General features: G+C 37.8%; 1 protein-coding gene and 1 pseudogene across 15 annotated transcripts; both read right to left on the bottom strand.

Annotated features, from left to right (window-relative positions):
• Positions 1 to 23,794: 23,794 nt before the first annotated feature.
• LOC113270989 (uncharacterized protein C4orf19-like) lies at positions 23,795 to 24,755 on the bottom strand (annotated as a pseudogene).
• Positions 24,756 to 56,054: 31,299 nt separating this feature from the next.
• STAG2 (STAG2 cohesin complex component) lies at positions 56,055 to 186,082 on the bottom strand. 15 transcript variants are annotated; one of them, XM_057314205.1, is made up of 34 exons: positions 185,900 to 186,043; positions 133,490 to 133,633; positions 130,262 to 130,340; positions 125,278 to 125,442; positions 116,610 to 116,706; positions 112,893 to 112,969; positions 109,291 to 109,495; positions 107,157 to 107,308; positions 104,828 to 104,901; positions 103,616 to 103,739; positions 102,692 to 102,790; positions 102,513 to 102,592; positions 98,118 to 98,225; positions 96,710 to 96,821; positions 94,663 to 94,780; positions 93,925 to 94,028; positions 92,578 to 92,670; positions 92,356 to 92,445; positions 91,553 to 91,756; positions 90,007 to 90,077; positions 89,369 to 89,456; positions 89,195 to 89,275; positions 87,435 to 87,527; positions 84,627 to 84,801; positions 79,501 to 79,640; positions 77,906 to 78,007; positions 75,808 to 75,956; positions 74,192 to 74,320; positions 70,218 to 70,441; positions 67,392 to 67,581; positions 67,191 to 67,301; positions 64,069 to 64,195; positions 63,070 to 63,147; positions 56,055 to 57,983 (listed from the first exon to the last, which is right to left on the bottom strand). In XM_057314205.1, the coding sequence occupies exons 2-34, from the start codon at positions 133,531 to 133,533 to the stop codon at positions 57,960 to 57,962; spliced, it is 3,807 nt and encodes a 1,268-aa protein (XP_057170188.1). In that variant the 5' UTR covers positions 133,534 to 133,633; positions 185,900 to 186,043; the 3' UTR covers positions 56,055 to 57,959. The 15 variants fall into 15 exon arrangements, with proteins under 15 accessions (XP_057170188.1, XP_026376324.1, XP_048069308.1 ...); XM_026520539.4 differs by lacking the exon at positions 185,900 to 186,043 and adding an exon at positions 184,654 to 185,528; XM_048213351.2 differs by lacking the exon at positions 185,900 to 186,043 and adding an exon at positions 185,214 to 185,431.
• Positions 186,083 to 217,392: the final 31,310 nt, after the last annotated feature.

Genomic DNA, 217,392 nt, shown 5'->3' with positions numbered 1-217,392 from the left:
ACCTGCTTTTCAGATGAGGACATTGAGGCCAGAAAAAGTTGAAAACTTGGCCAAAGTCTAAAACTCGGCCGCAGTCCAAAAGTTGAAAACTTGGCCAAAGTTGAAAACTCAGCAGAGTCATAACATAAACTTGGAAGGATATAAACTGTTTTGTACCCCAAGTGTTAAGTACCAAAGTGGTTGCCTCTGGATAGTGGAATCATGGGTCATTATTTTCTTTTTTGCTCAGTTTCCCTTATTTCTCTATAATTAACATTCCTGGGTAGCATATCAATGCAGATATTCCAATGGGAGCTTGGAATTTTATCTCCACAGGCTCAACTGGTTTGCTGCCAATGCATCCCCCTGAAGCAGCTTCAAAAGACCCAGTTAAGTAAGCTTCTAGACTTTGTGATGTCCGTGAGGCTTGGGGTAGAAGCGAGCCCAACAGTCATTATGGAGTGATTGTTATCATATTACCAAATGTGGTCTGAGCTCACTAGACTGTATTCAGATAAAGAGCACATCTCAGCCAAAGAAGTAATCACCAGTCTGTATGTACAATTGAACCCAATTTGACTGTATCCAGAAGACTGACCAGGAGAATCATTAGTATAAACCCACGTGAATGAGTCAATTACTATATACCTACTTTGTGCCAGACCTGAAGATACAGTTCCTGTCCTCAAAAAGATGACTCCAATGAACCATGGAACAGCTGAAGAAACTGGGAAGTATGTTTAGCCTGAAAAAGAGATAGCTCCGAGGTAGAGGGGATGGAGAGGTCAAGTAGAGTATAAGGCTTGTTTTATTTATTTTTTTTAATTAAAAAAATTTTTATTTATTTATTTGACAGAGAGAGAGACAGCCAGCAAGAGAGGGAACACAAGCAGGGGAAGTGGGAGAGGAAGAAGCAGGCTCCTAGTGGAGGAGCCTGATGTGGGGCTCGATCCCAGAACGCCGGGATCATGCCCTGAGCCGAAGGCAGACACTTAACGACTGTGCCACCCAGGCGCCCCTTGTTTTAAACTCTTGAAAGGAATGTTGTATAGAAGAGAAAATCACTTGTTCTACCCGATTCTAAAAGGAAGAATAATTCAAACCTTGAGAATGTGGCAAACACTGTCCACAAAACAGCACTGTGAAGGGCTATAATAGGGAATTTGCTAGGCTTCCTATGATGGGCTAGAAATAATTGAGGAAAAGTGAACTTCTGGATTGAGCTGAAGATACCAGGGACCAGCTAGGTTGGCAGGCATGTGGTGAACATCTCTCCTTTGTCCACCCAGCATCTGTTTCCTCTGCACTTCTTATGATCCCCTTGTACTGCCAATCACTAGCTCCCACCTCCATAAAAACAAGGGTGGGTGGGTGACCCAAGAACCTGAGCTCAGGGCTGGCCCAGCAGCAAGAGTGACCAGAGGAAGAGTCTCGGAGTACTGGCTACAAGCACTGACTTCCCTCTGGCCTGTGGTCAGGATAGATCCTTAGAACCAGGGACAGAGCTGAGGTTGTAGCTAAGGGATTGGATGATCCCCTAGTAAATGGTCCCAACTGGGGGAGTGTGTGAGTCAGGGTTTAATTCAAGAAGCAAAGCCACTAAGAGCGGCATTAGCTTCTAGGAACTTCTATACATATGTTATATGGATTTGTTTGGCATTACAGGCACACCTCGGTTTATTGTGCTTCACTTTATTGTGCTTTGCAGCTATTGCTTTTCTTTTACAAATTAAAAGTTTGTGGTAACCCTGCATAGAGCAATCTATTGATGTGATTTTTCCAATAGCATTTGCTCACTTCGTGTCTCTGTGTCACATTTTAGTAATTCTTGCAATATTTCAAAGTTTTTCATTATTATTTTATTTATTGTGGTGACTTACAAAAAGCTCAGATGTTGGTTAGCATTTTTAGCAATCAAGTATTTTTAAATTAAGGTATGTACATTGTTTTCTTAGACATAATGCTATTGTGCACTTAACAGGTTACGATATAGTATAAACATAACTTTTATATACACAGGGAAATCAAAAAATTTATTTGACTCTCTTTACTGCGATAATTCATTTTTTGCAGTGGTCTGGAACTGAACCTGTAATATCTCCGAGTTGTGCTTGTGTAGAATTGTGGGAGCTGGTGGGGGTGGTGCCTGGGTGGCTCAGTCGGTTAGGAGTCTAACTCTTGGTCTTGGCTCAAGTCTTGATCTCAGGGTCATGAGTTCAGGCCCTGTGTTGGGCTCCATACTGGCCGTGGACCCTAGTTTAAAAAAAAATAAGACTTGTGGGAGCTGATAAAGTAGTCTTGGGGTCTCCAGAAGGCTGTTATCTTTGTGTCTGATATTACAGCTTAAAGTCCACAGGACGAGCTGTTTGCAAGAGAAGATGAGCATATGGTGCAGAAGAACAAAGGTATGCTGAAACCCACAAACACAAGCTGGAGCCCACAAGGATAAGACCAAAACTCATGTCAGTCTTGTTGCCTCTGACTCTGGTAATACAGGTGTCCTGCTAACCATACACACTTGTCCTAGGACTTGGTGAAGCTGAAGAGAGATCCAGGAGCAGGTGGAGTCATTGCAGGCCCAACCATTGCCTCATTGGAATGAGGCAAGTCAACAGATCAGCCACATGTATGAACTACAAAATGGCTGTTGCTTCATTTCTGCCTTTCAAATCTCACACAAGAATCTCTCCTGTGGCTCACCCAAATGAGAAAGAGACAGGAAAGGAAATTCTGGGGAATGGAGTTCAGCCTAGCCAAGTCAACTGCTCAGAGGTAGAGGCTAAGAACCAGGAACAGCATGATGGGTAGACAAAAGCCCAATAGAAGTTATAGGAGTAATTCTCAAACAACCCGAGTTATCTAATAATTGTAATCCTAAGTCATATATCATAAACCAGGAAGCTCCTCAGCTCTAGATGTGTTCAGGCAGAGGCTTAGGGCCAGACTGTGTAAGGTCTTAAATACCAGTGAGGATCCACACAGTGTTTTTAGAACAGTCACTCTGGTAGATGAATGGGAAGAGGCAAGACTGAAGAAATGGAGACTCACTAGAAAGCTTTTTCAGGAACATGGGGTAAAGGTAATGGGAATGGGACCAAAGGCAATGTGGTAGAGGTGGCATGAGAAGAATGAATTTGAGAGACAGGTGGAGGGAAACTGGAGAGAACTTAGCAGCTGCTTTGAGCTGGGACGGTGTATTCATTTCCCATGGTGGCTGTAACAAACTGCTTAGTCTCTTACGGTTCTGGAGGCCAGAAGTCCAAAATGAATCTTATGGGACAAAAATCAAGGTATTGGCAGGGTGGTTCTTTCTTTTTTTTTTGTCTTTTTTTTCTAATCAAGAAATAAAGTTTAGAAACATTTGATTATTAATTCTCTCAACTGTCTTGTGAGGACAGCTAACAACTTTCGTGTTACAGACACAGTCATCCAAGGGCTCCATACCTTCACTGAATAGAAAAGAACATCAACACCTTTTTTTTTCAATATCAGGCTTGATTAATATTTTTAAAGAATAAGATTCTTTTGGGGCACCTGGCTGGCTCAGTGGGAGGAGCATGTGACTCTTGATCTTGGGGTCATGATTTGAGCCCCACTTTGAATGTAGAGATTACTTAAATAAATAAACTTTTAAAAAAATTCTAAAAATAAGGTTCTTTCAAAAATCACTTATAAAACACATGCACTACCCATACATGAATATATTCAAATATATATACTCAGGGCTCAGTAGGTTAAGTGTCTGCCTTCGGCTCAGCTCATGATCCCAGGGTCCTGGGATGGAGCCCCACATGGAGCTCCCTGCTCAGCAGGGAGCCTGCTTCTCCCTCTCACTCTGCCTGCCACTCCCCCTGCTTGTGCTCTCTCTCTCTGTCAAATAAATGAATAAAATCTTTTTTTATTCTTTCAAAACTTGGTCAAAGTTTAAAAAAATAGGCTGCTCATTGGGGAAGGAAATCTTTTTTCTTTTTTAAATTATTTTTCATCCAACTAAAATGAACATACAGTGTTATATTAGTTTCAGATGTACAACATAATGATTCAATAATTCTATACATTACTCAGTGCTCATCACAATAAACGTACTTAATCCCCTTTACCTGTTTCACCCATTCCACCACCCTCCTCCCCTCTGGCAACCACCAGTTTGTTCTCTATATTGAAGAGTCTTTTTTGTTTCCTTTTTCTTTGTTCATTTGTTTCGTTTCTTAAATTCCACATTTGAGCAAAATCATACAGTATTTATCTTTCCCTGACTGACTTACTTCACTTGGCATTATACCCTCTAGATTCATCCATGTTGTTGCAAATAGATTTCATTCTTTTTTTTTTTTTTTTGGCTAATATTCCATTTTATATCTATACCACATCTTCTTTTTTTTTTTTTACATCTTCTTTATCCATTCATCTATGGATGAACATTTGGACTGCTTCCATATCTTGGCTTATTGTACATAATGCTGCAATAACATAGGGGTGTGTATGTCTTTTCAAATTAGTGTTTTCATATTCTTTGGGTAAATACACAGTAGTGGAATTACTGGATCATATGGTAATTCTATTTTTAATTTTTTGAGGAACCTCCATATTGTTTTCCACAGTGGCTGGATCAGTTTGCATTCCCACCAACAGTGCACAAGTGTTCCCTTTTCTCTACATCCTCGCCAATACTTATTAATTCTTGTGTTTTTTATTTTAGTCATTCTGACAGGTACGAGGTGATATCTCGTGGTTTTGATTTGCATTTATTTCCTTGATGATTAGTGATGTTGAGTGTCTTTTCATGTGTCTGTTGGCTATCTGTATATCTTCTTTGGAAAAATGTCTGTGTCTTCTGCCCATTTTTTTTCCTTCTGCCCATTTTTATTTGGATTTTTTTGGTGTTGAGTTATCCTATTTCAATATTTTTAATCACATCTGCAAGTCCCTTTGTCATACAAGGTAACACCCACAGGTTGCAGGGATTTGGATGTGGATATCTTGTGGGGAGCCATTATTTGCCTATCGCAGATAGCAGAAAGATAGAAGGCAACTATAATTCAGGCTTCACATATGCTGGTTCAGACCATGATAGAAAAACTAACCAAAGTAAGAATATCAACAAAAAGAGAAAACAGTTTGGGGGAGAAGAATATACTTTGGGATATGTTACCTATGATACAAGGGGTTGGTGGGACGTCCATATGGAGAGGCCCACAAGAAACAGAATATCAGAGTTTGAAGCTTTGGAAAAGTATTCAGGCTGAAGATAAAGATTTGAGAGCATCTACTGAAATATGATAGAGGAAGAGTTAAAGCTCTTTGAAAGTAGAGATTAGATGTTTGCAGTTTTATCCTCAGTGACTACCATGGTGTCTGGTTCATAGTAGATGCTCTCAACAAGTGTTTGTTGAATGAACAGATGAAAGTAAGATCCCAGAGGAGAACAGCAGGGTGGGGTAGAGAGTATGGAGGAGTGAAGTTTGGATGTGAGAAGAAAGTTTCCTTCTTTGAAACAAGAGGTAATAAAAGGGAGAAAAGGCGTTTACATAAAATAATTTTGAAATGAACAGGATATGTTGCATGATCTCACTTTGGACAATTCTGGTACCAACATGGAAGGTGAAGTCATCAGTGAGGAATGTTACTGAGAGTGAGATTGAGATTTGAGGAAAATAAACCATAAAATGTCAGAACTGAAAGGGACCTTGTAGAGTAGCTCATAGCCCTCATTTTACAGATAGGAAGACTGAGGATTCAAGAAAGGAATACATTTGCTCAGATTACCAAAGCAATCAGTTTGGTTCAATTCATGCAACATATATTTATTGAATGTTGACTCTATACCAGGCAGAGCCTAAGCTAGGTGATGGAAGCATAGTGAAAAACAAGGCAGACATAGGACCCAACCTCACGGAGTTTTTAGTATAGTGGCAAAGACACAGAAGTAAGCAGGGTGGTAAGTACTATGGTGGGAAGAGCTTAAATTGCTTAAGGAGAGCATAGAGGAGGAAGCATGTGAGGTAACAAGAAATGAATAGCAAGATTGGTGAGCTGATATTCCAGCCCAGCTGAGGGCAGACAGTGATTTGGCTGTTCACCCTGGTACCAGTTTCATGACCTAAGTGGTATTTATAATTCCAGGGAAAAGAAAAGAAGGCAACTCCCAGGGCTTTGACTTTGGTTCCAACATTCTTTTGTACTTGGCTCTTTTCCTCATGTTCCCCAGACAGGCCAGACCATGGGAGGAGCACTTCAATAAGATGAGTGATCGACTGGTGGATTAAGTCCTATAAATCGGAACATATTAACAAATAGGAGAAAAGCTCAGAAGTTTAGCTCTACTTTTCCAAGGGTGCCCAGAATTGATGAAGCTGACAGAATAGGGATTAGTTGCCTGAAGAAAGTGAGGTTTGCAGTGAGATTTCAAGTCCACAAGTGGGGAGATTAACAGAGAGGGCAGACCGCTTTGTTTCACTACTTTAATGTGCCATCACATCTCTCTTAAGACCAGTTGTGCAGGAGCCAATAATAGCTTAAGGCAATTATGTTTTGGCAAAGAACACATTTAAAGTGTACAAAAATATATATACCACTTCTCTAGCTTGAAGTAAAACAATTCCATTTCTATTACTTTTCTGATTAAATGATCCCTAGCCCCTCAGCTTACCCATCATTAGAATATGCTTCTTCACTTTCTAGGGTGCCTCCTCTTGCAAGGGTCCTATGAATCTCGGGGGTCCATACTCATTTCAAAGGGTCAGTACTGGCTTCTGTTGCCTTGAGGAAAGAAAGCTGGAAGGCAGCTCAGTCTACCTAGGAAATGTTTTCTTCAGCTGTTGTCCCTGTTGCTAAAACACAGCATTGCTAGGAGTCTAGCAGTCCAGCCCCATCCTGGGTGCCATGGTGGTTGAGGCATGCGCTGGCATAGAAACTTCTCTAGGTATTGGGGGTAGTAACAGAAAGACTGCTGTACTCAGCTGTGGGGAGGTCACGCCACCCGTAGGCCTCAGCCTCAAAGCCTGGCCGACCTGGGTAAGGGCAAGCTTCCATCTGCACTCAGATGAAGAAACCAAAACACTCTGGAGTACATGAGGACATGAGTGTAGTTTCCCAAAGAAAAGGGTGTGAGTGCTAGAGGGGCTGCAGATCAAATACTGGGGGGATGTTAGAGAGAGAGGTTGAGAGACAGCAAGCAAGAGTGCCAGTGAGACATCCCTCTCCTGAAGGCCTAAAAAGGTGAGATTTCCTGCCATCTCCTTGTGGAATTCTAGTGAAAGATTTCATAGATAAAGCAGAGCTTTCCAACCCATGGCCCTGACACACCAGGGTGCTGTGGGCACCCTAGAAGTGGGCACAGATTATTGATCTTTTAAGTGTTTGGGGCAATCAGAAAGGACTTAGGGAAGCCAGAGCCCCCAGGTCAGTGGTCACCAGCTGCTGGCAGCTGAGGTGGGTTTTTTTCAAAAGACAGACCCTGTAGATCAGAGTCTGTAATCTGCCCTACAGTCTTCACAGCCAGCCAGCACAAAGGGCACTTCCCGTGCTCCCTGCTCTGTTACTTCATGCTGAGCAGACCAAGGAGGCACTCCACCACCAGGACATCGATCCGGGGAAGACAAGGGGAGAGAGTGAGGACGGGAACTGCTGGGGTGGGGGCTGCAGCTCCAAGTAACAGACTCAAATTCACGTCTTCACACGTCACACACTTAGTGTCTATTTGCTGTGCCCTCTCAGTTGCCCCCAACTTAGCCATGTGCAGACTACACGTGTGTTCTGCAAATTGTAGTGTCATCATGATTTCAAAATACTGTGCTTGACATTAAAAAGTTCAACAGGATATGAAATCCATTTGTGTCATCAAAAGATACTTCATCATAATATTTATCAATAAGGGAAAAGGACTCTTTAAATATACTTCAACTCTTGCAAATTTTGGAATGATTGTAAAACAAGGTTTAAATGGTCTTTTTTAAAACAATTTTTTAAAGTAAACTCTACACCCAACGTGGAGCTCAACCTGGAGATTTAGAATCATGTGCCCTACCCACTGAGCCACCCAGGTGCCCCACATTTAATATCTTCTTTAACATTTTGTATTAATTTTTTCTTACAATTATATGACATGAAAAAGTAATGGATATCGTCAGTGGGTCTCCTATACATACCCTCTATTTTCTCCCAGGTGTTATACAGATGTTATCACTTTCCATTTGTGTCCTGATATAAAAGGGTTGGGAAACCACATTAAGATAAGAAGAAAGAGAGTTGCTTAAACCATTTTACTATCAAGACTTATTTAGTTCTAAGTGGCTCAACTACAACTAGTTTAAGCTGAGTAAGCAGTGGGGATGGAAGAGTACATTTACTGACCCGAGAACAAAAAGGTATCAATGGCAGAGAAAGAGCTGGCCGCAGTGATGACTGGATGAAGGAACGCAAATACCATTAGCTTGCTCTCACTATCTGTAGATCTCCATTTCTCTATTTCTCATTGCTGCTTCTCTTGCAATGTTTCCTTTTCTACCTCCTCCTGTCAGATTTTCTTCATGAGGCAGGGAAGAAGGCCCTAAACAGATCTGGGCTTATATCTTTATAGCTATGTCCTTTATTGGTATAAAAATTCTTGGGAACAATTCTGATTAGTCCACTTTGGGTCAGGTGGCCACCCCTCGACCAAGGGTACAGGGTCTGTTAGCAGAATAGTCACTGAGGAATTCATGACTCTTGATAGCCTCAAATTTTTGTTTCCCTAAAATCTACATCGTAGTTCTGTGTACTCCAGTCTGGAAGAGACAAGATTAGAGGGTTTGTGGAAAGGAATGGTATCAGCTTCCAGATTACCTTCTAGGATTCCAGTTGTTACAGAGCTGAGGGGGCACAAGTCCTTCCCCGGTTGATTATTAGGTAAAGCCACCAAATAGTCTTAGAGGGATACTACCGATGGTCAGATGGCTCCTCTAGCATGACAGACTCTAAGATTAACATCCCTGACTTCTCCTCTGTATGGAAGCAAGCCCCATGCTGCACCAGGGTATATCAATCAGGATGAGCTAGGATCTGTTGGAGTAAGAATCCTCAAATCTCAGTGGCTTAAAATAACAAATATTTATATCTCATTCATGCTTCATGTCCGTCATGAGTTGGCAGGAGTCCCTGCTCATTATGATCACTCATGGACCCAGCCTGAAGGAAAGAGAATGCCCCAGCGAGTCTACCATTGGTAACTAAATTCTTTGGTTTAAAAGCAACATATCACTACTACTGTCTTATCAGCTTGGGCTGCTATAATAAAATACCATAGACTGTGTGTCTTAACAGAAATTTATTTCTCACTGGGAAGTCCAAGATCAAGGTGCTAGTCAAATTAGTTCCTGGTGAGAGTTCTCTTCCTGGTTTACAGGTGGGTATCTTCTTGTATCCTTACATGGCAGAGAGAGCATCTCTCTTGTGTCTCTTATTTTCTTACTCCTCTTTCCCCAACCTTCCCCCTCCCCTCCCTTCTTCTTCTTTGGTTATTCTTTACTTTACTCTCTATTATTTTTTGTGTCTCTTCCTGTAAGGGCACTCCCATTTCTGAGCCCTCTACCTTCATGACCTAATTACCTCCCAAAGACCCCACCTCCAAATACTATCACATGGGCTTCAGAATATGAATTTTGAGGGCACACATTCAGTCTGTAGCAACTACTCACACATCACAGGCCCCACCCAACCTCAAAGAGGCCAGGAAGTGAAATATTACCATGTACCTAAGGAGAACCAGACAAACATGGTTAATAGCACCAACGTTTACAACATTGGTTTACAACTGTACGGATTGGAGAATGGGTGGTTGAGGCCTACAAAAAATGACATAGATAGGTGATCTCTCAGTATTATTGTACCTGATCTCAGAAGAATACAATATGAAAAATGCAAATTATCAAACCAGATCAAATGTGGGTTATGTATTCATGGTGCATAAAGGACACAAAAGGATTCAGCTTAGAATCTCTCTAACACATCTAAATGTTTATTTACAGATCATTTACTAAAGAATTCTGTAACTCTTGAGTTGAACCTTTCAATCAGGATAACTCTTCACACACGTTTGAATCTTTACTGTATGTTGTGTTGCCTATCCCAGTGTTTCTGACACAGCATATAAATTGATCCACAGGTTCTCCAGGGTGAGTTGTAAAGAGTCTCTTGTTAGTCAAACCCAAGGAGAAGACTAAAAGGCACAGTGAAATAAAAATTGTGACATCAATTATGCAGAATAAGAAATTCACAGGGGTCGGACGAGAGTAATCTCTTCCCCCACATGAACAGCTCCCCTTTTTCTTTTCAGAAGTGGCTGGTGGGATTTTCCAAGGAGACTCAGTAGTTGACATGTTTACACATTAAAATGAATAACAAAGGCCAGAGAAGACACTTTATTCCCACAGCAAAGTTGTTATAACAATAACCCAATATTAACATATGGCAATGCCTTCACTCAAGAGGACACCCCACGCCTCTGTAAAACAAGGACAAAAGCACACTTCTGGTCTGGTTATCTTCATCAATGAGACGCAAAATCATCAGCAACCAACGCACAGCCAAACTTTGCCGCCTCTGGCAAGACGAACCAAACAAAACACTCAACCTCCCTGAACACAAACTTTCAGTCAGCCCTTGGGGATGCCGCTTATCAAGTGTTAAGCACTGAGCCAGCAAAGTTGGAGGCCTTCAAAAGTGGTAGAAAACTTGGCATCAGTCCTCATGGACTTGACATTCCACTTGAAAGAGACCTGATATTAAGAAAATTTGGGAAAAAAAGAGGAAGAAAGAAAAGTTGTTATTGCAGGCATGTAGCCTTCGGCTACACAAGCAATACCACTAACTCACCAGGAACATGAGCACCACCATTACCCTGTTGCCCCACCCTCCAACCCCTTGAACTTGGCTGCTTTGCCCTGAATGTATCTGGAAGATTACATCGCATTCTTGGAGAAAATCAAATAAGAAAATTGGTGGGAGCTCCTTCCCAAGAAAACCCATCAAATTTATTGAAGGCTGAGGCACCAGTAGAATCCTGACACCAGGAGATACAGAATGTCTGACATTCATTCATTCCTTTACTTATTCATTTGCAAATGTTTATGAACATGCATTAATTGCTAAGCTGCGGGCTAGGCGTTGGACAAGATGGACATGGTCCCTGCCCTTATAGAGCTCACATCCTGGTGAGGGAGACTAGTACAGTTGACCTTGAACAACCTGGGGCTGTTCCAGGGGAACCAACGTCCCGTGTAGTCAAAACTCTACAAATAAATTTTCACTCCCAAGAAGCGTAGCTACTAATAGCCTACTGTTGACCAAAAGCCTTATTGATAACATAAACAGTTGATTAATACATATTTTGTATGTGGTATGTATGATATACTGTATTCTTACAATAAAGTAAGCTAGAGAAGAGAAAATGTTACCAAGAAAATCCTAAGAGAAAATACATTTACAGTACTCTACTGTAGTTATAAAAAAAAAATCCACACGTAAGATCCACACAGTTCAAACCTATGTCGTTCAAAGGTCAACTGCAAACTGTTAATTATGCTGCTATGACGGGAATACAGAGACCCATGGGGGCACCGAGGAGGGGTCCTCAGCACAACTTGGGTGACTCAAGGAGAGGTTCCGGTGACATCTAAGCTAAAGACTGATGAAGATGTGGAGAAAGAGCTCCAGGCAGAGTGAAAGTTATGTGCAGAAGCACCAAGCTAAAAGACTCAAGTGGAGATCTAGAAAAAGACCGCAGAGCAGCTCTTAGAGCGCAGGAAAGGAATGCGAGACTGACGGGAAGTGAAGCTGGAGAAATACTCAAGGCACAGGTATCGCAGAGCCTTGCAAATTGTGGGATCAGAATTTGGACTTTATCCTAATGGCAGCAGGAGTTTTAAGCAACAGAGTGGCCTGAACAGGTTTGCATTAGAGAGATGGGTCTGGTTGCAAAGAGGAGAAGGGACGGTAGGAAGGAAGGCAAGAGTAAAAGAAGGGAGCCCGGGTAGCAGCGTTTGGTGCCCTAAGCAAGAAATGATGGTGGGCTGGGAGAGGATAATAGATGTTAGAGTGGAGAATAAGAGAAATTGAATTTGAGAGGTGTTTTGAAAGTCAACTTGACAGGATTTGGTCATTGATTAGATAAGGAGAGCCGAAGAAAGGTTACAGAGGATTTTCGGATCTCTGACTCGAGCTATGAGTGAGGCCATTTACTGAGCTCGGGGAGGCAGGGTGTTAAAAATGAGAGGCACCTCCATGGAAGATCGGGGCTTATCAGCATGACGTGGTGATGGGAACCCTAGTCATAGATGAAGCCACCTCGCCTCACTACTCAGAGTGTGGTCGTGACCAGCAGCAAAGGCATCACTTGGGAACTTTTTAAAAATGCAGAATCTCCAGCCCCACCCCAGGCCTACTGAAGGCAAACCTCACTTCAGCAACCTCCCCAGCGTTCTGTATGCACATTAAATTCTGAGAAGCCCTGCTCTGGGAGGCATATACATTTCTCAACCTGGGCTCTATATAAACACTGCCTGTGAGGCACTTTGTCCCCCTCTCTCAAATGAAGTTGTTTATTTGCAATAAACAAAAATTTGTAAGGCAAAATCACTTTCACATATGAACATATTATAGATACTACAGAAAAGAGACTCAGGCTGTGGAATCACACAAAATTTGTGTGCCTTGCTCAGAAGAAGACAGAGATGCATTTTTTTAAGTTTTAGTTATTTAAGTCATTTCTACACCCAACATGGGGCTCAAACTCACAACCCGGAGATCAAGAATTGCATGCCCTTCCGACTGAGCCAGTCAAGCGCCCTCAGAGATGCATTTTGATGAAGAAATCAGCCCCTATGATAGACAGAGCTACATGTCACATGATCTGTTCGAGAAAGAAAGTTACAGTCTCAGCAAAGTGGCAGACCCTTAATCTTCCACTAGACACATTTTGTGACTCCACTTAAATTCATGTGATCAACACCCCTTACAGACATCCTTTTGAAGTGTCTTAATTATAATATTTCATACACCTCATCTCCCTACCAAGGAATCTCTACTAAAATTTTAAGAGTTTCTTCCCATCACTGCTGGAGCTATTCCAGAGAACCTTGAGAGGATGTTCGGCTAAGAATGAATTTTACCGATTTGTTTAAATCCATCAAAGTGTGGTTATAAAACTTAATAGATACTGTTTGTATTAGGATCATCCCAAGAGATAGTATGTGTGTGTGTGTTGGGAGGTATATGTGTGTGTATACAGGGAGAGAGAGAGAAAGATTTCTTTTAAGGAATTGGCTTACATGATCGTGGGGACTGACAGATTTGAAACCTGTAGGTCTGGCTGACAGTTTGGAAATTGGGGTAAGAGTTGTTGCAGTCTTGAGTCTGAACTCTATAGGGCAGCCCAGCAGGCTGGAAACCCGGGCAGAATTTCTATGTTATAGTCTTGAGACAGAATTCACTTCTTCAGGAAACTTCAGTCTTTGCTCTTAAGGCCTTCAACTGATTGAATGAGGCCCACCCACATTATAGAGAGTAATCTGTTTTACTTAAAGTCAACTGGTTGTCAATGTTGTGATCAACATCTAAAAAATATCTTCATAGCAACATCTAAACTTGTGTTTGACCAAACAGCCAGGTGTCACAGTCTAGCCTAGTTAACACATAAAACGAACCGTCAAACTGTTTTTCATTTCACTACTTTGTTATGGTGATCTCTGAGAATCCAAAAGAATGGAGCATTATTCTACATGTGCTTCTCTTAGGCATAGGAGTGACTTTTTCTAAGGACAAATGGCTCCTTTCTCTCCACAGTATGCCACAGCCATACATTTGGGGCTTGTACACTGTGGCTAAGGACCATACATTTTTCACTTATTTTTTATGACACATAATTTGCAAGATGGAAAAAAGCTCAGGCATGCACCTCTGTGGTAGCAACTTCTAACGTTCATTAATGTCTGGTTCTCCTCTCTTTCCTTTTTTTTTTTTTTTACTTATTTATTTTTTAGTGATCTCTGCACCCAACATGGGGCTTGAACTCATGACCCCAAGGTCAAGTGTCTCACACTTGAGAGGCCAGCCAGGCACCCCAGTTCTCCTCTCCTTCCAAGCACACAGGGAATTACACTTCTCCATCCATCATGAAGTTGGTGAGGGCCATGTGGCAAGTTTGGCCAGTGGGTTGCCGGCCGAAGTGGCATGTATCATTTCTGGAATGGAGTATTTAATTGCTTGTGCAAGATCCTCAGACTGTCTTTCTTCCCATGCTACATCAATCAAGTTTAAAACAATCATATGTTTAAGACGGTGCAGTTATCAGATGGTGAAGCCCCCATCAGCTTGGATGGTATAATTGCCATATAGAGGTGCAGTTGTGCTAGAAAGTCCCTCAGACTCACAGTGGATATGAGGGACAAATAAATCTTTGCTGCCATAAGGCACTACTTTGTTACTATATCATACTGGTATATCCTCAACTAATTGTCCCTACAAACTTGGAAGGACAGGAGGAGGCAGGCAGCTAGTTTTAACCAAATCATCCATTCTTCTCCTCTGCCTAAGATCTCCCTCCCTTCATCCTTTTTTCTTATTCTTTTTTTTCCAAGATTTTTATTCATTTATTTGAGAGAAAGAGAGAGAAAGAGAAAGAGAGAGAGAGAGAGGTGGGGGGGGCAGAGGGAGAAGGAGAGAATCTCAAGCAGACTCTCCGCTGAGAATCCCACCACCCTGAGACCATGACCTGAGCCAAAACCAATAGTCAGAGGCTCAACCCACTGAGCCACCCAGGTGCCCCCATTCTTTTCTCTGATGCACTCTCCATTATACACAGTCTCAGTCCATTTCCCATCTACTCCCAATATGCAAACTTCCCTGTGTTAAAACAAATGGTTTTAAAATGCAGTATTTTAAGATGCCTCTTTGAAACAGCCTGTACTTCTATCAAATAACAAATGAAAACTTGCAGAGTAATAAGCACTAATTTTCAAATTTAAAAACCAATAGGGTCCCTTCGGGTACCACCCTCTTCCTTATTCATAAAATTCAGTGTCTCTTTGATGTGTTCAAACACCTCTGCTTGAGGTTCTTAGCCAGTCAAAACAGACCAAAAACTGTAAAGCAGCACAGTTGACTCCATTGTATTAAGGGTCATCAACCAAAATGATTGCGTTTCTGGCATGTACTGGTAGAATGGAAAAAGCATCATCGGAATAAAATATGGCCACAGAGGTGCCTGTTTTTATAAGTAAATATGTTGGCAAGACCGATTTAGCAGCAGGCAGCTTTTATGAAAGGCCGCATTGTAGGTCATCAACCTTGTTCCATTTAAACTATCCAAGGTTGAGAAGGGGAAAGATGGAGGAAGGGATCAGTTGGAATCTGCCTGTTATAATGGAAAGTTAACAAGGCGCCTAGGATGAATTGTGAGGCCTAGGAATTTTTAAAAAATATTAGTGGATAAAAGTTGAGATAGCTGTTATTTAAAGAATATGAGCACAGAACTTGAGAAGTGGAAATACAAACTTGTCTTTAGTTGAAGCTGCTTCTTTGAGGGGAGAGGGGCTGGGGACAACGCTTGAATGGGCCCTTCAGTTCCAAACATGCAAAGTAAGTAATGACACTTTGTTCTTGAAGGAAACAATGAAGCAACCCGAATGAAGATATTTTGAGGCTGATAACCTGAGTTCCGTTTGATGATATAAATGGTCGTGAAAATTGTTGGGCGCTGTTGAACTAGCGTCACCTTATGTCTCTGTATATTTTTTTTTCTTTTTGCCCTGGGGACCTATCCCTGGCCTTATGGTTACCCTTTATTCTTATGGAAATACGTCTTCTCCTGTTCGAGTGATCACACACAAATAAGGCATTAAGCCTGAAAGGACAGACGGGAAGGGCCTTCACCTTAAGCAGAAGAGAAAGAAAATAAACTGGTTCTGAATTAAATGCTGGCTTCCTAATTCTGGTAATTGAGGGCTAGATTATTTGGACAAGCTTCCTACCGAAAACAAGTGAAAGAGCCGGAGAAAATATAAAAATCACCATCTTAAAAGCATAAAAGACCCAACATATGACAGTACGGAATTACAAGGCCAAAATGAAAGAGGAAATATTCACCGAGGAGCTGAATAAGAACGAAAGTAACTTTTCTCTAAGGGTTTTTGACAAAGCACTGGTGATTTCTACCAAACATTTAAAAAATAATTAACACAGGGGCGTGTGGGTGGCTCAGTCGGTTAATCATTGGACTCTTGGCTTCAGTTTAGAGCATGGTCTCAGGGTCATGAGATCGAGCCCCGCATTGGTCTCCCCGCTCAGTGTGGACTCTCCCTCTCCCTCCCCCTGTTTGTGCACACTCTCTCAAATAAATAAATAAATAAAACATTTAAAAAATAATACTAATTAACACTAGGGGCACCTGACTGGTTGAGTTGGTAGACCGTGCAACTCTTGATCTGGGGGTTGTGGGTTCGAGCCCCACCTTGGCAGAGATTACTTGAAAATAAAATCTTTTTTAAAAAATAATAATCAACACTAACCCTTCTCAAACTCTTCCAAAAAGCAGAAGTGGAGAAAATACTTCCTAACTCATTCTTGAGGCTAGCATTACCCTGACACCAAAGCCGGGCAAAGATATAACAAGAAAGAAAAACTACAGACCAATATTCTTTATGAATATAGATGCAAAAATCCTCCAGAAAATACCAGCAAACCAGATTCTGCAGCATATTAAGAGGATTATAGACCATGATCAAGTGGGATTTATCCCACAAGTGCAAGGGTAGTTCAACATGAGAAAATCAGTCAGTGTAGTAATTCTTCACACTAAGAGAACAATGGGAAAATCCACGTGATCATCTCAACTGATGCAGAAAAAACCTTAGACAAAATCTAATACCCTTTCAGGATAAAACATTCAAAAATTAAGAATAGAAGAGAATTTTCTCAACCTGATACAAGGCGTTTATGAAAATTCTATAGCTAACATCATATTCAATGGTGAAAGACTGTAAGCTTTCCTCCCAAGTTTCTAAGTTCAAGGATGTCTTTTTCTTCACTGTCATTCAACATCGTACTGGATGTTCTAGCCAGGTCAATTAGGCAAGAAAAAGAAATAAAAGACATCCAAATTGGAAAGGAAGAACTGAAATTTATTCACAGATGACATGATCCTATAAACAGAAAATTATAAAGACTCCAGAAGAATCTGCTGAAGCTAATAAATGAATGCAGCAAATTTGCTGAATTCAAGATCAACGTACAAAAGTCAGCTGTATTTCTGTACACTAGCAAGGTCCAAAAAGGAAATTGAGAAAATATTTGCATTTACCATAACATCCAGAAGAATAAAATACCCAAGAATAAATTAAACCAAGGAGGTCAAAGAGTAGTGTACTGAAAACTACAAAACATCAGAATGCAGGAAGAAATGAGAGGGTCTGAGTCCCAGCTGGAATCCAGAAACTATTACACCCTCAGATCTTAGCACACCAGTTTTACATTTCTTTTTCAATGGCTACAAAGATCTATCCCCATACCTTTTCAGGTATTGTTTTAGGATTCACCAGAAAGGGACGCTCACAAATCAACATATTTCAAAAGGTTAATATACATTCGAAAAGCAGTTTCAAGTCTACATTTTGAAAACAGGGGCAGTCAAAATAAAGAAGGTAAAATATTCATCAGATACACATGTTTGAGAAGAAAGAGAGTCAATCTTTGTCCAGAGAAACAAAGATGAAAGAAATAAGACATTAAAGAATTTTTAGTTGAATTTTTTTAACATTTATAATACATAATTTAGTTATTTGATTATGGAGAGACTGATTAGGTTAACAACATCCATTGGCCATTTTCCTAATTCTGATGCTGAGCTTTTTTTTTTTTTACTGATTTAAAAGAGCTCTTTATATATTAAGTAAATTTGCCATTTATCATAAATCTAAGTATTTTTTCCACAGCTCATTGTTTTTATTTTCAGTTTTCACGTGCTACTAGGAAACTATACATTTTTATGTAGTCAGATTTCTCAGTCTTTCTGTGATTTCTGAGTTTAGGATCAAACTTTAAAATATCTTCCCCAGGGTGCCTGGGTGGCTCAGTGGGTTAAATGTCTGCCTTTGGCTCAGGCCATGATTTCAAGGTCCTGCCCCTCCCCCAACTCATTCTCTCAATCTCTCTCTCTCTCTTGCTCTCTCTCTCAAATAAATAGATAAAATCTTTAAAAGTCAAACAAAATATCTTCCCTACCTTAGGATTATTGAAATGTTTATGGGGAGCAGGGTGGGGGGGCTTGGTGCGGGTCGGCACCTGGATGGCTTAGTTGGCAGAGCAGAGCATACGACTCTTGATCCCAGGGTTGTGAGTTCGAGCCACATGTTTCGTGTAGAAGTTACTTTAAGAAAAATAATTTCCAAAAAATAGAAAGACACAATTCTATTTAAAAAGAGAAATAAATGCTTACCGATATTTTCTCCTAATATTTTTGCTTTAATATTTAAATCTTTGCTCCATTTGGAATTTATCTGGTTTAAGGAATGAGGTAGGGATCAAGTTGTTTTGGGGGGGAGGGGAAGGGAGAGAATCAAGCTTTATTTTTTTTTCCCAAAAGGCTACCAATTGTTCCAACATCATTTCCTGAAAATTCCATCCTTTCTGTATCAGTCTGAAATGCTACTTTTATCATACAATTAATGTCCAAAGAGATTTGGGTCTCTTTCTGAACTTTCTGTCTACTCATCTGAAATGGAGTTCTATTTTTCCACTGAAAATTTTATTTCTGCTTACTGTTCTGAGTGTCCCTTTCCTGATACCAAGGTGTCTCTATGATCAAGCCAGAAAACAAATTAGTAAGCATGAATTGAGAATCAAAAGAAGTACACTGTTTGGGGACAATTTCATCGAGGCCATGTGTACTACCTCTATCCAGTGAGAGAGAATGCCTCTCTAATAATCAATGGTATACAAAGCCCTCTGTGATCTAGCTCTTGTCCCTTTCCAACATCATCTCTGGCCACTTTCCATCCTCTCCTCCCCTCGCCATTTGCTTAGGTGTTTCCAAAACACCTTGTCATTTCATATCTTCTTGCCTTGCACTTACTATTCCTTTTGCCCAGATGCCCTTCTCTTCCTTGCTTACCCGGTGAATTCCTACTCAATCCTTTAAAACCCAGCCACACTGTAAATTGTCTGTCACTCCTCCCACCCCACAATGCTTTTCACTGAAGAGTCAGAAACTATCTTATTCATATTTGTATTTCCAACGCCTAAAACAACAAGTATGCAGATATTCTGCTATGTTTGTTGAATGAAAAGCTTAATTCAAATCGTGCTAATGTTTCAACTGTGGAAAGTGTTCTTATACTATATTGGGGTGGTTGACATTCAGTAGTTCTTCAGAAAAAAAGTTTACTCTAACCAATATATCATCCCTTCCCTCCCTATCCCACTGGCCTAGTGCACTTTACTGAACTGGGCAGGGGTGAGGATGGGGACAAAAGAGGGGAAAGTAGGGAGAGGAAAATGAGTAGTATCCTTAAAACAGCAGTCAGGGGCACCTGGGTGGCTCACTCCGTTAATCGTCCGACTCTTGATCTCGGCTCGGGTCATGATCTCAGGGTTGTGAAATCCAGCACCACATCCAGCCCACATCGAGCCCTGCATTGAGCTCTGCCCACGTCAGGCTTCTTGGTCATCAGGGAGTCGGCTTGACATTCTTTCCCTCTGCCCCTCCTCAGCTCACGCGTGTGCTCTCTCTAAAATAAATAAATAAATCTTTAAAAAAAAAAACCAGCAGAACCATATTAAACACAGCGGAGGGTAATAGGATTCTATTTCCATATGCATTTGCCTGAATTCATTGCTTGCGTAAAACAAGGCATACCGTAAAAGCAGCAGGATATCGATACCATAATAGAATATTCAAATTATAATAATGGAATTAGTCAGATATGGTGCTGCTTTGATTGGACAAATATTAAAAAGTAATTGAACTGTTTTCTTACACTGATAGGCACTCTATGGTGTAGTTTTTAAACCGGAGTTTCTCTTATAAAATAATTCTCATTTGGGTCCAAAGAAACCTTTATTTGCATGAACTACATTTCTAAAAACTAAAAATTTTAGAACCAAATGTGAACTTTAAAGTGTCCTCAAAATTTTACTAAAAACATGGCTGACATAGAAAAGTACTTACGCATTCAGATCCCTTTTCTCCAGGGACTAGTCATTTTAATCTGTTTTATACACACAGTCCTTAGAGTCAATTGTATTATAAATGACACAGGTTGGCTTGAATTCTGTCAAATTGTTCTCCAAGTTCTTGGCGCAATTTCTTAATCTCAGTTTTTCACTTAAAAATTTTTCCTCTTGATTTACCAGCATGCTTTCCACCATTTCCAACCACTATCTAATTTTATGGAAACAAAAAGGGTGAGGTGGTTACCAGATGATGAGGACGCAGTTGATTCGTGTTAAAACCAGCAACAAAAACTCCATAATTCCTTTTGTTCCCCTTATACATATTTCTTAGAAGTAGAATATATAGATTTTCCTTAAAACCTAGTATATTTACTTTGCATGATCTTTTCTGATGGCATTTTCCCGGAATAATGGAGAAAAAAGGAAGGCTTATCTGGATAAATTGCTTTGAACAAAGTCAACTCGGGAAATCCAGCCACTGAGTTATTTTCACCCTCTGACGATTTGTTTGGAGCAGCTCAGGAGGGATGAGCCGTAGCTTTGTGTATTTCACCTTGGCAGAGCAGTTCGGCCCACACCACTGGTCTTAGCAGCAGGCATCATTCGGCAGATGGCTAGGATGTCATGGAAGAGAGGGAGGCAATGTGATGTGACAGAGGTAAACCTATGACAGGGTGCTCATCGTCTGTTTTTATTTTCTATCTCGGTCTTTTAAAATGTGCTATGTTTATACTGTCACAGAATAAATAGAACCATGATTTCTATTTTACCAGCCTTCCTCCACCCAACAGCTTTTCTATGGGTAATCTGATTTCATTAAACTGAAAGACATTCATGCTAATCCCTGATGTCATCACCATATCTTACAACAAATACTACCGAACGCCATCAACCCATCAACGTGTCAGGCTTGATTAATAATATTCAAAGGACCTATAAGCAAGAACTCTAATAGGAGATTTCCCGGCATCAGGTCAGGCAGAGAGCTATTTTGGGTGGAACGAAGAGGCTACACAGATGACTGCTCTTCTGGTGGAGATAGTCTTGAGGCTCCTGTTTTCTTCAGTCTATTCCCTAATCCTGATCCTCAGTCAACTAAAAGATTTATTTACAGGATTCTACAAGAATAAGGAAATAAACCTTCATAGGAGCTTAAAGCGAAAACAGAACATCTAATCTTTGCCATTAAGATTTTTATGATAGCTTTACAGGAACTGAAGTTTCTTTTTTCTTTTTTTTTCTAAAGATTTTATTTATTTGTCAGAGCGAGAGAGAGAGAGAGAGAGAGAGCGCACAAGCAGGGGGAGGCTCCAGCAGGCAGAGGGAGAAGCAGGCTCCCCGCTGAGCAAGGAGCCTGATGTGGGACTCGATCGCAGGACCCTGGGATCATCACCTGAGCTGAAGGCAGAAGCTTCACCGACTGAGCCACCCAGGTGCCCCAGTAACTGAAGTTTCTACGGCCACCTTCAGGACTCTTGGCAGCAACCTGGCCTAAATGAGGGAATTTCCAGTGGCCTCTCACCATCTCATTCTACAGCCCATCCTTCACTTGCGCAGTCCCCACAGGAGCAATCACCCATACTCTGTACTCAAGAGCTTTTCTTATTCCTCGTCTAAGTTTACTGCTCTGGAAACCTGCCCTGCTAAGTGACTAATGCTCGCTCCCACAGTGCTCTGAAGCGCAGCTGCACTCACACAGTGTGCAGTAGAAGACACCTGCTTTTACAAAGGAACCTGTGGGGCGGTGTCCACAGAATGACCAGCAGAGAGGACATCGTGCATTTTGGCCCACCGATGGGCGGGGCAGGCTCTGGAGGCTTCAGTAGATCGCTGGTGCCCAAATTTCTTTGAGCACTTTCTTTGTTGAGACACAGTCATTGGACTTTTAACCATAGGCCCTTCCTTAGTCCCTCCGGTCTTCATACTATAGAACGTAAAATGAACAGCAGTATGCATTTGCACCATGAGTAAACTGGGCCTTAAAAAGAAAGATAAACAGTAAATTTTCATTACAGACATAAACTCAGGTAGAACTCAACATCCATACTACTTGATATTTAATACTATACTTTCTTGTACTGTGGCCTTATTTTCCCATAGACACCTCTCCCTAACTCAAATGAGGACACGAGGCCCTGTCTGGTAATTTGTGCCCATTGTACTTAGCCAAACCCATGCCCACAGTAAATTTTCAATATTCTTTGAGGAATTGAAGCAACACCTGATGCTTGACCCCAAGAGAATGTTCAGTGTCACATGGTTTGTGTATTTGTGTGTGTTTCATACAACGGTCAGAGGTCCTTTTTCTTCTCTCTCTTACGGTTACCACCATTTCTTATAGTAACTAACCTTTGAGGTGTCTGTCTACACAGCTCACAGTACTTCTTGCTTCTCTCAGCACCACTTTTCTACCAATGTGGATAGGAAGTCATGTCTACACTGTGTGACGCTGCCCCCATGATGGCAGTTGATTAGATGAGGGGTAGTGCCTGCCAAAAAGTTAACCAATCAGATTCTTTCTCCTGGGAATTTTCATGGCGCCTAAGTCAGCCAGTCAGTCTCTGTGTCGGCAGAGAAGCCAAGAATGTCCTTCTGCAAAGAGAGAAAAGCAAAGACGAGACACCCAAAGAGAGTATGCGTTCTGGGCTCCTGTGCTGACTTTCTGGTCCCTGGTTCTGATTTCTTCTTGAGGTCCAGCTACATCCTCGCCTGCAGATACCATGAGACCTCCACCATTTCCTTTTCGTAAGTGATCATTTGTGTATTTTTGCTGAAGCTGGCTTGAGATACAGTTTACTACTTTATTTTTTTATGTTGTCATGTTTTAAGCAGAATCGGATATTAAGTGGCATAAAACACTCCATCTATCACTTTGCTGTTCCCAATATCATGAATTCAAAGCTCAAATATGACACAAACAGCTTTAAGAATTATTTTGACTGGTCTCCCCAGTCCCAAGGGAGATTAAAAAGTAATCATGTAAGAAAGCTAAGGTCGAGGTGTCTTAATATCACAGCTAACAACTAACCATTTGTTTACTGGTGGCTTCTGTTCCATCCTACAAGCTGCTGAGCTTAACTCAATGTCAAGTAAGTGGTTAGTTATTAGTTCCCCGGGTGACTGTCCCTCAAAGTAAACCGTGCTCTGGGGACACACTAGGCACTTTCAGTGGAGGCGGTTACCTTTTCCAGTTTGGGCACACGTTTGGCTCTCAAAAGCAAGACAAAGAATTTACAAACAGAATGTACTGTGATTCTGCGCCCTTGGGATTAAGCCCTGAGATTTCAGAGCCTTCTCAAGAACATCTGTCCCAGATGTTCTGGAGGGAGATTTGTGGGTTGACGAGCAGGCCGTTTAATTTCTGCATGCGCTGCATGGGCACCGGCACGCTGCCCACTCTGATTTGTATGCTGGCGTCCTGAGTGCGAGCCCGTCTGTCCAGTGGTGCTTTCAATACTTAGCGACAAGCGGCCTGGCGCAGGCACCCGCGATCATCAGAACGATGCTGATGCAAATACCCTGTAAGCCTGCCGGGGGTACACGCTGCGGGGCATCAGCTCTGTGCAAGGAGCATGCGCAGCCCGCACGCGCGCCGCGACGCCTGCTCAGGGCCCTACTCTGCCTCGTCCACGTCTTCTGCAGGAGCTGCTTCTAAAGCTGCAAGGGCTTCGGCCGCGGCCGCAGCCGCAGCCTCGTCCTCCGCCTCCCCACCCGGCTCTCCCGCGGGGCCAGGTGCTTCCTCCCAGCCGGTTCTCGAATCGACCATGGACACGGCCTGGGCAGCATCCTCTTCTTTAAAGTAGGCATTTAGGACTTCTGTTGCCGCGGCCTCGTTGAACAAACCCCAGCTTCTCTTCAAGGGGAAGGACATAGTCGAACCATGCTTCCTCACCCTAGGGTGAATTCCCACCGGGGGCTCCTCCTCAGTCTGGCTCTTGGAAAGACCAGCCTTTTCTTCCTGATCAACTTTGTCTACAGCTGAGCCCCGAAGGGGAGGGTAATCGGGAGCTGGTATTGGAGATCATGGTCTTGTACTTGTAAGGCAGGACCTTCTGGCCTGGAAGCAGCTGAGGAATCCCCATTTCGGATGATCTGGGTCTCTTGTGAGGCCGGCAGCACACTGTCCTGTTTTCTGGGGTCCCCTCCTTCCTGGAAGAGTTGAGTGGATGGGGGCTGCTGTTTGCGGTACTGACGCAGGAGCCCCTGTCACCCCGGTGGGGCCCATGATCCCCAGAGGGCTCAGGGGCAGCCGCGGGGCCAATGCCACTGATGGCACTGCCGGCCCTGTCTGCACAGTGTCCCCCCACTGTGTCCCCCTGAGGGGGCGGTCCTGGAGGAGGCCAGTGGGGCTCCTGCCCCCCGCAGGCTCTGCCTCTGCTGGTCGTCCTCTCCAGGCCCTCGCTCTGCAGCTCGTTTTTATGCACCAGGACTTGGCCACTCTCTTTGCCTTTCAGTCTACCTGCGTCACCTGCATCCACCTTGCAGCTGTTCACGTGCTTGACCTAGCGGGGGGAGGGCACCTGAACTGGACCAAAGAGATACCTTTGTATCCTTTTACAGCACCTGCACCCCATCCGGATTATTTTTTGTTACCATCTGTCGTGGAGATTGTCCATTTGGTTTCTCTCGAAGTTTAACTTCTCTTCCCGGGGCCGGGCAGGGGCGGCGGCAGTGGGACAGTGGCGCCCTTGGCTTCGCCGGCCTCCGGCAGCTGTGCCAAGAAACACCAGTGGCTCCTACGGTTGACTACTTTAAACCAGAATCTTACCTAATCCACTTTCCATTATCCAAAGTCTACCAGAGAGGAGTGACGCTACCAGACTGGTTGGCTGACGCAACTTCAGTACTGGGCATTGTGGAGCAAGCTAGGTCATGGGATGGCCTGGGACTCCTCATACATGTATCACCACTCAGAAATCCCAAAAGTTGTGATCTAAGGCACAGCCATCATGGACAGACTCAGGGAACATGAAGAATTCCTAGTATCATTACCAAGGTATGCCTCTTGTATTATGTGGCTAAGAAAAGAGAGGAAAGGAAGGAAGGAAGGAAGGAAGGAAGGAAGGAAGGAAGGAAGGGAAAGAATGAGAGAGAGAGGGAGGGAGGGAGGGAGAAAGGAAGGAGAAGGAAAGAAAAAAGTGGATGTGATGTATAATAATTTTTGAAGCTGTTTAATTTTTTAAATGCAGATTTTGGGGGCGCCTGGGTGGCTCGGTTGGTTGTGCATCTGCCTTTGGCTCAGGTCATGATCCCAGTCCTGGGATCGAGACCCACGTTGGGCTCCCTGCTCAGCAGGGGAGTCTGCTTCTCCCTCTTCCTCGCCCTCTGCCCCTGCTCATGTAGTCTCTCTCACTCACTCTCTCAAATAAATAAATAAAATCTTTTAAAAAAAATAAATAAATGCAGAATCTGACACAATGTGACAACATGCTAAGAAGAAAAACAAATGGAGTCATCTCATTCAAAAACTAGGGTTTAACTGCAGCTCATGTCTATAGGGAAGAAGAGAAGAAATACTTCTGGTTTCCCATAACTCTAACCAAAGGTGGCAACTATTAATTCCATGTGAACCGAACATTGGCTAATGCCTAAAGGATAACCTATGTTAGAGAATGAGCTTGTATTAAACCAACCATTACTATTTCATTATAATACATATATTCCCATTGAGATATTTTCCTCAAAATGTACACTAAGTACTCTGATGCAAGTCTATCCGCCTACTTCTTTTCCTTGGTTGTGTTCCCTTATCTCATTTTCCACTCCATGTCTGGGCCAGTCTTTATGTCCTTCTAATCTGACATTCTCTATTGGGTCTGCCTTGCCCTGATGGCAACATCTCTCTACCAAACCCAATATTCTACTTTCAAATTAAAGCTCTTGGGATGCCTGGGTGGCTCAGTCAGTTAAGTGTCTGCCTTCGGCTCAGGTCATGATCCCAGAGTCTTGGAATCGAGTCCCACATCTGGCTCTCTGCTCAGTGGGGAGCCTGCTTCTCCCTCTCCTCCCTGATCGTGCTCTCTCTCACTATCTCTGTCTCTCTTTCTCTCAAATAAATAAAATCTTTAAAAAAAATTAAAGCTTTCTCTTTTTTTTTTTTTACCCCAAGCTTTAGTTATTTTAAAATATTTTTGGAGTAATTTTACATTTATATAAAACTTACAAAGATAGTGCAGAAAGTTCCCATATATTTCCTCCTCATGCCCCAATGCCAACACCTTATCTAATCATGGTATATTTGTCAAAAGCAAGACGGACACCTGGGTGGCTCAGTCGGCTAAGTGTGGAACTCTTGATTTCAGCTGGGATTATGATCTCAGGGTCTTGAAATCAAACCCCGCATTAGGCCTCACGCTGGGTGTGGAGGCTGCTTGGGAGTCTCTCTCCCTCTCCCTCTGCCCCTCACCACCACTTGCTTGCTCTTTCTCTCTAAATAAATAAATAAATAAAAATAAATAAATAAAAAACCAAGAAACCAGCACTGATACATTACTATTGACTAAACTCCAGGGTAAGATTTCACCGATTTTTCCACTAGTTTCTTTTTTGTTTTTTTGGGGGGGTGTGTGTGTGTGTGTTCACCGTTCCAGGATCCAATCCAGGATACTGCATTGCAATTAGCAGGCCTTCCTTTTAATCTTTAATGGACAACCAGGAGCTTAAGCGAAACCTATCTCCTGGTCAGAACACCCTTTGAATCTCACTTTTTACAAAACCATAAAGACATCAACCTGGAAAGTCCGCCTAGTAAGTATGTTTGCTGGTTTCAGAGAATATCATCATTCCACTGAGATCCCACCTCAGCAACTTTCTCCATTTAACGGGCTCCTTCCATCGAAGAGTGTTTTTCTTAAAACTTAACAATTTTCACACCCATACCTAGGAGACATTAGAAACGAGTAGCTTCCGACAGCATTCAAATGACGCTCTCCCGCTGTAGCCTTCTCTAAAGAAAACCACAGTCCTCTTTAGTTCTTCTCGTAACTCATGTCCTGGTCACGTTCTCCTGTCTTTTCCCTTGGTATCTCTTCCCAACAGGTGCACTCCACTCACTTATCCACCCCATTCATCTTAAAAGGACAAATAGAAGAGATTTATGTCTCTTGGGGCAGGTGTGTGGTGTCGGTGAAGACACATGACATGATGTGGAAATAAAGCAGAATGAAGCAGGAGTTTATGACATTCCTCTGTGCGCTGCTGCAGATTATAATCATCCCAGCGCTTTGCCAAGTCACATTATCCAGGCAAGTTCTGGGGCAGGGAAATAAGTAAGCATCAGCTGTAGGAAGGCACTGGAGTACTTGGCCAAAATCTCTCAGATATGGCCTCAGCCTTTTAAAGGCCAAATTCCGCCTCTCCGTCATTTCTGCCATCACAGAACACGTGCAGGATGTAATGATGTATGTTACCGTCATATATAATCAGTATGAAAGTGTCAGTGACGTGAGCAAAGAATATCACTTAGATTTATTTTTAATATCTGAACATTTCTAATATAGTAAGCATTGGAGATGTCAGTTGGACTGAAAAGTCTCACTGTGTTCTTTATATGTTGAAATCTTCTGGTCATTTGACATATAAACACATATTTATTATGGCAGGAGTAAAATGAAAGGACTCTTAATGGTGACTATGAAAGCTTTTAATTTTATGTACAAATGTAATTATTAGGAAGTTACAGTTAAATTGGGAAATAGATAAAATCAATACAAATATTAAGAAAACATGCAGTAGGGTGCCTGGCTGTAGACTCCTTTTTTAAAAGATTTGTTTATTTTAGAGAGAGAGTGAGCAGGGCAAAGGGCAGAGCTCTGTCCCAGGACCCTGAGATCAGTCAGCCGCTGAACTGACTGAGCCACCCAGAAGCCCCGAGCATGCGACTCTTGATCTCAGCATTGTTAGTTTTGGGCCCACATTGGGTATGGAGTCTACTTTAAAAAAAAAAATGCAATGACCAAATACACTTAAGAGCAATATTTTTTTATTCAAATGTAAGATAAAAATAAAAATTACATAGAATTCTAAACTTTGTAGAATTTTTTGTATTGGTATCCAAAACAATAAACAAAATAGCCTTTAAGAACTGTATTTAATTATTAATTACAATAAGGCTATGCTTGTTTTAAGAAAAAGTCTTATTTGAAAATCTTTACAGGGCACCTGGGTAGCTCAGTCGGTTAAGCATCTGACTCTATTTCTGCTCAGGTCATGATCTCGGGGTCCTGAGATAGAGCCCTGCATGGGGCTCAGTGCTGCGGGTGGAGCCTGCTTTGGATTCTCTCTCTTCCTCTCCCTCTCCCTCTCCCCACCCTCACTCCTGCTCTCTAAATAAATACATCATAAATAAAAATGAAAATCTTTCCATAGCTTATGAGGATGAAATAAAACCTAAATGTCAACTTTTCCACCTTAAAATTTCATAAGAAAGAAGAACTCCAAAATCAGGTACATCTGAGATAAATCATTCTCCATCTAAATATAGTAATAAAGATTGTAATGAGTATAAGGGGAAGAAAGTCTTAGAGACAAGTGAGATAGCCAAAGCTCGTTTGAGTCTTACTAAACAAACTTTAAAACAGACTTTACAGAAGTGTTTGAAGGAACTGCCTTATCGTTTTAGGTCTATGAGGTAAAAAACCTAAACAAAATTTGTTGAAGTGAAGCTTATAGACTGCCAACTACTCTCAGTAGTTGAAACTGAAGGTTTTGAGATTTGCTCAAGTTATGACTCCCAACTACAAAGTTCTTTCTAGAAATTAATGGGAAATGTTTATGGGAATTATATTCTACTGTGCACAAAATGATTAGTGTTACTAGGAGATGTGCTACTTTTTTTATTTTGTGCATTGTACATGTGGACATGCAGAAACACCCAGAAATCTTTTTTTAAATTAGATATCACAATGGATTAATGCTTTTGTTTTCCTTGTTTACAGTATCAGTTAGCTATTGCTATGTAAAAACGGCTCTCCAGGGACACCTGGGTGGCTCAGGCGGTTAAGTATCTGCCTTCAGCTCAAGTCATGGTCCCAGAGTCCTGGGATGGAGCCCTCCATCGGGCTCCTTGCTCTGCAGGGGAGCCTTCCTCTCCCTGTGCCTCTGCCCCTCCCCCTGCTTGTGTTCTCTCTCTCTCTCTGACAAATAAATAAAATCTTATTAAATAAATAAATAATAAAAAATGGCTATCCAAAAACTTAATGGTTTAATATAACAACCATTTATTTGGCTCACAATTCTTCAGGTTGGCAATTTAGTCTGGGCTCAGCTGGGCAGTGCTGGTTTCAGCTGGGCTTCTTAATGTGTCTATGGGCAGCTGTGTATCAGCTGGGTAAATTTGCTTCTGGGGGTTAACTGGAGGTATACATGCAATAAATACTAAGATATAGGTGAAAATTCATAGATAATTTTAAAATTTTGAGTCAATTACATTGCTCCATTGTCACATTTCTAGATCCATAGTTAAGAGGCAAATTTTTCACAAATTATCTTCTAAAACAGCAAGGGCTCATTTCTGTTCCTGCTAAGATGTAGAAACACATTCCATTCTGTCTTCCTCACTGAATGCTGCTGTAAAACCTGGATAGAATACGTGGTGCAGCTATTTGAGGATTCTCTAAACTAAGTGGTAGCAGACATCTTGGAAAAGAAGACAAGAATTCAAAGTAGCAACAAATTGGCATCCCTAAGCCACCCATGGTGTCAGGGGCAGCAGCACCAACAGCATCAGCAGCAGGGACCCACAGGGCCTAAAACTCTGAGGGAGGGGAACCTTCCTTTTCAGGAAAATGTAGGACCAAGAAGGTAGAGCACACCACCATTGTTTTTTTTTCTCTTGCCTTCCAGACATGAGCACAGTCACAAGAAGTACATGGCAGAACAGGGTACTAAAGTCCCAGCTTTCTGGCCAAAGAACTGAATAGGCAAGCCCCAGGAATCTGAAAGTACCAGAGAGATGGCTGAGAGAGAAGACCTCAGGAAAATGGCTCTGTAAAGTGGTTCATGAACTCCTTATAAACTGTACACCAGAAAAAAAAGTCAATTTACTGTATGTTAGATTGAGAAATAGAATAAAAATAAGATACATACAATGTAACATAAAAATTAACCAAAATAAAAAATCCCACCAAGAGCATACAAGGTATCAGAAATAAAAACATAAATGAGGGCAATAATCTTAAAACCACATCTGAAAATATTCAGAAAGCAAGATTTCCAGTTCCCATTCCAGCATGAAAGAAGCTTGTAAGTCACCACGAGGAGAGAAAATAGTTATTTCCCCATATCTGATACTATGCACTTGGGGAAAGAACCTAGGGCATTCAGGAGAAGGCTCTAAAGCTGTTGAAGGTCTTGCTGAAAACATCCGTAAATTGTGGGGCACCTGGGTGGCTCAGTCAGTTAAGTATCTGCCTTCGGCTTAGGTCATGATCTCATGGTCCTGGGATCGAGCCCTGTATCAGGCTCCCTGCTCAGGGAGGAGTCTGTTTCTCTGTCTCCCTTTGCCCCTCCCCCTGCTCATGCTTGTGCGCTCTCTCTCTCTCTCTCAAATAAATAAAGCCTTAAAAAAAAAATATCTGTAGGGGCGGCTGGGTGGCTCAGTTGGTTAAGTGTTTGCCTTCAGCTCAGGTCATGATCCCAGGGTCCTGGGATGGAGCCCTGCATCAGGCTCCCTGCTCAGCGGGGAGCCTGCTTCCCCCTCTGCCTGCTCTGCCTGCCACTGTCCCTGCTTGTGCTCTCTCTCTCTCTGACAAATAAATCAAAAAAATTTAAAAATCTGTAAATTGTTTTGCCAACACTCATTCTTTCACTCACTTATTCTCTCACTTACCAAATGTTAGCTGAGTACCTATTATGTGCCAGGCATTATGTAAGTTGCTAAGTTTATGACAAAGTTCAAGACACAGTTTCTGACTTCAAGGATTTCAAAGATTACTCAACAATGCAGGTCTGGTTTCCAGTCTAGCATGTAAAGAGCTTGGAAGTTGCTTCTCCAGGCTAACAACAAGTAAAAGGCTGAACAAAGTGAAAAATTGGCAACTCTCCTTAGATCTGTAAAAGACGTGGAGTTTAAAAAAAAAAAGTGAGGTCAAAGAGCAAACCAGTGCTCACAAAATAGAAGAGACTGACAGGTGAATACAGAGAATCACAACTTAGCCAAGCAGAAGCCTCCAGGGAAACCAGTGCTAGGGTAGGGAAACCAGAACTGTAATTGATGAATTGCTGAAGGCTCAGTGTGGACAATTCTGAGAGTCCCCAGGGGGACTCAGGTATCAGGGGTTCCCCACACTTTGGTGAGTTTTATCTCCTGGATTTCTACCAGATTCCCACAATGAGTATCAGAGAACAATCCCATCCTGCCTCTGGCAAGGGGAGGGGAAAAAGAACTATTTTGAAATATGCCAGAGCATTCTGTTCTCCTTAACAAGGTCTGCCCTATTTAACCAGTTAAATAGTTTCTCACCTGCTGGAGTTTTATCAGAGCCTAACTGACCTGAGGAAAAGAAATACTCAAATCCAACCAGTTGTAGCCTTCCACCTGGGAGAAGGAAAATACCCAACACAAGCTTACTCCAGCCTTCCTATCCCACCTAAGGAGGGAGAAAAAAACCTAAGAAGCACATGTGAGGTTCACAGTCCAAAGGAACAGGTTGACAAATATCTAAGACCTACTTTAAGACTATTGAATGCTCCTCCTTCCCCCACACCTTATTACCACATCACGAAAAGCCTATTTACAGCAGTTCCTTTTACCCAGTACATCATGCCTGCCTATAAAGAAAAAATTACAAGACATACTAAAGGCAAAAAACACAGTTTGAAGAGATAGAGCAAGAATCTGAATCAAACTTTAATATTTCACAGATATAGGAATTATCAGACCAGAAATCTAAAACAACTATGATTAATATGCTAAGGGAAGTAGACAGCATGCAAGAAAGGATAGGCAATGTAAAAAATAAGATAGAAATTCTAAGAAAGAATCAAAAAGAAATGCTACAAATCAAAAACACTGTAACAAGAATGAAGAATGCCTTTGATGTGCTTATTAGTAGACTGGATATGGCTGAGAAAAGAACCTCTGAGCTTGAGGATATCTCAATAGGAACCTCCAAAACTGAGTAATTAACAGAAAAAAAGACTGGGGATAAAACCCCACAATATCCAAGAGCTGTGGGACAACTACAAAAGGTGTAACATGCACAATGGGAATACCAGAAAGAGAAGAAAGTAACAGAAGAAATATTCAACACAATAATTACTGAAAATTTCCACACATTAATCTCAGACACCAAACCAGACTCAAGAAACTTAGAAGATATCAAACAAAATAAATGCCCAAAGAGGCTACACCTAAGCATATACTTTTCAAATTTCAGAAAATTGAAGAAAACTTCCTGAAAGAAATCAAAGGAAAAAGCAACCTTACCTATAGAGGAGCAAAGATAAGATTTACATCCAACTTTTCATAAAACATGCAAGCAAAAAAAGAGTGGAGTGAAATATTTAATGTTGAGAAAAAAAAAACCTACCAACCTAAAATTCTGTACTCCGCAAAGTAGAAATAGAGAATTTCCCAGACAAACAAAAACTGAAGGAATTTGTTGCCAATACACCTGCCTTGCAAGAGGTGTTTTAAAAAATTATTTAAACAGGCACCTGGGTGGCTCAGTCATTAAGTGTCTGCCTTCGGCTCAGGTCATGATCCCAGGGTCCTGGGATCGAGCCCCACATTGGGCTCCCTGCTCAGTGAGGAGGCTGCTTCTCCCTCTCCCGCTCCCCCTGCTTGTGTTCCCTCTCTCACTGTCAAATAAATAAAATCTTTTAAAAAATTATTTAAAGAGAAGAACAATTATACAGGTCAGAAATTCAGTCTACATAAAGAAAGAATGAGCACTGGAAAAGGAATAATTGATTAAAGATAAAATTAAAACTTTAATTTTTCTTATTCTTTTTTAAAAAAGATTCTATTTACTTGAGAGAGAGCACATGAGCAGAGGGAGAGGGAGAAGCATACTCCCTGCTGAGCAGGGACCCTCCCCCCAACACGGGACTCAATCCCAGGACCCCAGGGACCATGACCTGAGCCAAAGGCAGACACTTAACTGACTGAGCCACCCAGGCGTCCTAATTTTTCTTATTCTTAATTGATCTAACAGATAATAGTTTGTTCAAAATAATAAGAGCAACACTGTTTCCAGTTATGTATGCCTCTGTGCGTCATGTACATTTGTTATATAAGTGAAATAAATGACAGCAAAGATACAAAGGACAGGAGGGATATATTATAATTATTCTGTTATTATAAGATACTTACACTGTCTATGAAGCTGTATAGTCTTATTTTAAACTGGACTTGGATTAGTTGTAAATGTATATTACAAACTCTAGGACAACCACTAAAAAAAGTATAACTGATATGCTAAAAAAAAAAAGGAGAAAAAATGGAATTATAAAATGCTCATTTAAAATGACAAAATGCAGAAAAAAGAGTGGAAGACAAAAATAGGAACAAAGAACAAGGACAAAGAATAAAAAAACAGTAACAAACATGGTAGTCCAACTATATCAATCTCACTTTGAACACCAAGGGTCTAAATACACCCATTAAAAGAGAGAGAGAGAGGGGATCATAAAACAGGATCCCATTATATGTTATCTACAAGAACCCACTTTAAATATAAAGATACATATTAAAAGTAAATGCATAGAGGGGCATCAGCGTGGCTCAGTCAGTTGAGCATCCAACTCTTGATTTTTATCTCAGGTCACGATCTCAAGGTCATAAAATTGAACCCTGTGTGGGGCTCTGCACTCAGTGAGAAGTCTGCTTAGGACTCTCTCCCTCTCCCTCTGCCCCTCCCTACCCTGTTCTCTCTAAATATAAATAAATAAATCTTTAAAAAATATTTTGAACTAAATTAAAATGAAGACACAATTTATCAAACCTTGTGGGATGCAGTGAGAGCAGTGGTTAGAGGGAAAGTTATAGCACTGAATGCAGATATTAGAAAAGAAAAAAGATTTAAAGTGAATAATCTAAACTTCCACTTTAGGAAACTAGAAAAAGAAAAGCAAATTAGGTCCAAAGTAAGCAGAAGACAAGAAATAAAAAGAATTAGAGCAGATATGTGGAATTTAAGAAACAAAACAAATGAGCAAAGGAAAAAAGGGAGAGAGAGGGAGACAAAGCAAAAAACAGACTTTTAATTGTGCATAGAGAACAAACTGATGGTTACAAGAGGGGAAGTGGTTTGGGGGATGGGTGAAATAGGTGATGGGGATTAATGAGTGCACTTGTGATGAGTACAGGGTGATATATGGAAGTGTTGAATCACTCTATTGTACACCTGAAACTAATATAACACTGTATGTTAACTGGAATTAAAATAAAAACTTAAAGAAAGAATTAGAGCAGAAATCAATGAAATTGAAAAAAGGAAATCAATAGAGAAAATCTCTGAAACCAAAAGCTGGTTCTCTGAAAAGATCAATGAAAGTGATAGCCTCTAGGCAGGCTAACTAAGGAAAAAATGAGAAAACAGAAATTACTAATACAGGCATACCTTGTTTGATTACTCTTTGTTTTATTGTACTTCACAGATACTATGTTTTTTTACATATTGAAGGTTTGTGGCAACTCTGTTGAGCAAGTCTATTGATGCCATTTTTGTAACAGTGTTTGCTCACTTTGTGTCTCTGTGTCACATTTTGGAAATTCTCACAATATTTCAAACTTTTTCATTATTATTATATTTGTTATGATGATCTGTGATCAGTGATTTATTACTTACTAAAAGCTCAGATGATGGCTAGTATTTTTTTAGCAATCAAGTATTTTTAAATTAAGGTATGGATATTGTTTTTTCAGACATAATGTTACTGCATACTTAATAGACTACAGTATAGTGTAAATGTAACTTTTTTTAAAAGACTTTATTCATTCAACAGAGAGAGAGAGACAGCCAGCGAGAGAGGGAACATAAGCAGGGGGAGTGGGAGAGGAAGAAGCAGGCTCCCAGCGGAGGAGCCTGATGTGGGACTCGATCCCAGGACTCCGGGATCACGCCCTGAGCAGACACTTAACGACTGAGCCACCCATGTGCCCCTAAATGTAACTTTTATATGCACTGGGAAACCAAAAAATTCATTTGACTCACTTTATTGAAATAATTGCTTTATTGTGGTGGTCTGGAACTGAACCCTCAATATCTCCAAGGTATGCTTGTATCTGGAATAAATGAAGAGACATCACTACAGATCCCACAGACATTAAAAGGATAATAAAGGCATACTATCAATAACTCTATGCCCACAAATTTGATAACCTAGATGAAATGGACCAATTCCTTGAAAGATAGAATCTGCCAGAGCTCACACAAGAAGAACTAGACAATCTGAATAGGCTTGTATCTATCAATGAAATTGAACCAATAATGAATAATCTTTCAAAAAAAGCAACAGGCCCAGATGAATTTTACCAAACATTTAAGGAAGAACTTATACTAATTCTCCACAATCTCTCTTGGAAGATATAAGCAGAGGTAACACTTCCTAACTCATTCTATAAAGCCAGCATACCCTAATACCAAAACCAGACAAAAGACATTACAAGAAAACTAAAGATAGTATCTTTCATGAGCACAGATGGAAAAATCCTCAACAAAATATTAGCAAATTTAATCTAATAATGCATAAAAAGAATTATACACCACAACCAGCTGGGATTTATCCCAGGTATGTAAAGCTAGTTCAACATTTGAAATTGATTATTTAATTAATCACATCAATATGCTAAAGAAGAAAAATGACATGATCCTATCAACAGTTGCAGAAAAAGCATTTGACAAAATCCAACAACCATTTATGATTAAAAAAAAAAACTCTCAGTAAGAATAGAGAGGAACTTTCTCACCTTAAGAAATAATATCTACTGGGGCGCCTGGGTGGCGCAGTCGTTAAGCGTCTGCCTTCGGCTCAGGGCGTGATCCTGGCGTTCCGGGATCGAGCCCCACATCAGGCTCCTCTGCTGGGAGCCTGCTTCTTCCTCTCCCACTCCCCCTGCTTGTGTTCCCTCTCTCGCTCACTCTCTGTCAAATAAATAAAATCTTTAAAAAAAAAAAAAGAAATAATATCTACAAATAACCAATAGCTAATATCATACTTAATGGTGAGAAGCTCAAAGATTTTCCACTAAGAACATCAACAAGACACAATGTCCCTTCTCACCCCTACTTTTTAACATCATCCTGGAAGTTCTAGAAAATGCAATAAGACAAGAAAAGGAAAGAATAGGTAGACAGATTGTGAAGGAAGAAATAAAATTGTCTTTGGTTGCAGATGATAAGCTTGTCTATGTAGAAAATCCAAATGAATAGACAAAAAACATTAGAACTAATAAGCAATGATACAAGTCAGTTGTTTTCCTATATACCAGCAATGAATAAATGGAATTTGACATCAAAAATGCAATATCATTTACATTAGCTCAACAAAAAATGAAAAACGAAGGTATAAATCTAACAGTATGTGTATGTAGGAGTGCTGACAACACTGACTCCATCTTTGGGCCTTCAATCTTGTTTATGCCCGAGCAATTACCTCCCTGGAGGCACCGTGTTCCAGGACCCTTCGAGGTTAATGTATTTTCTGACTGGAATGCGAGAAGGCTTGTTCTGATCTCCCCTAAAGTGTGGCATGGATGACACAACTTTAGATAATTACCCTTTGACCTCACCACAATACGCTTTCCTCTATAAAACCTATGGATTAAGGTTTGGACTGTGTGTACAATAGCTGTGTAGTACCTGGACTGTCGATCTGCGCAATCCCCCCTGCTTGTAAGTTACCCTGAATAGAACTCTGTATAAATCATATGGAGTGGCTTGCATCATTTTTTAGTCTCAAAGTGCCTTCTCAGTCTGGAGAATACTTTACTGTCCCTCTTCCACCTTCTAGCATATGTACAAGATATATACGAGCAAAACTGCAAAAATCTGATTAAAACTACAAAAGAACTAAATGAATGGAAAGATATGCCATGTTCACAGATAGGAAGACTCAATATTACCAAGACGTCAGTTCTTCCCAATTTGATCTATAGATTCAATGTAATCCAAATTAAAATCCTAGCAAGCTATTTTGTGGATATCACCAAAATTGATTCTAAAGTTTGCATGGAGAAGTGAAAGACCCAGAATTGCCAACACAGTATTGAAGGAGAAGAACAAAGTCGGAAGACTGACCTTACCTGACTTCCAGACTTATTATAAAGTTATGGCAATCAAGACAGGGTGGTATTGGTGAAAGAATAGACAAATAGATCAATGGGAATAGAATAGAGAGCCCAAAAATAGATCCACATAAATATAGTCAGCTGGTCTTTGACAAGGGAGCAAAAGCAATACAATGGAGCAAAAATAGTCTTTTCAACAAATGGTGCTGAGACAAATGGACATCCATGTGCAAAAAAAAATAAATCTAGATATAGACCTTACACTCCTCAGAAAATTAGCTCAAAATGGATCACAGATTTAAATGTAGAATGTAAAACTCTAAAACTCCTATAATGTAACATAGGAGAAAATCTAGATGACCTTGGATTTGAAGATGACTTTTCAGATACAACACCAAAGGTACAATCCATGAAAGGAAGGATTAATAGGCTGGACTTCATTAAAATTAAATTTTTCTTCTCTGCAAAAGACATCTCAAGGGAATGAAAAGACATGCCACAGACTGGGAAAAATATTTACAAAAGACATATCTGATAAAGGACTATTATCCAAAATATACAAAGACCTCTTAAAACTCAACAATAAGAAAACAAACAACCAGAATAAAAAAAAATGGGCCAAAGAGGGGCAGCTGGGTGGCTCAAGTTGGTTAAGTGTCTGACTTCAGCTCAGGTCATGATCTCAGGGTCCTGGGATCAAGCCCCACGAGCCCCAGGAGCCCCATGTTGAGCCCTGTGTTAAGCCCCACATCGGGTTCTGCACTCAGCAGAGAGTCTGCTTGTCCCTCTCCCTCTGCTCACCCCTGCTCGTGTTAATGCTCGCGCTCTTTCTTGCTCTCATAAATAAATAAAACCTTTTAAGAAAATGAGCCAAAGACCTTAACAGACATCTCACCAAAGAAGATATACAGATGGCAAATAAACATATGAAAAAATGCTCCACATCACATGTCATCAGGGTAACAGAAGTTAAAATAACAGTGAGATACCACTACACATCTATTATAGGCCAAAATCCAGAGCGCCAACAACACCAAATGCTGGTGAACATGTGGAGCAACAGGAAATTTTATTCATTGCTGGATGGCAATGCAATGAAGCCACTTTGGAACACAGTTTGGTGGTTTCTTACAAAATTAAATAAACGCTCACCATACAATTCAGCTATCATGCTCCTTGTTACTCACCCAAAGGAGACAAACACTTTTGCCCACACAAAAACCTCCACATACATATTTATAGCAGCTTTATTCATAATTGCTAAAACTTGGAAGCAACCAAAATAACTTTAAGTAGATGAATGAATAAATAAACTGGTACATCTAGATAATGGAATATTATTTAGTACTTAAAAAAATGAGCTATCAAAATTAACAAGTCAGGAAACAACAAATGTTGGCAAGGATGCAGAGAAAGGGGAACCCCTTACACTATTGGTAGGAATGCAAGCTGGTACAGCCACTCTGGAAAACAGTATGGAGGTTCCTCAGAAAGTTAAAAATAGAGCTAGCGTACTATCCAGCAATTGTATTACTAGGTATATACCCTAAAGATACAAATGTAGTGATCCAAAGGGGCACTTGTACCCCAATGTTTATAGCAGCAATGTCCACAATAGACAAAACATGGAAAGAGCCCAGATGTCCATTGACAGATGAATGCATAGAGAAGAGGTAGTATATATAAACAATGGAATATTATTCAGCTGTTAAAAATGAAATCTTGCCATTTGCAATGACGTGGATAGAACTAGAGGGTATTATGCTAAGTAAAATAAGTCAATCAGAGAAAGACAATTATCATGATTTCACTCATTTGTGGAATTTAAGAAACAAAACAGAGGAAGGGAGGGAAAAATAAAACAAGATGTAATCAGAGAGGGAAGCAAACCCTAAGAGATGCTAAACTCTAGGAAACAAACTGAGGGTTGCTGGAGGGAATGGGGTGGGGGTGGGGTAACAGGGTGATGGGCATTAAGGGGGGCATGTGATGTAATGAGTACTGGGTGTTATATACAACTGATGAATCACTGAACTCTACCTCTGAAACTAATAATGCACTGTATGTTAATTGAATTTAAATTTAGGGGCGCCTGGGTGGCTCAGTCATTAAGTATCTGCCTTTGGCTCAGGGCATGATCCTGGAGTCCTGGGATCGAGCCCCACTTCGGGCCCCCTGCTCAGCGGGAAGCCTGCTTCTCCCTCTCCCACTCCCCCTGCTTGTGTTCCCTCTCTCGCTGTGTCTCTCTCTGTCAAATAGATAAAATCTTTTAAAAATAAATAAATAGATTTTAAAATGAGCTACCATGCCATGAAAAGACATGGAGGAATCTTAAAGGCATATTACTAAGTGAAAGCAGTCAATCTGAAAAGGCTACACAGTGTATGTTTCCAACTACATGACATTCTGGGAAAAACAAAACTATGGAGACAGTAAAAATTTCAGTGATTGTGGGGCTCCTGGGTGGCTCAGTTGGTTGGGCGTCTGACTCTTGATTTGGGTTCAGGTCATGATCTTGGGGTCCTGGGATCAAGCCCCATGTCGGGCTCCATGCTTGGTGAGGAGTCTGCTTGGGGATTCTCTCTCTCTCTCCATTTATCCCTCCCCCGGCTCACACTCTCTCTTTCTCTTTCTCAAATAAATAAATCTTTTAAAAAAATGTTCAGTGATTGCCATGGGTTGGGGGTAAGGGAGAGGGATGACTAGGAAAAGCACAGAGGATTTTTAGGGCAATGATGCTACTCTTTACGATAGTATATTGATGAATATATGTCATTATAACTTTGTCCAAACCCACAGAATGTACAACACCAAGAGTGAACTCTAATGGAAACTACAGACTTCGGATGATAATGATATACTGACATAGGTTCTTTGACTGTAATAAATGTATCACTGTAGTGCAGGGTGTGGATAATGGGGGACACTATGCATATGAGGGGCAGGAGGTACATGGGAAATCTCTGTACCTTCCACTCCATTTTGTTATGAACCTAAAGCTGCTCTAAAGACAATAGTCTAGGGGCGCCTGGGTGGCACAGGCATTAAGCGTCTGCCTTCGGCTCAGGGCGTGATCCCGGTGTTCCGGGATCGAGCCCCACATCAGGCTCCTCTGCTGGGAGCCTGCTTCTTCCTCTCCCACTCCCCCTGCTTGTGTTCCCTCTCTTGCTGGCTGTCTCTGTCAAATAAATAAATAAAATCTTAAAAAAAAATAAAAAAATAAAAACCATAGTCTACTTCAAAATGTTCATAAAGCATTTTCTTCAAGCAGCACACAAAACCGACAGTGCTGAGAAATGTGTGTTTCTACGATGTAATGTCAAAATTTTAAATGTGAAAAAAAAATTTTTGATGTGAAAACCACATTTCTTAACAGAAATCTTAATACTTTCTCAATAGGATTTTGGATTTATTTTTATATTGCAGAACTTTTGTCTATGACAATGTTATTTAGTTTGGGCCTTGGCTTCAGGTAAATATTGATTTTAACACTTGGTCATTTAGCATTTTGCTTAAATGTATATCCAGTGCACCTCTAGTTACCAATTAAACAAGAACATCAGAATCGCTAGGAGCATTTCACTTAACCTTCTGCAAATTTTCTGATTCATCCAACAGGCATGTGTTCTTGCTCTTCCTCAATTTTAGGTGTATCTTCATAACTTAATATCAGTTTGAAATAAGAAGATAGATGCTTTATCCACTCCCACATGCAGGTTATATTATCACAGACCAGGAGTGACAATAATAAGAAAGGTTTCAGACCAACCCCTCGAAAATCAAAGTCACCATTTTTGGTAGACATTCTCAACATTTATCAAGGTCAGCACTAATAATCCTATTTAGCAAGGCACTTCATTTGGTTACCTCGGCATACATTTCACAACTAGTTTCTCTTTGGTGGCTGGTTCATTGGGAATTATCGTTCAAAGCGGAATCTTTCCTGACATTCATTTCATGACTGAGATTTGGTTACTGCTTTAATAAGTGGTGTTCAACCTCAAATTACTACAGGGACGCTGTCTAGTTTAGAATTTGGGGGTCTGGTTCACCCATGTGCTAAAGCAGATCACAACTTCCTTCTCAAGAGGTTTACTGGCCCTGACAGTGAGTATTCCCTTGGCCTGTCTCCACACAAAAGGGCAGTGGCTTCTATCCCAGGATGGGTTCTTCTTTGGCTCATCTTTCACTTGGGTTGACTTTTGAAACACAGAATAGTTGTGCCCTAAGGACTTGTCAGACAGCGTAACCTCAAACCCACGGCTGGTCAGCTTCATCAAAAGCTCGGCTGAGAGAAATCAAATTTATGGGGGATTGCCTGAAGACTATGAAGTCTATCCAGTTCTCTAGTCTAAAATTTATCCCTGGGGGCACTTGGCTGGCTCAGTCAGTACAGCACGGGACTCTTGATTTCAGGGGCATGAGTTCAAGCCCCCCATTGGGCAAGGATCCTACTTTCAAAAAATTTTAAAAAGAAATAAAAAAGAAATAACATTTATTCTCGGATAAAACTGTATCCCTGAATACAAAAAAACCTGTATCCTTGGACGGAATTTATTAGGCCCTACATAACTGCTTTTTAAAAATTGAGATATAATTTGCATACCATAAAATTCACCTATTTAAAATGTATATAGTTCAATGTTTTTCAGTATATTCAGAGTTGTGCAAGAGTCACCAAAATTATTCTTTGAAACATTTTCATCAACTCCCCGCCTGCCGAAAATCCCATGCCCATTAGCTATCACACCCTTTCCCCTTTCCACCACCCTCATCCACCGGAAACTGTTAATCTCTTGTCTGTCTCTTATAGATTTGCCTTTTGTGAACAGTTCATAAACGGAATTGTCCCAGATCTATACATAATATTTTCCAGGCTCATCCATGTTGTAGCATGTATCGGTACTTCATTCCTTTTTCATGGATGAATAGTATTCCATCCATGGATATACATCTTATTCATTCATCTGATTCATTTGTTCAACTGATGGGCATTTGGGTTACTTCCACATTTTGGCTATTGTGAATAATGCTGCTGTGGAATTGGTTTTAATGAGTCGCATTTTGGCATTACGCTAATAGCCTGCACTAAGGGATAGCCTAAGAAATATAATAGAAATGGGAAGTTTTCCTTGCTGTTCTTCCTTCCATTGCTCAGGATCCTATGTACGAGATTCATAAGAGCTGGGCTTAATCTGAAAAACTGGTTTTTTTTTTAATGTGCTTGGGGATACTGTGAATCCTATAATCATTTTTTTTACTTTTGTTGTTTACCTTTAGAAAGCTCAGAAACAAATTTATTGCCCACTCCTGGCAGGTGTACAGGTCCTCACAACCAACTGAGTTTTTACTTTTAGTTATCTTTTGTCCTGATTACTTGCTTAGTTTTATATTGTTGTATTGTCTTATTTTGAACAAAATGGGGTATAAATATTAGTGGCCATTTAGCCCACTCAAAAGTCATGGCTGAACAGCAACAAGGTCTTGAATATTGAGAGAAAGCAAACCAGAAGTCAGTTGGGCAAAAAGGGAACCATACATGATCTCTCTTAAATTTCAATAACTGCCTTCAAGGCCAAGGTATAAAATTATGTTACCAAGACACACAAAAATCCTTTTACCTTTATCTACATTTTCCAAAATGAGCTCCTAGAAACATTAAAGGTCTTCAGTTAAATATTTTTTTTAGCAAACAATGGAGATTATACTACCTATGGGAACTCATTTGTTATTTTTATTTTTGCCTATAAGAAGGAGTTCTGTGTACTGTTTCATTTCATGAAATACTTCTGCTAAGATGTTGGAAAAGCCCTGGGAGTGAGGAAAATTAGAGACAGGTAGTCCAAACACTTAGGTCTGCCTTTAACCTCCTTTGTTAGTCCTTGGGTGTGCTTCCATCTGTGTAGAGTGAAGTGAGATGGATTGGAAATGTCTGAGGTTCCTTCCAATTCTGCCATTCTATGCTAAGTCACAAAAATTAAATAGCTTTCTGAATGCAGCCACACTACCAATTACTCAACAAGGCAAAAATCTTATTTAAACAGATTGTGCTCATTTAAGTGAGGAGTTCTGCCATAGGGGAAGTGAATAAGCCAGCAGTGTTGTTCTTCTTGCTGTTGTTGGCTAAGCTCTTGAATTACAACTGTACACACTTTTACTTATTTATTTCAGAAAGAGAGAGAGCACGCACAAGTGGGGCGGGGGGCAGAGGGAGAGAATCTCAAGCAGACTCCATGCTGAGCTTGGAGCCTGACATGGAGCTTGATCCCATGACCCTGAGGTTATGATCTGAGCCGAAACCAAGAGTCGGCCACTTAACCAGCCGAGCCACCCAGGTGCCCCACACCTGTACATACTTTTTAAACAAGGGGAAATTGTTTTCCAAAAGCATATACTGTCTGTGAACGATCAGTCAGCTACCTCAGTCTGTTTATTTGATACTAGAAACAGGTTGTTAGCATTCCCTGTTTCCACAGAACACATCCTTTTTTCTTAGAAGCTAGGGATAAAGTGATCTTTCTTTTCTTTCTCTTCCTCTCTCCTCTCATTCCTTCCTTTTCAGCATTTTTCTCTGAAGGTTTTCAAACACACAGTTTTCCAGAGTGAACACTCATATACCCACCACCTGGAGTCTACAACTAACATTTTAACTGCGCATATCCATTCATCTATCCATCTCATTCATGAATTGATCCTATTTTTTTAGGATTTTATTTATTTATTTGTCAGAGAGAGAGAGGACAAGCAGGGGAGCAGCAGGCAAAGGGAGAAGCAGGCTCCCCTCCGAGCGAGGAGCTCGATCTCAGAGATTGTGACCTGAGTTGAAGGCAGACCCATAACTGACTGAACCACCCAGGCATCCCGAATTTATCCTATTTTTGACGCATTTTGAAATTAGTTAAAGATAGCAATACATTTCACAATTAAACACTTCAGTATAAATATTAACTAGAATTAAATATTTGTTTATGGTTTTTGTCATTAGGTAAAATATAAATAATATGAAATGCACATATCTTAAGTCTAAGGGTTTGAGTTACACAGGACAAAGCTTGTGTCACTTTCCAGTCAATTTTGGCTTCTACACACCAGAGGCAAATAACTGTTAGGATTTTTTCCACTATTCCTTTTTTTTTTTTTTAAGATTTTATTTATTTATTTGACACAGAGAGAGAGACAGCCAGCGAGAGAGGGAACACAAGCAGGGGGAGTGGGAGAGGAAGAAGCAGGCTCCCAGCAGAGGAGCCTGATGTGGGGCTCGATCCCAGAACGCCAGGATCATGCCCTGAACCGAAGGCAGATGCTTAACAACTGAGCCACCCAGGCGCCCCTCCACTATTCCTTTTTATTGCTGAGTAATATTCCATTGTATAACTATACCTTGGTTTATTATCCACTCTCCTGTTGCTGGAACTTGGGCTATTTCCAGTTTGGGGCTATTATCAATAAAGCTGCTGTGAACGTGATTGTACAGGTCTTCTGATGAGCATATGCTTTTACTTCTTTTCGGTGAGTAGCTATGAGTGGAATTGCTAGATCACAGGGCATGTATATGTTTAGTGTCCTAAGAAACTGCCAGACCTTTACCCAAAACAAAATATTAGAGTTTCACTTGTTCCACATCCTTGCCAATCTTTTGTGTCATCAGCCTTTTTGATTTTAGCCATTCTGGTAGGTGTGTAATGGTATCTCATTGTTGTTTTAATTTGCATTTCCCTCACGATGAATAGTACAGAACATGTTTTTCATGGGTCTATTTTCTGCCTATCTTCCACTGCAAAGCATGTGTTCAAATCTCTTTCCCATTTTTATAGGTATTTATTTATTTCATTGAGTTGTCAGGTTTTTTTTTTTTTTTTAAGTATCTCTATGCCCAACATGGGGCTCGAACTCACAACCCCGAGATTAAGAGTTGTGTATGTTCTACCGACTGAGCCAGCCAGACACCCCTGGAGTTTTTTATTCATTCTGGGTACCAGTCTTTTCTCAGATATATGTTTTGTGAATACTTTCCCCCAGTCTATGGCTTACCTATATATTTTCTTAATGGTGTCATTTCATTAGCAGAAATTTTTAATTTTGAGAGCCTATTTTATCAATTTTTTCTTCGATAGATATTGTTATCTATGCCTTAAGAAACCTTTGCCTACTTTCAAATCATGAAGATATTCCTCCTATGTTTTCTTATAGAAGCTTTAGATCTATAATCCATCACAGATTGATTTTGTGCAGGGGTTGAGGTTCATTTTTTTTCATATGGTCATCCAGTTGTTCCAACACCATCTTATCCAGGTTGGAATCAGAATATAAAATTAAGATACAGAAGTCAATATCCTTCATATATGGAAGAAACAATTAGAGAAGATAATGGTAGAGAAAAATTCCATTCAAATTGCAATAATGAAGGTAAAGTACTTAGAAACAGACCTAATAAGAAATGTGCCAATCCTCTGTGAGGGAAATTTTAAACCCTCCTGAAAGACACAAAATAGAGTTGAACAAATGTAAAGATAGTCCCTGTTCTTGAATAGAACAACTTAGCATCATAAAAATATCAATTATCCTCAAGTTAGTTTTTAAATTTAACACAAGCCCAATAAAAAACTAAAAAAAAATTTATATGGAGCTAGACAAATTGATACTATCTATAGAGAAAAATAAACACGCAACAATAGCTGGGAAAACACTGAAAAGGAAACCACATATGGGATGTTAAAGCATACTATAAAGCCTTTATAAATAAAACAATGTGGTACTGCTCACATAAATAGACAAACAGGCTGGTGAAACAGAATAGGAAGTCCAGAAATATAAACCAAGTACACAGAGAAACTTAGTGTATGATAAATAGTGGCATCTAAAATCACTAGGGAAAAAAATAAAATAAAATCATTAGGGCAAAGATGAACTTTTAATAGTGCAGGATAGCCATTTGGGGAAAGATAAAATTAGAGTCATACCTCATACCACACACAAGAATAAATTTCAAATGGATCAGAGAGCTGAATAAATACATTGAACCACATAAGTCCTAGAAGAAAGTTTTGCTGAATTCCTATATAGGCTGGGTATAGGGAAAGGTTTTTTTTTAACTATGACTCAAAATCCAGATGCAATAAAAGACTGATATAGTTGACCACATATAAATTGTAAAAACTTTTGCATGGCAAAAAAATCAATCATTAGCAAAGTCAAAGGCAAATGACAAGAGCGCCTGGCTGGCTCAAACAGCAGAGCATGACTCTCTTGATCTCAGGGTCATGTGTTCAAGCCCCACATTGGACATAGAGCTTACTTTAAAAAAAAAAAAAAGAAATTACAAACTGGAAGAAAATATTTGCAACATGTATCCTACATAAGGGGCAAATAACTCTAAAATCTAAAGAACTCTTTAAAGTTAAGTGGAAAACACAAACAAACCTGATAAAACATAAGCAAAACACATAAACAAACAATTCACAAAAAAGATGTAAAAATGGCCCTTTTAAACAATAAAAATGTTCAACTTCACTTAAATAATAAAAATGCAAATTGATGGGGTATCTGGGTAGCTCAGTTGGTTAGGCTTCTGACACTTGATTTCGGCTGGGGTCATAATCTTGGGTCATGTGATCCAGCCCCGAGTGGGGCTCTGCGCTCAGCAGGGAGTCTGCTTGGGATTGTTCCCTCTCCCTTTGCCCCTCTCACTTGGGTGCACATTTTTTTTTAAAGAAATGCAGATTGAAACTACACTGAGATACCATTTCTCAGCTATCAGATTGTAAAAATTTAAAAAGTAAGACAAGACGGTTGGTGAGGCTGTGGTGAAATAGGCTCTCGGACATTCAGTATCATATGCTGGTGGGAATGCAAATTGATACAAACCTTACAGAGAGGGAATTTGGCAATATTTAACCTAAATACACAGGCATTTACCATTTTATTTTTTTAAAGCTTTTTTTAAAAAAGATTTTATTTATTTATTTGACAGAGAGAGCACAAGCAGGGGGAGCAGCAGGCAGAGGGAGAAGCAGACTCCCCATGAAGCAAGGAGCCCGATGCAGGACTCGATCCCAGGACCCTGGGATCATGACCTGAGCTGAAGGCAGACGCTTAACCAACTGAGTCACCCAGGTACCCCAGCATTTACCATTTTAACCAGTATTTCCACTGCTAGGAATTTACTCTGAAGATATACCCTCAACAATACAAAAATACATATACACATGGTTATTCATTGCACCATCTTTTTGTGAGTGCAAAACAATGGAAACAACCTCAATGCCCATACATAGGAAGGTGGTTAAACTATAGTATGCCCACACAATGAAGTATTATGTAACCACAAGAAAGAATGTGCATCTAAATGATTTGGAGTGATTTCTAGGAAATATTGTGGGGTTTTGTCTATTTTTTAAAATTCCCGTAGAGTTCACATACAGTGGAAATATTGTTAATTAAAAAAAAGAAGGAAAAATAAGAAAATACCCATGTATCTGCTTAGTTTGTAAAAGGAAACACAAGAACTATAAGCCAGAAACTAAAAAGACTATTTATCTACAGGGAATGAGTGGGAACAAGATGGAAAGAATGGTGGATGAGAATGGATAGAAAAAATCAGGGGTGGGAGTGAGACTTTTCTAAATATATATTTTTGTATAGCTTTGGCTTTTGGAATCATGTTAATAATGTTTCACATATTCAAAAATGAATAAAATCAATAAGGATTGAGGAGGACCCCAAAATTCGATATAAACAGATGCAAATGAAACTAACTATATGTCAAATGAATCACATAACCCCATTGTGGTGGCAGTAGCGAGGGAGGAGGGTGACACAGAACATACAGATAGATATGGAAGTGTGCATATGTATATGTATACGGACAGGTATTTCCTCACTCTGTCATTTAAGATGGCCTCTAGAAGCAATCACAACCCAGTACCAATGAACGTATGTAGATCCCATATCCTGGTTTTTAAATACCATTCTCCAATGAAAGGAATTGGGGCTTATTGGAGAAAGGGCTGATTCCAAGGCTGAGCAGGGAAAATACAAAAGGAGCCTGGAATATCTTGTGGTATCAAAAAGTAATGAAACAAAGAATTATGAGAACATATCAAAAGATAAATAAAAACTTGAAGAAAAAAAAAAGAACAGGGGCGCCTTGAGTGGTGCAGTGAGTTGGGCGTCTGACTCTTGATTTCAGCTTGGGTCATGATCTCAGGTCCTGGCATTGAGCCCTGCAACAGGCTCCATGCTCAGTGCAAAGTCTGCTTGAGATTCTCTCTTCCTCTCCCTCTGCCCCTCCTGCTTGTGTGCTTTCTCTCTAAAATAAATGAATAAATCTTGAAAGAAAGAAAGAAAGAAAGAAAGAAAGAAAGAAAGAAAGAAGAAAGAAAGAAAGAAAGAGAACATACCAAAAAACACAGGAGCTAGCTTTTTGTTTGTTTGTTTGTTTATTCATTTGACAGAGAGAGACAGCCAGCGAGAGAGGGAACACAAGCAGGGGGAGTGGGAGAGGAAGAAGCAGGCTCCCAGCGGAGGAGCCTGATGTGGGGCTCGATCCCAGGACTCTGGGATCACGCCCTGAGCCGAAGGCAGACGCTTAACGACTGAGCCACCCAGGCGCCCCAGGAGCCAGCTTTAAACGATTCCCATTGACCAAATCTGGGACAAATTGATCAATGAAATAAATAATGCTATTAATGAATTATAACCATAGATTTAAACAAATATTGCTGAATCCATACTGATATAAATAAATAGTAAAAATTAAGGCAAGAAAGTTGATGAGTTACAGAATATTTACATAGACTCCAAGTATCTCCCCACAAAGTACTTATTAAATACAAGGCAAAAAAATAGTAACTTCATAGTGGAGAAACCCAGAATCATCTCAACCAAGTAATTAAAGTTAAAATCACCAGTACAGGGACAAATCAACATCATGTGCCTCCTGATATGATGCATTGAGAACACAACATTATTTCTGTAGTATTCTTGCTAAAACTGGGTAAGCCTGAATCTATCTAAACATGAATAAATATTAGACAAGCCCAAACTGAGGGACATTCCATAAAATGGCTGGCCTGTACTCTTCAAAAATGTCCATGTTATAAAAGACAAAGATTAGCGATATCTCTGGATTAACAGAGAATGAAGAGACATGACAATTAAATACAATATGTCATCATGAATTAGTTCCTGGACCAGATATTTTTCTTTTCTTGATATAAAGAACATTAGTTGGATAGTAGGAAAAATTTAAATAAAGTCTGCAGATTAAATAATAGTGTGTCAATGTTAGTTTCTTGATTTCATTAATTGTACTGTGGGTATATGTAAGTGAATATCCTTGTACTTAAGGAAATACGTATTACTTAGAGCTAACAGGGCATTGTGTCTGCAACCTTATTAAACTTTTCAGAAAAAAATCTGTGTACATTGAAAGAGAATGATAAAATATGGTAAAACGTTAATGTTTAAAAAATATGGATACAGGGTATACAAGACTTCTTTGTACTAATTCTTGCAACATTTCTGTAAATCTGACATTATTTCAAAATAAAATATTTAATATATAAAACTTACACCAAAAACCCTGTAAATATTGGACTCTAGTAAGTGATATACCTCCTGAACAAAATAGTTTTGAAAAATGATAGAACTTTGGTGCTTGGGTGGCTCAGTCGGTGACGTGTCTGTCTTCAGTTCAGGTCATGATCCCAGGGTCCTGGGATGGAGTCCCACATCGGGCTTCCTGCTCAGCGGGGAGCCTGCTTCTCCCTCCCCTGCTCCCCCTGCTTGTGCTGTCAAATAAATAAATAAAATCTTTTTAAAAAACGACAGAACTTCCCACTGTCAGCCCAGATAACCACAAAGAGGAGCGACACCCTAACCTAGATCAGCTAACTTGAGCTGCAGAAAGGCAGAGAAAAGCCTCTCCTACATAAGCCACTGTATATCAGCCATGGTGAGGTCTTGTAACCGCAGTGTATTCTACACCAACTAATACAGATCAAGTATCTGAAAGAGGGATGCTTTCAAACAAAATAAACTATTTATCGTTGTCCAATTCAGAGGAGGCCACGTTGATAATGGACAAGAAAAAGCTGCCAGAGGGAGGATAAGGAAGACAAAAGATAAGGAAATCCCATCCAGAGAGCAGAACCAGAACCTGACCAAAGGACTTTCACTGCCAGGGTAGGAAGTCTTCACAATTTCCGTGTAGCTGGTTTCCTATGGACCAAGTGACTGCTACATTTCCCATCCTTCTCTTTTCTGAATGTGACAATGACTCACCTGTCCATGCTTCACATTTCTATACAGGTGTCAGAGGATATTTGTATTTGGACCTGATGGAGAAGACTGAACATAACCCAGAGAAATTAGACTTGGAGCTACATGTAGTAACTGGGATAGGACTTCAGGTTGTTTCCCTTGAGGGAGGAGGCAAGTATGTCCTAAGAACTGCAAGATGGATATACATGGATGGCAAAAGGGGAAGACCGAGGCAGAGACTGCCAATGGTCTACCAGTGCTCTCCATTCTTCCCTTCGCCCTGGGCATATGACTAAGCTGCGTTTCCCCGACCCCCAAGCAAGTTAGGTGTGGCCATATAACAAAATTCACTTCAAAGGAATGTGAACAAAAGTGATAGATACCACTTTCAGGCCTGGCCCATGAAAACCTCCCACATGCACTCCTCCATGATGTTTCCCCACATCCTGTGGGCTAGAATGGTGATGACGAAACAACCTTGGAAGATAACGTGTTAAAGATGGCAGAGTTGCTTTCCATTAGCCAGTGTCTCTCAACAACTATATAGAGAAAAGGCACCTGCCAATTTGGAAGAGTTGTCCTGAATTGCTACCAGAGGGAGAAATAAATAAATGTATTAAGTCACTGAACTGCTATTAAGTCTCCTCTTACAACAGCTGAGCCTTCTGCATACAGAGGCCCTGAGACTGTCAAAGCAGACAATTCTTAATAAAAGGACTTTGAAGGTGCTAAACTCCTAAGAACATGTTGGATAAACCTTTAAATGCTATGGAAGGGCTGGTTAAAATGTGTCTACACTTACACTGAGACTTGATACAAAGGACACTGGTCCCAAGAGATTTAAGAGTTGGAAAATGTGAATCTGACCCAAACAGGTTTTGGCAGGCATGAAATTGAGTGCCACCCTTTTGCTCCAAGCTTAATTTTAACACCCCATCCAATCTTTTCTCAACTCACTACCAAAACCACTTGCAAAGGAGGGGAAGATGATGAAATTGGTTGTTCCACTAACACAGAAAGCCAGGATATCACAGGGAAATTTCCATGTGGCATAAGCCAAACTCTGACAGCTATGGAGGTTAGGGACTAAATACAGCAGTTACAAGTTCATTTACTCTTGTGCAGGCTTTGGGAAAGCCCCATGGAAATACCCCTCTGTCAGTTCCCTGTGATGGCAGCCAAAAAAAGGGCATCCCCAGAACTCCACCAAAAGGGCACAACATTCAACCTGCCATCGGTGGGTCAGCCTGAGGCAGAGGGAAGGCTGTGATTTGGAGGAAAACTAGTTCTATAGACAGGTTAGAGAGAATAATACTGCTAAGAAAATTTGGCAAAATGCAGGTCATTGGGACACTGAAGAGTTTCAGTGGCGTGCTAGGAACGAAGGCTGGATTGGAGTGTATACAAGAGAGAATGGAAGAAGGAGGAATCCAGGCAGCGAAGAAAGAGAAATGGAACAGTGACTAGAAGGAGAGGTTTAGTCAAGGAGTGTTTTTCCCCCTAGTTTTGAAGATGAAAGATGTTTTTATGTTGCAAGGAATGACCCAGTTGAGGGGAAAATAAATAATGCAGGGGAGGTTAGAGGGGAACCCGATGTCTCATATACAGGGACAGCTTATCCACCTACCAAAAGGAAATGTTGTATGTCACACTTCCAAGGCGAGTAGGTGGGTACATTTACTAGCACAAAGATGAAGTGGGGTGGTTAAAATCATGGACTGGGAAGTCAGATGACCTGGGTTCAAATCTAGGCTCCGTCACTTATGAGTTATGCACCCTTAGGCAAGTTGACTTAACACGTGCATCAGTGTCTTCACCTGTGAAATGTGTACACTATCAACTATAAATTCAGAGTAAGAATTAACTATCAGTGAAGCACCTTGAAGTGTTCAGCACACAGTAAACACCCAAAAAATACTATTTCTTCAACATTTCTTATAATTTTGCCATAAGTACTATAAAATTATTTAAAAGCTAGCTTGCCAAAGATTCACTAAACTTCTCACGCCTAAGATGGCAGAGGGTAAATAAGGTAAATTCAAAAACAAGTAAACTTACTGTAGCTGACCTTTTTTTTTTTTTAAGAGTGAGCCAACACACAGGGAGGGGAGGGAGGGGCAGAGGGAGAGGGAGAGAGAGAGAGAGAGAGAGAGAATCTTAAGCAGGCTCCACAGCCAGCACTGAGCCCAAAGCAGGGCTTGACCTCACCACCCTGAGATCATGACTGGAGCTGAAATGAAGTCAGATGCTTAACCAACTGAGCCACCCAGGTGCCCTGTAGCTGACCTTTCCCTTTAAGTTTGCACTATCAGCCCCTCAAAACTGATTTCAATTGATCAACCTACTTTTCAAGAATTTACAACTCATTTTTAATACAACCACATAACTGATGAACTGTATGAACTATATTTCTCAATGGTAGAATAAGGCCAGTGTGACTCAAACATCCATTTTAGTAAACAAATCGATTTATCCTAACTCATAAAGGCACCCTACTGACTACTTTGGGTATCTACCAATTCTGAGAACATTGCATGTAACACCGGTTACAAAAGGTAAGGGTTGTGAACACACTTTTTCATTTTCTAAAGCTGATACGAGGTAGTGGATGGCCAACTATCTTCCAGTCTTGCCCCGCCCACCCTTAACAGTTACTGAATAGTTCTTACATCCATGACATTTATGCTGTGGCCTTGGCCTGGAATTCTCAGCCTTGTTCATGCCATCCCATTTCACGTAGCCCACCTCTCAGCTTTTAAAATTCAACTCAAGTAGTAGCTTTATTCCTAAAAGCCAAAAGGTGGAAACAATCCCAGTGTTCACCAACTACTGAACAAACTGGACACATACAACATGGATAAATCCCAAAAACATACTAAGACTTTGCACAAAAATACGTACTGTGTAATTCCATTCATATCAAGTTCTAGCATGACCAAATTTGATCTATGGTGGAAAGAAAACAGTTGTTGCCTCTAGAAGGGATGGAAACAGGGATTGGTTGATAAGGAGCATAGAGGAACTTTTTGGATTGATGGTAATGTTCATTACCATTACTATCATTTTTGATAGGGATTTGGGTTAAACAGCTGTTAAGCATTTGTTAAAACTCGGCAAATATATACTCACAGTATTTCATACATATTTTACAGCAAAAGAAAAAATGGTAAACAAATATTAAACTCCTATGATAGGCATGCTAAATATTTAAATGGTGGATCCATGTTTGCAATTTACTTTGAAATAAATTTTATTTTTTTTAAGTAGGCTTCACACCCGGTGTGAAACCCAGCACAGGGCTTGAACTCACAACCCTGAGAACAAGACCTAAGCTGAAATCAAGAGTTGGGACACTTAACTGACTGAGCCACCTAGGCGCCCCTACTTCGAAGTAAATTTTTAAAATGAGACATATTGATAGATGGATATGTGGTAAAGCAAGTACAGTAAAATACGTTCACTGTAAAATTCTGTCTTGCTGTGTGAAAACTTTAATAATAAAATGTTGGGGAAAAGAAACCTCAAGTGACAGCCTTATAGGAACACTCCTCCCAGAGCACACCCAGTTAGTGCCCCTCCTCTGGGGTCCCAGAACACCCAATAAAAACATTGAATGTACTTCATTTTATTAGTTTCACATCTGCAGCGCAAGCCCCCAGAACTGTAAACAACTTGACAACAAAGTCTGTCTTATTGGGCTTTGCTTAGCAACACAAGGCCAGATCCACAGTAGACAGAAAGATTTGCTGAAGCGGTATTTAGTGACGGTCATCACCTAGTTTCCTCATAACCAAAAGCCTTGTTCTTCACTGGCTCGTTTTCTTTGGCTGAGTCATTACAGCTACCAGAATAATCTCTGACCTGGAACTCACTCATGTAAATCCTTACAAGTTCCCTTTGAGGCAGGATATTGAAGACCTCTCTTCTGGGTTATCCTCTTCTTTCCCAGTCTCTCAACTTTTAAAAACTATCAACTGGTAACTATTCATAGGCTCAGGGCTCAGATTTAATTTATACTCTCTACAGAAGCCAGCTGGGTAGCGATATTGAGGACAATGTTGCTTCACACCACTCAGTTACATAGCCAGCTGGACTCCTTAAAGATGCCCCATTTCCTCACCATGGCACGATAAATAATTTGCTATTCTATGTTAAGCAATTATCTATGTTATCCTTATGTATGAAATAGTTTCAAAAGCTCTTGGGACTTACTGTAGCCAGAATGCCTAGACTTCAGTGCCAACTCCCATCACTTACTAGCCATATATTCCTTGCCCAATGGACTTTAATTTATCTGTGTTTCATTTTCCTCACTGCCTCCTGATTTGGAAAAAGGTGGCAGGATGGGGGGGGATGACAATAACAACTGTATCACCTACTGTCATGATGTTTAATAAATTACTGCATGTAAGCCACTTAAAACAGTGTCCCAGGCTAATAGCTATCATTTAATATGCTTACTTCTGAATCACCAATGACAGAAGACTGGTCTTATAATATGATCTACAAACTAACCAATGTGCTAGTGTTAAAAGGATATGAAGCCTTTTCTAAGAGTACAATGCAAATCTTGACACGTTGAAGACAAAAGTTTTGTTTTTAAGTCAATTAGGAAGTTCTTTTTCAAAAGTTGGCTTTCACTCACCTCCAAGCATGAGCCCCTTGTCTAAGGGAGTTTTCACACACACACACACACACACATACACACACACACATGCGCACACACGCTCATTCTCTAGCTCAGCACACACTGCTAATTTCCTTAACATTCCTTACAAGTTTAAGTATTTTGTTTGTTTACTCCACTAGATCTATGAGGGAGGAACCTTATCTATCTTCTTCACTGTTAGATCTTCAACACATGCCTAGCACATAGTAGGCACTCAAATGTATCCTGGATGAACAATGTAGACGTTTTAAAGAGTGCTTAACCCATACCAGATACAAATTGAAGTAATAATGGTTGCAGGTTTCTCTTTTAAAGTAATAACCCAGGGCGCCTGGGTGGCTCCGTCGCTAAGCTTCTGCCTTTGGCCCAGGGCGTGATCCCGGGGTCCTGGGATCGAGCCCCACATCGGGCTCCTGGCTCCACTGGGAGCCTGCTTCTTCCTCTCCCACTCCCCCTGTTTATGTTTCTTCTCTCGCTGGCTATCTCTCTGTCAAATAAAAAAAAAATCTTAAAAAAAATAAAGTAATAACCCAATTAGGGATTTAGTCTCATTTAAAAATACATATGATTTATTAAAAATATAAAATGGCAATGTTTTCTATAAATTATCCCCACCCAAACCTGTTAAAAGCTGTGATAAGAGGCATGTTTTCTAAACCATTCATAGCCACCCTCCTCCTTTAATTATAAAAGATAAAACATACAACATACTGTAGGTTTATTTTTATTCAAAAAGTTACTGTCTCAAGACATAAATACAAATCAGAAAACAGTACAATTAGGACAATAGAATGTGGAGGACAACAGGTTAGAGTAATATATAAAACATTTTTAGCTGGTTGAAAACAAAGCTGTAAGAACTGCTTTCACAAAGAAATACTCCTTTCAAGAGTGAGAAAAAAAAATCAACTTAGGTTTAAAATCATATATACAGTCCTCTCAGCAGTTCTAGTAAATGCAGTGGTTTGAAAAACAACATAGGCAGTACTTTTTGCACATAACAATATTTGTAGATGGAAAATCTGTTAGACAAGTCTCGTTTCATTTGTTATTAACCATGATTTAACAAAACAATTGTACTGTATCATGATCTTTTAGCTAACCTATGGTTTTTGGCTACCACAGCCCAATGCTTGTTGATTTCTGACTCTAAGAACTGAAAGCCTTTTGGTATTCACCCATTTGAAGATATTCTTGTATTGCAAGCATATTAAGGCATGGAATGATTAAAATAATATACCTCAAGAACTGAGAGACGACTGACAAAAGATAGATATACATGTAATATAAGTTAATATTTTGTTTTAAACGATGTCTAGCTGCCTAAGCCTCGCAAAATGAGTTGATGTCAAAATGGCAAGTAGCCACTTTCTGTTTTAAACTAATTTATTTGTGAAAGGACATAAAATGAAGTTTAAAGCTTAGCTTTCAAAGAATATTATGGGTTATGAATTCTATTATCCCATCTAATTTACATACAGAGGAAATGTACTGTAACCTGTTAGAAGTATCTTTAACCTGAAGACTGCTTGCAAAGACAGATAGATAAAACAATATAAAATACAAATTTAAAAATCATTTTAAAGCATGAACACTCATGCTTTTCTATTTTTAAACATTGTTAAACTTTCAATATATTTCTGAAACCTCATAATTTTAAGTTGGAATTTAAAAGTAAGAAAAAACTAAACAAACTGCGCAATTATAAAATCAGCACCAATTTATATATATATATAATTTTATTTAAAATTTAGATCCCTATTCCCACACTCTAATAAGCTGTATAATTTTTGTTTAGAATTTTTCTGCAAACATACTACAATAAGCTTCTTTTATTTGGAGACAAAATACAGTGGCACTACTGGAAGGAATATCACAACATTACATTTTTATCTTAAAGGACAAGCAAACTTTCAGGGTTGATAATGGGATAAGCATGTTTGAGACTGGTTACCTTCTGGCAGTTCACTGCATCTGGATTATTTCTGAAAAGTATAGAGAAGCTCTTGGATTTTAAAAATATCTTAAAATACATTTTAGATGAAAAAATTGTAAAAGTTCTGCTTATAAGTTTACTTTTCTCCACAATTACAATATTTAAAAGAAAGCTTTGTTGATTGATGTTTTAAGCATTTAAATTTAGAATGCTAAAAACAATTCTATCCTATAATTTCAGGGCAGGGGAATAAATTCATCCTTAACTTTGTTTCTTGGATGTAAACAGAAATCCAGCAGAGGTCATCATTACTTAGTACACCCAGTAAATAAATGTGAGAGGATTCATGTCTGTACCAAATGCCTCTTTAGATTGTTATATTTTCTTTAAAAAAAGCATGAAATAATTGATTCAAAAGCCAACTAACAGCGCATAAATAAAATATTTACTTTCTAAGAAAAACTGTAGCTTATCATCAAATTGTTTACTTGTCCTTTACTTTTTTCAGGCAAACAAAACTGCCCCTCAATGCACTTGATCTTGGTAAGCGTAAGCATGTCATATTCTCCTTAGAGAAAAATCTGTACAGAATTTCACTGTATCTACCACACTTTATTTTAAAACTTCCTCTTCCACTTAGAAAATGACTTCACCACAGATTTAACTGAGTACTGGTATTAAAACATTGACACCCCAAGAACCTAATGAGAGAGAAGAAAAAAAATCTTGTTAAAATTGTCATTCATTTCTTTGTAAAATGTATCTGCAAATGTTATATTAATATTTGTTAACATGAAGTTTAATAATATGCTAATAAAACCACTGAAAAATCCCCCTCCCTTCAGATATATAATTCTAAAATTAAAATTACCATGAATATGTAATGAAGTAACAACATCAGGCCTAATCAAGATGCTACTTACCCCACAAATGTAACTAAGAGCAGGGACCATGTCTCATTTACATGTTTATTCACACCCCTGATGCCTAGATAATGCCCTCAACACAGCTACTTGACATTTGTTGAATGAACAAATGTATGTACTTCTTAACATATACTTCTGGCACAGGCTCAATGGAAAGAGATTAAGAATGCCTTGCAAACTTGGTCATTTCCCTGTGGAGTGGGTATAGCTTAAACAAACTGAGGGCCTCAGAGGGGAGGTGGGTGGGGGAATGGGATAGACTGGTGATGGGTAGTAAGGAGGGCACGTATTGCATGGTGTACTGGGTGTTATACGCAACTAATGAATCATCGAACTTTACATCAGAAACCAGGGATGTACTGTATGGTGACTAACATAATATAATAAAAAAACATTTAAAAAAATAAATAAAAGGGCATTTAAACATGTAGACCAAAAATATCTAAGAACAATACAAGCATGTAGAAAATTCAGAAAATCTAGCCTTAGTGAATAAAGAGAACTATAAATTTTAAGAAATTCATTACGTAAGGTGAAATCTGGGCAAAGTAACTTACATTGATAATTTTTTTATACCATTCCAGTTGGTAAAAGAAGGGTAAAATCTAATAATTACCTGTCGCTGACTTAAAAAAGTAAAAGCAGATGATGAATGGATCAACTCCCCTTTGTTCATCAGACAAAAACAAGACATAACTTTTAGCTGTATATACTAAAAGTTAGGCTATTCAATTAAAATTCCAGCACTTACTATGATAATTAAGTAATATTTTAAAATACTATGATGAGCTAGTAAGAACTGATTTTAAAGCCAGAAGTAATGAGCTAAGATTGGGATTGTGAAGGGCTCTTATTTGTAAATGAGGTCTCATTTTAACAAGTCACAAAACTCAGGAATTGTTCTGATCCGAAGGAAGTGAGTATATTCAGACCAGGAAACCGCTACTGACGCCTTGTTCTCCCCCACCCTCTAATAAAGTTCAGGGTTCTCCCTTAATGGTTAGAGTCAGAGACTGGATGCTTAGGAAATATTTCCCCCAAACAAGCCAGATCATGTTTAAAGGTCCCTTCTAGCCATAATATGCTGTGACTCTGAGTAAGGAAAGGTCTGATGATGAATAAAAGGATAAACTCTTAGCTGGTAACTCTTAGTGTAGAGTGTGGCATGAAGATAAACTTTTCAGAGTGCCTAACTAGAAATCACGTGAACAGTTTTTTTTCTGTTTTTGTACAGACTAGGTTGTAAGTAGATTCTTCTACTAGAACATAAAATTAGTTCCATTAGACTAAACCCTTCTTTTACCAAGTTTATACTACAGATAATTCTAATATGAGAATCAACATAGAAGAATGGCATCAATGACACTTTTTGTGCTAATAAACTACACACCTGTTTCTGGTGTTAACATTAATAAATGCTTAAGCATATATTTAAAGTATAAATAGCAAGCTTTAGTGTGTTGTGGCAATACTGGCCCACTAGAAGCAGAAAGTGATGATTGGCACGGTTAAATAAACCAATATTGTTTCCAGATATAAAACTCACTAAGGGGCGCCTGGGTGGCACAGTCCTTAAGCGTCTGCCTTTGGCTCAGGGCGTGATCCCGGCGTTATGGGATCGAGCCCCATGTCAGGCTCCTCTGCTGGGAGCCTGCTTCTTCCTCTCTCACTCCCCCTCTGCCTGTGTTCCCCCCTCTCTGTCAAATAAATAAATAAAATATTTTTAAAAAATAAATAAAAAAAATAAAACTCACTACAATCATGTGTGTATGTAACCCAGAACTGAGCTTCTCAGAGTTTTTATACTACCACTTCTGAATCATGTGGATATCGTGCTACAAAAGATATATTTAGATTTAGTAATGACTTAAAGCATCTATACTGGGATGTTTTGCGTTATTTCACTTAGAACTAGACCTAGAACTGGGTATAAAAGAATTTAAGTCCCAATTTTGCTATTGTCTTGATGACTCACTTATCACAGGCTTGAGTAAAAACAGATGTAGGCTATTGTATAAAAGCAAACACAGATTTTTACATTTAAAAACTTCCGTTACTCTATTTCTTAAGTTATTGTTGAGACAACAGGAGGTAAAGTTTGATGTATATTTTAAAATAAACTAGTACTAACTTAAATATATGTTAACCTAAACACAGATATAAATAAATGTAAATAAACACACATATATATGGTCAAAGAGTTCTCAAGATACTGGAACCTTTAAAGATTATTGGGCACTCAGTTATGTGACTGCTGCCATCATGTGGTAATACTATAAAACTACAGGAATAGATGCATGTGTTCATTTTCCTAATTTTAGTAGAAGCAGCTAAACTACTATCATCTTAGTTATAACATTTTCAATACACAGGAGAATGCCCAAAAAACTCTATAAATAACAAGTAATTATTAGGTCCCTATCTTTGGCCTCACTTAGATTGTCGTTTTCTCTAAATGCTGTCAAAAATATACACGCAATTTACATTGCTGTTTCATTATTTTAGTAATCTGAAGAACACCTTTTTGCAAATCTACTAAGTGACTAAGGAAACAAATGCCTAAAGTTTTCCTGACTTTAGGTGAACCCATAAAAAAATAGAGATCTCTAACTGCCCTTATCAATTCTGACTACAGTTAATCATTTCAACTTCTAAATTACTTTTCTTGGTGTTTCGTGTAAATGAGGTCTGATTTTAGCTCTGGAAGTACAACAGCAGGGACAGCATGAGATTTTTAAATAAAAAGGAATTCAGATCAAATTACTACTCTGACACTAGAGTTGTAAAACTGAACAACTCAATCAACCACTTTTTCAGCCCCAAGTGTGCTTAAGTGTAAAAGTGAGATCCTACCATCTTTCTCACAAGGTTGCTAAGAGAGAGGATCCTACTAAATCATGCCCCGCACAGCATCAGGTACATTAATCTCTCAAATACTAGCTTCCACTCCTTTCATTTCAAAGAGATAGTCAAGGTGAACTAGAATACAAACTCCTAGAGGGCAGGGAGAGCATCAAACTCATTTTCGCACCAAATTCCAGCTCAATACGTTGTTGAATTAATGCATTTCATTATACCTGCTTAAAGAGATTCTTTTATTCCCCATCACAGTCATGACCTTCACAGTTTTCTTTAACTGGAAGATACATACTCCCAGATTATCAGGGAGCCATATACTTCAATATGCATGTAAACTATAGACTTATGAGTAGGCCTAGCTCACTTATGCTACTGAGCAGATCTGAAGCGTCCACGGCACTTGCTAGATGCAGAATCTCAGACCACACTCCAGCCCTACTGACACAGAATCTACATTTTAATAAGATCTCCAGATGATTCATGGGCACATCAGAGACTGAGAAACACTGATTTAAAGGATCTCAGGGTAGCTTATCCAAAGATTCCTACACCTGCTATTCTACGAAATGGTGTCTTCTGACTCAAATAACTGGCCTTATTAATAGAATATGTTGGTGTGAGTTAGTCTGTCAAAATTTTTCCAAGAACTATCTGAAAGCAGATTATGAGGTGAGGAAGGGCAAGGAGAGAATAGTAGAAATTGGGGCACGGGAGGCAGGCCTCAGCTGATGGTCAGTCGAGGTAGCAGGTGTTAGGGAGGAAGGAGCACAAACGGGTAGACACTAAAAGGTGAGACGGAAGGGAACTTAACTGGTTTATTTATTTGACAAATAAAACTAAGCACCTATTATGCTAGGCAGATCTCAAAATGAATAAAATCATCACTGCCTGGCATTCAGCCTATTGAGGGAAATGTAATATCCTATTTCACTACACAGATCTGATAATTATCAAAATAAAAATGTACATAACGTATTATGAGAGCCAAGACTAAAGCATCTATCTGGAGGGTCAGCAAAAACTTCACAGGGAGTGTCAGAACTATCAAAGGATGAATTCACTAGGAGGAAAAGGAAAGAGACAATTCTGGCAGAGAGAAAAGCTTATACAAAGTGATAGTGTCATGAAAGAGTTTAGTGTGTCTGAGAAGAACTATAAGACTCGGTATGGCTGGAGAGCAGGATACATGGAAGGAAAAAGCCAAGGTTAAGTCACAAAAGAGCAAGAACACAAAAGTCTTTGTTCACCACACTGAGAATCCAAAGTTTTTTTCTTAATGGTAATGAGGGAGAGAACCAGATTTGCATTTTAGAAAGATGACTCCAAAAGAGCTTTAAAGGAGTGCTGCGGCAGCGAAATCAGTCTAATAAATAAAACTAAACGCCTATTATGCTAGGCAGAACTCAAAATGAATAAAATCATCACTGCCTGGCTACTGCAATGGGCCAAGTAAAAACTGAAGACTATCTGTACCAAGCTATTGTCAGGGACAGTATGGTAGTGGGGACAAACAGGAGATGTACTTAAGAAACAGAACTGACAATACCTAATAATAACCAGTAATCTCAACTACCTTCTCTTTATTATCAAACCTTCATTCAAGTTCTATTTTTTACCATGTCTTCATATTATGATTATGATTTCTCATTCATCCTATCCATCCATAAATGCCAAGGAAATCTTTCTGAAACACAATTCTGATCATGCCACTCCCTCATTCAAAATCTTTCAATGGGTAACTCAAGCCTACAAGAAAAGTCCAAATTCCTTAACATTAACACTCAAGTCCCAGTTGGCCAGGGATTCAAAGGCACTTTTAATCTGTCACCACCACTGAATCACCCCTCCCCTCCTCCTGAACTCCTCCCTGCCTGCCTCTTTTTCTCCTGCCCAATTGTTTTTATCCATTCTCAAAGTGCTGTCCCAGCTCTTCAATCTCAAATTTAGGGATTGCCTGTACTTTTGATTTTGCAATCATGGGGTACATTTAAATTGAACGTACTGATTCATCCATAATTGAAGCTGGATCAAAGAAATCAGGTTTCAGTTCTGTTCTTTCTCGTCTGTTCTTTGATGGTGGCTAAGGGGGGAAAAAAAGGAAGGGAGTTGACAATCGCTTTATCTATAAACCAGACAGCAGCTGAAAATATTAAAATTACTGTTAAGTGTTCACATGGCATATGTAATTGCAAGTGTACCTTACAAATACTGTATATTCAAACTACAGAAAGCATAAAAATACAAAAGCAAATCATTCACAGAACATTATTCTGAAAGATGAAAACTAGAAAACTCATTTTTGTTTTACTTTAAAAATGCCATTCTCAAATCATTTTTCCTTTAAAGGTGCCAAATTACACTATTCTGAAGAGAAGCCATATTTAATTATTTCTTCCTTTTAAGGAGAATACAGCACGGTACACTAAGAAGTAGAATCAGAAGACCTAGCTTATAGTAAGTCTCAGCTTTTCCTCAGTTTTGTCTCCTTGGACGGGCTAATTGTCTTAAGTTTCAATATCCTCAATTCTCCCAACCTACCTCACAAAGTTGAATGATATATGTGGCAAGATGAAATATGTAGCAGCATTTTATGTATGATAAAGCCCTATTCGAATGTGATATTTAATATGCAAATCTGTCTCAATAATAGGGTAGTATCAAGTTACTAATGCATTGTTTAGATAATGGCAAATAAATGGAAAATAAATGGAAAATAAGGTGCATATGATAGCTGGTATAATAGAAAGCAAAATGTATTCTTTAAATTGATATGTTCCTAAATTAATCTGAAAATTTACCATCTTAAACTAAGCTAACATCCTCTTCAACCTCACCCTTTTCATATACCCTTTCAATCCCTTTTCATATACCAAAATACCTGGCGACTATTTTATTTAATCTTTTTACAAAACTTACTTTTCATGCCAGGTATTTCCTCGAATTCTAACTTAATTTCCAAAGGATTTTAAATGAAAATCTGACAAATCATTAAGTTTCTTACCAAGTCTATATCCATGGTGTCGAAATCCATTCCTTCGTTAAGATCTTCAATCCTCCCTTCTGAGGACATCATAACATCTTCAACAATCGGCTCTTCATCATCTTCCATTAGGCTTGTACCACGCCGACTAGAGAAATATAAAATAAAGTCAAGATCTGAACCAATGCTGTGACTATTAATATATTGGCAGCAACTATGTAGCTCTCTATATTGAAGTGTAATGGAAAATGATGAAATTAAAGGTCAGGGAAAATGATTAGGCATTGATCATGTCATCAATGATGTCAAAACCCCAATGTTCACTTGTCTAAAAATGCTAAGGAGTTGTTTATTCTACATTACTTCAATACATTTAGCTTGATAGTTCTGATATCCCATATAAAAGTTCAATGAGAATTTCCCACATGGGAACAGACAAGATACCTCAAATCCTTTTTGAAAGTAGGCAGGGTACAAATTAATAAACAAATATAAAACAGAGACCAAAGAAATGACATTTTCAGAATACATATATTTTCACTAATATATATTCGTTTTACCCATCATTCACTCAGTACCTAATTTGTACCAGGCACTCACTCACTCATTCATTTACACAGTGCCTACTATGTGCCAAGCTTCTTTTATGTCCTATGGATGCAAGCAAAAAAAAAAAAAAAAAAGATAAATAAGACATGGTTCCTGCCCTCAAGGAGCTCACAGTCTACTATGGAAAAACAGAGATAATTAATTGTAATAAAATGTGAAAAATATCACAAGAAATATATATCAAGTTCTATAAAAATTACTGAAAGAAGAGATTAATTATGCTTCAGAAAGAAATGAGCAACATTTATGCTAAAACTTGGATTCTGTGTCCTATGAAACTCAAAACTAAGACATACGTAGAAAAGTAAAATAAAAACTTAAAACCGAAAATTCTATTTGTTATCACATAATTATAAGCCATAAACTCAAATTTCAAATTCACAAATTAGCCCAGATCAGCATGAAGGAATCAACATAATAGTGAAATCAAAGGTAACTAGTTGCCCAGTTTGGCCAATATTGCCTTCTTTTCTCACTCATTTAACGATTCCCACCACTACCAAAATAAATTATTTTACTTACAATTTACACATCACTATGTTGAGTTTTAAAAAAATAATATAAAGACAGCAAAACATGATGTTTAATCCAGGCTACCTGGACAAATATGTTGACATTTTCTAAGAGTTCTGGACAGTATATTTGGTAGAGGCAACTATGAAGGAAGTGTATGTGCTTTGTGGACCATGTTACAGAAAACCTGAAATCCATCCTGCATCTCATTCGGAGTAGAAGATATGTGTAATATAAACTATAAAAATACAAAGAGATAACTTGGAAATATTTTCAGTTATACAGCAGATACCATTACAGAAAAATCATTATAAAACAAAAATATTTTAAAGTGTCAGGCAACAGACCACTTAGGGCACAAACAACCAAACGAATCTTATGGTAATGATCATTTAAATGGGATAATCTTTTATAGTCACCTGGGGAAGTTTATCTCTAATGGGAATTAAAAAATCTACAAACAAAAGAATAATGATAAATGGTACTGAGTAGTGAGATGTTATGGAAGATCTTAGGGACTCGCGGAAAATTTTCAGGGGTGAGGTAAGGACCAAATGACTGTATGGTAGAATTGTTGAACTGGTGACTGGTTGGTTGGATGCTAAGAAATTAGCTTGTTGAATTCAGCATGAAATAAGGATATATCACAGGGAATGTAGTCACAGAAACAGAGAACAAGAGGCAGAATCAAGTCATAGTATAGATGATGACCATATCAGACAAGTTAGGATCAGAATCTATACATGTAATAGAGTATACTTTATCTGTAGAGATTCATAAGACCAGTATAGAAATAACTAGAGCAAATTTTAATAGGTTACCACGCATGTGGTAAATGATCATTTCTTAAGAAAAACAGGTGAAATTCTCATCATTTAAAAACCAACAAAATGAAACATAAATTTTAAAAAGGTAACAATTACTATCTCCCAACATTAAAACATATGCCACATTATGTTACAAATACAAAGCTTTCAAACCCAAAACTTAAATAATCAGAATCATATGTTCCCTTTTTTATACCAATCATCTAAAGACTGCTTTTCTGCCATCTCTTCTACAGCCAAAGCTAATAAAGATTCATAAAAGTCTCATACAGATTCCAGTAAAAAACAAAGTATTTAAAACTTAAACTACAATTTTTTGCATTGGACATTTATTCATTCAATGAACATTTAACTTAGCACTTTTTATGTGCCAAGCACCAACAGGCAATGAAAGTGGTCCCTGCCCTTGAGGAGCTCACAGTCTAGAGAAAGGGACAAATTCATAAACAAATAATTACAATACAATGTGGTAAGTGCTGTAAGAAATACAAATATACATAGTGTTAACGGGAGCATACATCACCACAGCTTCACTTAAGATGACACCTGAGCTTATTCTTTTACAATGATTTCACCAGCTGCCAAGGAATGGGGGATAGGATACTAAAATATAGGCAGGGGCCATATTTTGAAAGATCTTGCATGCCATGAACTAAGGAGTTTGGACTTTATCCTATAGGCAATGGGGAGCCATGGGAAGGTTTAAGTCAAAGAGTTACATGACCAGATTTTTATTCTACAATAGTCATTTTTGATGGCAGTGTGAATGATGGAGTGGTGGTGGGGAGTGAGGGGAGGAGTTTGGTGAGAGGATAAATGGGAGATTTGAGGGAAGAAAACAAGTTAGAAAGCTAATACAATGGTTCAGATGAGGGATGAGGGCCTGAACTAAGCTGGGGAATCAATTAAGATGTAACAAAACTGGACTTTTAGCTGTAATTCTGTGTACCAAAATAAAGAAGGATTCAAATTTAAACTTTTCCAACAGATCAACCTAAGATTGGTCCTTTAGCTAACTAGTGAATATTTGACTTTGAAAGTTTTCTTCTGTTGGAAAGACCAAATTTTAGTTCCTTGGTTATTTCAGCTTACTCTAGAGAGTCTGCTGAAATTTTTAGGCAAGGCACACATTAAAATATGTTAAAATGAATTAGTGAACTTCCTAGACTCAGACAATAAGGCACTCTCACTTACATGGCATGCTGAAGATTAGTTCGCAGTTTAACATAGCTCATTGCTGCTCTCTCCTGCTGTTGCCTTGCTTCCTCGTGTTGTCTTTGAGCTAACATCCATGTTACCTGCGTGCTTCAAGGAGAATTTTATTCTTCTTTTAACTTAACTTTTTTCTATGTAATTAATAAAGTTATAGTACAGAAAATTATCAAATGTACTTACTTATAATCAAGAGGAGTTTGATGATGTTCAGTCTGCATTGGATAGACATTCATGAAGCTATCCTCAGGTCGTAATCTTTTGGGCTCTCTCATAATCGTTGAGGTGAGTTGTGGTGTCTGCATCATAACTGGGGTGTGCAGTGTTTGCTCTCTGCTTAACCACATACTGTCGCTACTACTGCTTTCTTCAGCTAAAAGAGAAAATTAGTAGCAATAAAGTTCAGTCACTAATTTTGACTAACCAAATGTCTACTAAAACCTGTTCAGGTCAACAAACATCTGGTTGCTTTTCACATGCTAGTGCTTGAAACGAGGATACCAAGGTATGTAAGGTGCAATCCCTGACCTTGGGACAAAGAAAACACAGGCAATGACAACACAGTGTGCTAGTGCTACAAGAGAGGGCTGCACAGGTGGAATGGGAGCAATGAAAAGGATCAGAGCCAATTACCCAAAAGTGACTTCTAATTAGAGTAGATACTGTGTAAACCGTGACATTTTCCAGGCAGGGGGAAGAACATAAGCAAAAACACTGAGGCACGAAACCAAAATGACTGAACCATATTAATCTGCTGATATTCAGCAAGTTTTTGACCTGCAAAAATGGCAATTTCATATGGTTCAAACTAAGAGTTTGATACTCCTAGGGTAAGTGGCACAAGGTAAGGCTGAATAAAGAGGCAGGAATCAATTTACGGAAAGTCTTATAAGCTGTGCTAAGGTGGCAGGAACTACTGCCGAAGGTTTTATGGAAGGGAAGCAATGTGGAAGTTACATGTTTTAGTCAAAATATGTGGTGGCAGTGTGGAAGGTGGATTTAAGAACATGAAGACTAGTGAGCAAACAGGCCAGTTAGGAGGCTAACTGTAAAGCCCAGGTGAGTTAGAGGTGGGAAAAGGAATGGATACAATGGAAGAATGATTCCTAGTTTATAGGATGCTCACCAACTCCAAGGGGAGCACAAATCCATATAAGCACTGGACCAAAAACACCAGATTCACACCTGCAAAAGCTATTTATTTTCAAATCTGTAGATGCCGCCATGATTAATAAAAGACAAATTCACATGCAAGTGTTACTGAATTCACAGTAATTTTTTTAAAACCACTGATTTGGGAGGTGAAATTGATAGCACTTGATGACTGATGGAATACGAGTTTGCAGGAGAACTATTTTATTAGAAGATTACACATGTGCATACAGATGTGTTTTTAAGAAAAGAGTGGAAAGGAAAATGTACTAGCAGCTAATGCCCTAGTAACAGATAGATTAGACATAAATTTCACAATCTGCAATATAATTACATCAGCCCTTAAGTTCTACTATGTTTAGGCTCCAATTCAGCCTTCAAAATTGCTGTGATCTGGCCAATCTATCAGCAGTCATTCTTCTTCTAACTTACTAACACCCCAATTTCTATGGCTTTTTCCAAAAACCTAAACAGAGCATGGACTCTTTCTGTAAAAGTTGAACTATCTGGTTTGATAATCTATCTTCAAGATGTTATATAAATAACAATTCATTTGTTCTCCATCTAGTCTAAGGAAAAGGAGAAATTTGATGGCCCAGCATAAATCTGTAACAATTAACTATTTGTTCAGATGAGAAAAACCTACAGTGATGTGCAGGACATCATTTTTAATCAGATAACTTTTCGACATAAATCTAAGGTTGTACCAGTTCTAAGTTTATGTGTTTATATTACTGGACAAAAGATACAACCATTAATCCGTGGGACAATCAAGTACTGAACACTAGATACCTGATGATGGCTGAAGAATTATTTGACAATTAGAAAATATGGCTCCCAAATCTCTGACACTCCTCACATTAAGAGGTGGAGGATTATGTCCCATCCCCTTGAAGCTGGGCCCTGATTGCTTGGTCAAGAGAATATGGTAGAAATTATGCTATGCCAGTTTCTGGCCTTAAAAACCTGGCAGCTTCTACTTCCTGTCTCTTCAGACACTTGCTCTTGGAGCCCAGTCACATTCTGTAAGAAAGCCAAAAGCCAGATGGAAAGGTCAAATGTAGGTGTTCTGGCAGACAATCCACCTAAAGCCCAAGGTGATAGCTAGCACCAGATAAGTAAAGGTGCCTCCAAAGGATTCGTCACCAGCCTTTGAGTCTTCCTAGCTGAGGTATAAGACATCATGTCCCTGGTATGTCCTAAGTTTTGGGGTAGTCTGTTATTCAGCAATAACTGGAACAAATTTTGGCAACTATGCTAATTTGTTTAAAGGTTCCAAAGGAGAGTGAAAAAATCCTCAGGCCCATTATGAACCAACCCTACAGTGCTAGGAGTTCAAGAGATTCAAACGTCATAATGCATTCCTACTTCTAGGATTACAGACAGAAATCTTTATCAAGTTCTTCATGATAAATCACCTCTTCACAGAAATTCAAAAGTCAGAATCTCCCTGAATCTGTTGCTCCACACTTAAACTAGATAATCTGATCTCTTAAGTAACAATTAGCTCTATAACGCTAAGTCCATATCCAAGCATGTACCGTATACCATAGTGATTAAAAAAAGCAGAGGTTCCAGAGTGAGACTGCCTGGCCACTGAATAGCTATGTGACCTTATATAAATTACTTAACCTCTCTGTGTTGGTTTTCTCATTTGAAAAATGAGGATGTTCCTGAAGTTATGAGAACTGAGTTTATGTATATAAAATGCTGAAAACACTAAACTTACACATAACTGGACACACTTCGCAAGATATTAACAACACATATCTCAAATTTAAAACTAAGGTGAACCTAATGACAATTCAGTTGGTAAACATAAGGGGTAAGTATAAAGAGAATGAACTATGTTCTTACTGAGTGCAAGTTGCATGCCTTCAACTACTTTCCGTTTTCCTGTAGATGGTTTTGATTTTTTACTCCGCACAGTTGACCCCCGACTGCTGATTCCACTAATGACTGACATGGTATCATCGTCACCACCAGCTAGCAAAGAATTTCGGTAAGACATCAGAGGAAGCCACACATCTTCTCTTCGGAGTGACATCTGAAAGGTCATGAACTTTTCCAAGTAAACATACCTTAAAAAGAAGCAGAAACCATTAGCTTTGATACATAAAACTGCCATAGCTTTTATTCCCTTTTTATTTATTCCTAATAATCTTAATGCTCACATACCATAAGGAACACTCAATTTTATTAGAATTAAACAAAAAATAAATTAGAATAAAATAAAACAAACATTTCCTCAAAGCATATAGTAACAACTGAAGGATGTTAGTGTTTTCTTTCCTAGTATGTCTCTGTTCTATCCGAACTTTACAGGTCTTCTGCTAGAAGAACAAACCCAAGTCATATTTCTGGAAAGAGGACTGGATTTAAAATCATGCAGTTGGGGTTCTGGTACCAGTTCCATCAACCCCTAGCTGTATAAGCATGGGCCCATTACTTCACAATTCAATCTTAGCTTCATCAGTACACGGACAAGCAATTTTGTTTCTGTCAAGACTCTTCATTAAATGAAATAATCCAGAGCATTTCAGCTTAGCATTTGTAGAGCATCCACTATGTCACTATGTCCCCAGCACTGGGGATTGGTACAAAAATGAATAAGATATGGCTCCTATCTGCAAAAAAGTTTCAGCCTGATGGAAGTCATACATTTACCCTTGGATGCAAGCATCACAAGGATTCTATGGCTTAAATGTAATACAGCAATCAAAGTTCAACTAACATTTGTGTGACTACTTATGTGTTAGGCGTTTTTCTCTTGGGATCTTTAACTTTATTCTTACAATCCTGTGAGGGAGATACTCTCCTCGTTTGACAGATGAGGAAGCAAAAGGTAAGAAAGAGAAAGCAATATAACCATGATTCAAATCCCAGGCTTTTGACACTAAGAGTTTAGTGTTTTACTGTCTAAATTATCCTTCAAATACATGAACACAATTTTTGTCAACTAACCATAAAAAGTGCAACCCAAATCATCTGCTGTCATAATAATGACTAAGTCTAATCGATTTAAAATCACCAGTTTTGAACACCATTAAAGAGAAAGGATGAGAGGAATCAGTTACAAAGATACTGCTTGGTGTTAGCATTTCTTAATTATATTTCAGCTATACAGGATCAAGTCCCACATAAGGCTTCCCCACTCAGCGGGGAGCCTGCTTCTTCCTCTGACCCTCCCCCCTCTCATGCTCTCTCTCTCTCGCTCTGGCTCACTCTCTCTCTCTCAGATAAATAAAATCTTTAAAAAAAACCAAATATGTATCTACCACATACCTTAACTGAACATTCCAGATAGGGAGCCCTCCCTGACGTTATTTCCCTTTGCCTTCTTCCCTGCCACAAAGGCTACCACTAACCTGAACTTGTATCCCCACACATACTTTTATATTTTTAATATATATGTTTTTTCTCAAGTTTTGATTTAAATTCCAGTTAGTTAACATACAGTATAACAATGGTTTCAGGTTTAGAATTTAGGGATTCAACGATTCCATACAACACCCAGGGCTCATCACAAGTGCCCTTCTTAGGACCCATCACCTATTTAACCCATCCCCTCACCCACCTCCCCTCAAGTAACAATTAGTTTGTTCTCCACAGTTAAGAGTCTGTTTCTTGGTTTGCCTCTCTTTTTTCCCCATGTTTGTTTGTTTTGTTTCTTAAATTCCATGAGTGAAATCATAATATACTTTTAATATATATTTGTCTGTAAACATTATAGAACAGTTTTATACTTTGCTTTTTGTACTCAACATTATGTTTTAAAAATCTAACCATTTTTGGAGGAGAGTCATCAGCTAATGTTATGGTGTTAATCATTTTCCAATATATATGTACATCAAATCAACATGCTGTACACCTTAAAATAAAGTTAGGAAAAAATTTTAAAGATGAATGAGATCTGAGGATATAACATGATTATAATTGATGATGCTGTATTATTGTAACACTGTATAACTGAAATTTGCTAAAAGAGAACTTAAGTGTTCTCAAAAAAACACAGTAAATATGTGAGGTTTTGGATGTGTTAATTAACTTGATCAGGGGGATCCTCTCACAATATATACATATATGAAATCATCATGTGTACACTTCAAATATGTTACAATTTTATTTGTCAATTATACCACAATAAAGCTGGACAAAGTTTTGAAAGATTTTAAAACCAGAATAATCAATTTGGATGTGTGAATCTTATTTCAATCTCAATTCAATCAAACAAACTATAGAAATAAAAGAGATTTATTACATGAGACTACCAATAATTTGAAGAATGACTGGGTGTTTAATAAAATTAAAGAATTATATTAATTTGAAAAAATCTAACCATTTTGACTGCTTATGATATTCCATCGCATAAAAATCTATTGTTCCCATGTTCTAATTGATAGATGTTGTTTTGAGCTTTCCTCTATCCAAACAATGCAATGGTCAAATTCTTTTATGGTTCTCCATGCACACACATGTAAGAGTTTCTCTAGGGTATCTACCTATGAATAGAATTACTGGATCATGAGATAGGGAGAATCTTAAACTTTAGCAGACATTGCCAAATAGTTCCACAAAGTGGTCTTGTAACAATTTACAGTCACCAACAATGTATAAAAGTTTCTTGCTCCACACCTTTGGCAATACTTCAGACTATCAAAACTTCTTAATTTTGGCTAATTTGGTAGGCGAGAAATGGTTTTTCATTGTTTTAATTTGTATTTCTCTGATTAATAGTGTTAATGTAATTCTTAATTGGAATAAATTTATATATAATAAAATGCATAAAATGCACAGAACGTAAGAGAACGGTTGGATCATTTTGCAAATAAATGGAGTCATGTCACCCACACATCTATCAAGATAAAGAACATTCCTACAAAGCACCTTATGTTCCTGTTCCCATTCGATATCCCCAACCCTAGAAGTATCCAGTATTGTGATTTCTAACACCAGGGATTAGTTTTGTCTGCTTTAGAATTTCATGTAAAATGTATAGTCTTTAAATGCAAAATACTGGTAGATTTTCAGAAGAGGTACATATACTATAAGTTATTCATATTCTTCTGCCCTTTTATACCTCAAAGAGGGGAGTGAATTTTGAGAATTTAATTCCACTAGCTGGGCTCTCTTAGAACATAAGTCACCATTTTAGGAGACTGCACTAGAAAAGTATTTTAACTGGTCTACTGAGGTTAGGACTAGTAGTTAAAGCAAAAAAGATAAAAAGGAAACCTACTTTCAAGTGTAGTCACAGCTCAGCACATAGACTAAGATGCTCCTGGATGAATTACCAATATTATTATCTGTTAAATGTTCCCTTCTTTGTTAGACTAAGTGAAGAATGCAGATGAGGATACATAAAGCATTCAAGTTACACCTCTAAAGCCACAACTACACTGTGAGGGGAACATACAGAATTAAAATGGAGTATTACGCATAAGATATAGTTATAATCCTTAACTTATAAATTTTCTGAAGTATAAATTTTTTGTGCATTAGTGTAATCCTAAATTCTAATCTGTGTATGTGCATAAAGGAGAAAAATCAAGTGTAGCAATTCATCTTTAAGAATTTCAAAATAGGGGCGCCTGGGTGGCACAGCGGTTAAGCGTCTGCCTTCGGCTCAGGGCGTGATCCCGGCGTTCTGGGATCGAGCCCCACATCAGGCTCCTCCGCTATGAGCCTGCTTCTTCCTCTCCCACTCCCCCTGCTTGTGTTCCCTCTCTCACTGGCTGTCTCTATCTTTGTCAAATAAATAAATAAAATCTTTAAAAAAAAAAAAGAATTTCAAAATAAAATTAAATAGAATATTTTTGGCAAATACATACACCGTTCTTTTGTCTTGTCGGAGTAATTTAGAAGAAAATTCACTCAGAATATCAAGAAATGCCAAATTTAAAGGTGGATGGCTCTCTCCTTGTGGGTTAGGCTCTTTAAAAGCAAATTCTATGCCATCTCTGCAACAACAAAGAGACAAACATTTAAGAGACTACAATACAAATTTGATAACTTAGAAAGGAAATTTCTCTCTATAGTTTTGTTCCACTACTAAGATGTTTCCTCTGCCATGCATTTAATCTGAGGAATAAAGAGAATACGGCTATAGTGTGAGAATGAGCAAATATATATACATTTTATGTCGCTCTTACTTTAAAACAAACAAAAACACACTCAGGTACACACATACACACAGCTAGCCTTTACTTTCAATGTGGTTTGTTTTATCTACATTCCTTCCTCGGTTTTCTTCTCAATAGAAAATAGCCCAAATTCTCTCATGTAATGATCAATACATTTTCTATATTTTTCAAGACATAAAGGAGATCCATTATAACATATAGAACTTAAAAATAATCATTAAAAACTATTCATAGTGACCCATTTAAGAGTGAATTTAAAAATTAAACTTCACTCAGGGCCTATTTTAACTATACTTACTTAATAATAAATACCTCTAATCAAGACAACAACCCAACATTATATTCTTATACTATATAAAAAATGTACCTGTGTAAAAAACAATCAGATGAAATTGGGGCGGGAAGAAGAAGGCTACTACATGAAGAAAATAATATATTACCTTCTCAAAATAATCACTAATCACTACATGTGTGGTCCCTAAATATGACCTACTATTATCATCCGATGTATTATTAAGAGGCATAAAAAGGAATTTGAGACTTACAGAGCAAAATGAAAGGAGACAGTGCATTAAAGTTGCGGAAGGTATGGGACTAAATTAAAGAGCATAAAAATATCTGTAGGGAGACACTTAACACTTTTATAACTAAGTAAGGAGTAAAAGACACACAAATAAAACAGAGAACTTTCATAAAGTTTGGTTTTCCCAAAGGCTAGGCTCTTCATACAGAATTAAGAAATAAAGATTACTATCTATGTGTTGGTTATGTTAAAACTCTAAGATACACTCATATTTGAAAGTATGATTGATCACTAAATTACATGCCCAAAATAAAATCAGATTATTTCCAATTTTGATAAGGCAAAGAATATATGCAGACAGAAAGAAGGTTGTGGCTCAAAACAAGGGAAAAGGTCATTACAAAATAAAGAACAGAACCAGAAAGAGAAAAATCGCATCAAATCTCAAAAATTTTTCTACCTAGCAGTGAGATTATAATAAAAGCTGTTAAAAGAGATTTTATAATACCTGATGAGTACGTGTTGCTTTTCTTCACATAATTTACAAAGATTTTGTATTGTTTTAATTAAAGCAAAGACTTTCTATAAAAGAAGTTTTAGTCCCAACATGTGTGTTAGTGGAGACAGCATTATTACTGGTTCTCAAGAAAGGAGATATGCCACAGATTTGAAAAAAATTAATAAAGCATCAACTGAGTTTGGTTATTCTAAACAAAAGAGGTAAATAAAAAAACTTCACGATTAAGAAACAGGAGAGCTGAATAAAATATTTGGAGATTACTTGTGTAGCATAGCAATGGCCTCTCTTGTTTTCAACTGATCGAGTCCAAAAGTTAATGCAAAACGTCGAGCAAGCTCTTTTATGCCGCTAAATGTTGAGGATGATCTATCAAAATTATAGCCGTTTTCTTGTATCATTTCATTAAAAAGCTGTTTCGGAAAGAAAGAAAGCATGTTAAAGTTTTAAGATCCCATATTCTCTATTTAAAATATACTAGATGTTCATAAATGAGGCATTGCATTTTATTCTAGAACACGGATTTTTAAACACACGATACAAATGACCAAAAATATAGTACTTCATATATTCAGACCAGAGGTAGTTACAGACATTAGAAACTCTTAAGGTTAAGGCACAATTCTATTCTGCTGGTGTTGACTGGATATTAAAACAGCATACAAAAATATAAAGAAAAAGTAAACCCACCCAATTACTAGGTAACTATGCTGTTACTTGACATGATGCATCTTCACATCGAGAACTTCATCATAAGTAAGCACAACAAAATATAATTCTTCCACTATCAAATGGCCAAGGTTTTTAAAAGATAATGGCTACTGATAAGAATATTATGCAATGAGCCCTCTGACCTGCTAGAAACATACACTGAGATAACCTTTCCATAGAGGAATCTGTATTGAAAGCTGAAAATTCTGATGTCCCTGGACTAAGCAATTTTAATTATTGGCCTTTATTCAAAGGAATACTAATAATATTTGTGCATGATACATAGGTAGAAAAATGTTTTAGTGCTATTTGTAATGGCAAGGATTGTAAAAGACCTCAACATTAAACAAGAAGAGATCTTGGTTAAATTATGGTCCCTGTATAAAATGCAATACTATACAGTCATTAAAAATGCTCAGGAAAGTATTTAACGGCATGAGAGCATTATGGTTTTATTAACATGAAAAATTCAGGCTTGCAAAACAGAACCCCCAATATGGTTTAGTTTTTATAAAACTTAAGATTTCATATAGGCATAAAAAGACGAAGAAGGCTATTAAAAACAAAAAATGTATTTGTTAAGTGAAAAACAAGGGTTAAGTTGTATTTTTTCTAGTTCCTATATTTTCTAAAATTTCTAGAGCGAGCAGCTATCATTTTATAGGAAAAGTTACTTAAATGTTACCTTTCAAAACCTTTAAAATTCTATTAATTTTAATAAAGTATCCAAATATGCAAATGGAACTAAGAAATTTAACACCTAGATTTCTTAAAAGCAAGAAAACTTCTGAAATTGAAATAGGTTAGGTTATGTTCTGTATGCATTTGTCTCCCGAGACAAAAGTATACTTAGCAAATGATTTTTATCCAATTAAACCTACCTCACCACTGTCAAAATGAAAATGAGTATTGCAGCCTGACCATACGATTGATAAATGCTCATTAAAATAAATATGAAAATGAAAAAGAAGTAAAATTCACTTGAAACCTACCAAAGAAGTTAACCACAGCTAAAATTTTGGTGATTATTTTTCCAAACAGATATACAGTTAAGTACAATTTTATAGGGATGCTGCACTATAATCTTTTATTCTCAAACTATATATTGTGATCTTTACATATTAGTGAATACAGATCTACACTAATTTTAAGTGCTACACAATAGCCACTGCAGAGGTACACTATACAATATATTCATCTACTATCTTCTTGATGGACATTTGGATTATTTCTAATTTCTTGCTATTATAAACACTACTGCCATGTGTAATATGGTATAACCCTTTTTGTAAATTTGTCCTATTACCACCTTGGATAAAATTTTAAAAATAGAACTGCTGCCACAAATGGCATACACATTATAAATTTTGACATACATTATCAAACTGCCTACCAGAAAGGTTGTACCAACACGTACTGCTGAAGTACTATTCCTCCCATACCTTAGATAGCTACAATTTTTGCCAATCTTGCCAGTCTGAAAGCAAAAAAATGATCTCGCTTGCACAGTGTCTACTAGTGAGATTGAAAACCTTGTATTTCTACTTTTATGAACTGTCTATTGCATCCTTTGCCCAGTTTTCTACTTGTTACCTTGAAAACTATTAGGTATTAATTACGTTCACCTAAAGTTGTACTCTTTATATCTTACCTGTTGCAAACTGAGAATAAGGGTCTTTGCACACTGAATTTTGTCTATCTGCCTTGTTTTACTCATTGTTTCTTTGATGATATCTCCATAGTCATTATAATACTAGAAAAGAAATTTGTACAAATTAGAGCTTTATCTCTTAAAACTCCTGGATAATAAGACTAGTTTTATGTTAGTCATGTGAGTAGTATGTCACAAAATTCGTATTTGGCTGATATTATGCATTCAAAGAGAGAAAAGAATGTTACTGAAACTTTAAGATAATTTCTAAGCATATTAATCCCTAACACCAGTAAATTCCAAAATAGGCAGGTGAGATCCAATCACCTTAAGCTCCAGACCGGTTTTAAGGAGGTGTGGAGTGAAACAATTATCAGGCTATGCACACTTTCAGAAATAACACAAAGGATATAAGCAAAGTTCTTGTGCTCTTTGTGAACTATTAAGACAATGAATATAATCAGTTACTTTTATAACTTATTCATTGTTACTGGCATGTAGATCGCATGCAGTTTCCAACTTTATTAACTTGGCTTATAGAAACTAACAGCCTGTTAACATTTAAAAGAAAACTCATTGTGTGTCAACATTTATATTACTACATTCAGTGAACATGAAACCTTTTTCTAATTTAAGACCTTGTTTCAAAATGAATACGTAACAACTATCAGAGATAACAGAACAACCATGCCCTTATGACTTATAGAACTGACTTTATAATACCTAAGTCTAAAAAGTTAAAAACTTGCAAAACAACTTCACAATTTTAGTTTTTTAAAATAAATGTAAAAATGATAATGCCAAATAATTTAAGTTCCAAAGTAATTTATGATGGTGCCAGAGTTCTACCATATAGCAAAATATTTCAAAGAGAGAATTAATTAGTTAGGTTTTGACAAATTTATTATATACCTTATTTGGTGACAGCAAAGGCTTTAAAAAGTTTATATTTATAATTAGTTTTTCTTTAATCATTTCTCAAGTAAAATCAATCTTACTATATTTAGTTATATTTCATTAGTATAATTAATAATATCCTTTCTACTACCACTTAAAAATTAGAGAATCTCACAGGTACTTACGAAAACTGTGAATAACCCACTGTGAATCAAATCAGATTTTCAAAGCCTAAAGGAACCTTAGTTATCACAGTGGAACAGATAAAGAAAGGCAGGACACAAAAGGTATTCAATTACTCAAGGTCAGGAGCTGCATAGTAACCAAACCAAAACCATAGCAGCTACGTCTCCTCACTCCTAGAACAATACACTTTTATGCTACATCAAGCAGAGGAGGAACACCATCCTGTTGTCTTAAACTAAACCACAAACGTAAATTCTAATAGTGATAGTTAACCCAAGATGTTTCCAATATTCTAAATGAAGTGAACTCAATAAACCCAAAATGTCCATTAATGGAAGACTAAGAAGTATGAAGTAGTATTACCAAAAATGTTAAATTTTAAAAGAAATTTATTTTATGCTATAAAAGTAATTTACTATTTAAAAAATTCAACAGCAATCAGAAATAAAAGCCAGTGTTACATTCATTTTAAGCATTATAAAAATAAGTTACTATCCATTTTTCAACTTTACCTTCATATACTGCTTGAAGATATCTGCAGCTGTATTCATCTCCACCACAGTATATACAATTAGCTTACAAAATGCTGCAAGTAAATTTCTCCTCTTGTGGAGAGCTTCAATTTTACTGGCTTCATCCTCCTGCTGACCATCTGGGGAAAAAAGTTACAAACATTAAGCATCTATACTTTACTTCAGCCATATGTATTTATTAATTCTCACTATAAAATACTTTTATTTTGGCGAATTTGAAAAATACGGTAAACACATTTAAATAAAATACAAATTATAATCACTCTTAATATCTCAATGAATGACCAGACCATTAATCCCAATAGACAAAATTTCTTCAAACTCAAATAGTAATCATAAGGCTGCTTATTGACATTGTAACAGGAACAAGTTAAGTGAGTCAGAGGAACTGATGTTTAGTGAAGTCAGGCTGAGCTTGCCTAATCCACTTCCCTAATAGGACAGCTTGCCAATGAGATCTGCGTATTCAATGTCGGTTGGTTAAGGCTCTTGGGGGGGGGGGGGGGGCGGGTAGCCAACCTCAGAAATTCTCCTATCCCTTCCAAGGATGACCCCATCCCACCTTACCCCAACTCTTATTGACACATACTTACTTTATATATATTACATATATTCAGTAAGTTTGACGTAGGAACTATTCTGTCTTTTTAAAAATTACTTTATATATATTACATATATTCAGTAAGCTTGACGTAGGAACTATTCTGTCTTTTAAAAATAACTTTACTTAGAAAATAACTTTACGTAGAAAGTAATTTTAAAAAGACAGAATAGTTCCTACGTCAAACTTACTGAATATATGTAATATATATAAAGTAAGTATGCGTCAATAGGCTGGTGATGGGTAGTAAGGAGGGCACATATTGCATGGTGCACTGGGTGTTATATGCAACTAATGAACCATGGAACTTTACATCAAAAACCAGGGATGTACTGTATGGTGACTAACATAATATAATAAATATTATTATAATAAAAAAAATAACTTTACGTATTTCTGCTCTGATCCATTATGTGAGATGCTGACATTCAGAGTTATCAAGGAAACAGACTTATTTCCAACTTTGTAGTCAAGGAAGCTGGACTACAGCCTCCAAGTACTGCCAAAAGATTGTTTCTAATTATTTGATATTGCAAATAAAATTGTGATGAAACCTTTTACATAAAAAGCTACGTAAAGAATTTTCCTCTCAATAAACTTTGCAAACAAAATTACTTATTAAAAGCTACATTATTTTGATTTACATTTTTTTGGTTAGCAGTGAAGTTCAAGTTTTTTTGTGCATTTATTAGCCATTTAAATTTCCTCCTTTGTGAACTATAGGTGAATATCCTGCTAGGTCTTCAATATAAGGTTCCCAATATGGAAAAAATAATTTGTAAAATAAAAATGTTCTTTAAAACAAATGTTTATTTCACCCTATCTCTGATAATCCTCAATAACTGCTAGAAAGTTAAAACCAAATTTTGAGAACAGGAATTTAAGACAGACCATCAGAAAAAGTTTTATCATAAGCGCATATTCCAGAATCCCAAAGCCATTTGCTTAGAAACCTAGAATGTACTGTTTACTCTTTCAGAAGATTACACTGAATTATATAAGCTTCTTCTAAATGTTTCCATGATTATAATGGATACAATACTGTTTCTATTCACTGTTTAGTACTACTCTTAGGAAGTACACCTATGTAGATGTTTTCCCCCTACAGACTAAATTACCCAGATATTAAGAGTTTCTGAGCTCTGATTTTGGGTTTTTTTTTTCTGCCTTTTCCTTTTAAGGGGTGTGTGTATGGGGGGGTAATCTCTACAACCCAACATGGGGCTTGAATTCATGACCCCGAAATCGACCCTGAAATCAAGAGTTACATGCTCTTCTGACTGAGCCAGTCAAGGCACCCTGGGTTTTTTTTCACTTCTCATCAAAAACTACCCATCTATTCTCTTGTGGGGATTAAAAAACGTTAGAGAAGTATCTAACATACTGGGCCTTTCATAGATGTCAACTGCCATTATTATTCTGTGTTGTCAGTGCCTCTAGAAGCACTCTCTTTTACTCTCTCCTTCTCACGTAATATACACGGGCTAACAAACCAAATAAATAACCATGCGTCTACAACGCCAGAGGTTAGAGGAGTATGAAAATCAATGGAAACGCATGCTGGTAGGAGAATAAAACAATACAACCATTCTGGAGAATTTTTTTGCAACATGTGGTCAAATTTAAGATGCGCAAAGACTATATAATCTGGCAATTCCACTCTTAGGTATGCACTAGAAAAGCATCTGCATGGGGCCCCTGGGTGGCTCAGTCATTAGGCGTCTGCCTTAGGCTCAGAGTGTGATGCCGGCATTCTGGGATTGAGCCCCGCCATCAGGCTCCTCCGTTGGGAGCCTGCTTCTTCCTCTCCCACTCCCCCTGCTTGTGTTCTCTCTCTCACTGGCTGTCCCTATCAAATAAAAAAAAAAAAAAGAAAAGAAAGAAAAGCATTTGCACATGTGCTCAAGCAGCTAAGTATAAGAACATTTGTTGTACGCTATTCGTAACAGGGAGAAAATTGAAAACAACCTAAATGTTCGTCAATATAAAAATGGATGGGGCGCCTGGGTGGCTCAGTCGGTTAAGCGCTTGCCTTCGGGTCATGATCCTGGAGTCCCAGGATTGAGCCCGCATCAGGCTCCCTGCTCAGCAGGGAGTCTGCTTCTCCCTTTGCCCTTCCTTGTGCTCTCTCACCCCGCTCGTGCTCTCTGGCTCTCGCTCTCTCAAATAAATACATACATACATACATACATAAAATGGATAAAGTAGGTGCCTGGGTGGCTCAGTCAGTTTAAGGATCCAACTCTTGGTTTCAGCTCAGGTCATGGTCTCAGCTCAGGTCATGGTCTTGCAGTCATGGGATCAAGCCCCACTGAGCCCCATGTTGGGCTCAGCACTCAGTGTAAAATCTTCTTCAGATTCTTTCACCTTCCCCCTCTGCCCCTCCCTGCTCGCGCTCTCTCTCTCTAAAAGGAATAAATGCAATCTTTTAAAAAAAAGGATAAAGTGAGGCGCCTGGGTGGCTCAGTCGGCTAAGCATCTGCCTTTAACTCAGGTCATGATCCCAGGGTCCTGGGTTCGAGCCTCGCATCAGGCTCCCTGCTCAGCAGGGAGCCTGCTTCTCCCTCTCCCTCTGCCACTCCCCCTGGTTGTGCTCTCTCACTGTCAAATAAATAAATAAAATCTTTAAAAAAAAACTGGATAAAGTAGGGTTAATTCATATTATACAATATTCACCAGTCAAGATGAATAAGCTATCACTGACAAATCTCAAAAATGTTAATGTAAAAAAAGATGCAAAATAAAATGTTCAACATAATACCATTTATATGGAAGCTAACAACAGAAAATAAACTATATATTGTTAACAGATATATAAACTCCTGGTATAATAAAATTAAAATGCAAAGGCATGATAACACCAATTTCAGGATAGCAGTTATCTCCAGGGAAAAATAAAAGAATTGGGTAGGGATACAAATGAGGGCTGCTTTTGTATTTATACTTTATCCACCCCCCTAAAAAAATTAGTAACGAACAGCAAAATTTGACAAATGCTGGTGGTAGACATGGACAAATAACATTATATTTTACATTTTTCCAAAAAACTGGAATACATGTCATTTTTCAATAGGGAAAAAAAAGGCCACGGAGATAAGACTGAGCATAATTTCAAGAAGCTCCTAGAAAATTCAGACCTATTGGCAAGCTTATTCTCATTCTAGTTCTCATTCTGGTGTAAATGAAGCAGAGAGGCAGTCCCCCAACTGTAACAAAAGGGTTATACACCAAAACTGATTTTGTTATCAATTTTTGGAATGCAACTATACTTTCCCAAAGAAGTTTTAAAAACTCCTACTCATCTTTTAGGATCCGCTTCAGATGTTAGCTTGTATTTCAATGATGTTTTGACTCCCAGATCAGGTAAAACTTCTTCTACACGCCCATAACAATGTGAACATGCTTCTATTACTTATCAAACTGCATTATAACTATTTGTTTTTAGATCTGTCTTTTCCACTTGAATTGAATTCTTAAAGGAAAAGCCCTTGTCTCATTTTTTGATATCCATAGCATCTAGTGTACTGCCTGACCAATAAATGTCAAATAAATGTTAAAAATAAAAGTAATTAAACCATCAACTCAAAGTAAAAGGTAAAAAATTTTAAGCATATAAACTTTAGTACATGGACTTTTGACAACAGTTTTTGCTACTCTAGGTTTCTCAATTCCCTTCTGGCTAAGTTTAAATACACAATAACAAAGTTCTTTATTGAAAATAAGCCAAAAGCCATGTCTAAAATTATATGTATTTATAATCTGATTTGCAGTGGTATGTCAGTATATGTATGGAGATTCACATATACTGATGTTATACTGTCCTTCAAGTATAACTTCAAATTAAAACCAAACCCAGAAAGAAGCCACCCAACACTTTTCCATGACCTCTTATTCAAGTAAGACATCTGTGTATGTAATTAGGGTAGAAAGAGCAATAACTTAACACTAGGCAAGACTGGTGGGATTATTTGCCTACGAACATTCTGTTCTGCCCCAGTCATTTATAGAGCAACTTCAAACATCTTCTAACATTGAGAAATTACATAGTTTAATGCCCCCCAAAATATGAAAACCTACATTATAACAGTATACAACAAAAATGTTACTTAAAGAAACACTTTATTCTGTTCAAACTACCTGAAAATTGGTATTACCAGTGACTAAGGGGAGGAGGGAGTAAATTTTACTGAGTACCTACTTCATGCCCAGGCACTGCACAAGTCACTTTGCTCAATTAATTCATACAGCTCTGTGAGGGAGCTACAAATTAGAAAAATAGGCTTGGGGCTAGTGAGAAGCAAAGATCTGACTCCAAAGCCTACGCCCTGAGGTATCACCTTGTCTTTACAATATTACAAAAAATTAATACAAATGTGCTAGAACATGGACCTGTGTTTCATATTTTCAGAATAAAATATCAAATAGTATTACAACACTTTACATTACTGTGACTTAAATTTATGGTGGATGCAAAGACTTAACAAAAAGATGCCAATAAAATTACCTGCGCTGTTGTTATCATCATCCTGTTCAATGAAAACATGATCCAGAATAAAGCTGAGCAACTCAGACTGCAATGAAGAATCAGGGGTATAAACTAATGGCTCTAACATGTCACGCCCTCCTGACATAATTTGATGGCTGAAGATCATCAGAATATCACATAGAATAGTGAAGGCCTATTAAAAAAAAAAGGACAGTGTGCTATAATCCAAGGTTTCTCACCAACTGCCACAAGTAACATATATTTAACACAGAAACAGAATCCAACTTTTAAGAAAAATCAGTGTATAGTATTTTCCTAAGTTTTTAAAGCTGAGGAATGTAATTTCTGTAATGATTACTCGTATTTGCAATCACGCTTCACTAACTGCAAGGTAATTTCACAAATATTATTTTCAGCAACTTTAAGTGACTTGTACAATATGTTAACACTACCAAAACATGTAGTCAGGACTCAATATCAGGTTTTCTGACTCCAAATCCCACTCTACACTATATGACAATGCCTCATGGTATCCATCCCTAAATATGAAATAACATATAAACTTGGTACCATTCCTTTCCTCTATGGAAAACAAACTTACACCAAGGAGATCAATTACCTCCTAGAAGAGAGATCACAAAGTCCTTGGTACTTTTTAAGCACTTTCATTCTCAATATGTGTAGTGATTAAGTAGAAAAAAACACAACGAACTATATGCCTGCTTATTTACTCATCAGACAAACCTGTTAATATCATAACAAATATAAAGCCAAAGTTACAGCTCAAGGAGCTTTATAAAAACTCTGCTAGGAGTTTTAAATGGAGTCAAACACTGGTAAAAGTATTCAGAGGAAAACTGGAAATTTTTAATTATCTATTGGGAAAGGGTAACAAAAATAGGATTTAGGGGTCACAAAGTCAATAGCGAATTACATTTAAAGAAGACTACTGCTAGACAGACAATAGAGCACAAAGGAGATCTCAATAATGTTTTTACCTTCTTGGAACTAACCACATTTACTTTTTTTCTCTTTTACTTTATATGCTTTTACCTCCTCTTTGTCTTTCCTCATTTTACGATTATAGTAGTCATTTATACCCAACAGGATATCTGAGTTTACAAAAATTTTTGCAACATACACAGTAAGAAAACAAAATGATAAGCCTGGTGATATTTACTAGTAAGTGAACTGGCAGGTCAAGTGAACTAACCAGGACATATTTCTAGGAGCTGTTAGGAAGACTGATACACAAGATATTTTATGACCAAATAATTATAATTAATTGCCAAGGCTTGAACAAAAGATTACATAGGAGGTTACATATGATACCCCATAAGGAATTGTGTTAACACTGTAAGAAACAGGGAATACTAAACTGAATATCTGGGTGACATATGAAAACAAAGAGGAATATTTCATGTTATAAATTTTGGATCAATGTATACCTCATTAAAATCTTATCCTAAGAATTTAACTCTAAATTCAATTTACTACCTACAGAAACTTTTGTTCCTTTCATGTGAATTGTACAGATGGAAATTAAATTTCCAAATCTTTTATTAATACAATTCAAAACTACATACTTAAGACTGAAGAATTCAGCAATGTAATAATTATAGGAATATACTTCATACTTTTGCAAGAAAAGCGTGAAACTCAGTAACTGGATCTTGGCCATTTAGTATCTTCTAATTTATTTACGCTCAAGCATACATGTATGGGAGGGAACAGTGGGAGTTGGAAGAAGAAAAATGAAATTAACAGTTGGACACTGAATGTGAATTTTTAAATATAAAACTCCAAATGTATTTCACTGAAATCAGTTTTGATATTTTAAAATAAAATAAAGACAACTGACAATCAAAAGGTTGAAGGACTTTACTAATCACTTTGTAGCTGAATGACCATATCTTAAATACTTTCACAGCTTTAAGAAGTAAATACTCCCTGCTGTAAGAAGTAAATACTCCCTAATTTAAAGTAAAGAGTTACACCAAAAATAAAAAAATAAAAATAAACAAACAGTATCCAACATAACACAAACTGCTGAAAATAGCACTTGTGATGACTGCTGGGGCTCTCCCCCAATATGCAAAGGTTAAGGAGAATGAAATGGTCAAAAAACCTTGAAATCACTGTAACCACTTTGACTGTATCATTATTATTTTTTGATTATAAAAATGTCTTCTCCATAGAAGCATTTAAAAAGCATATATACAAAAAAGCTTAATCCTCTATTAGGGGATTAAAACTAAATAGGCTCTCAATCCCAGGATCAGAATTCATTTTACAGATGGGAAAACTAACTACAGCAACAGGTAACAATGTATTTCCAGAATGAGGGCATATGAAGTGCAAAGGTAACACTTCGAAGGCAGGGAAATGATTAAAATTTTTATTTCAGACAAAGTCCACATAAGAAAAAATAACGTACACAATCAGGATGGGCAGGAATGTCAATATCGATCTGATAATATTCTCAGAGATGACAAAACCACATGGACCCATTTCCTTCCCTGAGGCATACTTGCTTGTTAATTTCAAGAATAACTTATGTAATTTCATACAATTAATTTGTATATATGGGTCTGTTTACCAAGTGAGTCATAAATAATAACATAAAATAACCACAGTTATTAATTTATCATAGAATTTATAAACTCTATATGAAATTATTAATCTGTTTTTTGAGTATCATATAGATGGACAGATACAAGACATTTCTGCTTTGCTCGACCTCAATATTACTTCAATTTTCTGTATTAGTTCAGGTATTTATTAAGGGTTGCTTACAAAAGATGGCTACCTACAGTAATTACTAACCTGTTCCTTAACAGTAGTATTCACGTTGGTCAGATAATGCTGACATATCTGACAGAATACCCTCATCTGTTTCTTTAAACGCAGCAAGTCCTCCTTGAAAAATTTAACATGAACAATTGTATAAAAACCTCATTTAGTACACAAGATACTTCAAATTACATAAAATATTATCATATATTTAACTATATTTACTCTGCTTGTACATTAAAATCTTATTTATCAGAAAGAAAAAAACCAAATTATACCATTTTTCTTAAAAAATCGCAACAAACTGCAACCTTAAAAATATCAGGTATATTAGAGTATAATGTCCTAAGTGGTCTGTGTCCTTTAAAATAAGAAAACCTATAACTGTATATGGCTATCTTTAACAAATCTACTACCTCAGAATGCTTAAACAGTAAAGATTAATGCTCCATCCTTGTTTTGTAATTTGAAGGGTAGCCAACTGATGAACAGAAGAAATTAATTAATAAAAGAGACAGCATCTTTCATTTCTTATTTGAAGGATACCAGTTGTACTTTTTAAATATAGAGATAGACAAAAATCAGTTTTGTAGTATTACTCAATTAAAAAAAAATTAATGTCTTGTAAACATACTAAAAAGATAAATCTTTTCCTAAAAACTGGATTAACTTGATTGATTTGGTAAAGAAAATTTAACCAAACTTCAGAATAATTTTGTATTTAGTATCATTCATTTTTACCCTTTTCTCTCTACTCAAAATATAATCTCTTTCACCATTTTGATTTTTAATTCAATGTTTTTAACTTAGGTGAGCAATTGAATTTGCTAATACAGTTGTTGTTCCTACTGTAAGCTTGATATCAAGCTAAATAAGTTTCTTAGTTATTTGACAAAAAATACACTAACAGCAATACTGAATTGCTTTTTCAAGGCGGAAATATCCATTTCTTGCACTTTAAAAGCTCAGAAAAATTCCAAGCATTTATAATTATTCTGTGATTTTATGCAAAAGAAACTTATTATCAAGACAATTGTTTCTGAGGAAAAAAAGCTATGAACAACGAATTCTCTATCTCCTAGATGTTGCACAGTATTTATAAAAATGCACCCAAATAATATTTAAGGCTACATCTACTACAAGTATAATGTTTAAAGTTTCCAGTTTACAAATGAAAAAGGCAAGGGGCACCTAGGGTGGCTCAGTCGATTACAAATGAAAAAGGCAGTACTGTTTAGTTCAATTACTAAACACATCAAAGATTGCCATTATTGACAAAATTCTGAAAGTTCTATTACCCAGTAGCTGGCACATTATACTCAACCAGAAAGTGATCTACAATGAATCTGGAACATCGGAAGGAAGATCCTGCATATGAACAACGTGATCCCAAAATAATACTGAGGCCTAAGATGATCTAGGGGCAGCCGGCTTATTATCATCAATTTAGATAATCCAACAGCTGTATGCTTGTTTCAAAAGCTCTTAGACATAATTTACAAAATCTATATTTCTATATGTTCTCAATATTTTTGAGAACATACAGAAATACATAAATTATGCCACCTTAAAATGTGAAAATTTTTAAATTTAAAACCATACCTTGAAACATATTAATGTTCTTTCACTGAATATACATCAAACTACAAACATAACTTTCTAATGGTACACATGCCTAAACAGTAATGTAGATATAAGCAAGACTTTACTGAAATAACTGATCTTATTAAAAGTTTGCTGAAAACAGTTAATGATATTTAATGTAGTAAGAACTCCACTGGACTACCACAAACCTTTGTAGAGCTGCTTTCAGTTATCTTTGCAAGCTGCCAAAGAATTACATAGTGAGTACACTGCAGTGCATGAATAACAATCTGTAAAAAGAAGCAAGAGAATACACTTAAAACTACAAAGTCCCAAGTATCCATTCTCGAAGTTAAATATGTAACTTGAAAATAAATAAAAACCTGCTCAGGCATGTCTCCATTTTCAATTCCGGTTTTCAACAGTTTGTAATTACAAGCAAACAAATCCCACTTTGAGAGATCATGGGCACTGTAAAAAAGAATCAAATTGTATTTAAAAGTTATGCTTAATCACTTTTATTCTGGACTTGAATGTTAACAAAATGCTGTCAAAGTAAATACAGCAAACTTTGTAACATGCACCCATAACAACAACAAATATGTATTTTTTAAAAAGTATGCTGGTTGATTATTTGTCAATTACTCCCCAATTCAAAACATGACTCTATCAACTACTTTTTATATAAAAGCACAAGAAATCTAGCAGAACTGGGATGCCTGGGTGGCTCAGTTGGTTAAGCGTCTGCCTTTGGCTCAGGTCATGATCCCAGGACGGGATCAAGTCACCCATTGGGCTCACTGCTCAGGGGTAGCCTGTCTCTCCCTCCGCCTGCTGCTCCTCCTGCTTGTACATTCTCTCTCTTTCTCTCTCTCTCTGACAAATAAATAAATAAAATCTTTTAAAAAATTATTTAAAAAAAGAAATCTAGCAGAATGATAACATTATAACCCTAAAACATGCAAGTTGGTTTTGTTTTGCTACAGTTTTAAGAAATCAGAAACATTAAAATTCAACTTACTTATGAAAAGCAGTGATTCTCTTTAACGTTGACAATACCTGATATGCGTCATCTTCATCAGGTTCTTCACCCTATGAATATTAATTATACATAATATTAAATCTTAATAACCCAAAGTAAAAAACCTTAAGACTACCACACTAGTGATACCACCTTGAAAAGAAAGAATAACTTAACACCACAAATTAGCTTTGTCATTCAATACCTAGATCTGTCCAAATTTAAAGCAATATAGCTGGAGTAATGAGTCAACAGAGTTGTTATCACTGGTATATTATACCCAAGAGAGAAACACTGAATGACATTCTCCCCTCTCCTTTAAAGTAACCTTGACATAAAACTATGAAGACATTTAGTCTTTCACAGTAAAAAAGGCATTAGAACAATAAAGAAAAATACAGTAAAGGACAAGCAAGAGATCATAAAGACAACACCTAGAAAGACATATCAGACCAATAACAATTTGGAAAAAACCTTCCTAATAAAGACTAGATATGCGCTAGTCCTTTCTGGATATCAATTTTCCAATTAAGAGTAACTTAAAGTTTTTGAAAATTTTATAAGTCTTACTGCATGAAACTTATAAATTTTTTAAAACACTATCAAACATACTGTTCTGAACCCCAAGTCTCTCAAAAAATGCTTGTTTCTAAACTTTAATTTTTCTACACAAGTAATTAAACTTAATTAACCCACTGCTTGATTTTAAATTAACTTGTCCTAACCACAATCAAGAGTACAGCCATCACATTTTTTAACTAAGAATGTGATCACTATACATTAACTTATTTGCACAAACCTCCAGTTAAGCAAAATTTAGTAAGCATGGAATGTTACACATACACAAAAAGAAAGCTTAAGAAGTAACTGTTAAACAAGAAAACTGAAAATTACAAAGTTCATATGATTTTTGCAACATTAATGACAAAAGTGATGTGACAAAGGCTAAATGCATTAATTTGAGAATTATGACATTTTATTTTATGCAAGTCAATTAAATTGTTAAGTACATATTTCCAGAAAAAAGTAAAAAAAACCACTACATATGTATTTGAGTGCCACACTTTAAGTTTCTTTGGAAATAAAACAACACAGGAAACCCCAAAATCAACAGTGGCTATAACAGCAATTTATCAAGGCTTTATATCAAAGATCATTAATTACCTTTCCTTACTAACACCGCCAAAACACTAAGAAATAGCCTACTTTTTTAGGCTACATGGCCATAGCCTAGCTCTCCTTTTCTGTTCCATTTACACCCTGTTGCCTAACAGCCTCTAGTTCAGCTAAACCCTGGTAACTTCTGAGATGATTTTTCTTTAAAGTTAAAAAAGGGGTGGGGTAATAGTTTTGCTTTAACCATCTCCAAGTCACAGATTCTTACCACCTTCCCATTTTGGTGGAGGAGTAATAGTAGTATGATGACTCGAAGAACAAAATGTCCAAATATTTTTCAACATACTGCTAGGGACTATCACCAGGAATGGTGACTAATTCAGTTACTGAAGGACAGGGACCCAACTGACAAAATACTTTTAATATATACCTCTTGCAGAAAATCTTCAAGAAGCCGGTTAAATTTATCTGCCAACTCATCTATCAGTTGACTTCTTGAAATATCTACCCTGTTGAAGATTGTGAACTCTTCATTACAGAGTGCATGGTAAGTTTTAGAACATGCTTCCAAAACATCTGTATCTGTGTGCTTCTCTACAATATTCCGGATCTGTCGTAATAAGGCATCCAAATGCTGCAAAATCAAAGTTTTTGTCATTAAAACTAAGGTACGTATTAGAAAAAACTAAGGTACATATGACAGGCACAGAAAGACTACACTACTGTGGTGAAAAGCTTCAAAAATAGTAACTGTACAAGTAGGGCATACATTTTGATGTGTTTTCCTAGCCGTGGTTAATAAATACACTGACCCACCCACACTTATTTCCTCAGCTTTAATGGAAATAACGTTACCTGTCTCATAGGACGTTGGTGAGAATGTTAATACAAAGAGTTGATAATAGTTCCCAGAACATAGTAAAAGTATTCAATGAATATTAACTGCTTTCATTTTATAATTGTTATTATCCAGTTACCTACCCCCAATCTCCATAAATCTCTCAGATATAGTCAAATAATGTCTAGGAATGAGGGCATGGATATGAACATGAATCAAAGGGAAGCCTCATTAATGCCATTCTCTAAATCCAACTTATAAAAAATAAAGAAAATATATAAAATGTAGGTTTCCTTTAACATTAGAAGTTTCAAAAAAATATAAAACAATATGATGGGATGAACTAAACTAGTAGTCTTTCTTCAAGGTGTTTTTATACAGAGAAAACATTGTACCTTTTCTAATCGTCCAGTGGTATATATTTCCAAATCAAAATACTGAGGCAACTGCAACAAGTTAGTCACCTTTTCTGCATCTATAGAGTACTTTGAAATTTAAAGAAAAAAATGTCAAAACATCACAATAATGTTAAGTAAACATTATGATAAAAATCTGTTTCACATTTCCAAACAAAACCTGTAATTTCTTACAAATACTCTTCTATTACACAAACTTACCTTAGCTAATAACTGAGGAAGGGCCACAGCAAAAAGTTCAGTGATTTTTGTCCTGTCATCCAACTGGGTCTTCTTCTCCTTCGCTGTCAGCACCTAAAGCAACACAACAATGCTTTTAAGTATTTATTAAGCCTAATAACACTGTCAGGTGCTCAAGTTTAAGTTAAGACATAGAAAATAAGTAATGAAACTACATTTTAAGTGACGGATACTAAAATTTCTACTATAAAACTTGAAACCCAAGAGTAACAGAGAACAACCTGCACAATATTTTTTAAAGAGCCACTTAAAGTAACAGCAAAAAAAAACTTCGACTAGTTCTAGAGGCAAAATCAATACCCAATTAGACTAACCAACACTACCATTAGACAAATCAAGCAGTAGTTAGGAACAGGAAATGTAGTTTAGGAGCTTATATGGTAATGGGACTGAGTAGCATTTCAGCCGACTCTAAGCTGTGGGCCATGATCCATGGGTTATGAATTCAACATGAATTCACTCATGATAGCATGAATTCTATCATCAATTAGAAAAAGAAGAAAAAAAGTAGAAAACAAAATAAAATAGAATGTGTCACATACCATAAGTATTGTTTGAAGAACTTTTCAGTTATACACAAATGCACATATATAGATGTATACTATGTGACAATATATTTTTGTGCCTCAATTCAAAAAAGTTTCAAAGGCTGTGGAACTGTTGGTCTACAACACAAATATATGTGAACTTTTGCAGTGATACATTAAAATATAATCCAAGGAAACAGGAATTTCTCCATTTTGATGAATAATATGTTTTTATTCCTAACTTTTTAATTTTTTTAGAGATTTTATTTATTTATTTGACAGAGAGATAGACAGCATAAGTAGGCAGATTGGCAGTCAGAGGGAAAGGGAGAAGCAGGCTCTCAGCTGAGCAGGGAACCCAACGGGGGGCTCGATCCCAGGACCCTGGGATCATGACCTGAGCCAAAGGCAGCTGCTTAACCGACTGAGCCACCCAGGTGCCCTTAATTCCTAATTTTTATTAAAAGAAAAAGAAAGCAAATCTATAAAGAAACTAAAATGCAAAAATGCACCATTCTAAAACAGTGAGTTATATTTAGTCTTGAGAGCAATCACTTTATCTCCTGTAGTAACTAACAAAGTATCTCATGGAAGGAACTCAAATTTCCCAAACTGCTAATGCTTTAAAATTTACTTCTAACACATACGTATTAGCAAAGATCATCAGAAAAATAAAATGTAAGATTCAAAAATCTGGCTCTATAGTTACATGCAAGAATTTTTTTAAAATCATATCAAAAGGAGAAACACACCTTAGAATAGTGAAACTATACCAACATACCCTTTTTCCTGTCCCTCTTCCCACAGGGGGATGACATTCAGCTGCTTGTCTAATGGTACAAAGCATTATTTCAATCAGAGCACTCTCTTGTCTGTCTGTCAGTGCTGAAAAAAATCAGAAAGAATTAACCTATTTCTTTTCCCTATATGCTACTTATAAGTATTACACAACAATCCTTCTGCCTGTGACAGAATCTGACCTAATGTACTAAAGAAAATCCCATTACTGTATCACAGACAGGATGAGAACTAGGTAAACTTTACTGAACAGTACAAATCTGTGTACCACTGGTCCACAATTTGACCAAAGAAAATATGAACACGGATACCAGAAAAACTTTTTAAAAAATTCAATATTGACAGCAACTACATCTTTCTTCGTAATATTCGTGTATATGAAAACAAAATTATTCACAAAGATTTTCAATTACTTTTTTTTAAAGATTTATTTGAGAGAGAGAGAGAAAATACTCAAGCAGGGGAGGGGCAGAGAGAGAGAGAGGGAGAGGGAAGAATCTTAAGCAGACTCTGTGCCCAGCATGGGGCTCAATCTCATGACCCTGAGAGTCACATGCCCAACCGACTGAGCCACCAGGCACCCCTCAATTACTTTTTAGTATATGTGCTGCCAAAGCACTCTCAATTACTTTTTAGTATTAAAGATAAACAAATGGAATAAGTAAAATCTATTTTTAAAACTGAGTAGACAACAAAATACCATAATGAAACATCCATTTACCTTCTTCTCCACTAAGTGGCTCCTCCAGCAACAAGCTATTCATACATTCCCAGTCTTTCAGTAGCTCGGTAGCACAGTCCCACATGCTATCCACAAGGTATGCTGCATGCTCATGTAACTAAAATTTAAAAAAGAGCAATGTGTTCTTAGACAAATAGTATACTAGCCTTAACTCAAAAGAATGGAAACTTTGTTGGCACTATGTACAAACTCAAACAGAAATCTGTTTTTTGAGGTCAAATGGAAAAAAGCACAAAGAAGAAACTGCCTTAGCTTGCTGAGTATAAGTAAACCCAGTTAGGCAGTATCACTAAACATTTGTCACAATAATCATTACAATAGTTAACGAGAAAATTAATTCTGAAAAGATTATATGCATGTATATGTAGTGCCTATTTGGACTCAATATTATATGAGTTAACCACACTCAGTTATAAAATATACTGTGAATTTAATTTAATGGGAGTGATAATGGTTACTTCAAACATAAAAAAAGTTTACTTATCAATTCAATATATAAGCATATTTCTCTTCATTTTGTGAAGCTTAAAAGGCCCTACAGCTTCCCAACTTGTTTTAGGGGACTATCATTACAATGATACCAAAACATGTCAAAGACATTACGAATAAAAAAATATGTAGGCCAACATCTAACATGAACATAGAGGGAATATCCTCAAAAAACTAGCAAAGTGAAACCAGCAATATATAGAAAGGATAACAGATCATGACTAAGTAGGTTTTATCCTAGGAATTCAAGATTGGTTCAACATTCAAAAAAACCAATCAATTCAAATAATTTTTTTTTTTAAGATTTCATTCATCCATTTGACACAGAGACAGCCAGTGAGAGAGGGAACACAAGCAGGGGGAGTGGGAGAGGAAGAAGCAGGCTCATAGCAGAGGAGCCTGATATGGGGCTCAATCCCAGAATGCTAGGATCACGCCCTGAGCCGAAGGCAGACGCTTAACAACTGCGCCACCCAGGCGCCCCTAATCAATTCAAATATTAACTTAATGAGGATAAAATAATCATCTCAATAAAATACTTCTCAGAAAAAGCACTGAACAGAATTCAACATCCAGTCATGATAAAAATCAGCAAAAAGGAACATCCTCAACATAAACAACTACATGTGACCTATAATGAGTAACAATATAGAAACACTGGACGCTTTTCCCCTAAGATCAGGAACAATCCAAAGACGTCCACTCTCACCACTTCTATTTGACATTCTACTGGATGTCCTAATCAGTTCAATAAGGCCAGGGGAAAATGGCATAAATGTAGGAAACGAAAAAGTAAACCAAACGTTATTTGCAAATGACCTGACTGCATTATTATAGAGAATCCCAAGGAACCTATTAAAAACTTACTAAAATAAGTGAATTTATTAGCAAAGTTACAGATGAGAGGTCAATATGCGAAAACCAACTGTATTTCTATATACAGAAAAAATTTTAAAATTTACTTAAAGACCCTAAAACTGATTGAATAATACATAATATGAACACCAAAAATGTATGTTGGATCCTCTCAAATTCTGGTTAACAGACAAATTTTCAACCTGAGAGAAACCTAAAAGAGCTGATGTTAAATGTAAATCCCTATCTACAACAAAAATAATAAAGCAGGTACCGAACACTGAGAACAAAGTGCAAAGTCTGTGTTAAGAGTTTCACATGAAAAATAAAAAAGATTTTTACAAGGATTAGCTCAGTGTTACCTAAGAAATTATTACCCACATTTTTACAAGGAAAATGAGGTTTAGAAAGATTAAGTAACTAAACCAGTTATACAAATAATAAGTAGAAGAGCCCAATTGGTAATCAGGTCTGACTCCAAAATTCATACTCTTAGTACTATACATAAATGCTATTATTTGAACATCTTACTAAAAGAATGTTTTTAATTTTGTGTAATGGGTACAACTCTATTCTATCCAAGATTTACTGTGATATGTGGAAGATTTTAAGATGTACATCATTTCAACCCCTTCTCCAAATTGTTTTGAACGTAAGTATAAAATGAACAACATCAACTAACCTCACTTTCCAGAAAGAAAAAAACCAATGTCTTAACAAGGTTGGCATTTGGACTTTGTCGTCCCCTTCTTTTCATCATTCCGTCGTCCTCTGGATCTCTACGACTGAAGAGCCTATGATCGAGACAAAATAAATTTACTTTTACAACAAAAAAAAACCCCATAATTCTTAAATTTAAAAAACCCGTTTGGATTCCATATTTAAGCTTTTGATAAAAGACAGTAAATGGGACCTGGGTAGGTATTCTCCAACATGATACCCAAGTAAGTAATAGCTATAAACCTTTTTCATTTCATACTTAATGGTACTTCTAAGTCCGCTTAAATTAATTTCTCAAGTTAATCTTATGGAATTATGGATTATTTCCTTTTTTAAAAGATTTTATTTATTTGAGAGCAAGCAAGCAAGAGAGCAGAAGCAGGTGGAGCAACATGCAGAGGGAGAGGGAGAAGCAGGCTCCCCACTGAGCAGGAAGCCCACTGCGGGGCTCAATCCCAGGACCCTGAGACCACAGTCTGAGCCAAAAGCAGGTGCCCAACCAATGAGCCACGCAGGCATCCCTGCATTATTTCTTTTTAAAAAGGTTACTGCATTTTATGCAACCATTTCCTTTTGTAAAAGTGTTACACTAGCCCATACCATTTATGTACATTAATCTATGATAAATATTCATCTCTTTAAAACTGAACAAATATTTTCCTTCTATCCTTCTTGTACAATTATCTCAAAGTCTGAATTTAGCGGCCTCTTTTATGGATATCATGGTGGTTTTTCCTTATAAATAACAAAGAAGTATCACTGGATAGCAATGAACAGAAAACTGGAGTATGAAAATCTTACATCACGTACTCCCCCCTTGCCAAACAGGCCTTTTAATAAAATCTTACAAAGATATAGTTTAGTCCATGTGGTTCAAATTGTTCTCTTTAAAAGCCATTACATAACATTTGCTGAATGTTTTCTATGGTAAGATATTCACACTGTTATCCGTACTACTTAATCTGAGGTGTTATACCAACATAAAAAGGACTATAGGATTTGGGGGATTGTTATGTCAAACTATATCAAACACTTGAAGCAAAACCTTTTAATAGTTTCTAATAGAGCAATATTTAGAAGCTGACATTGGAGAAAAAATGAAAAATTAGGAAAAGGTCTTAACGTGATGATGTAGTTACGTGTACTTTTATGTATTTTATTCATTAAAAGACCCTTTTTAAAGATTTAACTTGTATAAATCAAGTAAACTGGAGAATTGAAACCTTTAAAGGAAAGAGTAAAATGTAAAAGTTTCTACTTGACCTGTATGAATAATTTTTTAAATGAATCACATATATTTTTAGTATCAATTATAGTACAATTACTGTTATAAAAGTACACTTCAGAAAATAACAAAAACATAGGTTTACTTTTTGTAGAGAAATTCCCCAGCTGCTACTGCTACTGGCCGGTGAGCTGAATAAACCAGATGGTAGACATTTTCACAATCTTCTGCAGTAAGAACTTCTTCACTACTCCTAAAAAAAAAATGAGCAGTAGCAGTTTCAACAACTTAATTTTAAGGATATTGAGTACAACGATCATGCTCATACATTAAAAAATAGTACACTTTTCACTAACTTGTGTTAAAACAAAAAAAAAAGAAGAAGAAAAGACCTTATTTGATTATCCATTGTCAGTAAAAGCATGCCCTGACAAAAGAGCTGAATACTTTGTCAACATCTAAGATCAATGGGAGATAAAATTAGAGTGAATACCAGAATATAGAAATATATGTTGAAGAGAAGTAATAACGTGATAAGGATACTAAAGAGAAAACAAGACAAAATAATATAAACTACTGTAAAAAAAATTAAGTGGTGGCATTCTAAGAGCTTAGAGTTAATAATCACAGGAAACACTCTCTATATATTTCATAGTAATATTAATAAGATAATATCTCAACATTAAAATACACTAACAGCCCAATTACTTCACAATGATGAATACTTCATTCACCATGTACTGAACACCATATGAGGAAATGCAAATGGTTTTTTGAAATGATTAAAATTTAAGTGCCAAAGACCTTTAATTACAATCTACCATTGGAAAAATCTTACTAAAATGTAGTGCTCATTTTCCTGATCTTATCTTTAAAGAACAAAATAAACCTAATAAAATCTTCTTAGTAAATAAAAGTCATTATGCCCACCAACCACAGTACCCCAGGGTAAACCTCTGCTTTCAGGGTCTTGGCATCTGGCAGCTCTTTATCCCCTAATATCCTTTTCTCCTGCTGTGAAATAAACAATCTAGGTTTTTAGCACTATATGTAAATTGAGAACCATAGGACCACCACCAGTGAAAAAAGTCTAAAGTACAGTAGATGGTTAGTTGAGGAGCTCAGACCCCTTTTGGTTTTCTGCTGTGCTCAAGGTTTCCAGAAGTCTGATGTCTAAGGAAATATTACTTCTTTTTGAGAGAAACAAAACCAGTATGTTAAAATTCAAGTTTTGAAAGCCTTTTGACTTAAATTACTCTATGTATAATACTGAATTATTACTGAAAAAAACCACTTGTGTCGTTTTATAATGAAAAGACATATATTGAATAAAATCAGTTAAAGTATAATTAAAGTGCAGTAGTTCACTCATTTTAATTGTTTGACAAGGAATGCTCCTGACAAGTTTCAGTTGTTATTTATTTATAATGGCTGAATCAACATAAATGAGTCTATTATCCTTCATAAAAATATGAGAAGGAAAGATGTCCACAGAGTATTACGGAAGAAGCAGCTACAAAAATACATGTAGAATACTATTACTTTATTTCAGAATTCTTTCAATACTTTCATAACATGTATATATATATTTATAAATTTTTAAGTCCAACTAAAAAAGAAAATGCAATAGTTAAGACTGCTCAAAATAGCTATTATCTTACACATTTAATTCTTCCTCTACTGATAATCCTTTAGGCTATTTAGAAAATTCTATTACAAACAGTGCTATGTTAGAGAATGTGAGCATTTAAAATTTTGAATACAGATACTGCCAAGCTTTTCTCCAAAGAGGTTATACCACTTTATTGTCCCCCATTACAGTGTTTAAGGACCTGTTTTTGCACAGCTTCAACAACACAGTGTACTACCAAACACTTTTGTATCTTTGTCAAGCAACGGGTTAAAAAATTATCTCATTTTAATCTACATGTCTCTTGAGTGTGGCTTTTCATATATTTAAGTTTTGTTTTCTTTCTGTCCATGATCTGGTTCCCTAACTTTTGACCATTATTGGGTTTTGTTTTCTTTCTGTCCATGATCTGGTTCCCTAACTTTTGACCATTATTGGGTTTCCATTCTTTTAATTAATTTATTGAAATTGACTCCTATGATAAAAATATTTTGACCAATCTGTCATTGGTTTTCTGAGTTTATGGTATTTTATCTCATATAAACATTTTTCATTTTTACATAGTTAATTCAATGATTTTATGTCTAGGTTTTATGTCATGTTCAGAGAGATCTTGCTCATTTTACATACAAAATAAAGACGTTTAATCTTCCCCAAGTTTTCATCTAGTACTTTAATGGTTTCATTTACTTGCATTTAAACTTGTCATCCATCTGGAAATTATTTTTGTATAAGGAATGAGATGGGAATCCAATTTAATTTTTCCCAAAACAGAACCTAGCTGTCACAAAACCATTTCTTTCTTTTTTTTTTTTAAGATTTTATTTATTTATTTGACAGAAAGAGAGAGAGAGAGAACACACACACAAGCAGGGGGATTGGCAGGCAGAGGGAGAGGGAGAAGCAGGCTCCCCATAGAACAGGGACCCCGACAGTACCCGAGCCAAAGGCAGACGCTCAACCGACTAAGCCACCCAAGCGCCCCAAAAATCATTTATTTTCTTAAAGGAAATGCCACCCTCACCCTATACTAGGTTCCTGCATTCATTTGCATTTGTCTGTATTCTTTACTCTCTGCTACTAATCAGTCTATTCACACACCAGTACCAAAATTTAAAAATTATTACGGTTTTACAATATGACTTAAAATGATACTGGGCAGTGATCACTCATTAATTTTTATCACAATTTCGCTGGCTACTATTCACTGGCTACTATTACATGATGAATTTTCCATAGGAGTGTCAGAAGTAGCATGCTATGTTAAAAAAATGCCCTTTGGAATTATTATTTAGATCATGGTAATAATGTAAATGTCCACTGACAGATGAATAAGTAAATAAAATGTGGTATAAACATATAACGGAATATTACTGAGCCTCAAAAGTAAATGAAATCATGATATATGCTGTAACATGAATGAACTCTGAAGATACCTAAGTGAAATAAGCCAGATAAAAAAGGACAGACACGAGAAGATTCCACTTATGTGAGTTACCTAAAATAGTCAAATTCAGAGATAAAAAGTACAACAGTGGTCACCAGGGGCTAGGCAGGAAGGAAGGAATGGGGAATTAGTGTTTAATGGGTACAAAGGTTTAGTATGGGATGATTACAAATAGTTCTGGATATGGATAATGGTGATGGCTTCACAGCAAGGTGAACATACTAAAGGCTACTAAACTGTACACTTTATGTTTAAAATTGTAAATTTTTATGACTGAGTAATATTCCATTGCATATATATATACCACATCTTCTCTATCCATTCATCTGTTGATGGGGCACTTACGTTGCTTCTATGTCTTGGCTATGGTAACTAATGTTCCAATAAACACGGGGGTGCATATATCTGTTCAAATTAGTGTTTCCATTGTCTTTGGGTAAATACCTAGAAGTGGAATTACTAGATCCTATGGTATTTCTATTTTCAGTTTTTTGAGGAACTTCCATACTGTTTGCATTTATAAAGAACTCATACAACTCAACATCAAAAATGAAAAAAAATCTGGTTAAAAACTGGGCAGAGGACATTTTTCCAAAGATATACAGATGACCAACAGACAAATGAAAAGATGGTCAACAGCAGTAATCATTAAGGAAATGCAAATCAAAACCACAATGAGATATCACTTCACACCAGTCAGAAAGGCTAGTATCAAAAAGACAAGAACACTGTTGGCTAGAATATAGGAAAAAAGGAAGCCTCATGCACTGTTACCAAAGGGGAAAATAGGGGAATGGGCATAATGGGTGAAGGAATTAAGAGGTACAAACTTCCAGTTATGAAATAAGTCACGAGGATGAAAAGTACATCACAGGGAATATAGTCAGTGATACTGTAATATACATATTGTGGTGAGCATTTCGTAAAGTATATAATTACTGAATCACTATGCTGTACACCTGAAATGAATTTAATATTATTTGCCAACTACACTTCAATTAAAAATTTAAAAATTTTTCCAAAAAGTTAAAATGGTAAATTTTTTAAAAAGGAAAAAATAAATTGCATCATTACATTTTAACATAATAAAATGTTTTAAATTCAGACTGTTTACAAAGAAATTTCAGTAAATACTAATTTCTAAGAGTGTAACAAGATACAGTAAGCACATTTAATACACTCAAGTGTTTAACTTTATTTCAAGGGCACCTGAGACAGTGAAATGGAATGGAAACTGACCATTAGAATGGGAACACATGAATTCCTAGCTCAGTTAAAATTTTCTACTCTAATGGTTTCTTCTTTCCGTTTTCTCAACCTTACATAAGAAAATTAAACTTCCAGCTGTAAAAATTCCATGACTTAAGTTATTAAAATTTAGAACCAGATAAATTTAAACCACACAGTCTAATGTATTATTTAAGTATCTGGATATTAGTAATATGCAATAAGTACATACTTACTGTAAAACAAGAGTAAGTAATTTTATTGCTTGTACTGCAACATCATATTCTTTGTCAAGGGTCATAGATACAATTCTATCCTAAGAACAAAAAAAAAATTAAGGTATTTTTAAAGTAAAAGTAAGGGAAAAATATTTTCAAACAACAGGTAATTTTTAAATACTTGAAGTAATACTAACCTTGAACCGACTGGTAAAAAGCTCCAGTTTGGAATTAAGCTCTTTGTTATAATAAAGCCCTTGTAGAGCAGTGAGACATTTGAGTCTTACCTCACCTTGCTAAATGAAGCAAGAGGAGAAAATGCATTAAAACTTTGCATAATTTCAACCTGAATATTTAAGACATACACAGTATCTTCTACTTTTGATTTTTAAATATGTTCTACACATTCTTCAAAACTCTCATTTTCAGAAACTCTTATCTTTGATAATGCAAAAATAGGAATCAATGCATGCATTTAATACTAAATACCTTTGGGGTTATTATTTCTGTATGTCAAATGAAAATTTCGTGAAAATCTGTTCAGAGCAATACTATTGTGAAAGACATTAGTAGCATACTTTACAGTTAAGTTTTCCTTTACAGAAAGTAATATTTGTAAAGGATATATGCAAAGAACTTCAAAGCTAGTGAACAGGCAGCCTAAGAGAAAGGTAGAATAATTAAAAAACTATAAAATAAAATAAAAACTGTCAGAGGCCAAGTTGGAATTTATAATCTGGCTAAAATACATGTTTATAAAGAGAGAAGAAAAGTTAGGAATATTTTTAAAAGTATACAGCACTCACATAGTAAGAATAAAGACTCTTCTTACAGCTATAAGAAATGCTTAACCACTACCACCTACATGATTCTAATGTTTGTTTCACTACAAAAAATAATTCAAGACCGAAGTCTAAATCAGTTACCAAGATTTAAAAAATCTAGGGGACTTTATGCGATAGAAACCATGTTTTCATGGAGCAGAGAGAAAAGAATAAAGACATGCCTACAAGAATGTGGTCCCAGGTATAGCTATACACAGGTAACTCATTATGAATGAGAGCTATAGATAGCTATGCCTATGTGTAAACAGATAAACATTCTGTAAGGGCATATCTTACCTTATCATGCATAGTCCAGCCAACATATTTTAAATAACTGTCATTTAGAAAGGCATCACTATACATTTTCATCCAAATGCCAATTTCTTCAATGCAAATAGCTCGAATTTCAGCTATTGCATCACTGAATGGAGGAAGGAAAAATTATGTGTATTAGTGCCACTGTAACATCAGGATTTGTGATTTATCCAAGACATGCCAAATACTTCACACCTAATATGAACATACCACTATCTTAAATATTACTGTGGATTTAAAAGTAGAACTGAAGCATGACCCCTGAATGTTTACAGACTCCTTGGCAAAGCATAATTCTCATAAGTATTTAAAATTAAATAAAATTACAAACAAAACTGGATCCCCACCTTTTATACCATGCCATATCCCAGCCTCTGCTCACACCTGCTGGGCATGGTGTGTTCAGAAGACAGCAGGCACACTAGTTTGGTTAAAGCATACTTTTCCAGGAGAGAATTAGTTACACATAACATTGAAGCCAAGCTTCATTTCAATTTGAACATCAGACTAAATTATTTTGAATTCACCCTGCAGGTGCTAGTGAGTCATTGAAGGCTTTGGAGCAGAGGAATAACACAATAAAAGAATGTTTTAGGAAAACTTCAATAATCTCTAGGTATGAGAATGATAGAGGAATAGACTAAGATAATGGTGACAACAGAAACAAAAAGGTAAGAATGGACCAAAGGGCAACACAAAGGAAGTAATTCAATAACTCCCAAGTTGAGGAAGTGAGGGAGAAGTTGAATAAAAATGCCACCAACATTTAAAGAATAGATTACAACAGAAATGGTGGTAAAATTACCTATTTCTTTCCTCTACTCATTCAAAAGAGTAAAAGAGAATACTTAAATCTATCCAAATTTTCCCAATAACATCCAAATGGCAGAGTCCGGAACCATCATCTATAGTTTCTACTAAAAGCAATTAAGTATTCTGTACCCTAACTCCTAATCAAAGAAGTAGATTCCATCTGCTGGGCAGCTACAAGACAAGCACGTTATCCCATTTTTCAGAGAGGAAACATCAAGTTCAGAGCAGTTAAATAACTAGAGTATCTCAATCAGTGGAAGAACTTACCTTCTAACACTGATCTTATTCCAATGCTCTTTCTACTACTTTATACTGCCTAAACCACTAAATATCCAAACCTGAATAGAATAAGAATTACGTAGAAAAAATGTTCTGACTTACCGGTATCTATGTACAAACACTCCCTTAAATATTGCATTCATCATATTTTCTATTTCATCTTGATTTTCCTGAAGCTGAAAAGAATACATTATTTCTTTTCAGTTGTAATGGAATACAACCAAAACAACATCTAAAAGTCATTACAAGTACAAATACAGGTTTCTCCAGTGTTTTGGTGATTACATCTAATTTTTAATTCTACTAGACAACAGTAACCACAGAAAAATTAACAGCTGTTGTAGGTCAGGTAGCTAAAGTTCCTTGATACCTGGAATAGTTGACTTGGCTTTTAACGTTTAGCTGCTAGATTAGCCTTTTCTAAGGCTCACAAATTTCCATTATAAAAAGGCACATAAAAAATCTGTTAAGTAAATTAATTACACCACATATAATCTATTATATATGTTCATATCAAAAAAGTATAGTAATATTTCATTATCTTGGTCATTATCATCTGAAAAAGAAAAATAATGTTAACTAGTGCCTGCTCACAGAGCAAAAGAGGTTTAAGTAAAGCAACTTGGTAAAAAGTATCCTGCTAAATTCTTTTGAAGGAAACAAGCCTCACCTTAAATAATCAAGTAAACATTTCAAAATCTTGGTTTACTTATCTACTCCCAACAAAATTGTTCCAGAGTTTGAGAGGAGAAAAATCTTTCTCACAGTCTAAGTATCAATTAGCTCTTAGATTATGTTCTACACTTTTGTAAAATGTATTTTTTTCTTTTCATGACTATATTCTTGCATTTCCAAATAATGCTAACAAGAGCGTGCACTTTTTTTTAAAGGATTTTATTTGTTTATTTGAGACGGAGAGATACAGAGAGAGAAAGAGCACGAGCAGGGGGAGAGGCAGAGGGAGAGGGAGAAGCAGACGCCCTGCTGAGCCAGGAGACTGATGTGGGCTCTGTGGGGCTCGATCCCAGGATGCTGGGATCATGACCTGAGCCAAAGGCAGCCGCTTAACCATCTGAGCCACCCAGGCACCCCAAGGGTATACACTTCTTATATTCATTAGCACAGATAAACAGTCAAAGGTCCTAGCTGGTCAAAAACTTAACCCAGAGTATCAGTATCTTGTATTTGCACAGGAATTTTAATCTCAAAATCCTTTTAACTATATCCACTCATTCAATGCTCACAATCTTAAATTTATGTCCAAGAATTGGGCCATAATTTCAAGGCCCAAGACATTCATTATGTTTACCTAATAAATCATCTGATGAAATTTAATAACTATAATTAAGAGGTAAAAAGGCCAATTCTTCATTTCAAACTATATGAAAAAGATGAGGAATTTAGGTAGGGGGGCAATATGGACAAGACTTTAAGGCTTCTGCTGAGTCAGGGCATTTTAAAAAGTTATTGACTATCTCAGAAATGACCAACTAAAAATTATAGCTACTACCAACCCCAAATATATCAAAATCAAGTAGTAATTTCTGGATTACCACGGCAAATATTACCTCAAATGCATTACTAACATTTTTGAAACATCAGATTTTGCTTATTAGAAATAAACATAAATATCACCAATATCAGACAGCAAAATATGCTATCACTAATGAAGAAGGAATTTAAATAAAAAACACAACATTGAAAGTAGGGGGTGCCCCAGTCGGATAAGCTTCTGACTCTTGATTTCGGCTCAGGTCGTGATCTCAGGGTTGGGAGATAGAGCTCCACATCGGACACCGTGCTGGGCATTGAGCCTGCTTAAAATTTTCTCCCCCCAAAAATACAATAAATAAAAGTAAAAAAGATTCTCTCTCTCTCTCCACCTGCCCCTCTCCCTCTAAGAAAAAGATTTTGTTTACTATTATTTAGCATAAGAATAAAAAATATCTCCCTCATTCTAAGTTAAATTTGGTGATCAGTCATGTTAATCAACTGCCTCCTACACTACCAAAAAAAAAAAAAAAAGGGCAGCAATTGAGACACCTTAAATAGCCTGTAAGTTATTTTTCAAAGTGATGTCACATAAGTGAAACCTGAATTCATCCTGACAACTAGTTCAGGGAAGAAGTTAGGAGAGAGACATTTTCATGGCAGAAATGAATAATACTAAGGCTTAAAACAACTTGTCTGACTGGCCCAGGACCTTACCGAAAGCCTTAACTCTTAACCCTAGTCTACACAAAAAAGAAATATACGCAAAAGGTACTGTTGGCATGGATAGTCAACAAAACTAGACATTTAAACAACTTGAAATATTATTTAAATTTATATCTTTCCAAAAAAATTATCTGATGGATTAGCAACATTATACCATAATTAATGGTCAAAGTTGTACGGATTAACAGCTCAAAAATTCAATACAAAAATTTACCTCTTTCCGCTTCTGTAGCAGGAGTTCTAGCCTCTCATTGGCTCGTTTCCCAATCATTTTATTTCGTTCTGCCTCATACTGTCTTTGTGTATTATCCATATTAATGCTAAGATTTAGCGCCACATTCACCAAAGCTGTCATCAACTTCATAGCTATTTTTAAATGGAAAATTTTGAAATTAGTCTCACAGATGCAAAAATTTACAATTTAATATCAAATTAAGAGAAATTAAAGACAAGATGGGCTGTTCTGCTTCTAATAGAAAAGAAAAATACAGCTGCTACAGATGACAACAATAAACGACAGCTAATGTGTATGGAATACTTACTATGTCAGTTACCTATGTTAAGTATTTTTCATGGTTTATCTCCTAATCCTCCCAACAGCCCTCAAAGTTAAGTATTATCCCCATTTCATTCATTCATTCAAACTGAAGTCCACGGAGATTAAGAAATTTCCCTGAGATTACACAGTTCACATAAGTAGTTAAACCAGTATTCAAAACTAGGTGATCTGACTTCAGACTATGCTCAAATCCCACTATTCTAAAATGTGTCCCCTATAATGATATTTTTCAGAGGTCATAATTCACCTTCTCAGTAAATTTTGGTTCCTCAGGCAGTCACTTAGCCATCTTACTTATCAAAGGAAGAGAAGCCTGAGTGCTTCATATCAAACTATAATATGCAAAAATTAATTTCATCAGTACTTGATTTCCTTTAATTTTACTCTATTACATATCATGATAAAGACAATGGTGAAGTTATGAAGAACAGATCTAGATGAAAAGTCAAAGTACAAAGGAAAATATCACCCAATAAAGTGTGTCTTATTACACTTCCTCCAGATCCCCCCCATCTTTTGTTACTGAACCCTTGCTCCTGAGACAAGACTGTGATTTAAAACTTATTAATTGAAATATCTCACCATTTTATGCCTTTTTAGTTTACTCCAGACTATTTCTCAGATCTGGTTCATTGCATAAGAGAATAACACAAAACTAAATCTCAATTTGTGGCTATTGGGTCTCCTTAAAAAGGATTCTCAACTTTCTCTTTAGAGCTATTTCATTCCCTCAGCAAACCAGTTTGTTATTCTGATCTAAAATTATTCACCTTATGGCATCATACTTCTTTAATTTACTTAGCCACCAAATTCTTAACATTAAATGCTACCTAAGTTCATAGAGCAAGATCACATTCATATTTTGTGACTTCCAATCTAAAAACAAAAATCCTATAGAAAGATTGTCTGCATTTTTTTCTTCCACCTCCTTCCCCCAGATTACCTGCATTGTGTTTTTTGAAAATGGAGGAGTTAGCAAAAGTACAGCTTTAATTCTTTTGGAAAATACTCTAAAGGAAAAAAATATCCCCACACTTAAAGAGAATGAAAAATTTTTATATAAATCAATATATTCTACCATTAAGGCCTATAATACTATAGTAACAATGAATGCCTAGTTGATTTTTTCAAACTCAAACCAAAAAGTACACATTCGGCAATAGTGTATCAACAATTTTACCTTTATCACAAAGGAGAAACCAAAAGATTTTATAAACACCAACACTAAAAACCACTGTTCTAGAATTGTGTGAGGCTTAAAAATATAACTCATTTCAAAAAGCAAAGAGTTTAGCTCAGTCTAAAGTTACTCAGAAACGTTAGAAAAATCAACTTTTGTGGTGTGGTTAAAGAGTAAACATCACCCTGCAGGGACCATCAAACTAGCTCACATCACAGACGAAATAAGGGTCATTAGGACTACATATCCAAAATGACTTAACGGTCTCCCCAAATTTGCTGTCAGTATCTTCCCTGATAAAACATCTTTTAAGAATGCAGCACATTCCTATCCACCTCTTTTCCCTTTCTGTGGCATAGTAATCAAATAGGTTTAACACAAGAAAATCACCATATACTAACTATAGTATGTATACCTTCACAGAATCAAAACTGAAAATATCATTGCATTTCCAGTAATTCATGGGGGGAGAAAGGAGAGTGTCCTGTTAGTGGTTACTCTATAAGCAAAATTAATTAATTAGAGTCATTATTATTTCATTTCTTTTAATGAAAACCATTTTCATCTCTAACCTAAGAAAATATGCAAAAAAAATTTCTAAATACTGACCTGCCAGGGTGCTCGTATGTCGAAATGCTCTGACTTGTGAGTCAGACAATCCTGTAAGAAGTGAAATGACCGTATCCATCATGTACTCATCATATATGATACTATATTGACACTGCCGTACTAATACGCCAATGAATTCACAAAAACTGGATTTGAACTTCTTCCACTGAGGACCAGCCATGGTAAGTGGATAGTCTCCACTATCCTAAAACAAAAATTTTGAACAGCAATTTCATTTAAAACACACAACTTGATAAAATTTCACTTGTTTATGAAATACCCTAGGCAGAAACTGAAAAGACTCCTTTACCCCACCTTTTTTCTCCAATAAATCTTCAAAGTAGGTAGAAGTTACTTTTGAACACTTGTGCTCTTTAAGACCAAAACGGATATTCCGAATTCAATTTAACCAATAAAAATATATACCCATTACTCAAAGTTAAAAATAAAAAGCTTCTCTCATCAAAGCATTATACTGATAAACAAAGATATACTTACTGAATCTCCTTAAAACAAAAGCATACCAAAATCAAACCAAAGTTATATTTTTAAATGGATTCAAAAACGATGAAATATTTTCAACCAGTCTAACTGATGTATGACTTATAAATAATCAAAAGATTACAATGTATATTTTCATTAGCTTCAAGGAACTCAAATAGTCAACAGACATAAACAATGACATAATTTATTTTTTTTTAAAGATTTTATTTATTTATTCGACAGAGATAGAGACAGCCAGCGAGAGAGGGAACACAAGCAGGGGCAGTGGGAGAGGAAGAAGCAGGCTCATAGCAGAGGAGCCTGATGTGGGGCTCGATCCCAGAACGCCGGGATCACGCCCTGAGCCGAAGGCAGACGCTTAACTGCTGTGCCACCCAGGCGCCCCGACATAATTTATTTTTAAACAATAACGTAATTTTAAAAAGAAATGGAAATGTAGCTAGTACAGCCTGGAAACACTAGTACTTAAGTATTCTTCCATATAGAGATGGGGCATTCTCCAATGAAGTTACACTGAGAATCTCCATAAATCATTAAAAACAAATCCTTAAATGGGGCACCTGGGTGGCTTAGTCAGTTGCCCCTTGGTTTTGTCTCACGGGTCATGAAATAATTCATGGGACCCTGGAATTATGACCTGATCTGAAGGCAGATGCTTAACCAACTGAGCCACCCAGGCACCCCCAGCCCTTTTTTTTTTTTTTTTTAAGTAAACTCTAGGGGCACCTGGGTGACTCAGTTAAGTGTCCGACTCTTGGTTTCAGCTCAAGTCATGATCTCAGGGTCCTAGGACTGATCCCCCTGTCGGGCTCCTTGCTCAGTGGGGAGTCTGCTTCCCCTCTCTCTGTGCCCCGGCACCCCCGCTCATGCGCTCTCTCTCTCTCTCTCTCTCGCACGCACACGCTCAAATAAATAAAATCTTTATAAAAATTAACTCTATGCCCACTGTGGGGCTTGAACTCATGACCCCAAGATAAAGAGTCACATGCTCTACCAACTAAGCCAGCCAGGCACCCTTATTATTTTGTCATTAGAGCAGTATTTTTTTTTTATTTTAAGTCATGCTATATAGAATTTCGACTACTATTTCTCATCTGAGAATAAGATCCTAATATTCTACAAAAAGGTTTTCTTCCATATTCTCTGACTGAATCATTTAGTGACTACATTGAAATGTATCATCTTAATTGTCAGCAACTTGGTTTGCTGACACTTTCAAATCAGATTTCAGGATTCTTAAGTAATTGTTTCCTTTTAGTAAGAAGGTTCTCACTAAAACATTTAATATTAGTAGGTTAAAATAAAGTCTTCATGTTCCCTGCCACCTGCTGCCCTCTATCCATAGTTTCACTTTCCACATTTAGTGAACCCATAGTCAACTGCCATTTGAGAGCAGATGATCCTCCTTCTAAGGTAGTGTCAGAAGAAGGTCAATAGTAGCCTAAAACTAAGTCACAAGGCCTATGTCATTCACCTCAGTTCATCTCATCATGTAGGTATTTTATCATCTCACATCATCACAAGGGTGAGTACAGAAGATATTCTGACAGAGAAAAACTACATTCACATAATTTTTATTACAGTATAGCATTATAATTGTTCTGTTTTATTATTGTTATTAATCTTTTACTATGTCGAATTTATAAAGTAAACTTTATCACAGGTTATGTATACATAGAAAAAAACAGAATATATAGGGTTTACTACTATTTGTGGTTTCAGTCATCCACGGAGATCTTGGAATGTAGCCCCCGGAGATGGGGGGGGACCTACTATAATACCATTACTCATAATTACCTCTCAACTACTTGGAGACTGATTAATAGCACTTAGTGATCATCAAAGCCTTTTAAACAACTCTTGTCTTTTAGAATGATAGTTGAAAGCTTCTTCATCAGAGTAAGCAAGAAAAAAAATGATCAAGTAAAACTCAAATGGGACAAGACTTTCTACTTGAAAATTCAGTGACAAGTTTTGAAACAAGCTGCTGGTGCTGGAATGCAGCTGTGAACAAAACAAAAATCCCTGCCCTGAAGGAGCTTACATTATAGTAAATCTAAATGTCTTTATTGGCAACAATACTTTAAAGGCATCGCTGTGATAAAGGATTCACTCAAGTCTAAGCTATTTTTTTATTTGTATAGTTCTTACTACTCATACTTGAAACATAAAGGATATATTTTTTAAAGATTTTATTTTTAAGTAATCACTACACCCAACATGGGGTTGGAACTCACAACCCCAGAGATCAAGAGTCGCATGTTCCACTGACTGAGCCAGTCAGACGCCCCCTCATAAAGGATATTTTAAATAAGAACATATACAGAGTGGACCTTTAAACAACATGGATTTGAACTGTAAAGGTCCACTTATACACAGATTTTCTTAAATAAATACACCTACAGTACCTTAAATTTATTTTCTTTTCCTTATGATTTTCTTAATAACATTTTCTTTTTTCTAGCTTACTTTAAGAATACAGTATATAATACATATACAAAATGTTTGTTAACCAACTGTTCATCAGCAAAGCTTCTAGTGAAGAGTAAGTACACTATTACAGTAGTTAAGGTTGGGGGAAAGCCAAAGTTATATGCATACATTTGACCATGTTGGGGGGGGTCAGCATCCCAAACCCTCATGCCGTTCAAGGGTCAACTTTACAGTCCTTCGCCTAAGCTACCTGGTTTCCCAAATATTGACCAAATCTATCTTTAACAATATTCCAACACATGTTCTCAGGTACTAAATTTTATTCTTTCATGAGGTTTTAATTTTTTGACAATAATAACAGCTACCATTTATTAAATTCTTATTATATACCAGGCACTGTAAAATGCTAAGAAAATTTTCAAACATGACTGAATTAAATCCACAACAGGCTGATAAGAGAATTATTATTAGCAGAGAGTATTATTCACAGATGATAAAACTAATGCAAGAAAATAACTTGCCCAAGGTCACTTCTCATCATTTGATTAAATGTGATGCCAAAGCTGTTATGCAAAACACTAATACTCAGAATTTAAGAACACTTTTAAGGTTAAATCAAGATCAACATGCATAAAATTATCAAAACATTTAGGGTAATAAGTTACCTCATCAAACTCTTCAGTCATTTTTCGAATTATTTCAGAGTTCTGCATATGTCTAAACATTTCTGCTGTGACAACTCCTGAAATTTGCAAGTGTAAGAAGTTAATATACACTGTAGAATGAATAAAATAAAGAACTTCTAAGTCAGTCTCTTACACTGTCAGTCTCTATCACATTTCTACCTGACTTGATCTACTCTTGCCTACAATATGTATTCTGGCTTAGCCCCTTTTAGTATAATACATGTCATCAGGGTTAGGCAGCACCCAGGGTAACAATTAATACTTTAAGGATAAACCTGAAGATAATAAGAAAAAGAGTGATAGGTAGAGTTCACTTTAGCCAGGTTTCTTTATTAAGCACTACTATACACACACACACACACACACACACACACACACACATACACACGGCAACATCTAATCATCCTTTAAAAGGGCTTCAAATAAACATGAACAGTAAGTTGTAGTTCCCACCCATCCATAATCTAGTTGGAAGTTTAAATAAAGAATAACAAAAACAGGAAGGAAGGAAGGGAGGAAAAGAGGGAACAAATAAAAACTATTAAAGGCAGTACGTAAGAAAAACCCTAATGAGTGACAATGCCAAAAAAGGCCATAGGTCAGACCAAAAATAATTAATTAATTAATTAATTAACATAAGTCAGGTGTTTCACAGAAAAGGACTCTGATAAAGACATTTACAATTTCAAAGGAAGATGGGAAAGGGGAGGAGAAAGGATACACATTACAAGAAGCAAAAGTTAGCCAGGTAGAGATTAAATATCAGAAGAGGGATTTCTAGAAAAAATTATGAGTAGGAGACAATGCAGGAAAAAGATACACATGAACTTCCACTGATGGGGTATCAGATTATTTAAAAAGGAACAAATGTAGAAAATGGATTCTCAAAGTCGTATTTCTATTGCTGGATTGCTTATTCCTTGCCAGTCATATTACTATGAATACTGTAAGTATGAGGCAGGTGCTATAATCTTGGCTCTGCAGATGAGGAGGTAAAGGCTAAATCAAAGAGAAGTTAAATACTTTGTCTAAGATTATTCATCTACATCATGATGCCACCCCCAAGTAAGATCAACTTCTAGTGGTGCTGTGAAGAGCCCCTACTTACCACAACATTAAAGAACTACATGATTGTTTTAAGATATTAACAAATCTGGAAGAAAGCACCATTTCCCTTGCTAAAGAAGCACATTCTCAAAAACGTTTTGAAGGGTTTTTTAATTTTAATCAAGTCACAGATATATCTTCAGAACCTTCCTATACTTTACACCAAGGTGCTATAAACTTGGCAAAGCTATAGAAGGATGTTACTCAATCCCTGAAACAACTTCTACAAAATAAGTAAGTATATATCAATAAATCTCAAAGCAAACATACTGCATACATTTTGACAACTGTCCCATTTCTAAAGCTCCTCTCCTCATCTCAGACCATATTAACACAGCCCGAAACCCCCAAAAAATAAGCAGAAAAAAACAGCTGTCACAAATACCATGCATATAACTCATGGGGCAGGTGTGAAGGTGCCATTAACACACCACACGTGAGCTCACTGCCTTGAAATTGTAGGAGACATGAAAGAGAGATTGCTGAAAACTGGTAAAATGAAAAGTGACAGCTGACCAGGAAAGAAAGAAGGAAACACTGGCAACAGACTCAGGAACCACAAAGCAGTCTGGAGCCATTCAGTGTAGAGCCAAATATCCCTCCACACCTCAGTAGCTGCTGAAGGCAGAACTACAGTGAAATAACTGATGCTCACAATGACAATCCTGAGTCCAAAAGAAAAAGGCTAAGGTACAGTACATATAAAGATGTTTCTAACTCATTTATAAAAGAATTCAATCAAAATCATTCTAAGTATATTTTGAAAGTACTTAATGACCTTAACTTTGATTAGATGGTAAATTCTCCTTCATAGAGCTTTCTTGATTCTAAAATAAATATTATGACAGTGTTTAAATCTACCTGATAATTTAAGTTTTCAACACCTTCAATTTTTAAAAAACTGGACAACCTGGTATATAACAAAGTATACCCAAAGGCTCAGTTGGTAAGCTCCTGATTCATAAAACAGAATGGTGCCAGAAAAGGAATAAATCTGATAAGGGGAAAATGCTCTGACTATAGCCTTGTTTTAAAACTACAATTCAGAAGCCTAACTAGGAAATTGAAACTGACCAAACTATGGTATAACAGGGAAGACTGAAGATAAAAGTCAGAATTTCAATTCATCAAGTTATTTCTGGCACCTGTTCAGTTGTTAATAATAATGGCATTATGCAGATCAGACTCAAGAAGTTAATGTATTTGTCTATCAGGCCTCACATACACAATATCTAATATGCATGCTGCACTGAATGTTGTGATAAACCTCAAATAAAATACATCAGTTCATAAAATGTAGTTTATATGGAATTGTTAAATCACTATATTGTACACCTGAAACTAATATAACACTGTATGTTAACTACACTGGAATTAAAATAAAATTTTAAAAAACCTAACTGAAAAAAAAATCTTTATATACAGTCTGATTACCTAAATTTTCCACTGAGCAGTGTAATTTTAAGAATTAGGATTTTAATCCTATGCTACTTGGGAGAAAAAGTAATGTGAAAAGAATGTAACTCAATTTATTTTCAGTAAAATGTCACTTTCAAAGTTAAAAAAATTAAAAACTCATTTAAAAAATGTTACTTGTTTTACAATTCCAGTAACAGTATTTTTAAAGTATTATTGTAGCGTTAAAGGAGTAGACATAAATAAATTGCTTCTTGGGATTCTTTTTACAGATTTGTTTGCATCAGTCTAAGGAGCATCTTAACTTCTTAGATCTATTTTTAAGCAATCTTCCCTCCTCCTGACTTCTGATGTCCATGTTTTTGGTGCCACTTTCATAAAAAAAATAATACTCTTGGGAAACTTGGTAACATTTATTTTCCCAGACATCTTAAATTTCAAGGATGGACCAAGTATTAGGGAGAAACAGAACAGATCAGAATCTGTCCATGATTTTGTCTGAATCATTTACTGATCCAGATCAAGATGTAGGACACCCCCAACTTACATAATTTTGTCTCCCTGCAGAATATCTACAGTAAATATTTTTGCCCCAGGGAAGACACTACTGTATTTTATATTTTCCCCATTCCTACTTCAAAATCTTTTTAAATAAAGTGAAAACATTTCCAATAAGACCCCATTCCAAAACTTCTCTACTTTTTAGAAAAAAGAACTAGAAATTTCACCAATACCTTACTTAACTTACTTAGTTACTTACTTACCTACCTACTTACTTACTTACTTACTGTTATTCATGGCACTTTTTAACTTCCTACACTTTATAATTCCCTGCCACCTGAACCTCTATCTCTTCATTAGCTTCCTCTTCCCTTCTTAATCCATTTCTCTGTTCCTAAAACCAGACGCTGAAAAGTGGGAAATATATCTAATAAAAGTAATATAACAACTATAAATTGCCAAGTTATTAGTTAACTTTCACACATGAATATAACCGTCTCAACAGAGTTTCTATCTTTGTTCTTTGCTTTTTCCTTATACATTCTGTATGATTATAATGCAAACAATTCCATATCTTGGCATTATTTTCCGTGTAAAGTGTTAATATATATTTAGGTAAAAGAAAAAGAGACCATTTGAGAACATTCTGCTAACAAAATAAATGTATCTTACCTTTACAGCCTGAACACTGAATAAAAAAGTTGATGAGGTCAAGAAGTGCTATATCTCGGTCATGCTTATATGATTCTATCCAATCATCTACCACCGACTATAGCAGAGAAGGAAAAAAAAAAACCATTAGCTTTTGCTAATGTTCTAGGAATTAAGTCTGATTAAAGTCATTAAATTTCAACATCAAGTGGTATCACATTACTTCAAATACACACACATTCATATACTAAAATTTAAATTTTAACAAAAGAAAACCAAATTCAGTAAAATAATCACCTGACAACATATAATAATCAGTCTTGTCTTTATTTTGCATTAAAAGGAATCTGAAAACTATGGGACCCAACTTTATAAAGTGTAATTACTTATTATTCAGTGACATTAAGGATATCCTAGAAAATATTAAAAATCACACCCATATTTCTTTTTGACTAAAATACTGTACTAAACACAAGTAACACTTAAATATTAACACTGCAATGGAATAAAAACAAAAATCTTTCTAAAAGATGTAAATGGCTGGGTCAATGAGAAAATGCAGAACCAATTTTTTTTTTAACAGTGAGCAATACCAGTCCATGTTAATAACAGAAGTAAACTGATGGCTAAATAAACATAAATAAGTAGGGCAGTTCATGGATCTCGAGACAATACTGTTAGATGACAATACTCTCCAAACAGATCTATAGACTCAATGCAATTCCTATTAAAAACCCAGCTGGCTTCTTAGCAGAAACTGGAAAGCTGATCCTAAAATCCTTACGGTAATGCAAAAGATCTAGAATAGTCAAAACAATCTTGAAAAAGAAGCACAAAGTTGGAGGACTCACACTTCATTATTTCAAAACTTACTACAAAGCTACAGTAATCAAGACAGTACTGGCTTAAAGACAAAAGTGTAGATAAATGGAATAAAACAGTGAATCAAAAATAAAACCCCATATTGATGGTTAGTTGATTTTTGACAAGGATGCCAAGACAACTCAATGAAGACAGACTAGTCTTTTCAATACATGGTGCTGGGACAACTGGCTATCTGCATGCAAAAGAATGAAGCTGGGAGTGCCTGGATGGTTCAGTCGTTAACCGTCTGACTCTTGATTTCAGCTCAGGTTACGATCTCAGGGTTGTAAGATCAAGCCCCGCATTGGGCTCCTCACTGGGTGTGGAGCCTGCTTAAGATTCTCTCCCGCCCTCTCCCTCTGCCCCTCCCTCCGCTGCTCGTTCTCTCTCTCAAATAAAGAAATCTTTTTAAAAATTAAAAAAAAATACTGAAGTTGGACCCTATCTCATATCATACACAATACTTAAAATGGATCAAAGACTGAAATATAAGAGCTAAAACTATAAAACACATAAGTAATTCTTCATAACCATATGTTAAGCAAAGGATTCTTAGATATTAGACTAAAAGCACAAGAGACAAAAGAAAAAATGAATTTCACTTAATCATAAAAATTTTGTGTTTCAAAAGACTCCATCAAGGATGAGAAAAGCAACCCACAGAATAGGAGAAAACGTGCAAATCATGTATCTGGTAAGGCATTTGTGCTTAAAATATAGAGGCATATCTCATTTTACTGCGCTTCACAGATACTGTGTGGGTGCATGTGCATGTGTGTTACGTGCCAAAGTTTTGTGGCAACCCGGTGTCAAGCAAATCAATTGGAGCCATTTTTCCAGCAGCAGGTGCTTACTTTGTGTCTCTGTCACATTTTGATAATTCTCTCAACATTTTAAACTTTTTATTATTAGATTCATTACTGGTAATCTGGGATCAGAGATCTTCGATATCACTATTGTAGTTGTTTTGGGGCACCATGAATTGTGCCCACATAAGACAGCAAACTTAATAAATGCTGTGTGTGTTCTGATTCCCCCATCTCTCCCCCTCTCCTCAGACCTCCATATTCCCTGAGACACAACAGTATTAAAATTAGGCCAATTAATAACCCTACAATGACCTCCAAGTGTTTAAGTGAAAAGAAGAGCTGCACATCTCTCACTTTAGATCAAAAGCTAGAAATAATTAAGCTTACTGAGGAAGGCATGTTGAAAGCTGAGACAGGCCAAAAGATAAGCCTCTTGAGCCAAACAGCCAAGTTATAAATGCAAGGAAAAATTCTTGCAGAAAATAAAGTCTTGTTCAGTGAACACATGATGATAACAAAGTGAAACAGCCTTATTGCTGATAGGGAGAATGTTTTAGAGGTATGGATAAAAGAATCAAACCACCCACAACACTGCCTTCAACCAAAGCCTAATTCAGGGCAAAGCTCCAACTCTCTTCAATTCTTTGACTAATGGGAGAGGTGAAGAAAAAGCAGAAGGAAAACCTGAATCTAGCAGAGGGTGGTTCATGAAGTTTAAGGAAAGAGGTTGTCTCCTTCACATCAAAGTGCAAAGTGAAATAGTAGTAAATGCTGATGTAGAAACTGCAGTAAGTTATCCAGAAAACCAGCTAAGATAATTAACCAGGGTGGCTACACAACAATAAATTTTCAATGTAGACAAAATAGGCTTATATTGGAAGTAGATGCCATCTATGACTTTGATAGCTAGAGGGAAGTCAATTCCTGTCTTCAAAGCTTCAAAGGACAGACTGACTCTCTTGTCAGGGACTAATGCAACCAATTACTTTAAATTGAAACCAGGGCTCATTTACCATTACAAAAATCCTAGGGCCCTGAAGAATTATGCTGAATCTACTCTGCCTATGCTCTACAAATGGAACAACAAAGACTGGATAATAGCCTAGCCGTTTACAACATGGTTTACTGAATATCTGAAGCCCACTTTCAACCCCACTTCTCAGAAGAGAAAGATCCTTTCAAAATACTCTTTATTGACAATGCACCTGGTCACTCAAGAGCTCTGATGGAGATGTACAATGACATTCGTGTTGTTTTCATGCCTACTAACAAAAAATCCACTCTGCAGCCCATGGATAAAGGAGTAATCTCAATTTTCGAGTCTTCTTATTGAAGAAATATATTTTCACAAGGTATCTATATAGCTACCATACATGGTGATTCCTCAGAAGGATATGGGCAAAGTCAATTGAAAACCTTCTGTAAATGATTCATCATTCTACATGCCATTTAGAACAATTGTGATCCATGGGAAGAAGTCAAACTATCAACATTGACAGGACTTTAGAAGAAGCTGACTGTAACCCTCATAGATGACTCTGAGAGCTTCACGACTTTTAGTGGATGTGGTCGAAATTTCACTGCAGATGTGGCAGAAAATAGCAAAAGAACTACAATTATAAATGGAGCCTAGGGGTGCCGAAGTGGCTCAGTCAGTTAAGCGTCTGCCTTCAGCTCGGGTCACGATCCCAGGGTCCTGGGATCAAGTCCCGCATCAGGCTCTCTGCTCAGTGGGGAACCTGCTTCTTGCTCTCCCTCTGCCTGCAACTCCCCCTGCTTGTGCTCTCTCTGTCAAATACATAAATAAAATCTTAAAAAAAAAAGAATGAAATGGAGCCTAAAGATGTGACTGAATTGCTGAAATCTCATGATAAAACTTTTAACAGATGAGGAACTGCTTCTTATGGATGATCAAAGAAAGTGATTTCTTGAGGTGGAATCTACTCCAGGTGAAGATGCTGTGAAGACTGTTGAAATGACAAAGTATTTAGAATATTTCATCAACTTAGATGATAAAATAGCAGCAGGGTTAGAGAAGACTGACTTCAATTTTGAAAGAAGTTCTATTGTGGGTAAAATGCTATCAAACAGTACTACATATTACAAAGAAACCATTTGTGAAAAGAAGTCTGTCAATGTGGCAAACTTACTTCACTGTTGTCTTATTCTAAGAAATTGCCATTGCCACCCAAACCTTCAGCAAACACCACCTTGATCAGTCAGCAACCATCAACACTGAGGCAAGATCCTCTACCAGCAAAAAGATTACAACTCACTATAAGCTCAGATAATGGTTAGCATTTTTTAACAATAAAGTATTTTTTAATTAAGGTATATACAGTTTAGACATAATGCTGCTGTAAACTTAAGAGACTACAGTATAGTGTAAACATGACTTTTATAGGCACTGGGATACCAAAAAAATTCATCTGACTTGCTTTATTTACTGCAGTATTTTCTTTACTGCAGTGGTCTGGAACCCAACGCACAGTACCCCTGAGGTATGCCTATATAAAGAACTCTTACAATTCAATAATTTTTAAAAGCCAAATAATCTAAAAATACAAAGATTCTGAATACTGCCCTATTCGGAAGACATTCAAATGGCCATTAGCTCATCAAAAGATGCTCAATGTAACTGGCCATGAAGAAAATGGAAATCAAAAGTATAATAAGATACCACTTGAGATGCCTGGGTGGCTCAGTCGGTTAAGCATCTGCCTTCAGGTCAGGTCATGATCCTGGGGTCCTGAGATGGAGTCCCACAGAGGCCTCCCTGCTCAGGGGGGAGCCTGCTTCTCCCTCTCCCTCTGCTGCTTCCCCCGCTTGTGCTCTCTCCCCCTCTCTCTCAAGTAAATAAATAAAATCTTTAAAAAAAAAAAAAAGGTTAAACAGTTACCATATGATACTGCAACTCAACTCCTAGGTATATAATACCCAAAAGAAATGAAGACATATGTCCAAAAAAAACTTGTACAAGAATACTTATAACAGCATTATTCACAATAGCCAAAAAGTGGAAACAAACCAACTGTGCATCAAAAGATGAACAGATAAACAAAAATGGAGTATTATTTGGCAATAAAAAAGAATGAGGTTACAATACATACAATATGGATGAGCCTTGAAAACATTACACTAAATCAAAGAAACCACTCAAAAAGGACCACATATTGAACAAATCATACAGATGAAATGCCCAGAATAGGCAAATTTATAAAAAGTACATTAGTGGTTGCCCAGACCTGGGACAGGTAAAGAGAAAATGACTACTAACAGACACGAAGTTTCCTTCTGGGGTATTGAAAAATATTTTAAAATTAGACTGTGGTGATGGCTACACAACTCTATGAATATACTAAACACCAATGAATTTACATTTTAAAAGGGTGAATTTTGTGGTATGTGAAGTATGCTTCAGCATAGTATTTTTTTTTTTAAATAGGACAGAGCTAAAAAAAATTAAAAGCAGCAAGTTATTCTTTGGGGGAAAGAAGAGGAAACCAAACAGCAGATGAAAACTATTTTTAAATAAACCAAGTTTTAAAAATTAGGATTATAGGGGCACCTGGGTAGCTCAGTTGGTTGAGCATCCCCCTCTTGATTTCAGATCAGGTCAAGATCTCGGGGTCCTGAGATGGAGCCCTAAATTGGGCTCCACACTCAGCAGGGAGTTTGCTTGAGATTCTTTTCCTCTGCCTCTCCCCCGTTCTTGCAGGCACACACGCTCTTTCTCTCTCTAATAAATAAATAAATCTTTTTTTTTTTTAGAGTATCAGGAGGGAAAAATGTGTAAGTTATATACAAACAAAAAGGAAACCTGGGTATAAACTAAATGAATAACATATGTACAATCTGATGTACAGAAAAGGCAGTACCATTACAAATTAAAGAAAATAAAAAGGAAGTATTATCTAAGAATTACCTGGCTCAAAGAGAGGGACTGGAGATCTTCTAAAATTTTACCTAATTTCTAGATTTCAGTCCTTTTCTATATTTTACAACAGCTTATGTATATAAACTAAATCAATTTGTAAAAGAAACATGCTTAAGATTATTCCCAAATATGATACAGGTAATAAATATCAGAAGAATATATTATGGGACTGTGAGAGTTTTAAAACATGGCCCAAAATGTTTGACATTGCTCCTCAATAAGAAGTGGGGTCTACATTACCTTATTTAGGACTGAAGGCAGTAAAAATGATGCTTCCAAAATTAAGTCATTGAACACCATTCAACTTCTGTACTGGGTTCTTGAAACACTAGAGAACTAGACACTCCTGCTCAGGACACTCTCCAAACTCAGAGGCCATACTATTAGAAACCCAAGCCACATAGAAGAACCATTTGTAGGTACTCCAGGTAACAGTTTCAGCTGTGCCCAGCCTTCAAGTCACTCTAGACTAGGCACCAAACACGGATAAAGAAGCCTCCAGAGAAGTACAGTCCTTAACTGTTTATGTAAGCTCTAAGCATTAAAGCTGTCTCAGGTAAGGCCCCAACCATCACAGATGGGAGCACAATTTCATCCCTATTTAGCTCTGTCTGAATTCTAGACCAACAGAATCATTAAGCCTAGTAAAATGATTTTTCCTTTACATCACTAACCTTGGAGTGACTTATTATATACAGCAACAGATAACTGGAAGAAGGGCTATTTCATCACAAAGATACAAAAATATTTAATGAAATCTTACAAAAAAAGACCACTACATCACATTAAAAAGTTATTCAGAAAGATCAAATAGAATTTGTACTAGGAATACAAGGCTGCTGTAATAAAAATAATATAAGCTAACACATTATAAAATATTTTAAAATTTTAATCATCAAATAGTATGCTAACAATTTATCCAATAAAATTCAACACATATTATCTAATAGAACTAGGGGCATATGCATGCATGATCCCTCCTTTTTTAATATATAATTATTTTAAAACCAACAGCCAGTCTTATACTTATTCTCACCTCTAATTACTGGAACAGGTATATCCTGGGATACAAAAAAATAAATAATACACAGTCCCTGATCGAGAAATTAATGATCTAGAAGCAAATTCAGACATATGCATACCTATAATACAATATATTAAGTGCTATAATGGAAAGAGAAGAGTAAGAAATACATTCAAGGGGAGAAAGAGAGAGAGCCCAAAAATGCTTCTCCAAAGAGTGACATGTGATTTAAGTCAATCTTACATGATATGGAAAGAAGGAAAGAAGACTATTCTAGGCAAAGGGAAAAACAGAAAGGTGTGGGGGTGGAGGATGGGGAGGAGGCAGAGTACATACTGTGGCTGGGGAATCGGAAGCACACCATAAAAAAAAATCTGGGCTGGAACTTTTAGATAAGGAAGAACTGTTGGAAGCTTGTAAACAGGAGACTTCCTTGATCAAATTTCATATTACCAAGATAACACAAGTGGGAGGACACAAAGCAAACTGGAGGTAAGAGTCCATTCAGGAAAATCAGTGGAGAGATACTGTGGACATTCCACTTTTAATGGTGAAAGCACATTTAGAAACAGAAAAATAGCACAGAGGTACAATCTAATATATGACAAACCATAACACAAAAATAAGGAAAATGTTCATTCTTTAAACACTGAGATACCATTAACAAAAAAATTAAATACAAAGCTAAGTCCTCACATTTTCTATTAAAAATTTCTGATGAGCCAAAAAGTTAAACAAAAACCCTACAGACTAGACAAAAATAGAACAGCCTAATTAGCTGTGGATATAAGTTGAGATTTCTGATGTTAACAAAAATGAAAGATATAAAAAAAAGATTAATGCACTTAACAGCTTGGAATAAAATATTATAGAGAAAAAGTATAATATAAAAATAAAAAAGAAAGTAATGAAATGGCATATATAACATAACTGAGATAATTTATTCCTTTGATAAAGTTAACCCAAAATGGGAAACAGAGAGAAAGGGTAACTTTTTAAATTAGGGAATGACTAAATAAACCACAGCACCATAATACAAGACATTATTTTTAAAAATATCAAATGTATATATGAAATAATCATTTAAAACATCAATAAAAAACCACACCCTCATCACAACTATATAAAAAAGCAAACCATTTATGAATAAATGAAGGCAAATTCAAATTTTGTAAGTCACGTTCCACTGTACAACTGGTGATAGCTCAAAACAACTAACAATTTTTATTTTACATGTAAAAATGCAGTTTATCAATGCCAAATGATACTTAGAATTTATTTACAAAACAATACATATTGAGATAAGTCCATATTTATAAACAAGTTTTGTATGTTAGTCTTTAATAACAGAAGCTTAAATGTCTAGTTCTCCATAAACCATCCATGTGTGCCTTTTTTTGATTAAAATTAAACCTCCGAAAACTATTCCTTATAGCTTTTATAAATTAAAAAATAACTTTATTAAACATGTATATTCTTTGAGTACAGTGTTTATTCATTTTTTTAAAACCGTATGGGCTTAGCCTCCACTGTAAAGCCTAAATGCTTCTACTGTCATAAAATTATGCAGAAGAAATAAAATTAGGATGATTTGACAAGGATATGACTCTCACTTTTTACTCCCCTGCTAAGAAACAGCACAAGTAATAAACTTTGTAATAGACAACAGTGATCAACATAATTCAATTCACTAAAGTGGACAGTGATTATATTAGGTCACTCAACCAAGAATTCTGTATGGGCAGAGGACTTCATATTTTAATGGCAGCCATATAAATTCAGGAGAAATTGAAACCTCATAGTTTACATCAGCATATTTTTTGAGCAAATAATTTTTTATTATATGCCATTAAAAGAAAATAATGCAGAAAATGACTCAAGACACAGCTTAAAGGTCTTATGTCTGAACAGACAGATCCCTAGTTTTCTGATGACTGTTTTTTTCTAATAAGCAGTGTTAGATTTTTTTTTTAATGCAATTAACTCAGGGGTTTTATATAACTCACTGAAGTTTAAAATATACAAATAAACTGGGAAGAACACAATAAACTTTACCTGCATAGCACTCTTGCCCATTTTAACAACTTCAAACAACATCATGTTTTCCACTCCATTCTGTTGGTGATGACCATTCATTCGGTTTGGACCAGAAGGAGGTTTTCCTCCTCCATTTCCACCTTTTCCCTTTTCTCCTGGGCCCTTTTTGCCTTTTTTACAAGTCTGCATAAAAATACAAGTTAAGTTATATCATTATCCTTGAAAATTCAAAATAAAGCTACAGCAGAAGCAGCTAAAAGGACACATAATTAGAACATGCCTAAACCTGACCTAAAGAGGAGTGCCATACACGTCATAATAAAATGATATGGTTGAGACAGCCTCTTTGTGGCATCAATTTTTTCATTTATAGTACCAGACACCTCACGTGACACCAGGAGCACAGCCTCTGCAGACTGACAGACTGCATGGGTCCAAATTTTTACTCCTATTAGCTGAGTAATGTTGAGCAAATTACTTAACCATACTGTGCTTCAGAGTTTCTAATTTGTAAAGTGAGGATAAAACTGTACCTACTTCATAGGGTTGCTGCTTTAAGGTGTAGACTAAATGGGCAGCAAGAATAACAAAACACTTTATCAAACAAATAACTCGTACTTAGTTCAAATTTTTAAATTTTATCTACTGTCAGTCTCATAAATTATTGCAGTGCACCAACAAAGAAATTCTAAAAAGTATGAATAGGTGTATCAACCTCATTCTTATTCTGGATAAACAAAGGCAAATTCAAATTTTAAAAATCATGTTCCTCTGTACAACTAATGATAACTGAACACTTATTTATCATGAAAATTCAGTTAATGAACATTATGGAAATGAAGCCCCTTTATAAGGAAGTTGTCAATACTGGGGAGTGGGGACTTCATAAATCAGTGAAAAGGTTGCCTACACGCCTCAGTTATAAAATACTTCCCATGGCCTTTTAACTTGTTATAGAAAAGCAAGTCATTCCCTAACTCAGAGTCCTCATTTCTAAAATGTCAGAGTTGTATTAAATCTTTACAGATTAGAAGAGATGATTTCTAGGTCTCTTTTCAACCTACACATTTCTATGATCTAGAGCAAGGATCAGCAAACTTTCCGTAAAATACCAGACAGTAAATATTTCAGGCTTTGCAGGCCACCACATTCTATCTCTGTCACATATTCTTTGTTTATTTTTACAACCCTTTAAAAATATAAAAACAAGGGGCGCCTGGGTGGCACAGCGGTTAAGCGTCTGCCTTCGGCTCAGGGCATGATCCCGGCGTTCTGGGATCGAGCCCCACATCAGGCTCCTCTGCTATGAGCCTGCTTCTTCCTCTCCCACTCTCCCTGCTTGTGTTCCCTCTCTCGCTGGCTGTCTCTATCTCTGTCGAATAAATAAATAAAATCTTTAAAAAATATATATATATAAAAACCATTCTTAGCTCATGAGCAGTACAAAAACAGGACGTAGTTTGCAGACCCCTGATCTACCGTGTCAGGTCTACAAACGTTATTTCTACTGACTGCCTGTTACACTTTGTTCCAGAGAGGGTCCTTCCTTCTTCCTCAAGAGTCCAAAACCACCCTACTCTAGCAAATACTTCAAACTCCTTCCTAACAACTGAAATGTATCACTTATTAATTTACATTATTTTGTTAATGAGACTCAGTCTTTGTGAACCTAAGTCATTAATTTCCAATTGTAGAATGAAAGGTTATTGTCCCCAGTAAAAGGAATTTCAGAGATAAGGGTGAAAGAAAAGATCAACTACAGAGAGTACACTAAAAAAGTATAAAATGTTAATGTTAATTAAATGGAATTATGTATTTGTAATTTATCTATCATATGCTTCAATATTCCCTGTTGGTATGGAAAACTAATTAGTACAATTAAAATGGCTCAATGGATATGCTATGCTAGGAAAAAAAAAAAAACAACAACGTGCAAGGAATACAGGAATACAGAGAAGTACAAGAAGTAAACATGCTAACCTGGAAACAACCTTGCAGACAAAAAACATCTCTAAAGAAAGACCACTGGTTGGGGCACCTGGGTGGTTTAGTTGGTTAAGCCTCTTTCTTCAGCTCTGGTCATGGTCCTGGGATCAAGCCCCGCGTCAGGCTCCCTGCTCAGCGGGGAGTCTGCTGCTGCTTCTTCCTCTGCCCCTAATCCTGCTTCTGCTCTCACCACCTTTTAACAGATGTGGGCTCAAATCCTTTAACCACTGAACTTCTCTGGACCAGTTTCCTATCTATAAAATCAGGAAGTTTTCTAATTCACAGGGCGGTTTAAATATTAAATTGGGTAACATATATTTTTAGCACAGTGCTTGGAACATACATAGTATAGTGTCAAAACGTAGTTACTATTATTATTATAATAAATCCTTAATCTGAGCCCTGACATCTCACTCATAGCAGTGACTACATAAAGTTAAACTGCGGCACAAAAACTTTGAGGAGTCCTCTGTTCAGATGCCACTGTGAGTCCTGTCCCAACTTGTAAATTAAATCAAAGTCAAAAGTAGATTTTCAGTTTTGCAAGACGGCTGCAGAACAAGAAAAATTGGTTTTCTAATGAATAACCATATACTACCCACTAGAATTATGGCTGTCTTTAGACAGTCATGAGTTAACATTTTATTCATTCACACTTTTTCCATCTCAAAACTTCTACGTTTTAAGAGACTAAAAAAGCATGAAATTATGAAACATGGATTATGTGAACTATAAAAATATATGCCAAGGATTAGTTAAATAAATTATATTCCACAAATAAAATGGGATGCTCTGACACCATTAGAAATGACAGGAAAAATTCACTGATAGGAAAGCCGCTTACAACATACTATTGAGTTTTAAAAGCAAATTAAACAGTTTGCATAGTATGAATCCATTTAAGTAAAATTATATGTGCATGTTTATGGAGAGGTATATGCACAAAAGAGTGTTCATCAAAATGTTTAAAGAATATCTTACCTCTGTGTGATAGTTTTATAGGGAAATTTACTTTCTTCATTGTACATTTCTGTATTATAGACTTTATTTGTTAAGATTTTATTTGTCAGAAAGAGCGAGCAGAAGCAGCGGGAGCAGGAGAGGGAGATGCAGGCTCCCCACTGAGCAAGGAGCCCGATGCAGGGCTCAGGGCTCAATCCCAGGACCCTGGGATCATGACTTGAGCCGAAGGCAGACACTTAACTGACTGAACCACCCAGGCGTCACTATTACAGACTTTTAAAAAGTAAATGTATCAGGGTACCTGGGTGGCTCAGTCGGTTAAGCATCCGACTCTTGATTTCAGCTTAGGTCATGATCTCAGGGTCATGAGATCAAGCCCCGCATGGGGCTCCAAGCTCAGCATGGAGTCTGCTTGAGATTCTTTCTCTCCCTCTCTCTCTGCCCTTAGCCCTGCTCTCTCTAAATAAATAACATCTTTAAAAAAATTTTTTAAATAAATAAATAGATAAAAAATAAAAGTAAATGTGTCATAAGAAAATATAAATCCAAAATTCATTTTGGGAAAGAAAATGGTAACAAAAACAAGTCATCTTTTGCACAGTGCCTTTACACACATGCAAAGTCAAATGTACTTTCCAAAACATCAAAATAATTTATCCATTCACCAAGTTATCCAGAGCCCTCAGGCTGTGCACTCATATTCTAAATTTGCATTCTATTTACTCAGAACCTCACTTTGTTAGGTTTTTTTTTTTTAGTTTTATTTATTTAAGTAATCCCTACACCCAATGTGGGGCTTGAACTCACAACCCAGAGAGCAAGAGTCAAATGCTCTTCCAAATGAGTTGACCAGGTGCCCCATACTTTGTTAGTTTTTATCCTTGGCATTACTTATAGAGTAAAACTCTAGTCAACTGTAACCTATTAGACTTAAACTGGTTATAGGTTACATTTTTAAGATGCTTTAGAATAAGAAATTTCATTTATTGCTTTGCTTTACATTTGACTACTCATGCGTAAATAAAGCCAACAGAATATCACATCGTCTTTAGTATACTGTGCTTTACAAAATAAACTATTAGAAATAGAAACAACAAGTGTCGGTGCGGATGTGGAGAAAAGGAACCCTCACGTACTGTTGGTGGGAATGCAAACTGGTGCAGCCACTGTGGAAAACAACGTGTAGATTCCTCAGAACATTAAAAATAGAACTACCCTATGATCCAATAATCACACTACTGGGTATTTACCCAAAGAATACAAAAACACTAATTCGAAAGAATATATGCACTCCTACGTTTATTGCAGCATTAATTACAATAGCCAAATTATGGAAGCAGTGCAAATGTCCATCAATAGATGAATGGATAAAGAAGTTATAGTGTCTATATATACAATGGAAAATTATTCAGCCATAAAAAAATGAAATCTTGCCATTTGCAAAAACATGGATGGAGCTACAGAGTATAATGTTAATCAAAATAAGTCAGAGAAAGACAAATACCATATGAATTTACTCATATGTAGAATTTAAGAAACAAAAGGAAAAAGAGAGAAAGAGAGAGACAAACCAAGAAGCAGACTCTTAACTACAGAGAACAAACTGATGGTTACCGGAGGGAGGTGGGTGGGGGGAGGGGTGAAATAGGTAATGGGGATTAAAGAGTATAATTATCATAACAGCACTGAGTAATGTATACAGTTGTTGAATCACTACATTGTACACCTAAAACTAGTATTACACTGTATGTTAACTACACTGGAATTAAAATTAAGAACTTAATAAAATTTTTAAAATAAAGATACAGTGCTGTATTATTAATTTCAACTTTACAGTAGTGGAAAATAGATAATCAAAAGTATCTGACCTAGAAGCCAAAGAAACCATATGCATTCAAAAGGCTTACCATACCAATTGGGGGAGGTAAAGCATTTTTAAAAGATAACATCTGAGATATAACTAAAACAGCTGTATATACTTTATATGTATATATGCATATACATATACAAATGACCTTAAGGACCAAAATAAAGCCAAATATTCTATACATACTTTTCCTTTGCCTTGCTTTTGGTTTTTTCCTTCAATGTCTTCAAAATCTGTGTCAGAAGAAAAATGTGTTTCTGACTCCCTGTGACAGAAAGATAAGCAATTATTTAAAACTTTCCTAGAAATATAGGTGGAGTTTCTAATTTCTGCCATATTTTCTAAAGAAAGGCCTTGGTTAACTCTTTACAAAACTCCTTATTAGCATTAAATGTAATTAAGATGCTTCCCCAAAATATCATACCACAGCATATTACCAAACATAAAATTACATAACAAACTATAAAACAATAATCTAAAACAAAAATATCTAAAAATTTTTTATTTTCTTAATTTTTAACTGAAACATAAAACGTATAATACCAGTGGCTCTCAAAATTTTAACCCTAGAAACTGTGGTGTTCTATTGTAATGGCTGGTTTCATTTTCTAATTCAAGATCATGGATTTCAGAGAAGACTGCATTTTAACGCTAGGAACTGGATGACCTTTATTAGGGAATTCTAGTAATATTAATCCTCTGACCATTCCTCTCTCACTCAAAAAATATTTGTAAGTCTAACTACACAAAACATGTACTTCTGAAAGGATATGTATAGAACATTTTTACAAACTAAGCCATTGGAAATACAATAGGGAAGTGCTAATTTATCAAAATCCTTTATGAAGTAAAGAGGTGCTGAACTACAGTCAGGAGAACTGGTTCTAGTACTAAGACACTGTGTGATCTTAGACAAGAGACAACCTTCAATCTTTTCATCTATAAACATATATATGAAAGAAAGAATGAAATCTCTAAAGTCTCTTCAATCTCCTCAATATATAAATCTATAATTCTAAGAAGTTGTCCCTTATTTTGGAGTAGATGGGCTGTTTTATATAATCTGGATTTTCTCACACATAAGGAAAAAGGCTAATTTAAATATACGCAAGTGTAATGCTTCCTATATATACAAACATGGGTGATCTACCTAAATAGTAGTAACATACCCTCATTTAAATGCTTAAGGCAAGGCATGCTTGAAATTTGGGTCATAATGGATTTTAGAATTGAGCCACACCCATAAAAATTAAAACACTTCAAATATGTAATCCTAGGATCAGTTTTGCTTAAAACAAATGGAATCAAAATGCAAAGCTATTCTTTCTAAAAAGCTAGTCTTCTCTAACTAGATTTCTTCTATTTCCATTTTTATTGCTAAAATAACCAGTTGTCCAGAAGCTATGAGATAGGAATACTTTATATACCTATCATAATGGTTAAAGCACTAGCAAGGAAAATAATTACTATTTAGAGCACTTACCTACAAAGTAATTTAAACAATGTATTGAAGATAGTGGAAATCCTATGTCCTATAATGTTGTGAGGAAGGGCCTACAATAAATACCATTTCCCAAGAGTTAATGCACCAAAACCTGAATGACTACTGTAATATTAACCCTGAAACTCATGCCTATTACATTTTAAGAAGATTGTTGTCATCAATATTCTTCCCACATGCCTATATGGCCTTGCAAAAAAAAAAAGAAAATGTTTTTAAGTATCTTGCTGTAAATAAGTAATACTTCTTTCTTCCCAAGACATTTGTGGGATACCAGCACTCTTAGCTCAGTAACTGCTGTAAGTCTGCAAAGATTCACTAGTCTTCGCAATATTCCAATGACCATAGAGTAATCACAGGCTCAATTACACTCTTAATCCTCATCTCCAGGCTATCCCAACTGAAAGAATGAGCCACTAGAGGTTTGATTACTAAGTGGAAAACCTTATGAAGAAAGCTGAAGGGAGTAATCAGGATAGGTATCTAAAATATCCCCACCAGAGAAGAAATATTCTTGAAACTCTGTCTTTCTCCAATGTTTTCCTCTACTTTTAACATCAAAAGAACACCACCACCACCTATCCCAGGTAAAAAAACCTATGCTAGTATGTTTATGGAGCATACTATGTTAACCTTTTAGTGGCTTGAAATTTCGTGAGTCACCTAACATGACTGACTCTTCCACTCCTTTCTCTTTACCCTGCTCCCCACCTCACATACCCAAACAAATACGGTCTATTCTACCTCGACAACATCAATTCCCTTTTATCCATTATCCTATTTCAGGCCTTAATTACTTGAGATATTCTAATAATCAGCAGTCTAATTTATAATACAAACATTCTTAATTGTCTCCAATCTTAATTAACATATCTAAGAAATTTCATAATTTTATAATAGTCCAAAAATATTTTTTCTCAAACTATCCTGTATCCTCCCTCACACAAAACAAGAAATTTTCCTCAAGAATCTTAAAATAGAGTCCATATACACTGGGATTAAAATCACATTAAAAAGCAAACTTTGAAATTTGGCAATATCCCAGTAGACCACCTTAGTCTCCACTGAAAATAATAAAATTATTTTAAAAATGAAAATCTATAAAGCATCAAAAGGAGACACTGGCTACCATTATGTACAAAGCTATCTATCTGATGTTTTCAAAATTTTTAGCAACCAAATTATTTTCAAATCAAGTATTATAAAGATCCCAACAGCAAATACAGTATGGTGTATATGTGTATAAAGTTAACGGGATCCAAAGGCAGTTTAAAGGATCCCTTTTCACCGAGGCACCTCATGAAACTGCAGCTTAGTATGAAAACCACTATTATATACAGTAGCTCAAATTCCTTCCTACATCAAACACTAAAGAGTAATTAGAGTAAAAGTTGAATAAGGAGCTTTTAAGACAAGGGTAAAGAAAATACCTCTGTTGAAGTCACTTCATAGACCAATAAGCATGTAATTTGTTTCTGAAAAAAAAATATGGCTAGCATGTCCCACCCTCCCAGATTTGCTTAAGCCTATATCAGTGGACTTTTTAACAGAAGTCTGATAGTGCCTCCTAATGTGGTATATATTCCTTACTAATGAGAACACTTAACTTTTTAATAACTTCATGGCACTCCCTCAAAACAGCTGCTATTGTAAAGCCAAATATGGATTCAAAGAACTGCACAGAAAAATAATAAACTGTACTGTATCTAAATTAAAAAATAAATTAAAAACATAGTACCAAAAAAAAACACGGAATCACTGTTACAGAGACCAATGAGCACTGATATAAGCTGTTTCAAAATATACACACTTAAATCTTTTATATTAGATCTTCTGCAGAAATAATTTTAACTGAAGTTAATGTATTTCCCATTTTGTGAAAAAGTATTTAAAATTTTTCATAATATACTTACTGTAGTAGATTAAAATCAGTTGGTATTTCTGGAGCTGCTATCATTTCTTTATCATCTTCTGGAACACCCCAATGTCAGAAATATATTCATAGATTTACGTGGGTAAAACAATGGTTTGCTTCTTTCTTCTAAGACAAACAATTCCTTTAAGGGAAGGGATGCCATATTTATTACCAACAAATGAAAAATATTGGGAAGGATATATATACTCAAGAACTAAATTTCCCAGGGCCTGCTACTGTCCTTTAGTATATTAGGATTTTTTTCCCTTGCATTTGACTACCTTTACTTTTTTTATGATTTATTTATTTATTTGAGAGAAAGTACGCAAGCAAGGGGTGCGGCTGAGGGAGGGGGAGGCAAAGAGACTCCCCGTTGAGCGGGGACCCCAATAAAGGGCTCAATCCCAGGACCCTGAGATCATGACCTGAGCTGAAACCAAGAGTCAGACGCAGTCAGACCCTTAACCGACTGAGCCACCCAGGCACCCTGACTGCCTTTTTTAGACAGGATTTGTTAAAAACTGTTGCAGTCCCACAACAGTAACAACAGATACAAAGAAAAACCCTTGTATTAGAATTATTTTAAAAATTTGTTATGATTTTCACTCTTTGGTCTTAGCCACAGAAACAACATGATGAAGGGGACAGGGGACATAATTACTGGAAAGCACTGCAACAAGACACACACTTTGTGCTGCCACTGTGGCTCTAAGCCCTACCACTTTCATAAGTCCACCTGTGGCAAATGTGACTATCTTGCCAAGCGGAAGAGAAGTACAACTGAAGCGTGGAGGCTAAAAGACGAAATACCACTGGGACTGGTCGAATAAGGCACCTAATTGTATACGGCAGATTCAGACATGGATTCCATGAAGGAACAACACCTAAACTCAAGAGGGCAGCTGTTGCAGCATCCAGCTCATCTTAAGGATTTCAACAATGAGTCACACAATAAATGTTCTGATTTTAATTAATTAATAAAAATAAAATAAAATTTGTTATGATTCTTCAGGCTGGCTTAAAAAGACATATGTCCTAACTAGGAACAGGATGTGACTCTTTTACTGGTCCTAAAATCCTTATGACAAGTTTAAACCATAATACAAGATGCCTGAAAATTCTACAGCTTTTTGCAGATGATGTACAATACAGTTAAAAGGAACTAGCTAGGGGCACCTGGTGGGCTCAGTCTGTAGAGCATGCAACTCTTGATCTTGGGGGCATGAGTTTAAGTGACATGTTGGGCATAAAACCTACTTAAAAAAAGAAAAGTTTCTTCTACAATTGAGAAACATACAACCCAAAGTCTCACTCATTAATAAATAACCATGATAATACCACACCGTGTTGAACAGGGAAGGGGAAAAATGTTAGCTCTGATCTATTCCCTTAAGGAACTTACAATCAATTTAAATACCAATAATGTCATATGGACAACAGATAAATACCATTTGTGACTGAAGTAAATTTAGTTCGGCCATAGGAAGGATACTATTTCTGGTTTTGAAGGTCAAAGATGCAGTTCCTAACTGAGAGAAAGATCTAAAAGCAAATGACAAGTCTATAACAAAAAAAGGGAAAATAGGCTGAGTCTGAAGCTCTTAATCTTGTGTGTAACTTTCTTTTATAATTTTCTTATGTTTTTCTTTTATTTCCATGTGAATCTAGTACTTGATGGCTACCTGAAGAAAAAGCAGATAAAACTAAATACATCCAATTACTAATAAATGTTAAAATATCACATACTGATTAACTTCTAATCTCTCCCAATAAAGAAGACATTATACAAGAAACTAATAATTCAATTTTTCCATTAATTTTAAGATTTTTTTTTTAAAAAGTAATCTCTACACCCAACCTGGAGCTCGAACTCACAGCCTCGAGATCAAGAGTTGCATGCTCTGCCAACGGAGCCAGCCAGGCGCCCCATTTTTTGCCATTAATTTTAAATCTCTAAAAAACATCATAATGTCTAGTAATATTCAATTAATAGAAATTCAAAACACTGCATTTCCTTGCTCACTCTAATTAAGCTACCATGAACAACAAAACAATTAGGTAATAGGAGAAACAAGAATGAATAATCCACAAATCAAGTCCTGAATAATCAAGAGTTGTCTATACCACCACTTTGAATTGTTCTTTTTTTCTGAAGAGTACTCATATTGTAAAATCTTTATTTAGATATGACTGTTAGAATGGTCTTCTCCTTGCACTAAATCATGGTCCCAGGATTGTTCTCCTTTAATTATTAATCTGCTTATATTCATATTATAACCTAAGGAATTATCTAAGTAGCACACCAGAGCTCTGAAGCTTGCCATCACATGTAGGATACACCCTAGCCTCCGAAAAACCCCAAGTTATTTAAAAAAAAAACCACTATTTCTTAAAAAACAATTTTGTTTTTTATAAGGGAGCAGAAGTATAGAGCTAATAAGTTCTAACCAACATGTCAGGCAATCTAGATGGCAAATTGGAAATAAAATGACTGTTTTGTCTGCCTACCTGCAATGCCTTCTACCCACCCCCCAAGCATTTTATAAAACCAAACTTGCTGCATTCCTTAAATATCAGTTTTTCAAAAGTAATTCATAAATATACTCTCCTAAGGGACACAAAGAATGCATCAGCTCTGAAAAGCAGAGAACACCAAATAAAATAAGTATTTTATATGATATACTTATCACCTTCCTCTAAATAGCACAAATTTCTAGTGTACAAGTTTTGCCAGGTCAAATTATTTTGTTCAGTATATAGGGCTATATTAACATGTATTTGGTAATTAGAAACCAAAGCAAACCACAAACGAAAAATGGAATTTATAAAGATATGAGTCTCCCAGACAAAGTGTCTGTATTTTAAAAAGAAGTATCATGACAAGGTCTAATAGATTTAGAGAAAAATTATCAAACTGGCCAACTCCCTATCCCAGTTAAATACTTGTTTTAAGAAGTTTCTAAATATTAAAAATCCATCCAACCAATTAAAAGTATCTACACAGTGCTGGGCACTGGGGCATACAGTGGTCAACAGGAGAGATCCTTTCCCTTATGGAACTACTTGTACCAGTAAACATGAAAATGTGTTTCTACGAGAAGGCACTTATCTCTATTGCCACCTAATAATATTAAATATAAATACTAAACTGTTTGTATCTGAGTTTTTACTATTTTAATCATTGTCTAAATAACCAATTTGCCACCAAAACATTTCTTCATAGCTCAGAATATAAGTTGCTTTGTACTTTAAAGGAGGAGAAGCAATGGGTAAATTAGCATTGGGGTTTTTTTTTTTTTTTTGAGAATATAAACTTTATCTGCAGGAAGAGCTATGAATTTTTTTCTTTTTATTTTAAATAGTTCCAGCTGTATATAAATGCAATTTGCTTACCCCAAAGATTTACATTTAAAAAAACTTATAAACAAGGTCCTTAAATATACTTAATACCATTTGTCCTAAGTTGGAAAACCCAAAACTTTAACAATATGTAATGTTCAAATAAAAGTATGAGTTTAATGATCAAACTCACCACACCATTTCTGGCCTACTGTAGGTTACTAATTTTTTAAAAAATATGCTCAAAGATCACAAGGTGGAGCTCTCACCTAGTGTCAAGGAAAAACTGAGATTTTTATCACATATACCAATTCTCTGCAACTACTATAGAAGAGTTAACATTCCAAAAGCTTTGAAAGATAAATCACAGAAATGAAATTTGCTTTAACTCTCAATCACTATGTTCCTTTCGAGGAAAAATATATCCAATAACAATGAGCTTCTGTTTCTCCTCACTGAAAACTAAGCAAACACATTTGTAGATAGGTTGAATATACTTTAAAACCACTTCCTTAGGTTCAAGTATACAGTATACTGCCATTAAAGGTTTGTTAAAAACATTCATGTATAATTATTGAATTAAAAATGGGTGATTATATATTTTTAATTCTATACATTAAATTCAAGTAAATACTCTCTGCAGCACTGCTTTTGATATAAACAGATCTAAAAGCTAAAACTTGATCACCATAACTTTTTCAAGTTATCTATAATAAATATGTTTATGGCCTGTTACTCAGATTTTACATTACATGTTTAATTCAATAACAAAAGAGCTTTCTTCTCTCACTTCTGAAAACATGTTGGACACCAACTACTGTAACATATAAACACAAACATACAAAAAATTATGTAATTATGCTTGCATCTTTAACTTCAAATGACTTGCTAAATTCATTAAAATTACCCCCTGAAAAAGTAAAAATATACAAAAAAACCTGTTTTTCCAAATTGTTCAAAAATCTTAAAAGTAATTTTGATTTTTTTGGTAAAAGAATAACTGTTTTAAAGTTCTTTTAACTCAATCCCAAGTGGTCTCAAGATAAAAAATAAAAAGCTGCAGAACAGAGAGCCATCACTAACAAGGTCCCTCAGAATCCACATATTATTAGGGAGCGAGGGAACCATTTAAAGTAGCTAGGTGTGTTATTTGCCTAAAAACGCAGAAATATTCAGCTGCTAACAGCCAGCAAATTTAGCACATACAAACATACCAATCTATTATCTTAACACTCCTCCCAAAAGGATTCCATCCTTCTATCTATAAGAATCACATCTAAGAAATACATATGTCCTTCTGAAATACCACCATCACTATAATACAAAAACTTTAAAGTGGGAACTACCTAAATGTCCAGCCATATGTTAAGTTACAGTACAAAAATGAAATTAATAGAAAACTCATACAATGAAACTATTTACGATGACTATAGCAACATGGGTCAAATCTGATACATCAAAGTCCCATATTAGGATGCAATGTTACCACCAACAAGAAAGCAGCAGCAAAGGAGAACAGTTAGCATATCAGGGTGGTGACAATGTAGGTGATTTTTACATTTTTAATTTACAATTTTATTGCTTGTATGGAAAAAGTAAATTATGAGGGTAGAAATGTTTTTTTTTTTAATGTCCTCTTTTAAAACCTGAACTACCTGAGGAATTACAAAATACCTCTGCTGGTAAAACCTGATTTATTCATATTTCAGATCCATAATCTCAGAAAGTACACAAAAAACTGAGTTCTATCATAAAATTATTTTTTAAAAAAGCAATCTCTACATCCAACATGGGGCTCAAACTCATGACCCCGAGATCAAGAGTCACATGCTCTACCAACCGAGCCATCCAGGAGCCCCCAAAAAACGATCTTTATCATGTTCATCTACTCAAGGTTAGCAGGGAACAAAAACTTTATGAACTCCTGACGAGACCTACAGGCATGCTCCTTTTACTGGCCTATCTACTTAGAAGACAACAGGCAGAAGTCTGTCATTTAGGTTGAGATCGTGAAATGTTAAAAGGTAAACTTAGTTCCTACAGTAGTACATTTCATCAAAACAGGCAAGTTACTATCATTCCTTATAACAAATGATAGGTGGCAACTCTGAGTACATAGTTAAGAAATGAAAAGCTCATCAAAAACACCAAAAAAAAACCTGTTATATGTAAATACATACCTTCGAAAGAAAATCTACCGCCCCTTTAATGATTACTAAGAATTTTTTAAAAAGATTTCTCCTTGCCCAAAAAGGTGTTTTTCCTCCCTATGCTTATCTCCCCAATTTCTGCTCTAAGTTTTCTGAGATGACAAGGTGAAAAGAATGACAAATCAATCAATGATCATGTATACCCAGACCAGTAACAAAATTTTAACCGAAACGTTTTTTAAGTCCCTGGAGGCTTGAACTCACGACCCTGAGACCAAGACCTAAGCCAAACAAGATCAAGAGTCGGACACTCAACCGTCTGAGACACCCGGGCGCCCCAACCAAGATATTTTTTGATAGCATACTCATATCATAGCTACCCATGTATATCATTTGCAAATATATTTTCATTTCCATAAGCCTGGATGGAGTCCTTAAGAATTTCTAATGGTAGCACCTGCTCTAGCACAGGATAAAGTAATCTGGAAATGGTACTAGAAGAAATCTGCACACTTAAGAGAATTAAAGACCCTGTCTACATTTTCTAACAGGCCCTTACAAACTTAAGAAATAATATACAAAAGGCAGGCAGGAGGCCAAAAGTAAAAAGATTTCCTCAAATAACTAAATAAACAAATTGAACACAACTAACGCCACAACACTTCTGAAACAATTTCTACTTTCAGGAAGAAGGGAAGGAGCAAGCTGGGGCACAGATATGGCATCACTACACATTGTCAGAAACTAAAGCCAGACAGAACTGGAAACATCCACCTGTTCGCCTCCTATTTTTAAGTATGTGATAGTAGGTGCTCAGCAATCTTCCTCGTTTCCTTGTCTACCCACATTCCCCCAATACTTTCCAAATAGGACTCCAGCCCTAAATACAATTAGAATCACCTGGCCCAACCTACATACTCAACTTGCCCCAGATCTCAACCATCAGTTCTGATTTCTGTAGAGAATTCAGCATGCCACTCCTGAACTTGGCAACAAATGAGTACTACCAGTTGTGGGTTGGCGGGGAGGGGGGGTGGTTTAAAAAAAAAAAAAAAAGCTTCTGCGTTATTCCTTCAGACCCACTACTCTTTCACCCTATACTCAGTTGTACCCTGTGCCTGAGTCATCCCAGGATCAATATCCTGCTTTGTTCTTGCTATAAATTATCTACCAACCCCATCCAGGAACTGGATTCCTGCCCCTAAACCCACTCTAAAAACAGTCTCTCTGTGTCTCTCCAGTTGCCCTAATGTGAATGCCACAATCTCCTCTCATCTGTCTACCATACTGGCACTGGCTGTTGGTAGACACTGGATATCATCATACCTGATATACTGGACATATATCAACTATCTAATATCAACTATCTAATTCCAAGTCTGCTGATTCCCCAGTGTGCCCTAACAAGCTTTGGGTTTTATAAATAAATATTAAAATATATAAATATCAAGCTAAATATCAAAAGAGATAAAGTATTTGTTTTATCATATACTATCACCTTAAAATCTTATCTCAGTCTGCCAAGGTCAATAGCTAAATCATGAATAATTTTAAAAAACACTGTCAAAGAGCACTCTTCATTTCACTTATACCAGAATACCATAGTCAGCTTTTTGTGTGAGTTAATTTAAAAAATATACATGCCCCCACTGACATAACTTTCTGAATGCTAAGACATCATGAATAAACAGTGATAATTACAACTGGGTGTAGTGGCTACCAACATTTCAGAGGTGAGACCCAATTAGCTGGTATAAATGAATATCTAAGATCTAAAAATCAAATATACAACCATGAGCTAAATTCATGTGTGTACAATTGTAAATGGTATACAACAACATAATATAAGCACAGTGCATTATTACCATCAAACCCACTTCACATTGGGCACTGCTGGCTCACTGGCAAACTTCAAGCAACACCAGACAACAAGACAGATTTCATAGCAAAGTAGATGAAAACAGACTAATCTTGCCTCAATTTCAAGGGAAATCCAAATTTTTATTTCACATATTCTCAGACTGATTACATCAAAATTTCACATTTATTCAAGGTGTACAAAAAGTATCTAAATGAAATATTGAGTGCTTATTACTAATTCACAGGAAGATGGAGATACAATTGTAACTAAGATAACAACAATAAAACTAAGATAATAACAATAAACAATAATAAAAGCAAAGAGTGAACAAGCTAAACCACTTTATGGAGGATAATGGGAAATTTTAATCTAAAATTTAGAACTGCAGTTACTACTAATAAGCATAAAATTTTTCTCATTTTAGTATGACCACAAAACACAACATACATGCTACATATTTAATATTTTTTGTACCTTCCATTTCTGGTTAGATAACACCCTATTAAAATACCTAGCATTAGCATCCACTTGATACAAACAGCTAACCTTTCTACTAATATTCACAGTATACAAATCATAGGCTTGAATTATATTCATATTGAAGTTTGGAAATCCAATATGCTTTCACAATGAAGTTTATCAATCAGTATGGATACTTCCCATTTCTTACTTCAGATCTAAGAGGTTGGTTCTTCATTTGGTAATTCTACACAAAGACAATGACAGAAGAGTCATACGTATTATACTCTAAATTTATTTAAATCCCAACCTTTAGCTTTCCTAAAGATTAAAACACATAAATGACTTTTTACAAGTTAAATTAAGCCAGACAGACACTACGAAAAACCTCAGACCAACATCCCTGATGAACACCAATACAGAAATCCTCCAAAAAATACTAGCAAACCAAATTCAACAGCACATTTTAATTATTATACACCATGACCAAGTGGGATTTATTTCCAGAATGCAAGGCTGGTGCAATGCATGAAAATCAAGCAATGAACCATAGGAAGAGAATGAAGGACAAAAAATTTCATAATCAACTGCTGCAGAAAAAGCATTTGATAAATTCCAATGCCTTTTCATGATAAAAACACTCAACAAAGTAGGAATATCAGGAAAGTACCTCAACATAACAAAGGCCACTTACAATAAGCCCACAGCTAATACCATATTGAATGGTAAAAGACTGAAACTTTCCCTTTTAAGATCAGAAATAAAGGCAAGGATGACTGCTCTCACCACTTCTATTCAACATAGTATTAGGAGTCCTACCTAAAACAGTTAAGCAAGAAAAAAAAATAAAAGACACCCAAATTGTAAAGGAAGAAGTAAAATTATCTGTTTGCAGATGATATGATCTTATACATAGAAAACCCTAAAAATTTCACATTCATTCACACACACACACACACACACACACAAAACCTATTAGAATAAACTCAGCAAAGTTGCAGGATACAAAGTCAACACACAAAAATCAGTTGTGCTTCTATATACTACCAATGAACAATCCTAAAAGGAAACTAAGAAAATAATTATATTTACAATAGCACCAAAAGAAAAAAAAATCTTAGGAACAAACCTAACCAAGGGAGGTGGAAGACTTATATACTGAAAATTATAAAACATTGCTGAATGAAATTAAGGAAGACACCCGGAGTGCCTGGCTGGCTCAGTCAGTGAGGCATGCAACTCTTGGTCCTGGGGCTCTGAGTTTAAGCCCCACACTGGATGTAGAGATTACTTAAAAATAAAAATTAAAGTAATAAAAATTACTTAATTTTACTTACTTAAAAAAAGAAATTAAAGATGACACAAATAAGTCTAAAGATACCCTATGTAAACTGATTGGATGGCTGTTATTAAGATGTCCACACTACCTAAAACAATCTACAAATTCAATGCAATCCCTATCAAAATCTCAAGAGCACTTTTTTGCAGAAACAGACAAATTCATCATAAAATTCAAGGTACCACAAACAACCCAAACAATTTGGGGGAAAAAAAAGAAACAAAAGCTGGAGGAATCATACGTCCTGATTTCAAAACATATCACAAAATTACAATAATCAAAACAGTGTGCTACTGGCATAAAGACAGACATACAGACCAACAGAACACAATGGAGAGGGCAGAAATAAATCCTTGCATACAAATTCAAATTATTTTTGACAAGAGTTCCAAGACCACTCAATAGGGAAAGGACAGTTTCTTCAAAAACTGGTGCTAGGAAAACTGGATACCCACATGCAAAATATGAAGATGAAGCATTCATTATCTCACACCATATACAAAAATTAATTAAAAATGGGATAAAACCTAAATATAAGACCTAAAATGGGTTAAGACCTAAATATAAGACCTAAAACTATAAAAGTTCCACAAGAAAACGTAGAGAACAAGCTTCATAACACTAGACTCGGCAATCATTTCTTGGATATGATACCAAAAATAGGTAATAAAAGCAAAACCAGACAAATGAGACTACATCAAAAATTTTACACACCAAAGGACACAATCAAAGTAAAAAGGCAAACTACATAATGGGAGAAAATATTTGCAAATCATGTATCTGGTAAGAGGTTAAAACCCAGAATATATAAAGAATTCCTACAACTAAACAACAAAAAATCAAATAACACAAAAAATGGGTAAAGGACTTGAATTAAAACCAAATCAAAACCACAATGAGATACCACCTCATACCCTGAGATGGCTGGAATCAAAATACACACAAGTGTCTGCAAAGATGTGTAAAAATTTGAACACCCATGCACTGTTGGTAGGATTGCAAAACTGTGCATCTGCTATGCAAAACAGTATGGAGGTTCCCCAAAAATTTTTAAATGGAACTACCATATGATCCAATAATCCCCACTTCCAGGTATACATCCAAAACAACTGAAAGGTGACTCTCAAGATATATTTGTACACCCACATTCATAGCAGTGCTGTTCACAATACCCAAGAGGTAGAAGCAGCCCACATGTCCATCAACAGCTGAAGGGATAAACAAAGTAAGATGTATACATACAATGGATTATTCATCCTTAACAAGGAAGGAAATCCTGCCACATGCTACAACATGCATGAACCATGTTACATGAAATAAGCCAGTCAGTCACAAAAAGACAAATACTATATGACTCCACTGACATGAGATACCTAAAGCAGTCAAATTCATAGAAACAGAAAGTGGTTACCAGGAGGTGGAAGGAGTGGGAAATGGGGAGTTGTTTAATGGGTATAGAGTTTCAGATTTTCACGATGAAAAGTTCTGGAGATGTTACACAACAATGTCAATGTAACTGCTGAACTGTCCACTTAATAATGGTTAAGACGGGGCACTTGGATGGCTTAGTTAAGCACTGGACTCTTGATTTTGGCTTAGGTCATGATCTCAGGGTCGTTAAGATTGAGCCCCGTGTCAGGCTCCACACTGGGCATGGAGACTTTTTTTTTTAAGATTTTATTTATTTATTCACTGGGGTGGGGGAAAGGAGAAAGGCAGAGGGAGAAGCAGACTCCTCACGGAGCAGGGAGCCTGATGCGGAACTTGATCCCAGGACCCCAGGACCATGACTTGAGCCAAAGGCAGACGTTTAACCAAATGAGCCACCCAGGCACCCTGGAGACTCTTTAAGATTCTCTCTCTCCCTCTGCCCCTCTTCCCACCCCCTCACGCTATTTCTCTCAAAAAAGAAAAAAAGGCTAAGATGGTAAATTTCATGAGTTTTTTGCAATAAAAAATTAAATTTCAACCTCCTTTTATCAAGTAAGCATCTTTTATCATACAAACTCACAAGACTGTATAAATCACCAAACATTTGAGAACACCTTTCTATTGAGTAAGCATACTATAGACCTTAACTATTGATATCTTTTGAAATATAATTTTCTTTTAGAGGGAGGGGGTGGCAGATGGAGAGGGAGAGATAGACTCTTAAGCAGACCCCAAGCCCAGTGTGGAGCCTGATGCAGGGCTCGATCGTACAACCCTGAGATCAGGACCTGAGCCAAAATCAAATGTCAGATGCTTAACCAATTGAGCCACCCCGTGCCCCTGAAATATAATTTTATAAATAAGACACTAACAATTGATATCTACACTCAAAGTACTTTGTTTTGGCAAAGAGATTTTGTTATCTATTTAATATGGTAGGTAAAAATGAACCAAAGCTTTTATAACTTCATGGCGAAGGATCCAAAGAAATACCTAGCTTTTCCAAATTTAAAAAAAAAAAAAAAAAAAAGGAAGCACTTGGTTGAACAATGCAAGCTAGTCCTAGCTCCATTTTCAAATTTACTCACCACAGGGTATGAAAACAATCATTGAAACCCATTTAATAAATGCTGAACATTTCTCTCCCTTGTTCAAAATTTGATGGTATAAGTTTCATAGTTTCCCACAAGAGAACAGCACACAATTTAAAGCTGGAAAAAGGCAACAAGAACCTCCTAGCAGCAATCAAGCAAGCTGCAGTCAAGGGCTATCATGTTGGAATTGCATCATGTGACAATACTAGGAATTAAAAGTTACTGATCCCTAAAATATAGCATGTGGTTCCATTAAATTTGGTGGAAGGAGCTTATCATTAGTGTACATCATAAAGATGATCCAGTAAGAAGAGAGATCAAAATGTTAAAACATATATAGTTAGATTACTGGTACTAGATATTACAAGGGGCCCCCACATTTTGCCCTGTAACCTATTCCATTTTTAGTGCCTTTATACACCCATGACTATATTTCATCCACCTTGGTATGCCATCCAATGATGAAAGAGAGGGAGACAAGACCAACCCTCAATTTGAGCTCTAAGATGATGGTAATTTTTTAAAGTCCTAGAGCAACTAAGACCAAAAGACTACCTTATTTCTAAACCACCAGAAATATATTAAAGCATCCTGCAAAACATCCCCCCAAAGGATTATCTAAATGCTAAAAAAGGAAGCAAAATAATGATTCAGCACACATTTAATATTAATAACGATATGCTATTAAAGAAAAATATATACTAGAACTAATGTTTTAAGTATTAGGTACCGTTGAAAGTATACTACACTGCAGAGAACTCAAAACCACTATCTTAAATTGGAGAGGTTTATAGTTATTGCAACCTTACTTGTAAGACAATTTGTTGTCCTAATGATTTTATCTGCTAAATCATTAGTCAGGAAAGAAACTTCTCAATTAGAAAACTCTTTCTACAGAAAAACGTGTGTTGTAATGATCCACTTCACAAAAAAGTTTCTGCCAAATAATTTAGCAAAAATCTGAGAACAACATGCATAAGGAGAGTCTTCATATGCAAGTATCTCCCATTTTATTCTATGATTATTACTTTGGCAAAGTGCTCAAAATGCTCTTTTCATCATGAAAAGCAATCTCTCTCTACCATCAGAGATTATGCTCAGCTTTCCTGATTAATAAATTCCCAACAAGAAAAAGATTTCTTCTTCAACTGCTTCTTGCAAATTATTCTGCTCATGTTTGCCAAATATCCCACTCGTGTCATTTTACTTGAAAGTTTTACTTCATTATGCACAGGTTAGTCCTGTTATCACCTGCTTTGGCTAGCAATAACAACTTACTACGTATTCAACTATATTTCACCAGTCTCTTTTTCTAAAATTAGAGTAACAAGCAGTTTCTCAGCTATACTTCACCTGCCTGTTTTTCTGTCTAAACTTACAGAGTAAAAAGCAGATTTCTCCAATGATGTAATAATCAGCATAATTACTAGCGAACCTATCTCACTAACTCATTTTGATTGTAACTTGCAGATAGATCATGAAATGGTTCAGATCAGTATGGCAGATTCAACTCTCAACACCGTGGAAGACATCATCAACACAACTCTTTTTTTTTTTTTAAAGATTTTATTTATTTGAGAGAGAGAGAGAGAGACAGCCAGTGAGAGAGGAAACACAAGCAGGGGGAGTGGGAGAGGAAGAAACAGACACCCAGCAGAGCAGAGAGCCCGATGGGGGCTTGATCCCAGGACCCTGGGATCACGCCCTGGGCGGAGGCAGATGCTTAACGACTGAGCCACCCAGGCACCCCCATCAACACAACTCTTAACATCTTCTGTTAGGTCTGGCACTTAATATCAATGTCAATAACAAACTGTTTTGGCCAGGATACTACTTTCAAGAAAGAACAGTAAAATAAAAACGTATATATGGATGTATCTGCACAAAAAGAAATACTGGAAGGATTAACAAGAAACATTTTTTTTAAGTTGCTTATAAGAGGGAGGGGATGAAAGAAAGAAGAGCGAGCAAAGGCAGAAGTCTATGGAGACTTCAATGCATACCTTTCTATATCGAATTTTAACTTTTTTTCAAATTTTCCCTTTTGATTTAGGAAAACGAATTACCTATTCAAGACATGAAACTAAATTTCTGAAATTCCTGAAGTTGAAAAAATTTATAAAAATAAACCTAATCGTGTACATCAAATAAATGAGTATACAGAGAAAGCACTGACAGTAAGAGTGCCAAACACAACATCCTTAGTGAGATGAATTCCAAAGACAAAAAAGAAATACAAAGAAAATTCGGACTTTACTTAATAGTTTTGTTGTTTGTTGTAATACTAATTCTGTTCTTCTGAAGCTATTTTCTTTTTACTGTAGGATAGCAAATAAGTAATCATGTTAATGGTATTAAAAATCAAGAGTTTAAGTGTAAGAGAAAAAAGATAATTATCAAAAAAGCCTTTAATAACACATGCTAAAATCAAACTGAAGGAAGTGCAAATAAAAACCACAATGAGATATCACTATTACTATCAGAATGGCCAAGATAAAAAGTAGTGACAAAACCAAATGACAGCAAAGATGCAAAGAAACTGATTCTCATACACTGCTGGTGGAAATGTAAAATAACACAGCCACACTCTGGTAAAAAGTTTAGAAGTTCTAAAAGCTATACATGCTTGCCACAAAAAAATGATCTTTTTTTAAAAAAATTTTTCTTTATTTTGGGGCACCTGGGTGGCTCAGTCGGTTGAGCATCTGCCTTCAGCTCGGGTCATGATCCCGGGGTCCTAGGATCCAGCCCCACACTGGGCTCCCTGATCAGAGGGGAGCCTGCTTCTCCCTCTCCCTCTGCCTGCCACTCCCCCTGCTTGTGTGCTGTCATATGGATAAATAAATTAAAAAAAAATTTTTTTAATATGAGAGAGAGAAAGTACACACTGTGTGAGTGGAAGGAGGGGCAGAGGGAGAGGGAGAAGCAGACTCCCTGCTGAGTGGGGCTCAATACCAGGACCTCGAGATCATGACCTGAGCCAAAGTCAGACGCTTAACTGACTGAGCCGCCCAGGTGCCCCAAGAAATGATCTTTATGTGACCAGACAGAAGTGTTAGCTAAAAGCTATGGTGGTAATCACACTGCAATATATAGATGTATCATTAACACACTGTACACCTTAAACTTAACACAACGTTATACATAAATTGTATTGTTATACATAAAACTATATGCATTTACCACAAGAACCAGCACTTATTCCCTAGCATTTATCCCAGAGAAATGGAAATCTTTGTCCACACAAAAATTTGAATGTAAATGTTCACAGCAGTTTTATTTGTAATGGCCAAAAATAGGAAACGATTTTGTTCTAGGTTGAACTGTGTCCCATCAAAATTCGTATTTTGAAATCCTAATGCCCCATACCTTGGAATGTGACCTTATTTGGAGTTAGGGTCTTTACAGAAGTTATCAAGTTAAAATGAGGACTTCTGTGTGGGCCCTGATCCTATATGACTGGTGTCTTTATAAAAAGGGGAAATTTGGGGGCCCCTGGCTGACTCAGTTGGTGGAATATGCAACCCTTGATCTCAGAGTTGTGGGTATGAGCCCCATGTTGGGTGTAGATTACTTAAAAATTTTAAAAATCTTTTTAAAATGGGGGAGGAGGGATTTGGAGAGACATGCACACAGTGAGAATATCATGTGAAGACAGAGGCAGAGACCAAGGTGATACTTTTATAAACCAAGGAACACCAAAGATTGTCAACAAACCACCAGAAGCTTGGCAAGAGACATGGAACAGACTCTCTCCCATAGCCCTCAGAAGGAACCAACCTTGCTGACACCATGATTTGGGATATCTAGCCTCCAGAACTGAAAAACAATAAATTGATCATTTAAGCCACCCACTTTCGGGTACTTTTTAATGAGAACCCTAGCAAAGTAATACAAACGAATATAAACACTAATTCAAATATCCTTCAATGAAACGATGGTTAGACAAACTGTGGTACATCCATACTGTGGAATATGACTCAGCAATATAAAGGAATTAACTGATGGAATACAACAACTTGGATGGATCTCAAGACAATTATGTGGAGAGTGAAGAAAAGCTAATCTCAACAGGTTATATAGTGTATGATTTCCATTTATATAAGAGCCTCCAAAATGAAACAATTATGGAGAACAAATTAGTGGTTGCCAGGGATTAGGGACTGAATTGAGGAAGGTGACGGAAGGGGATGAATATAACTATAAACAAGCAGTACAAGGAATCTTTGTGATGATAGAACAGTTCTATATCTTGGTGGTGGTCGTTACACCCATCCACACCTGTGATAAAACCGGACAGAATCTGGGGTGCCTTCGTGGCTCAGATGGTTAAGCATCTGCCTTCAGCTCAGGTCATGATCTCCAGGTCCTGGGATCAGGCCCAAGTCAGGCTCCCTGCTCAGCAAGAAGTCTGCTTCTCCCTCTCCTTCTTCCTCTCCCCTCTGCTCTGTGCTGTCTGTCTGTCTCTCTCTAAAATGAATAAAATCGGGGCGCCTGGGTGGCACAGCGGTTAAGCGTCTGCCTTCGGCTCAGGGCGTGATCCCGGCGTTCTGGGATCGAGCCCCACATCAGGCTCCTCCGCTATGAGCCTGCTTCTTCCTCTCCCACTCCCCCTGCTTGTGTTCCCTCTCTCGCTGGCTGTCTCTATCTCTGTCGAATAAATAAATAAAATCTTTAAAAAAATAAAATAAAATAAAATGAATAAAATCTTTTTAAAAAATTGGACAGAATCATAAACACAAACAGTCACACAAATTAATGCACATATAACTAAAAATCTAAATAAACTCTGTGGATTACACTAATGCCAATTTCTCGGTCATGATATTGTACTATAGTTATGCAAGATGCTTTCACTGGTTGAAATTCAATGAAGAATACACAGAAGCTTCTCTCCTGTTTTGGCAACTTATGAATCTAGTATTATACCAAAATAAAACTTTAAAATGTCTAATCAGGGGCACCTGAGTGGCTCAGTTGGTTAAGCGTCTGCCTTTGGCTCAGGTCACAATCCCAGGGTCCTGGGATCCAGCCCTGCATCAGACTCCCTGCTCAGCAGGGAGCCTGCTTCTCCCTCTCCCTCTGCTACTCCCCCTGCTTGTGCTCTCTCTCTCTGTCAAATAAATAAAATGTTTTCAAACAAAATAAAAAATAAAATGTCTAATCAAATTCCTAGCAAGGTTTGGGGCACCTGGGTGGCTCTGTCGGTTGAGCATCCAACTCTTAGTTTCAGCTCGGGTCATGATGTTAGGGTCATGGGGTGGAGCCCCTTGTCAGGCTCCATGCTCAGCACAGAGTCCACTTGAGATTCTTTCCCTCTCCCTCTCCCAGCCTGTGCCTACACATTCTCTCTCAAATTAATAAATAAATAAAATCTTTTTTTAAAAACCCTAGCAAGGTTTTTTTTTTTCTCTTCAAAATCAACAAACTGATTCTGAGGTGAAAAGGCCAAGGAATTACAACTGCCAAGCAATTTTGAAACAGAACAAATTTTTAGAACCCAAACTATACACTATATCACAGCTTAATATAAAGCTATAGTAATCAAGACAGTACAAATGGTGATCAAGACAAACCAAGAGAACTAGAAACCTGAAGTAGACCCACATACACATGGTCACTCGGTTTTCGACAAATGTGCCAAGGCATTTCAATGAAGAAACACAGTCCTTTTCAAAGGGCTGGATACCCATGTGCCAAAAAAGGTTACTTAATCCATACCTCATAACAAATGCAAAAATTAACTCAAAATGAATGCTAGACTCAATGTAAAAACCTAAAAGTATAAAACTTCTACGTGGCTTTTCTTGTGATCACTATAAGTTAAAAAACAATCCAAACATCCTTCAACTGGTGAACAGATAAGCAAATTACATTACACCCATACAATGGAATACTACCCAATAATAAAAAGGAACAAACTTCTGATACACATGACTCAGCTGAATCTCAAATGCATTATGCTAAGTGAAAGGAGCCAGGCTCAATAAACTACTTATTGTAGGATTCCATTTACAATACAGTCTAGAAAAGGCAAAAAAAAAAAAAACAAAAAAAAAACCTACAGACATAAAACAGATCAGTGCTTGCCAGGGGCTCAGGCTGGGAAGAAAGACTGACTACACCAAGGATTATTGGGGAGATTTGGGGGTGGAGGTACTCGAACTGTAATATACCTTGATTGTGAAGATGTTTATAAAACTATATACATATGCCAAAACTCACAGAACTGTACACTAAAAAGAGTGAACTGGACTTTACGTAAATTATATCTTAATAAAAAAATTTAGGGGCGCCTGGGTGGCGCAGTCATTAAGTGTCTGCCTTTAGCTCAAGGCGTGATCCCAGCGTTCTGGGATCGAGCCCCACATCAGGCTCCTCTGCTGAGAGCCTGCTTCTTCCTCTCCCACTCCCCCTGCTTGTGTTCCCTCTCTCGTTGGCTGTCTGTCAAATAAATAAAATCTTTAAAAAAAATGCTTTAAAAAAATTTAAATCTGTGCCTATCAGTGCTGTCCCCACTACCACTCCACTCAAAATGCTAATTAATTTCTCCAACATCAACACTGGAACCCCAAAACTATGCTTTAGCCACTTGAACAATAGTTAATTCAACATTGCTCTGGTCATTTTAATCAACACATAACTGTACCTCATACCAATGGACACAATTAAAGATTTTATCTCAAGGCCATAAGCATTTGTAATCTTAACAGATAATACCAAAATTGGCCTCCCTAGACAAAGGTTATATCAATCTGTACTTCCACCAGCAACCAATGTGTGGGTCTGTTTCTGCACATTCACTAACAGCACTGTCAACAGACTTCTGAATTTTGGGGGCGCCTAGTGGTACAGTCAGTTAAGTGTCCCACTCTTGGTTTCAGCTTATATGGTGAGCTCAGCATCATGAGACAGACCCCTGTGTTGGTTCCTCAGCTAATCAGTCAGCACAGTCTGCTTGTCCCTCTCCCCCACCCCTGCCCCTACTCCACCACGTGCACACACACCCTCTATCTTTCTCAAATAATAAATTTGTTTTTAAAGATTAAAAAAAAAAGACTTTCAAATTTTTGCTACTGTGAAAAATTCAGGGTACAGGAGAATCTCCTTAAATGAGGTTCCACTTCACAAACTTAGAAATCAAAACAATTTCAATAAATCCTGTTACTCAAAATTGATAAACCAAAAGGTTTGGATAATGCAGTATTCATCATTATCTGAACTCTGACTAATGAAAATCAGGAACCAAATAGGTCTGGCTAAAAAGGGGTACTTGTAGTTTTAATTTGCACTTCTCTAATTTTCTTATGTTCATTTAAGAGCCATTCTTTTTTTTTAAGATTTTATTTATTTATTTGACAGAGACAGCCAGTGAGAGAGGGAACACAAGCAGGGGGAGTGGGAGAGGAAGAAGCAGGCTCCCAGCAGAGGAGCCTGATGTGGGGCCGATCCCAGAACGCCGGGATCACGCCCTGAGCTGAAGGCAGACGCTTAACGACTGAGCCACCCAGGTGCCCCTAAGAGCCATTCTTATTGTATTTTCCATAAACCCTCTATTCATATCATCTGCCCATTTTCCAAACAGGTTGATGATCTCTTTCCTGCCAACTTCAAAAAGCTCTTTAAGTGTTAGGATAGTCTTTCAAGCTTGATAAAACAGATTCTCTCCACTGCTTCCACAAAGACAGATCACATCCTGCTAAAATGGCGTCCTTGTGCGATAGAACAGTTGTTACATACAGCCCCTATCATCTCTCCTAGTCTGACTAAACCTTGTCCACCAAGGCTTTATCTTCTGGTCTGCTCACCTCTTTATCTGCTCCCATTGCCACATACAAAGGATATTATCTTTTGCACTTGAGATTTGAGATCAGCCATCTCCTCTTGAGATAGCTCATTACTCTCCATGATTCTCTGATGCACTACCTACCCCCCTTACATATTTTTTATAATCTGCACATTTTCTCTCTCTCCAATATGCTTTTTAAAAAGTTCACAAAGGGTTTTCTGTTCACCTCATTTCTGTATCATACCCAAAAAGACAAATGCCCCTACATCATGGTAAAACCAGAAGTCTTATCAAAATACTTAAGTAATGTCATAAAATGGTTTCTACAACACATCATCAACTTCCACTGAACACTGATGAACACTGAATTTTTTTAAAGGTTAAGAGTTTTGCCCAAGGTCACACAGGTAGTGGAGGCAAAAATCTGGGCTTGAACCTGTCTTCTGCATATTTGCTTCACAAATAGATGGGTATCTTGTTAGGCTAATCCACATACCATCTCTTTAGAACATAAATGAGATTATGCTCTTAAAGTCTTCTGAATCAGCCCACTTCAAATATAAGAGGTGTTGGGTTTCCTTCCTCTGTATTTAAATATCTAAAACGATTACACAGAAAAAACCCTGAAATATCTTACATACCTTGTTCAATACATGCACTAAAAACACTGTTTCCTTACAACTGTGTACACAAAATGATCTCTAGCAAAATCTTGAGCAGCAGAAAATCCCCAACAGCTGCATTTTACCATCAATCTCATTATAAAGTGAACAGGCATTTGCTGCCTTTAATTGTGCTTTTCTGAGGGGGAGCAGTAGCTCCACCATAATACCTGCAGTTGATCACTTAAAAAATAAATAATGGAAAAGTCTACGTGTAAAACCGTGGTTCACTTAAATTCCAACTGCATAAGAATCATATAAAATGCTTATTTTTTAAAAGATTTTATTTATGTATATGTGAGAGAGAGAGAGCACAAGTGGGGGAGCGGCAGGCAGAGGGAGAAGCAGGTTCCCCACTGAGCAAGGAGCCTGACACGGGACTCATCCCAGAGCTGAAGGCAGATGCCAACTGAGCCACCCAGGTGTCTCTAAAACGCTTATTAAAATGCAATGTCACAGGACCCACACCTAGGGCTTCTTCAGTAATCTGTATAAAAGGCTCAGATATCTGTATTATTCATAAATCCCTTACATAGGTGGGTCCATACCACATTTTAAGAAAAGCTGCTGTAAGCCATAGAATCTGCAACCTCTGATACACAGAATGACCCAGTGTTAGAGGCAAAGAAGGCATGAGTAGCTGGGAAGAGAAGCGAACACACTTCCCCTTCCCAGCCTTGGGCCACTTAATCATCTGAACCTTATTCACTCAAATACCAGAAACCCACAGCTCAATGCATTTCCCCAAAATGTCCTTAAGAAGCTTCCCAGAGTCTAAGCCACCAATGGTCACGATACCATTCTTCTTTCCACAAAAAGGAAATGGGTCTTTTCTAGAAGGTATTGCCCAAGTTTAGGTTAACTAAGATTGCAAATCTCCAGGAACTTTATTCCATATGGACTTCCAATTTGCCACTGGAATCTTCTTCCTCTTTCCAATTTTTACACTCTACAGAAACACCAGGAGCTGCTACTTTCTAGAAAGTATGAATAACCCAAGACAAAAGTTTGCTTAACTGAAAACAAGTATCAGATAAAGTTTATTTTTTAAACTGTGAGTTTAAGAAAAATACAAGATAACCTCTTTTAGCACTTGTCATATTTTAACACCACCAAGCCACTTCCCAATCCTGAGGCGATTCTGCAACAACCAAAAACTAACATTCTTATTAATGAAATTGAACCTATGGCTCCAATTGCAATTCTTGTCTCATTATTCCACAAAAGGTATGGTTTCTCCAGCCTGTAGCTGTAACTACCCCCTTCTCCTCAAACCTAGAACCGTTCTTTAAAGCCCAATAAAAACCCTAGCTTCTAACATCAGTTCCTGGTATCCTCTCAATCTAGCTATTCCTCCCACCCTATCCCCAAATCTATTGCCTAACTACCCTTTTCTGTTTACCTAGCATTTATTTCATCCTTTAAACAACAAATTATTCTAATAATGATAATAATTACTCCTGTTCTATGACATTCTCTAGACTCCACCCCTTAATGAATCGCTCCTTACAAGTGCAATACACTTACAGTTAAGTGCACAAAATAAAGGATTTCAATTCAAATACTAAGCACCCCTATACCAGCACTGTGATATACCTGATAAAAAATAACACGCACAATTTTCAAAATGTAAAAAAAGGATGAAGATGAATAAAACATGAACTCCATTTAATGACCACAATGCTGACGTCTTTAGGAAAGGTACTAATGTCTGCAACTTATTCTGAAACGCAAAAAAAAAAAAAAAAAGTCAACAACGATGGATAGAAGGGAACAACGGCTAGATGGATGGATATTTGACAAAGCAAGTATAGCAAAATGTTAAAGATAGACTCTAGGTGATGGATATGCGGGTGGTCACTGTACAATTACATATGTTGTGAATTTTTCATAATAAAATATTGGGGGAAATGAATAAAACACAGTCACCCTCCTCAAATTAGCTCACAGTACAGTGAAGGTGTCACACAAGCAATTACACAACTGAGTACAGTGAAAGTACACTGGCATTATTAAATATGCATAGGAAGCCCCAGGGCACAGAGCAGTGGCTCTTAACTGAGAAAGAGGAGCTTAGATATGGTTTCCATGTGACCCCAATCTAAATCTGGAAAGACATATACAGTTATGCTGGCAAGTGGGTACAGGAATATTCCAGGCATTAGAAAGCTCAAGCAAAGGAACATGTAGGCATCACACAGCGTGGTATGTTAAGAGAACTAAGAGCAGTTGGATGCTACTACAACATATGAGCAAGAGGGAGAGAGGGAGTAGGTTGGTTGGTTTGGAATGCCCTGATAAACTTCTACTGAATCTCAATCACTACTCACCCCTTCTAAGCAAAACTCCCTTTAGTCTCTCAGAAAATCACTACCTCCTTCTATTCCTTGTACTTTACATAAGTTTCCATCATCACAATAATGATCCAGTATTTTAATGCTTTTGTTTCCTTAGCTATGTTCTGTATTAAGACTGTGGACTCTTTGAGGACAAAAACTGCATCTTTTTTTTTTTTTAAAGATTTTATTTATTTATTTGACAGAGATAGAGACAGCCAGCGAGAGAGGGAACACAAGCAGCGGGAGTGGGAGAGGAAGAAGCAGGCTCACAGCGGAGGAGCCCGATGTGGGGCTTGATCCCACAACGCTGGGATCACGCCCTGAGCCGAAGGCAGACGCTTAACCGCTGTGCCACCCAGGCGCCCCAAAAACTGCATCTTATACACATCACTCTGAACAGACACCATCCTAATACATATATAAAGTTTTTTGACATAAAGTATGCCCTAAATCACTTCCCCATGAACTTCCCACACAACAGAAATTGTCTAGGCTAACTTAGTATAAAGAATAATATAATACCATTTTTTCTGGAAGAAAAAACACTAAATTACATGTATTTCCAGAAAAAAATCTACATTTTTAAGAGCTATGGGGGATAATTAGATTCATAAATATGAAGTATTTGCTGCTAAAAAATGTGCTGGCATTTAAAATGTAGGACAGTGTCATCAAGTGGAAAGAACAAATTACAGACCAATACATATAAGCTTTTTAAAAAAATTCTATAAAGATTTATTTATTTGAGAGAGAGTGTGAGAGAGTGCTTGTGCACATTCATGAGAATGGGGGAGGGACAGAGGGAGAGGTTCATCTCAAGCAGACTTCCCACTGGGTATGGGCCCTATGAAGCAGGGCTCAATCTCACAACCCTGAGATCATGACCTAAGCAGAAATCAAAAGTTGGACGTTTAACCAACTAAGCCACCCAGGCACACCTAAGCTTTTTTTTTTTTAAGAGTTTATTTTTAAGTAATCTCTACACCCAATGTGGGGCTCGAACTCACAACCCTGAGATCAAGAGTCGCATGCTCCACCAGTTGAGCCAGCCAGGCATCCCACACACCAATACATATAAATATGATACAATTTGTTTATGCTTGCAAAATTTCTAGAAAGATACAAAGAAACTATTAGCAGTGGTTACTTCTGAAACTGGGAAAGGAGGGATTGGAATTTTTCACATTACACCCCTTCTGTACTGAATTTTTATCAAGGGCAGAGATCATTATTTTTATACAAGTAATAATACAGTTATGCCTTCTTTCAAAGTAGTTTGCTCTAAACATTTTTTAAATCCTCTGAAGACATGAAAACCATGCTATAGAACCTGTAAGTCTTCCAGACAATGTTTGTGTAAAATACGTAAGAAAGGTGAACATTCCAAAGAATACAGAGAACTCTCAATGGTTTCACTTGCAGACATGTTCCCTGAATATCAGTTTAAAACAAATCAGAGTGCCTGGGTGGCTAAGTCGGCTGAGCACCCAACTCTTGATTTTGGCTGAGGTCATGACCTCCTGGGCTGTGGGATCTAGCCCTGCTCCACACTCAGCAGGGAGTCAGTCAGCTTGGAGATTCTCTCCCTCGACCCTTTCCCTCTCCACCCACCAACACGCGCATGCGGCACATTAGCAGTCTCTCCCTCTCAAATGGGTAAATCAACTTTAAAAAAAATTTTTTTAAAAACAAATCAGACGGAGGAGTGTGTACAAGAGCGCGCGCGCACACACACACGCACACACACGCGCGCGCGCGCACACACACACACACACACACACACACACACACGGTGGCGACGGTGGGGGATATCAATTTAACAATACCCTTAACTGGAACACAACTCGGAACAACTGAAAAAGTATCCTGGTAAGTTTTCATACCACCAAAACCATCATATTATTTACACAGGCAAATTCTAACAAGCTTATTTTAAAATCAGTATATAAATGAGAAATACAAGAATCAATGGTGCACTGTGTCTTGTAGTACTCACAGATGAATGGAAAAGGAGAAGGAATCAAAACTACACCTCAACCAGTCTTTTTTATGGAAGCAATGAAACAGAAAAGAACACAAATACCATAAAATATATCAACCATAAAATGTATGAAGTAATTTGAAAGGCAGAGGGCAGTAAAGTATTTGCTTTGCTGATTGACAAGCTACACAAAAAGCAATGGGCATAGAAGATTACAGTAGGTGGTTTCCCTCATAATATTGCATTGGGACATATATCTGGGGCTTAAAGCATGCTTCTTTCATGGCACCAAGAAGTTGAAGATTCTCAAATTCATTAAGGGAAAAAATGGTTATATAATATAGGTCTACTTATTGTGGCTATAATTTTCAAGAACAAGAAGAGTACTAAAATTCCACGGTAAAATGCTATAGGTTGACTGACAATGTGTGCTGAGAGTCCATTGGAAGAATAAAGTAAAAAGGCAGTAATTGAGAATATTAAAGTCCCCTCAAAGTATAAGATACAAAATACTGGACCATGTCATCTAGGTCAAACCCCCTGAATATTTTAAGGGCAATGCTCTTCAAGGCACACTAAACAGGAAGCTTATGACCTTGGTTTCCACAAAATTACACACAAAACCTTTAAGAAACTCAGAACAATCACAAAGCATCTATTACCCAAATAAATCACTTATTTTCATTTTTCTTCCCATGCTTTGTCTATATATGTGTGCCTGAATGCCTAAGTGTAAATTTTTTCAAAAATATAAACACATAACTAGGGGCGCCTGGATGGGTCAGTCGGTTGAGCATCCAACTCTTGATTTCAGCTCAGGTCATGATCTCAGGGTCGTGGGATCGACCCCCGAGTTGGGAGAATCTGCTTCTCTCCCTCTGCCCCTCCCCCTGCTCACCTGCTCACTCTCTCTAAACTCTAAAATAAATAAGTATCTTTAAAACTATAAACACAGAATGGATAATAGTGCATAATTTTTCATTGGTATATGCATTTCTACCATTTCTGTAATATTCATAATAAAAACTCCTAAGGGTTTCATGAAATTCCACCAGAGATGATGTACCATAACCTACTTATTTGTTGTTAGACATTAAAACTGACCCCAATATTTAACTAACACTGCTTCCTGTACATAGATTTTATGTTGAATTATTCCCGATTTCCTCATTATTAGATCCAAGTAGATCAACGTTTATTTTAGGGCTCTTGATTAGAGATAAGGTACATTTCTACAATTTTTGGATATTTGTAAAATGGGAAATATGCACCTATTCTTTGCATGGTTACTGCCTAAGGACTTAAAATGACACCTGTCAAGCACTTCACTTAGTGTCTGGCACTTAGTAAAACTCAGTAAGTGGTAGTAATATTATTAAAACCTTCAAGTCCACTAACATTTAAGATCAGAATAGTTGTTTGTATCAATTTGCATGAATGCTAAGTAACATAAAATCTTTGGTCATATTTGCTACAAATGCTTTCTCCTATTTTTAAGTTTTATTTATTTAAGTAATCTCTATACCCAACGTGGGGCTTGACCCCACAACCCCAAGATCAAGCACCACATGTTCTCCCAACTGAACCAGCCAGGAGCCCCAAAATTTGTTTTCATCTTAGTTGTTCCTTTCTGTATTGCAAAAAGTGAGTTTCATAGGTGACATTTTGTAAAATAATATTAACATTATTGAGCACATTCCATGTGTCAGAAAATTTAACATATTACACTATCTTTAATTATTTTAAGGTAGGTAATATCCTGCCCATTTTACAGATGGGAAAACAAAGAAGTTAGGTAATTTCCACAAGGTAACACAGTTGAGAAAAGGAGGTATAAGATTCCAACCTAAATTTGCGTGGCTCTAAGGCTTATGTTCTTTCCACTATCCTAAGATGCCTCAAAATACATACAAATTATTTCGGGAAGCTATTCACCATTACAAGTAAACACATGAACCAGAAAACTACTAAGAAACCCAAATACCGGGGCACCCGGGTGGCTCAGTCCTTAAGCGTCTGCCTTCGGCTCAGGTCATGATCCCAGAGTCCTGGGATTGAGATCCCTGCTGGGGGGGTGCACTTCTCCCTCTCCATGGTCTGCTGCTCCCCCTACTTGTGTTCTCTGTGTCAAATAAATAAATAAAATCTTAAAAAAAAAAAAACCCAAATACCTTTGTTACCAGCCAGGCAATTCATTCAGTAGCATATACATTTCCAAGATCAAAGACCTAGAAGATTAGAAACCGTATGGAACCAATCTGAGAAGAGCTAGATTACAATCCTAGTGCATTAGCACTGTAATGTTAAATTACTTCATAACTTAGATATATGAGATTAAGAGTCCTTAAACCTTCTTTCTGATCTAAAATTCTACATTTCTAAGGAACACAGAACCAAGAAACAAAGATGCATGTTCTAGAGTTTATTTTACCAAATTTAGTTGTGTGACCTTGAACACCTCCGAAAGGCTAACTCCTTTGTAAAACTGCCTAAATACCACAAGACTGCCATCCCCCTAAAAGATTATTATGAGGACAAAGTGAAAGTGCTATGTGAACTCTACAATGCACTAAAACTATGGTGGAATCCTCACTACTGTTACACTTGATTAACACACATAATGAGCAGCACATTTGGAATTTAATATTAGGTAGTATGTTCAACACTGGAAACTACAGTGCAAGCAAACTTACTTCCCCTCCCCCAATCCTCCTATAAGATGGTGGCAAAAAAGCAATATAGTTTCTAAGTACTCTTTTCTCACCAGCTTCAGGTTTCTTTTCTGCAACTTGCAAAAGAAACTAAGTTTGGAAATACACCAAATCAGATGCTTAAGAGAAAAAGCTTGTCTTAACTTGTGAAGATAAAAATGATCAGAAAAAAATAGGCTAATAGTCATAACTCAGATAATGAGCTCAGACATAGTCACATATAGCACAAGATTTATTTAATGAACTTTTTGCAGACTGGTGTCTTCTTTAGCCTTACCTCTAATTTTTTGTATTCTATAGTAATATTGACAAGCCCCTCAGATCTCAAAACTTCTTCCACTTCTCAAAACGATTTAAATAAAAGCAAAAAACCCTGAGTGATTTCTAAAAGTTCAGAAGTTTAGGGGCGCCTGGGTGGTTCAGTCATTAAGCGTCTGCCTTCCACTCAGGTCACGATCCCAGTGTCCTCCCCAGTGTCCTCGGATCTAGTCCCACATCTGGCTCCTGGCTCAGCAGGGAGCCTGCATTTCCCTCTCCCACTCCCCCAGCTTGTGTTCCCTCTCTCGCTCTGTCAAATACATACATAAAACCTTTAAAAATAAAAAATAAAAGTTCAGAAGTTTAGTTCATTCACAACTAAAACTGAATTTATTCCTAAATAATTCATTAGTGTCCAGAAAAATTACTATTATTTTTTTTAAGTAGGCTCCACACACAATGTGGGGCTCAAACTCACGACCCTGAGATCAAGCGTCTCATGCTCTACCAACTGAGCCAGACAGACACCCCAAATATCCAGATAAACTACTAAATAAGTCATTCATTCAACAAATATTTGAGTACCTACTAGGCACCAGGCACTGTCAGAGCCACCAAGGTTACGGCACTAAACCACAAAGCCCCTGCTCCCATGGTGCTTAAATTCTAGCAGGGGAAAGAGAGACCAGAAAGAAAGAAAATACCAAGCAGTGGTAAAAGCTACTATGAAAATAAAACAAGGTGATTGTGGTAAGAGGGGAGCAGGGCTCCATTCACTACATTTAAACATACTGTAACATGTACATGTATGATCATTTTAACTAAAGCTATAAATACAATTTATGCTCCTAACTAAAGTAAATCAATCTATAGAATGTTTGAAAATTAAATATTCTATATTTCCACTTGCCCCACCTTCTCCCCCCAGACCTTAAAACTGTTTCACTACAAAGCTGCTAGTGCAGGGGTGCCTGGCTGGCTCAGTCAGTAGAGCATGCAACTCTTGATCTCAGGGGTCCTGGGTTCAAGCCCCATATTGGGCATAGTGTTTACTTTAAAAAAAAAAAAAAAGTTGGGGCACCTGGGTGGCTCAGTCAGTTAAGCGTCTGCCTTTGGCTCAGGTCATAATCCCAGGGTCCTGGGATTGAGCCCCATGTCGGGCTCTCTGCACTTAGCGCAGAGTCTGCCTCAGATTCTCTTTCCCTTTCCCTCTTTTATCCCTCCCCCCACTTGCACTCTCTAAATAAATAAATAAATTCTTTTTTTTAAGACTTTATTTATTTATTCGACAGAGATAGAGACAGCCAGCGAGAGAGGGAACACAAGCAGGGGGAGTGGGAGAGGAAGAAGCAGGCTCTTAGCAGAGGAGCCTGATATGTGGGGCTCGATCCCAGAACACTGGGATCACGCCCTGAGCCGAAGGCAGACGCTTAACCGCTGTGCCACCCAGGCGCTCCTCTTTTTTTTTTTTAAAGTTACCAGTGCATCTTTAATTACTTGAAAGTTAGATAGTCCAGAACATTCTCAGAAATCCTAAAGAAAGAAGAGTATCTTCTTCCATTGGTTTCACAATGCCTTGGCACTGACAAAATCTCAATAGGGAATCTATGGACTTTCTTCCTCTAGTAGTCTCTGGACTACCACCTGACATAACTATAAATGCAATCATGTAATTATTTTTTTAATCATGTAATTTTTTAAAAAAGAATGTCTAACAGCCAATTTTACTTTATCTACCCCCCTGCTCATAACTAAAAATAAGCATTACTATCAAGAAACAGGCTGAACTACTAAAAATTTAATTTCACTGTAGGTTTCATTGCTAAAAAGATCACATTGCAGTAAGAAAAAAAATCTGGGCTTTTCCCCCTGGTTCTCATACTGTTTATAAAATACTTCAAAACATCTCATCTACAAACTGTCCACTGAATGCAACTTAGCACTGGGCTAGACAAGAGGATGGATAGATTATTGCAGGTTTCCTAAGTAACTGCTACTTGTATATTGAAATGAACTAAAAACACAAAATGAACAGACATTACAAAATAATGCACAGATCCAATTTAAAAAAATTAGATACATCTACTTAATACTAAAAACCATCACTACCAGTAATTAACCAGAAAACTATTATATACTCATAATTAAAAGGCCCTCAGGTTAAACTTAAGTGTTGTCTGTCACACTCAAAATACCTTGCTCAAAAATAAGAGGAAATGTTCCTTCTAGCTAATAAAGAAACACAAATTAAAAGCATCTGCAATATCACTGGCAAAACTGCTTAAAATAACATCTCCAAAGCAGGGATAATGTAGTTACCGTACATCACAGCTACGGTGGCACTGTTAGGTGGGTACAAGCCTACTGGAAAACATTCAATCTTCAGTGACTTAGAGATTTAAAAAGTTCATACTGATTGACAGCATTATCCCACTGCTGGACATAATTAGGAAAAAAAAAAACAACACAAAACTACTCATAGAAGCAGCGCCTCCAATCTAAAACAGAGGGGGAAGAGACACACAAATGTACAAGAAAATTATTAGGTAGTTTATGGCATGGCACAAAAAAAGGCAAAAGTTCATTATGTTGTACACCTAAAACAAATGTAATATTGTATGTCAACTATAACTCAAGTAATTTTTTTAAAAAAATAAAAGTATGGGGGCGCCTGGGTGGCTCAGTCGTTAAGCATCTGCCTTCAGCTCAGGGCATGATCCCAGAGTCCTGGAATCGAGCCCCCACATCAGGCGCCTCCGCTGGGAGCCTGCTTCTTCCTCTCCCATTCCCCCTGCCTGTGTTCCCTCTCTCACTGGATGTTTCTCTCTCTGTCAAATAAATTTTAAAAAATCTTTAAAAAAAAAAAAGATAAAAATATGTATAGGGGCACCTCGGTGGCTCAGTCGTTAAGCATCTGCCTTTGGCTCAGGTCATGATCCCAGCATCCTGGGATCTAGCCCCGCATTAGGCTCCCTGCTCCGCTGGGAGCCTGCTTCTTCCTCTCCCACTCCCCCTGCCTGTGTTCCCTCTCTCACTGGCTGTCTCTCTCTGTGTGTCAAATAAATAAATAAAATCTTGGAAAAAAAACATGTACAGATAAATTGGCTCTGAGGCCCAATTCCAATGTGTTTTTCTTCCCAAAGAGCACCAAGTAATTCTCCAGTCACCAGATGAGTGTCCTACAATTCAACTCAATTCTGACACTATCTACCTCGAGATAGTATCAGATTCCACAGGTTAAGGGTTCAGTCCAACAAGACTGCCCTCACCACCACCACCTTCTGCCACCAGTTGCAAACCCAGGTTACCTGTGCTTCTGACAATGGGCTACAGATTGGAGACTGCCATGACTGCCTCCCTGGACTTCAGAGGACAGTTCCAAGTTCAGGTTATCACCTGTAGTTCCTAACTGGCTATAAATCAGATGCTCCTAAGACCCTCTTCTCAGGTTCAATTAATTTGCTAGAGCAGCTCACAGAACTCAGAGAAGCTTTTTACTTACTAGAGTACCAGTTTATTATAAAAGCATATAATTCCCAGAACAGCTAGATGGAAGAGGCACATAAAGCAAGGTACAGAGAAAGGACACAAGGTTTCCCTGCCCACTCGGAGCTCACCACTCCCCCAATCTCCAGGTGTTCACCAACCTGAAAGCTCTCAGAACTCTGTTCTTTTGTGTCTTTATGGAGGCCTTATTACAGAGACTTGATGGATTAAATCATTGGCCACTGGTGACTGGATCCCATCTCCAGCCCCTCCTCCCACTCCTCACAGGGTTGGCACCACTGGCAACCAACCAGCCCCATCCTCAAGTGCTTTCCAAAAGCAACCTCGTTAACGTAGTTAAAGACACCTTAATCTCTCTCAACACTTAGGAAATTCAAAGGGTTTTAGGAGCTTTGTGCCAGGAATGGGATCAAAGACCAAATATATGTACTTGTTATAAATCACAGTATCACAATAGCCCTACCTCACATCGTGGTCAAAAATAAATTCTAGGCATTAACTTTTTAAATGTGAAAAAAAGCAGAAAAGATTTCCATGCAGTGGTGTAGGGAGTGGGGTGCTGCAGGGGATTATACTGGAATATGGGAAAGCATCTGCTGTTTTGTATTCGTCTAACAATATATACATTACAACCATATAAATCATACACAAGGCACTCTGTACTTGCCCTTTTTAACATTTAACATACTTAACTGTAACTGCTTATTTAATATTTTTTATCACCAGCAGACTAAATTCTTTGAGGGCAGGGAACGGGTTCATTGCTTTATCTCCAGTGCTTAGTACAGTGCCTGCCACATACTAGACACTCAAATATTTGTGGAGCAATTATACTTCTGGGTATTCCACAAAAGAATTGAAAGCAGGGACTCAAAAAGATATTTGCACACCCATATTCATAGCAGCATTCTTCACAATAGCCAAAAGGTGGAAGCAACCCAAATGTCCATCATGGATGGATGAACAAAATGTGTTATATATATACAACAGAATATTATTCAGCCATGGAAGGAAATTCTGGCACATCCTACAAAATAGATGAACCTTGAAAACATTATGTCAAGTGAAATAAGTCAGTCACAAAAGGAAATATATTCTATGCTTCCTCTTTTATGAGGTACCTAGAATAGTCAAATACATAGACACAAAGGAGAACACTGGTTTATCAGGGACTGTTCGAGGGCAGAGGTGAGATAGGAAGTTGTTTAATGGGTACAGAGTTTCATTATAGGATGATGAAACAATGCTGGAGACGGATGGTGGTAATGTTTGCACAAGGAATAATGCCACTGAACTGTACACTCAAAATGGTAAAATTTTACGTTTACCAAAATTTAAAAAATAAATATTTTTGGAATGAAGAAAGCATTAGAATTATGGGTAGTTTTCCAGATGGGTAACAATAATTTCTCTTTGTAATATTATCCCAAGTAGCAGGAAAGTGAGAAAATTTTATAAGATACTCATGTCTGGTATTATTTCTACCCAAGATAACTTTCCCACAAAACTTGAAGAAAACTGAAGTGGTTACCTACACACTTTATTTCACATAGAAGTACAGAGGGAAGAAAGAAAAAAAGGTTTTCCTTTTCAAAACAGACTCCAACAAATCCAATCATAATAATCATAGCTGCTTTGCAGAGGACATCAAATTGCAATGTACTAATACCACACACATATTTAAATACAATTGGTTCTTTGATTATCCACAGTAACATAAACGTTTCATACAAAATAATTCCAATGAATTTTTAGTTGACTTTTTAGAAAGTAGTAAGTCAGGTATGTCCTCCCTTCTTGTCCTAGACTCCTTCCCAGCTTAGTCTTATTCTTGGTAACTTGGGACCCGGTGTGCAAGAACCCAACTCCCAAGAGATGCCACAAAGAAAACAATCTACATAAGGATAATCACTGATTACAACAACTTTAAAGATAATTTCAACTCGACATAATCGGAACTAGTTTTTATATTGTGTACAATTTAAAAGCATCTCCCAAAGGAGAGAACTTGCCATCTGGATTATTTTCAAATGTAGACACTTATGGATTTTATTCTACATTTTCCTAGATTTTCTCCTATCTCCCTGACCACTCTCTATCAACGGTCCTACTTCTTCCTCTTGTCCAACAATGAGTTTTCACCCTTGACCCTCTGATCCTTTTTACAAGTTTGCGCCTCTAAAAGCCAAGGTACTCTACGCACAGGAATCCCTAACATATATCTCCTGCTCCTCTATCTGTTGAACTCCAGTTGCATAATATCAGCTTAAGGTTGAAGTATCTAAAATCTAATTCATCTCTTTCTCTCCAAAATCAGCTACTATTTAAATGCAAGAGCACAGTACAATATTATCACTACTGTGTTTCAACTACATAAATTACTCCAAGAAATTTTTCAAGAAGTAGAAACAAAGAAAGAGGTATGCACTCCAGGACATCATAAAATAATGAGTTATGTGCTATCAAAATATTAACTAAAAATCATTGCAAGTTTCAATACATGACAGTTTTTTAAACACACACATATGTATAAATTTGTATACACGTATGTTATATGTATGTTATTTCCTACTGATTTATAAGTAGCAAAGCTAGGAATCCTCCTGTCTGAAGCAACCTCCCTACTTCACATCTACCTCCACACTATGCTCATTACAAATACACTATAAAAGTTCAATGAACAAATCTTTAGGCAAAACAAGGGGACTGAAACTTAAGACAGTAAGAAGAAGCTGGAAGGCAGACCTCTACTAAAAGATAAAAGGCTTCACAGAATGTAACTGAGCTGAGTGCACATGCTCCTCCTGGAATTGAAGGCAATTCATGAGAAAAGGCTTCTAAAAACTGTGAGACAAGACTTTGCGATCTCCCTACTCCCAACCCAAAACAGGCCCAAGCACGTGCCACAGCAGTTCTCTATTCCAGGGAATGCTCATCTTGGTGCATTAAGAGTAAATCAGTTTAATTCAGGCTCAGCTTGCAAATAAAGTCTAGTGAGTCTCACAATACCAGAGTTAAGGAGGAAAGTGAATGCTGGAAGCAAAGGATATTATTTTATATAACATGACCAAGGAATGCTTCACTGAAAGTCTAATTACTTGAAAAAAAAATGTCCTGAATAAATGAGGAACCAAGCCAGGCAGAAGGACCAGCAAATACAAAGGCCCTAAGGTAGGAACCCAATTATTCGGGCAAATTACTTAATTTCTTTAGGCCTCAGTTTTCCAATCTGTAAACTGAGTACATAACATCCCCTATGTCATATAAAGAAGTAAAGGGAGTATATTACATCAAGTATCTGAGAGGTGGAATGTACTCAAAAAATGAGAATATTAGTTATCTGGGCACCTATCATGCTGGCAAAACCCTCAGCATATTGCCCAGCACATAAGACAACACTCAGAAAAAGTACTGTTATATAATCCCCATAATAACATAAAGCAGATAGGGGTGCCTGGGTGGCTCAGTCAGTTAAGCATCTGCCTTCAGCTTGGGTCAAATCATAGATCCCAGAGTCACAAGATAGAGCTCTGCATCAGGCTCCCTGCTCAGCGGGGAGTCTGCTTCTCCCTCTCCCTCTGCCCCATACCCTGCTCCTTCTCTCTCTCTCACTCAGTCATTCTCTCTCAAATAAATAAAATCTTTAAAAAAAATAATAACATAAAGCAGATAGGATTACACCTATTTTACAGCTGGGAAACCTGAGAATCAGAAATTTGCCCAATCCTCTGCCAACCCCTAAAATTCCTGTAAGGATAAACAAACACACTCTACAATTAAAGAGAGGACTTAAAATAATACACTGCCAAGATGAGGAAACCATTCACATTACTATTTTTTTTAAAGATTTTATTTATTTGACAGAGATAGAGACAGCCAGCGAGAGAGGGAACACAAGCAGGGGGAGTGGGAGAGGAAGAAGCAGGCTCATAGCAGAGGAGCCTGATGTGGGGCTCGATCCCATAACTCCGGGATCACGCCCTGAGCCGAAGGCAGACGCTTAACCGCTGTGCCACCCAGGCGCCCCCATTCACATTACTGTTAACTAATCAGTAGTATGGTGCTGTATGTAGCGTTAAGAACACGGACTCTATAGCCAGACTGCCTGGGTTCACATCAAAGCTCCACCACTTCCTAGGTAAGTGTCCTCGGGCAATTTTTCGTTTTTGCTCTGCACCTCTGTTTCCTCAATTGTAAACAGGAAATAATAATAGTACCTACTTCACAGGGCTGCTGGGAGGATTAAATGGGTTACTTTTTGAAATCACTTCTCTTTCAGTGCCTAGCATTTGGTTATCTAGTGTTAGTAATAGCATAAAATTTTTTTTAAAAAAAGGAAATCAGCAACAAAATGTTTCTACTTCCCATGGAGAATTTTAGAAATCGTAAAGACACTGGAAGTGGAAAAGCACAGAAAACAGAGACAGGAGAAAATGAAAAAATATATACCACCAAAAATTGACATAATGTTGCCTGGACTTAGACCGATTTACCTGAACAGATTGTTCCTATTAGTGTTATTGTCCTTGAGTAGGAACACTAGTAGTGAGATATATGCCAACAATGCTTCCAATAACACTTTATTTCATAGTTTATAACAAGTTGAATTACTAAAATTTTTTTATTTTTTTAAAGATTTTATTTATTTGTCGAGAGAGAAAGAGACAGCGCGCGCGCACACACACACAAGCAGGGGGAGTGGCAGACAGAGGGAGAAGGAGACTTCCCACCAAGCAAGGAGCCGGATGCAGGGCTGGATCCCAGGACTCTGGGATCATGACCTGAGCTTAAGGCAGCAGCTCAACCAACCAAGCACCCAAGCGTCCCTAACTACTAAAAATTAATTCAGGTGTCACATTACTGAGGATTAAGGCAGGTAGAATATAACAAACTTTATCATCTCCTCCCCATCCAACCCTCTTCTCAGTGTTACTTGATGCTTGCTACAAAATATGAAACATCACATGTTAACTTCAGACTGAGAATGACTTACTCTATCAGCCATTGGTAGAAAATAAACCTTTCTGGGGGGCCTGGGGGGCTCAGTCAGTTAAGTGTCTGACTCTTGATTTTGGCTCAGGTCATGATCTCAGGGTTGTGGGATCCATCCAGTTCCACAAGTGGGTCTCCAAGCTCAGCAGGGAGTCTGCTTGAGATACTCTCTCTCTCCCTCTCTCCCTCTGTCCTTCACCCCCGCTCACTTTCTCTCTCTCAAATAAATCTTAAAAAATAAAAATTAAAAAAGAGGGGTGCCTGGGTGGCTCAGTCAGTTAACCATCTGCCTTCAACTCAGGTCATAATCTCAGGGTCCTGGGACTGAGCCTCTGCATCAGGCTCCCTGCTTGACAGAAAGTCCGCTTCTCCCTCTGCCCCTCCCCCTGCTCATGTGGGTGGGTGTGCTCGAGCAAGTGGACCCACACTCTCTCAAATAAATAATTATCTTTAAAAAATCAAAAATACAGGGTGCCTGGGTGGTTCAGTCAGTTGAGGATCTGCCTTTAGCTTGGGTCATGATCCCAGGGTCCTGGGATCGAGCCCCATGGCAGGCTCCCTGCACAGCAGGGGAGTCTGCTTCTCCCTCTCCTCCCTGCTTGTGCTCTCTCAAATAAATAAATAAAATCTTTTAAAAAAATCAAAGATACAAGCAGCGGGGTGCCTGTCTGGCTCAGTCGGTAGAGCATGCAACTCTTGATCTTAGGGGTCATGAGTTCAAGCCCCACATCGGGAGTAGAGTTTACTTAAAAAAACACACAAGAGGGGTGCCCGGGTGGCTCAGTTGGCTAAGCTTCTGCCTTCAGCTCAGGTCACGACCTAGGGGTCCTGGGATGGAGCCCTGCATCAGGCTCCCTGCTCAGCAGGGAGTCTCCTTCTTCCTCTTCATCCCGCTCTTTCTCTCCCTCAAATAAATAAATAAAATCTTTAAAACACACACACACGCAAGAAACAACAAATGTTAGCAAGTATGTGGAGAAAAGGGAATCCTTGATAGCTGTTGGTAGTAATGCAAACTGGTACAGCCACTGCGGAAAACAGCATGGAGGCTTCTCAAAAAACTAAAAATAGAATTGCCATACCATCCAGTAATTCCACTACTGGGTATCTACCCAAAGAATACAAAAACACTAACTGGAAAAATTGTATGCACTCCTATGTTTGTTGCAGAATTAGTTCCAATAGCCAAGATAAGGAAGCACCCAATTGTTCATCAATAGATGAATGGATAAAGATGTGGTGGAGGGGTATCTGGCTGGTTCAGTCAGTGCAGCATGTGACTCTTGATCTTGGGGTTTTAAGTTTGAGCTCCAAGCTGGGTGTAGAGATTACTTAGAAAATAAAACAAAATCTTTAAAAAAAAAGATATATATATATGTCATAAAGAATGAAATCTTGCCATTTCCAACAACATAGATGGATCTAGAGAGTATAATGCTAAGTGAAGTCAGTCAGAAGAAGACAAATACCATGATCTCCCTCATATGTGAAATTTAAGAAACAAAACAAATGAAGAAAAAAGGAGACAAACAAAAAAACAGTCTTTATAAATACAGAGAACAAACAGATGGTTACCAGAGGGGAGGTGTGCGAGGGGATGGGTGAAAGAGGTGAAGGGGATTAAGAGTACATTTACTGTGATGGGCACTGGGTAAAGAATTGTTGAATCACTATACTATACACCTGAAACTAATGTAACACTGAATGGTAATTAAACTGGAATTAAAAAATAAATTTAGGGGCGCCTGGGTGGCTCAGTTGGTTAAGCGTTTGACTCTTGATTTTGGCTCAGGTCATGATCTCAGGGTCATGAGATCAAGCCCCTAGTCAGGTTCTGCACTCAGCGTGGAGTTGGCTTGTCCCTCTGCTCCTACCCCCACTCACGCTCTGTCTCTCTCAAATAAATAAATAAAATATTTAAAAAAAAATAAAAATGTATTTTTTAAAATGTGCTTTTAATTCCCAAAGCAGGGAAAAACAGCCTTTCTCCTACTTAATTTCCAAAAGCCCTCTGACTACTTTGAGAAGTTTATCTTCCTCCTCAGTCTCAACAATTCTGGATTATTGTCTCCTTTTTAAAAAATTTTTTAGTTTATTTTTTAAGTGGGCTCCATGCCCAACATGGAGCTTGAACTCACAACCTCAAGATCAAAAGTTGCATGCTCCACCAACTGAGCCAGCCAGACGCCACTCTCTCTCTCTCTTTTTTAAAGTCAGCTCTATGCCCAACATGGGGCTTGAACTCATGACCCTAAGATCGAGTCGCATGTTCCACCATCTGAACCAGACAGGTGCCCCAATTATTGTCTCCTTTTATTCTCTTTCCCAAAAAAAGGTATCACTAAGAAATCTATAAATCACCCCACTGGGAGGCAGTGTATCACCATGTAAAGAAGTATGCTAGAACTGGGCAGAATTGGATTCAAGAGTATGCTCTGCCATTTACTAGCTGAGTGAACTTGGGCAAGTCACTTAACCATTCTGGAACCTCAGTAAATGAAAATACTACCCACTACATCACAGGGGTGTTTAAGAAAAAAGTCAGTGTTAGAGAACGTACTACAACTTGCCATCTAGTAGATGCTGTAAATGATATCTTATAGATATAAACTTAAAGTTTATTATCACTGCAAAGCCAACTAGAGGAAATTAATTACTTCTCTTCCAACACACAGCTCTTTAATATGAATATTAATAATGTAATTATAATGCAGGGTTAAATTTCTAGAAAACCTAAGGTTTTAATTCAGTTATCATTTGAGAATCTGTGTAACATACCACATGACACAAGAATTCAAAATTAGATAAAAACATAATTCCTAGTCTGAAGAAGTTAACAATCTACTTGTAAGAGATAAATGTGGATATTCAGCAATATTGTACATTTAAACACTATATATTTATACACATAAATAATTACCTTTCATGGAGGATTTGCTATTTTTATGCAGCAACCTGGATACCTGTGTTTCAGTCTAACTTCAAAAGTTTAGGAAATAATTTCCCACTAAAGAATCTTTTCTAATATAATCCCATATTGTCCAAATAATCCCTCTGAAATTTTTCAAGTACATTTAGAACACCCAAATATGAATGCAACTACTGAATATTCCTCAATGAATAGTAGCACTTTATGCATTGATATTTAATCAAAACTCAAAAAAGTATATATACACAGAGCTGGAAAAATCCATTTGTCATTGACAAATTTGCTTTCCAAAAACATACCTTCATGCTTCAGCTTCCCTGCCAACCATGGCTACCACCACTTCCTCAATTTTCCTGCCAGGAATAAAGTCTGAGGAATGTCTTTTGGCCTGAATGAGTAGTGGAAACAGGGAGGGATATATCCCAAAGGAAAAATATTATGGCTTTGCTAATATTTCCTACATTTTCTCTATTTCTTTAGTGTAAAAGGGAAATTCTCAAAGGTTCATGTTCCTAACTATCTTTAAAACTATTTCTTTAAACCACAAAAAAGGCCTTTTTTAGTAAGAGGATATTAACCGTGTTCTTTGTAGTAACATTCTAATTGCCACAAAGTTTGCAAATTAGGTACAAGGCAGTAGACACATCGGTGAGTGTGGAAAAACTCTTCTTGCTTTTAAAAAAAGGGGGAAAAGATCAGAGATCCAAGAAAAGAGGATATCATAATCCCCATCCTTAAATGGAAATACGACAAATATATCAAACCTAAATCATCATATGCATTATATATAGAGAATGAATTTAATGAGTATCACATACTGCTACAAAGACATTTCAAGCTAACGTTCTAACGAAGAATTCAAAGTCAAAAACTTAAACACAAAAATATATAGCCTAAGTCCCTATTTTTTTAAAGTTTATTTATTTAAAGTAATCTCTACACCCACATGGGGCTCAAACTCACAACCCTGAGATCAAGAGTTGCATCTTCTTCCAACTGAGCCAGCCAGGCATCCCAAAATTCCTATTTAAAAGCAAGGATTTAGGGGTGCCTGGGTGGCGCTGTCATTAAGCGTCTACCTTCAGCTCAGGGCGTGATCCCAGCGTTCTGGGATCGAGCCCCACATCAGGCTTCTCCGCTAGGAGCCTGCTTCTTCCTCTCCCACTCCCCCTGCTTGTGTTCCCTCTCTCGCTGGCTGTCTCCGTCAAATAAATAAATAAAATCTTTTAAAAAAATAAAAAAATAAAAAATAAATAAAAGCAAGGATTTAGAACATGAAATAAAGACACACAAGAGTGCCATATAACAGTGATTGCCAGGATGCCTGGGTGGCTCAGTCGGTTAAGCATCTGCCTTCGGCTCAGGTCATGATCCCGGGGTCCTAGGATCCAGTCCTGCCTCAGGCTCCTTGCTCCCAGGGAGCCTGCTTCTCCCTCTGCCTGCCGCTCCCCCTGCTTGTGCCTGCACTCTCTCTCTCTCTCCCTGACAAATAAAATCTTCAAAAAAAAAAAAAGTGCCGATTGCCTCTTTTGCTTTTACACAAAACCATAAGATCTCAACTTTTGGATAACAGTAACTACTTATAGGGGATGATCATGGGCTCTTTTAATTTCATTTATTAACAACCACCAAAGACTGAAGCATTCCAAGGCTACACTTACAGTCCTCAATTGCTAATTTTCCCCCAAAGCTTTTCAGAGTAGTCCTTAAAAATACTTGTCGCCGGGGGCACCTGGCTGCCTCAGTCAGTAGAACATGCAACTCTTGATCTTGGGGTTGTGAGTTCAAGCACCATGTTAGGTATAGAGACTACTTAAAAATAAAATATTAAAAAAAAATACTTGTCACTAATCTCAAATTAAGGACACCGTATCAAAAACAACTGCATTGATGGCTACTGGTTTTGGCCTAATATTCTTTAATATATAGTAACCCCAGTACCCGGTGTTTTTTAAAAGTGTTGTTTTTAATCCCTTTGGGGTGATAAAGCCCAACTGACAATGTTACCTGAGGACAGGGACTATGCATCTAGTTGACCACTGTATATCCTGTCTCTGTAGGCACTTTAAGTACCAGCCAATAACAATGAACCCTTTTGAGAACCTGAAGAAACACATACATTTTGTACATAATTCGATAGGGTTCTCACACCTCTCCCTATCTATGAGCCCTAGGTTAAAAACAAGCAATAGGGGGCGCCTGGGTGGCTCAGTCGTTAAGCATCTGCCTTCGGCTCAGGGCGTGATCCCGACGTTCTGGGATCTCGTTCTGGGATTGAGCCCCACGTCAGGCTCTTCCGCTGGGAGCCTGCTTCTTCCTCTCCCACTCCCCCTGCTTGTGTTCCCTCTCTCGCTGGCTGTCTCTATCTCTGCCAAATAAATAAATAAAATCTTTAAAAAAAAACCAAGCAATAGCTTTTTAAAATACCAACTGTATTAATTTCATATAATAAGCCAAATCCACAAAAAATAACCTTTTGTCTACCAGTGACTGTGGCCCACAAATCTGGTCAGAAATGCAATCCCCCCGACTTCCAATTTCAGGATGGATTTAATGAACTCAAGAAAAGACTTACAAAATTAAGTAGACCTACTTAATAACCTTGCAGTTGTTTATAAAATATTGACACCGACAAAACTTCCAAAAGTGATCTAGCTAGGGGATAAAACACACAAATTCCTCAATAAAATATTAAAATGGCCAAAAAATAGCCAAGTATGAAAAAACTTAAAGTCCTCTTAAGATGAGCTCTCTACTGGGGCGCCTGGGTGGCTCAGTCAGTTAAGTGTCTGCCTTCGGCTCAGGTCATGATCCCGGGGTCCTGGGACCGAGCCCCAACTGGAGCGCCATATTGGGCTCCCTGCTCTGCGGAGAGCCCGCTTCTCCCTTGCCCTCTGCCACTCTCCCTGCTTGTGTGCGTGCTCTCTCTCAAATAAATAAAATCTTTTAAAAAAAACAGTAATTTTTAAACAAAAGATCAGCTCTCTACCACTCACCCCCACTAAAAAAAGGGGGGGATCTTAGTTTACGATACAGTATAATCTGAGATTATGCTGAAATCATTTCTCCAAATGTTTGAAATCACACCTACAGTAAACATTTTTTTGGGGGGGTGGGATGTACCACAAATATAAACAGGCAGGAACAGAAGACAACTACAAAAGTCACCCAAAAATAAAACTATTAATCTTATGAAATGACACTTCAGGGGCTCCTGGGTGGCTCAGCTGGTTAAACATCTGCCTTCGGCTCAGGTCACGATCCCAGCGTCCTGGGATCAAGTCCCACATTGGGCTCCTTGATCAGCGTGGAACCTGCTTCTCCCTCTCCCTCTGCCACTCCCCACCTTGTGCTCCCTCTCGCGCACATGATCTATTAAATAATTTAAAATCTTTAAATAAAATAATAAATAAAAGAAATGGCATTTCAATCTGTACAAGACTTAACTCTCAAATTATGTTACAGAATCAGTTTAACTTCAAATAAGTCTCTAAACTGTACCTTTTTCTTTCTACCACCACTTCTCCCTAGTCACAAAATTACTTCTTTCAGTTTTCTTCTCAGAAGAAAGTTTCCACATAAGAACCCCCAAGAAAGAGCATACAATTAACATTTCCTCCCAAGAAAACAGTAAGGGGAGTCTGAATCATACGTAAGAAAAACACGGATGTAAATAGTAAAAGTAGTTATCTTGGCTCTTTTTTTTTTTTAAATTTCAGCGGACCTCAGAAGTTGTTTTTAAACAGTCACTCAAAAGTCCAATAGTCACTTGAAAAAAGCCAACTGGAAATTCTACTAGGTAGAATTTAAAAAACACTGTTTCTTGTCTTTTACTATCAGCCCCACACCAACAGAAATTCCCCCAAGAGTAAAAATAAACAAACTCTCAGAATGTGGCTGTTTAAAGTCATTTAAATCACTTTCACATCCAAATAAATTGTAGAGGTTGTGAATCCCCTCCTACCACTTACTAATTAGGCAAGGTACTGGGCTTCCCCATGCTTTGGTTTCCTCCTGGAAAATGGGATATTAATCAGGGACGTCATACATCCTAGTTTCTCTGGGACAGTCCTAGTTTATACTATTATCCCAGAATGCCATCCAGTTAGTGTCCCCTTTCATTCTCAAAAGTATCCTGGTTTGAGCAATAAATCATATGGTAATGGGTATCAGGGTCATGAAGATTAAGAGAGGTAATACATGTAAAGCATTTGTAACAGTGTCTGACAGAGAGTAATAGTTCAGTTAGTGTTAACTATTGCTAATGTTAGTCACTGTCAAACACTTTTTATAAAAAGTTTTGAATTGTATAATGAACAGAGAGCTTCTACAATATTCCTTTTTACAAATAAAATTATGCATTTAACTTCCCGCATTCAAATTTTTGAAACAACTAAGTAGCACTAACTGCTTGAAATCAACACTAACCAGTTTATCCCGAGATGGCAATATTATCAATTACATTCACATTTTATCATACATAAGTTTTAGTAGAGGCTATATTAAGGTTACTGACAGGAAAGTAACTGAAAAGTAAAACTCTGCTTAGCACCAAACCAAGTCCCTTAATATTCTGCAGCCTTTCTCATCCAGGGTACCACAATGTTAACCAGAGAACTCAAAATGATTTGAATGACGATTTCCTGAATTCTCCCAAGAATGGCACAAAACTAGTATCTTTCTAGATATACACGAGAGAAACTAATTCATTACATACAATGGATGCCTTGGGGCATAATTCTGTTGTAGAACACCAGGGTCTTGTTATCCTTGGGAGTACAAAGGGGGAAATACAGATGAAAAGACTCAATATTGAACAAAGACAGAATCTGGGTAGAAGACTGCATCACTAGAAAAATTATTTCCCACAAAATGAAGCTCAAGGGAATAATTAACATAAAATATATAAATTTGACTCATGGCTATGAAAAGTATTTTTTTTTTAAGATTTTATTTATTTATTTGACAGAGACAGAGACAGCCAGCGAGAGAGGGAACACAAGCAGGGGGAGTGGGAGAGGAAGAAGCAGGCTCACAGCAGAGGAGCCCGATGTGGGGCTCGATCCCAGAACGCCGGGATCACGCCCTGAGCTGAAGGCAGACGCTTAACCGCTGTGCCACCCAGGCGCCCCTATGAAAAGTATTATACATTGTTTTACCTCATCTCCGTCAATTTATCGTAGGCGAGCTATCCAACATCTAGCAGTCCTTCAGATAAGAGAACTTCTAGTTGTAGTTGATGAAAAGCAGAAAAGAAAAAGAGGAAAAGCAAAGAAAGCTGAGACCAAGATTCCTGTCACTGATCACTAATGAACCTACTAATAATCCAAGACACCAATATTAACTATTACCTATACAAATTAGAACAAGAAAATTTGGGGCGCCTGGGTGACTCAGTCGGTTAAGCATCTGACTTCGGCTCAGGTCACGATCTCATGGTCCAGGGATCGGATAGAGCCCCCCATCAGGCTCCCTGCTCCTCAGGGAGTCTGCTTCTCCCTCTCCCTTTGCCCCTCCCCGCACCACTCTCTCTCTGTCTCAAATAAATAAATAAAATCTTTAAAACAAAAAAAAAGAAAATTTAATAAAGTGAAAAAATGAACTAGAATACAAATTAGAAGCAAACAGAGATACTAACACAAGGAAAGAAAATATTTTTAAGGTACCATTAAATAAAAACAACAAAATCCCCTTACAGAATCATTCAGAGCAGTGAATTATAAAAGTCATTTTTATTTATAAAAATAAATATTTCAACTCTAGTCACTCAATAAATAAGCTGAATGATTGGGGAACTATTCTCAGACACACTTAGCCTATATAGAACATAAATGACATAAGGGGAAAAATTCAGTGAAACCACTCTATCTACCATAGTATGACCTCCCCCCCAAAAAATCAAGAACACAATTCAACATATTATTGCACGAACTTTTGTATGAGCACACACAAACAAAACCAAAGCTCAAATTTATTTCAACTACCTTGTAGTATAAAACACAATTTAGACCTTTCATTAGGCAGCAACTCGTCTAACCCTGTGTAAAAATCTGCATTTACCTTGCACTACATCTGAAAAAAAATATCTTCATTTTGCAATATTAAAATGAAACATGCTTTCTGGTGATAAATAACCCAAGACCTAAACCGCTTAGTTAAGGGAAACTAGTGAGCTTTAACAACAACAACAAAAAGTGCCAAGGTTTTGAGGCCAAATTAATTTGGGTGTGAATTCAGGCCGTCAATTATTATCATGTACAAGTCATTTATTCTGACAGCCTCAATTTCCCCATCTGTAAAATGATAATAACCACCTATCTTGCAAGGTAGCTAAGAAGATTAAACAATAAATGTTAAAATACAGTTATTGGCATTCAAGAGAAACTCAAACTAAATTAACTGTTTCTTAGAATATCTCAGGATTCAACAAGTTATAGGTCAAATCCCATTACACCAACGTTATGCACGCAAAAATTATAAACAGAACTTACTTTTTTCCCCCTTCTAACAACAGTCTGACATTATAAAGGTATTTTACCTTTGAGTGTACATTAGATTTTCCAGAGCTTACAGAAATCTCTCTAGTTGGTCTCATCAATCCTAATAATGTATTTTCCAATTAAAAACAAAAAAGAACAGCATTAACATTATTCACCCTTCCTTCCTCTGGAGGAATAGGGAATATAAACCAATTTCAATAATCTCTTGACTAACCATATGTAAAGTCTTCTTGTTTTCTTCTGGTTAGTATCAAAGATAGAACTATAGCAAGCATACATTAGGAACACAGTTCAGGTAGCAGATTACCACAGCTGCTAAAAGAGACGTAGTTTTTTTTTTTTTTTAAGCACATATTCAAAAATTAAGACTCCACAAGCAACACCACTTACACTGAAAAAATATAAAATTTGGTTCGATTAAATGCAAAGCAGGCAACTCAGGAGATGTAAAAAAAAGAAATCTAACTGACAATTTTGTTTTCTCACATTATCTTTGCCAAACAGAAAGAACATGCAATAACCACCACTCATGATAGCGAGAGATACAGAGAAAATATTATGCAGGGACAGTACTGACTGAACCACAAATTAAAAGTCCTATGCATGTAACAAATGTAGAAAACTACAAAAGGAAAATGTAAAGAACTTTTAAAATAGCCTAGATCTTTAAAGTTTCTTCTTTACTCTCCAATGATTAATCACATTTCAGTATATAATGATACCCATAGCTAACTGGGACTATGCCTCTCCTTTGCTAAGCTCCCCAACTTCCAAAATAGGTTTACAACAGTGCTCCACTGTACAATAAACTGTCATTTCAAGTATCTGAATAATCTAATAGCAAATTGCAAAGTGCTACTACACGACCAGGTTGTTTTTTTCCAACATGTGAGGCACAAAAGTCACCACATTAAAGAGATGTGAACCATATCCTTCTAAGATATAATGAACAGCTCATTGTGTCCATTTAATGTAAATTTTAAACTCAAAAGTTAACTTACAGCATCAAAAACTGGAGTCTTCCATCTATTATAAAGAACCAAAAGCAAAAAGAATACGCTATTCACTGTTTACTCCCTTCCCACACATGACTGTGGGTGGCATCAGTTAAACATGCAGAATATTAAGCACTACTAAACTGTCCAAGGCATATTTTCACATCTAACACTATATTCCCAAAAGATAATTTATTTGAGCCTAAGCCTGCTCCTCACCCCTCCCTACCCATTTTAATACATAGGTCCTCAGACAACCACCAGTTAATAAAGTAAGACTGAAAAAGAAAATAATGAAAAAGAAATATAGGATTTAATCTCATTAAAATCTGGAGTGTTTGAGCTTAAAAAAAAAATCCTAACTAAATACACTTCAAAGTTACCAAACTCATAATTTGTTGGCTTAGTAGTCTAGCTGTTACCTTGCCACAATAAATCCGAAGCCACAATCCTCATCACCTATTTAAGATTATTTGCATTCAAAATATGTAATCTGTCTTCTCATACCATTCTTCTAAAACTAAAATGTTGAATATGAATATACAGACTAATATTAACAGTTATGAAATATCTGTTCCTAGACGAGGGTGAAATTTTGCTTTAATAATGATGAGGGAACACACTTCACCCAACATAAAAATTAAATACCCATTATTTTGGATTCCCTTTAGAACTTTGCCATATATTCAAAAATCTCATAGGGGTAAAAAGCATGACACTGAACAAAACCAAACTGCAGAAAATAAGGCACTTACCTTCAAAGAGTGTAGGAGCAATTCACAAATATACTAATTAAGGGAATTGATGATTTTAATTGCAATGCACTTTTACTGTTGATGGGTAATGGTCAGAATGTCCTTTATAGAAAAGGATAGAATATTTTACAAACCGACTTTTAACTACAGCACCAAATCCTTAAAGGGGTGGGATTTAACTCATTTTATAGGTAAACATTCATTTTCATATCAGTTAAAAAAAAAAAAAAGAACCCACCCCACCCCCACTGCCAGTCTCTGATACCTTAGAATGCTAGTTATTTCACAGTGGGAAAAAATGGCTAATAAGTACATTTCTTTTCCAATCCTCATCTCTACCCATTCATTAAACACCAAATACTGAAACTGAATTCAACTCCTACCTCTATCTTCCTACCAGGAATGCGCCCCAGGGCACCCGAATCCCTTCCACTGTCACTTATTGCAACTGCCAAAGCCCCTCCTATTAATAGTAAATCCCTTTCATACTGACTCACTGTAACTCCAACTTAATGAAATAGACAACTAGCAGAATTTACAAACTTTGAGAATGGAATTTTCCCGTTTTCAGAGGCTTAAAAAAAGAAACTAAAAGTTGACTACATTCAGACTAAGTTACTAACATTTAAAGTTCAGCCAATTTGTAAGAACTTATATTGCTTATTCTATATTGGTTCGATTTAAATATTTTTTTGAAAGTTTGTGTATCAGGCATTGTGTAAGTACTTATATACATATATACATATATATGGCGAAGTTTTCCATGCAGATAACTGATATGTAAATATAAACGTCATTACACCAAAATTCCAAGACAATTTGAAATCTCTTCTTCAAATTTTTTTGTTTAATTATGGAAATTTTCAAGTACACACAAAAAAGTAGAGAGAATAAGAGTACAATGGGCTCTCCTGTAGTCATCATCCAGCTACAATCAACTCAAGGCCACTTTTGTTTCATCTCTACCTCCCACCACTCCCTCCTCCAATTATTATCTTCAGAAAAGAAGAAGACTGTGCTCAATAAGTACACCGAGAAAAATCCAAAGATAGGAAGTATCAAAGACTAGCAAGAAGTCAAGAATTTAGCAATGTAACTGTCACCCTACACAACTACTTGTTAGGCGGAAAATTTAAGAATTCAGTTAAAAACAAAAAAATGCCATCTTTAAGAATTTTAATAATGTCCGTAAGATCCAAAGGGCATATTTAAAATTATATCTACAAGGATAAAAAGGAATATGTGATGAAAATGAACTTAAATATTTGCAATTAGCTTGCATTCGTATAGCACCTCGGCTCAAAACGAAAAAAACCAGACTATTTAACATAACGTGTCATAAAATTACAATTCAGCCACTTGAAAAACCGCTGAACACTTATGCCTTAACTGGTCCCTCTGATTCCTAATTATAGATTGATATCAATGTAAAAAAAAAAACCCAGGCATTTTAACTAAGTGGTTTAAAATGTTCAAAATTAACCCCACCGTTCATTGGAAAATATATGAAAGCAAGCCTAAACTACCTGAATGGTATGTCATTAACCAGAAATGTATCCACTTTCCAGGGCCGGTTTTTTTTTTTTAATAAGTTCACATATACCCTGAAACGCAACGCGCTAGGCTACAGATAGAATTAGAAGACCGCCTCCTGCTCTTGCTCCTAACCAATACGCAGAGAGAGAAGGTTGGCAGGAAAGTGCTGCGAGGACAGTAACAAACACCAGCAGCTCCCGAGCAGGCCCTGCTAGAGCCAGGAATGACGCACTTCGGTAACCCGACTCTTTCTCCCCTCCACCCCCGCCCCCAGCAGCGGTGCTGACACCGCCAACAGCCCGGAGTAGGAAAAAAGACAACAGAAAAAAGGCAGAGGTTGGACCGCACCAGGTTTCATCAAGAAACCTCGATTATTCTTCTTTCGACACTAACCACTAGGACTAAACAGGAAAAGAAGCTTCGTGCTTAAGCAAGTCCCATCATGGTGGTTTAAGAGTCACTAAATTAAGCTGATAATGAGTCCAATCCACAGAGACAAATACAGGGTGTGGCTGCCGTGAAATACGGCGGTCCGTGGGAGAAAAGGGGTATGGAATTTACACTCCAGTACGAGGGGAAGATGGGGCTTTACCAGGGGGAGGGGGGGCGGCCCGCGCATTTTAAGGAACCATTTCAAAGCAACACAAGCTTTTCGTTTACTTAAACCTAATCCCACAGATCAAAAGTTTCTAATAGATATATCGTGTAAACTGTAAATAACCATTTAATCAAACACCATGACCCTCAATTAAGAAACTACATCCAAGAGAAAGGAGGAGGGAGAGGGAAGGGAGGGGTGGTAGGCAACAACATATAAAACATTTCTAGGCCACGGAGGAGAAAGTCTCACAAACCGGAGGAAACTACTAATGCAATATTAAAAATTAAAGCTGAACACTGCAGCACGAAAAATCTCACGATAAAACCCATTACAGTTCAGGATTAAAAATAAAATGACATATACACCGAGAGGGGGGAAACTAAATGTCGAAAGTACAGCGGTTTATAAAAAACTAAAGGCAAAACAAGACCTTCTCGCGACGAAAAAAAAAAAAAGGCAGAAATCAACAATACGTTTACGAATGTAGGCCAGAAGAAAATGGGAACGGGGCTCAAAGTTTTGCGGAACTACTTGATGCTGTTTCCCACACCTTCTCTCTCCCATGGCCCATCAGACCCTTTTCGTGCTAAAATCGCCGTACACAGATCACCGGGTACGCGACAGAAGAAAAAAGAAAGTCAACCCCAAGCAAGAATAAAAGTGTGGAGGGAAAAAGCAGAAGCTGCCTACCTGGGGCAAGGATCAGCTCAGTTCGTGCCTTGAGAAAGACAGTGCGGGTGGGGGTGGGAACGAAAAGCAGCACTAAAACTAAAACAAAAGTGGCGCCAAAACCCCCCAACAAACAGCCTTCCACTCCCGCCCTTCCCCCCTCCTCCCATGCCAGGCAGGCAGGGCCCCCTTCGGGGCAAGGTCTGCACGCGGGGGCCAACACCGCCAGACCCCAGCCTATTTATAAAATTGTTGCCCGAAGAAAACTGACCGAAGTCGGGCCTCGGAAGGGATGGAGAGATCGATGCCAATCGCTTTCCCAAGCAGTTCCCCCACCACGCGCTGGAGATGATGGGGCGGGGGAGAAGCAGAGGGGCCCGTCACATGAATGTTGTTCCCTCTCTAGGAAGGGAGGAAGAGAGGGAGGGAGCGAAGGGAGGGAGGAAAGGAAAGAGGGGAAGGGAGAAGGGAGGGGGCACGAGGGAGGGGTGTGATCAGAGTAGATTTTCCCTCGCCTCCCTCGGTCCGAGGCCCAAATATACACAACTGAGCCTCCGCTTCTCCCCTCCCCCCTAGGTTCCCAGCACCACCATTTTGCTCTCTTCCTTCCCCTCACCACGATACCGCGCTCTCCCCCACCCCAGCCACGGCCTCCCCGGCTTTCCTCCCCCGACTACGGCTCGCACCCCACCCCACCTCCAGTTTGGGCTCTCCCAGGCTTAAGAGCCTGCCGGAGAAAAGGCACCTAAATCTAATGCTACACAGAGAAGCGGAGCCTCCATCTTGCGCTGCTCCGCGTTCTCCATTTTGGGCCACCCATGGGGGGGGGGGTCTCCGTGGAGGCCCCGAGGGAGAGTTGGGCGAGGGAAGGAAGAGAAAATCTTCAGCGAGGGTAGTCGAAAAGAAGAGTCGTGCAGTAGAAAGCCACTCTAGGAGTAGGAGGTAGGGAGGAAGGGGGGCTGGAAGTTCCTTGGTAGTGTTGAGGTAGCCACTTGGGGGGAGAAGGCAGAAAGACGGGTTGGGGGTTACGCGGGGACGGGGAGGCTTCTCCCTGTCTTGACTTAGCCACCCACTCCATGGCTGGCCCCGCTGGGGGCAAAGGGAGTAGAGGGGAAATTAAATGGCAACAGAGTGCCCATTCTCTTTCCCTCCCAACTCCTCTCGCGCGCCCTATTTCAACCATACACACCTCACAGTGGGCCCCGCGCCCTCCGGGTGCCCCTCCAAACTTCTAGAAGCTTCGCCTCCGCCATTTTATAACTTACCTCCCCCCTCAGCGTACACAGAGGCAGCAACGAGACTGTTCGCCTCCCCCACTCCTCCTTCCTTCTTTCTCAGGCCGGGGGCTTCTTCACCCCTGGGCTGGTACAAGATATTTTCCCCTTCCTCTTCTTTACACCCTCGAATTCTACTCAGGGACGGAAGCTCCCGCGGTTCTAGAGCGGTGGGGGGTTTTGAAAGTGGCGGTCGGATCCGGCGGGTTTTTTTTTTTCTTTTTTTTTTTCTTTTTTTTTTTTTTTTTTTGGTGGCGCTTCGGGATTGTTTGGGGTGTTCGCTCTTCGGCGACTTGGAGGCGAATGGAACGCGCAGGCGCCATCTGTCGGCCACGAACCCGCGCTCGGCTCCTCTTGGGAGGGAGCGGCATCTAGCGGCAGAGAGCTAGCACTGCAACGCTTGTCTCCCAGCGTCCTCCTCCCTATCACCGACCAATCGTGGCCGACTGCCTCCTGGGTTCAGCGTCTCCGACGCCGCCTGCGAACGAGGCGCCCGCAGGGGCGCGCCGCCGAGTGGGGTAAACAAGGTGCCGTGCCCGCGCCTGACTTACTCATTCGTTTGGCAGCGCTTCCGCCGCGGATCGGATCGGGCTGCGTTTCCTCTTTCTTTAATTGCGGGGGGGGGGGGGTCGAAAGGAGGTCGTTAGGGATGTCCGGCAGAACCCCGGGCCGTGGGAAATCGGAAACCGGACTCGCTCGGGACTCGTCCCCCGGGCCCCTGCGCCCCGCGCGCAGCCCGAGGTTGGCAGCCCAGTCGGGCATCACCCTTCCCTGTCCCCTCCTCTGACACGCCCCAGCGAGGGGCCTTCCGCCCTAGTTCCCGGACCCTCGCTTCCCCGCGGTCCCTATTCCTTCCCACCAAAAGAACTCTACTCTCGGAACTCTGGCACCTGATCCTAAGTGGTTTAGGGATTTTGCTTTTTGAGTTTCTGTTGTTTTGTTTGCTTTTTGCTTCGGCTGTGGAGAGAAAGCAAGCCGATTCTCTACCAGAAAGACTTGGCACTGGAGAAAAAAAATTTTTTCTTTACAGCCCACTATTCCCGTCTCCCAGAAAACGTGGTCTCTCTCTCTCTCTCTCTCTAGGGTCTAGGAGACTTAAGGAACTGGGCTACTAGGCTAGGCCGGGCGCTCGACCAATTTATTCTCGACTCCTGGGGCGGGTGTGGGAGGAGGAAACGGGACGGATCGAAGTGGAGGGAAATCGAAATTTGGGCTGAAGGAGTCGAGGGGGACCTACCCGGTTTTCCCCCGCCTTCCTCGATTATCCACCGTCTTCTTGGAAACGTGGGACCCGGCAGCCTTGCGACTTTGTTAAGAATTTTGGTTTCTTCTTCTATCTTGCCTCTTCACCCCTCCCCCAAAGTGTTTGAAGTGCGAAAGGACCCCTTGCGCTCCTTTAACCCCCAGTTAACGCAAGTGTTTATCACCCTTTTTATTTTTTTGTTTATTTCGAATCCAGCCTCCCGGACCTTTGACCACCGAGAGCTCTCTACGCGGGGGAGAAAAACTCGGGGAGGGCCTGTCCCCTTCGAAGCGCCGCTTTTCCTAGGACGGGAAGAAGTGACCTATTACAGTGTCTCCATTGCTGTTATAGAAGTTCCCAGATTCATACAATAGTGTGTAGCTTAGAGCTCTTCGTTCCTCTTTCTTTTTAAAAAAAATTTGGTTAGAATATTCCTTTAATATTAAATTACCTTTTAATTACAAGAAAAGGAATAAATGTATTTAATAACAAGACAAATTTTCTAAATGAGGAGAAACGAAAGCCCCGTGTAAATAGTGGAGATTTCACCCGGTATCACCTCTAAAGCATTCCTAATGTAATATAATGATTAATCTCAGTCTTCAAATTATATTCCACGCTTGTTTTAGTTTCTTTCCCATTTTCTGTGCTTACTGGGTTTTTTTTTTTTCCTGCAACTTTAAAGAAGAGTTATGGTATATTTAATCAACTGAACAATAAAAGTTATACAGAAACATCTAAATATCAATAACAAGAAATAAAATCCGAGACATTTTTACTTACCTCTAAAGCTTTCGGGAGTGGAATACTATTCAAAATAAATTTCCATTTCTTTTATAGACCATCTTTGGTAGAATGTTATACAGTTTTTAATAGATTCAAGTTACAGAATGATGCAGCTAGAACATTAAATAGGGAGTAGTGGAAAATTTACAGTTATATAAGTTAATGCAAAATGCCACTTAGAGTAATAGAAAAATTGGGCTCTGTACCAAATCATTTTACATTAATTTAGTTCAATTGTGCCAATTTAATATCAATTGATATTAAATGATTTCCTGTCTTAGTATTAGCTGAAAACTACTGATTTTCTGCTCCAAACATCACATTTATAGTACATGGTGCAAACAGTTTTTCATCTATTTTATAAATTCACACTCTTGTCTGATGGTCTGTGTAGCAACTGAGACTTTAAACAATTTTATACTTCGAAAAGTTCTGTAAGTTAGTAAACTTATTTTCATCTTGTGAAAAATACCATTGAAGAAAATTAATAACTGTAACTGGTATAACATTAGAAAAAAAATTAATAGCAAATTTATACTGATATTTAAGTATGTTTCGCAGTAGCCTCTCTTTCTAGAGCTTATTCACAAGAATATTTATTGAGCCTTCAGTGTGTGCAGATCACAGTGCTATGCACCCCAGTCCTATCCTAAGAAGTGAAATTTATTTCATAGGGTACTGAAAGACCAAAGAGTCAACCCTGGGAATTTGAGGGCAAAGTGAGAACATGCCATAAAATGAAATACGTAACTGATGTAAAATAAGCTTTAATCTAATTATTTGTAACCCATCCTTCATGAAAAAAAATCCTTCATAATATTGTAATGACAGAAGCTTTTGGTGCCTGAAGAGAAATAAGAAAAAGGAAAGTTGAATAGTTAGAACATTTGATGCTATTTAAGGGACAAGACACTATTTGATGCAGAATATTCTGGGGGCGCCTGGGTGGCTCACTTGTTTGGCATCTGCCTTTGGCTCTCTGGTCATGATCCTGGGGTCCTGGGATCGATCCCGCATCAGGCTCCCTGCTCAGAGGGAAGCCTGCTTCTCCCTCTCCCACTCCCCCTGATTGTGTTCCCTCTCTCGCGGTCTCTCTTTCTGTCTGTCAAATGAATGAATAAAATCTTTTAAAAAAATATTCTGGTCGCTAGAAATGCACACCCCACAGTGTAGCAGAGAATCTTCTAGCCTTACCATAATCTGAATAAAGCATCCCACAGTTCTCTTTAACTCCATCTATACAAATGGAACAAGCTTCTGATTATAAATTGGGTCTCCTAGATAGCCTCCCACTCTAAGCAGCACGTATATATATTCTGTATTTTCTAACACCGTTCTAAACGCGACCTAAACTCCAGAAGCCTGAAGATGGATAAATTTGAGTCCACAGAAATTAAAAATTATGTATATCAAAATACCATAAACAAAGTCAAAAGATAAAGTACAAGCAGAATATATTTGCTACATGAATGAAAAAGGCATAATACATATGAAGAACTCTCACAAATCAGTGATAAAAATACTTCAATAGAAAAATGGAGAAAGGCTATAAAGAGTCAGCTTATTGGATAAGAAATGCAGATGGCACCTGGGTGACTCAGCTGGTGAGCTTCCCACTCTTGGTTTCAGCTTAGGTCATGATCTCCTGGTTGTGGGATCTAGCCCCCTAGCTGTGCTTTGGGCTCTGTGCTCAGTGCAAAGGCTGCTTCAGATTCTTTCTCCTTTTTCCCTTTCCGTCTGCCCCTCCCCGCTCACGTGCACACACTCTCTGTCTGTCTCTCTCTCTCAAATGAATTTTTTAAAAAAATGCAGATGGCTAATAAATACATAAAACAGTGCTCAATTTCATTCACCACTAAGGCCTGCAAATTAAATACACCTTGCCTACCAGATTGGCAGAGATGAAAAATTTTGATAACACTCAGTGTCAGTGAAGAACTAAGAATTCTCACATATCATTGGTGGGAATTGTTTAAAAACAAGGTATCTTATAACATACAGAATGTAAAATTAGCCTAACACTTCTATTTCTAGGAATGTATCATAAGATATGCTTGTACAATTTACACAAAGATCTATGTAGTTAGACTTTCATCATAGCTTTGTAATAAAGAGAAACTGAAAATAGAAATGGCATCATTTAGGGAATTGGTTAAAGAAATTATGATACATCCATACAATGGGGTCCTATTTCCATTTAAGCAATTAAGTACAGGGGCACCTGGCTGGCTCAGTTGGTAGAGCATGAGACTTGATCTGGAGGTTGTGAGTTCAAGCCCCACATTGGGAGTGGAGCCTACTTAAAATTAAAAAAAACTTTTAAAAGCAAGTACATATTTATCTACTGACACCCAAATACGCCTAAGATATGTTGTTAAGTGAAAAAACAATTTGTAAATAGCTTGTATAGTGTGATCCCATTTGTGAATATATATTTAAATACACATTTATGTGCTTACCTATGCATAAAACATTCTCGAAGAATATATAGAAAACCTAATGACAGTTACCTCTCAGGAAAGAGGTTGTGCAGGCTCCAAGGATTTGTCATTTTACTTTCACTTTATACGTTGCTACCTTATGTGAATTTGTTTACAGTAAATGAATATTACTTATGTAATTTTAAAGATCTAATACTAGTTACTCTGGAAAACAATTTGGCACTTTCTTATAAAGTTAAACATATACTTACCATATGACCCAGCAATCTTGGTCTCTTAGTCCTGAGCATTTATCCTAGAGAAATGAAAATGTATGTTTAACCAAACACCTGCACCCAAATGCTCATAGCAGATTTACTTTTCATAGCCAAAAGCAAGAAACAACCCAATTGTCCGTCCACGGCAGATGGTTAAACAGACTGGTATGGTAATACGATGGAATACTCTTCAGCCACCAAAAGGATTACCGATACATGGGACAACTTGGATGAACCTCAAGAGCATTATGCTTACTGGAAAAAGCCAATCATCTCAAAGAATTACACATCATATGATTCCATTATGTAGTATTCTCAAAATGTCAAAATTACAGTGATGGAGAACAGATCTGTGGTTGCTAAAGGCTAAGGTTGAGGAAAGGGTGTGACTCTTAAGGGGTAATGGGAGGGGTGAAACAATGGTGAGACAGTTGTGTGTCCTGATGTGATGTGTACTTAAATCAGCACATGTTATAAAATGTCATAGAACTGCAAACACACAGACACGCACATACACACAAGTGCATGAAAAAATGTGAAATTGGATAAGCTCTGTACTCGAGTTAATAGTACTGTATCAAGGTCAGTTTCCTGGACTTAACAATGTACTATGGTTATATAAGCTATTGGGAGAAGCTGCATGAAGGGTACATGGGAATTCTCTGTATTATTTCTTCAACTTCTTGTGAGAACTAAACTATTTCAAAATCAAAAAGTTTTCATAAAACATTGAATGCTGGGGGCACCTGGCTGGCTCATTCGGAAGAGCATGTGACTCTTGATCTCAACATCATGAGTTTGAGCCCCACGTTGGGTGTAGAGATCACTTAAATGAATAAATAAATAAAAACTTGAAAAAAAATTTAATGCTGGTAATAAAAGAATAAAAACTCTGGTTAGTGGAAAGGTAATAGCTGTATTGTAAATTAATAAACTGATTTTCTAGTTTTTGTGAACTTTGATATAGTGATTTCATTTCTGAAATCCTTATCATAACCCCTGTATGAATTTGTATGATTAAGGGCCTGATACTTTGACACTCAGGAGTACACTTTGGACATATGGCGTCAACAGGAAGTAGATATACTAATAAGCCTTGTCCAAAACGAAAAGCTGGCATCTTCTACATCTCAAATACCATATTATTGAATTTGCTGATACTTTTTTCACTTTGAATAACATACAATATTTCCAGTATGAGTTAATGGAACTGAAGCTGTATCTGTATACAAAAGATTGATTGTCTCTCACACCCAACCCCTCCCATTTCTCATCTGAGCTACAGTAATAGACCCATGTCCATTTTCGTTTGCATCCAACCCAATACTGATTAGAATACCACCTTACTTCCTACTGTTATGCTTACTTACTTGGTCCATTCTTCCTCCCTTACTTTAACTCATTCACTTGCATACTCTCTTACTGGCTCGGTTGGCCTACAACAATGCACCTCGATGTTTAAGGATAATCTGAAGATCTTGCTAAAGTGCAAATGGTGATTCAGTAGGTTTGAGGTTCGGGCGGGACCAAGATTCTACATTTCTAACAAGCTCCCACGTCATGCCCAGCCCACGCAGCTGGTCTAAAGTCCGCACTTTGAGTGTGAGGGCCAGAGGAACAAAGTACAAACTCTTTAGGGTAGCTTTCAGTGCCTTCCATGGTCTTATCCAAATCTCATCGCTCATAACTCTGAACTGTGCCAGGGCAATGTTCTGTATAGGTCACTGTTTATCCGCAGCACTTAGTATAGAGCCTGAAACAGGATAGGTGCTCAAAAAATATTTGTTGAATGATTAAAAGAATGAAGAAATAAACTAAACAACTACCCCCAGCTCACATACCATACTTTCTGAGCAAGCTAAATTACTTCCCATTTTCCTAGTACTTTACCACCTCTGTACATTTGCTCACACTCTTCTTCTCTCCTTTCCCAAGATTGCCCTATTCAAATTCTCTTCATCCTTAAATGCCCAATTTAAATGAAGCCTTCCCTGATTTCCCAATATGGAAATAATCTCATTTTGTGAGGCTTCTCCCTACCAGATCTCAAATGTCTTGCAAATAATAATCATAATAGTATTCCTATTTTGTTCACATTTGTTACAACCACCATGCCTAGCACAAATGTTAGCATATAGCAGAAAATCAATGTTTATTAAATTAAAACAAGAAAATGAATTTTCCAGATCAGCACTATGTATTAGAACTTTTTGTGATGATGGAAATTTCTGTAATCTGTGCTGTCCAGTATGATACACACAAGTAGCTACTGAGCACTAGAAATGTGGCTAGTGTGACTGAGGAACTGCATTTTTAATTTTAATTAATTAAAATTTAAATGTAAATAGCTACATGTGGCTAGTGGCTATGTACTGACAGTAGCTATCTAGACAATTTTAGTTAACAACTGTTCTTCATTCAATAGTATTTACTGAGTACCTCCAAGGTGCCATAGAATAGGCTAGGGGCTAGTGATACAACGATGAATAATTCATGGTGCTTGACCTCAAAGAGCTTGCAACCTATTAAGAAAAGATAGTCAGGATCAAATAAATCCAATCAAGTGTTATAGGTGCTATTATAGAAGATTGACAAAATAGAATGTGTGTACAAAGGTGAATGTGGGCATGAGTCAGAAAAGGCTTTGTAAGGGAGTTAAGAGTTGAAATTACATAGTGTTCATTAGGCAAACAAAAGATAAAGAGCTTTGCTCTGGGAGGAGTGTGAACAAAGGCATGAAAAGTCAGAACAGAGAGCCCCTCTCCTCCTGGAACCACAAATAGTTTGTTTGGCTAACAGCTAGGAAGTGGAGGGCAGAGAGCTCTATTAAAACGAGAGCTGGAGAAGTTTATGCTGGAGACATACGCAGGATCCCAATTGCAGGGGGGGGCCCCAGAATGCCCATGCTGAGGAAGGAGTTGCTACCTATAGGCAATGGGGTGCCATGGAAGCAACATGCTCAGTTTAACATTTTAGAAAGACGTCTCTGGATGATGGATTGGAGAAGGATAGTATCACAATCTAAGAAGTTGTAGCCAAGGCGCAAAGGTGCAATAGCACCTGACACTGGGGGTCCCAAACAGATCAGGTTCAGCCACTTGCCACTAACAAAATCCAAAGGCAGAGAAAGGGGTGGCGATGAAACAAGAAAGGAATTTATTTCAGAGAGGCCACCACTGGGAAGACAGCAGTTTGAAGTCTCAGGGACTGTCTCCAAAGTGCTGAAAATCCTTCCAGGTTCATATAAGGAAAAGGTGGGACAAAGGTCAGTGGGGACATGCAGGTGGGTAAGAAAGGTCAGGTGGATCATTGTCTTGGGGTCAGTCACACGGGGGTCTTGCTGGCTCAGGGCAGTCCTTATTGCTTGAGGATGCTTTGCCCACTAGGTCTTTTGCCTGAGTTAAGAGAGAAGCTGGAAAGGAACTTAATCAATTAGAAAGTTTAAGGTCAAAATAGAGATAGTTGAAGTCCTTTTTCAGGGTGATGGGGCTTGGACTGAACAGTGGAAGTAAAAATGTAGTCAGGGTCTAGACAGGGTACATGTGCTCTTTGGTCTGAAACAAGATGGTAATTACAGTGAGCATCTTTGTTTTGTCTTTATTTGATAATCCGTTCAATTTTCCTTTTTTTCTTTCTTTCTTTCTTTCTTTTTTTTTTCTTTTTTTTTTTTTTTTTGCATATAGAGACCTAGGTTTTCACTGGCCAGATCTCCATGGAAGCAAAGTAGAAACTTAGTATGAATATCTGGAAATTTCAAGGAAAAAACTACCTTCTGCCTTCTGCTTAAATCATTTGAGAAATACTAGCCAAATAATCCATTCCTATCAGTAGCTAATTCTTTCATCACTCAGTGCTGGCACTGGTCCTAGTTATCTGTATTAAGTAGTTAAACATGTCATAGGATTTGTTGTGTAGACAGATGACATTTGCATTAAACAACAAAAAAGACTTAACAAGGCACAGGTAGACCTATCAACTCAGACTTATGGATTATTTTATTATTTTTTAAGATTTTATTTATTTATTTGACAGAGAGAGAGCATAAGCAGGGGGAGCCGCAGGCAGAGGCAGAGGGAGAAGCAGACTCCCCACTGAGCAGAGAGCCTGAGATGGGGCTCAATCCCAGGACCCCAGGATCATAAGCTGAGCCAAAGGCAGATGCTTAACCTTAACCCAGGTGCCCCTTATAGATTATTTTATTTTTTTTAAAGATTTTATTTATTTATTCGATAGAGATAGAGACAGCCAGCGAGAGAGGGAACACAAGCAGGGGGAGTGGGAGAGGAAGAAGCAGGCTCATAGCGGAAGAGCCCGATGTGGGGCTCGATCCCATAACGCCGGGATCACGCCCTGAGCCGAAGGCAGACGCTCAACCGCTGTGCCACCCAGGCGCCCCTATAGATTATTTTAAAGGTCCTATTGTTATGCAAGATTTTTCAATGTGTTCAGGAGGCATTTATCAGTTTACACCTATGCACATTCAATGATTACATTATTCTTTTTGTTGTTGTTGTTGCTGTTGTAGAATTCTTTGGTGGGCATTACTTTTTACAGAAATAGCACTAGTTTTGGAAGCAGAAGCCTTGTTGTTAGCAGAATAACAGACACACACACACACACACACACACCAAAACAAACATTCTTCACCTATTTCCCTATATGACTGAAAGTGATTTGGTTAAAATTAGCATTGCCCAAGATCTCCAATAAGACTGTCTTTCTATTTTTCTTTTATTGGCACTCATGCAAGCTTATAAAGCCAAGATCAGGGACACCTGGGTGGTGCAGTCAGTTGGGCATCCAACTCTTGGCTTCAGCTTGGTCTCAGGGTCGTGAGATAGAGCCCACGACGGGCTCTGAACTGAGTGTGGAGTCTACTTAGGACTCTCTCTCCCTCTCCCTCTACCCCTCTCCTCCTCTCTCTCAAATAAATCTTGTTTAAAAAAAGCCAAGACCATATTAATTAATGCCTAGGAGGGACACTAACATTAATAACAACAAAGGCTATTCCTTGAATTTAAGTATATTTGGTATTAGTAACTACCAACATTAAGTAAAATTCAAACACTTGAACCATTTGAACCAACATTAAGTAAAATTCAAACACTTGAACCATTTGAGGTCTATCATTGGTAGCAAGTTTACTGTTGTATGTTGATAGCACTTCTAATGTTAGACGCTAGAAATTAATGCTAGAACTACTTGTGGAAAGATTAAGAGGTGTGAAGAAAAGATGAAGGGAGAATTGCAAAGTGGAAGAAGAAACTTCTGAGAAAATACATTTTACCCCCAAGATATAGACAATACTGGGTTAGATTCTGGACCAAAACCTTTTTTTAAGCTATAAAGGGTATTATTGGGACAACTGGCAACATCTGAATAAGGTCTAACAGATTATATAATAATATTGTGGCAATGTTAATTTCCTGATTTTGATAGTCATATTGTAGTTATCAAGAGGTTGTCTTCATTTTTTCTTTTTAAGTAATCTCTGCACCCAATGTAGGGCTCGAACTCACGATGCTGAGATGGAGAGTTGCACGCTCCCTGACTGAGCCAGACAGGCGCCCCAGATGTCTTTATTCTTGAGAGATACACGCTGAAGTATGTTAGGGTAAAAGGAGCATTATGTCAGCAACTTATACTCAGATGGGTCAGAAAGAAAGAGAAATATATTCCTTATATACGTGGGACATATATGGTGGTGTGCTAGACAGAGCCTGCTAGCACTGACTCACAAGAGCTGTGCACGTCTCCCAACTTCAGTTAGGGACCTCACATGGGATCTTGAAATCAGACATGGTGAGAGCATTTACACCATGAAAATCAGCAAATGCAAGAGATCAGGACTATTTTCCCTCCATGGAGAGCCAGTTGTTAAAACATTTGCCATGGGTCAAAATCAAAGATAATGTCCAGAGTCATGAATTTGTTTGTGTTATAATTGATAGACTTAATACAATTCTATCTTGTTTTTAACCCGAGTTGATACATTAAAAAAAAAAAAACCTAGTGATGTTAAATACTCAACAATTATAGTAGTAATAATATTTTAATATGCCATCCTCTAATCATCTGAATATACATTTCAAACTTATCCACCCAAGAAAGTAGGGAAGTATATACATTATTCTAGTTTTGCAGTTATTTATTGTACACTATAAACTCAAAGCAATCGTATCTAGCAGTAGGAACCAATTTAGTTATGCCCAAACACTGCTCACCTCCCAAGCATCTGAATCCTTCATGGGACTTTGTGAAGTTTCATGTTCTCCTTTTTTTTTTAAGATTTATTTATTTATTTGACACAGAGAGAGAGACAGCAAGCGAGAGAGGGAACACAAGCAGGGGGGCGGGAGAGAAAGAAGCAGGCTCCCAGCGGAGCAGGGAGCCCAATGCGGGGCTCGATCCCAAGACCCTGGAATCACGCCCTGAGCCGAAGGCAGACGCTTAACGACTGAGCCTCCCAGGCGCCCCTCATGTTCTCCTTAACATCTCTCTTGAATACTACAGTCCACATTGGTCCCTTCCTTACAGTTCATAGAATTGTCTAGAAGATACATAGAAGGGCATCCAGGCCAAGCCCTTCATTTTTCAGAGGAGAAGCTGAAGAGTCAAGAGATGACTGTCCCCAGTATAACACAATGTTCAGTGACAGAGCTAGGAGAAACACCCTAGTCCTTTCATCTCCAAGCCCTGGGCTATTTCTCTATCCCACTAGGGAACACACTTTCCAGACCACATTCAGATACTGGGTCATAGTCTTCTGCTTCCTGGCCAAACTTAGTATGCTTACTCATTTTGAGACTAGGAACATCTATCCAGCACAGTAGGTAAGTAAAACTTGGTGCTCAATAGACATTTGATATATCCGTTAGTTTGGAATGCCTTTCATAGAGACTACTTTTTTTTTCAAAGATGCTTTTAGATTTATTTACGAAGTCATAAAACCTGACATATATTTTCTTAGAGCTGTAAATGAAGAGCTGGCTACCAACAATGAAAGTAGATGACTTGTTTCACAGAGGGTGGGACATCCAAATGTCTAGGTGCCAAATCATCAAATGAGATCAGCCTTGGAATCTCTACTGACGTTTTATTTTTTCAGATTTAAATATGGTTTATAGAACACTTTGAGAATCAATTTAAAGTCACTTCCCAAAGCAAAACATTGCAGCCATTTAGATATTCTTAAAAGAGAAGTGTATCAATTACTGGCACAAGAAAATGCAAAAAATAATGGCTATCAGAAGTTGTGTGGAAAAAAAGTCGTTTGTCCCTACATTGAAAAAATAACACTTCCCTACAGTCTTCAGGATGAGAAAATGATAAAGTTTGAATACATTTTCAAAAGGACTACCAGATGAAACTTAATGAGGTTAGTAGTCTGAGATCCCAGTCATCAGAGACATTTCAACTGGGATCTTTATTCCTTTATGAGTTGTTGAAACATTCTTCAGGTTTACAGCCTACCATTCAGCAAGTTAAGACCAAAACGACACCCACTTGACCAATTCAGTCTCTTCCCAAGAAGAAATAACAAAATAGAGTTTGAGAAGACATTCATTAGTTACAGCTGTTGTGACTTAGACCTCAGAAACATTTGAAGTATAATGATCTTTCAAGTACAATGATCAATCACTATGTATAAAAAAATCTGATTTTATACAAAGCATAAGAAATAGCATGCTGTTTGATTGGAGGTTGGGGTCTATCCTTCAGTTTGCAGATAGCAGTATGTAAAAATTAGAGGCAATCAAAAAATAATAAGACAGTATTTGCTGTCATGACATCAGCGCTTCGACCAAATTGTAATTTTGATGCTCAAGAGGGTGGCTGCAAATGTTTGGAAAGTCACAAACACCACTGGTGTTTTAACGATTTTATTTATGTATTTGTCAAAGAGAGAGAGAGAGCACGTGCACACAAGCAGGGGGAGGGGCAAGCAGAGGGAGAAGCAGGCTCCCCACTGAGCAAGGAGCCCGATGGAGGACTCGATCCCAGAACCCTCAGATCATGACCTGCACCAAAGGCAAATGCTTAACCGACTGAGCCACCCAGGCATCCCTTAACATATTTTATATATATTTTATTCAAGTATAATTAATATACAGTGTTGTATTAGTTTCAGGTGTACAATATGACTATTGATTTTGAAGACTTTGAAATGGATGAGACACATAGTTCTTTTGCCTGTAAAAAAGAAATCAAAGCCATATTTCCTAAAAACATATCTTTCTAGAAAGTTAAAGATGATGGCTGGCTCAGTCAGAAGAGCATGCAACTCTTTTTTTTTTTAAGATGTATTTATTTTAGAGAATGAGAGAGGGCACACAAGCTGAGGGAGAGGCAGAGGGAGAGAATCTCAAGCAGACTCCCCAGTGAGTGCAGAGCCCCTCTTGGGGCTTGATCTTAGGATTCTCAGGTCATGACCTGAGCAAAAGTCAAGAGTCGGACACTCAACTGACTGAGCCACCCAGGCACCCCTTGAGCGTGCAACTCTTATTCTTGGGATCATGAGTTCACCCCACATTGGGTGTAGAGATTACTAAAAAAATTTAAAAAGAAAAAGTTAAAGATGAAGAACTCTAGAGAAATTCTCATATAGATGTGCACAAGAAAATGTACAAGAATGTTCATTACAGTACTTTTTATAATGGAAACAACCTAAATGTCCATCACAGAAGAGAGATATATTGCTGTATATTCATATGATAGAATGCTATGTAGTAGTGAAAATGAACTAATGCTACATATATCAACATGGGAAAATCTCAAAAATGTTATGTAAAAAGAAAGCAAGATGCAGAATAATAGTTAACATATGCTTAGTTTATTATGTTCTAAGTGCTTTATATGTATCAACTCATTTAATCCTTAAAACAACATTACGAGGTAAGTATTTTTATGAATTTCCATTTTATAGATGAGAAAAATGAGGCACAGAGAGATTAAGTAATTTGTCCAAGGTCACACAGCTAGTAACATGTATAGCAGATATTCCAGACCACCTCTCGCTCCAATGTTGGTGCTCTTATGCACTGCACGATACACCTCTACTACTGATTGTATGATGCCATTTAATAAAACTTAAAATGTGCAAAACAATGTCCTATACAGTTTATGGATAAACACCCATATGGTAAAAATAAGAAAACATGCTTATAAATGAAAGTCATCAAATCCATGATTGTGGCTACTTCTTAGAAAGGGAGACAGGAAATAAATGGAGGCAGGAAATTTCAACTGTATCTGTAAAGTCGTATTTCCTTCCTTTCTTTTTCTAAAAAGGAGCTTCAGTAAATACGGGAAACGTGTAAGATTTGACAACACTGGGCAACAAGTATGTGGGAGTTTAGAGTATTATCCTCTATATTTTTCTGTATACATAGAATATTTCATAATTTTTTAAAGATTTATTTTTTTATTTATTTGAGATAGAGAGCATGAGGAGAGGGGCAGAGGGAGAGGGAAAGAGAGGCTCTCAAGCAGACTCCCCGCTGAGCATGGAACCCAATGCAGGGCTCAATCCCATGACCCTGAGATCCTGACCTGAGCTGAAATCAAGAGCCGGACGCTTACCAGACTGAGCCACCCAGGTGCCCCCATTTGATAATTTGAAACAAGTGTTGGGGCACCTGGCTGGCTCAACCAGAAGAGCATGTGACTCTTGATCTCGGGGTCATGAGTTCAAGCCCCACGTTGGGTGTAGAGATTACCTAGAAAAAAAAAACAGGGGTACCTGGGTGGCTCAGTTACTCATTCAACTCTTGATTTTGGCTCAGGTCATGATGTCAGGGTCCTGAGTTGGAGCCCTGCCTCTGGCTCCACACTCAGCGGGGAGTCTGCCTCTCCCTCTCCCTCTGCCTCTGCCCTGGCTTGTGCTCTCTCTCTCTCTCTCACTCACTTACTCTCTCTCAAATAAATGTAATCTTTAAAAAGAAAGAAATAGTCAAGAGAGCTCAGGATTATATAAATATTGATATAGTTCCCCCCACCTTTTAATTTGTTTCTGCTTCCCTCTCACATATTTCCAAGCACATTTTCCCTGTCCAGAAGAATTATCCCCATCTTTTAACCTGGGAGGGAGAGGAATTTTCCACTGCAAATGTTGCTGTCTAGCTACTGTGCCCGTAAATTATGTTTCTGAAGCACTGATTCTCCATGGTTTCCAAAGCAGTATTCACTCCACACTCAAGGGGTCAACTTTTGGCACATCCTCAAATCTTGAAAGTAACATGGAGTTAATTACCATGTTTATGAGACATTTGTTGCCTCCTCTGTCTTTCTCCATGTGTGCGAGTTCACCCCTTTGGTGTGGAAGATCTGAGAAAAGAAGGTGAGAAGAAAAAAATCAAAATATGATACCTTTAATTTCTATGTCCTAACAAGGAGCTCTAAGTACTTTTTAAAATAATGCTGCATTTGCCTTTGGAACTTCCCTTCAAATTGTGTGTGTGAGAGCTAAGGAGAAGGACTGAGGCAATCGCTTACCCTTCCAGTTTCATTATCTGTTAAGTGGGAACAATAAGACAGGCTTGACACGCTTTGGTTCTCTGAAGATAAAGTTAATAAATATAATACATGAATCTATTCTTTTAAAAATCAGAACATTAAAAAGGATAAAACTAAACTGTCTATCGGTTAGGGTTCTCCAGAGAAAGAGAACCTGCAGCATATCTATGTATCTGTATCTACATCTACATCGGTACTTATGCATGTGTATGCGTATGTGTGGAGAGAGAGAGTGACTGGACTTACCATTAAGAATTGGTTCAGCACAGGGCACCTGGCTGGCTCAGTCGGTGGAGTGAGTGACTCTTGATCTCAGGTTTGTGAGTTTGAGCCCCAGGTTGGATGTAATGATTACTTAAAAATGAATGAATGAATGAACGAACAAATGAATGAAGGGCTCAGCACAATTATGGAGGCTGAGAAGTCCCAAGACCTGCTGTTGGCAAGCTGGAGATTCAGGAGAGCTGACAGACTGGAGACCCAAGACTGATGTTTCAGTTTGAGCTGCTTAGCAAGGAAGCAGGAGGAAGGGTCAGCCTTTCTGTTCTATTCAGGTCTTCAACTGATGAGGGCCACCCACATTCGGGAAGGCAATCTACTTGACAGTCTACTGATTCAAATGTTAATCTCATTCAAAAACATTCTCACAAACACATCCAGAATAAGGTCTGACCCAACATCTGGGAACCCTGTGGTCTAGTCAATTTAACACATAAAGTTAACCATCACAGACCCTCCTCTTGGCCACCTTCCCAACTTGCTTCCCTCCCTTCTTCCCATAGAGAAACGTTTTTTAGTTTGATGAGCATTCTTCCAGATAAATCTTTTTAAATACTTTTACCTAAATAGGTATAGAAAAATACATAGTATTGTAGTATGTTACATAAATGGTATCATGCCATTCATATCCCCCTTTTTAAGATTTTATTTATTTACTTGACAGAGAGAGAGAAAGAGCACAAGCAGGGGGAGCGGGAGAGGGAGAAGCAGGTTCCCCACTGAGCAGGGAGCCCCATGCAGGACTAGATCCCAGGACCCTGGGCTCATGACCTGAGCAGAAGGCAGACGCTTCACTGACTGAGCCACCCAGGCTTATGATCAGAGGGCTAACATGAGCAGAGGAGTTTGGTGGAAGTGTGGAGGGTGGACAATGGGGTAAGACTAATATGGGAACCTGCCAACAGGCGGTGACACTAGGTCAGAAGAGAGACGATGGAGTAGACCCTGTACTAAAGCTATGGAGGGGTAGACGGCATTGCAAAATATATGTGCTCTCCACAACCAAGCCACCTCTCAGTGTAATTATTCCATTATATTTCTAGGTATCAATATCTACATTCTAGTCAAACATATCTTTTTTATTTTTTTATTTTATTTTTTAAAAAAGATTTTATTTATTTATTTGACAGGGAGAGACAGCCAGTGAGAGAGGGAACACAAGCAGGGGGAGTGGCAGAGGAAGAAGCAGACTCCCAGCGGAGGAGCCTGATGTGGGGCTCGATCCCAGAACACCGGGATCATGCCCTGAGCCGAAGGCAGACGCCCAACGACTGAGCCACCCAGGCGCCCCCAAACATATCTTTTTTAGACAGCCTTTGTGTCCCTCTCTGGTTTACCTTGATAGTGGGCTTCATTTCATTTCTTACCTTAATGGGGAGAAGTGGAAGGAAGAATTAAACTCTTGCTGTTATCTAGTACCTTCTTCGTTCCACCGTTGTATATTTTCACTTAATAAAATGATTTTGCTTGCATTTTTTAAACGGCTGACAGAACATCAGTAAACAGAAAATGTATCACCTATGAGCAGTCCTCTGTTCCTTCCCTTAATATAATTTGGGTCTTTATCGAAGTGTGTGTCTAGTTCTGCGGCCATTTTTATCTTTAAAAAATGGCTAAAACAACAGAGCAAGAACAATCATTCATAAATTTCAAGAGTCATTCATTCATTTGTCCATCCATCCACTCAACACACATTTATAGAGTGCCTATTATGTGACAGGCATTATGTTAGGTTCTGAGGATGAAAAGATAGATGTGACATGATTTCTATTCTCAAGAAACTCACAGTAGTTGGGGGGGGGGCGTCTACAGGCAAACGGACACTTACAATACAGTGTGATGTGTGCTCTACCCGAGCAGGGAAGTAGTATAGTGGTTCCAATCGTGGCTCCTTGAGCCAGGCACTGGGGTTCAAATCCCAGCTCTGGCATGTACTAGCTGCCACTGTTAGAATCTCCTTCATGCAGTGGTATGAGAATTGAGTTATTCATGTGAGTGATCGTGAAGTATTATTATTATGATAGCAGTAAGAACTAGGTGCTATCACGGCACAAAAGAGGGGCACCTAATACAGAATGCGGGGGTATAGGTCAGCGAAGTATTCCTAGAGATTGAGTCTTGAAAGAAAACTGGGCGTTACCCAAGAGAAGGAGGCAATAGCTTTTGATACAGAGTCTAGCATGGGCAAAGGCACTGGGACATGAGGCATGGGTGAAGTAAGGAGCTACAAGAAGTTTGGGTTGCTAATAAATAAAAAGCAAGGGGGGCAGTAGAGTGAGATTAAGTAGGAGGCCAAATCATGGAGGGCCCTTGCATTCAGTGCTAAAGACCGAACTCTCTCTTGAGAGTGACAGAAATTCACGAAGGCTTATGATCAGGGGGCTAACCTCAGCAGACGAGTTTGGTGGAAGTGTAGAGGATGGACAATGGGGCAAGACTGGTATCATCAGAACCTGCCAACAGGCAGTGACGCTAGGTTTGAAGAGAGATGATGAGGTAGACCCTGGACTACAGCTGTGGCCATGTAGACGGGAGGATGGGACAGTCAAGAGATATTTAAGAATTGTGATAAGCAGCACTTGAAGGCCCTTTGGATGAGGCAGAAGATGTGAGTCCCTATTTCTGCCATTCACTAGGACAGGAAACACAGGGGAAACAGTTTGGGGAGAGATGTTCTTGACTCAGTTCTAAGTGCTCGCAAGATAAAATCTAAATTCCTTAACATGGCATTCAGGGTCCTCTATGATCTGGCTCTAAACTCTATTTCTAAGTGCATCTCATCAGTATAGCTTTCCCCAGTCAGATTATGGAAAGCTGTTCTTTCAGACTGTTTTCCGAAACCCCTGCCTCCTTCAAGTGTGTCAGGAGCATGCCGGAGTATAACAGGGGAAACAGACATAGACAGAAGAATAAGATAATGTCCATAAGATAATGAGATAACGTGATGGTCCTCCCTCTCTCTCGCTCTCTCTCTGTATCACACAGGATGAACAAAGAGGTGACATTTCAGCTGTATGGCTGTTAAGATGGCTCCCAATGAATTATGCCTCCCTGTGTTTCACATCCCTTTGCAAAGTGATTCTGTAGTTCCTCGTAGCGAGAGGTGGAGTCTCTTTCCCTTCCCCTTGAATCCGGGCTGTCGGTGTAACTTGCTTTGACCAATAATGTGCGGCAGAAATGACGTTCTGGGATTTCTGACCCTAGGCAGGTCTTAAGATAACTAGCAGTTTCCTGCTTTTGCTCTTGGAACTCCGTTGCCATGGCAAGAAGTCTAGGCTATCGTGCTGGGAAGAGGCTGTGTGGAGACAGAGGCCCTGGAGGATGAGAGACCACATGGAGAGAGGACCAGGTGTGACAGTGTCACAGCTGAGCCCAGCCCTTAGATGACCCACCAGCTGAGGGAGCCCAGGCGAGCCCAGCGCACCTGCCCAGCCATCCCACAGAACCTTGGGAAAATAACAAATCAAGTTGTTTTAAGCCACTCAGTCTGGGGCGGGGGGCGGGGGGGGAGGCGGGGGTTTGTTATGCAGTAATAGGTAAATGAGACAAACTGGCAGTGGGAAGGCGGCTAGGAATTCTTTGGGAAGATAATGGAGAAAAGAACTTTCCAGTCAGAGTGAATGCTATGGACAAAGGCACAGAGGACATAAAGGGCGCAGCCTATCGCAGGAAGGGCAATTGGTCGTGTGTGGTTTAAAACAAACAAACAAAGAAACAACCAGAAGGTGCACAGCAGGGAGTAGCTGATGAAAGGCGAAGCTGGATCTTAGTCTAGCACGGCCAAGTGTTGTTACCAGTCGTAATTTAAGGCTGAGCTTTCACTGCATCACATCTTAGCATGTCGGACAGGAATTGTGTTTCTCTGGTATTGCTCCTTGTTGCTTTGTGAATAGTTCTCTCCCAAACTTCCTCAAAGACATTATTAAGTCACCATCTAGTTTCCTTCAATGCCACCAGGTAAAGAATACTAAGAAACACTGTCAGAATTTAGCTCCCTGCCCAGTGGGTAGGTTAATGTTGCCTTTCATTTTTCTTTCATTTTTTTGTTTAAGTATGCTCCTCACCCAATGTGGGGCTTGAACTCATGACCCCAAGATCAAGAGTCACAGGCTCTGCACACTGAGCCAGTCAGGCACCTCCCGCTTTCATTTTTCTTAAGTTTTCTTTGCTGTTCATTTATTAAAGACACAAACATTCATGGAGTTCCCAGCATATGCCAGGCACTTGGAATTCAGAAGAAGTAAGCCACAGTTTTTACCTTCTAGAAATTGATAGGCCGTAGGAAATTACAAAACAGCATGCTTAGCCCCAGAAAGGAAGAAGAGGCTTCCATATAATAATTATCTAAGACACTACTGTATTTACGGGAAGAATTAGCATCAAGATCCACTATTTGCTTCTGAAATAAGAGACTGTAAGTGTTTAAGTGGCCATGAAACTGTGATTGGCATGATGCCACCAGCTTTGGTTAGAGACCACCTGGAATACTTGAATGTCAATGTAAACTTTGCTCAAAAAAAGCCAAATTAGAGGTGCCTGGGTGGCTCAGTTGGTTAAGTGTCCAACTCTTGGTTTCAGTTCAGTTCATGATCTCAGGGTCACGGGATCAAGGCCCACATAGGGCTCTGCACTCAGTGGGAAGTCTGCTTGAGATTTTCTCTCTCTCTCTCCTTCTGCCCCTCCCCGCCACACTCTCTCACTGTCTAAAATAAATAAATGAACCTTTAAAAAAAAGCCAAATTACATATAGCCAGACTCCCTTTGCAGTTCCTATGTAATACTTTTCTGAAATCCTCATTTTTTAAGTTCTTACTAATTATTTTCCTTTCATTTTCTTCTTACAGCCTAGAACCAGTTTATGTTTTATACATTTTTCATTCATGTATAATTTCTCAGCCATTTGGAGGTGTTGGAATCAGTTCTGGGCTAATACTTGCAGACTCTGCATCTGGAGATTTTCATTGCTTCTTTTCCCCTTTTTGCTTTCAATTATACTTTTTTCAATTCCCTTCACCCAGTTTTTCTTCTGGCTCATTAGAAGTTGCTGCATAGCCCTTTCATTCTGTTATAGTGGACCTAGCTGTCAGTTCCATTTTGCCCACGTGTTTTTGAAAACCTCTAGGAGAACAGCCCTTCCCTTTCTCCCATGTTTCCCCCAACATGGTAATCTTGATCCTGTGTCTGCTTAGTTATGAGCTCTCTCCTACTCCACCTGGCACTGAGATCCCTAACTCAGCCTCCACGAAACTATTTTCCTCCTTGCTTGGATGATATCCTTCAAGTCTTCCTGGGGATGGAAAATATCATCCTGCTGAGACTTCAGGATGTTGTTTGAAAGAATGCTGTAATTTGCCAGGAATATCTGTGCAGTGGTTGGACTTTCAGTATATGCATGATTTATTATTGTTCAGCCACGCCTAGTCCCCCATACCATACCCATAGGATACACAAGGCAAAGATTGGACTTTGACCCAGAATTCTTTTCAGTTCTATATCCAGCTATTTGTTAGTTTGAGTCTATCTGAATTACCTCATTACTGCCTCACACAGAATAATTTAATTGGAGAAGGTTTTAATACTTAACAGATGGGCTGAGACAGTTTTTTCTCTTTTATTCCCTCAGGACAATAATTACCTCACAGAGAATGTCAACTAGAGTCTTCCTTATCTAGCTTTGGTCCTATCTACTGCTACCTTTTTAGTTCAAATATATATTCAAAACCTAGCCTTAATATCTCTTCATTTCCAAAAAGAAGCATGTATCTACATCCTTTGTTGTACTTGATACTCTTAGTATGAAGATTTAACCTTTATAAGATTTAGGCATTTCTTTTTTTTTTTAATATTTTATTTATTTATTTGACAGAGAGTGAAAGCATGAGCTGGGAGACAGAGGGAGAGGGAGAAGCAGGCTCTCCGCTGAGCAGGGAGCCCGATGTGGGGCTTGATCCCAGGACCCTGGGATCATGACCTGAGCTGAAGACAGCTGCTCAACTGACTGAGTCACCCAGGCACCCCAAGATTTATGCATTTCTCAAAACAAATCTGAACCAGTCATTCTGCAGTGATGGCACCTGGGTTAAGGTAAATTTCTGCCTAAACATCAGCATGATTCCCCATCCTTATTAATAAAAATATAAATCTGTAATAAAAATAAATAGACATTAGGAAGTACCATTAATTTGTTTTTTAAAGTTGATATCTTAAACCAACATTTAAAAGAAATAAACAAAGATTGTACAATTTGGCTTTTTTTCCCCTAATTTGAAAACTTAATCATTTACATGGAATGTTAAGTTGTAATCAAAAACCATTTCTGAGGCGCCTGGGTGGCTCAGTGGGTTAAGCATCTGACTCTTGATTTCAGCTCAGGTGGTGATCTCAGGGTCATGGGATGGAGCTCTTTGTTGGCTCTGTGCTCAGTGAGGAATCTGCTTGAGATTCTCTCCGTTTCCCTCTGTCCCCCCCTCCCCGCCCCGTGCTCTCTCTCACACACTCTCTCTCTCTTTAAAATAAATAAATAAAACAATTTAAAAATACAAACATTTTCTGCTTTTCTGATGTATCAAACTTTGGTTCTGAATCAGTCAGTCCTCAGAGGCCAGCTTACCTCTCAGGGGTGAGCTTTCATCTTTTTGTCTCAGCCATGGGCAATTTGTCTCCTTGCCTATGCTGTTTGAGTAGGGCCTAGAAAAGTCCTGGTTAACTTTTTTTAATTGAAATTCTTATTGAGATAATTTTAGATTTGCATATAGTTGTAAAAAATAATACAGAGATCCCTTGTACACTTTGCCCAGGTTCCCCCAGTGGTAATGTTGTGGGGTTGTCGAGTGAATAATCAAGAAAGAATTCTTGAGACATTGTATGGTGCAACTTAGTAACTTTATTTGAGTAGCACAGGGACAGGACCCATGGGCAGAAAGGGCTGCACTTTTCTGTATGAAGCTGGTGGTTTTATGCTTAGTGCTCAAGGGGGAAGGGACATGCAGGAAGTATTAGATCATAAATGTCTTCTTCAAATTTCTACTCCTAAAACTACTTTTGTAACATCTCGCTGGTGCTTATAATTCATTTTGATATCAACCATCAGTTAGATAAACAGGCAGTCATGAGACCCTTTAAGAATGTAGCCGCCAGCACGTATTTGATCCTTATCGGAACTTTGCAGGTTATAGGCCAGTCTTCTGGGCTAAAGGTGAACATTTTTCTGCTTCTATGCCTCATCAGTCACATCTTGCAAAGCTACAGAATTGTTGGGGAGGAAGAAATTTACTCTTTCTTTCAAGGTCCTTCTGGCTGGATTAAGAATCACATTGACATGGGCAGATTAATGGAAAATTAAATTTAGTTTCATATATATGGGGAGTCTACACAGACATGAAATTTCAAAGACAGGCAACATGAGGCATAAATGATATCCTGAGCTAAGAAAAGGGGTAGGATCTGGGGATACAAAGGGGAGGAAGACAATTAGCAGGAAAAGTGAGAGGAGATGTTTGGAAAACAACAATTGCCCCATTATGCATATAAATTTCTTAGGTAAAGAGGAATCTCTGTTAATGGCTCTCTTCCTGGTACAGGTAGTAGGCACTTGAGGGGGAGGGAGAGAGTTTTTCCTGAATCTGCTGGACTTTGATTGCTTTTAACTCAAAATAATCTTCATTCCAAAGTGGTCCATCATGGGGCAGCCTGCCCTTGAACCCTACAGTATTATATCACAACCAGAATATTGCCATTGGTACAATTCACTGGTCTTATTCGGATTTCCCCACTTTTAATTGTACTAATTTGTGTGTGTGTGTGTGTGTGTGTGTGCACGCATGTGCATGTGTGTATTAATTTACATACAATTTTAATCGCCCATGTAGATTCATGTATCCACCACCACAGTCAAGACACAGAACAGTTCCATCACCACAAGGATCACTCCAGTTGCTCTTTTGTAACCACACCCATCTCCCTCTGCCCTCCCCTCTCCAATTCTTGGCAACCACTAAGCTGTCCTCCATTTCTTCAATTTTGTCATTTCAAAATCGTTACATAAATAGATACTTTTCAAAAGTTCTCTGCACTTAGAGTGAGAAACATATGCAGTGCTATAGTATTTCAAGGGTAAAAGCCAAGCCCCCTTGATGTTTTTTACTCCAATCAAAGGAAAATATTTCCTACCAGCAAAGTGAAAGTAGAATTAACCTATTCTTTGGGTATCTTAGTCTGTTTAAGTTCTAGTTTTGTGATGGTAACTGAAGCCATTCAGCAATGGGCACTGCGTTGAGTAGTGGTTTCTATGAAAGGAAGCTGTGTTCCCCCAGGTGGTGCGGACAGAACTCTGGGGTTGGAGGGAATGCAAGAAAGCTTTTGCCTGAGATTTACGGAGAAATTGCCACACATATTGCTCAGGTAGATGAAGAGACTCCTATCAAGCATGACATTCCAAGGGCTTAGAGACCACTTCTCAGAAGCCAAGAACAAAGATCAGACCTCTTTGGGGGCAAGGGTAAATTCTTTACTACACAGTGAAATCAACTGTAAGATTATTACACTCACACAATTGTAGTTCACACAGTTTTATATTTCAAGAAATGTCTTTGACTATTCTGAAATATGTTTGATGCCTTTAAAGCCTTTAAAACTACCAACAGCATTTTTTACTTATTTTAAAAGTAAAAACCATAACTTATTTTTTACTTCAGTTATAGCAAATAAAAATAAAGTTAATTTTCAGTTTTACTTGGAAGGAAAAAAGAAGAGAGGGCAGATCATTCGTACGTCCTTAAACTTGTCTTGCCTTTCAACATCATCACTGCCAGCAGATTTTATTTTCTTCTTAAAAATGGGGAAATGCCACAGATAGAAGGAAATTAATGAGGCACACACGATATGCAGTGTGGGATGCTGGACTAGACCCAGGAACAGATCATGAAAGCGAGGGGTAAAACTGGTGAATTTTAAGTAAGGTCAGTTGTTTACCGTTAAATATTATTCTTGTGTATTTACCAAGGCTAATTTCCTGGTTTTCATTATTGTTATAATTCCTTGAGTTGTTACTATTAGGGAAAGCCGAGTGGAAGATAAATGTGAAAATCCAGTATTGTTCTTGCAAGTCTTCTGTAATTCTAAAATTACTGCAAAATAAAAAGTTAAAAAAAAAGAAATTGTCACACATATTGACAGAATTCAAGCTGAGCTTAAGAAAATGGTTTGATTTATACTCATAGTCCATGTCATATTCCATCTTAGAACCAAATGTTCAGGAAAAAGTGTGCTTTCCTTTCAATAAAGATGTCACTACGGATCCAAGGTCACTAGGGTAGGTTAGCTTGACGTGCTTTCCTGTGACGGGGGGGGGGGGGGTACCGCCTTCTCTCACTTCCTTCTGTCAAATGGTGGAATGGCAAAAGGAGTTCGTGGAAGGCGGCCGGGTTAGGGGTCAATGGTTCTTTTTTCCTGTGTTCTCAATTGGCTTTGTTTTTCTAGGTTTCCCCCTACTACCCAGCTAGATGTCAAAACAACTTGCTCGCATCTCCCCTCTAGTTTTCTGCTTGGCCAATCCCAGCCCCCCTCCCACCCCCAATTCAACAACTCAACATTTGGATTTTAGCATCTCTTTTCTTCTCCTGCTGTGGAGTCATCTAAAGAATTTCACCTGCTGTGTTTCCAACAGGCCAATTAAAACGGGGGAGAGGGGAGGAGGGAAAGAATAGGAGTAAGAACAGCAAAGAAGAAATTACCAAGTATTAAGCAAAGCAGAGAAGCGCCTCCTGTTAGGTTTCAGTGAAGCCTTTGAGCTGATCTTTTACAATCTTTGGGGATTATTACCAGAGAGGAGATGAGTGAGTCAATTGAAATGGGAAAATTGAGAAACGTAGGTAGAGAGTGATCTGGAAAACTAACCTCCCCAGAAGGTTTAAAGGATTCTTAAAGAATCCTAAAGCCAAAGGATTAGTGGTCCTTACTACTATTGTGGGCTGCATTCGATTTTAAAGGCAACTGGCATCAGGGCTAAATAATGTAGGGGTAACTTGAGAACGAGGAAAAATCTACTGAGCCGCGTCATTTTGAATACCTAGTAAAGAATGAGTGCAGGGAGCCGGTCTGGGAGACTCACTGCAGGGTGTAATTACGCACTTTGAAAGCACGGTTCATCTGTGGATCTGAAAGCACATTACCAACTTCAATTATTTTTCGTAACACCTCTGTGAGACAATTATGTCCTACAGACAGATGAAGAAACTGAGTCAGAATGGTTACCGGGCCTCTTCAATCACCATGAGTCACCTGCTGAGTTGCTCCTATTTCTGATTTGTCATTTGAATGAATTGACCATTTCCAAATGAAGAGGGAACGCTTGAGCAGTGCTTTGAGTGAATTTTGGCTTCTTTTTTTATTTTTTTATTTTTATTTTTTATTTTTTAAAGATTTTATTTATTCATTTGACAGAGATAGAGACAGCCAGCGAGCGAGGGAACACAAGCAGGGGGAGTGGGAGAGGAAGAAGCAGGCTCCCAGCGGAGGAGCCTGATGTGGGGCTCGATCCCGGAACGCTGGGATCACACCCTGAGCCGAAGGCAGACGCTTAACGACTGCACTACCCAGGCGCCCCTTTGGCTTCTTTTTTTAAAAAAAAGATTTTACTTATTTATCGGCGGGGGGCACGCGCACAAACAGGGGGAGAGGCAGAGGGAGATGCAGGCTTCCCCCTGAGCAGGGAGCCCCACGCAGGACTCGATCCCAGGACCCTGGGATCATGACCTGAGCTGAAGGCAGATGCTTAACTGACTGAGCCAACCCAGGCGCCCCAAATTTTGGCTTCTTTGTTTGTTTGTCTGTATGCATGGGAGGCTGAATTCTTTTTAAGACAGAACGCTGTTCAAAGAGTTATTATTTAATGAAATGTGTGGAAATATATAAAAATATTATTCAAGACACATGCCAGAAACCACAGATAAGCCCATCTAGCATAACAGCCCAAGTGGGTCCTTTTGTCCTCCATCATTAACCTTGCAGACAAAACAAAACAACACAACAACGGTGTCACATACAATCATAAAGTTTTAGCATCTGGAACGACCTTCAATCTCAGATCCTTTAGCTTTGGTCGCACCAATTTCGAGAAACCTACTCTAATTACTGGTTCACACCCTCATTTGTCCTTCTGTGTTCCTACGGTAATGATAGTCTATACCACACAATCCAGCACTGGATCACACTGTATTTACATTCTCTCGCTCCTTTGATATTTTGAGTTAAACACCACGGCAAAGACCCAGGTATTAAGTCTGGAATGGGGGAATATCTCGTGAGTGATGAATGTAAATCTCCTTTTGCCAACAGGACCGTAAACTCCAGGAGGGCCAAGCCTGGGTCTTATTTTCTCGTATCACCACCTCCCAGAATTTCTGAGTACACTGCAAGCACTGAACACACCACTGTTGGTATGATTTCACAGGATTCAGAGACAAAGTGAAACGACGGTTCAGTTAACTCATTAAACAAGGTGGCTTAATCTGAATATATATCTCAAATAAAAAGTTTTTCACGTATTTCAAATATGTGAAACTCATATATTCCATCCAGCCCAGCAAAGGCTAGTACAGGTGATGGTTGCCTGGTAAATGAGTGTCTTTTCCCCTTTCCCCCAACGCACCTCACAAAACCTGCTTTAGAAAACAACTTGCGAGTTTCCTGCTCAGAAATGCAAAACCCATCATATACCAGCCTGAATTTCTCTCACCTGTAGGGGGAGAGAGAAAACGTGTACCCAAGGAGACCTAGTGCACATAAAGAGCCCTTGAGAATCTGCAGTAAATGCCCTCAAACGGGGCGCCTGGGTGGCTCCGTCGGTTAAGCATCTGCCTTTGGCTCAGGTCATGAGGCTGGGACTCCAGGATCGAGCCCCACGTCAGGCTGCCTGCTTTCTCCCTCTGCCCTTCACCCTGCTCGTGCTCTCTCTCAAATAAATAAGCGAAAACTTTTTAAAAAATGCCCTCGAAACTCTCACTCAAAACCCCCATTTTTAGTTCTTCAGACGTGGCAGACTTTGTCGACTCTGAGCTCTGCACATGCTTCTCTCCTAGATAGAACTCCCCTTCTCCACCTCCTTGACTACTTCAAGGGTCCCTTCCTTCAGAACACTTTCCCTGAGACCGTCCCCCAAGCGGTTTGAATTAGAGACAGTTGCTATTGCCCTTCAGCGCTCAGTGACAGAACAGACCCCCTAGAGTCTAGCCCAGAGCCTGGCACATAGCAGGTGTCTGATGTTGGTTCATAAAAAGGGGTGAAACTTGTAGAAAATCAGCATGAATTCTAAATTGTATTAGATTTGTCAATGCACAACTTTTAGATGAGGTTTTCCCACTCTGTTCATTTATTAATGTCTTCATTCCTTCACTCATACATCTATGTACTGAGAAAATTAACTCTGTGCTTATTAATGGGCTAGACAGCATGGGAGTCACTGCAAACACAATGATTAGGAAGACATGGGGTCCTGACCTCCAACGTTTGCCTTGGCACTGTAGTGAAAAGTTGTCTTTCCCACTGCCAAATTCTTGGGATCAGAAACATAGATTTTGGAGGTGTCTGGCTGGTTCGGTCGGTGGAGCACGTGACTCTTGATCTCAGGCTCGTGAGTTCAAGCCACACGTTGGGGTTAGAGATTAAAAGAAAAATTAAAAAGAAAGAAATAAAACTTCGGGTTTTTTAGAATTCACTTTGCAATTCTAGTTGAATAGACAGGCTAAGGACCCTGTACACCTATTTATTGCTTCTATTTGGTCTTGTGGTTTGGTATCATATGGCCAGCCAGGTCTTGCCATCCAAAATAGAGCCTGGATTTGGACATATATACTCTAAGTTCAGACAGGGCAGCAGCCAGCCTAGCTAATTCATGCCAAAAATTAGCTAAAAACATTCTCACTGCCTATAAGAACAGCTTGACTGGTGATTCACCATATGATTTAGGTGAGTCATATAACCTTTATGTCTGGGGTTCCTCAGCTGTAAATTAGAGATGCTAGGAATATAATGAATGAGAGACACAATGGTGTAGAGCAAGAATACCAGACCAATTATTTTATTGTCCCTAAATTTAATCTGGTTTATGTATTCTTATTTTCACATGTTAGAAAATAGAGCTGACCTGACTGCCCACGTAGATCCATTCGAGAGCCACTCGAATGCCAGGGTTTATGAAGACAATTTCCACAATTGTACACAGCAACAATTTCTCCAATTATCTCTGTGCCATTACCCATACACTTCTGACGTAAACACAAGGAGTAGCCATGTAGAGAGTGGAAGACATAGAGATCATAATGCATATAAAGGTTTTTGAGAGTCATGGAAATAGCCAAGAAACTATATAAATGAATTTCATCACTGTATATCCCCGATTAATCAGATACTGGTCCAGAACTGTTTCGTTTTGTGTAAAACTAACTACTAATTAGTCCAGTAAACTCTAATTAGAGGAATGATTCCTTGGGCTTATATAGAGGGTTTATACTTTTTGAAGCTCTTTCATGTACATTTACTCATATGATCCTTGCAACAATCCCCTGAGGTAGCTGGAGTGGGGATTATTATCCCCATGTATGAATATTTTTGTTACATTTTATTTTGTATACCTAACCAAATCTTGCTTTATAACTCACACTTAGCATAGGTCTTTTTACTTAATTCTTATGTATCACATAAGAATATAATGTATACAAAAAGTTTATAGTGGGAAACCAAGAAAGGTATACGTAGAGTACAATCTTTTTTAATAATCAAATGACAAACAAACAAAAAAACCCCAGCTGAAAGAAAAACAGGTTTTTTTCCAGACAAGTTAGGTCATTCTCTTAATGATTAACACAGAATTCGTTAAATTTCTACTAGGAAATCTATGCATAATGTTTGTTTAACGAAAAATAAAATGATGTTTAGTAAATTTTTCTCCATTTCAGATTAATTTAGTGGGGGGAGAATTGGGACAGATTTGTTTTTAATATAAGTTCCTCTGGGGGAAAGAAATCAGTTCCTCTGAAACACCAGTAAGTGTTCACGAACATACTCATGTGTTCTGCTTTGCTCAGTACGGTTGTCAGTAATCTGGCAGAAGCAGAGCGTAATCATTGCCAAACAAAATGCCAGCATTTCATGAGAAAATACATTTTTGATGCTTTAGCCAAAAATGCAAAGCGCCTTGTATAAGCTAATGGAGTTAAAAAGAGATCCCTAGTACCTGGTAATGGAATAAAATTAAAGAAATACAATGCACACACTTAAAGAAAAATAACTCTCAACGGTTTATGTAACAAATGGACATCTATAATTTTGTATGTACAGAAGTCCCCCCTTATCTGTGTGGGATCCGCTCCAAGACCCCCAGTGGATGCTTGAAACTGGATAGTACCAAACCCTACATAGACTGTGTTTTTTCCTAAGCTACATACCTATGAAAAGGTTTCATTTATAATCTAGGCACGTAAGAGATTAACAATAATAATGTCGGACAATTATAACAATATACTGTAATGGAAGTTATGTGAACGCGGTCTCTCTCAATAGATCCTATTGTACTGTACTCACCCTTCTTGTGCTGATGTGAGAGGATAGCATGTCTATGTGAAGAGATGAGGTGAGGGGAACGATGTAGGCTTGTGACATAGCATTAGGCTACTACTGACCTTCTCATGATCATCAGAAAGAGAATCATCTGTTTTGGACCACGGTTGACCACAGATAACTGAAACCATGGAAAGGGAACTAGATAAGGGGAGACTACTATAAAATATATCTTTCCAAAAATATATCTTTTTTTAAAAAAGACTTTGAGAGAGAGAGAGAGAGAGAGCACAAGCAGGCAGAGTGGCAGGCAGAGGGAGAGGGAGAAGCAGGCTCCCCCCTGAGCGGGAAGCCTGCCTCAGGACATGATCCCAGGACCCTGGGATCACGACCTGAGCCGAAGGCAGACACTTACCGACTGAGCCACCCAGGCGCCCCCCAAAATATCTTTTTGTTTGTTTTAAGTGACCTCTGCACCCAACGTGGGGCTCAAACTCACGACCCTGAGATCAAGAGTCACATGTTCTTCTGACTAGGCCGGCCAAGCGCCCCTGTAAAATATGTGTTTAGTAAAGTTTATTGAAACAAAAATTAGACTTTGAAGCAGGATCATTGCTTAAATACCATTACCTCAATTAATTATACTCTAGTTGTGTGCATGCGTGTGTGTGTGTGTGTGTGTGTTTTCAAATTTAAATTCCTCCAGGAAACTGACAGGGGAAAATAATGATCAAAGTTTGGTTTCTCTTGGATTTTTATTCTTTATTTGTTTTGAACCAATATCCTTCTAATATTCATTCATAAGCTAAAGTTAACAAGTATCGGCCCATGCAAAATATTTTTTATGCTGTTGTCATTAATTACGGTGAATATAGGGTCTTGGAAATCTCAAATTAAACAGAATGAGATTGGGAAAAAAAATCTCTGAGCTGACCAAATCTATTCAAAGCCAAATGGCCAGTTTATGTATTTGTTATAAGCAAATTCGTGGTTTGCTGGAATAGAACAAAAAAATCACCGACTTTCATCTAGCTTTAAGATTTTAATTTTGGCTGCAGTTAGAGAGACCCGATAGTGACCAATAAGTGTGGATTGATGCAATTCTGAAGGCCTTTAGAGACCTAACACCACTACAGGATAAAAGAATTCAGAACTGCTATTTGTTACAAATTAGAGAAGCTTCCAACTCTTACATTCTATCATTGTAGATTAACTCCTCACGTTTCACTGAAGCTTTGGCTCTTTCTAGAAGTGCAGGTCTGTTCTTTTTTTTTTTTTTTTTAAGATTTTATTTATTTATTTGACAGAGATAGAGACAGCCAGCAAGAGAGGGAACACAGCAGGGGGAGTGGGAGAGGAAGAAGCAGGCTCCCAGCGGAGGAGCCTGATGCGGGGCTCGATCCCATAACGCCGGGATCACGCCCTGAGCCGAAGGCAGACGCTCAACCGCTGTGCCACCCGGCGCCCCTGCAGGTCTGTTCTGTACAATTTCAACTGATTCCTGTCACACTAGCGCTTGGGAGTAAGTCTTCAAATATTTAACTCTTTCATTGCTTGATGGGAGGATAGTTTAACGGCATGGGCAATGTGGGGCGATTAATGAATTTAGCAGTGAAAGGGCTGAAGATTTATACTCATTATAAAACTCAAAGAGTACTCTACGCAAGAAAGTTTTGTTGAAAAGTAGAATCAGAAGGGACTTTCAGGATGTTGTATTTTATGTATTCATGTTTTGATAACAGGAGAAAATATAGGACTGGATCAGCAATAAGTTATAAGGAAGAGAAAGGTGAGGATGACAGTCATTTGCAGAGAGCTGTATCAATTTAATTTACACACTTCAGCCATTTAGTTCTTTCTGGATTCAGACCCCTTACCATATCCCAAGGGTTTTCAAACTTTAGCCTGCATCAGAACCACTTGGGCCTGTTAAAACACAGATTGCGGAGTCAAGCCCCAGAGTTTCTGATTCCGTAGGTTTGAGATGGGGCCCAATAATCTGCATTTCTAACAGGTTCCTAGCTGATGCAGATGCTGCTGGTCCCAGGACCACACTTTGAGAACCAGATACCCATTCACCATGCAGTTAGCCTACTCATATATATCTTTTAGATTTTGTCTATTTGAGAGAGAGAATGAGCAGGAAGGAGGGGGCAAAGGGAGAGGAAGCAGACTCCCCGCTGAGTGCAGAGCCCTAAGTGAGGTTCGATCCTAGGACCATGAGATCATGACCTGACCCGAAGACGCTTAACCGACTGAGCCACCCAGGTGCCCCCTTTTTTAAATTAAGTAAACTCCACGCCCCGCGTGAGGCTTGAACTCACGACCTCAAGATCAAGAGTCACATGCTCTACCGACTGACCCAGCCGGGTGCCCCTGGCCTACTAACTTCTAAGTACCATATTTATTCTATAATCTATAAGCAAACTACAAATGACATAGCAAGAACATAGTTTTTTTATGCTTTGGGTGTTTCGTTTTGTTTTTTTAAGATTTTAAGTAATCTCTACACCCAACCTCATTTAACCTCATCTTCAAATAGGGGAAAGGGGGAATAAAGTTGACTTTAATTCTTATTCAGATGTCCATTAAAATTCAGCAACAGTAGGGAGTTAAAAATTCAATTTTTGTAAAAACTGTTCTAATCTGGTTTAGG

Source organism: Ursus arctos, chromosome X (assembly GCF_023065955.2).
Source record: "Ursus arctos isolate Adak ecotype North America chromosome X, UrsArc2.0, whole genome shotgun sequence".
NCBI classification, from domain to species: Eukaryota; Metazoa; Chordata; class Mammalia; order Carnivora; family Ursidae; genus Ursus; species Ursus arctos.
This window is presented reverse-complemented; position numbering and strand designations above follow the sequence as displayed.

Excerpts from the sequence above, each read along its gene's own strand:
- STAG2 (XM_057314205.1), bottom strand. The coding sequence starts at position 133,533 with ATGATAGCAGCTCCAGAAATACCAACTGATTTTAATCTACTACA. Across the intron at positions 130,341-133,489 it reads ACTGATTTTAATCTACTACA|GGAGTCAGAAACACATTTTT; the intron begins GTAAGTATATTA and ends TTTCTGTCACAG. Across the intron at positions 79,641-84,626 it reads TGATGATAACAACAGCGCAG|ATGGTCAGCAGGAGGATGAA; the intron begins GTAATTTTATTG and ends TTTTTTCCCCAG.